General features: G+C 50.8%; 7 protein-coding genes across 40 annotated transcripts in view; 4 read left to right on the forward strand and 3 right to left on the reverse strand.

The window, feature by feature from the left end:
- Positions 1 to 2,382: 2,382 nt before the first annotated feature.
- Positions 2,383 to 22,433, forward strand: Rnf4 (ring finger protein 4). The gene is made up of 8 exons (XM_070021705.1): positions 2,383 to 2,478; positions 10,024 to 10,180; positions 13,388 to 13,502; positions 15,825 to 15,904; positions 18,838 to 18,847; positions 19,248 to 19,407; positions 19,839 to 19,887; positions 20,383 to 22,433. The coding sequence occupies exons 2-8, from the start codon at positions 10,172 to 10,174 to the stop codon at positions 20,530 to 20,532; spliced, it is 573 nt and encodes a 190-aa protein (XP_069877806.1). The 5' UTR covers positions 2,383 to 2,478; positions 10,024 to 10,171; the 3' UTR covers positions 20,533 to 22,433.
- A 4,876-nt stretch (positions 22,434 to 27,309) lies between these two features.
- On the forward strand, positions 27,310 to 149,848 carry Fam193a (family with sequence similarity 193 member A). The gene is made up of 21 exons (XM_070021706.1): positions 27,310 to 27,366; positions 76,845 to 77,087; positions 94,492 to 94,649; positions 95,078 to 95,245; positions 98,784 to 99,018; positions 100,560 to 100,684; positions 106,980 to 107,127; positions 109,226 to 109,303; positions 111,073 to 111,185; positions 111,281 to 111,523; positions 114,809 to 114,962; positions 115,052 to 115,231; positions 116,345 to 116,596; positions 127,959 to 128,157; positions 128,980 to 129,243; positions 131,128 to 131,410; positions 132,448 to 132,631; positions 135,250 to 135,480; positions 140,507 to 141,437; positions 146,873 to 146,954; positions 149,116 to 149,848. The coding sequence occupies exons 2-21, from the start codon at positions 76,863 to 76,865 to the stop codon at positions 149,207 to 149,209; spliced, it is 4,347 nt and encodes a 1,448-aa protein (XP_069877807.1). The 5' UTR covers positions 27,310 to 27,366; positions 76,845 to 76,862; the 3' UTR covers positions 149,210 to 149,848.
- A 4,508-nt stretch (positions 149,849 to 154,356) lies between these two features.
- Positions 154,357 to 161,634, reverse strand: Tnip2 (TNFAIP3 interacting protein 2). Of its 2 annotated transcripts, none has more exons than XM_070021708.1 (6): positions 161,341 to 161,630; positions 159,836 to 160,123; positions 157,685 to 157,774; positions 156,561 to 156,788; positions 156,322 to 156,441; positions 154,357 to 155,027 (listed from the first exon to the last, which is right to left on the reverse strand). In XM_070021708.1, exons 1-6 carry the CDS (start codon positions 161,593 to 161,595, stop codon positions 154,809 to 154,811), a joined length of 1,200 nt encoding a protein of 399 aa, XP_069877809.1. In that variant the 5' UTR covers positions 161,596 to 161,630; the 3' UTR covers positions 154,357 to 154,808. The 2 variants fall into 2 exon arrangements, with proteins under 2 accessions (XP_069877809.1, XP_069877808.1); XM_070021707.1 differs by lacking the exon at positions 154,357 to 155,027 and adding an exon at positions 155,036 to 155,677 and having other exon boundaries at positions 161,341 to 161,634.
- A 4,260-nt stretch (positions 161,635 to 165,894) lies between these two features.
- Positions 165,895 to 198,938, forward strand: Sh3bp2 (SH3 domain binding protein 2). 6 transcript variants are annotated; one of them, XM_070021713.1, is made up of 14 exons: positions 165,895 to 165,989; positions 190,538 to 190,677; positions 191,025 to 191,127; positions 192,481 to 192,598; positions 192,930 to 193,000; positions 193,768 to 193,856; positions 194,179 to 194,247; positions 194,580 to 195,201; positions 195,778 to 195,864; positions 196,403 to 196,511; positions 196,809 to 196,864; positions 197,228 to 197,309; positions 197,974 to 198,033; positions 198,378 to 198,938. In XM_070021713.1, exons 2-14 carry the CDS (start codon positions 190,542 to 190,544, stop codon positions 198,513 to 198,515), a joined length of 1,740 nt encoding a protein of 579 aa, XP_069877814.1. In that variant the 5' UTR covers positions 165,895 to 165,989; positions 190,538 to 190,541; the 3' UTR covers positions 198,516 to 198,938. The 6 variants fall into 6 exon arrangements, with proteins under 6 accessions (XP_069877814.1, XP_069877810.1, XP_069877812.1 ...); XM_070021709.1 differs by lacking the exon at positions 165,895 to 165,989 and adding an exon at positions 184,529 to 184,626; XM_070021714.1 differs by lacking the exon at positions 165,895 to 165,989 and adding an exon at positions 184,580 to 184,612.
- Positions 198,939 to 203,681: 4,743 nt separating this feature from the next.
- Add1 (adducin 1) lies at positions 203,682 to 265,638 on the forward strand. 23 transcript variants are annotated; one of them, XM_070021723.1, is made up of 17 exons: positions 203,682 to 203,846; positions 229,077 to 229,291; positions 231,966 to 232,128; positions 234,943 to 235,094; positions 241,527 to 241,607; positions 242,069 to 242,218; positions 245,979 to 246,122; positions 246,220 to 246,318; positions 247,126 to 247,302; positions 251,748 to 252,092; positions 254,384 to 254,485; positions 256,790 to 256,879; positions 257,518 to 257,610; positions 261,461 to 261,617; positions 263,585 to 263,683; positions 264,065 to 264,101; positions 265,208 to 265,297. In XM_070021723.1, coding segments are annotated over exons 2-17 (2,085 nt in total). In that variant the 5' UTR covers positions 203,682 to 203,846; positions 229,077 to 229,096; the 3' UTR covers positions 265,209 to 265,297. The 23 variants fall into 23 exon arrangements, with proteins under 23 accessions (XP_069877824.1, XP_069877826.1, XP_069877817.1 ...); XM_070021725.1 differs by having other exon boundaries at positions 264,068 to 264,101; XM_070021727.1 differs by having other exon boundaries at positions 203,685 to 203,846; positions 251,748 to 251,999.
- A 2,064-nt stretch (positions 265,639 to 267,702) lies between these two features.
- Positions 267,703 to 270,802, reverse strand: Mfsd10 (major facilitator superfamily domain containing 10). 2 transcript variants are annotated; one of them, XM_070021601.1, is made up of 13 exons: positions 270,722 to 270,802; positions 270,379 to 270,558; positions 270,142 to 270,238; positions 269,858 to 269,961; positions 269,599 to 269,757; positions 269,361 to 269,522; positions 269,014 to 269,122; positions 268,810 to 268,921; positions 268,601 to 268,709; positions 268,425 to 268,515; positions 268,295 to 268,342; positions 268,127 to 268,216; positions 267,703 to 267,988 (listed from the first exon to the last, which is right to left on the reverse strand). In XM_070021601.1, the coding sequence occupies exons 2-13, from the start codon at positions 270,550 to 270,552 to the stop codon at positions 267,873 to 267,875; spliced, it is 1,371 nt and encodes a 456-aa protein (XP_069877702.1). In that variant the 5' UTR covers positions 270,553 to 270,558; positions 270,722 to 270,802; the 3' UTR covers positions 267,703 to 267,872. The 2 variants fall into 2 exon arrangements, with proteins under 2 accessions (XP_069877702.1, XP_069877703.1); XM_070021602.1 differs by lacking the exon at positions 268,601 to 268,709 and having other exon boundaries at positions 267,813 to 267,988.
- An 835-nt stretch (positions 270,803 to 271,637) lies between these two features.
- Positions 271,638 to 278,386, reverse strand: part of Nop14 (NOP14 nucleolar protein) — a 22,086-nt gene continuing 15,337 nt past the window's right edge. For 2 of the 5 annotated variants that reach the window (XM_070021740.1, XM_070021742.1), the window contains exons 12-18: positions 276,131 to 276,232; positions 275,447 to 275,600; positions 273,531 to 273,690; positions 273,042 to 273,189; positions 272,172 to 272,290; positions 271,913 to 272,068; positions 271,638 to 271,738 (exon numbers count right to left, since the gene is read on the reverse strand). In XM_070021740.1, coding sequence (XP_069877841.1) covers positions 271,639 to 271,738; positions 271,913 to 272,068; positions 272,172 to 272,290; positions 273,042 to 273,189; positions 273,531 to 273,690; positions 275,447 to 275,600; positions 276,131 to 276,232 — 939 coding nt within the window. In that variant the 3' untranslated portion in view covers position 271,638. Of the gene's footprint in view, positions 271,739 to 271,912; positions 272,069 to 272,171; positions 272,291 to 273,041; positions 273,190 to 273,530; positions 273,691 to 275,446; positions 275,601 to 276,130; positions 276,233 to 278,386 lie in introns of those variants that run through there. The other 3 variants (XM_070021741.1, XM_070021743.1, XM_070021744.1) reach the window with 3 other exon arrangements.

Consider the following 278,386-nt stretch of genomic DNA (forward strand, 5'->3'; position numbering starts at 1 on the left):
CCGCACACCCCCGTGGGCCCCGGATGCTCCCGGCAGTTAACAAGGTTCCCTTCCCCATCCAGTCCATCAGAGCCAGCTGGGGAGCACTGGGGCCTTCCCTGCTCCTGACTGGCAGCAGGACTGGATTATGTTGATAACATGTATGTATGTATAATAGAGCGACGGCAAAATCTTTCTCTCTATTTTCACCCCTTGCTTTGTAACTTCATACTTCTCATGGACAGCTGGAGTCTTAGCAGGCACCACTGGCTCGCGCCCTTAATCCTCAAGAAGCTGAGATCTGCCAGCTGGGTTAGACAAATCCTCAAGATTCTTATGTCCAGTTAATCTGCAAAAATCTGGAAAATGGTGTTCAGCTTTGAGCAAAAAATGCCCATCATGAGTTTGTCCCTGAGTTCAACCCTCAGTAACTAGAAAACAGAGAACAAAAAGTAGCCAAGAGCTGCTGGAATCTTTACCAGTTCTGGTAGTGCACACCTGCAGTCCAGCACTTTGGAGTTTGAGGCCAGACTGGGCTACCTAGTCTCAACCTCAATTAAAAAAAAAAACGTGTAATCCATGTCCCCAGCCTCCGACCTGGCCTGGCATTGAGCCTTTCTTTGGTCAGTAGGGTACAGAAGTGGCCTTGTGCCCGGTCAGAGTATGGGCCTCACATGGCCCTGGAGTGCCCACTTCTTTTCTTTTTCTTGGTTGGTCATGGGTCTTGAACTCTGGGCCTGGGCGCTGTCCCTCAGCTCTTCAGCTCAAGGCCAGCGCTCTACCGCTGGAGCCCCACGGCCACTTCCGGTTTTCTGGTGATTAATTGGAGATAAAGAGTCTCAGCCTCCCAATTATACCCAATTATACCCAATTATACCCCCCTCCCCCCCCCACACCGGCATTGTAAAGCTGGTTTTGACATGACATTTTGTACTTCTCATTGTTGCAACAGGTCCACCTGAATCCTTAAACGACTTGTTTGTCCCCATCTACTCCACATGTTATACTGACATCAAATATAGGGAAAACGGGTGGGGGGAGGGGGGTAAAATTGGGTGGGGGGAGGGGGGAGGCGGGGAAGGGAAGTGAAGGGTAAACAAAGGAGGAGGCTGCAATGCTTGGTAAGAAATGTATCCATTATCCTGCCCATGTAATTGTAGCCCCTTTGTACAGTATGTTCTCAAATAAAATAAAATACAATTTAAAAAAAAAAAAAAAAAAAAAAAAAAAAAAAGAGTCTCAGCCTCCAGAGTAGCTAGGCTGACAGGCGAGGTTACCACCGGCGCCCGGCTCAAAGCATTTTATTTTTTTGTTTTTTTTTTTGGGTCCGGTCGTGGGGCCTGAACTCTGGGCCTGGGCGCTGTCCCTCAGCTCTTCAGCTCAAGGCTAGCGCTCTACCACTTGAACCACAGCGCCACTTCCGGCTTTTTTTTTTTTTTGCTTATGTGGTGCTGAGGAATCGAACCCAGGGCCTCATGCATGCAAGGCAAGCGCTCTACCACTGAGCCACCTTCCCAGCCCTCAAAGCATTTTAAATGGCATAACCATGCAAGCTGATTTTTTAAAAAAGCATTTAGTTTAATTACCACAGGCGTATTTCATGTCTACAGTTGTCCCTCCTGGGGCTGGAACCCAGGCCTCCACCCTTGAGCGGCAAGACATCAGACACGTAGTATGGCCACATCAAAGTAAGATATTCAGGTGGGCATGGTGGCCCAGGACTGCAGCCCGCGAGGCTGGGACAGGTGAGCTCCAAGTGCAGGTCAGCCGGGACAAAGCAAAGCTGTCCCGCGCGCGCGCGCACCGTCCGGGCCCCGGCGGCCCCACACCCCCGGGGCCAAGGAGGCCGCACTCGCGGAGAGCGCAGGCCACCGTCCCACGCGCGGCCTTCACGACCGGGACGAGGCGTTCTCCGCACGGCCCCACCGCAGGCCCCTGCGCGTGCCCGCACCGGGAACCCCGGGGTTTCCGGAAGGGCCAGGGCCGTCGCGCCCGGAGCCCCCCGGCCGCGGGGCCGTCCTCCCCGGTAGGTGGCGAGGAAGGAAATGGGCTTGGCCAAGAGGAACCCGGTGCGGACCTGGCAGCCGCGCGCCGTCGGCCGGCCCGGGACACCGAGGCAGGCTCGGGGCCCGAGAGCTGCCCGCGGCGGCGGACGACCCCGGACCCAGGAGCCGGAGTCGCGAGGGAGGAGCTGCGCGGCAGCCGCTCTCGCGAGAAGTAAGGGGCTCGGTGAGCGTGTGTGGGCGGGACCGGAAGGAGGCATATTTCAAAATGGTAATAGATGGTTCCCTTATCCAATAGGATTGAGGACAGCACGGCCGGCCTCGGGCGTGGGGACGGCGGAGGCCAATGGGGACGAGCGCGGGGCGGGGCAGAGCCCAGGCCCGCAGAGCGGAAGTGGGTTGCTCCGGGGCGGAGGAGTCGTGCTCGAGCGGTACTCCGCGGCGCTGCCCTCGCTCGAGTTCGCTCGCGGCGTCTGCGGGACCGGGGTAGCCCCAGGTAAGGCCGGGCTCGGAGAAGGGAAGGGAGCGCGAGCGAGGGCCGAGGCCGCCGGGCGCGGCGGGCCCCGATCCTCGAGCCGCGCCTGCGGGGCCGAGGCCAGCTCTGCTCGCGCAGCCGCGCCGTCCGCGCCGGGGCCCGGACTCGGCCCAGGCCGCGCAAGTCTGGCGGCCTCCGCCCGGGGCTCGGCGTGGCTGCTCGCGCGGACGCCTAGGCGGGGAAACTGAGGCCGGGGCGGGGCGAGGGGCTGAGCGCCGCCAAGGTCACCGTGGAGCGGAGCGGCGCTCGCTCGGGGCCCGCCGGGGTTTTTGTTCCCGCCGTCTCCTTTGTGCGCGCGTCCCCGCTCCGCCCCGGTGAGGCCTGCGGCTTCCCGGGGCCGCCCCCTCGGGGCCGGGAGCGTGAGAGGCCGGGGCGGGCGGCCGGCTTCCGGCAGAGCTTCCCTGCGGAGCGCGGGCGGCGGGCGGCGGCGGCGGCGGCGGGGGGCCCGGCCCGGTCCCGCGCCCGCTTCCTCCCTGCGCCGGGGACGCGCTGCACACCGCTCCAGCCCACCCCACCCCGAGGCCGGACAGGGAGAGCCGTGTTGGTGTGGATCTCCGCCGCTGCCCTTTTGTGACCGGTGCTCACGGGTGTCCCCTAAGTCCCAGCCGCGCCCCGTTCCGCTCCCGGGGCCGGGGGCCAGCCCCGAGGGGGACGCGGTCCGCCCAGGCCCAGCCTGCCGCAGAGCTGAAGGAGCTCTTTGTTTCTACTCCTGTTTCTATTTTGAGGTCGTGGAGAGAAAGGAAGGCCTTGCGGTTGAGATGTAGAAGATAGAAGCGCGTGGTAAGGTGAATGGAGAAGAGTCGGGATCAGACTTGAAAGAAGGGGCTTTGGTATGCTCCCACATTAAGTTCAGGTTTAGTCCACGTAGCTTATCTCCTGGCATCCTTGAGAGAGAAGTGTGTGTGTGTGTGTGTGTGTGTGTGTGTGTGTGTGTGTGTGTGTGTGTGTGTGTGTGTGTGTGTGTGTGTGCGTGTGTGTGCGCGTGTGTGTGCGTGTGTGTGCGCGCGCGCGCGCGCGCGCGCGCGCGCCCGTGTTTGTTCGACGGTGTCCACGTGTCCACCTCCCTTAGCTCCCCCCTCCTTTTTTTCTGTTGTTCAGTGCAAGTGTATCACTTTAGTCACAGCTCCACTCCCAGCCTTTTCTGGGTAATTGGAGATAAGAGTCTCATAGACTTTGCCTGCCTGGACTGGCTTTGAACCATTATCCTCACATTTTAGCATTTTGTGTAGCTATAGGCTTGAGCCACTGTGGGGCCTAATTTACATCTTTTATTGTCCTCAATTGGGGTCTTTTATTGTCTCCTATTGGGGTCTGATTATAATGAAGAGCACTAACTTCTGCTAATCTACCTCTGAGCTGTGTCTCCACTTCCTGTTTGAGAGACTGAGATTAGCTGACTACTGGCTTTGCATTTTTTTTTTGTCAGCTTTTTGTTGTTGTTGTTGCTGGAGCTTGAACTCCCCCCTGGGCCTTGTCCCTTAGCTTTTCAGCTCAAGGCTACACAAGCCACTTCCGGCTTTATCTGTTTATGTGGTGCTGAGCCACCTTCCCAGCCCTGGCTTTGCATTTTGATTTCAATATTATTGCAGCCTCTTAAAGCTCTGGGGTTGTTGGGAAGAGCCAGTGGAGCCCACCTCTAAGTACCTTTTTGATAGCTCTTTGTTCTAGTCTCTTAATCCTGAAAGTACTTTGGGTCGGCTGTTCTCCCAAGATAATTTTGTTTGCAGGCCCCCCCCCCCCCACTCAGTTTGTGCTAACTGGTGCTCTATCTTGAGCCACACTTTGAGTCCGTTCTGCAGTTTCTTAGGTTTCTCTTTGTTTCCTGTTGGTAGATATTTTTCTTTACAGTAAAGGCTCCTTCTCTGTCATCTCTGAAATTCTTTTTTTCCCTTCAAAACACCTAGCCATTTCCCCAGTGTATCTCCTCCTCTCCCCTCCCCCCATACCTTTCACCTGAGAGCTTGATTACAATCTTATTTTATTTTATTTTTTGGGTCCAGTCGTGGGGCCTGAACTCTGGGCCTGGGCGCTGTCCCTCAGCTCTTCAGCTCAAGGCTAGCGCTCTACCACTTGAGCCACAGCACCGTTTCCAGCTTTTTTCTTTTTGCTTATGTGGTGCTGAGGAATCGAACCCAGGGCCTCTGGCATGCAAGGCAAGCGCTCTACCACTGAGCCACCTTCCCAGCCCCTTGATTACAATTTTAATGGAAAAAAGTCCTTATTTACTTACATGTGTGGCCAAGTGCTGTTAGGGAAAGGGGGCCATGGTTTACAATTTATGTTTATTAAGAAATATTTTGGTGACATCAGGACTGGTCTGAATAAAAAGTGGACCTTTGAGGTGGGATTGGTGGGACCTTTGCAGGTATCAGTTTGTGGCCCTGCAGTAGGGAAGAATCTAGAGTGGGTGACTGACATCCAGGATATCAGGAGGAAACTAATTGTTTCTGTTTGGAATGCTTGAAGGCATGGATTTGTTCCAGTGGGATTGATATAGACAGAACCATTGGGGAAGTGGAGTTTACTGGGCATTTTGATCAAGTACTAGGTGACAACAGAAAGTTAGATGACCCAGTACACAAACTTGGTTCAGGGGCTGGGTAGGTGGCTCAGTGGTAGAGCGCTTGTCTTGCAAACAGGAGTTCCTGGGTTTGATTCCTCAGCACCACATAAGCAGAAAAAGCCAGAAGTGGCGCTGTGGCTCAAGTGGTAGAGTGCTAGCCTTGAGGTGAAGAGCTGAGGGACAGCGCCCAGACCCAGAGTTCAGGCCCCACGACTGACCCAAAAAACAAAATAACAACACAAAATAAAACCCCACAAAAAAAGCTTGGTTTATTCACCTTGAATATCCACTACCTGCTCGTTGGACTATTGAGTGAGAGCTATATCCACATCAAGCATACAGCTGTCATAATTATTTATTTTCTTACAGGGTGGTTGTAGCTATTTGTGTGTGTGGGAGTCCAGCTTTTGAGTATTTTGCCCCTTTACTCCATTTTCTCTCAGGTTGTGAGGATGTTTGTGTAGTGAGATGGTTTTGTACGGATTGCTTGGCTGTAAAGGGAGATGAAGTCAGACAGTGCAAGCTGGGTAGGAGAGATGGTTTGAAAACAAAGACCATAGTCTGGGCAATAGCCATAATCCTTGCAGATCTTTCAGAGCACTTGACACTGTGGTGGTATTCCTAGATCTCTTGGAGCCTTTGAATTACCCCAGGAAAGTTAACTGCCTAGGGATCACTGCTTTTTGCTCTTCCACTAAGCCTTTTTGCTTTCTTTAGCATTGCTGTTTTAGCCAAGCTTGGTTTTCTTTGTTTTCCTTGGGGCTGTTGACTTAGTTTGCTTCCCAGATTGTGTTGAGAGGTCCTACAAGAGAATCTGCTTTAGGGCTTGTCTTTCTGGTCACAAGCATGAGCTGGATCTCATTGCCTTGATCCTAGATGATTGAGTGTGGCTAGCACTCTGTTAACAGTATAACATGCTGGCAGATGGATCTAACAGTCCCAGAGGAGATCTGAGTTGAGGAGTTTTTGGGCAGTGCTGTATGAGAAGCCTCTTCTCACTCCTCCAAGTAGACTTGAAGGGTTCCTGTGTATCACTGCTGCGGCTGTGGGTTTAAGAACTAGCTCTAGAGGGTTCTGACAACTGCTCCACACATTTCCCACCACCCCAATCTTGGGTTCAGGCTAAACTTCATGCTAGGTTGCCATCAACCTAGGGCCTGCTCTCTGTGAGTGTTGTGGCCTGTAGTCTTAGGATCTGCTGACCTTGGGTCTTGCAGGGAGGATGTCCTTCAGCACTGATTTGCCTCTTGGCCTCAGTGCATTATTGGATCCTAGGTTTCCTCTCTATAATACCCTTGGTCTTGGCTCCAAGGGATTGTTTGTATCAGGCTCTCAAGAGCCCAGCTACTTAGCTTTCATGGTCCTTTCAGCGGGATTTTAGCTGTGGCCTGCTTGCTTATGGAGGTTTCATCAAGCTTTTTAAGAGAAGTGAATGAAAGGCCCAGCTACTCAGCATAAAACATGCTTTATTTCCTCTATACACATAGTGTGCCATTTCCTGCTTTGACAAATTCATCTAGCTCCTGCAAACATTTCAGGGGAGGCCAGGTGCCTAAGGCCCATGTTTGTAATCCAAGCTACTCAGGAGTCTTGAGATCTGAGGATCACAGTTGAAAGCCAGCCAGGGCAGGAAAGTTACTGAAGATATTCTGTGCAATATCTATCTCTAGTTAACCACCAGAAAACTAGAAGTGGAACTGTGGCTCAAGCACTGGAGTGCTAGCTGTGAACATAAATGCTCAGGGATAGTACCCAGGACCGCCCCACAAAGGTGACAGAAGCTTCTAGTGGGGTTGCCAGTGTAGCTCAGTGGCATAGCCCCTCTCTGTTAGGTGCCGTGTCCTGGGTTCAATCCTCAGTACCCCAAAACTTCAGGGTAGGTCATTGTTCAGGGTTCCCACACTGCTTTTAGGAGAAAGTAATGGTACAGGCTGCCTTGGCATTACATCTGTGCCCATTTTCTTCAGCCTCCTCTGAATCCTGTACAGAGCAGTTATGATTAACTGTATGTTACCAAGTCTTTTCTGGAAATAGATGAGAGCCAGAAACAGTTCTGAAATTCTTCCTGGGATTGAAGGTTTGTCTTACTTTCATTAGTATTACTCAAACCTGTAAGAACTATGACCCTTGACTATTTTAATATGATAGGTATTTATTACTTCATTTACATATAAATCTCTTCGGTTAGAACATATCATGAGCAAGTGTTTTTATGTGGTTCAATGCCAGTTCAACCAAGGGCTGAAAATACTGGGCAGCAGGGGAAGCGCGTCCTGTGCTGAACACCTACAGACTTTTTCCTTCTCATTGTTTCTTAAAGGATACAGCAGAGCAACTATATGTAGGATTTACAGTGTACTAGACATTTTAAGTAACCTCGTGATCTAGTAGAAGGTATGTAAACCCCATCATTTTATCTAAGGTGCTTGTACCTAGGTAGGTTTTGCTTTCTCTGCAGGGGGTAGTTTCTGGAGCAGTAGCTGCACTTGACTACCTGCATATAGTTATGGAATTAATCAGCTGTGGGAATTGCCTTTGGGGTGGGCACTTTGATTCAGCCTGTTCCAGAATATAGCTCAAGGTGAAAGAGGTATTTTTCCTACATGAAAGAAGAAAACAAAGCTGGGCCCTGGTGGCTCACGCCTGTAATCCTAGCTGCTCAGGAGGCTGAGATCTGAGGTTCGCAGTTCAAAGCCAGCCCGGGCAGGAAAGTCTGTGAGACTGTTATCTCCAATAAACCACTCAAAACCAGAAGTGGCACTGAGTCTCAAGTGGTAGAGCACTAGCCTTCAGCTGAAGAGCTGAGGGACAGCGCCCTGGCCCGGAGTTGAAGCCCCATGACCAACAACAACAAAAAAATACAACAGAACAAAAAAGAAAACACACAGATACACACGACTCACATGGTCAGCTGTAACTGCTGACCTTCCTACCTTTCTTTTTTGTTGTTGTTGTTGGTTGTGGGGTTTGAACTGCTGCCCTGTCCCTAAGCTCTTCATTTCAAGGCAAGTGCTCTACCACTTTGAACCACAGTGCCACTTCCGGTTTTCTGGTGGTTAATTAGAGATAACAGTCTCACAGACATTCCTGCCAGGGCTGGCTTTGAACTGAGAACCTCAGATCTCAGCCTCCTGAGTAGCTAGCTAGGATTACAGGTGTGAGCCACTGACGCTTTAGGTAAGAAGCTTATATTCTTGAGTACTAATAAGATGTGGTTATTGATGTGACTCTGGTTAAGAAGCTTTGAGGAAGGGGACTGTGGTTTAGGTGGTAGAGCTGAAGAGCTCAGGGACAGCGCCCAGGACCAGAGTTCAAGCCCCACAACTGACAGAAAAAAAAAAAGCTTTGAAATGAAACTTCATGGACAATTTTTGTTCCCCAGTACTGGGATTGAACTTCAGGCCTCACACATGCTAGCCCTACCACTGAACCACACATACATCCCTTTGGTGACAGAGTCTTGTTTTGTAGTACGTACTGGCCTCCAACTTGGGATCCATATAGTTCTTTAAGATAGCCTTCACTTGACCACTCCGAACTCAGAAGTGCTGCTTTATAATTGCTACAAAGAGCGGCCTCTGTGCCTGAGCATCCTTTCATGGGAAAATGTACAAGATCTGAGACCTGTGTTGGTTGGTAATCATAGGTGGAATCAACTGAGGGATTACAGTCTCTGGATTTTCAGCATATAATTTCGTCAGGCCTGCCCTGATGGGTTTGAGGACTCTGTTCTTGTTGTGGGCCTGGGCTAAACCAAAAAAAAGCTGCTCATCTGAACAGCTTTCAGTTTATCTTTTATGTCCTCCACCCTTCCTTCCTTCCTTTTTTCCTTTTATTTTCTTTCTTCCTTTATTTTTTTTTTGGGGGGGGGTAAGTCTTGGGGCTTGAACTCTGGGCCTGGTCACTGTCCCTGAGCTCTTTAGCTCATGGCTAGCACTCTACCACTTGAGCCACAGCGCCACTTCTGGTTTTCTGGTCATTTATTGGAGATGAGTGTCATGGACTTTCCTGCCCAGGCTGGCTTTGAGCCTTGGTCTTCAGATCTCAGCCTCCTGAGTGGCTAGGATTACAGGTGTGAGCTGAGGTGCCCAGCCTCTACCCTTTTTTCTAACGGTTCCCTTTTTTGCTTTTGGTAATGGAAACTAATTCCAGCCTAACAGCCCTCCCTGTCTCCTGCTTGCCTAGCACTTTCTAACCATTTGTGTGAGATGCACTTTCATGTCCATATGGCAGATATGTTAACATTCCTATAGAGAGTTGGAGTAGATAGACACTGTAAGGGTCCACAGTAGCTTTGTTGGAAAAAAATAAATGAGCTCTTAACAGAAATAGAATGGCTCTTACTTGTAATGGCAGCTGCTTACAAGGTGGAGATTGGGGAGAATTGAAGTTTCAGAACAGCCTGGGCAAAAGGTTAATGAGACCCTATCTCAAAAAACAAGCCAGGAATAGTGGTTGACCTTTGTAATCTCAGTAACATAGGAATCATAGGTAGGAGAATGGAGTCATGCTTCTCTTGATAAATGTATTTATCTTTTGAGCTAAGTAATTATGTAGGAGAAAAAAACCCCACATTTTTACAGAAGTATACCCAGACATAAGGTACTGTTTAGGACCCAGAGATTATGGTGGATATGGGGTATGGTCTAAATGGTTTTGTACGTCTTTCAGGGATAATGGGAACCTCACTGTGGTGCTTCAGAATGGAGGGCTGTGACTCCTCAGCCTCTTTTTCTTGTCTGAAGGGTAATGATGAAGTCACAGGAGGGGCTTGGACTCTGCCTGGCCGTAGGAGGTTTGTCTTTACCTAGAAACTATCACAGTGCTTCTTCTAGGGTTGCAGCAGCCAGAAAGGAGGTCAGGATGGGCTGGGGCTTTGCTCAGGAAGGATTTAAGAGTACATACGGCAGTGTCTTTATCAAGTTGATACCTTTATTTTTCAGGAGTTGAAGATACTGGAAATTATCAGGCTCTAAATTTTTTGTAAGCCAGAGGATGAGTAACCAGTGGACACAAGAAGTTGAAAACATTTGACTTCACTGCAAACCCTGGTATAACTTGATTTTCTATACGTTGGAGCCAAAGAACACAATGAGTACGGTATGTTTTACCAACTTGTGAAATTTGTTTTCAGGATTCAGTAACAGTTACCATGTAGCTTAAAAGCACATTAAGGCAGAGGATTAGAAACACAGTATTCTGATCAACCAGTCTGTGCTATATAACAAGATTACATTCAGTGATTAAAATTGATCAGTCAGTACTTGCTCACACGTTCTTCGCAGCTAAGGGGGACAGCTCTAGATGGGTATAATGCAGATGTGGACAAAAGTCTGTTGAACGCAGCCGGGCGCTGGTGGCTCACGCCTGTAATCCTAGCTACTCAGGAGGCTGAGATCTGAGGATCGCGGTTCAAAGCCAGCCCGGGCAGGAGAGACCGTGAGACTCCTATCTCCAATAAACCACCAGAAAACCGGAAGTGGCGCTGTAGCTCAAGTGGTAGAGTGCTCGCCTTGAGCTGAAGAGCTTAGGGACAGCGCCCAGGCCCAGAGTTCAAGCCCCACGACCGACCAAAAAAAAAAAAAAAAAAAAAAAAAAGTCTGTTGAACGCTATAGAGTGCCAGAAGGTTGTAGGCCCTTGTTGACGCCTTACTTGGAAACCTCTCCCTTCCATGTGCCCTAAGTTACACCATAACTTTAACCTTGGCCCCAAGTTTTGTGAGATACATTGAGTTCCTTAACAGGAAGACTAAGTAGAGAAAAGTCTTCTTCTTCTCCCATGCTTCCGAGGTGTGCAAAGGGTGTTAGAAAGGTGGAAGAGGTAGAGTTGGGCCTGAGGCCAGACAGCTCCACGGTGAGCAACATGGGGATTCTGTCAGTTCTGCCTCCTTGGGTCCTGAGCCTCTTCATTTCTTCCTGCATTTCCTGTGCACTTCTGTCTGCCCATCTCTTTAAAGGGCAGGGGCCTTCCTACCTAAGTCCTTTGTCTGCAGATTGTACCCCTAGCTTGCCTGTAGGGAGTTTTATTTCTGAAGCTAAGCTCTACCAAGCCTGGATCAGAACAAGTAGAGCAATATAGCCTCTATGAGATTATATGGGAAGGTTGGTTACAATTCTTAAAAGTTATGGTGTAATTTTCCATGATCACGGTTAGATGGGCTGTTCTCAGGGAAAGCTGTGGACCGCTGTCACAGCACAGTTGGTGAAGAAGAGAGTCCTGGCCGTAACAGGCTTTGCAGATACCGAGGATCTGCCCAGCCCACCCCAAGACGACAGGCTTTTCTCCTTGTCCCTAGGAAGCAGAGCTAGATGAGGAGGTCCAGAGTTGTCAAGATGGAGGCAGCCTTCAAGTAGGTTTTGAAAACAGAAGGAATTGGCCAAGAGAAGAGACAGCATATCAGGCTGCAAATAAATGCATATTAAAAGGAATGGAGAAAGCCAGGCATCAAGAGCTCGAGTCTTGAATCCTTGCTACATAGGAGGCTGAGCTCTGAGGTCCTGCCAGTCTAGGCAGGAAAGTGTCTCTAACTGAAGGGGGGAGGGCATGAAGACCTGATGGAGCGCCAGCCTCACAGGAATGGTCGTGATTTGGAGCCTATGGCTGTCTTTTTGTTGTTGGTGGTGGTTGGTGGTGGTCATGGGGCTTTAACTTGGGGCCTGGACACTGTTCCTGAGCTCTTTTTGCTCAAGGCTAGTGCTCTACCACTTTGAGCCACAGCGCAACTTCTGGTGTTCTGGTGCTTAATTGGAGATAAGAGTCTAATGAACTTTGCAGCCCAGGCTGGCTTTGAACTGCAGTCCTCAGATCTCAGCCTTCTGGGTAGCTAGGATTATAGGCGTGAGCCACTATCACCTGGCTTCTGTGGCTGACTTCTTTAGTAGGGACTGGTTGGGTGGATGGGTTCTGCCACGCAGTTTTGCTAAGAAAGATTTGATCCTCTTTGAGAGTTAGAGAGTGAATCACACTTCTAATACTAACACTCTAGAGATTAGATGTCATATTTCCTAAAGGAAGACTAGTTTTCCATAGTAAATAGAAACTGGAAGGAAGAGAAGGCTGGAGGGTATAGGTGAGGCTGGTCCCCTGCCCCATAATGCTTTAGTTAAGAAGTCAAAGGGGTTGGGAATGTAGCTCTGGTAGTATGTTCACTGTCAGTGTCAGCCTGCACCATAGATAGGAGAGAGGAATGCTGCTCGGTAAGGAAGGCTTGAATGGTTCAGGCCGATAGACAGATTGGTTAAAGGGAGATGTTTGCAGCCTTCATCTGGTCAGAATGTCCACTGACTAAGGCTTCTATAGAGGATGTGTCACATACTCTTGTTTTTTTTTTTTTTTTTTTTTTTTTTTTTTTTTGTCGGTCGTGGGGGTTGAACTCTGGGCCTGGGCGTTGTCCCTCAGCTCTTCAGCTCAAGGTGAGCGCTCTACCACTTGAGCTACAGCGCCACTTCCGGTTTTCTGGTGGTTTTATTGGAGATAAGAGTCTCACGGTCTCTCCTGCCCGGGCTGGCTTTGAACCGTGATCCTCAGATCTCAGCCTCCTGAGTAGCTAGGATTACAGGCGTGAGCCACCAGCGCCCAGCTGTGTCACATACTCTTGACAAAGTGAGAGTGTAATAAAAGATTTTCACTAGACTGTCACTGTGTTGTGAAATTCTTTCTGTAAGCATTTGAAAGTATTCATTCTCAAATCTGAATGCTTCTTAAAAGTTGTCTTTGTAATACTGGAGAAGGAAGCAGGGTCTCACATGCTGGGTGTAAGGTCTGCCCCGTGCCATGCAAGCCCTGACTCTGCCTTCTGCACAAGTCTCCACTCAGAACCTGTGTCACCTAGGCAGACCTTAACACTAGGCAAGTGTTCTACCACAGAGTTAACATATCTGTGCGGGGTGCCCCCCCCCACACTTTGTTGAAATATGTTTTGAGGCAGTGTCTTGTTAGGTTGCCTAGGCTGTCCTTGAATTTAAGTCTCTTGGCCCAGCCTTCCAGGTGCTAGGATAGGGATGTACTACCACAGCTAGCCTGAATCTCAAAGGCTTTGGTTGTTTTAACACATGGTCTTGTTATGAACTTCAGGCTGGCTTGAGTTCAAGGTCCTTGTGCCTCCGCCTCCTGAATGTAGGATTATAGGCATGTACCATTAAGCCTGACTGATCCCACCCCAACTTGAGGTGGGTTCACTGACCTATTATTTTTTTTTATTGCTATTAAGATCTTAGTTGAATCAGTTCTATATTGACTCTTAATTTTACCGATACACTGTAATTCTGGAGCTCTTGTAACTTCCCTTTCCCTTTGATACTCTTCAGAGAAAGCGTCGTGGTGGGTCAGTGAGTTCTAGACAAGCACAGAAGCGAACTCGGGAAGCAGCTGCCACCCCTGAGATTTCCTTGGAAGCTGAACCCATAGAACTTGTGGAAACTGGTAAGACTGCAGGGACTTGGTGCAGCAGGAGAGGGAGAGCACGCAGGGACCCAGTGCTTAACTGCTCTCATTTACCAGCGGCATGGCCTGCCTGAATATATTTTCCCTGCAGTAGGGGATAAATAATAGTGCCCACAGGGTAAAGTTGAGTTTGTACTACAAAACACTTAGCTGTGGGTGTGGCAGGTGATGGCCACATATAAGTTAGATGTTAGAAACTCCTGCCACTGTCTTTATGAGACTCATACAGTCTTAGACTCAACAGCTTAAACCTGCATTGAGCATAACTGTTCCCATAGCACCATAGCACCTTTATGGGTTTTGAAGCAGCTAGTCAGCTAGGCTTGCCCCTCCTTTTTTTTCTTTTCTTTTCTTTTTTTTTTTGGGGTCCGGTCGTGGGGCCTGAACTCTGGGCCTGGGCGCTGTCCCTCAGCTCTTCAGCTCAAGGCTAGCACTCTACCACTTGAGCAACAGTGCCACTTCCGGCTTTTTTCTTTTTGCTTATGTGGTGCTGAGGAATCGAACCCAGGGCCTCATGCATGCAAGGCAAATGCTCTACCACTGAGCCACCTTCCCAGCCCCTAGGCTTGCCTTTTTTTTTTTTTTTGGGTCCGGTCGTGGGTCCTGAACTCTGGGCCTGGGCACTGTCCCTCAGCTCTTCAGCTCAAGGCTAGTGCTTAGTGCTCTACCACTTGAGCCACAGCGCCACTTCCGGCTTTTTTCTTTTTGCTTATGTGGTGCTGGGAATCGAACCCAGGGCCTCAGGCATGCAAGGCAAGCGCTCTACCACTGAGCCAACTTCCCAGCCTCCCTAGGCTTGCCTTTTAACCCTCTGTATTTTTCAAATTGTATTCCTAGTGTCCTTAGCCTGATGAAGTGCTTTGCTTTTTTCTTCTGGTTTTCATTAAGACAAAAAAATCTTCCAAGAAGGCAAACTTGTTGGCAGTTGCCAGCATTAAACTTGTTTTAGGCAGAAGCCAGATTAGGCTTTCTTTCCCCCTTTACCTGTCTAGCAACATGGTCAAACAGCCTGAATTGAATCACTTTCCTCTGCATATGTTAAAATTGTTTTGAACAGCAGACCTGATTTATTTTATTTTTTGTTGGTCATGGGGCTTGAACTCTGGGCCTGGGCGCTGTCCTTGAGCTCTTCAGCTCAAGGCTAGTGCGCTCTACGACTTGAGCCACAGCACCACTTCTGGTTTTCTAATGGTTAATTGGAGATAAGTGTCTCATGGACTTTCCTGTCCTGGCTGGCTTTGAACTGCCAACCTCAAATCTCAGCCTCTTTAGTAGCCAAGATTACAGGCAAGCGCCTCTGGTGCCCAGCTAGCTTTCACTCTTTCTTCACTTAGAAGCTAGGACTCTTGCTCTCCATCTTCAAAGGCGGTACAATTCTCAGTTGATGATTTTTGGAAGTCTTGAAAATAGGTGTACTCAACTGCCCACTAGAGTGCGGCTTTTGTAAGACCCAAGAATTGTATCTATGGGAAAAAGAAAAGCTAAGTAAATTATGGTATTTTGGCAGGCAAGCGTTCTTCATGGAGGAGGCCATTTGGATCAGATATAGTGGTGTATGCTCTTTGTCTGGGCTATTTGGCAGAAGCAGGAAGATTTTGAGGTCAAAGCTATTGAGACTCCCCAATAAGGAATACAAGCAAAAACATTTGTATTAGCCTGTCAAGCACGATTTGGGTCTAGGTTCAAGCTTCAGTTCTTAAAAAAAATTTTTTTTAAAGTAAAATTACTGTGGATATCTATATCTTTATTTCTGCTGAGCTTTTTAGTACAAGGGAGTATACTGAATGCCTTACAAGTTACTTGTCCCCAAATGATAGACTATTAGTGTTTCCAACAATCTAAACATTTTTTTTAATGGCAGAAACAAAAAATGGCAAGAGCACTTTGTCCTTCCCTCTTATCTGTCAAGTATACATGTCCTTCCTACCCATTCTGTGTCCATACTGGCCCAACTGTTTTGGCATGATGGGATTCTGTGGGACCAATAAATTTCATCTTGTTCTCTGCAAGTTGGAAGGCATGTGAGAAATCAGGGGAGGGAGGCTTAAGGTGTTCTCCCCAGTTCTCTCTGAACTCAGGAAATTGCTGCCCTGGCCATTTGTGAAAAATGATACTCAGGAAAATGTTGGAGGGGCACGTGGGGATGTCACTTCTGAAAAGGGGCATTTATTTTTAGGCACTTTGTGCACTGGGAATATTTTAGTTTGATACTGGTATACATTTTGTAATCGTATTAATCGAACTTAGGGAAATGTACTTTTACTCTTCTCCTAAAACTTGTGGAAATGCTTTATTTTGAAGGTGGAGATGAAATTGTGGACCTCACCTGTGAATCTTTGGAACCAGTGGTTGTCGACCTGACTCACAATGACTCTGTGGTGGTAAGCATTTGTGTGTGGGTCTCTGGCTGGCATCATCAGCTGATGACGTGGTTACAGGTCTCTGGTCAGGGTCCTACCCTGTGCCCCAAAGGATCTTATGTTGGATGACTGGAGCCCACAGTGAGAAAAGGTTCAGGAACATTGTGGGCTTCCTGCCTGTAGAGTAGGTATTTGTGACCCTTGTCTTTGCACCACGAGGCACAAATATGATCTGTGGAGGATCTCAAGGCTCCACGTCTCCTTAGTCACCAATTCCTCCACTTACACCAGTGAACTATGATCATGGGCATGTTGCTTGACTTGTCTGTAAAATGGTGATAAGCTGCCAGTGTCGGCGGTATAATCCTGTGGGAAATGAAAGAAATCCGTTTTTCAGTTACAAGGCACCTCGTGTATACCCAGTGTGTTGGTGTACTCCCAGCTGAAGGAAATTGGAAGTATTTTGCTCTTTTTTTGGTGCCAGTCATGGGGCTGAGCTTTTTTTGCTAAAGGCCAGCACTCTACCACTTGAGCCAAAGACTCAGACTTTTCCTGCCTGGACTGGCTTTGAACTGTGATCCTCAGGTATCAGTCTCCTGTGTAGTTGTGATTACAGGTGTGAGACACCTGCATACAGTGCCACTGGGAAATCTTTAAGTTCAGAAGCAGTTGCCAGTTAACATGGCCCCAAGGGAAGCAGGTGCTTGCCTTGCCACCTGCTGCTTTAGCTGTGTCTTGACTCCAGGGATAGCGAGTCTAGGTGGCTCTGTCCCCTCCCTTCAGAACAGCTGTTTCTCTGGTAAGGAATGTGTGTCCTCTATGCAGCCTGTAGGGACTGAGGCCTGGCATGGTCAGAGGAAAGTAGAGGTTAGGTCCCATGGTATGGAGCCGCTCTCCTATCTGTATGTAAGTCTGGAAATCTGGCTATCCCCATTGACTACTGATGTCTAGAGCAGGTTTGACTCTTGAGGGTTCCCCCTAGGCAGTTTCTATTTTTGTTTTTGTCCATTGTGGGACTTGAACTTGAGGCCTGGGTGCTGTCCCGGGGCTCTTTTTGCTCAAGGCTAGCACTCTGCCACTTTAAACCACAGCGCCACTTACAATTTTCTAGTAGTTAACTCTTAAGTGTCTCACAGACTTTATTTTCTTGGCTGGCTTCCAGCCACGTGCCATTACTACAGTTTGTTGAATGAAAGCAAAGGCCCCTTGGACAGAGTATGTGTGTGGCACGTGTTGTCAAGTAGGACTGGTACTGGGGGCAGATTGCTAGTAGCCTAGTCTATATTGGATGTTCAGTGGTTTGGGATTTCCATGAGTGAGTGACACCAGGCTGTCAGAACAAGGGCAAACCACAGATAGAGCTTAGACTTGACTAAGAACTGTAGAGTAGTGTTACACTGTGAGGTTTCAAGACTTCAGAAGGAAGACATGGGTAGAAATAACTGTTGCCGTATACATCTGCAATCCCAGTACTTGGGAGGCTGGGGCAGGAGGATCTGGAGGCCAATCTGGGTGACATAGCAAGATCCTGTCTTAAGGAAAGATAAGAGGACTCAGTTGTGAGGTCCTGAGTTCAATCAAGCTGTTGTACTGGCACCAAAGAGGGGAAGGAGGCAAAGAATGTGGAACAGGTGAGGATGGGGAGGGCCTTTGCAGACACAATCTGGTCTTGGTTAAATAGGATCCACTGTGCTGAGCCAGGTATGGTAGTGTACACTTGTCATCCCAGTATCTGGGAAGTAGAGTCAGGGGGATCATAAGTTCAAGGCTAGCCTGGGCTACATAGTGAGACTGTCTCAAAAAGCGCCCCCTCCCCCCCAAGACAAAGGGGAAAAAAAGGAAGCTGTTAGGCTCTCGTGTTGCCATTGAGCAGACTGAGAGCAGATGGGCTCAGGGGACATTGGCTCCCATGTAGCCAGTAGTTTCCCTGAAGCTGGGCCGTAACTTTCTGAGGTAAGAAATAGGTTTAGATGTTAGTGGTCACTGCTAAGGCCTATTTTATGTGTGTTTTAGTTGAATGCAGTTCCTTGTATATCCTTGGAGTTCTAGGAATTTTCGATTCTCTACTTGCTGATTATCATAATCCAAATGCTGATTTATTAGTTGATGATTCCTTTTGTAGAAATAACCCTAAGTCTGAAATTGTGTTTCTCTGAGCTCAATAAACTAGAAACCTGGTAGGATCAGAGTCTCCAATGAATTATGTGACCTTTAGACCAGCTTCAGGAAAGTGTGAGATGGATATTCATTCTAGGTACTGGGAAGGTGGCTCAGTGGTGGAGTGCTTGCCTTGCATGAGTGAGGCCCTGGGTTCCATTCCTCAGCACCACATAAACAGAAAAAGCTGGAAGGGGTGCTGTGGCTCAAGTGGTAGAGTGCTCACCCTGAGCTGAAGAGCTGAGGGACAGCATCTAGGCCCAGAGTGCAGGCCCCACAACCTACCAAAAAAGATAAATATTCATTCTAAAATTGAGGTGGTTTCAGCCAGTTACTCCAGAACCTACTCATCCCATAGGTAAAATGCACTGGTGTCGTTGGTGAATAGATCTCCATCCAAATCCAGGGCAGTTTTCACAACATTCCTTGAGCCGCCCCCCCCCCCCTTTTTTTTTTCCTGGTCTTGAGGCCTGAAGTTGGCCTTCGTGCTGTCCCTGAGCTCTTCAGCTCAAGGCTAGCGCTCTACCACACGAGCTGCATTGCCACTTCTAAAACACACTAAAACACATTCCAGCTCCTGAATGCTCTTTGAGACTATAAACTATAAGCAAACTTTCCTCTTTCATATATTAATATGGAGAATTAAGTTGGTTTCGTAGCCAATTTAATCCCTCAAGATTGGACAGGCCAGGGATGAATAAGAATGGTGCAGAGGATTAGAAGAATTGGAAGAAATGTGTCCATTACTTACTTAAGTCAAATTGATCTGTTTCTCTTCTTTTTCTCCTTCTTAAAAGATCGTTGATGGTGAGTGGCTCATCTCCACTTTCCAAGAGAACTGGCTTAAGTCATGGCCCTGCTAGTCCATCCTCAAGAGTTCAAGACCTCTAGGCAGGAACATGCCTGGGCCAGACCCATCTCACCAGTCCCCTGGGCCCTGCTGAAGAAACTGAGCTGCAGTCTGATCTTGAGGCAGCTAGCCAGCGCAGGCGCCAGCTTGGAGCATCAGTGGAGGCTTCCTCCTTGGAAGACAAGCTTGCATCTTTTGGAGCTGGACAGGGCCTTCGGGCTAGAGTGTGGGGTGGGGAGGGTGGGCATGTTCACTCCAGGGGTTCCAGGGAGGAAAGGTCCTTAAAGACTGTATGGTGGGTGGTGAGAATGGCGAGTGTGGGAAGCTTTCACCCTGAACATGGCACTTTGACCTTAGAAAGGAGGCGGCCAAGGAGGAATGCAAGAAGGCTGCGCCAAGACCATGCGGACAGCTGCGTGGTGAGCAGCGATGATGAGGAGCTGTCCAGGGACAGAGATGTGTACGTGACCACCCACACTCCCAGAGGCGCGAGGGAGGAGGGGACCACAGGCCCCAGGTATCAATGTGCATTTACTCTGTTGCTGTACTGGGTGGGAAGCCAGGCTATAGAAAAGTGTATGCAGCACCTTTGTGAGCTCTCAGCTCTAGAAGGCTTGTCCAGGCAGGGTTGGGCCTGTTTACTTCTAATATGACCTGGGTGTGCAATCATTGTTGGGATGGGTGTGCAGTGAACTTGTAGCTGGGGGTGGGGGAGGACAAGGTGTCTCGGCTGTCTGCATCTTCTCTTGTTCTTGTCTTTCCTTTCTCATGGCCATCTACCCTGTCCCCTTGAGACAGTCAGCTGACTGTCCCCTGGATAAGGTAGTCTGAGGACGCCAGTGGAGAGGGACCTTATGGAAGTTAAGGGGCTTATATGAAGGCCACTTAGAGGGTGGAATCAGATGTTTCAATGTACTGAGAAACTGAAGTAAAGCCCTGTGATTTTAGGCCCTCCGGTACTGTCAGTTGTCCAATCTGCATGGATGGGTACTCTGAGGTAAGTAACCTTTTGTTTCACTGAGTTTAAAAATAGAGAAAAATGCAGATAAGGCAAGATCTGCACCTAAGGTGGGATTTTACACCTACTTGTAGTTGTGCCTGAATTGGCACATAGCTTATTGTAAATCTGTGTGTGAGAGAAGTGTGTGCCCGTTTCACTTGGGCCCTGTAGACTTCAGTTTCAGTCCGCGTGCCCTGCGCTTCCTATGCATGTATAGCAGCTTTTTATGTCCCCTGTGATGGTCCAGCCAGAAGTGTCTGGTGTGTACTGAGGCCCTGAATGACTTTTCCACTGCCTCTACCCAGAAACTCGTTGAACAGAGACCACAGTGGTTCGTTTGACTGAGACTGGTTGTGTAGACCACTCCTGCTCTTCGGGCTATAGCCCTGTTCCCTTTTTACTCATTCAGTGGTAATCTCTGCAACGGGTGGGGTGTAGAACCCTCTAAGAAGGGAAGAAACTTGAAGACTGTTCCTTTTTAATGTCTTCTAGATTGTGCAGAATGGTCGTCTGATTGTTTCTACAGAATGTGGCCATGTCTTCTGTAGCCAGTGCCTCCGTGATTCCCTTAAGAACGCTAACACTTGCCCAACTTGTAGGAAAAAGATCAGCCACAAACGGTACCATCCCATTTATATATGAAATGGTCAGATCTGCTCAGGAGAGAACAATGGACAGACAGCCATCTGGGCTCTACACATGCTACTGCCTCCAGTTTCCTGAGCTCAAAATGACTGTTTCAAAACCAACAACTGGTTTGAAAACTGCTCTTTGGTTTCCAACCCCCTCAGATCCTCTTGTTACCCTGTTTGATGCTTTTGGAGCTGGATCCAGGGGCACTCCCAGCCCGCTCTGCCTCTCTGCTCCTCTGGAGTGGTCCTGTCCCTGAGTGGGAGAAAAGGAGACAGACATGATTGAGGTGAGCCTCTTTCCGGAGCCACATATTTGCCAAGAAGTTTCTCTCATGGGAACACTTGCCCCAGCTCTCCTGGGAGCAGGACCTTCCTACACATCTGCCAGTCGACCAGTCTGCTACACAGTGACGCAGCCAGACATGTGCCAGCTGGCCCAGTTTAACCACTGGACGTTGTTCTTTCTTCCCTTGAGAGTCAGAGGTGACCCATGATTCCGCCTGCACCTTACCATTGATGTGCAGTTTTCTGCAAATCAAGAGAACCTCTCTGCAGGGCATCCTGTTTCCTAAGAACAAGAGAGTGCAATAAAGCCCGTTCTTTACCTGCTCTTCTGCTGCCCAGGAGATGTAGCACTGCTAATGTCCTCACAACCCAGCCTGGCCTGTGGAGCAGGGCCCATCTCACCCCAGCTCTGCTCACCAATTGTTCTCAGGAACCTTAACCATGTTCCAGAGTTACTCACCTGGCACAGGACATGCAAGGCCAATAGGGCAGTCACATGTTTGGATGTCCTCTCTTCTGATAAAATAAGTCCCGTGTGGGCCACAAGTCCTCTAGTCATTTCCCACTGCCTAATATCTGCCTAAATGTAGGTAGTGAGAGTTTGGTGGCAGTGATTGTGGCCTTATCAGCCGCTCACTTTCCGTGCATTTCCCCAGGTCACTGTCGTCCCATTAATAAATGTTGGCCACCTGACCTGACGCGTCACTTGGCTTTCTTACCTCCCTTCCTTACTTCAGAAGCTGCTCTTCTGGCCAGTTGGGTTTTGATCCTTTGGGCTTTTAGACTGCGCCATATATTTTGGTCAAGGCATGGCGGTTCTCTCTCCCCATCAGGCCGCATAAACCTCTGCTCCACTCTGCAGGTGTGGGAACCCCAGGTTCTCTGGAAGGCGTCAAGGTGTCCTATTGCCTCCGAGAGCGGAGAGGGCTTGAGGGCCAGCTAGCCCCCACCCCCACACCTCTCAAGAGCCAGCCAAACCAACAGCCTTTGGGGTGTAACATTGTTAAGGTGGGAGCGGCCCCCCTTGGGGCTTTGTTAGCAATAACTGACCTTCAGTGTACCTTTCTGAAGGAGCAGGGACTCAGCACAGAATTCACTTTAAATGGGGCTGAAGGAGTGTCCTTCCTCTGGAAAAGTTTCTTTCCATCTCTTTTTAACTGTTTGATCTATTTCCAGTTCATTTGAGTGAGAGTAATAAGGAGCACCAGCTCCTGTTGTGACTCACGGTGCAGGTCTGCCTTCTGTTTGGACATCATGGCTCTTTCACTCTGGGCTTCATGAAATGCTCTTGTTGTGTCCTAGTGGTACCCAGAGCCAAGGAAACCCTGCAGCCAGTTGACCTCTACACCTGGCAACACCTGTTTAAAACTTTTTATGTTTAATCTTTTAAAACAGCTTACATGGTTGATCATAGTTGTATTCATTCTAAATTAAGTTGGGGAGAAGGTGTTAATCAGAAAGTGCAAACTAGGAAAAGGTTGGTATGAAAAAATCTTTTTCCTTTCCTCAATCAGTGTATATAGTTCAACTCTTTGTTACATTTAACTATGCCCATGGACATCAGTCTGTTTTGGACTGCTCTGCTAGTGTTAAAGATCAAAATAAACTATTAATTTGAGCCAAAAATCTTTCTCATGTATTCACTTGATTTTTGAACCAGAATCTGCTTTTTGTCAAGGTGTGTACTTAACATCTCCCTCCTGTTGGTGGGGTCTACCTGTGGTGGAACACTGCTTGTACAGGAGTTAGCACATGGGAAGCCATGTGTAAAGCGGAGCCATAGGTTAGGCCCAGGAATCCCTGTGTGCTGGGATAAGCATGGGTTCCATGTGCGCTGTGCTTCCTACTTGGGGCTTCTTCCAGCCGCACTGTGCAGCTCCAGGGTAGGTGTGGGCTGCTGACACCTGACAAACGAGCACTAACTGGAAAATTTCACACTTGACTTCATGGAATAGGTCATATGAAAATGCAAGCGTGATAGAACTACTATATAAGATCATCTGCAGGCCATTGGTATGGTGTATATATAGAACAATTTAGTTTCATCACGGGCTCAGGAGTGAGCCCTAATTGAAGAGTTTGGGGTGCAGCGAGGTGATACAATGCCTACCTGCCGTATGTAGGGGCCTAGGTTCTATTTCCAGCACAGCAAACATGAAACACATACTCATCCCTTTGCACATTACTAGACAACGAGATTTAAACCAGCCTACAGCAGGGTGCCTCATTATAGCTGTCTGTGTGGCATTGTCAGACAGTAACTAGTGTTGGTGGAGATGTGTAGAAATTGGAAATCTGCATCCATTGTGGAAAGAGAAACTGGTGAACCTGCTCTGGAAAAGTTTAGTGTTTCTGCAAGTGTCAATGATAAATAACTGAAAGGACTGAAAGCGGTAATTGCACACAAATGTTCAGAGTATTCACAGTGTCCAAGCACTCAACATCAGTTGGGTAGGTGAAAAACACCTTGAACATAGGATAGGTAAACTCAGAGAAAAAGAATAATAGAGGTTCATGAGTCTGGAGCAGAGAAAAATGGATGCAACAGAGCTGTTATTTGGGATGATGGAAAGTTCTGAAAATGAGTAGTGGTAATAGTTGTACTATTATCTGTACATTTACAGAAGTAGAGCTGTGGCACAAGTGGCAGAGCATTGACGCTCAGGGACAGTATCCAGGCCCTGAGTTCAAGCTCAGGACACAGACACACAATCTTACTAAGTTTGTTTTACCATAATTTTTTAAAGTGCAAAACTAATAAGTGAAAATTATAGCAAAGTTGTGTGTGATACATAGGAATCTTATGTTTAACAGTGTTAGGGTTTTTGGGTCCCATCAGTTCATGCCTATAATCCTAACTACTCAGGAGACAGATCTGAGAATATGATCTGTTTGGGGTTGGCTGGGGCAGAAATATCTATGAGACTTACCTCCAATTAACCAGCAGAAAACAAAGTGGAGAGACGGCTCTAGCTGTGAGAACATCATGGCAAGTGAGTAAGGTCCCAAGTTCCAGCAGCCTCCCTCCTGTCCCCCCAAGACTAGGGGCCAGCTGTCAGTGGCTCACACCTGTAATCCTAGCTGCTGGACTCTGGACCATTTATCTCAGTGGGACAGGGAAGACCTTGAAACTCCATCTCCAAAATAACCAGGAAGAAGTAAGTTTGGAAGTGTGGCTTAAGTTGTAGAGAACCACCAGCCTAGCAAACTTGAGGCCCTGAGCCCAGAGCACTTCAGCCAAATGTACTAGGTTATTTAGCTAGACCTCAAAACTTAGCTGGGCTACCTGGTGAGATCCTATAGACCAAAAAGTTAATTTTTATACTAAATTAAGCTATTAGCATTTCTGAAGTTTTTTCCTGTGGCAGCATTGTATTCCATTGCTGCTTTTATGAGACGGGTTTGAGCTCAGTGCCTGATGTTGCTCATTGTTTAGCAGTCTACCAACTGAGCCACCCCTCCACCCCTCCATTGCTTTTATAGCTTCATTTCTGTTGAGTGTCCTTTCTCTTGTCATCTTTCAGGTCTGGGTATATGTTCTCAGGCTGCTTTTAGAATTTTTATCCGCTTTCAGCAGTTCAGTTTTGTGCTCAGACATGCTTGCCTGTATTTAAAAAATCTTGCTTGGGCCGGGCGCTGGTGGCTCACGCCTGTAATCCTAGCTACTCAGGAGGCTGAGATCTGAGGATCGTGGTTCAAAGCCAGCCCTGGCAGGAGAGACCGTGAGACTCCTAACTCCAATAAACCACCAGAAAACCGGAAGTGGCGCTGTAGCTCAAGTGGTAGAGCGCTCGCCTTGAGCTGAAGAGCTGAGGGACAGTGCCCAGGCCCAGAGTTCAAGCCCCACTTCCCCCTTTGGCACTTTATCTCCTTTGTTGGGTTTGTAGGGATGTTTTTCGATCCCCAAGTGTTTATACATGGCCATGTCACATCTTGCAGTGTCTGCAGAGAATTTGATGTGCCTTGAATGTTGGTACCTCTGCTGCCATCTCCTTGCTTGGAGCAAGGAATTGGCATGAGCCAGCAGTTTTATTTTTGCAGACCCAATAAAGCTACAAATTAGAAGAGTTCCAGGTAATGTATGTTATGTCTACTTGAGCCACATCTCTACTTCCAGTTTGTTGCTGGCTAATTGGAGATAAAAGTCTCATGGGTTTTCTGCCCAGGCTGACTTTGAATCAATTCTCAGAACTCAGCCTGAGTAGTGAGGATTACGGGCATGTGCTACAAGCATCCGACTTATTTGGCCTCTTTTATAGAGGCAGTAATTTCATGTATGAGAATTCTGTCCACATAACCTAACCACTTTTCAGACCTAGTATCTCCCGATTCCACTATGTTGGCGATTATACACCAATTTATGAGTTTTCTAGGACACAAGCAGGTGGGACATAACAAAGCCAGTGCTTTGTAACTTTGTTCTGTCTGTTCACACTGTAAATCTCAGTTTCTCACTCACAATGGAGAGTGGGGTGGTGTGGATAGTGAGATGACCCTGCCCAGCTGCTGGGCAGACGGTCACTCTTGACACTCAGCAAACACTGGCATGCTGCATAGCCTGCCCCTTGGTGGGCTCAAGCCGGGATTCGGTGTGGGGTTGGCTTCGCTGCGCCCAGCCGTGAACTCTGGGCCTGTGCGCTGTCCCAGCGCTCTTCAGCTCAAGGCGAGCGCTCTACCATTGAGCCACAGCACCACTTCCGGTTTTCTGGTGGCTCCTTGGAGATCAGAGTCTCACGGACTTTCCTGCCAGGGCTGGCTTTGAATCGCGATCTTCAGATCTCAGCCTCCTGAGTGGCTAGGATGACAGGCTCTAAGTACTCTCGAATGGCACTCGTGAATCCCAGGGAGGAAACGCACTTATTTGGGGACAAAGTCTTCTCGTGAGTGAGCGGAGCCGGGCGAGGGGAGAGGAGCCGCCGGGCGAAGGGAAAGGAGCCGGGCGAGGCGAGGCGAGCGGAGCGGCCAGGCGAGGGGAGCCGGGCGAGGCGAGCGAAGCCGGGCGCTCCCCTCGCCGCCGGGCGAGGCGCCAGACCCTCGCGCCCCGGTGCTGGGCGCGGGCGCGCGTGAGGCCGGCACTCCGCATTACGTGGGCCGGGCGGGGGGGCGGGGCGCTGGGCGCCGCCGTGCAGCCTGCGGAGGGGGTGGAGGGTGAACTCGATGACACGAGCTGTGGGCGAACCCCGGGTCGGGGAGAGCGGAGAGTCCAGCGGTGACCGAGGCAGGGCCGGCCACCGGAGGCCGCCACGCACCCCGAGGCCGGGCTAGTCTGCGGGCCTGTGGCCGGCGGGACCCCAGTGGGACCCCACTGGGGGCAGGCCGCAGGCCGGTCCCTCGGAGCCGGGGCTCGCCGCGGTCGGCCGGCGGGGCCCCCGGGGGATCCGCGGCGGCCCGCTTTCCTGGGCCTGGCAGGGGCAGCAGCGCCTGACCGGGCGGCAGCGCCGGCCTGGGATCCGTGGCTGGCGGCCCCCGAGAGAAACCGGACTCGAGTGTGGGGCGGGCGCTCCCTGCGTGCGGACTCCGGCGCGGGGAGGTGCGGGCCCCGGCTAGGCCCAAGGTCACGCAGCGGCGGGCGGAGCCGAGCCGGGCCCCGGACGGCGGTCCGCCCGGCGTAGCACCCGCGCGCGACGGCGAGGCTCCGGGACGGCCCCGCGTGGGCCGCTCCCTGCCGCGGCCCCTCCGAGCCCGGCCCGCGCGAATCCCTCCCCGCCGGGCGCCGAGCGCCGGGCGCCGGGCTCGGCCCGCGCGCCGACTACAGCGCCCACAAGGCCCCGCGGCGCGCTCGGCGGCTCGTGCTGACGTCACGCGGGCCCCGCCCTCCTCGGGCCCCGGGCTGCGCGGCCCTACGGGACTCGTGGTTCCGCCCCGGGCGCCCTGGTGGCGGCGCGGGCGGCGCGGACTTCAGCTCCCGGCACGCCTCGCGCGCCGGCGTCCGCGGCGCCGGGCGGGGGCGCGGCCGGACGAGGGGCGGCGGCACCCGGGAGGGCGGAGTGCGGCGGGGGAGGGCGCCCGCGCCCGCGCCCCTCCCCCCGCCGCCGCTTCCCCCTCCCCCGACGTAAACTGGGATCCCTTTCCCCTTGTGTCCGCCATATTGGACTCTAACTCTGGTCAGCCGCGGCGCCGGGCCCGGTGCACTCGCCGTCGCGCTCGCCAGCGGCCGCCGCGCAGCTCCCGCCAGCCCCACCCTCGCCGCCCGGGAGGCGACCCCGCGCCGCGCCCCCGCCCCCCGCCCGGCCGGCCCCCGCCGCCGCCGCCCTCCCGCCGCCGCCCGCGGCCCCTGGCCCGCCCGCGCCCCTTCCCCGCCGCCCGCGCCCCTTCCCCGCCCGCCATGAGCCCGGCCGACGCCAAGCGCGGGGCCAAGCGTCGGAAGAACAAGCGCGGCGGCGGCGGCGGCGGCTCGGGCGGCGGCGCGAGCGGCGGCAAGGCCGGGCCGGCGGCGGCGCTGCGCGGCCCCCAGGCCCCGGGCTCGGGCGGCGCGGCCGGCCTGCTGGGCGGCGCGGCGGCGGCGGCTCACGGGGCCCTGGGCGCGGGCGCGGGCGGCGCCGCGGGCGGCTACTTCGAGGTAAGCGCGGCGGGCGGGCGGGCGGGCGGGCGGGGGTCCGGCCGGGCGGGACCGGCCGCCGCCCCCTCGCGAGCGGCCAGGCGAGCGGCGGGCGCCGGCGGATAACGGGCCGGCGCGGGCGGCGGGGCGGCGGGGCCCGCTCTGACAGCTCCTCCCCGGGCGCGGAGCGGAGCGGAGCGGAGGGCGGCGCCGGCCGGGACCGGGCGCCGCGGCGGGGGGCGGCCGCGGACCAGGCCCCGCGCTGCCCCCGGCGCGGCCGGAGGGATGGGCCGCGCTCCCCGGGGTCCCGGGCCGCCCGTGTGCAGTGTCGCGGGGGGCGCGGCGCCCGCCCCGCGGGGCTCGGGAACGCGCCGCGCCCCGGGTGCCCCCGCGTCGTGGGCACGTCCGCGCCCGGGTTACCTTCCCGTGGGGAGCCCGCCCCGGGCCTCAGCGCGGCGCAGGAAAACAACCGCGAGTCGGCCGCCCCGGCGCGCGCCGGCCCGGCCCCGCGGGGAGCGCTCCCCGCGCCGGGGACGGCGGGCCTCCCGCCGGCGCCGCGGCCGCCGGGCTTTCCGGGCGGTGTTGGCCGTCCCGGCGTCCAGCGCGCCGGTCTCCGGAGCCCGTGGCGCGCGGTCCGAGCCTGGAAGCCTCGCGCTGCCTCCCGCGCCTCCCCGCGCGGCCCGGCCCGGCCCGGCCCGGCGCTCCTGGCCCTCCGCTCCTCCAGCCGCGCTGCCCGGGCCGGACGTCCGTCTGCTCCGTTAGCCTGTTGGGCACCGGGACCCGCGGACACCGCAGCCGGAGGCGGAACGGGGTCGGGCCCGCGCTCCCTCTGCCCTCTGCGGTGGAGCGTTGACCCGCACCCCAGCGGCGTGAACGTGACTGTGGGGTAGCTCTGCTCTTTTCCAAGTGCTGTTACTGGGCCTTGAACTCGGGGTCCTGAACTCAGGGCCTCGCGCCCTGGCTTGGCTGCTGCTGGAAGGCCCGCATTCTGCCGCTGAGCCACGCCTCCAGCTCCACGCTTCTTTGAGTTTAAATTTTTCTTCACAGGTGGTACTTTAGTTCTGAGTTAAGATGCTGTTCACGCGAGAACGCTGAACGTGTCCTTGACACTTAGGGCAAAAGGTTTTAGCGTCATTCCGAAGGCTCTGGATTGTTTCTCCACAGATGGGAGCCTTCAGCATCTTGTGCTCACCAGACAGACGTCAAACCCATGTCCTGACCCAGGGTTTCCCAGAAGGGCTGAGACCTGAGGCGCATCCTCGTACAAGGAGGAAGGGCCCAGGAGCAGGACTCCTTATCGCCCCGGCCAGCCTGGCAGTGCCTCCTGAATGCTGGGCCCAGCCTTGTGGGGTCTGTGAACCAGAACCGACTTCATCGAGGTGGCACCTTAGCCGAGAGGGCATGTGTGACATGGGTAGTTTGTACAAAGAAATGAGGCGTGTGGAGATGTAGGAAAACCGCTGGAGAACTGAGCTCTGGGGTAGTCCTTGGTCCAGGAATGAGACCTGTGCCACCTCACAGGCACCCAGCGAACCGAGTTGTTGAAGTAAAAAGAAGGGAAAGAAAGTGCTCCCACGGTGCCTGGTGGCACCCAACTCTGTGGTTGTGGTTATTTTTCAGGGTGCAAGACTGGACTTTTGGGGGGATTCTGCTGCAGATAGCACTCATTAAGTTTTTTTTTGGGGGGGGTGTAGGGGTCAGGTCGTGGGGCCTGAACACTGGGCCTGGGCGCTGTCCCTCAGCTCAAGGCTAGCGCTCTACCACTTGAGCCACAGCGCCACTTCTGGCTTCTTTCTTTTTGCTTATGTGGTGCTGAGGAATCGAACCCAGGGCCTCATGCATGCCAGCCAAGCACTCTACCACCGAGCCACCTTCCCAGCCCCACTCATTAAGTTTTTTTCTACTTGGGAAATAGAGAAACTACACATGGAAGTTGAGTCTTGGATAATGCCTTCTCTATTGGCCTTGTGTGGTATCTGCCCTAGCCACACAGTGAGCAGTTGATATGTGAGGCGTATGGTGGATGTTTTAAAACAGAATTTTCATACTGTTCATGATGTATGAAGTATAAAACTTTTACAAAGTAATGTTTGTAGTATAGAAATATTTTTGTAAGATATTCCTATTTTTGTAGAATATATTGTGTATATATTTGTGTACATAAATATTTTGTGGTGGACATTTGAGGCTTTAATTTTTTTTTCTTTTTGTACATGCTTCAGTCTTTTAAGATGATTCTACAGTGAGTGCTGCTTACGGAGCAGAAAGGTGAAGGACACTTTACAGCTGATAGTAAGAATATGTTTTGTTTTCAAATTCAGATTTTTCCTACCTTTTGGCAGTTAAACATATAAGTATGATGCACAGGATAAAAATAATTTACATAATCAGGATTCTGTTTTCTGCACAAGGGTCCAGAATTAAGCCATATACATATTACTTACAAAATCCAAATTACAAGTCAAATTATGTATGGTCTTCGTGAATTGTGGTCTGTGCTCATGGAGTGCTAGAATGGGAGTTAGGGCGAGTTGGTAACATCATTGATTTATAAAAGAATGTCCTTTAGGGCAGGTGTCAAAGTAAGTTTTCAGACATCAAAGTTTGAAGATGTGCTTGTTTCAGTGTATGAGCATTTGTAGCAATGTGAACCTTTAGTTGCTGAAAAGGGATAGAGGAGGAGTCTGGTGAATAATGTGTATCCTGAGGTTCCATGAGGCCTTGCCTGGTGTGTGTGCAAGTCTTTGGAATTTATCAGGCTACCTTTAATTGTCTCCCATGGACTGTAGAAATTGTTACCATGACGAAATGAGTGTCAGTCTTAGTCCTGTAGTTCACGTAGGCTTTAGTGACCTGAGGTTATATAAAGTAGGTTGCATAAAAATCTACAACTTTAGTGGTTTAAGATGACTGGGTTAACTTAGAACAGCTTTAGAAATGATTCAGCTGCAGAGAGCTCTCTGTGATTGCGTTTTGAGGTATGTACATAGTCACATAAGAAAGTACATCAAGATAGAGCGGATTCCCACTGCCTTCTATGTTATCCTAGTTATTCCTACCACTGTTCTGATCTGGAACCTTTCAGTGCATCTCACTTGTTTGAATGTCAGGTAAAAGGATCTTTTTGTGCTAAGGCTCTTTCTCTCATTGTTGTATTTGAGTTGAATCTGGGCTGATAGAGCATTTTTCCCCCCATTGTGTATCTAATCTAACACAGATGGTCTTATTCTTATTTGGGTTATTTAAGGATGCTGCTAGGTATGCTTCTGTATGTGTCTTTGGGTGGGCATAGACACTGAATTGGGTGTGAATCTGGGTATGGGATTGCTGAGTTTGTGTATGATGTCACTTGAGAAGATCTAGTGCTGTTTGTTGTGTGCTTATTTTCAGAAATTAACATATAGGAAAATTGATATAAATTTTTTTTGCTTGCTCCAGTGAGGTTCCCTCCCTCCCTCCCTTCTTCCCTTCCTCCCTTTTTTTCTTCTTTTCTTCTTTCACACTTAACTTATATTAATTATATGAGGGGATTTCATTGTTATAGTTCCACACGTGTTTACACTGTATTGTAATCAACCTCATCCTATCTATCACTCTCCCCTTGAAAAAAAAAAAAGAAAAATCAACCCACCACCCCCGTCAGAGTCTTGCTTTGTTGCTCTGGCAGGTCCCAGACATCTAGGTTTAAGTCCGTCTCTCAGTTCAGCCTCCTCAGTACTTGGGACTATAGATATGGTTCACCATGGCCATCTTTTTTCAGATGTGCTGTTGTTTCATTTTGGGGGGTGGAGGGGTGGGAGGGGCAGCATTGAGGATTAAACCTAGAACCCCAGAACCTGTACATTATAGGCAACTGTTCTATCAATGAGTTACTACACCTCTAGCTGGGTTTGAATTTAACCAAAGTAATAGGCTCATAGAATCACTGTGACAGAATAGTTTTATTATCCACAAAAACTCCTAGACACAACTCATGTGCAGTCATACTCTTCTCTACTTCTAAACTCTTGGCAACCACTGCTCTCTAACTTAAAAAAATTTGTTTTAAGAAGAAATCATGTAAATGAAATCATATAAATGGAATAGTAGAGCATGAAACCGTTTTTTTTTTTTTTTTTTTTTTTTTTTTTGTGGGTCGTGGGGCTTGAACTCTGGACTTGGGCACTGTCCCTGAGCTCTTCAGCTCAAGGCGAATGTTCTACCACTTGAGCCACAGCGCCACTTCTGGTTTTCTAGTGGTTTATTGGAGATAAGAGTCTCACGGACTTTCCTGCCCGGGCGGGCTTTGAACCAAGATCCTCAGATCTCAGCCTCCTGAGTAGCTAGAATTACAGGCGTGAGCCACTGGCGCCCGGCCTCATGAAACCTTTTTTTTTTTTTTTTTTTTTTTTGTTGGCCGTGGGGCTTGAACTCTGGGCCTGGGCGCTGTCCCTCAGCTCTTCAGCTCAAGGCGAGCGCTCTACCACTTGAGCTACAGCGCCACTTCCGGTTTTCTGGTGGTTTATTGGAGATAGGAGTCTCACGGTCTCTCCTGCCCGGGCTGGCTTTGAACCGCGATCCTCAGATCTCAGCCTCCTGAGTAGCTAGGATTACAGGCGTGAGCCACCAGCGCCCGACCTCATGAAACCTTTTGAAGCTGGTTTATTTCACTTAACATAATCACTGAGATCCAGGTTACATGCTTTCTTGTTTTTTGTTTTTGGTCGGTTATAGGGCTTGAACTCTGGGTCTGGGCACTGTCCCTCAGCCCTTCAGCTCAAGGCAAGTGCTCTACCACTTGAGCCACAGCTCCGCTTCCGGTTTTCTGGTGGTTAATTGGAGATAAGAGTCTGACAGACCTTCCTGTCCCGGCTGGCTTTGAACCTCAATCCTTAGATCTCAGCCTCCTGAGTAGCTAGGATGACAGGCGTGAGCCACTGGTTCCCAGTCAGGTTACGTGTTTTAATACTTTGTTCCTTTACATTACTAAATAATATTCCATTGGTGGACATTGACATTGTTTGCAGGGTTTGTTGATTATGAAGTTGTTATAAATGTTTGTGTATAAGTTTTTGTGTGAACAAAAATTTTCATTCCTGTACGGTGCCAAGGAATAGTAACTGGATTATATGGTAATGTGAGAAGCAACTAATCTTTTTCTGGAGTAGATATTACCTACTCATCAGCAGTGTGTGGGAGTTCCAATTGCTCTACATTCTCGCTAGCTAGCATGTGGTGTTATCAATAGTTTCTGTTGTAACCATTTGAATAAATGTATATAGTTGTAGTGTCATTCTCTATTTTCCTTTGGCTAATACTGAATAATTTTCATGTATTTATGTGTAGTTTCTGTATTTCCTTGGAAGAAATATATATTCAAGACAGCCTATTTTTGACTAGATTGTTTCCCTTTTTTTGAGTTGGGACAGTTCTTTAAGGTTTTGGGTGGCTCATGCCTATAATCCTCGATATTCAGAAGGCTGAGATCTGACGATTGTGGTTCAAAGCCAGCCTGGGTGGAAAATCTGTGAGACCTTTAATCTCTAATCAGCTATTCAAGAAAAGCCAGAATGGTGCTGTGGCTCAAGTGGTAGAGCAGTAAGCTTAAGGAAAAGAAGCTCAGAGATAGAGCCCAGGTCTAGTGTTCAAGCCCCAGGACCAGCCAAAAAAAAATACAATAAAATAAAAAAGAAGAAGAAAAAAGATTTTGGGTGTAAGTCCTTTGCCAGATAGGTGATTTGAAAGCATTTGTTTTAGTATAGGTTTTGCTGCTGCTGGTGATGCTTAAATTTGAACTCAGAGCCTTGTAACACTTCAGCCATGCCTCAGCCCAACCTTTGCTGGTTATTTTGGAGATGGAGTCTCATGGACTTTTCTGCCTAGATTGGCTTCAAATTGTGGTCATTTGATGTCCTTCGTAGCTAGGATTACAGCTGAGAGCCATCGGTGAATGGCCTGCCTTTGAACTTTCTTTCCTATGGTAGGGAGAGTTAACTTAGCTGAAGTTCAGCTTATCAACTTTTTTATAGATCATGGGTTTGGACAATATCTAAGAACTTTTCTGGCCTCAGGGTATAAAGATTTTTTTTTCTTACATTCTAAAAACGTTATAGAAAGTATGAGGTGTGCACTTTTTGTTGAGGTGGAGAGGCAATACTAGGACTTGAATTCAGGACCTGTGAGCAGGTGTTCTGCCCCTTGAACCACCTTCATTTCATAAGGTCTTGGGGTGGGGGGAGTCAGGGGGATTGGTTTAGTACTTGAACTCAAGGCCTGGGACCTGTGCTTGAGCTTTTTTACTAAGGCTAGTACTCTACCACTTGCAACATCTCCATTCCTGTTTTTTTTTTTTTTTTGTGCTTAATTGGAGATAAGAGTCTCATGGACTTTCTGCCTGGACTGTCTTTGAACTTCGATCCTCAGATCTCAGCCTCCAGAGTAGCTGGGATTACAGGTGTGAATCACTGGTGCTCGGCTATTTTTCTGAACTCTTTCAAGTATTTGCTTCTTTTACAAGCCCCCCCTCTCCCCTTTTTTTTTTTGTCTTTTCTTTTTTGGTACTGGGGATCGAACCCAGGACGTTGCACTTGCTAGGCAAGCGCTTTGCCACTGAGCCACATCCCAGCCCCCCTCTCCCCTTTTGATGCTGGGGTTGTACCCAGGGTCTCTTGTGTGCCACATACTGTATCACTCACTGAGCTATACTTCCAATCCTTAAGGATTTTATATTTAGACTGTTGGAAATGGTGTTTTTTTGTTTTGTTTTGTTTTTTTTGGCTTGGGTGCTGTCCCTGAGCTCTTTAGCTCAAGGTGATTGCTCTACCGCTTGAGCCACAGCGCCACTTCCAGGTTTCTGGTCATTTATTGGAGATAAGAGTCTCATGGACTTTCCTGCCCCAGCTGGCTTTGAATCGTGATCCTCAGATCTCAGCCTCCTGAGTAGCTAGGATAACAGGCAATTAGTAATGATAATATAATTAGGGCTAGGGCAGAGTACTTGCCCAGGATATACAAGGCCCTAGGTTTGATCTCTAGACATTGGGATTCTGTGTATAAGCAATCACATTGTTAATAAGTACTGGCTAAGCCTGTTAGTACAGTGTCAGTAGGAGCAGTGAGAAAGGATTTTATTGCCTTTTTCCTGGTCTTAGGAGGAAAACATTGTCTTCCACCATTAAGTGAATGTGTGCTGTATGTATATGGGCGGGGGGGGGTGTCAATATTTTGGTCAGTACCCATTATCATATTAAGGATGGCCCTATTTCTGGTTTGCTAAGAGATTTTATTAGTGCATATTGAATTTTGTCAAGTGATTTTTTTTGAATCAATTATGATCATGAGTTTTTTTCTTTAGACTATAATATATAGATATACTGGTTTTAGATATTGAACCCACTTTGTATTTCTGGAATAAGCCTTTTGAGATTATGGTATATTTTTTTTTGGGGGGGAGTCCAGTCTTGGGGCCTGAACTCTGGGCCTGGGTGCTGTCCCTCAGCTCTTCAGCTCAAGGCTAGCGCTCTACCACTTGAGCTACAGCACCACTTTTGGCTTTTTTTTTTTGCTTATGTGGTGCTGAGGAATTGAACCCAGGGCTTCATGCATGCAAGGCAAGCACTCTACCACTGAGCCACCTTCCCAGCCCGAGATTATGGTATATTCTTATTTTAAAATTATTGGTACTAAATAGTTTTGGTGAGAGGGAGTCTCATATTTGCAGGTATTAGATGAGAGCTGTTGAATATGTTTTCATAGGGTGCTTTTTCATAGTTATTTTTCATTTTAATTTGTCTTTTTCTGATTTGAGTATTCATATAACACTAGTCTCATAAAGTAAATGTGACATTGTTCACTGTGTGTGTGTGTGTGTGTGTGTGTGTGTGTGTGTGTGTGTGTGTGTGTGTGTGTGTGTGTGTGTGTGTGTGTGTGTGTGTGTGTGTGTGTGTGTGTGTGTGTGTGTATTTTGGTGCCGGTACTGGGGCTTGAACTCAGGACTTCATACTCTTTAGCCTTTTTACTAAAGGCTTGAGTTCTATACCATATGAGCCACACCTCCATTCTGGCTTTTTGCTGGTTATTTGGAGATAAAAGTCTCACGCTTTTCGATCCAGGCTGGCTTCAAATTGTGGTCCTGGTATCTTGGCCTCCTGAGTTTCTAGGCTTACAAGTGTGAGTCACCACCCTTCTCTTTTGTATGTTTCAGTAGTTCATGGTTTTCAGGAAATTAGCCTGTTTCATCTAAGTAGTTGATTCTATGTGTGCCAGTACTCGGGGCTTAAACTTAGGGCCTGGGCAGGCATGTTCTTTAGCTTTTTTGCTTAAGACTGGTACTCTACCACTTGAACCACAGCTCCACCTCCTGGAGTTTTAGTTGTTAATTGGAGATAAAAGTCTCATGACCTTTTCTGCCTCTACTGGCTTCATGCTAAGATTCTTAAGTCTCAGCCTCTGAGTAGCTAGGAACAGGTGTGAGCTAACAGCACCTGGCTTTTAGTTTTTCTTTAGTATCCTTTAGTCCCTGCTGTTCTGCAGCGATAGATGGCTTCTCTGGTTTTGATAAGGTTGTGTTCCAATACGCTGTGATACAGTGAAAATGTGTGTCAAATGCATTTAATAAGTCAGCCTCCTGATCCTCATAGATTAGCAACAGTGCATGGCCCAGTGTCAGATGGACCTTTGGTTCTTGAGGGCCGGCCTCTGCAGCTTGTTTCTGCTCCTGGTATTTCCAGTTTCTCCCCACGCTCTACTGGTATAGGAAGAGAGCAGTATTCAAAATTCAGAGCGCAATACTTTCACTTTCACACTAGCCTAAGGTTGTTGAAAAGAATTATAAATGTCAAGTTGAGGATTATTTATGAATATAGTATTTAATAATATATTCATATATGTAATAACATTAATATATAATATATAGTATATATTACATATAAATATATTTGCTACCTACCAGTTTTGCTAGATGTTTCCAAAGTTTTTTTTTTTTTTTTTTGTCGGTTGTGAGTCTTGAACTCTGGGCCTGGGCGCTGTCCCTCAGCTCTTCAGCTCAAGGCGAGCGCTCTACCACTTGAGCTACAGCGCCACTTCCGGTTTTCTGGTGATTTATTGGAGATAGGAGTCTCACGGTCTTTCTTGCCCGGGCTGGCTTTGAACCGCGATCCTCAGATCTCAGCCTCCTGAGTAGCTAGGATTACAGGCGTGAGCCACCAGCACCCGGCGTTTCCAAAATTTTTTATACTTTTTAAAGAGGAATAGGGTTTTAGTATATTTAATAATTTTTCTATTGTTTTTCTGTTTTTAACTTTTAAGTTGTATTCAACCCTTTGGTTTATTGTTACTTTGGATTTTTTTTACTTTGTCGTTCCTTAAGAGAAACTTTAGTTTTTTGTTTTTGTTTTTTGTGAGCAGAGCATTGACTTGCACTTGGTAGGCTGGCAGTCTACTGCTTGAAGTGTGCTTCTACCTTTGCTTTTTATTGGTTTTTGCAGAGATGTAGTCCAGTGAATTTTTATGTCCAGATTGGCCTGAAACTGTTATCCTCCATATCTTAGCCTCTTGATCCATCAGTGGCTTTTTTGGGAATAGGTGTTGGAAGATATAGCCTAGCCCTGGTTTTCCTCCATCAGTTTTCTGAGAGCTAAAATTTCAGGAAGTGCATCACTACACCTGACTAGATTATTGATTTGAGACCTTTCTTTTTTACTAATGTATTTAATGTTATTAATTTGTTTTAAAATGACACTTTAGCTGTATGTCACGATTTTGGTATGTTGAACTGTCATTTTCATTCAGTTTAAAATGTATTCTGGTTTTCTTTGACTCATGGATTGTTTATTTTAGGACTAGGCCTTTCTCTGTAGCTGAGTCTGGCCTTGAACTGCGATCTTCCTGCTTCAGTGCTGTCTCCCAGGTGCTAGGATTTCTGATGTACCATGTCTAATTTTGTGAGTTATTTATCTGTATAAGGTACAGTTAAATTTTTCTGGTATCCCTTAGTTCTAGCGTATTTCTTTTGTGGTCAAAAAACATCCTTTTTATTATTTTATTTTCAAAAATTTTAAGGCTTTTATGGTCTAAGTGAATGTTGAATGTACACATATACTTAAAAATTGTTTTCAGCTATTGGATGGAGAGTTTCTTGAATGTCATTTAGTTGGTTTATAGTGTTGCTCAGTTCTTGATACTCTTGTGAGACAAACATACACACACACACACACACAATTAGAATTATTTTGTTTTCTTGGTGATGTACTTTTTTTTTTTTTTTGGTGCTAGATATGGGGCATGAACTCAGGGCCCAGGCACTTTGAATTGTAGTCCTCTGATCTCATCTTCCTGCCTAGCTGGAATTACGGGCGGGAGCCAACAACACTGGCTGAGTTACGTACCTCTTATTTGGTTCTAACATTTACTTTGATACTAATACAGCCACTGTACTTGGTTGTTACTATTTTTCTAACTTTATTGAGAGGTGATTTACAGTGGGGTTACATTTACATACATCAAGTAATAAGTACATTTCCTTTCGTATAGTGTCATTTATTCCCTCATTCTTCCTATTCCTTCCCTTTCATTCCGTATGAGTTGCATATTCACTTCCATCAATGTCCAGTGTGCTCCACTTCTGCACTTTTTCACCTTTTCCCCTGATTCTGTGCCCTCCCCACCCTTCACAGATGTCCACGTGAATACTGTGTATATTAGGTAAAGAATACAGAATCATCAGAAAAAGAAAAGGCAAATTAAGAAAAAAAAGTCCTTTGTTTCCATATCTTTGAAATACACACACACACACACACATATATATATATACATATATGTGTGTACACACACACACACACACACACGAAGAGGCCCTTGGGTATTGTACCTTTGTGATTCTCTCCTTAAACTGTCTTCTTTTGGTCTCACTCTGTGAGTATCTAGAATTCTGTGTAATTTGTCATATTCGTTAAGTTTTAAATCCAACTTCCACATATCAGGGAGAACATGCACCGCTTGTCTCTGATGTTGGCTCACCTCACTTAACATGATTGTTGTAGTTCCCTCCATGTCCCTGCAGATGATACCGTTTTGTTCTTTGTTATGGCGGTGTAAAATTCCATTGTATATAGGTACATTTTTGGGATCCACTGATCTACTGTGGGGCATCTGGAGTGTTTGGCTATTGGGAAGAGAGCAGCAGTGATCATGGAGGTGCAGGTGTCCTGTTCATGATGCTCAGGGTAGAGGCCCAGGAGTGGTATGGCTGGGTCGTAGGGGAGGTCTGTGTTTAGTGTCTGAGGACCCTCCAGACTGCTTTCCAGAGTGGTTGTACCCGTGTCCGTTCCCACCAGCAGTGCAGCAGGGTTCCTTTTTCCCCACATCCCCGTCAGTTCAAAATGTTTACCAATCTAACTCTGAGGTAAGAGGATATCTTAGGGTTGTTGTGATTTGCATTTCCTTTATTGCAGAGATGATAAGCATTTCCTCATCTGTTTCTTTGCCACTTGTACCTCTCCTTCTGAGAAGTCTCTTAGCTCCTTTGCCCACTTTGTGACTGGTGTATTAAGTTTGGGAGGGTTAGTTTCTTGAGCTCCTTGGCCTTTGAGTGATGCATTACTGGTAAAGATCTTCTTCCAGTTGGTTGGCTGTCTTTCTAGTTTAGTAACTATGACCTTAGCTGTACAGAAACATTTTATTTTAATGTAGTCCCAGTTGTCAAGTCTCTCTCCTACCTGTTGTACCTGGGACTCTCTTCAAGAAGTTTCTACCTGTTCCTGTAAGTTCTAATGTCTCTCCTATTCTCTTAGAATAGTTTCAGAGTTGTGGGTCTGACTTTGAGGTCTTTGAACCACTTTGAGTTGATATTGGTGCATGGTGACAAGCAGGGATCCACTTTTAGTTTTCTATATATTGCTGCCCAGTTTTCCCGGCACCAATTGTTGAAGAGGCTATGTTTTCTCCATTGTATGTCTTTGGCTCCTTTGTCAGATACAAGATGACTTAAGTATATGGTTTTATTTCTGGGTCTTCTAATCTGTTCCATTAATCTTTGGGTCTGTTTTTGTGCTAATACCAAGCTGTTTTTTGTTATTATGGCTCTGTAATAGAATTTGAAGTCTGGTATTGTAATATCACTCACATTGCTTTTTTGCCTAGAATTGCTTTGGCTATTCTAGGTCTTTTTGTTGTTCCATATGAATTTTTGGATTGTTTTCTCTCAGTAAAGAATGTCATTGGAGTTTTCATGAGGATTACATTGGATTTATTTATTTTTATTTATTTTTGTCAGTCCTGGGACTTGAACTCAGGGCCTGGGTATTATCCCTAAGTTTCATTTGTTGAAGGCTAGCTTTCTTTTATGTAGTGCTGAGGAGTCGAACCCTGGGCCTCATGCATGCTAGGCAAGCACTCTACTACTAAGCCACGTTACCAGCCCCTTATTGCATTTGATCTGTATATTATTTTTCAGCAGTATGGTCATTTTCACAATATTGATTCTACCTACCCTTGACCCTGGAAGGTCTTTACATTGGTGTCTTCTTTGATTTCTTTCTTCAGCTTTTTATAGTTGTCGCTCTAAAGATCTTTTACATCTTGGGTTAGGCTAATTCCTAGCCTAGTGCCAATGGGGTTGTTCCCATGATTTCCCTTTCTGCTTGTTCATTGTTGGCATGCAGAAAGGCTACTGAGTTTCTGTGCGTTAATCTTGTATCTTGCTTCTTTGCCACAGTGCTTGATCAGCTTTAGGAGTTTGGGGATGGAATTTTTGGTGTACTTTAGGTGTCAAATATGTCATCTACAAATAGGGATAGTTTAATTTCTTCTTTCCTTATGTGAATCCCTTTTATGTCCTTTTCTTGCCTTATTGCTTTGGCTAAGAATTCTAGACTATATTGAAGAGGAGTAGTGAGAGTTGGGATCCTTGCCTCGTTCTTGGTTTTAGGGAAAATGGTCTTAGTTTTTCCCCATTTAATATGATGTTGGCTGTTGGTGTGTCATATTTAGCCTTTATCGTTTTAAGGAATGTTCCTTCTATTCCTAGTTTCTTTAAAGCTCTTAATGTGAATGGGTGTTGTATTTTGTAAAGGCTTTTTCTGCCTTTTCAGATGATCATGTGATTCTTGTCCTTGGCTCTGTTAACTTGGTGAATTACATATACTGATTTACTTATGTTAGACCAGCCTTGCATCTGTGGGATGCAAAGTCTGTTTGGTCATAATGTATGATTTAAAATTTTGTTTCTGGATTCTGTTGGCTAGTATTTTATTGAAGAGCTTTGCATCTATGTTCATCAGAGAAAATGGTCTGTATTTCTCTTTTTTTGTTGGTCCTTACCTGGTTTTGGGATAGGTGTGGTATTGGCTTCATAGAATAAATTTGAAATTGCTCCCTCTGTTTTTATTTCACAGAAAGCTTGCCAAGTATTGGTATTAGATCATCTTTAAAGGTCTTCCACAATTCAGCGGTTAGTCCATCTGGGCCTGGGCTTGTGTAATTGGCTTGTTTAGCTAGTTTATATCTTCTTGGTTCAATTTAGGCAGTTGGTATGTTTCTAAAAATTCATCAATTTCGGCTAGGTTTTCTTTCTTTACTGAGTATAGGTTTTTGTTTTGTTTTTTGCCAGTTCTGGGGCTTGAACTCGGCCTGGGCACTGTCCCTGAGCCTTGTTGTGCTCAAGGCTAGCACTCTACCACTTGAGCCACAGCGCCATTTCAGGCTTTTTCTGTTTATATGGTACTGAGGACTCAAACCCAGAGAGCTTCATGCATGCCAGGCAAGAACTCTACCACTAAGCCACATACCCAGCCACTGAGTATGGGTTTTGAAAATAGTCCTTTATAATCATTTGAATTTCTTGAAAGTTTGTTCTAATATTTCCTGTGGCATCTCTGATCTTGTTGATTTGAATTTCCTTTCTTCCTTTTCACTAATCTGGCAAGTGGTCTGTCAATTTTATTAATTTTTTCAAAAAACCAGCTTATTGTTTCATTGATTTTTTTTTTTTTTTTTTTTTGATCAGTCATGGGGCCTGAATTCTGGGCCTGGGCGCTGTCCCTCAGCTCTTCAGCTCAAGGCCAGCGCTCTACCACTTGAGCCACAGCATCACTTTCAGCTTTTTTCTGCTTATGTGGTGCTGAGAAATGGAACCAGGGCCTCATGCATGCGAGGCAAGCACTCTACTGCGGAGCACCTTCCCAGCCCATTTCATTGATTTTTATGTATAGTTTTTTTTTTTTTTTTTTTTTTGGGTGGTGTGGGGCTTGAACTCTGGGCCTGGGCACTGTCCCTCAGCTCTTCAGCTCAAGGCGAGCGCTCTGCCACTTGAGCTACAGCGCCACTTCCGGTTTTCTGGTGGTTTATTGGAGATAGGAGTCTCGCGGTCTCTCCTGCTCGGGCTGGCTTTGAACCGCGATCCTCGGATCTCAGCCTCCTGAGTAGCTAGGATTACAGGCGTGAGCCACCAGCACCCGGCTGTATAGTTTTTTTTTTTTAGTTTCTATTTCATTGATTTCTGCCCTAATCTTTGCTAACTTTTCATCTAGTAGTTTTAGACTTTTTTCTTGTTTTTCTAGCAGTTTTAATTGCATCATGAGGTTATTTACTTGAGCCATTTCTGTTTTATTTATCTGTGCTTTTACTGTATTCCAGAGGTTCCATTGTGATGTATTTTCATTGAATTGTAAGAACTTTCTAATTCCTTCCTTAATTTCTTCTGTGACCTAGGTGTTATTCAGTAATGTGCTGTTCAGCTTCCATTTATTTGAGTGATTTCTGCAGTGTATTTGTTGTTGAAAACTCGTTTTGATTCCACTGTGGTCAAAGAGGATACAAGGATTATGCCAGTCCTCTTGTATTTGCTTAGTTTCTTTGGTGTACTATGATATGATCTATTTTGAAGAATGTTCCATGGGCTGCTGAGAAGAATATGAATTGGGGCGTTGTTGGGTGGAAAGCTCTGTAGATGTCTCTTAAGTCCATTTGGAAAATGTTATCATTTAGTTAGGAGGCTTCTTTGCTTATCTTTTGTTTGATTGACCTGTCCTTTGGTGAGAGCGGGGTATTATTGTGTTTAGGTCTAATTTGTTCTGTAAGTCCGAAAGTATTGCTTTAACGTTTTCAGGTGTTCCATTGTTTGGTGTATAAGATTGACCACTGTAGGTTATGTTACTATTGTAATGTGACAGGTAGAACCCACAGCCTCCGCCTGCTAGGCAGGTGGTCTACCCCTTAGCTGCATCATCAGCCCATATCCAGACCTTTTGCTGCCAAGGAAGCACAGACAGGGGTCACAGGGGAATTTGGGTTCAGAGACCTTTTTCTTGTGAGATGGATGGACAGTATGTTGATGGAAATTACCCTTAAGTAGGAGGCTGTGTCTTAGATGAATAGCTATCCCCATGCTGCCCTCGTTATTTGTGTAGTAGAGTTTGTTTCATCTTCTTAACTTACTCATTTCATTTGTTGAAGTCAGTTCTTTTAGAGAGTTGCTTAGTTTTCACTAATTATCATGTTCGTTTTTTTAAAATTTTTATTAATTTTTTTGGCCTTTTCTTTTCTGGTACTGGGGATGGAACCCAGGACGGTGCACTTGCTAGGCAAGCGCTTTGCCACTGAGCTGCATCCCAGCCCTATTTTTTTTATTACTTTATTTTTGTTATTATAAAGGTAATATACAAGGAGTTCGTTTCATAAATCAGGTAATGAGTACTTTTTTTTTTTTTTTTCTAATGTGCTACTGAGGAATCGGACCCAGGGCCTCATGCATGCTACGCAAGCACTCTAGCACTAAGCACATTCCCGGGCCATGATTACATTTCTTTTTGAACAATGTCATCCCTTCCTTCACTCTCTCCCAGTTTTCCCTCCATACCCAGGTAGTTCATTTTCAAAAATGTCTAGTGAGTATACTGCTGCATTTATTTACCCTCTGCCCCTTCGTTTCTGTACCCTCTCTTAGCGTCCCAGAGACAGATGAATGGACAAACGACAAAAAGAAAAGAACAAAAACAACAACATAGAAACAGCCTTTTGTTTCCATTTCCTGGAGTTCATTTTGATAAAAATTATTTTTTATGAGCAGAGGCACATAGGTCTTGTGCCTTTGTTTTCTTCTCCTAAATATTCATTCATTTATTTATTTATTTTACTTATAATGTGTGTGAAATATGTTAGTTGAGGCTGTTTGGTGGCATAACTATTAATTGAATATTTGGTGCTGATACGGGTATTTCTGTGTATGTCATATTCTCTTTGTTGGTTTTGGCCCTATATAGGGTTTGTAAACTAATGATGAATATATTGACAGGAAGACATAGCCATCTTCAATAGTTTAACATGTATGTGTTGAAATCAAATAACTTAGTCTCTGCTGGGTGCCAATGGCTCATACCTGTAATCCTAGCAACTCAGGAGGCTGAGACCTGAAGGATTATGATTTGAAGCCAGCTCAGACTGAGAGGTCTTCAAGACTCCCATCTCCAGGTAACCAGTAAAATGCCAAACTGGAGGTGCGGCTCAGTGATGCTACCAGCCATGAACAAGAGAGCCAAGTGAAAGTATAAGGCCCTGAGTTCAAGCCCTTGTACTGGTACAAAAGAAACAAGCACATATATATCTCATGGGCAAAGAAGACATTTACTTTGTTTTTATTATAGAAATCTGTTTTGGTTAAATAACTACCTTGCAGTAATTCAAGTGATATTGACGGAGTGAATTTCACTCACTCACACACACACACACACACACACACACACACACACACACATTCTTAAATCATATTAAATAAAGAACATTCTCCTCTTAACTATTTTGAGCACAATATTAATTACAGCTTGAAAGTGAGTAAGAAGATGGAGAATCTAATTTTCTATGACCCAGGATTTACTTTTTAACATTTTTTTGAGACATAATCTTGCTTTCTGTAGCCCCGGCTGACCTTGAATTCTTTGTGCTTTGCCTCAGCCTCCCACTAGCTAGGCATATGCACCAGATCCTTTAATAGTTGATTGCAATATATTTTTCAAAACATGCCTGGCAATTGTCCTATGATAGGGAAAGTGCCCACAGGGCAAGAAGTCTCCCCTGGTTGCTCCTGAGAGCATAGCCCGTCTTAAGCAGGAGATGACCTGCTAGGGCACGTGACTCAGTGATTAAGTTGTCATTGATCGTGATAGTGTAAAGGAGTATAGAGTAACCTGGCCTTGGCCACTTCTGGATGCCTTGGATAAAGAAATTCTTGTCAGTCATGGGGCTTGAACTCTGGGCTTGGGCGCTGTCCCTGCACTCTACAGCCCAAGCAAGGCGAGCGCTCTACTGCTTGAGCCACAGCACCACTTCCGGTTTTGTAGTGGTTTATTGGAGATAAGAGTCTCACGGACTTTCCTGCCCAGGCTGGCTTTGAACCGTGATCCTCAGATCTCAGCCTCCTGAGTAGCTAGGATTACAGACGTGAGCCACTGGCGCCCGGAAGGATAAAGAAATTCTATACTTGAGGGGCTGGGAAGGTGGCTCAGTGGTAGAGCGCTTGCCTTGCATGCCTGAGGCCCTGGGTTCGATTCCTCAGCACCACATAAGCAAAAAGAAAAAAGCTGGAAACGGTGCTGTGGCTCAAGTGGTAGAGTGCTAGCCTTGAGCTGAAGAGCTGAGGGACAGCGCTCAGGCCCAGAGTTCAAGCCCCACGACCGGACCCAAAAACAAAAAACAAAAAAAGAAATTCTATACTTGATTTATTTTTATTTTTATTTTTGCCAGTTTTGGGGCTCGAACTCAGGGCCTGAGCACTGTCCCTGGGCTTCTTTTGCTCAAGGCTAGTACTCTACCACTTAGGCACAGCAGCACTTTTAGCCTTTTCTGTTTCTGTGGTCCTGAGGAATCGAACCCAGGATTTTATGCTTAGTAGGCATGGGCATATGTACTCTACCACTAAGACATTCCCAGTCCCCATACTTGACTTTCTGACTGCTTATATAGTGTTTGTGCTTTGTCTTTTTGAAAGCATAAAAAGCAACAGTACAGGGCTGGGAAGGTGGCTCAGTGGTAGAGCGCTTGCCTTGCATGCATGAGGCCCTGGGTTCGATTCCTCAGCACCACATAAGCAAAAAGAGTAAGCCGGAAGTGGCACTGTGGCTCAAGTGGTAGAGCGCTAGCTTTGAGCTGAAGAGCTGAGGGACAGCGTCCAGGCCCAGAGTTCAGGCCTCATGACTGGACCAAAAAAAAAAAAAAAAAAAAAAAAGCATCAGTACAGGTTAGCTGTTCTAATTGTAGTCACTATTAATGTTCCCTCTTTGTTTAAAAAATAGAGGAGCTAGGCCTGCTAGTGCAGGAGAATCACACATCTGAGACTAACCTAGGCAAAGTTAATGAGATCCTATCTCAGAAACAAAGCAGAAGGATTAGGGGAATGTTATTGTAAAGGTGATGTGCAAAGGGTAAGTTACATAAGCAGGTAAAGCATACATTTTTTTTTTTTTTTGGTTGGTTGTGGGGCCTGAATTCTGGGCCTGGGTGCTGTCCCTCAGCTCTTCAGCTCAAGGTTAGCGCTCTACCACTTGAGCTACAGCGCCACTTCCGGCTTTTTCTGCTTATGTGGTGCTGAAGAATCAAACCCAGGGCCTCATGGATGCAAGGCAAGCGCTCTACCACTGAACCACCTTGCCAGCCCAAGCATACATTTCTTTGTGGACAGTGTCACCCCTTCCCTCAATCTCTTCCAGTTTTTCCCTCCTAACCACCCCCCCCCCACACACAAGTTGTATAGTTCGTTTTCAACATAGTGTCTCTTGAGTACACTGTTACATTTGTTTATCCTTTGTCCCTCCATTTCTGTGTCTTCTCTTACCCTCCCAAGGATATATAAAGGAACAAACAAGACAAAAAGAAAAGAAAAACCAAAAATAGCAACAAAGAAAAAACTCTTGTTTCCATTTCCTGGAGTTTATTTTGTTCATTATTTTGTATGCTCAGAGGCACAGGCATTGGGCCTTGGTGTTCTTCTCCTAAGAGTGTCTTCCCTTGGTCTCACTGTGTGTGAATGCCTAGAGTCCTGTGCAACTCATCATGTCCAGTTATGTTTTTTATCTGGCTTCCGCATATGAGAGAAAACGTGCACTGTTACTCTAGAGAGCCCAAGCTCAAAGAGTTTGGCTTGCCTCACTTACATGATTTGTTCTAGGTCCACTCTTTTCCCTGCAAGTGGCATGTTATTTATTTATTTATTTATTTTGTCGGTCATGGGGCTTGAACTCTGGGCCTGGGCGCTGTCCCTCAGCTCTTCAGCTCAAGGCTCTACCGCTTGAGCTACAGCGCCAAGTCTAGTTTTCTAGTGGTTTATTGGAGATAGGCGTCTCATGGTCTTTCCTGCCCGGGTGGCTTTAACCATGATCCTCAGATCTCAGCCTCCTGGGTAGCTAGGATTACAGGCGTGAGCCACCGGTGCCCAGCTGGCATGTTATTCTTTTTTTTGGAGGGGGGGTCCAGTCATGGGTCTTGAACTCTGGGCCTGGGCACTGTCCCTCAGCTCTTCAGCTCAAGGCTAGCACTCTACCACTTGAGCCACAGCGCCACTTCCGGCTTTTTTTCTTTTTGCTTATGTGGTGCTGAGGAATCGAACCCAGGGCCTCATGCATGCAAGGCAAGCGCTCACTCTACCACTGAGCCACCTTCCCAGCCCTGGCATGTTATTCTTTTTTTTTTTTTTTGGGTCCGGTCCTGGGGCCTGAACTCTGGGCCTGGGCGCTGTCCCTCAGCTCTTCAGCTCAAGGCTAACGCTGTACCACTTGAGCCACAGCGCCACTTCCAGCTTTTTTTGGCATGTTATTCTTAATGAGTAGGTAGCATGTTTTTTTAATTCGATCATCTGTTTTAGGGCATCTGGGCTCTTTCCATAACTTGTCTACTGTGGATAGTGCATCAGTGGACATGAATGTGCAGGTGTCTTCATGATATCCTTGCTTGTGATGTTCTAGGTAGATTCCCAGGAGTGGTATGGCTAGGTGGTAGGGAAAATGTATATTTAGCAGTCCACTCTGGACTGCTGTCCAGAGTGGTTGTACTACTTTACATTCCCACCCACAGAGCAGTACCCTACCAACATTGGTTGTTTGAACTGTTCTTTTGATGCTTGTTTGTTTTCAGTAGATGCCACACCAGTTCTGTGGTAGATATGCTAGCATTGGCAAATCCCAGACTCATAGGACTGTAGAACTGCAGGGTAGTAAGAGTGCAGGGTGCATCAGAGCAGAGGCAGTGTTTGTTGTTGCCTTTGAAGCATTCTTCTGTCCTCATCAGGGTCTCCTCTCTGTCCTTGCAGTTTCTCGTGGCATTTTTTTCACTGTACTTGCTCAGTCAGATAGAAAACCTGTTAGATGTGCCTCAAGATGTAGGGGTGTTTAGGATGCCAACTTGAAAGGACTCCTAGGCAGAGCCTCCTTCTGCAGCCAACCAGCACACAGCAGGAAGGCTGCTGGGTGTTTATCCCTAAACCAGCAGGCCCCGCCCCTCTGCTCACATTGGCTGAGCTCAGGGTCTGCAGAAGGTTGTGGCTTGGCTAACTCCGGGAGCTTCTAACAGGGTGTCTTGGTTGAGGTGCAGTCAACAAGGGCCAAGCTACCTGGCCAAAGCTGGACCCTTCAGAAAAACCAAATATGAGGGAGACAAACTACTTTGATAGAAAAGATGCTTTTTCTCTCTGAAGCAGAGTTTCTGCACTGGAGTTTTTGTGGAGAGCATGCCTTCTGCATCCTGGGTGATGAACCTTGATGGGCATATAGACTGAACATTTCTTATAGACTGTGCTGTGCTTGCTCAGCACGTGACATCCTTATCACTTAGCATGTACTTAACACACACTTGGCAATTGAGCTCAGAAGCCCAGACCACTCCACAGAATCTGCAGATTCACCCTCTTCCCTTTTTCTTCTGAAACCTGTCTTCTTTGCTTTTGGATATGGAAGAAAGCATTTGTCCTGTTTCTGAAGTTAATCTAGTGCTACAGTGTTTCTCAACTGTTGGGTTTTAGCCAGTCTGTTAACCCTTGGAAACTCAGTGCAAAACTCACATACATAAGTGAGTTATATTGAAGCTTCTTCATACTGTCTAACCCTTTTCTCTAGTATCTTGCATCTTGCATCTTCTCTTTCCCTCCCGGGTCTTTCTCTTGACCCTGCTAGACCTTACAAGGTACTGGGTTTTTGTTTTTTGTTTTGTTCTGTTTTGTTGTGTTGTTGTTGGTCATGGGGCTTGAACTCTGGGCCTGGGCGCTGTCCCTGAACTCTTCAGCTCAAGGCGAGCGTGCTACTACTTGAGCCACAGCACCACTTCCGGTTTTCTGGTGGTTAATTGGAGATAAGAGTCTCACCGACTTTCCTGCCCAGGCTACATTTGAACCTCAATCCTTATATCTTAGCCTCTCCAGTTGCTAGGATTACAGGTATGAGCCATCAACATAAGGTACTATTTTATCTGATGAGATTTCTCTTGTGTCCACTAAATGACTTGAAATACTTCTACTTTCTTCACCCTCATTGTATGGTTTACTCCTTATCAGCTTTGTGCCTGCCTGTGTCACCAGCCTTCCTAGGGGCTGTTAGGTTAGCGTACCAAGTCCTGTAGATAGATAAATAATCCTAAACCCTGTGAATTTTTTTGCATATGATCTCAAATATACACTTTTCTGGAACTTACTTTGTTTTTCTCTGTATATACAGTATCATTTTGGGTTTCCTAACTGTTGCTTTTTTTTACCCACCTGGCTTTGGTGGGTAAATATTCATAAAGTGATAGTACTGTAGTAGTATGTAGCAGTTGATTCTGTCTTCGTTTCTTCTTGATATCTTCAAGTTCAGACATAAACAAAACATTTTTAGTATATACTGGTAGAGGTTTCTGAAGAAGACTAGAAACACAGGTGAGGTAAGTCAAACTGCGGAGTTTTACTTACCTGAGGCCTGTTATTTCAGTTCACAACTGAGCTCAGTTCACAGGTTATCTGGGTTGAGTCATCTTTCCATTTTATGAAGTAGTGCTTAGGCATTACTGGTTTGTTTGCTAGCTGTTATTTTTGTGAAAAATCTCAAGTCAGCTGTAAGTGGGCATAACGTTTTTCAGTCAGGAAGATTTGTGTTGATTATTCTTAAAGGTCTTTGATAACTTTGTGACATTCCTGTGATTGTCACTGCTGAGTTTCAGTGAGGACCTTCTAAACAGAAAATGGAGATCTGAAATGTGGCACACACCAAAGGCGTGTTGGGGATAGGTGTGATTCTTCGCATTGCAGAGGAAGAATTTGTTAGGGCTTATGTTTCTAAAAAAGATACTAAACTTTCAAAGTGGCATGCTGCTTGATCTGTATTTTGGACGGCTATGGGTCCTGTGTGGGTCTTGAGCTGACGTGAGGCGGGAGGGGCTCTGACCTGAAGTGTACTGCTGGGCAGGCAGCGCTGGCACTTGAGCAGTGCTCATGCAGAACACTGGCTGGTTTGAGTCAGGCTAGTCCTCACCAGACCTAGGGCCGCATAGGTTGTCTTCATACAAACCTGGGTTAAGGTGATGTTAACAGCGGAAGCACATGGACCAGAGTGTGCATGGCCGAGCCTGCACTTCTACCTCCTACAAGAACGGCTCATTCACCACACATGGTAGAAAGCCATCTCCACGGATCGAGACTCAGCTCCCAAAGCTCATTTGAGATTTAATATGTTTTATTATTGACCAGCTATATCCAGAGAGATTCTGTTGCCTTTAGAAGTTAGAGAAGGAAAGAATGTAACCTTTAAGTTGGCAGAAACCAACAAAAACAAAACCAAAAAGGCAGAGAAGAAACACCTACTATAAATCTTGCTGCTGAATTTAAAATCGTACATTACTCAGTCTAGTTAAACCTCTTGAGGTTTCTAGCCTTTATTTCCTTTTTCATTAATTTTTTTCTATTTTAAGTGGTGTACAAAGGAATTTCAACGTGACTACAGTGCATCTTGTTCACTGTCACCTCTTCCCAGGTTCTCTCCCATCTTTCCGCTTCCCATCCCTACCTTAAAGGTCCACAGTTTCTCTATACTGGACGTTAGTTATAATGAATATTTTCTAGCCTTTATTTCTGTGTTGGGTAGGGCTCAATTGTAGAAGCAACTCTGGATGGTTTGTATAGGCAGATATTTCATACAGAGAATCAGTCTTGTGTGTATGTGTATGTTTCTGCTGGTCTGAATCTTCAATTTAGGACCTGGATGCTATCCCTGAGCTTCTTCACTCAAGACTAGTGCTCTGTCATTTGAGCCATATCCCTGAGTCTTGCTTATTTGGTAGTTAATTGGAGATAACTGTCTCATGGACTTTCCTGTCTGGGAGTCAAACTGCCATCCTCAGATCTCAAGACTTCTAACTAGCTAGGATTACAGGCATAAGGCACCAGTGCCAGACTCATTCAACCTTTTTGAAAGGTCTGGTGGGACAGGATCTTCGCTTCTAAGAATGACTTCCGGAAGCGTAGAGTTGCCAGTCTGCAACATTGCCACTCTTGTCTAATACTGAAGACAAAATAGCCACCTGCTATGGCGAAGGCTTTTTTTTTCTAGTGAGGGATTTGGAGGAGGGAGTGGGCAGAATATCAGAAATACTACATGCGAAACAATATGGCGACAAAAGAAATATGTCAGCAAAAAAACTACTGGAGTATTTTTTTCTTTTTCTTTCTTTTTTCGGTTGTGGGGCCTGAACTCTGGGCCTGGGCGCTGTCCCTCAACTCTTCAGCTCAAGGCTAGCACTCTACCACTTGAGCCACAGCGCCACTTCAGCTTTTTCTGCTTATGTGGTGCTAAGGAATGGAACCCAGGGCCTCATGTATGCAAGGCAAGCGCTCTACCACTGAGCCACCTTCTCAGCCCCACTATTGGAGTATTTATACAAACAGCTGCAGAAGATTTGAAAAAAAATCAGTGATTAGAATCAGTCATGGGAGGGGTTTGCTGTGGAATGATTAAAGATTAGTTTTGTGAAAGAAATCAGTTTGTGCTTTCTGCTAGTTTTGATTGAATACCTTTTAGTGTGATAGGATATAGATTCTGAAGTGATTTCTTAGGAAAACTAATGGTGTTTGAGCATAACTTAGTAATAGAAAAATAAGATTTTGGAGTAGGTAGGATTATAGAAGGAACAACCTACCTTAACCTTGTTTACCATCTGAAGCTTTTCCTCCTAATAAGCTGATTATCCTTACATTATGTTTGTTTTGCCGAGCTGGTGATCTAACCCAGGACCTCAAGTATGCCAGGCAACCACTCTTTCTGACACAGGAATGGAAAGCTGTCTAAAACATTATACTTCCTTGAACAATTGTGTTACTCTTTTTCGTTTTTAGTGCCAGCTTGAACTCAGGGTCTGCCTGAGCTCTGTTCCTGAGCTGTTTTTTGCTCAGGGTTAGTGCTCTATCACTTGAGTCACAGCACTTCCTGGCTTTTTCTGAACAGTTTATTGGAGGTAAGAGTCTCATGGACTTTCCTGCCTGAGCTGGCTTCACACTGTGATCCTCAGATCTAAGACTTCTGAGTAGCTAGGATTACAGGCATGAGCTACCAGCACCCAGCCAAATTGCGTTACTATTATTTCTTCCTGCAGGATTGAATTCAGTGTGTTCCTGTATCTTCTGTTTGTTTTAAAAAAAACAAAAAACATTCTGGTTAGGTGGCTTATGCCTGTAGTCCTAGATACTTGGGAGGCTGAGATCTGAGGGTCTGTGTTCAAAGCCAGCCAGTATAGAAAAGTTCCTGAGACTCTTATCTTTGATTAACTAGTAAAAAGCTGGAAGTAGTAGAGCATAAGCCCTGAGTGAAAAAGTCAAGTGACTATGAGGTTTAAGTTCAAGACCCAGTACTGGCACAAAAATGAGTAAACATTCTATGAGCCATCCTGGATTTAATCATCTGCATTTCTCATAGCTAGCTAGTGCAGTCTCGCGCTCGCTTGCTCGCTCTCTCTCTCGCTCTACCTCCCCCTTCCCCCTTCCCCTTTCCTTCTCCCTCCCCCAGAAGAGTTGCACCCTGTTCATTCCTCCTTTCTTTCCCTACCTTGCTCTTACATTACTGTCTCCTCTCCCTCCCTGTATGTGCATGGATCTTTCCTCTCAAAGGCTGTGTGTGAGCATCTTCCTTGCTGTGGATGGGGCGGCCCCCAGCGCTGACTTACTTCTGCAGCTTGTCCAGCTCCATCTGTGCAGCTGTGACTTCCCCTGCTTGTTCCTCCTGTGAGTGACAGGCTCTGTAGTAGACACCCTGAGTACACACATCTGACCCCTGTGAGGGAGACCGACAAACTCTTACACAAGGTGGTCAAAGGAGTTGGGCTTCACAGGTAGGATGATAACTTGAACAAGCTCTGAGGAGTATGCTGTACCTTTTTTGAAAATCTGGGGATGGAAGCTTCCAGGCAGAAGGAGAAAAGCAGCACAAAGGCTTGCCCAGAGCATCTTAAGTGATCAGTGTATGTGTAGCTGGAGCAGAATGAGGTCAGGTCTAGAGAGACCAATAAGGAGGCTTGTCAGCCATTCTGACAACTTTGGATTTCATTGTGTGAAGATGGGAATGTGTTGAGCAGGTCTCATGAACTGTGTCGGTTCTAAAGGAATGACCTGGTGCTTTAAGACAGGGCTGGAGCAGCATGGGGTAGGTGTTTGATGGGGGCATGTGCTGAACTCTCCTGAGTTTCTGCCCTGGGATGTGTAGCGGAAGGTACAGGGGTCTTCCCTGGAGCGTGTGTGTGTGTGTGTGTGTGTGTGTGTGTGTGTGTGTGTGCGTGCGTGTGCGCGTGCGTGTGTGTGTGTGTGTGTGTGTGTGTGTGTGTGTGTGTGTGTGTGTGCATGTGCTGAACTCTCCTGAGTTTCTGCCCTGGGATGTGTAGCGGGAGGTACAGGGGTCTTCCCTGGAGCGCGCGCGCGTGTGTGTGTGTGTGTGCGTGTGCGTGTGCTGAACTCTCCTGAGTTTCTGCCCTGGAATGTATAGCGGGAGGTACAGGGGTCTTCCCTGGAGCGTGTGTGTGTGCGTGTGCGTGTGCGTGTGTGTGTGTGCGTGTGCGTGTGCTGAACTCTCCTGAGTTTCTGCCCTGGAATGTGTAGCGGGAGGTACAGGGGTCTTCCCTGGAGCGTGCGTGTGTGTGTGTGTGTGTGTGTGTGTGTGTGTGTGCATGTGTGTGTGTGTGTTTGTTTCTGAATCTGCCCAGTTTTTGGTTTTGTTTTTTGTTTTTCCCCTCAAGGCTAGCGCCTTATCACTTGAGTCCTACCTCTACTTTTTTCTTTTGGTGGTAAATTGGAGATGAGAGTCTCACAGGCTTACCTGCCTGGGCTGGCTTTGAACTGCAATATTCAGATCTCAGCCTCTTGAATAGCTAGGATACAGGTGTGAACCACCTGTACCTGACTCAGTGTCACTCCTTCAAATTTGGTATTAGACGTACTTTGTTTGCAGAGTCTTTGAGATATACAAGAGGAGGCATGGATTAATTAATTATAGCATAGACATTTGGGTTCCAAATCCAGCTTCTGGGAGACAGGTATAGATAGTAATGAGTATGGGAGTAGAATTAAAGGCCAGGAGTTGAGTGCTGACATTTTTCTGCCTCTTAGGATTGCATTCTTGTCAAATTAGTGCTTACATCTAAAAAAATGACCTTAATGGATTTGGAAAGGGGAGGGTTTAAATTAAAATTACATGCAAATTTTATAACATTAATTAACCATATTGCATTAATACCAAACAAACATTAAGAAATTTACCTGGGCTGGAAGGTGGCTCAGTGGTAGAGTGCTCACCTAGCATGCATGAAGCCCTGGGTTTGATTCCTCAGTACCACATACACAGAAAAAGCCAGAAGTGGAGCTATAGCTCAAGTGGCAGAGTGCTAGCCTTGAGCAAAAGAAGCTCAGAGACAGTGCCCAGGCCCTGAGTTCAAGCCCCAGGACTGGAAAAAAGAAATGTTACCTTTTTAGTGTTTGTTTCTGAAGAAACAGTATAGTCATCCATTCTTATTACCAAAGAGTTGCTGAAAAGCTGAATGAAATCAACCATGGGCACTTCCCAACCTTTTGGGTTTTTGATTACCAGGTGGCAGCTGGTGGGTCAGGCCTGTCATCCTAGCTACTCAGGAGGCTGAGGTCTGAGGATCCTGATTCAAAGCCAGTCAAGGCAGGAAAATTGTGAAACTCTTAACTCCAGTTTATTACCAAAAAGCTGAAAGTGGAGCTGAGGCATAAGTGGTGAACATTGGCCTTGAGCAAAAAAGCCAAGCGAGAGTACAAGGCCCTAAGTTCAAGCACCAGCACCTGCATAAAAACACATGTATGTGTGTGTGCATGCACATGCTCTCACACAGACATACACACTGGCTTCTCCAGCTGCTGCTGCTTTCTCCTCCCATTCACACTGACACACACACACACACACACACACACACACACGCACGCACGCACGCGCGCGCGCACCCTTCCAGCTGCTTCTTCCTTTCCCCCTCCTGTTCACTGCCTTCCTTCTCTACCAGGCCTTGGCATAGAGAGTAGGACACCATCCCACAAGGGACCACAGTGACTGGGCAGGCGGAGGCACAGGTGTGTGTGCCACCAGCTTAGGATTCTTTCCTCTGCTTAGGGTCATTGTCACAAAGTGTAGAAGGACATCTGCTTTGGGGCTGGGTGTGGTGTGAAGACATTCCGTCTCACTCTGCTTCTAGCCAAAATGGTAGTGCATAGTCAGGACTAGAGTCTGGAAGGGTGTCAAGAGTTTGGACTTTTTTTCTTTTTTTGCCAGTCCTGGGGCTTGAAGTCAGAGCCTGGGCATTGTCCCTGAGCTTCTTTTGCTTGAGTCACAGTGCCACTTCGAGCTTTTTCCGCGTATGTGGTCCTGAGGAATTGAACCCAGGGCTTAATGCATGCTAGGCAAGCACTCTGCCACTAGGCCACCTTCCCAGCCCCAAGAATGTGGACTTTTAAGTTGAAATCGTTTTTGGCACTGTGGCATACACATGTGATCCCAGCACTGGGCCACTGAGGCAGAAGGATAGCGTTTGAGGCCAGCCTGGCTACCTAAGGAGACTTTGTTTTAAGAAATAAGCACATTTATTCACTGGTCAGATATCTGTGGGTTTTTTTAATTACTGTGCAATAAGTGAGTATGTGTGACTGGATGTGTGTTTTGGTTCACGACTGACATTTGAAAGAATCGTTTCTGTACCCTGCACCTGTAGACACTGTCTTCCAAAGATGGCCATATGTGTTACCTGGAAAGTTCAGGTTAATAGGACATTTTGTGTGGCACAATCTCTTATCTCTAGAGCTATGTTTCAGTGAAGGGACAGGTAGCAGTAGTCAAGGACTGTAAATAAAGAGAGATCAAAATTAACATATGTATTTCTGTTGTTAATTAGTGATAAAAGAGGTAATCACAGAATTTTCCCCCACATCCAGTTATTAACTCCTGTCAGGTGCTTTTCTAAACGTTTATGTGTGTGCATTCCCTCAGTCCTCCCCGTAATCTGAAGTGAGAGATGTGCTTCTTGTCCTGATTTTCTGCTGAGGAGACAGAACAGAAAGGCAAAGGCCTTGCTTGCTCTAGACCAGGGACGGCTGTGGCAGCAAAGCCAGGGTGCGCCCCGGGGCTGGCCATGCCTCTGCTTTGGATTGCGATCCCTTAGCAGGTAGAGAGCCAGACAGTGTGGTAATAGGTGTACTGGCTCTCTGACCAGTGTTTATACTTCAGAGGGTAATAGCTAACATATCCAAGAAGCATTTTTTCAAGGTTGAATGTGTTTGCTTGACTTTATTAGACTTGGTTTACGGGTATTGATCTCAGACTTTTTTTTTTTTTTGCTGGTGCCAGCATTTAAACTTAGGGCTTGGTACTTCTTTTTTTTTTTTTTTTTTTTGGGTCCGGTCATGGGGCCTGAACTCTGGGCCTGGGCGCTGTCCCTCAGCTCTTCAGCTCAAGGCTAGCATTCTACCACTTGAGCCACAGCGCCACTTCCGGCTTTTTTCTTTTTGCTTATGTGGTGCTGAGGAATCGAACCCAGGGCCTCAGGCATGCAAGGCAAGCACTCTGCCACTGAGCCACCTTCCCAGCCCAGGGCTTGGTACTTCTATATGGCTTGTTTGCTGGCTTAGCTGGTGCTCTGCCACTTAAGCCACGCTTCCAACTTAGCTGGTTATTTTGGAGATGGAGTCTTGCGGACATCTCTTCCCAGAATGACTTTGAATCATGATCCTCTGGATCTCGGCTGAGGTTCTGTTATCTGAGGGTTTTTTTGTTTGTTTGTTTGTTTTTGGGTCCGGTTGTGGGGCCTGAACTCTGGGCCTAGGCCCTGTCCCTCAGCTCTTCAGCTCAAGGCCAGTGCTCTACCACCTGAGCCACAGTGCCACTTCCGGCTTTTTTTTCCCTTTTTTGCTTATGTGGTGCTGAGGAATCGAACCCAGGGCCTCAGGCATGCAAGGCAAGCGCTCTACCACTGAGCCACCTTCCCAGCCCCTTATCTGAGGTTTTTAGCTGACATGAAGACTAAAATACCTCAGAAGTTTGAGGACTGTTAGAGGCACAAGCGTAATGCTTATTATTATTGTTGTTGTTTGCGAGTCCTGGGCCTTGAACCTGGGGCCTGGACTCTGTCCCTGAGCCTCTATGAGCTCAAGGCTAGCACTCCATCACTTAAGCCACAGCACATTTCTGACTTTTTCTGAGTTTTATTGGAGATAGGAGTCTCACAGACTTTCCTTCTTAGGCTGGCTTTGAACTGAGATCCTCAGATCTTAGCCTCTTGAGTAGCTAGGATTACAGGTGTGAGTCGCCAGCGCCCAACATGTGTATTGTTTTTGGTAGAATATTTTTGGTATAATATTCTCAATTTGCCAAAGCAAGGATTTAGTGCCTGATGTTGTCTAGAAGTCCTTTATTTAATGAATGTGTCTACTTTTGACTACTCATTTCAGATTTCTGTTGTTTTCTTGCCATGTGAACAGTGACACTATTGAATTGACATCCTTCTTTTGAATATGTCAGGTCCATGATTAATTCAGTACAAGAAGTATTTTATAGTTGGGTGCCGGTGGCTCACGCCTGTAATCCTAGCTACTCAGGAGGCTGAGATCTGAGGATCACAGTTTAAAGCCAGCCCGGGCAGGAAAGTCTGTGAGACTCTTATCTCCAATTAACCATTAAAAAACCGGAAGTGGCGCTGTGGTTCAAGCAGTAGAGCGCTCGCCTTGAGCTGAAGAGCTGAGGGACAGCACCCAAGTCCAGAGTTCAAGCCCCACTTCCAACAACAACAACAACAAAAGTATTTTATACTGCTCATGTCAGAAAGTGCGGGACATAGCGAAAGGCGAGTTTGGTTATATCGTTTTCAAAGGTCTCTTGAAGTCATTTAAATATTTTAGGTATACCTCACAGCAGGTTTTCTCTCTGCCACTCTCTCTACAGCTCTGCTTCCACCTGTTGGTTAATTGGAGAGGTGAGTTTGATGACTCTCCTGCCCATGCTGTCTTTGAATTGGAATCCTCAGATCTCAGCCTCCTGAGTAGCAAGGATTATAGGCGGAGCCACCAGTGCTCAGCAGTTGCTGGTTATTTGTTGAGATTGAGATTGGGTCTCAGTTTCTACCCAGGTGCGTGCCTGAGTGTGGTCCTGTATGTTAGCCTTCCCATCTGGTATGATAACAGGTGTAATCTCTGTGTCTAGCTTTCCTACTTAGAAGTAGTCTTATGAACGCTTATGCCCAGGTTGGCTTCAAGTTACTATCCTTCTAATCTCAGCCACCCAAGTAGCTAGGATTTACAGCTTTACTTTTGTTATTTTTTGTTTTTTGTTTTTTCAGATAGAGGCAGTGTTTTTGCTTGGGGCTGGTCTCAGACTATGATTCTCCTTTCCCTATGCCATTTGAATAGCTAGGATTACAGACCTAAACCACTGACTTTATGCCCATGTTGGCCCTGAACTGCTAACCTCCTGATCTGTACCCTTTCAGTAGCTGAGATTGGTCTAGGCTTAATGATTCTTTCTGAATCCGTTTTGATAATCATTTATTTAATTAAACATTTTTGATGTTTGTTTTGTTTGGCTTTTAAACTTCCTTCTTAGAACTCTCATGCCATTCAGCAGTCCCACAGCTTGAGTGTATATCCAGAATAAAGAAGCCAGGTAAAGAAGTTCGCATGTGTAAGGGACTTTGCATCCCTCTGTCTGTTGTACCATTCATTATTCATATTAGCCCAGATGAGGAGTCAACCTCAGTGTCCATCAGCAGATGAATAGATAAGAAAATGTGAACACACATGCAGTATAATCTTATTATAGAGTATGAGACCTTGTCATTTACTGGAAGTCATTATGCTAACTGACATAAGTCTGGCACAGAGAGACAAATATTAAATGATCTGACTCAGATGTGAACTCTGATAAAGTTGATTTCATACACATCAAAAGAAGAATGGTAGCTAGTGACTCACACCTGTAATCCTAACTACTCGGGAGGCTGAGATCTGAGAATCTTTTTTCAGAGCCATCCTGGGGAGGAAAGTCCCATGAGACTCTTATCTCCAACTAACCATCATAAAACTGAAAGTGGCCAGGCACTGGTGGCTCATGCCTGTAATCTTAGCTACTCACGAGGCTGAGATCTGAGGGTCCATGGTTCAAAACCAACCCAGGAAAAAAAAAATCTGTGAGACTCTTATCTCCAATTAACCACCAGAAAGCCAGAAATGGTGCTGTGGCTCAAAGTGGTAAAGCACTAGCCTTGAGCAAAAAAGGCACAGGGACAGAACCTGGGCCCTGAGTTCAAGCCACACAACTGACAGGAAAAAAAAAAAGAAAAGCCACATAGAGCTGTGGCTCAAGTGGTAAGGTCTAGCCTTGAGCAGAAAAGCTCAGAGACAGAACCCAGGCCTGAGTTCAAGCCCCAGGACCAGCACACACACACACACAGTTGTAGAGTGGGAGTTAGCAGAGGCTGCAGAGAGTATTGCGGGGGGGGGGGGGGGGGGGAGGAGGTAGGTTAGCAGTTGCTAAGTTCCAATTAGAGGGTAACATTATGTTTTTGGAGTCCTGTAAGGTAGGATGACCTTAGGTAATAGTAATGTACTTTATTATTTTGAAAAGGATTTTATAGTAATGTACTTTATTATTTTGAAAAGGATTTTGTGCCTGGAGTTTGAACTCAGAACCTTGCTCTTGCTCAGTTTGCTTGCATGGTTGTCCTCTTAACACTTGAGCCATGCCTCCAGCCTTGTATTTTGCTGGTTATTTTGGAGATTAAATCTCACAGACTTTTCTGCCTTGGCAGAAAACTGGGATCCTCCAGAGCTTGTACAAGAGCTACCAGCTCCTGTCTAGACAAAGGGGATCTTGTTATGTTGCCTAGACTGGCCTTGAACTTTCATCCTTTTGCCTTAGCCTCCTAAGTTCTGGAAATTGAAGTTCTTCCTTGTTTCCTTCGTTCCCTTCCCCCATTTCTGTGACACCTAGACAAAAGCTACATCTTCAGCCCTAGAAGAAAGGAATTTGAATGTTTTCACCTCAAGTAATAGCAAATATGTGAGAAAGATATACTACGTAATATATTTGTGTATTGAAACTGGAGTTACCTATGAAATACTGTCAGTTAAAAATTAGGGGGGAAAAAACTTTATTTACTTCTCTTTCTCTTTAATATGCTGTTGTGATGTTCTGGGTCGCAGCCCTAGACTTGGTACTTAGCTATGTCCATGCTTCCCCTGGTATTGTTTTTATTTCTTGTGTCATCCTGTCACTTGTCCATCATGTTTAGATTTCCCAAGTTTATTTTCAAATCTCTGGCACAGCATGTGAGAGTAGTTGTTTTAACGTTGTAACATTGTAACTATACAGTCCAGTAGGATTTGCCATATTTCACTTTTTTGCCTCTGTTTTTTACTTTTTTTCCCTCCCCCCTTGTGCCTGGGGTAGGTGACCAGGTTGGAAGGCAGGGATAAGGAAATGCTCTGCCACAGAACTAATGCCAATTTGTAACTACTTTTCTTGCTTAACTACTTTTGCTTTAAGTACTTTTCTCTGGATTGGGCTCCTGGCCCATCTTTCTGTCTTTGCTTCCCACTACCTGGAGGTAGGGAACAGGTATCCTCGACTCCACATTCCCAGCATGATGCTCCATGACCCCCACAGGCACGGAGCCACAGAGCTGTCATGGCCTTAAACTTCTGACACTGAGCCAAAGCATGACTGTCATCCTGAGCGACTCAGGAAGTTGAGATCTCAGGTTCAAGGCCAGTCCAAGCAGATAAACTTGAGAGTCTCTTATCTGTATCCAGCAAAAAGCCAGAAGTTGAGTTGTGGCTCAAGTGATAAAGCATCATCTTGGAGCAAAAAAGCTAAGGAAGAGTGTGAGGCCCTAAGTTCAAACCCAACCCCAAACAGCATGCACACATGTGTGCGTGCACGTGTGCATGTGAGACAGGCACAGTTTCTTTTTTTTCTGTCATTAAATTAATTCAATTTTAAAATACTTTTTATACATTTTATTTGTAAAACAGTGTTTTCAGAACACTGTGAAGTAACTCTGTCTGAAGAGAATGTGTTCCGCAGAGTGAAGCGACTTCTTGGCGTTTGGATCTCAGGCATTCTGGCTTAGAGGGTCAGCTCTTCACAGTGCTGCTTTTCTATAGTTCTGACTCTGCACTCAGACTAGTTGTCAGTCTCATGTTGATGACAGCTGGCAGAGATAAGACAGGAGAGTCAGTCTGCTAGTCTGCCCCTGTTAACTTACTCTAATATGCTCTTTAAAAAAAGAATTAACGTTTGTTAATTGTACAAAGAAGTTTCATTGTATTATTTCCATATGTGCATATATGTATGTTCAAGTTTATTACCCCTTTACTACCTTTGTTCCCTCCCCTGTATGTTCTTGATTTTGCATACATTTTATATGTAGATAGGAAGACAAGTGTCTTGCTGATTATATTTTGTCTGGGAGGGATTCATGGTTCTTAGGTACTGTTTTGATTTTTTCATTGTGTTTTATGACAAATTCAGATGATTCAGATGGCTGGAAAATGTGCCAGCATTAATGTCACTATACTTGGAAGAGATATCAACATTTTGGAAGGAAGCTTAGTTTAGATATAGGTAGTTTTTGCAAACCTGCTTCATGTTCCCTTCATGTTCCCTCAGCATGATCGTGTCCGGTCAGGGTTTTTTGCTTTTTTTTTTTTCTAAACTTGATGAGATACTGCTGAAATCTTATTCCCAATTCTTAGTGGTTCTGCCTTGACCCATCCCAGTTGACACACTGGGACTCTCGCCTCAGCCTTCTGGCTGAGAGGCATAAGGAGTCCAGATGGTCAGGCTTACCTTTGACACACTGAGCTCTGTTGTCTCGTACAACCATTTATCTCTTGGATATTAATACTTACAAACTGTCAGACCCTATGGGCCTTGCAGGGAGACTTTTTTTGAGTTGGTGGGTAAGTATAATAGTGAGAGTTGTTGCTCTGTTGTAAATCCTTCTTTCCCAAGTCTGTCTTAACAGACCATAAGAGAAAAGTACCACATATTGGTCATTTCTTTAGAATTGTGTACTGCTTCTTATGGTTTCCCACCTGCTGCTGAGATGAGATCTTTCTAGGGTACCCAGACCTGTTCTCAAACTTCTTTTTTTGTTTGTTTGTTTTTTGGTTTTTTTTTTTTTTTGGGTCCAATCGTGGGGCCTGAACTCTGGGCCAGGGCTCTGTCCCTCAGCTCTTCAGCTCAAGGCTAGCACTTTACCAATTGAGCCACAGCGCCACTTCCGGCTTTTTTCTTTTTGCTTATGTGGTGCTGAGGAATCGAACCCAGGGCCTTAGGCATGCAAGGCAAGCGCTCTACCACTGAGCCACCTTCCCAGCCCCTGTTCTCAAACTTCTGTGTGCAAACCATCCTCCCACCGCCTGAGTCATGACATTACAGATGTGCTTCAGATGATGAGTGTGTGACAGAATGAGTGAATCCTCTGGTAACCCTCACTTTTATCATCTCACTGTTGCACTATAATAGCTCTTTGGCCCCGTAGATAGTGATGTTGAGAAATGTGGTACACAATCTGGTCCAGTCGACAAGAAAGAAACCCCAGTCATTTAAACAGGGCAGTTTAACATATTCAATAATTCATTTTATTGTTGAGAGTATATGTTCCAGATTGGCCTTAAAATATGCTCTCTTCATACCTCAGCTAAGTAGCTGGAATTAGAGATGTGTGCCCCCGTGCTTAGAGATATTAAAGCATTATTAAGGTATATTCAGAGGGTAGCTTAGCACAAAAGAGAAGGCTTTAAAGGCCTTTGGGGCTGATGGATAGTACCCAAGAAAGGAAATAGTTAAGACTGGTAAGGTGGTACTTGGCTATAATCTTACCATTCAAAGCCAGGTTACATAGTGAGACTCTTAGTACAAAACCAGTGACACATGGAAGGGCTCTCCCCCCAGGTCTGGAGTTGGGGGCTGTGGAGAAGATACAGTTACAGCTGACCTGGCCTGAAACCCTCAGGCAGGCAGGGCTAGGCCAGGTGAGCCGAGCCTGGGGGTGGGCATAGAGGAGCAGTCACAGTATGCCTGCAAGTGTGAGGCCTGGGGTCTACTGGGAAGGCTTGATAGCCAGGTACTGTGTAGGACTCGGCACTGTGTGGGATGAAGCTTGGGTAGCTGACTCACTGCACGAGGGACCCTGTCTGAGGGGAGCAGGGTCATCCTCCCGTACACCGCTGCTTCCAGGGTCCGGCAGTCTGAGCCGGGCAGCAGAAGCACAAGTGCTGCTGGCACTACAGACCCTGACAGGGAGCCCTTTCTTCCTGAGCTATCCCTCCAGCTCCCCCTGTTGGCAGTGCTCATACACTCAACACAAACCATACTTAGGGATCTGAATTTTGGGCCTTGTCCTGGGCTAGCAGTAGGTAGTATGATTGTCTCAGCAGACCTGACAAGGGCCATCGTTGTGAGGTGCCCAGTCTGCCCTGCAAGCCCTGGGGGACCAGCCCGCACTCCGCAGTGCCTACACGGCCGAGAGAGGATATTTGGAAGGTTGGAAATATTAAGTGCGTTTTTGGTAACTTCATTTTTTACTGAGTAAGCAAAAGAGTAAATGTGAAACTGAGAGGCAGTATGTCAGTACAACATGCACGTGAGCGGAAGTGTGTACCGGTTAGCAACTCTTGCCCCTTCGTTGCCCTCCATGTCACAGGAGCTGTTACCTACACACATTTCTCTTGCCAGCGGTGAAGATGAGATTTGGCAGCAGGGGCTGCTCTGGAGCACTGCAGGGGAGGGCTTCTCCTCCGGATTCTGGGGAGCCTTCCTCTCTCCGTGATCCTGTTGGTCTCAGTGACAGTGCGGGGTATTCAGAGGTGCTCCCACAGCCTGTGTACAGACACCCGGAGTGCAAAGGCATTACACAGGAGCTGCAGACCTCAGGAGGAACTTACGTTTGTTTGTTTTTGGTCAGTCGTGGGGCCTGAACTCTGGGCCTGGGCGCTGTCCCTCAGCTCTTCAGCTCAAGGCTAGCGCTCTACCACTTGAGCCACAGCGCCACTTCCAGCTTTTTCTGCATATGTGGTACTGAGGAATTGAACCCAGGACATCATGTATGCAAGGCAAGCACTCTACCACTGAGCCACCTTCCCAGCCCAGAGCATTTTTTAAAAACCAATTTTTTAGTTTTTTTGAGGCATTATCTAGTTTTGCAGCCCAGGCTGGCCTTAAACTCTCAATCCTCCTGACTCAGCCGGGTGTACAGAAGTTGACTTCTGATGAATGTTTCATTGGTGCTCCCCAAGGGCAGTTCTCTTCCTGGGGACGCCTTTTGAGGCATTTCAGCAAATTTTCCATCCTAGAACTGAAGTCACTTCTCCCCAGTGACACCTGAAGCTCCATTGTGGAGAGGAGAGGTCTGGGTGGAGGGGACCTTTTCAGATTAACTTCTCTGTGAACATTCTGTTGCAAGCCTAGGGGTAGCAGCTGTTTCCTGTATCTGTTAACCCTCTCCTTTCCCATTGATAGTTACTAATTCATACTTTTAAAAAATGCTAAACTGAACCAGGTGCTGATGGCTCATACCTGTAATCCTAGCTACTCAGGAGGTTAAGATCTCAGGATTGTGGTTCGAAGCCAGCCCAGGCAGGAAAGACCATAAGATTCTTGTCTCCAATAAACTACTCAAATAAAGCTGAAAGTGGCACTGAGGCCCAACTGGTAGAGCATTGGCCTTGAAAAGAATCTCAGGGACAGTACCCAGGCCCGGAGTTGAAGGCCCAGGACCTGCACGTGTGAACACACACACACACACACACACCCAAACTGGACCTGCACGTGTGAACACACACACACACACACACACACTGTCCACACCCAAACTGGACCTGCACGTGTGAACAAACACACACACACACACACACACACACACACACACACACACACACACACACACACACAAACTGGACCTGCACGTGTGAACGAACACACACACACACACACACACACACACACACACACACACACACACACACACACACACACACACACACACACACACACACACACACACACACACACACACACACACACACACACACTGTCCCTGCCCAATATTCCTTTGTAAGCAGCAAGGATGTGGCAGTAACATACCATAGGCCTGCCTCACCAGCAGACAACAACATGCCTTCATCTCCGAAGATAAAAGTATGAAAGGAGGAAGCGCAGGCGCAGGAGCCCACCCATGGGCTGCCATACTCAGATGTGAACAAACGCTTGCTACCAGGAAACTGCTGCCCGTCTCTGATCCAACACTGGGAGTGATCTCTCTGAAAAAACGATTCCTCTCCACACTTCCCTTGTCTTAACATCCTAATCTTTCCAGCTGATGACTCCGCAGCTCCCCATGACTGAACTCACTGTGACTAGTCTTAGCAAACTCTGAACCCAGATGAGTAAGTCTCAACAAAAGATCACAAAAATGCATAAACAAACAAAACACGCTCACAAACAGCACAGGGAGCAAGGAACCTAAGTGAAAATGAAGAATAAGAAGAGCTAAAGAAAATAATGATTAAAGCAATTACCAATGGTCAGTGAAATGCAAGAATAAACAAAGAACAGATCTGTGAACAGCTAAAAGAATTAGAAAAAAAGTGGACAAAAAGCAAAAGGAAATGATGGACATACATTGCTATCGAGAAAGAACTCAGAAGAATGAAGGAGCTCTATCTCCTTATTACAAAGCACAATTGAAGGCATATGTAATGGAACAAAAGTTGAAAACAGGTTATCAGCAGTTGAAGGTAAAGCAGAGGAATTCGAATGAAAAGCTAGACGTGGAAAAATCAATCCCAACATAGCAAAGACATTCAGGAACTAGCACATGCAGCCCCGCCAGAAGATCAGATCTATGCATGTTGGGGATAGATGGGGAGATAATAACAGAAAACTTTCCCAACCTCAAGAAAGAGAATCTCACCTATCTGACAGAGGTGTGCAGAACTCCTAGCATACAGGACCAGCAAAGAAACCTTCGGACTTTAAAAACAAAGAATTGATCTTTTTTTTCCCCCCAAGACTAGAATTTGAGCTCTTGATAATGTTGTTTTTTGTTTTGGGTCTGGTCGTGGGGCCTGAACTCTGGGCCTGGCGCTGTCCCTCAGTTCTTCAGCTCAAGGCTAGCACCCTACCACTTGAGCCACAGCGTCACTTCCAGTTTTTTTTCTTTTTGCTTATGTGGTGCTGGGGAATCGAACCCAGGACCTCATGCATGCAAGGCAAGCACTCTACCACTGAGCCACCTTCCCAGCCCCCTTGATAGGTTGTTTATACTCATTTGCTGATGTGGTACCACCTGAGCCATGCCTTCAACCCAAAGGAATTAAAGAGGGATCTTTATGACAATGGCAGGATGATTAGAATAACTGCAAATTTCTCCACACAAACTGAATGCAAGGAGAGCTTGGAGAGGCATAATTCAAGTTCTGAATGACAACAATTGCCAACCTAAAACTGTTGTACCCAGTGAAGCTATCATTCACAATTAATGGAGAAACTAAAGCCTCCAAGGTAAAAACTGAAGGAATTCCAGAACATTAATCCAGCAGTACTCTTAAGGAAACATACTAAATGAAGAAGTCAAAGAAATAGAGCAACGAATAAAAACACTAGAGGATGAGTTTAGTAAAACAGGAAGAGAAAGGAAGCAAACTACAGGAAAAAAATCAAAATGACAGAAATATGTCATATCTTTCCATTGTAATAAACATCAGCAGCCTTCTTTTCCCCAGTCAAAAGACATAAATTAGAAGCCTGGATCATCAAACAAGATACAAACCATTTGTTGTCTTCAAGAAACATCTCACTGCCAAACACAAATTCCGAGTGAAGGGATAGAAAAAGATTGTCAAGCAAATGTATTCTTCAAGAAGGCAGGAGTAGCCATACTGTTACCTGAAAATAGACTTCATGTTAAAATCAGTAAGAAGAGACAAAAGATCATTACATATTAATAAAGGGAATGACCCATTAAGAGGAGTTTACAGTGGTCAGTATCATGATCAAAAAAGCAGCACCTAAATACATTAAACAAATACTCTTAGACTTTCAAAAATTGATAGACTCCAACACCGTAATATTGGGAGACTTTTAACATCCCAATTTCAACAAAAAACAGGTCAGCCAAACAAAAGATTAGCAAAGAAGTCTCTGAATTAAGTGACATCATAATCCAAATGGACATAATAGACACCTACAGAGTATTTCAACAGCCACACAATACACATCTTTCTTAGCAGCCCCTGGGACTTTCTCCAAAACTGATCATATCCTAGGACATAACAAGCCTGAGCAAATATGAAAGAATGGAGGTAACTCCTGCATCCTATCTGATCACAATGGAATTTACCTAGATCTCAGCAGCAAATAATACAACAGAAAGCTAGCATTGTTGGTTCTCATCTATAATCTTAGCCTCCTGAGTATCATGGTTCAAAGCCAGACTGGGCAGAAAAGATCTTGAGACTCTTATCTCCAGTTAAGCACCAAAAAGTTAGAGATGGTGCTGTGGCTCAAATGGTAGAGCACTAGCCTTGAGCAAAAATGCTCAGGGACAGCACAGCGCCTATGCCCTGAGTTCAAGCCCTGGGACTAGCATGCATGCACGCACGTACACGCACACACACACACACACACACACACACAGAAAACACTCGTACACATGGAGACTGAACAGCACACTGTTGAATAACAGGTGGGTTACTGAAGAAATAATTCCTACAATCCAATGAAAAATGAAAACACATTATACCAGATGTGGGATACAGCCAAAGTAGTGTTGAAAGTTCATAGCTCTGTGTGTCTACATAAAGAAAACAAAGTGCTTGAGTAAATAACCTCAAGATGCAAGTAAAGTGGATAGAAAATCGGGAACACGCCAAACCCAAACTACTAGATGGAGAGAGGTAGTAAAGACTAGGGCAGCATTTGACTTAAAGACTAAAACAAACTGTATATAGAATCAACAGGACAAAAAACTGGTTCCTTTTTTTTGTCTTCAGGCTTGAACTCTGGGCTTGAGCTCTGTCCCTCAGCTCAAGGCGAGCACTCTACCACTTGAGCTACAGCGCCACTTCTAGTTTTTCTGGTGGTTTATTGGAGATAAGAGTTTCATGGACTTGCCTGCCCAGGCTAGCTTTGAACCGCGATCCTCAGATCTCAGCCTCCTGAGTAGCTAGGATTACAGGCATGAGCAACCAGCGCATGGCAAAAAGCTGGTCCATTGAAAAATCCAATATGATAGACATACTCCTAGCTAATTGACACAAGTCTCAAATGAAACGATTAGAGAAGATAAAGGAAAACACAGCAAACATCCAGAAAAATCCAAAAGATATGAGGGGTTACTTTTAAAACCTATGCTAAAATAAACAATAAACCACTGAGAAAACCAGAAGTGGCGCTGTGGCTCAAGTGGTAGAGTGCTAGCCTTGAGCTGAAGAGCTGAGGAACAGCGCCCAGGCCCAGAGTTCAAGCTCTACGACTGACAAAAAAAAAAAAAAAAAGTCTGAAGAAACAAATTGAAGATGACATCAGGAAATTGAACCACCTGCCATGTTGATAGATGGGAGCAATTACTGTGAAAATAGCCATACTGCCAAAGGCGACGCACAAATTCAGTGAAATTCCCATTAAAATCCTGATGATGCCCTTCATCAAGATAGAGAAGACAATCCAAAAATTCATAATGGAATGAAACAATGCTGCAAATAAATAGACAAAGCAATTTTAGGCAAGAAACAAAAAGTGTTGGTGATATAATTCCAGACTCAAAATTCACTAGCTGGGTACTGGTGACTCACACCTATAATCCTAGCTGGAGGTTTCCAGCCCAGCCTGGACAGGAAAGTCTGTAAGACTCTTATCTGCACTTAACCACCAGAAAACTGGAATGGTGCTGTGGCTCAAAGTGTGAGAGCACTGGTCTTGAACAAGAGAGCTTAGGGATAGGACCCAGGCCCTGAAGTCAGGTCCCACAACCAGCACACATAGAAATTTATTAAAGAGTTACAAGAACAAGCCGGGCACTGGTGGCTCACGCCTGTCATCCTAGCTACTCAGGAGGCTGAGATCTGAGGATCGCGGTTCAAAGCCAGCCCGGGCAGGAGAGACCGTGAGACTCCTATCTCCAATAAACCACCAGAAAACCGGAAGTGGCGCTGTAGCTCAAGTGGTAGAGCGCTCGCCTTGAGCTGAAGAGCTGAGGGACAGCGCCCAGGCCCAGAGTTCAAGCCCCACGGCCGACAAAAAAAAAAAAAAAAAAAAAAGAGTTACAAGAACAAACAGCTTGATACTGGAACAAAAATAGCTTGAAGACCAGTGAAACAGACTAACAGGCCCAGAAATAAACCCACATCCTTACAAGTCATCTGGTATTTGACAAGAGAGCCAAAGATACACTGTGGAAAAAAGAGAGCTTCTTCAATAATTGGTGTTGGGAAAACTGGATGTCCATATGTAGAAAACTAAAATTGTATCCCTGTCTATCACCTCATATTAATATCAACTCAAAGACCTGAAACTTTGAAACCTATTGCAAGATGGCTGGCATACCAGAAACATGACGTCAGTCACGGGCTTAAACTCAGTGCCTGGGTGCTGTCCCTGAATTTTTGGTATTTTGGGTGTTTTTGTTTTTGGGTGTTTTTTGTTTTGTTTTGTTTTTGTTTTTGTTTTTGTTTTTGTTTTTTTGCTGAAGGCTAGTGCTCTACCATTTGAGCCACAACATCACTTCTGGCCTTTTCTGAGTAGTTTATTGGAAATAAGAGTCTCAGAGCCTTTCCTGCCCAGGCTGGCTTCAAACTGTTGCCCTCAGATCTTAGCCTCCTGAGTAGCTAGGATTGTAGGCATGAGCCAAGCAGGCAGGAACTTTTTGGAAAGAGTCCCAAGCATACAATAAATAGGAGAGATACTTGACAAATGGGATTAGATGGAAATAAAAACCTTCTGCACACAAAGGACATAAAACTAGAAAGATAAGCCAGCAGATGGACAAGGGACTAATATCCAAAATATACAAGGAGCTCAAGAAATTAATCCCCCCCCAAACTAATAAACCAATTAATAAATGGCCAACGGAATGAAATAGACTCCTCAGAAGAAGGAGAATGGCCAGTAAACAATGCTCAACACCCCTGGCCATAAAGGAGATGCAGATCAACGTTACCCAAGCTAGGCTGGCCAACATCAAGAATTTGAACAACAAATGCTGGTGCAGATGTTGGGAGAAATGATCCCTGTTGCACTGTTAGTGGGAGTGTAAAGTAGTACAACCACTCTGTAGGCAGTTAGGAGATTCCTCAAAAACCTAAACATGGAACCTCCCCTGTGATCCAGCCAGACCACTTCTGGGCATCTGCCCAGAACATCACGAGTCAGGATATGGTAAAGACTCCTACACATCACGGTCATTGTTGCATTATTCACAATAGCCAAGTTATAGAAACAGCCCAGATGCCCTACAATAGATGAGTGAATCAAGAAAGTGTGGTACATATACACATTGGAATTTTACTTACCCACCATAATAATGTTACATTTTTGCAGGGAAATGGATGGACCTAGAATAAATCATGTCAAGTTGCAAGCAGAGACCCGCAGTGCATGTTTTCTCTTATGTGGAAACTTGCTATAAAATACTTCTAAAAATGAAGACTTTATGGACTTACACACAGATTGATGAAAGGAGAGTATATGAAGAAGAATCCAAACGCCTATCTCCTCTGTTTATCAAAACAAATTCCAAGAAAGGGAAACATGGTTTTTTTTTGGTTGTTGTGTTTGGTTTGGTTTTGGTTGGGGCGGGGGTGCTGCAAAGGTTACTGGAGTAGAGGGAAAGAGGGTGAGCAAATGCATGGCCGGCTTCAGTTCCTGGGGAAACAGCAGTGTCCAGGGGGAGGGTCGTTTCCAGCACCATTGGTAATTGTGAGTTCAAGTATGTGGTGGGGGCAGTGGGTCTCACAGGCCTGATGGCTGTAATTCTGCCTGTACCTGTTTTAGAGATTTCAACCATGTTCAGTTGGCCTGTTGCTTTTGGGCTAAATACCATAACAAGTACATTGCCCTTTTGTCTGAAATTTCTCTGAGAAAGCTTTTTTACTGTTTAGTACAATAAAGGCAGAAAACAAATGTACAGCTTTGCTAATTCTTTCGATCTGACCCCGGCGTAAGCGCTATTCAGTTAAAACAACATTGTCCGGATTTGAAGCCCACTAAAGGAACTTCCTAACCACAGCTCTCCTTTCTCTCCACCCCGGAGCACTAGACCTGCGCTCCAACACTATTGTTTTCCTATTTTGACTTGTTTATAAATGGAAGCAATACAAGATTTGGTATATGGCTTCTGTCCTTCAACAGTATTTTTTTGAATTGCATTATTATTGTTTTAGAGGTGATAATACAATGGAATTACCTTTACGAGCCGTATTACCTCATCAGGGAATAAGTATGTTTCTTTCCTCTTGAACGGTATCCTCTGTTCCTTCATTCTCTCCCGTCCTGCCCTCCTATCTCCGCCCATGAGCTGCGGGGCTCACTTTCATCCCTGCCGAGTGCAGCCTGTGAGCTGTGCTGCTGTACACTTCATCCACTTTCCACTGATTCTGTGCCCTCCCCCCACCTTCCCTCAGATGTGCATGAGTGTACACTGTATATGAGGTAAAGAACACAGAGTCATCAGAAAACAAAGACAAGAAAAGGTCCTTTTGTTTCCTTATCTTAGGAGTTTGTTTTAGTGTGTATATTATTTTATGTACATATGAAGAGGCTCTTGGGTAATACAACTTGATGATCTTCTCCTAAGACTGTCTCCTCTTTTGGTCTCACTCTGTGAGTATCTAGAATTCTGTGTAATTTGTCATATTCGTTAAGTTTTAAATCCAACTTCCACATATCAGGGAGAACATGCACCGCTTGTCTCTGATGTTGGCTCACCTCACTTAACATGATTGTTGTAGTTCCCTCCATCCATGTCCCTGCAGATGATACCGTTTTGTTCTTTGTTATGGCGGTGTAAAATTCCATTGTATATAGGTACATTTTTGGGATCTACTGTGGGGCATCTGGAGTGTTTGGCTATTGGGAAGAGAGCAGCAGTGATCATGGAGGTGCAGGTGTCCTGTTCATGATGCTCAGGGTAGAGGCCCAGGAGTGGTATGGCTGGGTCGTAGGGGAGGTCTGTGTTTAGTGTCTGAGGACCCTCCAGACTGCTTTCCAGAGTGGTTGTACCCGTGTCCATTCCCACCAGCAGTGCAGCAGGGTTCCCTTTTCCCCACATCCCTGCCAGCATTTGCTTCAACAGTATTTTTAAGGTTTGTTTTGAATGTAGCAACCGTTTGTCTAATTGCTGAGTAGTGAATATACAGTTCTTAAGTTGATAGAAAATTGGATTATTTCCAATCTAAGGCTGATGTGAATATACTTTCACATATATTTTGGAGCATACAAGATTTAATTATTTCCAGTTTGGGGCTGATGTGAATGTACTTTGACATATATTTTGGAGCATACAAGATTTAATATGAGGTAGGAAAATAAATATAGGATGAATTATTGGACTTTATAGAGTATGTGTTTTTACAGTCTTAATAAAATGCTGTTTCCCAAAGTAGTTATATTATTAACCTACAGTACATAAAAATGCATTGTTTTATAGTTTAGTTTACCTTAGTAGATTTTTGTCTTAACTGTTCATTTTCTCTGAATACATGTGAAATTGCCTTCTCCTATGTCTGCTGATCATTTGGATATCTTTTCTGGAAAGTTGTTCACCCATATGCTCTCAATTGAGTTATATTTCTTTTTGTTTTTTTATTTAGTCTGGTCATTGAGTAATTTTCTTGGTATTGGAGTTTAATTTAACAGTACTTGGGTTTAAACTCAGGATCTCACATTTGATAAGTAGGTACTCTACCACTTGAGTCATCTCTACCTACTTCTGAACCACCACCACCCCCCCCTTTTTTTTTTTTTTTTGGTGCTGATACTCGGGGCTTGAGCTCAGGGCTTAAGAACTTTTTTGTTCAAGGCCAGGTCTGTACCACTTGAGCCACAGCTCCATTTCCAACTTTTTGCTAGTTAGTTGGAGATAAGCCTCTCACAGACTTTCCTGCCAGGGCTGGCTTCAGACCACAGTCATCAGTGCCTGGCTGCCACCACCTCAGCCTCTTCCTCCTTTTCCTCCTCTTCTACCCCTCCCCCTCTTTCCTGTGCCCTTCCCCCTCCTCCTCTTCCACCCCTCCCCCTCTTTCCTGTGCCCTTCTCCTCTCCCAGCTTCCCTCCCTCAGTTGTTAGTATATGGGAATACAGTTGGTGTTTTTTCAACTTTTGCATTCATTAGCCTTTTTATTTATTTTTTTAAATTTTTTATTGTAAAGATACTATACAGAGGGTTACAGTTACATGAGCAAGGTAATGAGTACACATCCTATTGAGCATTGTTACCCCCTCCATTGTTTTCCCCCTACCATCCCTTCCCTCCCCACCTTCCCCGAGGTTCTTTTTTTTTTTTTAATTGTGATGATTACATAATTTCCCAAATTTCACAGTATTGTGGAATAATGATGCTCATTTAAAGTCACAAGTTCATCTAACTTTCCTGGAGCAAATTGTCTATCATGGTCTATCACATATAACGGTGTACACATATACACCATACATGTGATCAACAGCATGGGGATATTTAGTAGTGGTTCGACCAGATGAGTGGAAGTTCTTTGTTTCTTAAGTCCTGTTAGTTTTGTCATATCACCTAACATTTTGGATTTAGCATCCACTTATCAGGGAGACCATGTAACGTTTGTCTTTTTGCTCTTGGCTTACCTCGCTCAACATGATTTATAGCATTCATTTTTTTCTCTGCCCAGGCCTGATAGACAAAGGCTGTGCCATATGAACCACGCCCATAGTCTTGCTTAATTATATCTTTTGGGTTTCCTACATATGTAAGCATATCTGCAAATAAAACATTCGCCTTTTGCTTTTTAAATCATTAGGTCTTGGGGTTGGGAAGGTGGCTCAGTGGTAGAGCACTTGCCTTGCATGCCTGAGGCCCTGGGTTCGATTCCTCAGCACCACATAAAAAAAAAAAGCCAGAAGTGACACTGTGGCTCAAGTGGTAGAGCGCTAGCCTTGAGCTGAAGAGCTGAGGGACAGCGCCCAGGCCCAGAGTTAAGGCCCACGACCGGACCCCCCCAAAAAAAATCATTAGGTCTTTTCTTTGCTGCACTGGTTGGGCTCTTTCCAGTGTCATGTTGAGTAGTAAAGAGAAAACTTCTATCTCTATATGTATTCTGTGTTATTAAGCCTTCATAAGATGGCCTTCATCAGCTTAAGGAAATGACCATAGCATCCTTGTTTATTAGAAGTGCTTTCATTAATAAGTAGATAGTGAATTTTATTAAAAGCCTTTTCTATATACTGTCAAAACAGTGCTTTGTAAACAGTCCTTAGAAGTATATCATGTGGGGGCTGGGAAGGTGGCTCAGTGGTACAGTGCTTGCCTTGCATGCCTGAGGTCCTGGGTTCAATTCCTCAGCACCATATAAGCAACAACAAAAAAAAAAGCCAGAAGTGGCGCTGTGGCTCAAGTGGTAGAGCGCTAGCCTTGAGCTGAAGAGCTGGGGGACAGCGCCCAGGCCCAGAGTTCAGGCCCCACGACTGGAACACCCCCCCCCCAAAAAAAAAAAAAGTATATCATGTGGGGCTGGGAAGGTGGCTCAGTGGTAGAGCGCTAGCCTTGAGCTGAAGAGCTGAGGGACAGCGCCCAGGCCCAGAGTTCAGGTCCCACGACCGGACTCCCCCCCCCCCAAAAAAAAAGAAGTATATTATGTGGCTATAGGTGGGATAAAAAAAATATTTGAAAGTAATAGCTAAAAAAGATTCTAGTTTGATGAAAGCTATAGACTCATAAATCTAGGAAGCTCATAAGCCTCAAGAACAGGAGCCAGGAAGAAAGAAAACTGTATTGTAACACATCGTAATTATATTGCTGAAAATAGTGATTTAGAAAACTTAAATGTAGTCAGAAGAAAGAGGAACATTATATATGAGGGAACAAAGACCAAACAGCAGACTTCTTATGGGAAACAGTACAAGCCAGAATAAATAAATGCATTAATTAATTGTATGCCTATAAATACACATTTTTTCCCTATTGCTTGAGAGTGAATTCAAGACCTTATACACGCTCACTAAGACAAGTCTCATGGACTTTGCTGCCCAGGCTGGCTTCAAACTGTGATCTTCAGATCTCAGCCTCCTGGGCAGCTAGGTTTACAGGTGTCAGCCACTGATTCCTGTCTTCAAAACTTTTTCAGTACTGACGTGACACTGCTAGAGGAAATTTCCATACCTGGTCTCATGATGGTTGTTATAACACTGATGCATTGAAAAGTTCTGTATAACATTGTCTCTGTGTACAGGAAGCAATTTTTTTCATAACCATAAGTATTGGGTCCCATCTGTAAGATATCATATATTTTGTTATTCCAAAATCTGAACAACTCTGAAATATTTCTAGACCTAGCGTTTCTGATTGGGGATCCTTGCACGCTCTAGGTGAATGGTGAGTGTAGGTGTAGGGTCAGTGTGACTGCCACACTAAAATGTCCATCCTGGACTTTGGCAGCTGTGGAGCCCAGGGTCTTCTGTGGTGAGCACCTGGGAAGTCTAGTGTTGTAAGACGGAGTCTGCAGTAGGAAGAGATGGCTTTATCAGGGCTAAATCAATGTGAGTTTGGGATTATAAAGGAGATTGCTGAGATCTGTAGGCACAGAAGACACTGCTGTCCTAGACTCTGTGGTGAGGGTTGTAAGGTCTACAGCCTGGCAGAATGCTGCTGAAGATGATACCCAGTTCTTTGTCCTTGCCCTCTAGATACGCAGGTAGCTGCTGTGCTGTGTGGTTCACCCACAGAACCTTGTGGAGGTGACTGTGGTGTGCAGTTTAGACCGTTGATTTATGAAAACATGTAACCTATATATGCACTCGAGGTGTGAGCAGGCAAACTGAGGGAGAGACCTCTGAATTCAAGCCCTGGCACCTGCACAGAAAGATGATAAGTTACACTGGAAGGAAGTGCCCAGTGTGCATGCCAGTGAGGCCTTGTCATCCCTGGTCTGCTTGAGTGTCCCTAATAGCACAGGGTTCTCCCTACAGAGCCAGCTGCTGTGGAGCTGGCAGGACAGGGCACCACCAGAGAGGCCTCTGGACAGAGATGAGACTTTGAGAAAGGTCACAGTAGTCTTGAAGCAGCAGCCTAGGCCCTGTTCCCCCCTCCACCGTTTTGTCTGCATCAGGGACACTGCAGTGGCAGGAGAGACCTTGGGGTATTTTTCTGTGTGTCCCTCTCCCCCTATGCCAAGGCTCCAAGCAGGGCCAGAGCAGTGTTGGTCCTGCAACCCACTGCCCTGGGTCCCCTGGACCTGCAGGGCCTGGCCTTATCTGATGGGGACTTCAGGTGTTTCAAACCCCTAAGGCGGGATAGAATACAGAGTTGGTAACCTTGCGTCTTCCTCAGGCTTCACCCCACAGTAGGGAACTGCTTGAAAAAGCAGTCATGGAACCAGGTAGCCAATGATAAGTTACACTGGAAGGAAGTGCCCAGTGGAATGCTCAGGAGCAGTCCTCAGTGGTGCTCTTACGCCAGCCCAGCCCACATCCTCCGCATGGTAGTTTCACAGCACAGCAGACCGCGGGAGGTCGCCCCCGAGCCATCTTCTGGTCTGAAAGTCAGGCTAGCAGTATCCTCTGGGAGGATGGACACAGCAGTATAGGTGAAGAATCAAGAGGCAATTTGCTAAGGTTTTCTGTGTGGAGTTACTGTTTTACAACACTGAGCACAGTTTTATTCAACAAGTTTCCTGTTTTATGCTGTACTGTATAAACATACATGTGCATTCTATTTTAGAACTGTATAGATCTTTTAACAATCTTGGTTCTGTGGATCAGGTTTTGAAAATAGAATTTTTTTTTTTTCTATTCCAGACTCCTTTTAGTTTTGGCATGAATCATAGGACACCACCCTACCCCGCTGGGGATTATTGTCTTCTATGCAGAAGTGAACGGAAAGACTCTTCATTATTAGAGAGTGGCGTTAAGACTGCGAGCAAATTGGCCCTGTCCATGGCTCCCAAGGGGGACAGTGTGCTGCACCTGCCGCTGTGGGTGTGCCCAGACTGCCGGAGGACCGTGGAGGAGGAGGAAAGGCACGGCAGCCTTGACCAGCCGGTGAGTGGCTGCCAACGGGGGCAGGCTAATGGAATGGCGCCTCCTTTGTGGGCTGCAGGCTAACTGGCAGCTTGCGTCCTCCGCCAGGGTGCTCCACCCCGCACTGTCTGCTCACCCACGTCCATCCTCTGGGGTGTCCCTCCCTGCCTTGGCCCAATGGTGACCTTCAAGGTGCTTTTTGGCTTTTTAGTCTAGACTCAGGATTTTCCTGGTGATGCAGTTTCCTGAAAAGCTTAAAGGCTTTTGTGTGTTTCGTTCTACACAATTCTGTGGGCTGGTAACTGCCTGAGTCCTTTCCCAGATGCAGGTCTCAGGTCTGTCCTAACCCTTTGAGATTCCCTGCTATGCTTTAATGGAAGCCACTTTGATCTGATGCTTGACGCAGGCTGAGTAATGGTGGACACTGGCTCCCAAAAAGGCCTTTCAGAGCTGTGTGTTGGGAGTTGGCTTTTGCAGCCATTTGAATACCCACATTCTAGGGTCTTCTCTCCCCCTTGATTCTTGGTTGCAAGCAGCTGTTTTCCTTCTTCTGACCCATCACTACATGCAGCCGGTGACAAGAGGTAGTCTCTGCCCTTCCTTCTTGGGGTAATCCCAGCGGCAGTTGATGGCATGTTTGGCTGCTGTGGCGGTAGCTGCCCACATCCCAGCCCTTGCCTTCTTCAGCCAGCGGCTCCTGGAAAGCAGCATTTGGACACTCCAGTGCCAGTTTTGTAGCTAACCCTGGGGCCTTCGTGTTTATCAGTCAGACTAGAAATCAACTTCAATCTTGACCCCCTTCCCACAGATCCCCATTGCTCGTCCTTAAACCTATTTCTAACATATTACATTTGCTTACTTATTTTGTCTTCCTTCTTTGCTGGAATCTAAGCCCTATGAAGGCAGCTATTTTCATTTATTTATGTATTTATTTTAACCAAGAAAAGAACTATATCTGGCCTGACATAAATTGTGCCTAAAATATTTAATGAGTAATAACTGGTCAAAGAAATGAACAATATGTAACTTCCTCATTAGAAATTTTAAAGAGAACATAATCTGACTCTTTATTACCCTTAGATTATATGTATACGTGCATATATGTGTTTTCTTTACTTCAAAAGGTTGTGCAAGGAGGTTACAGCTGTAACATTTCCATTTTGCGTGTCGGATACTTGGTGATGAGAGTCACTTCTGTCCTTCTCCCTAGTCCTACCTGTCCCTTCTCTCCTTGTTTTTTGAGACAGATCTTGTTACATAGTCCAGATTGGCATTGAACTCATGATCCTTGTTTTCCACTTCTATTTTTTTACCATTTTTCACGTAACTTTCTGTGTACACAGAAGTATTTGGTTTTGTCTTTACTATTTAATTGAAAGCTGTTTAGTATTACTTGTGATTTTTTTTCTATTTCACTTAGCATGTGTGCGTGTGCGTGTGTGTGTGTGTGTGTGTACACGTGTACATACTAGGGTTTGAATTTAGGCCAGGGTCCTGTCCCTGAGCCTTTTCACTGAAGGCTGGTGCTCTGCCGCTTGAGCCTCACGTCCACTTCTGGCTTTTTGCTAGTTAACTGGAGATAAGCGTCTCACAGAGATAGCCTATTCTGCCTAGGCTGGCTTAGAACCTTGATCCTCAAATCTCAGCCTCTTGAGTAGCTAGGATTGCAGGTTAGAGCCACCATCATAGCATTCTTAATTCATAAGTCTTTTCACTAATGCACTTGTATGTGTGTGTGTGTGTGTGTGTGTGTGTGTGGTTTTGAATGTTACCGTTTCTGTAAGACAAGATTTCGTTCTGTAGACCAGGTAGACTTCCAAGGATTATAAGGCATGGACCACCATGCCTGGCTTCATATTTGTCTTTTTCCTCTATAGTTCTGCTCTTATTGAGAGCATCACAGGAATCTCTGTCACCTGTCACATGGTGCTGCAGTGTGTCGCTGCTCTGCCGGTTCACTTGTCTCCCCATTAATGAACAGTCCTTGGCGCTGTTGGAGTGTTGGATCTGGTTCCGTCATTGTGTTTTCTTATTTTCGGTGGTACTGGGGATTGAACCTCATGTGTTGCGCGTGCTAGGTAAGGCCTCTGCCACTTAAGCCATACGTCCCAGCACCTGGCTGGGCCTGTTCACAGAAAAGCAGCTGTGAACGGTTTTGCACACATCTTTTTGTATACATCCTTTGACATGTTGCCACATTGGTTTGTCTAAATTTGGTAAGGACTGTACCCTTATGAAAGATAACTTCTGGTAGTCTGTTTATCTTGTAATGTCCTTAAGGACTTCTAAAATGAGTTGAAATGTTTTCCTGTTTCTTTTTGTGTAAAATTGTCCTTTCCATTTCTCCTAAGTATTGCACTTGTTTTCTGCTTCTGTCACTGTCTGGTCATGTGCCAGGGGTGTATGGCAGGGCCCTGGTGTGGTCCCCTGCTGTGACCCTGGAGGCTCAGGGCACCCTTGTGCTGGACCGTCTCTAGCAGAGTGTATCCCTCCTGGGTCTGTGTGGCTGGGGCATATTTTCTACTTGGCTGTCTCTGGTGGTGGCTCTGTCAGACCTGACGTGGGAGCGGCCCTGTGCGAGCTTGTCCCTGCCTGCAGCCAGACTCCACATTGTTAACAAGCAGCAGTTTATCAGGCCTGGACCTGGGCACAGGTACCTGTCCCCGTCCACCAAAGCTTCCGTTCCCTGTCGAAGGAAGGTGGCCCTCCTGGGGTGCACACCGTCCCTGACTGATGCTCACCACACTGGCAAAATGCGCCTGTTCCTACTTCTGTGACTTTCTTCCACCTTCCTTTCTCTGCCAGGGGAGAAAGAGTAAGTGTGTCCCCCTTTCACCTTAGAAGGGCTTGTCATTCATCTGGATATCCCTGTCACTCTGTTCTCCATGGTCCTGAGGTAGTCAGAGCTGAGTCTGCTCTTCTCCCCAGGCCCCCTTCCTCCTCCCACCCCCGGGCAGAACTGAGGGCTGACTGCCACCTCGAAGACAGTCTGTGTAATAGAGAAGCCCCTCCATCAGATAAGTGGGGCTCTCTTTTTGCCTCACAATCGTACTTGTTTGCTCTAGAACCTCTTCCTGGATAGCTGCTCATTCCCAGCCTCATGTCCTGCCCAGAGCCCAGAAGCTTTTCCTTACAAGCCTTCCATTTGATGCTTTTCTCTGAGGCTCGCTTCCTTGGCTGTATCTTAGTGGCTCTCAGGTTCTCTCTTGGAGGAGGTCTCCTCGTACTCTTGGGACACCACCAAAGTTACAGCTACAGAATTGTTTGTGGGAATCCATTTTCAATTCTAGTTTTCCTTGTAGATATGATTTTTTAGTTTCTTGTATTTGTGCTTCTTTTAAACCAAAGTAGCCTTTAGTTTTAAGATACCATTCTTTTTTTTTTTTGTCAGTCATGGGGCTTGAACTCTGGGCCTAGATGCTGTCCCTCAGCTCTTCAGCTCAAGGCAAGTAAGTGCTCTACCACTTGAGCCACAGCACCACTTCTGGTTTTCTGGTGGTTCATTGGAGTTAAGAGCTCATGGACTTTCCTTCCAGGGCTGGCTCTGAACCACAATCCTCAGATCTCAGCCTTCTAAACAGCTGGGATTACAGGCGTGAGCCACCAGCTCACGGCTGAGACACCATTCTTTTCACGTTGTTTCACTCATTACTATTTTATATATACATGTATGCTTGTTTGATTCATGACTGCTGTTTTATATACACATGTATGCTGTCATTTTGCTCAGTCGATTCTGTGTTGCACAGGAAACTGCAAGAAAGAGGACGGTGCAAAGTAAATGTCCTCCAGCATCTGCCTCCACTCTCCTCACATGCCAAAGGCCTCTGCTGCCACCAGGGCTGTGTCCTCCGGAGTGTCTGCCGGCCCTCGTTTCCTGGAAGTGTCGTGGGGAGGCTCTCCCAGCCTCTCGTCCCCGGGGACAGAGCTCTGGTGCCCAGCCAGGTGGGGTGCCCGTCAGAACCGGGGTTCTGCCTGTTCTCTAGTCCCTCCAAGAAGCCCGTGGGCCTTTATCACACGTGCAGGAAGACTTTACTAATTACTGCGGTAGATTTTGACATGTTCGTGACAGTGGTTCTGTTTTAAATATGGGTAATATTTATTATTTTCTTCATAAATTATTTCAAAGTCATTATACATGTTTAAATGTCACAGATTGCCTTCAGTTGTCTTGACTTTTAATGATTAAATATGTTTCTGTGTATATTTTTATGTACTTGTTTATTTTCATTTATTATTTTTTGGTGGCAAGGGGGTTGGAATTCAAGCTTTGCTCTTTTCCTTTTTCTTTTTGCCAATCCTAGGGCTTGAACTCGCGGCTTGTGAACTGCCCCAGAGCTGCTTTTGCTCAAGACTAGCACTCTACCACTTGAACCATAATGGCACTTGAATCTTTTTCTGTGTATGTGGTACTGAGGAATCAAACTTAGGGCTTCATGCATGCTAGGTCAGCACTCTACCACTGAGCCACATTCCCAGCCCACTCTTTTTCTTTTTAAAGATTTATTATTTAAGCTAGGTGCCAGTGGCTCAAGCCTGTAATCCTAGCTACTCAGGAGGCTGAGGTCTGAGAATCGCTGTTCAAATCCAGCCCTGGCAGGAAAGTTCGTGAAACTCTGTATATCCAATAAATCACCAGAAAACCAGAAGTGGGGCTGTGGCTCAAGTGGTGGAGCGCTTGCCTTGAGCTGAAGAGCTGAGGGATAGTGCCCTGGCCCAGAGGTCAAGCCCCATGACTGACATAAATAAATAAATAAAATAAAAAGATTTATTATTTACTTATTTTGTGTTGGTATTGGGGCTTGAACTCAGGGCCTCATGCTTTTGCTCATGAGTGATGCTCTACCACTTGAGCCATGCCCTCAGCCCCTTGACTTTAATTATTTTAACCCTCCTATCTTTGCTTTCCATGAACCACCATACCCAGCTTGTTTTGTTGAGAGAATGGTCTCGATAATGTTTTACCTGGGCTGACATCAAACTCATACCTCTCGGTTCCCACCTCAAGTAACTGGGATTGACGGGTCATGTCGCCATGCCAGGTTTTTTTTTGAGAGAGTTGTCTCACTAACTTTTTGCTCAGGCTAGCCTCAGACTACACTCCTGATCTCAGTCTCCTGAGTTGCTTGAATTATAAGTGAGCTATCACTCCAGCTATTTTATTTTTGAGTCTTACTATGTAGTCAAATTTATAGTCTTAGCCTCCAGAGTGCCGGGATTACATATCTGCCCCACCACACTCAGCTGACCCTGTTTATTTTTTAAATAACACATAAGCCACAATATTGTGTACATTGATGCATGGCACTATTTTCCTATTTTTGTTTTTAGTACTGAGTATTGACCTCAGGGCCTGTATGTACTTGCAAGCAGCACTGCCTTCCAGCCATTTTGTTTATGGTTTTGCTTTTGATATTTATATTTGATATTTGAGTTAGCCTCAAATTTGAGATCTTCCTACCTCTACCTGCCAGGTACTGGAATTATTAGCCTGTACCTGTAATCATTGTATAATGTTTAAGTCCTGTCAAACATGTCTGTTCCCTTGAACATTTATTATTTCTTTGTGATGAAAACCTTCAAATTCCTTTTATAATGGCTTTTGTAATCTGCAGTGTTTCTGTCACCCTACTCTGTGACCTGTAATGCCCTTTGTAACCAACCAAAGTAGAAAGTCCGGGTCAGCAGGATAGTGATTTTTTTGTTGTTGTTGTTTGCTGCTTGTGGGCTTGAACTCTGGGCCTGGGTGTTGTCCCTGAGCTCCTTTCTGCTCTAGGCTAGCCACAGGGCCACTTCAGCCTTTTTCTGTGAGTGATTGGAGAAAGAGTCTCATGGCCTTTCCTGCCGGGCTGGCTTTGAACATTGATCCTCAGATCTCAGCTTCCTGGGTAGCTAGGATGACAGGCGTGAGCCACCGGCATCCAGCTGATAGTGATTCTTCACTAGTTACACTTGTTAACTCTGATACCTGGTTAAAGTTTGGTAAAGTGTACCAAGCCTGACTGAAAATACCATTTTCTCTGTGCTTGGGGGAGTGTTGTATGTGCCCCTGTGGTTAGCTCAAGCTCTCACAAACTGGGTTCTTAAGTCTCTCTGTGGTCATCATTCTGGGTATTACCCTGCCAGTTTTTTTGTTTGTTTGTTTGTTTGTTTGTTTGTTTGGGTCCGGTCGTGGGGCCTGAACTCTGGGCACTATCCCTCAGCTCTTCAGCTCAAGGCTAGCGCTCTACCACCTGAGCCACAGCGCCACTTCTGGCTTTTTTTCTTGTTGCTTATGTGGTGCTGAGGAATCGAACCCAGGCCCTCAGGCATGCAAGGTAAGCGCTCTACCACTGAGCCACCTTCCCAGCCCCTGCCAGTTTTTTAGTGAAATCAGTTCTTATCTCCTGCTCTGCATGTCTCTGTCCTCTTTTCCTCATAAATGTTTCCTTCCTGGCTGAAAATGTTTGAAGGATGTGCTGAGTGACTGCAAGTTTAAATTAGGGTGTCCTGCTACACGCTTCCTTTTGCTGCTCCGGAGCCTGTTAGCTACCTTTCTTCTCGAGGGCTATTTTGTTTGTGGGTCTGAAGGCTCTGGGTCCCCTCCTGCTGTCTCACTCTCCGTGTTCTTGCTCAATTAGGAGAATGGTGGGCTTTGTGCTGAGTGGCCTCAGCCATGCTCCCTAGTCCCGGGTCTGTTTCTGCTACCACACAGACCACAGATTAATCCTGCCTTCCTGCCCTGTTGTCACTGGCTGTCTAAAGCTAGGTATCATTGCTTTTCCTGTTCTTTTGAAGTTTATGTAGCTGTGGCAGTACAGTATGTACTGTTGTTCTTTAGGGTTTCGAATGCTGTGGTTTCTTCATTTTCAATGTTGTGGATGGTCCACCTGTTCAGATGCAATGCATTTTAGCCTGCGGATCTGTATTATGAATCCTGCGCCTGATGCTTAGAGTCCATTGTTGAGTATCAACTCAGGGAAGGAGTTGCTGAGTCTTGGGGAATTAGATCATTGTAACCCCCCCCCCCCCCCATGGCCTGTCAAGATCCATAGTACATTTTCCAATGAAAACTATTTTCAAAAGAAAAAATAACTTAGGTAGTAGTGTTTTAAATGTTTTTCAGGTCTCTTTTAACTTCTGAATAAAAGAAAAAAATTTGGCTTCTCTGCTTATTTCAATCTCTTGTGCTAAGTTGCTTGATTGAAGTATATGAAAAAATACTTGAGGCTTTTCCAAATGACTAAATGTTCTTTGATGCTATAATAAACCACACAAAGTGGTTGTCCCTCCTTCTCTCCTTTCCTTCCTTCCTTTCTTACCTTCTTACCACTCTTTTATTTTGTGTACTTATTTACCTGCTTTGAGTCATTGCATCAGTCACAAAAACAGAGAGCATCTCTAGTTGGTTAAGAGTCTGTCCCCTTGAACCGTATTGACTAAGCACGATAGAGCGTTTCCCCAAGTACAATCACTATGAGTGAAAGCACCTCTTCCCACCCCATCCAGTCCAATATTGTATCGCGCAGTTAGCTCCGAGGCTGCCTCTGGGACCAGGGGAACATTGAGAGAGACTGCCCATACCACATGCAGAGGCACTTGCAGTTGTATAACCTCACTTGTAGGTCACTTGTAACATAGTAGTTTAATGTAGACACTTTTCATTATCAGTATTAAGAAAGTCCATATGATCTGTGTACTGGTAGCTCATGACTGTAATCCTAGGAGGTTTGAGATCTGAGGATTCAAAGTTCATGGGACTCTTAACTCCAATTAGCCACCAAAATGCCAGGAGTGGCATTGTGGCTCAAGTGGTAGAGTGCTTTCCTTGAGCCAAAAAGCTCAGGGACAGCGCCCAGGCCCTGAGTTCAAGCCCCAGGAACAGCGCACATGCACACACACGCGCACGCACGCACGCACGCACGCACACACACACACACACACACACACTTGTGCCATGCATGGTGAAACTCACTTATAACCCTAGTACATGGAATGCTAAAGAAGAAAGATCTCAGGTTTGAAGGCACCTTGGGCTACATAACAATACTCTGTACCAAAAACAAAACAACAAAAATCCCACCAAAGAAACAAAAATTCCCTTTGTTGATATTGCCACTGATCTCCTCAGATCAGTCTCTGGAAACATAATGAAGCCTACAGCTGCAGATTCAGGTTTTTAAAAATTCTAACCTTTGCTCAGAAAAATTATGATTCTGAGAAAAGCTCACCGCTACAAATAGTGTCTGTTTTATTTTTCATAAAGACTCATTTTGTTCATATTTGGAACATAATTTGAAAGAGCAGATCACCATAGTTTGGTCTGACAGTTACTCTTTTTTTCTTTTTCTTTTGTCTAAGACTAGGACTTGAACTCTGTATCTGACACTTTTGCTCATTGATGGGCCCTCTACCCCATGAGCCATGCCTCCAACCTCTGTCAATTATTCTTTCAAAGAGAATTTCTTCATGGACAGAATGGCTCTCCATTCACATGCAATTCCTCTAGGAGCTCACCCACTTGGGGCAGTTCTCCAGTCACAGCTCCTCTGGGGAGGCTGCACAGCAAGCACTGTGCCTGCTGGTGCTCTGCTCTCCCTGCTGCCGCTGTGCTGCTAGCCGGTTTGCTCCCACCACGTGCTGCCTCTCTTAGCACAGGGAGAAGGCCAGGCCTCCGACACTGAGAGGGAAGCAGTTTTGACTAGTTGACCTACAGAAGGATGCTGAGTGGGAATCATCTCACAGCCATGAGCACACTGAGAAGCATTGTTCCTGTCAGCGTACACTTACATAGAGATGCATCATACATAAAGTACATATACTTAGATGCAGTCATAATTACAATACGTTCTTTATTGATGGCCTGCACTGGGAATATTAGCCTTGTTAAGTTTTTTACTATAGTTAAAGTGTCTTTGTGTGAACATAGGTTTACTTTTATTCTATTCTTTTCTATTCTAATCAAACTTTTGCTTGTTATTACTGTTCTATTTAATTCTGTTTGTAATTCTTTCTTGTCATGAGGTCATTAACGTATTTTAGTATGGATTTTATTTTATCAGAATTGACCAAAAGAAACATAACATGAACCACAAATGCAAGTCATTCAAGTAATTTCAAAAATTTTAGTTAACTGCATGTCAAAAACCTAAGAGAGTTTCAAGTTATGGGAGATGGGGCCCCAAAAAATTACAGCTCATACCTCTAATCCCATTACTTAGGAAGCTGTGGCTGAAGGTTCTGTCTCAGAAAAAAGGGGACAGGAGGACACAGAGGACTACTTCCAGCTGTTTTCCCCAAAGACCTTAACACTCTTCAGGCAAAGACATGACCTGTTGAATGTGGTTGGTCCTGGTATTGGTAGGAGCAGAAGACTAGTGGAATACGCCGGCTAAGCTGGTGGTGGGAAGCCTGCAGCTCAGTGTGAGGAGCAGTCCCCTGGGTGCCTGACCCAGGGCAGATCAGAGGGTGGCGACTCGGGGCGGGAGCCCTGAATGTGCTGCAGTATTGGGGTGTGTTCATGTTGTGCAGCATGGTGTGATGAACCCGGCATTAGGGTCAGCTGTACTGTACTCTCACAGCACTGAAACTAAAATGTTTCATTCCACCACCACCATTTTCTTAGCCCTTCAAAAAGTGTTAGCACAGCTATGTGTGTCTCAAGTATTTTGTGTATTTTTAATCTTTCTGAAATTGGTGCGTGGCTTGTGTTGTCTACTGTGTGTTGCTTTTCTTTGTTTTTGGATTTCCTTTGTACTGTTCAAGTAGCTTTTAACCAACCAGTTTAGTTTTCTAGTATTTGACCTTAGGTTGTATGCTTGTCCCATTGAGTCTTAGCCATCATAAACACAAAACACATGGAGAAGCGAGCCTCATTACAGTGGTTGCTGGTGGAATTTGTTAGCACTGTCCAACAGAGAGGACGAAAATAAAGTCGCTTCAGAAAAAATCAGATGAGTGGTTAGCTGGTTGTTTTTATTTATTTATTTATTTTTGTCGGTCGTGGGGCTTGAACTCTGGGCTCTTCAGCTCAAGGCCAGCACTCTACCACTTGAGCCAAGCACCACTTCAGGTTTTCTAGAGGTTTTTATTGGAGATAAAAGTCTCATGGCCTTTCCTGCCAGGCTGGCTTTCAACTGTGCTCCTCAGATCTCAGCCTCCTGAGTAGCTAGGATGACAGGCATGAGCCACCGACGCCCAGCTCGGCTAGCTTTTTTGTCACTTAACTCAGTGCTTTTGCTAATCTTCTATGTGTTTACATATAGTAGTGTTTAATTCCTCTTCTGAGTAGTAGTCCAGTCTTATTTGCCCTTGTAATATTCAAAGTCAGGTCTTTATGTGGATATGGCTCGTTTTCCTTTGAAAGATACTTAGGAGTGAATTACTTACCCTATGGTCTTACTATAAGTGTGTGACTAACATGAGTTTTTAAAAAAACAACTCATTCTGTTTCCCAAAGTGTTTATATTATTTTTCAGCCACACAGAAGTTCCAGTTGCTCTCACATTGCTGCCAAGTGCTTAATTACAGCCTTTCTGGTGGTTTATATGTTACCTTGGTATGATTTTAATTTTTTATTTTGAAGTACCGAGGTTTGAATTCAGGCCCTCACGCTTGCTAGCAGGTGCTTCACCATTTGAGCTCTTTTTGTTTCATCATTTTTCACATAGGGTCTTACTTTTTGATTAGGCCAGTCTGTTCCACACCCTTCTGTATGTTTACATTTCCAACAGACCTGGAATGGCAGGTGTGCCACCACACCCCAACTTTTTTTTTTCTGGTCCTGGTCTTGAACTCAGGGCCTGGGCACTGTCTCTGAGCCTTTGGGCCACAGCTCTGTTTTTGTGTGTGTGTGTGTGTGTGTGTGTGTGTGTGTGTGTGTGTGTGTGTGTGTGTGTGTGTGTGTGTGTGTGTGTCAATGTGTAAGTGTGTAATTAATTGAAGGTAACAGTCTCTTGGACTTTCCTGACCAGGTGTGTGTGTGTGTGTGTGTGTGTGTGTGTGTGTGTGTGTGTGTGTGTGTGTGTGTGTCAATGTGTAAGTGTGTAATTAATTGAAGGTAACAGTCTCTTGGACTTTCCTGACCAGGCTGGTAATCCTCAGATCTCAGCTTCTGGAGTAGCTAGGAATATAGGCATGAGCCACTGATAGATGACTCACACCCAGCTTTTTATCACTTGAAGTGGGAGTGTCAGGAACTTTTGTGCCCAGGTTGGCCAAGAACTGTGACCCCTCTGATCTTAGCCTCCTGAGTATCTGGGACTGCAAGCATGAACCATCATCCTTTTTTTTGGGGGGGGGCAGTACTTAGGGTTTGAACTTAGAATTTCACATATGCTAGGGTGGTGCTGTGCTGCTGGATCATGCCTCTAGCCCTTATTATTTAGTCATTTCTTTATGTTGATGCTGGGCTTGAACCAGGGTTTGTGCTCTTGCTTATTAGCTTTTTCACTCAAACCTCCTTGACCCTTTTCAGCAGTTGAAAAGTCTCATGGTCCTTTTTTTGGTCAGTTGTGAGGCTCAAACTCAGGGCCAGGGCACTGTCCCTGAGCTTTTTTTGCTCAAAGCTAGTCTAGAGCTCTACCACTTCTAGCCACAGCTCCATTTCTGGTTTTATGGTGGTTAATTGGAGATAAGAGTCTCACAGATTTAGAATCCTTAGATCTCAGGCTTCTGAGTAGTGAGAATTGACAGCCGTGAGTCACCAGTGCCCAGCTTCTCAGAGTTCTCTGCCTGGGATAACTTGTAGTCTGTTAGCTGTTGCTCTCCCCCTCCCTTCATTGCCTTCTCTGGATTAATAGGTTAACAGGTTTCTCATGATTCCGCTTTACTTCTCATTGGTCTATTATGCATATATCTGTCATGTTTTTTGATGGGTGTTTCTGGTGTCAACGTTATCTGTTTTCTTTGGTTTTCAAGACTTGTCACACCACTTGAAATGTAGTGTGAGCATCTTATTTGCAGCATACCTTAAGCCCACCGTTATTGATGCCCAGGTAGATACTTTGCTCATGTATGTACTATGTTTCAATAATTGTCTTTTTAAAAAGATTGCATGGATGCATGGTCTTTGACCCACATCTTTGTTATGAATGATACTTTCTGTTCCTTTATGTAGGTCTGTATTTTCACTGCCTCAAGAACCACCCTTAGCCGGGCACTGGTGGCTCACGCCTGTAATCCTAGCTACTCAGGAGGCTGAGATCTGAGGATCGCGGTTCAAAGCCAGCCCGGGCAGGAGAGACCGTGAGACTCCTATCTCCAATAAACCACCAGAAAACCGGAAGTGGCGCTGTAGCTCAAGTGGTAGAGCGCTCGCCTTGAGCTGAAGAGCTGAAGGACAGCGCCCAGGCCCAGAGTTCAAGCCCCACGACCGACAAAAAAAAAAAAAAAGAACCACCCTTAGCCAGACAGGATGATGTACACTTGAAATCTCAACACTTGGGAAGCCAAGGCAGGAGGATCCAGAACTAGAGACCAGCTTCTACTGGAGACCCTGCCTTTCATAGAACAGACAGACAGAACATGGAACAGACAGACAGAACATGGCGTTAGGCTCTGGGGGCTCACACCTGTCATCCTAGCTATCAGAATGCAGAGATCTGAGGATTGCAGTTCAAAGCCAACCCCGGCAGGAAAGTCCATGAGACTCTTTTCTCCCAATTAACCACCAGAAAACCAGAAGTGGTTTGAGTTGTGGCTCAAAGTGGTAGAGTATTAGGCTTGAACAAAAGAGCTCAGGAAGAGCGCCCAGGTCCTGAGTTCAAGTCCCATGGCTGACCAAAAAAACAATGCCCTTAACATTGCCTATGCAAGGGTCTTTGTAGTCTGCATGCCCTCATCGCCCTGGCCTTCATTCTAGAAAGATGTTCCATTTGGAAATTAGGTTTTAGTGTGTTATGAAAAGCTTTGTAGCCATCCGTGGCTTCTGTGTAAGCAGTCTCTTTATTTCCTACCTCTAAGACTTCCCCTTTACCACAGTTACCAGTATTTTGACTGATAGCCCTTGGGTTGGTGGTTTATAGTGCTAGATATGGAAGTTTAGTTTCAGCCAATTTGGGAGTTTCCTACCTACCCAGAAGGCTGAAATCTAAGGGTCAAAATTCAAAGCCAGCCTACCTACACACACACACAGAATTATCTCCTGTTAATAGCAAAATGACAGATGAGGCATGGCTCAAGTGGGAGAGCACCAGGTGTGAGCAGAAAAGCCCAGTGAGAGCACAGGGCCCTGTGTGCAAGCCCTGGTGCTGGAATGAAACAGAAAGGCAAATTGGAAATTTGTCTGCTACTTCATGTTAAGACATTTGTTTGGTCTGTCATTTTTGTCATATTTCTGTGTTTTTATTTCCTGTCTTCAAATTCATTGATACTCTTCCTTTAGCCTGCTTATAAATCTGTCCTAGTGTATGTTTCTTTTTCTTAGGCCTGCACTGGGACTCTGACATAGTGCCTGACTCTTGCTCATTGGCTGGTGCCCAATCAATCAACCGGCCAGGCCTCTAACCCTTAACTGTGACTTTTTTTTTCTTTAAATGATTCACTTTTAATTCAAAAAGTTTTTATTTTTCTGTTTTATTTCTGCACTTCTCATGTTTACAGGTTCTGTTTTCTGGAATATAAGAACGACTTTTAGGGTGTGTTTTTTTGGGGGGTGGGAGCTGTGGCTTTTTGTTGTTTGGCACGGGGCTTGAACTCTGGGCCTGGGCGCTGTCCCTGAGCTCTTCAGCTTAAAGCTAACACACTACCACTTGAGCCACAGCGCCACTTCTGGTTTTCTGGCGGTTTATTGGCCATCAGTCTCATGGACTTCCTGCCTGTAAGGTCTGCCCTGGGAAGGCCAGGCAGACTCCTCCCTCCTCTTGGCTGTTTCCACCCAGTACCAGTGTCACCTAGATAAATGGCACACCTGGGCAGTCACCGCCCCCTCCTCAGAGCTCACACCTCCCTCCCCCCTCCCCCCTCCCCCCTCCCATGGGACTGTGGGAGAGTCCCTGAGCCTGAGGTTACATCTGAATCCATTGTGGCCATACCCTCCCTGGCCTGGCCACACCTTCCCCCCACCCCTTCCCTACTTAAACCCAGGTTGGCCCCTCAGCCTGTCCCTTTCAGCCATGTGGTCTCCACTGTGTGGTGGCAGCAGTCGGTAAAATAAACTTCCCCTCCTGCCTGAATATCAAGTGGCAGTCTCTCTCCTTAGTCACCTGTTATCCTATCTAAGTACCTAACACCTCAATCCTCAGATCTCAGCCTCCTGAGTAGCTAGGATGACAAGCAAGAGCCCCTGGTGGCTAGATGGTGGCTAGGGTTTGTTTTTGTTTTCCAGTACTGGAGCTTGAGCTCAAGGCCTCTTACTATGGCTTGGCTTTTTACGCCCATGTTCTTTTATACTCATGTTCTACCATGTGAACCATACCTTACTTCTGACTTTTTGCTAATTATTTAGAGGATTTTGTCTCCACAGGCTGGCTCCAAACCAAGATCCTCAGATCTCAGTGGCCCCCACTTCTCCCCCCCCCTCGCCCCCCCTCCCCAGAGTAGCTAGGATTGCAAACATAAGCCACTGGCATCTAGCTCAGTTTCAAAGTTTTGGCTGCCAGTTACATGATCTCCATTAGTTTGTCTGTTTCTATTCATTGGCCCTCTTTCTTGTCAATTCATAATTTTCCTGCCTTCGATTTTGTTACTAGATGCCGATATTTTTTATTTTATACTGAGTTCTATGTTTTGTTGTATTCTTTTAAGTTGTCTTTGACTTGGGAAGAACATGACTGAGATTCAGATTGTGCAAGTACTATGAGGTGCCCTGCTAAAGGATTTCAAATGTACCTTCCTGTGCCTTCCTTTCAGAGACTTCATCTCTTTGTCAGTGGGAGGTGTTACTTTCACAGCTCGTGGCTTCTGGTACACAGTGGTGCGCCTGGTTCCCACTCACATGAACTTGCAAGTAAAAGTCGGGAGATCCAGGAAAAGAACGGAGCTGGGATGGTTTAGTTAAGACATCAGTGGAGGTTGCGAGAAGTGGAACTGGCACTTTTTAAACCGTAAGCTGGTCGATGGTGGCTCCCTATAATCCTAGCCTGTCATCCCAGCTACTCAGGAGGCTGAGATCTGAGGATCACAGTTCAAAGCCAGCCTGGGCAGGAAAGTCCGTGAGACTCTTATCTCCAATAAACCATCAGAAAACCACCAGAAGTGGCGTTGTGGCTCAAGAGGTAGCGTGCTTGCCTCAAGCTGAAGAGCTGAGGGATAGTGCCCAGGCCCAGAGTTCAAGCCCCCCACGACCAACAATAACAGCAAAAGCCACAAAAACCACTAAGGAAGATGGGAGATAGAGCTGTGGAGAACACAGTGGTGGCAGAAAGGCTTCAGGAGCGGACTGGGGAGTGTGGTGCCACCTCTAACTGCAGAGAAGTCCCCTTTGATACTCAAAGGGCAGAGCTGCCTGGTGGTGGAGCTTTTTCAGTGTCCCTCTGCCCACAGGTCGAGCAAGTTCCTGCATCACAGGGCATGGCAGAGTTAAGAGTTGGATCAGAGAGACAAAAAGTGGCTCATGTAACCTTACAAGGTAGGAGGTCTTCTTGCTGAGGCTTGACTGGTTTATCAGAAGCCACACAAAGTGGACGCATGCTCTAGGCAAAGGAGTATATGCAGTGACATAGAAGCAGAACTCTGTCCTGCGGAACTTTGAGGCATAGTAAATAAATTCAGAGTTACCCAGAGCGCTTGGGAGTGAACAGGACATGAACTTCTGCCTCCTGAGGCAAACATGGAAAGGGGCTGTAGTCAGCCTGCATATCACCAGGCAAGGGGGATGGAGTGGAGGTTGGGGGAGAAAGCCTGTGCACTGAAGGTACGGGCCTGCCCCTCCAGCCCAGCTTCCCCGGCCACTACCCATGGTTAGCCTGTCTTGTCTGACTGCTTGTCACTGCCCACAGTGAGATCTGCAGACCTCATGGCCTTTGCAGTTACTTTCAGTTTTAGATTTGTCTCATTTTTAGGGTTTAAATCCAATCTGCACAGAACCCCAGCTGTCGTGGCTAATTCAAGCTTTCTCCAAAGGTGTAAGTAGTGAAGTCAGAGTTGCCAGGGTGGATGTGGGTAGGGAAGTCAGTCACTAGGGTGGATGTGGGTAGGGAAGTCAGTCACTAGGGTGGATGTGCGTAGGGAAGTCAGTCACTAGGGCAGAAGCTATGCTCAGGGTCCTCAAGCCTTCTCTGTGCATCCACAGTGGACAAAGCTGTGGAAAGGAGTTGGGTAGGATTTTCATTTTTTTGCCAGGCTGTCTGTGGTTCTTCGGCTCACCAGGCTTGTGGTCCTAACAGGTTGTGGCTGTTGATTGTGAGAAGCTGGCAGTCTCTGATCTTGTGGGACAGTACCACAGGCTCAGTGATGAGGCTGGAAGTCAAGACACCAGTGCTCTGGCCCATGGCTGGCTCCCTCCCCCTTGTAGCCTGCTTTTCCTGAGGTCACAGCTTCCAGCTCCCACTGGGCAGGGGTGACACTGCTCCGTGCTCCTGGCCCACCAGGCAGGCTGATCGGGCTCTTCTGGTTCTTCTTCTGATGTCTACATGCTCAACCCCTGGACAAGATAGGCCCTGGAAGGGTTCGTTGTCCTGTAGCAAACTGGGTAGAGAACCCAGGTAAAGGAGCACTGCTCCCTTGGGAAAAGCAGCGCCGTTCTCTGACTCTCAGAAAGTTCTCTGCAGGGGCCTGTCCCAGGCAGGCCTCCACACTTGTCTTTGAAGGTGGTTGGGGATGTGTGAGATCTGGCTGCCTCCTGTGAGCCCTGCGGGGATGCTGCAGTGCCCAGCCCACTGGGCAGCGTGGCACCCACGGGCCAGGGGCCAGCGGTATGGGGGAGCAGGAAGGGTAGGGACTATGTCTCCAGGGTGAGGTTCTGATCTCCACTGGTGATTGATTGAGATCCTTTCTGTATGTGGGTACAAGTGACACCACCATCTCACCAGCTTCATTTGGCTTTATCTAGAATATTCTTCTAAAACCTCTGTGTTCCTCAATCAAAGCAGGCACCCCGCAGAGAGAGAGGCACTGCCTCCCACTGCTGGGTGCTGTCTCAGAGCACCCTGGCGGTTCTTGTGAGGGTCTCCACCACTCCTGGGTGGCCAAGGGCCCCTCATTCCCGAAGGTTCCCGCTGGCCCGTCATCTCACGTACTGCTTAGGACACCAGGGACAGAACTGTTCTTTCTTAAAGAATAAATATATTGAGTTCTCTCATGTGATGATGATATAAACCATCAGAATAGTAACAAAAAAAATCAATCCAAATAAAAATCTTGAGAGACCACGTCTGAGTTAATATTGGTTAAGATGTTTTTAATGTCTCATTTTAAAATTTTCTTCTATAGGCATTTTTCTAATTAGTCAAGAAAAGGTTGGTGGCTGAACATTGGACGTGACTGGTCTATTCTGTTTCTGAAGCAGGGTCAAGATCTTCTTCTTCATTCACCACTGGGGGGCTCCCAGCCAGAGGCCAGTGGTCCCAACAGGCTGCCGTTGGGTGGGCAGACACTGACCCCCGCAGGGCTGGGCACCGTGCCCCCGGACCCTGCCTGCTCGTGTGAGGCCTGCAGCGAGCGCAGGTATGTGCTATGTGAGCCATGCCACCCATGCTGGGCCAGGGTGTCTCCAGAGCATGTTGGGATGGGATGGGAAACGGCTTTTCTGACAAAATGCAACCAAATTTGAACCAACCTGAGTATGGGGCTGAGAATGAAGGCCTGGCCGCTATGGAGGGGAGCGACACAAGACAAGAAGTCCTTGCCATTGAGGGATGAATACTTAGGAAACTTGTCCTGAGAAAGTGAGAGAAGTCTTATTAGAATGTAACGGAAACGGGTGGTAGTGATGGCGGTTGCAGAGAGGTGAAGAGGGAGAAGCGGACCTGATAGGGCTTTGTACCCAACCTGGGAAAGAAGCCAGTGGGCACAGAGGAGGGAAAGCCACAGGCTCCAGAGCACCTTGCAGGTGGACACTTGCCCTAACTGCTGGTTTCTCTGTTGTGTCACAGAGACATCTCAGCAGAGACGGACCGGGAACCACAGCAGCTGCAGAACTACTGGTCAGAAGTACGCTACATGGTCCGATGCATATATCGCCAGGCAGGGACCCCGCTGGCAGATGACCAGGACCAGACTTTGGTACCTGACAAGGAGGGAGTGAAGGAGCTCGTGGATAGGTACACGTTACCCCTGTGTGTTTTTCCCTGTCCAGGTCCTTGCCTTTTCCGCCGCCTGTGGATTTCCTTTTAGGTCCTGAGTGAAGCTGGGCTGGGCTCACTCGGCCCAGGATGTGGTGCAGGTCTTCAGAAGACAGCTGGGAAAAATGAGCCTTGTGGGTAAAACATAGAAAGGTCTCCTGATGAAACATAAAACGTTTCTGTCATTTCCTTGTGTTAAAACTGACAATGCCTCCTGGTGTCTCTGCTGTACAAAGGTGATGCCAAACACTCTTGAATTTACCAGCCCAGGGAGAAAGGCTGAGCGCCCACATTACTGAGATGTGAGTTCTGGCAGCTTGGGAAGGTGCCTGCAGCCTGGCGGTGTGGGGTGGGGCGGGGCGGGCTGGGCCGAGGAGCTGGGTCTACTGAGTAGCTGCCCACCCAGAAGTAGCTCCCACCCTGCATCTCTTCAGCGTTTACTACAGCTTGTACCATTCTTTCCCCCTGATGTTTGAAATGTTCAAAATAAAACAACAAATTTGAGCTGGACATTTCATGGGTTGATTCTCATTTTGGTTTCTTTCTGCCTCACATTTTGAATGCATTCTTTGGGGATCTTATAAACTCTTGTTTAACTGTACAGTAGATTTTATCAGGCATTCAAGGAGATGAGTTATAGTTAGCATCATTCAGGGTTTGACCTCACACACTCGTGGTGTCTGAGGTGTTTCAGGTGACGTGCCTTTTTTAGTAGATATGTTTCCTCATGAGTGTGGGAAATGTACATACTCATGACTTCTTACATTATTGGTGCTATGTCTTGGATGCCATAGAGTAAAATTTAGCACAGTATTGATGTCCCAGTATATGACTGAACTTCTGCAACATCTTCCACATAATTCTGGCTCATTTCATGTTTGTAATAGATTTTCATAAATTTATAAAATACAAAAATGGACAAAGAGGGGCTGGGAAGGTGGCTCTGTGGTAGAGTGCTTGCCTTGCATGCATGAGGTCCTGGGTTCAATTCCTCGGCACCACATAAGCAGAAAAAGCCAGAAGTGGCGCTGTGGCTCAAGTGGTAAGAGAGCCAGCTTTGAGCTGAAGAGCTGAGGGAGAGCGCCCAGGCCCAGAGTTCAAGCTCCACAACTGACCCAAAAAAAATAAGGACAAAGATACTAAGAATTGTGTCTAACCTCCCCACACTGAACTAAAGATAAAAGTTATCCAGTGGTTTTGATTTTTTTAAACATCAGTTGGTTGTATAAAGAGATTTCATTTTGATATGCCTATATATTCATCCCATTTGCTTTGATCAGACTTAGCGTACCACCAGCACCACTACCACCATCCCTTGGCCACACTCCTCCTCCCCTCTTCCTGCTTCCCAGAATCTTCCGTTGGTCCTGTGAGTCTGGTTGTTGCCATGTCATTTGACTTGTCTGTGGCTCTCCTTATGCAAATAGGAGACATTCTGTGAGTATTATCTATTGCTGGGCACGATGAGCATGTCTGTAATCTTAGCACATGGGAAATGGACACAGAAAGATCATGAATTCAAGGCCAGCTTGGAATATATAGTGAGTTGAAGACCAGATTGAGCTATATAACTACACCTGATCTAAATTACACCAAGGGTGGGGATGTAGCTCTGGCCTCACATGAAAATGACCCTAGGTTTAAGGCTCAACACTGTAAAAAAACAAAACAAGATTACTTTGGTAAAATATACCAACCGTAGTGGGAATCTTACCAACCTAGGTTATTTTTCTAATTGAATTTTATGTAAGATTTCACGTTTTGTTGTAAAAGTTTAGTCTGTCTTCATCTTTTGCAGTCTAATTAGTGTGGTTGTTTAAAAATGAAATGGCAATTTATGTACTTCTCTTTTGACCTCACATGGCACCCACAAGGGCCCAGTAAGCCCAAGAAATAAGCTTAGTACATTTTATGGTTTGTTTCTAACAGGAGCCACGCTCAACTGGGTCCTCCTGGTGGTACGTTAGGGTGGATGCTTTGGTCCTTTTTCAGTGGTCCTAGGCTTCCATCTAGAGGATCTCAGAAGTACACGGTTAAAAGCAGTGATGATAACTTTAGCCAGAATAATGCTGAATACTTCAGAACAAGTTTTTTTTTAAGAGTGGATCATCTCTCTGGTTGTGGTAGTGCATGCCTGTAATCACTTCTTTATAGAAAGCTGAGCAAGATAGGAGGCTCAAGAGTTTGAGGCCCCTGCCTGGGCTCCAGTGGCTCACGCCTGTAATCCTATTTACTCAGGAGCTGAGATCTAAGGATCTTGGTTCAAAGCCAGCCCTGGCAGGAACATCCATGAAATTCTTTTTTTTTTTTGGGGGGGGGGTGGTCTGGTCGTGGGGCCTGAACTCTGGACCTGGGCTCTGTCCCTCAGCTCTCCAGCTCAAGGCTAGCGCTCTACCACTTGAGCCACAGCACCACTTCCGGCTTTTTTCTTATGTGGTGCTCAGGAACTGAACCCAGGGCCTCATGTATGCAAGGCAAGTGCTCTACCACTGAGCCACCTTCCCAGCCCCTCCGTGAAATTCTTATCTGCAGTAAACCACCAGAAAACTGGAAGTGATGCTGTAGCTCAAGTGATAGCGTTCTAGCCTTGAGGTGAAGAGCTAAGAGACAGCACCCAGGCCCAGAGTTCAACCTCCACAACCAAACCGCCCCCGCCCCCCAAAAAAAGAGTTTGAATAAAAAGATCATCTCCCCGTTTGGAAAGAAATTAAGAAATTAATGACAATGTTGGCTGTCATTGTGATTAGTGGTTTGAGAATGTACTTTTCCCCGTTCTTCAGTTTACTATAGTTTATCATTTCTTGTTGGAATTATTTTATTTATTTTTATTGGGGGGTTCCGGTCGTGGGGCCTGAACTCTGGGCCTGGACACTGTCCCTCAGCTCTTCAGCTGAAGGCTAGCACTCTACCACTTGAGCCACAGCACCACTTCCAGCTTTTTTCTTTTTGCTTATGTGGTGCTGAGGAATCAAACCCAGGGCCTCATGCATGCAAGGCAAGCGCTCTACCACTGAGCCACCTTCCCAGCCCCTGTTGGAATAATTTTAAAACAGCATAAATTATGTCTGAAACTTCCTCTGATTATAAAAATAATAGAAACCCATTTGTATTCTGTCCTGAGTTTCTAGAAAGAAGGAAACTGCAGTCTGTCTCAGCCAGGTGTTACCTCTGTAGGGTAGGTCAGTCAGTCACACTTGAGCCTTCCCAGAGAACCCTCATCAGTCCTGCCAGTTGTTAATGGTGTGTGGTTGAGGCCCAGGTTGATTTCCTTTGCATAAACAGCACTCCATGGAAGAATTGCTCAGGGCAAAGTAGATTGTGTGAACTCCTGGCGATGCTCTGTGTCTGCATTCTTCATCGTGAGGGGAATGTTGGGGACCCTTGCAGGTGGTCATGAAGGTGACAGTAGGTGACCACCTCCAGAACGCCTTAGGGAAGGTGCTCACTGACATGAAGACCACCCCATACAGCTGCATTACGTGAAAAGGCCACATCTAAGCGGTGGCTCTCTCTGCAGGCTCTGTGAGCGGGACCCCTACCAGCTGTACCAGCGGTTGGAGCAGCAAGCCCGGGAGTATGTGTTGGAAATGAAGGTCCGCCTGCTCCGGCACCTGTCAGCCGCTGCGAAGGCAAAGGCCACTTCTGGCCTGCAAGGCCCGCCACAAGCACATCACTTCGTCTCCCTCCTCCTGGAGGAGTACGGGGCCCTCTGCCAGGCTGCACGCTCCATCAGCACCTTCCTCGGCACTCTGGTGAGTGTGGTAGAGGAACATGGCAGGTGATTGCATTGTCACATGCTCTGTACACTGTCAGATTCCTTCCTCCACAGGACTGCGTGGGGACCTTGCCAGCCAGGGGAAGCATTGAAGGGATTGATATCTGGATGAGATGACACAGAAATACTGAGGCCTGGGGAACAAAGCATGGGGCCAGGCAGCAGTGAAGAGAGCTCCCATGAATAGAGAGAACAAAGAAAAGTCCTTTGTATTTTTGGGTGTTAATGCTGTTGTGCATGTGAGGCCTGTAGAGAGTGACCTGAGTTCCTGTGCGTGTGCACACCCCTCCTAGGTATATGCCCAGTAGCCCAACACAGGAAAGGGACAGGCCTTTGGAAGCCACCCTGGCCCTTGCAGGGACCACACTGTTCTAGCAAAGGACTCAGATGTGCCTCTGACCTCCTCAGAAAGTCAGTCATACCTTGATGGAGAAGGCATGGCATAGAAATAAGGGTATCTGCCTTTTGGAAGCTTTCTTAACACCCTAGGCAAAAGTTGTAGCAAGATACTGCCTCAAAAACAAAGGAAAATAGAAAAGACTAAGGTAGTAGCTCCAGTGGTAGAGTGCTTGCCTAGCATTCCAAGGCCTTGGGTACAATCTCCAGCACCAAAGAAAAGGGTTGTCTGGTTTGGTCTGGTTTGGTCTGGTTTGGTCTTTTTTAGATAAAAGGGGGTTATAAAAAATATGAGACATAAATTGAAGAGGTCCCTCACTGGGTGAGATTTTAAGAAGGAAATTAGAGAGCTGATGCTAGTGACTCACACCTGTAATCCTAGATATTCAAAAGGCTGAGATCTAAGAATCAGAGTTCAAAGCCAGCCTGGGCAAGAAAGTCCCTGAGACTCTTTATCTCCAATTAAACACCAAGAAAGCTGGAAGTGGAGCTGTGGCTAAAGTGATAGCGTGCTAGCCTTAAGCAAAAAGCTCAGGGACAGCACACAGGCCCTGAGTTCAAGCCCCAGGACTGCCACTAAAAAAAGAAGGAAATTGGATTGATAGAGAAGATGGTTGAAATATCAGAATACTACGATCCAGAAGACATGGAGGACTGGTGCAGTGATGTCATGACCACTGTACTCCCAAGGTATCATCTGAAGACACTGATGAGTTCTCTTGAATTTCTCAGGAAATTCTGCCACTGCCAGAATGCCACGAGTGGAGGGGGCAATTAGTACCTTGGCATCAAGTGATCTGTATGCACTGAAACGATTTAAAATGTAGAGCTTCTATTACATTTTGGAAGCCTAACTGCAAAGAAATGACAGTCAAATACATAGTTTCCTGTGCTTCTCTTTCCCTCCCTCATCCATCGGCGTGCACACCTTCATCCTTCTTCATGCGCGGCTCCTGAAGGAGCAGGAGAGGTGGCCTCCTGTGTGCTTGGCCCTGGGGGGCACAGAGACGGCTCACAGGCCCCGTGTGCTGGGACTGTGCAGAGGCCGCATAGGAAATCCTGCTGGGAAATTTCTCCTCTTTACCAGTTCATCTTTTGTTTGTCTTTTGTCCCCTTAACTAGGAAAACGAACACTTGAGAAAGTTCCAGGTGACCTGGGAACTGCATAATAAACATCTGTTTGAAAATCTGGTCTTTTCAGAGCCACTTCTCCAGAGCAGCTTGCCAGCACTGGTGTCGCAGATCAGGTATTCAGTGTTGACTTGTGTGTCCTGATGTGTGGCATCCCAGTCTTTCCTGTAATGTGTGTGACTGCAGACTGCTGGAGGTTTCTTCGGGAAAAACAATGGGGCCTAATGAAAGAAAGTTGGGCAGAAAGCTCAAACCTAAGGAGTAACAATACAGTTAAGCTCGTAAGTAGTGACTGTAAGCGCTGCTAAAATCTCATAAATGCAGGAAGGCCACAGTGGGTGCAGCGTTGGTCACTCACTGCAGCTTCAGTGTAAATGGTAACCTCTCACCGTGCTGCGTGCCCCGACCCCCGCAACAGGTAAGAATCTGCAGAGCAGGAACAGGTGACAGCACTGCTGCTTCCTGGTTTTCCACCTGTCACGGGGGTCTCTACAGTGTAGCTCCCATGACAAGGAAAGTGTCGTGCTTTACCATGCCCAGAGTCACTCTGGGTCAGGGTTGTCCCTGGGAGTTGATGGGAGGTAGATGAGAACACAGCTCGGAGCATGGCTGGCTCCCTTCGGGCTTCACTGTGCAATGCCTCTGCCACAGAGGTCTCTGCATGCCTTAGCTCTTCCTCTCTATTCACCCTTGGGTTGTTCCTCCTGGAGGAAGACCAAGGCAAGTGTATAACGTTGGGAATTTGCTGGGGGTAAGTGAGGGAATGCAGGCTGGGGTCACCATGTTCAGTTAGTAAGCACCCCCTTTGTGTGATGTTCCTCAGCAAAGCCTAGTTACACATGAGCTATCACAGCTCTGTAAGTTGGGTTTTTTTGTTGTTTTGGGTTTTCGTTTTCATTTTTGTTTTTGTTTTTTTTTTTTTGTTGGTCGTGGGGCTTGAACTCTGGGCCTGGGCACTGTCCCTCAGCTCTTCAGTTCTACTGCTTGAGCCACAGCGCCACTTCCGGTTTTCTAGTGGTTAATTGGAGATAAGAGTCTCACTGACTTTCCTGCCTGGGCTGGCTGTGAACCTCGATCCTCAGCTCCTGAGTCGCCGGGATGACAGGCGCGAGCCACCGGCTCCCGGCTATAAGTTGGGTTTTGTTTCTCATCTGTTTGTCATATATAAACACGCTCCCACCTTTATTTGGCCATATTGAAATACTAGAGCACAACCTCCCATCCACATCTTGGGGGAGCATGACCTGAGAATCTGTTGGATTAGAGAGAGTGGCACTAAAAGGACTGGGCAGAACTGTGCAGTGACAGCATGGCACTTGTGGATTTCAGCTTGGCCCCTGTAGTGTTGTTTTACCCTGCTTCCTGGCCCCTCTGGCTTCTGTGTTCACTGTTCTAAGCACCGAGTATGCTTGGGAGTCTTCCTCATCCGGTTTCTGCCGCTCCCCAACAGTCCTTGGAGCTTTGATTATGGTGTATGGTGGGACCTGAACTCAGTGCTATCCTTGAACTTTACCACTTGAGCCACAGCTTCCACTTCTGGCTTTTCTTGGTGGCAGATTAGAGATAAGAGCTTCATTGACTTTGCTGCTTGGACTGGCTTTGAACCTTGCTCCTCAGATCTCAGCCTCCTGAGTTGCTCCATTTACCTTCTCGATTCCCCACCTCTGAATCCTGCTCTGGGGAGCAGTCTTCAACTTACAAGCTTTGGGGATTACTTCAAATTCAGATCGTTACAGAAGATGGGAATCATCACAGTTCAAGGCAGAGAGCCAATGTGGTGGTTCATGTCTGTGATACAGGATGTGATTATGGGAGACTGTAGGTAGAAGGATCACGGTCTGATGCCAGCCCTGAACAAAGAAATGCAATTTCCTGCCTGAAAAACAACTCAAACCAAGGAGTGCCTGGGAATATGGTTCAGGTGTTAAGAGTGCATGCCTACGCAAGCGTGAGGCCCCGAGTTCAAACCCTAGCACCTCAGAATAACAATAAGTATATTAATAACAGTATAAGAAAACTTTTTTCTTTGGGCTGGGAAGGTGGCTCAGTGGTAGAGCACTTGCCTTGCATGCATGAGGCCCTGGGTTCGATTCCCCAGCACCACATAAGCAAAAAGAAAAAAAGCCGGAAGTGGCGCTGTGGCTCAAGTGGTAGAGTGCTAGCCTTGAGCTGAAGAGCTGAGGAACAACGCCCGGGCCCAGAGTTCAGGCCTTGCGACTGGACCAAAAAAAAAAAAAAATAGAAAACTTTTTTCTTTTTAGCAGCTTTATTGAGATAAAATGTATATACTGACGATCACTTAAATTTACAACACAATAGTTTTTTAATATTACATTCTAATTTGGGGGGGGTAAAATACAACAAGAGTTGTCATTTTAAATCTATAATTCAAGCTCTGAGAATGTGGCTTAGTGGTAGAGTGCTTGTCTAGCATGCATGAAACCCTGGGTTTGATTCCTCAGTACCACTTATACAGAAAAGGCCAGAAGTGGTTCTGTGGCTCAAGAGTGCTAGCCTTGAGCAAAAGAAGTTCCAGGACTGGCAAATAATAATAATAATAACAATAATAATACATAGAGGTATTATGCATTAATGCATTATGCATTAGTTAGCATGCACAGCCGTCGTCATGTATTTCTAAACCTGTTCTTTTTGGTAGTACTAGGGTTTGAATTCAGAGCTTCCATGTTTACTAGCCAGGTGCTCTACCACTTGACCCATGCCCTGGCTCTTTTTACTTTCATTATTCTTTTAAATAGGTTCTTGCTTTGTGTCCAGTCTGGTCTGGACCATGATCCTTGTATTTATACTTTCTGCACGGTTGAGATAGTAGGTGCACATAGCTTTTTATTAGTTGAGAAAGGAGTCTTACTAACCTTTGCGTAGGCTATCTTCAAACCTTCAGTTTCTCAAATCCTTCCAACTTCTGCCTCCCAAGTAGCTAGGATTACATGCAGGAGCCCGGCTCTGGAGTTTTTTTTTTTTTTCTTTCTCCCAACAGAAACTCTGTACTCAATGAATAGTAACTCCTATCACCCCACCCCATCTTCTGGTCCCATCTTGCCATCACTACCCCATTTTTTCTGTCTATAGAAGTGCCGCCATTGGTCCAGGTCCTGCACTGGCATGCTTACTAAATATATTGCCAGAGCAGTCTCCAGGACGCCGTCCCCCCCCCCCCCCCACACACACACACCCATCACTGCCGCTTTCCTGTGGCCTGAAATAATCTGTGTCTGTAACTTGGAATAAAGGTGAACTTGCTTGCTTGCTTGCTTGCTTCTGGTAGGAAGAAGGAGGAGGAGTACATATATTGAGAGATTTGGTGAACTGTATAGAAACAGTTTTGCATCAAAACTAGAAGTAGGACATGTGCAGAGCAGTAGAAGAAAATCTGTTTCACAGCTCATGAAAGGGCCTAGGGCTGTTTGCACACTCAGCGCAGGTCTGAGTAGAGCCGTGTCTTGAGCTGCTGGGCATCCTCTCAGCCACTGTGCCTGGATGCTGTGCTTCCCGTTTTCTGGACTGTTTCCCAACAACTTCTGCCACATGTGTTGGTAGCTTCAGCAGCCCGGAGTTTGAATTCCCCTTTATTCAGTGTTCACAAGCCTGGTCCACCCCAGGGTAGAACCTGGGTAAAAGGGCAAAGAACCATTTCTGTCCATTTGCATCTATGACAAGGGTTCAGTTTAAGTAGATTTGTTATTTTTTTCTATTATAAAATAATTTGGGGGGCTAGGAAGGTGGCTCAGTGGTAGAGCGCTTGCCTTGCTTGCCTGAGGCCCTGGGTTCGATTCCTTAGCACCACATAAGCAAAAAGAAAAAAGCCGGAAGTGGCGCTGTGGCTCAAGTGGTAGAGCGCTAGCCTTGAGCTGAGGAGCTGAGGGACAGTGCTCAGACCCAGAGTTCAGGCCCCACGACCGGACCAAAAAAATAATAATAATAATAATAATAATTTGGTTGTTACTAAAAAATATGAAAATAAAACAGTGAAGAGAGTGGTAAGGGCTCTGTAAGCACATTGATGTTTCTTACATATTTTCCCTTTGGTTACACATATACACACACATACTTTTATATGCTCTGAAGTCATAAATTTCTTAACATGGGCAGTTTTTAACCTGTGTACATGTGTTGTAACATTTGCAAATATGCCAATATGTAGCCCTACACATAGTCTTTGTGCTCTTTATAAATGTTACCTTTGATTCTCAAGAGTCTTTGCCAAGATAACTTTGTTACAGTTTGTAATGTATTTGTGACATGTTGGTGCATGAAAGAAGAGTTTTTTCTGATCTCCTGACCTGCCTTTGAGCAGGCCACCTTCACCCCAGGCTTCCCTTCCCTGCCTCACCGCCTCACCCACCCCCTCCTCAAAACTTTTATTTACATATTTTCCCAAGAGTGTTCATCTTTTTTTTTTTCCTTTTAGTTGTATAGCTATCTTTATATTGTTAGGAATGATACAAGAATAAGTTAAAAGTTTTAATTCTTTTATTTTCATGTCTTATACTAGGATTGAACCTTGGGCCTTACTTCTCCTAGGCAAGTGCTCTGCCATTTGAGCTATGCCCTCAGCCCTTTGGGGGTTTTTGGTTGGTTGGTTGGTTGGTTGGTTGGTTGGCTGGTTGGTTGGTTGGTTGGTTGGTTGGCTGGCTGGCTGGTTGGCTATGGGGCTTGAGTTCTGGGCCTGGGCGCTGTCCCTCAGCTTTTCAGCTCAAGGCTAGCACTCTACCACTTGAGCCACAGTGCTCTTTTCAGTTTTCTGGTAGTTTATTTGAGATAAGAGTTTCTCGGCTTTTCCTGCTCCAGCTGGCTTTGAAGTGTGATCCTCAGATTTCAGCCTCTTGAGTTGCTAGGATTATAGGCATGAGCCACTGGTGCCTGGCCTTTGAGGGTTTTTTGTTGTTGTTGGTTTTCTTTTTTTTCCTTTTTTTTTTTTTGTATCACTTTAGGAAAGTTCTTAAACCAGGCCCAAGCTTTGGTTTCTTTATCTGTACAATGGGAACCATAGTACATAAAGTTATTACAAAAGGACTCAATTACAGAACATATGGGGAAGCATTTCGCAAATTGTAAGTTTTCAATAAATGGGTTATTAATTTTGTGCATATTTTAGCAAGTTTTTAAAGTTATGGAAATACAGGATGTTACTTAATATTCACTCAAAATGAAGTGCTTTAAAAGTATAATGTGATGCCCTGAAACCAACAGAGGTCACCTATTCAAAGAAAACTGATTATTTAAAATACCTTGGTAGAAGCCAGGTGCCGAGGCTGAATTTATAATCCTTGTTATTTGGGAGGCTGAGATCTAAGGATCTTGTTTACCAGTCAGCCCAGGCAGACTAACCCTTGAGACTCTTCAATTAATGAGCAAAAAAAAACATAACTGAAACCCCATTACACACACACACACACACACACACACACACACACACACACACACACACACACACGCGCGCGCACAGGGGTTAGGAATGTGGCACATAGTAGGGTACCTGCCTAGCATTGTGAGCCACTGTTCAGTATGTGCCTGCTTCAGAACTAGGCCAGGTGAAGATGAAGAAAGTGAATGTTATACGTTGCTGCATCACAGTGTGTCACAGCAACCCCATGAGATAGGTCTTTATTCCTTAAGATACAGACGCAGCTCTCGGCTGCCAATGTCAGCGAGCATGGACGTGACGTTCTGGCCAATGTGGCTGTGCGGCTTTCTACACCGAAGGGTCAGACAGAGTTTGGTCACTGCAGTCCTCCGGAATTGCCTCTGCACCTCGGGATTTGATGCCGGAGCCACCACAGGCTCTCCCTAACTTTTTAATGGGCTGGTCTTGCACTCATTCTCCCACGTAGGCGGGATTATAGGTGGACACAACTATACCCAGCTTGCGTGTGTGTCTTTTGTTTCTCATGTTGTCTCATTTTCCATCTTACCCTCTTTTTCTTTATCTTTTTCTTTTGTACTATTTTTTGGCTGTACTAGTGGTTGGACTCAGGCCCTGTGCTTGCTAGACAGATTCTCTACCACTTGAGCCACACTCTAGCCTTTTCTGCTTTCATTATTTCTGCAAGAGGAGCTCACATTTTGTGTGGGCTAGCCTGGACTGCAGTCCTCCTATTGAAGCTTCCTGCATAGCTGGGATGGCCAGCACCTAACTTCTGTCTGTCTGTCTGTCTGTCCTCTCTCCTAACCTCCTTCCATTCTACCCTGCCCCCTCGCACCCAGCATATATTATGTGAAATTGTCTGGGGTGCCTTGTATATGTACTGTTAGTACTTCACAGCAGCCCTGCAGTGGTGTGCCACAACATCCTCGTGTTTGGAGCTGGGAGGTGAGCTGACTGAGCAGCAAGAAGCACACCTATGCTTTCCGTGTGGGAGTCTTGGTGACAGGCTCTCTCCCTCCTAGGCTAGGGACCACCACACATGACACCTGCAATGAGGACACGTATAGCACCTTGCTGCAGAGGTACCAGCGCTCTGAGGAGGAGCTGCACAGAGTTGCTGAGGAATGGCTAGAGTGCCAGAAGAGGATAGATGCCTATGTGGATGAGCAGGTGAGTGATGGGCCTAAGGTGCAGCAGATCCCAACAGAGCCCCCTCCACTCTCCCCCCCCCCGCCCCGCCCCTGGCAGGGGCCCTGCTCACTGGGCAGCAAAGAATGGCAGCACCACAAACAGCCTGCTGAGCAGTCAGTTGACTGGGTGACACTCGCTGCCACTTGCATAGACTGTTACATCCTCAAATGGGAGCCTTAGAGACATTGAAAAGCCATCAGGGAAAAGTTTGCTGAACACTATGCTTCCCAGAGCCCATTTTTCGCCCATCCAGAGCCGTCTAGAAATGGAGCATGGGCACCTACATGGATGCTTGGGAGAGGGGCAGGTTGGGAGGTAGACCATGCCTGTGGAGACGTATCTAATGCATTGGTATATGAGGTAGCTACAGCCTTAGAGTGACGCCATCTTTGATTAGATGTCCTCTGCCACTCACCCCTGGCCTCCCAGCTTTCTAGAGGTCATCAAGAAGAACACTCAACATGGGGGAGAGGGTGTGTGTGTGTCTGTGTGTGTGTCTGTGTGTGTGTGTCTGTGTGTGTGTCTGTGTGTGAAGAACACTCAACATGGGGGGGAGGGGTGTGTGTGTGTGTGTGTGTGTGTGTTTTGCCAGTCATGGAGCCTGAACTCTGGGCCTGGGCGCTGTCCCTCAGCTCTTCAGCTCAAGGCTAGTGCTCTACCACTTGAGCCACAGCACTACTTCCAGCTTTTTCTGCTTATGTAGTGCTGAGGAATCGAACCCAGGGCCTCATGCATGCAAGGCAAGCGCTCTTCCACTGAGCCACCTTCCCAGCCCCATGGCTGTATTGTAAAGGTCATGGTGGTACGAGGAATAAAAAGGAGAAGTGCCAGTGTTCTATACTGTGCTTATGAGACTACAAGATTAGGGCTGTGGTTCTAGATACAGATGTGTGCTAATCCCATATGTGTCGTGCGAGCATCCATTTGAATGTTGCTGTCACCTGTCAGAGTGCTGAGCAGGTGAGAAGGAGGAAGGGCCTGGCATGTGCCTGCCTCTCACAGGTTTTAGCTGCCACAGCTGGTAACTGCCTTCTACAGCAATGGTCTCACTGTGGCCACAGGCACTGTGGTGGTACATGACCCCTTCTCTAGAGCTAGGGACAGCCTGTCTTTCTGTGGTCTTTGTTGTTCTGCCTTTCACATTTGTCACATTATGGAATTGGGTGCTGTTGAGCCTGTCCTAGGGCCAGTGGCCTCAAGAAATGTGGTATGCTCCTGAGCCACACTTTCCCTTCCTTATTCCCACACATGTGGCGCTTCGGGGCTTCAGAACGGGGCTGCATGTCTGAGTGGCTCCCTTCCACATGTGCTTGGTAGAGAGAAGTTGCTTGGTGTTGTCTTTAGACTGAGTGTGTCCCTAAATCGTTTTGTCTGCCTGTGGAACCAGAGCCTTCTTCCCTGGTTGTGGCCTGTCATTGATCATGACTCCTTGCTCAGCTGCTGTGGGAAGAGGGCACTTTCCAAGCTGTTTAACAGATGGCAGGATGGCACACAGTGGAGCAAATCTGATGGTAGGAAGCTCTGCTTGTGGCTTGTCTGGGTAAGGATAGCCAGACAGGCAGAATTTGGGTAGTTCATCTGTCTGTAGCCGCTGCTAGGCTTGTGCAGAAGGTCTCAAGCCTCCAAATAGCCAACAGTGCAGTCACAGAGTCCACATTGTTTTATTTTACAGTAATAGGGATTAAGCCTAGGGCCCTCTGCCTGATAGCAAGCATGCTGTTACGTGAGCCATACTTCTGGCCCCTGCGTTTGTAATCGTTTGTCTATATTGTATTTTACCCTAGCTGACCTCAAACTCAAGATCCCCCTGCCTCTGCTTCCCAGGTAGCTGGGAGTCTACACGTGTCACTTTGCTCAATGTAGAACCTGCCTTTCATGTGAGAAAAGCACTTACGGGACAGGTTTGATAAGGGGGTAAGCTGCTGAAAGGAATACCTGCCAGCACACTTGAGCATTGTGCTTGTGTTTGGTTGAAAGATGATATTTCTTGTGTATATCATTTCTGCCATGTGAAGAAAATCTGAAAATGTTCTGGTTGCTGTTACTAACATGTTTTGTTTTTACATTCCTTTTCTAGATGACAATGAAAACTAAGCAGCGTACACTAACAGAAGATTGGGAGATATTTAAGCAAAGGCGATTTATTGAAGAACAGGTAAGGTTGTCAACAGGATAGGCAATTAAAGGAAATCCACCCTACTCTGCACAGAGCTGATGGCACCTCAGCGTGCAGTTGTGCTCCGTGTGACAGACACCTTTTGAGGAACACATGGACATTTTTTGCCAGGGGTTAGGCACTGAAAGACAGTGATTTTTAACCTCAAAGTACACTAACTCACATTCTGTTCTTCCCATACTCGTCAAGGAAAAGGCACATTTACATGCCTTGGTTCCGAGTGTCCTTGAGTTAGACAGCTGTTGTTCAGAGCTCCCCTGCTCCCCTACAGGGCACGCAGTATCTCCAGCATACACACCACAAGGCTAAGGATGTGCCTGAGATACCAGAGCTGGGATTCAGTCCAGCTTCTCAGGTGGCACGCAGGGCCCTGCCTCCAGCAGGACTGCTGTCCGACCCTCCCCGTCCCAGCAGCTCTGCACCTTCTGCGGGCAGGGCTTTGACAGAGCCTACCAGTCACCTTCCCATGACTGGCCTCCTGACCCTCCACTTTGTTTTGAAACTTACCAGAAGCCAGACGCTTGTAGCTCACGCCTGTCATCCTAGCTGCTCAGGAGGCTGAGATCTGAGGATTGCAGTTCAAAGCCAGCCCAGGCAGGAAAGTCCGTGAGACTCTATCTACAATAAACCACTCAGAAGCCGGGCGCTGGTGGCTCACGCCTGTAATCCTAGCTACTCAGGAGGCTGAGATCTGAGGATCGCGGTTCAAAGCCAGCCCGGGCAAGAAAGACCGTGAGACTCCTATCTCCAATAAACCACCAGAAAACCGGAAGTGGCGCTGTAGCTCAAGTGGTAGAGCGCTCGCCTTGAGCTGAAGAGCTGAGGGACAACGCCCAGGCCCAGAGTTCAAGCCCCACGACCAACAAAAAAAAATAAAAATAAAAAAATAAACCACTCAGAAAACCGCAAGTGGCGCTATGGCTCAAGTGGTAGAGCGCTCGCCTTGAGCTGAAGAGCTGAGGGACAGCGCCCAGGCCCAGAGTTCAGGCCCTATGACCGACAAAAAAAAAAAAGAAAGAAGCTTACCAGATTTCTCATTGGTGTGTCGTGCACACTCCTGCCCCTGCCCTGACCTTTATGGTCTACTTTGTGAGTCTCAGTCCCTGGTGGTTCTTAAATATTGGTGGTTTCCTGCCTTCCTCCATGCTCACTTTGTGCTCTATTTTTTTCTTTCCTTTCTCCCTTCCTCTGTCCCTTTCTTTTGTGTTTGATGTTAAGGATCAAATCCAGGGCCTTGCTTGTTTAAGCAATTGCTCTGCCTCTAAACTATATCCTGAGCTTGTTCTATCCTATTGAGTGGCAGCATTTCTAGTTACCACTTGTCTCAATTCCAAGACTGGCCCAGATTTCCTTCTCTTTGAAATATAGATGCCTCCTAGTCAGTGGGAAGTGAGTGCCTCTTTCTGAGTTCAGCCTTTCCTCCTTGAACACATGTCCATTCCCACAGCTCTCTTCCTTGTGCTTCACAAGTCCTGGGCACACAGCAGGAGTTTAGAGATGGGGTATGTGCCCGCATCCCTGCTGTGAGATGTCTGTGGTGTGGGCACACAGTACACTTGCTGAAGCTTCTGGGCCCAGTGTGACTCAGCCCTGGCTTCTGACTCCAGGGTAGCAAGCTGCCCCTGCTCCTCTCTGCCTGAGAATTGGACCCATTGGTTTCTATGTGAGCATGGCTTGTATTTCTGTTGTTACCCACAGACAGGAAAGTATCACACAAAATTAAGCCGCTGTTCAATACTCTCCTCTAGTTAACTAATAAGAAAGTGGTTCCTGGCGAGAGCAACTTCACAGACACCGTGAGGCACGTGCTGTCATCCCGGCTGAGCCTGCCCGACTGTCCCAACTGCAGCTACAGGAGAAGGTGAGCTGGGCTGCTGCCTGCCGCCCTAAACCAGGCCGAGGACACGGTGGCCCGCGTGCTGGCTTTCTTGGTAACTGTCCTTAATTCCCAATCAGATGTGCTTGTGATGACTGCAGCCTGTCACACATCCTCACTTGTGGTATCATGGACCCCCCGGTCACTGATGACATCCACATTCACCAGCTACCCCTGCAAGTGGACTCTGCTCCCGACTATCTCTCTGAGACACGCCCACCTAGCACGTCCTCCGCCAGCTCAGGGTCAGGCTCCAGCTCTCCCATCACAGTTGAGCACCATCCCAGACTCATCCTCACAGACAATGGCTCTGCACCAACTTTGTAAGTCGTGACTCTAACAGTATCCAATAATAAGAAATACAGACTCAGTAACGTCTATAGAAGTATGAGCATCGTTGTAGTTCTTTTCATTAAAAAAAAAGACCTTTCATGGATTTAAGCATCTTCTAAAACATGAAATAGTAAACCTAAACTTGACAATATTTTATTACCTTAAAAATGATAAATTATTAAATGCCAGTACAGAAAAAAATAAACACACACAACAAACACATGTTGGTGTGCAGGGAAGTGTCTGCTCATTGTGCCGGAGCGGGCCACTGCTCATCGCCTCATTGTCAGCCCTGTGCTCATGCTGCTCCATGCCTTGCTAAGAGCTCAGCCCATCGCGTTAGCAAGCAGGTGAAGGTTTGTTTTCTGTGTTCCACATCTTTAAGGCGAGGGATTTGTGCGCTCTCACTGACCCACGTTGCAGGTGCCTGCTCCTAGATACCTTCGGCATTGTGGCCTTACCCTTTGCAGACTTTGTATGCTGACTCTTGGCTGGGTCACACATAGATTGTGTGTGTGGTTTCCTAAACATGCTGAAGTTTCTGTTGCACATGTGTTCTTGTGTTACTGTGCAGTCAGTAGGCGCCCTGGAGAGGTGCCCAAATAGGAGAGGTTTGATACCCTGTCCTCAGCAGCTCTGTTCCTCTGATTTCTCAGACTTGATGGATATGATGCTCACAAACCCCATTTTTTTCTTACTAATTTTTTTTTTTTTTGTGGGTCGTGGGGCTTGAACTCTGGGCTTGGGCGCTGTCCCTCAGCTCTTCAGCTCAAGGCGAGCGCTCTACCACTTGAGCTACAGCGCCACTTCCGCTTTTCTGGTGGTTTATTGGAGATAGGAGTCTCACAGTCTCTCCTGCCGGGGCTGGCTTTGAACCACGATCCTCAGATCTCAGCCTCCTGAGTAGCTAGCATTACAGGCGTGAGCCACCAGCGCCTGGCTTTCTTACTAATTTAAGGTGCTGTCAGTAGAGCTTACGGCCTTGTACATGAGAGGCAAACAGTACTGCTGAACCATACCCAAGCCCTAAACTCAGAATCCTTCTAAAGGGCCAGTCAGAATTCCATGACTCTTCATTGAAGAATATCAGCCTGCCCTGTAGCCTTAAAAGTACTGTTCCTAGCCGGGCGCCAGTGGCTCACACCTGTAATCCTAGCTACGCAGGAGGCTGAGATCTGAGGATTGCGGTTCAAAGCCAGCCCAGGCAGGAAAGTCCGTGAAACTCTTATCTCCAATAAACCACTAGAAAACTGGAAGTGGTAGAGCACTTGCCTTGAGCTGAAGAGTGCAGGGACAGCGCCCAAGCCCAGAGTTCAAGCCCCACGACCAACCAAAAAAAAAAAAAATAAGTGCTGTTCCTGGGTTGAGTGTTGAGGTTAAGATTTGTGATATGTTATCCCATTTCCTACGGAGACAGGGAAATTCACCATGTAAAGTCAGAATCCACATTGGACAAATTCAGGCTCAGACTGCTTGCTCATTGCTGCTGTGGCTGCCGACAAATGTCAGCTGTGGGCCTCTGGTGAGTGCTGCATGACGGAGCCTCTCACCTGGGCCAGAGCTACTCCCTGCTGGCTGGGCAGCCTGGTCGGGCCTCCAGGCCTTTGGGCCTTGGGCAGCTTGTGATTTGTGTCTTCCACATGCCAGCTGCTGCGATGTGAAGATGTCCAGTGTGGTCCTTGGATTGCGTTGTCTCTCCCACGCTGACTTTACTTGGGGAGGGAGCGCGGGTGGCTTCCCTCAGCGCTCCATGCCTCTGGTGGACCTCCGTCAGGTCAGCCGCAGCTGAGCAGCCACTTTGTTCAGAACAGATCCCTGGCTTCCCCAGCAGCGCAGCCGCGCCAGTGGCAGCACTACAGGAGTGGGGTGACTGTCGCCCTGTGCCCAGGCAGCCTGGTACCTCGCATGAACAGTTGCTGTTTGTCTCCCTTCAGTAAGCTCCAGGGTTTGACATAGCACAACTGGTTGATGCTTGTCTCCTTAAAAAGAGAGAGGACAACTGGATGTGGTAATCCTGAGCACCCTTTGCTAGTGAAGACTCTTTCTGGTCCTTGGAACTTTGGCCTCATAGAGACCATTGTGTGCCTAAGCGGATGCAACTCATGAGTGTGCTGGTGGAGCCGTGGGCAGCCACGTGTAGTTCTCCAGCACCAGGAAGTCACAGTTGTTTGTTTGTTTGTTTTGCCAGTCCTGGGGCTTGTGAACTCAGGGCCTGGGCACTGACCCTGAGCCAGCACTTTACCACTTGAGCCACAGCTCTACTTCTAGTTTTTTGGTGGTTATTTGGAAAGAAGATGGAGTATCTTGACCATGATCCTCAGTTCTCAGCCTCCTGAGTAGCTAGGGTTACAAGCATGAGCCATCAGCGTTTGACTAAGAAGTCACATAGTTGTTTTTTGTTCGTTTGTTTTTTGTTTGTTTGTTTGTTTTGTTATTTTGCCTGTCCTGTGGCTTGAATTAAGGGCCTGGGCACTGTCCCTGAACTTCTTTTTGCTCAAGGCTAGCACTCTACCACTTGAATCACAGCGCCACTTCCACCTTTTTCTGTTTATGAGGTACTGAGGAATTGAACCCAGGGCTTCATGCATGCTAGGCAAGCACTCTACCACTAAGCCACGTTCCCAGTCTAGAAGTCACATTGTTAAGTGACCCTCATAAACAAAAACCATGAGTTTGATTCTTTTAAGATTAACTATTTCACCAGGCCCTAATAGCTGATGCCTGTAATCCTAGGTGCTCAGGCTGAGATCTGAGGATCATAGTTGGAAGTCAGCCTGGGCAGGAAAGTTTGTGAGACTCTTATCTCCAATTACGTATCCTTCCTACCTCCCACCTTCTCCTCTCCCCCAAAAAGTTGGAAGTGGAACTGTGGCTCAAGTGGTAGAACATTAGTCTTGAGCAATAGAGCTCAGAGACAGCGCCCAGGTTCTGAGTTCAAGTTCCAGGACTGGCAAAAAAAAAAAAAATCCAACTGTAGAGACCAGAGGCTGTTCTCTGTGCCCTTTGCATTTTACTTAAAGATTGCATCCTGCTTCCGAGCGGTGCAGAGCTGTGTGCAGGGAGTTACAGGCCAGAGCACAGATCTGACCATGTGTTTGTGGTTTCACTATTTGTTACCCTTCCCGGCCTGTTTTTGGTTCCGGTGACTTAGAGGTGTTAAGCAGCAGGAATGGCACTTTACCCAGTGCTCTCTTAGAGAAGGGGTACTCAGCACGTGGCTCCTCATGGCCCTCCCTAAGCCAAGGGCTTCGTGGTGACGTCTCTGCTTGCCTCAGTTGTAGTGATGATGAAGATGTCGCACCGTTGTCAGCAAAGTTTGCTGACATCTACCCATTGAGCAACTACGATGACACTGAGGTGGTGGCCAACATGAATGGGGTCCACAGCGAGATGGATGGCGGTGGGGAAAACCTGGCCCTGAAAGATGAGGTATGGGTTCATAGTGACAGCGTGGTCTGATGGTTAACTTTGACATTGTTCTGCTTTGAAGCATTAGCTACACAAGGCTGTCTTTAAAGTCTCCTCAGGTAAGCAGCACTAGTAGCAGCTCTTCAGAAGCTGGTGATGAAGAAGCAGATGGTGAGAGTAGTGGGGAGCCCCCAGGAGCTCCAAAAGAAGATGGGACCCTAGGAAGTGGAAGCCCCAGGGCCGAGGAGAGGCGAGGGGACACCCCGCCCCCGTCCTACCCAGCTCAGCAGGTACGTGTCCTGCTTCCAAGAGTCTGTGTGTGTGTTTCCCTTTTCTTTTTTTTTTTTCTGTTAGCCATGGGGCTTGAACTCAGGGCTGGGCGCTGTTACTGAGCTTTATTGCTTAAGGTGAGCGCTCTACCACTTTGAGCCACAGCGTCACTTCCAGTTTTCTGCAGGTTCATTGGAGATGACAATCTCACAGACTTTCCTGCCTGGGCTGCCTTTGAACCACGATCCTCAAATCTCAGCCTCCTTGGCAGTTAGGATTACAGGCGTGAGCCGCCGGTGCCCAGCTATGTCTTGTGGTATCTTCAGACTAGAACTAGAGATAAATAAGCCATATTTATAAGCCATAACTAGAGATAAATAAGCCATATGACCCCCCCCCACTCTAGTTTTGTTTCTCTCGCTTAAATCTGTGATGATCTGTCCTGACTTCAACGCTGCCCTGCTCCATGGTGAGTGTCGGGGTTTGTCTGTGTGTCTCCTGTGTGGAGCCAAGGAGGTTTGGTGCTTCTGTAATTAAGCTTTTTTTTTTTTGTCGGTCATGGGATCTGAACTCTGGGCCTGAGCGCTGTCCCTCAGCTCTTCTGCTCCAGGCTAGCGCCCTACCACTTGAGCCAAAGTACCACTTCCTGGTGCTTTTGTTTTAGCTAGCCTAGGCTAGCTTTGAGTTTGTCGCCCTTCTGCTCCCACCTCTCCAGTGTGGTATCTGTAATTTGCACCACCAGGCCCAGTTCAGGAGATGTTTTGTTGGTTGGTTGCTGAGGTTTGAACACAGCGTCTCCCTCTGTCTCAAACCACAGTCTTCCCTATCTCAGCTTCCCAAGTAAGCTAAGAAAGACTACAGGCGCCCAGCTTCTAGTTCCTGCTCCAGTGTGCACGGGACCTAGATCAGTAGGGGCACCTCAGCAGATACCCAGCTGGTGAATGATCCTCTCTTTGTAGCCTTTCTCGGACTCAATCTAGTTCCTCCACCCCCCCCCCCACTGGGAGGGCCCTAGTGAGCCCAGGCCCCCCCCCCCATGAGTCAACAGCTTTGTATTTGTTTTGTGACTTTAACTTAATTCGTGCCACTCTTTGTTTACATTGAACAAGTGCTTCTCTTTTCTTTGCTTTTAGGCTGAACAAACTCCAAACACTTGTGAATGTCATGTTTGTAAACAAGAAGCTTCTGGGCTGACCGCCGCAGCAATGACGGCTGCAGCCCTGCCTCCTGGCCATCAGTTCCTGAGCCCAGAGAAACCCACACACCCCGCGCTTCACCTGTACCCCCACATCCATGGACATGTACCCTTGCACACCGTCCCCCACCTGCCTCGGCCACTTATCCACCCTACCTTGTATACAGCGCCCCCTTTCACACACAGTAAGGTAAGCTGAGGCAGAAAGGCCTGGAAGTCCTTCCTGCCTGTGTCACTGAGCTCTTACAGGAGCTCCCACAAAACCAGCACCCCTGGGTAATTGAAAGGCCCTCCTAGGACCGTGCGCAACATTTGCCCTCCGTCTTTCAAGTGCTTAAAATTTTGAACCTTTACAATTGGAAAACAAATTGGGGGATCAGTGATGGTTTACTTCACTCAGAATTACCTAGCTCTTAAGAGATTTCAGGTGATGTTGATTCACGCTCCCCTCATGGCTCAAGGACCCAGCTCTTTTCCTTAATTTGATAGGTAATTTACCTGAATACTAGCATGAGTCCTCTCTGGGTTCTACAGGGTCTAAATAATTATGAAACTTCAGCTTGAAGTCCGAGGATTTACAGAAATATAGAAGCTACCCAAGAGCCCAAAGTACGATATCTTAAAAATCCTTGACTAGGCACTGATGACTCATGCCTGTAATCCTAGCTACTCACAAGGCTGAGATCTAAGGGTCAGGGTTCAAAGCCAGCCCAGGCAGGAAAGTCCATGAGACTCTTATCTCCAGTTAACCACCAGAAAACCAGAAGTGGTGCTGTGGAGCTGAGTGAGGGACAGCGCCCAGGGCCTGAGTTCAAGCCCCAGAACAGGCACCAAAAAAAGAAAAATTATATTCTGAGGCTGTGGAGAGGTAGTTGAAGGGCTGATAGGATAGGCCTTGAAGATCTAGAAAACAGTTGGTTTATATTAATTTCTTCTCGAACCTTGTTTGAATATTTAGCATCTTAGACTTATAAGTGAAATTTTTAATTAATGTCAATCTTTGTATCTATCTAGCTTTGTTTGCCTTTCTAGCTTTTTAAAAAATTTTGTTATACCAGTTATTTTGGCTCAAGGTTATCTTTAGTCAGTCAAATTTATAATTTTCTTAAAACTCTGCTACAACAGAGAGTCCCAACTGAAAAAGAGTCTAACGCCCCATGGAAAAGAAGTCTGCAGGCCTCATTCATGCTTTCTTCCTTGGGGAACCTGTTTGCTGGGGAAGGACTCGGGGAAGATCTGTCACACAGGCTTAGGAAAGAGTTTGTCATGTTCCACTTCACTAATTACTCAGCACCTACTCAGAGTCAGGCTTAGACTTTTGTTGAGTGCAACTTGACTTGAACTCTTAGTGATGTCTTCAGTGAAATGCTTTTCAAAGCATTTTTCAGAGATATAGTACAATACAGGTTATTTTTTCCTAGTCCTGAGGAAAGATAATAAAATTTTCTGTCATATAATGGCACTGGTTGAAACGTTCAAGAATTAATTCGTAAAATTGTTCATGATAGTACATGCCAGTAATCCCAGCACTTGAGTAGAAGTAGGAGGGTCGGAAGTTCAAGGGCACTGGGCTACATGGTAAGTTCTACCCTGGGCACTGTAGAAAGACCTTGTATCAAAAAAAAAAAAAAAAAAAAAAAAAAGCAGTAGAGGGGGAAAAGTTGGTGGAAATAGCCCAGAAGAATAATAGAAGTTAGAATGTGTCCTCAGGGTATGCAGAGACTGTAGTTAATAACTGGCTGTTGGCTCACCCCTGTTATCCCAACTACTCAGGAGGCTGAGATCTGAGGACAGTCTGTGAGACTCTTATCTACATTCACAACCAAAAAGCCAGAAGTGGAACTGTGGCACTGTCTTGAGCAAAAAAGCTCAAGCCAAAAGCTCAGGGGCAATGAGTCCAAGCCCCAGTACCAGCACAAAAAAAGGAAAAACATTTTGAACCCTAGTTTATATTTTTAAATGCCTTTATGCCAGTGATACATTATTTTTTTTAATTTTTTATTGTAAAGATACTATACAGAGGGTTACCAGTGATACATTATTTTTTATTGAAATTAAGTTATTTGAAAATTCAAAGTAGTTGCAAAAGAAAAAAGTAATAAGTTCTAGAAAAAAAAATACGTCTGAAGAGAGCTTGCCCAGCTGCCCCGGGCCCTGGCGCGCCCAACAGTGGGGCTGGGTGGGTGGTGAGCGCTGTAATGCAGTGTCAGGTTTAATTTCCAAACATTATGGGCTAATGACATACTGTATGATTTTTTTTTTTTTTTTTTTTGTCGGTCCTGGGGCTTGAACTCTGGGCCTGGGCGCTGTCCTTCAGCTCTTCAGCTCAAGGTGAGCGCTCTACCACTTGAGCCACAGCGCCACTTCCGGTTTTCTGGTGGTTTATTGGAGATAGGAGTCTCAGGGTCTCTCCTGCCCGGGCTGGCTTTGAACCGCGATCCTCAGATCTCAGCCTCCTGAGTAGCTAGGATTACAGGCGTGAGCCACCAGCGCCCGGCTTACTGTATGATTTTTTTTTTTTTCTGGTACTGGGAGTTCAACCTAGGGCCTTGTATTGTACATCCTGGGCCAGCACTTTTGCCACTGAGCTTCACCCCAGCCCTGATTGCTACTCTTGAATTTATGAACGTGTGTTTCATATGGAACGTGATTTACCCTGGTGTCTCCAGAAAAATGTGATCCAAAAATGTCTGCGCAGCCGATTGATGATATAAGGGAGTTAGCATGCATGTCCTTTCCTGGTGCTCTGCCTGCAGAGTCTGTCTGCTATTTGTTGAAAATTCCAACTTAAGATAGTGGATTCATCTGCTTCTCCTTGCAGTACTTTTTTTTGTTTTGTTTTGTTTTTGCATCATTTAGTTTTATACTTTGTTTTAGGGGCTCATATGTGTCCTTTTGGAAAACTGACCTATGACATAATTCCCCTCATCCCCCTCAACTCTTCTTCAGATTAAAGTCCTTCCGGCTTTTTAAAAAAAATTTATTAGTTTTTGCATAATATACTTTTTTTCCATCTCTTTACCTGTTTCTCTTTTCTTATTGTGAAGTAGCTTAACATGAAATGTAGTGTCTTAACTACTTCTAAGGGTACAGTCAGTAGAACTAAAAATGCATTTATAATATTGTGCATCATTGCTGGGCATTAGTGGCTCACGCCTGTCATCCTAACTTCTCAGGAGACTGAGATCTGAGGATCACGGTTCAAAGTTCAAAGTCAGCTGGGCGCGGGGGGTGGGGGAGGGGCAGAAATGACAGGAAAATCCAAGAGACTCTGATCTCCAATAAACCACCAGAAAACCAGAAGTGGTGCTGTGGCTCAAGAGGTCAAGCACTGGCCTTGAGCTGAAGAGCTGAGGGACAGCGCCGAGGCCCAGAGTTCAAGCCCCACGACTGACAAAAAATATAAATACATAAAATAAATATTGTGCATCAGTCACAACCATCCACCTCTGCAGGCTTTACATTTTGTAAAATTGAAACTTTTGACCCATTAAATGGCAGCTTCCTTCTCCTCGGCAGCACAGATAATGACAGCTCTACTTTTGACAGCTCTAAAATCGTCATCTGAGTGGAATTATACTATGGTTGTCTTTTTGTGGGTGGTTTATTTTATATTAACATAATGTCTCAAGCATATTACAGAATTTTCTTCTTAGAACAGCATTCCTTTATAAGGATAGCTGCATTTTCCTGTCCTTTCATTACCCATGAATGCGTAGGTTGTTTTCCCTGTTATGGCCAGTGCTGCCCTGAATATAGATGGACACAGATTTCTTTGACAGTCCCTTCAACTCTTGAGTCTGTCCTCAGAAGTAGAAGTGTTCGATTTGATGGTAACTGCTGTCATCATGTTTTCAGACTGGCTGTGCCAGTTTGCAACAGGTAGCACCTGCTGGTGTCTTTCTTTTTTTTTTTTTTTTGGTGGGGGGGGGGGGTCCGGTCGTGGACCCTGAACTCTGGGCCTGGGCGCTGTCTCTCAGCTCTTCAGCTCAAGGCTAGAGCTCTACCACTTGAGCCACAGCGCCACTTCCGGCTTTTTTTCTTTTTGCTGATGTGATGCTGAGGAATCGAACCCAGGGCCTGATGCATGCAAGGCAAGCGCTCTACCACTGAGCCACCTTTCCAGCTGGTTGGTGTCTTTCTTTTGGTAGTCGCCATCCTAGTGGGAAGAAGGGTTATGACATTGTTACCTTAATTTGCATTTCTCTAATGTTTAGTGATGTTGAACACCTTTTCATATATTCAGTGGCCTTTCTTTTCCTTCCTGTTCCATTTCTTTCATTTGTCTGTCTGTCTTGCTTAGATTACACATTATACATTACACATTTTTTATGACGATAGCTTTATGTTCTGAGTTCAGAAATTGGCAATTGTGAATCCTCTAGTTTTCATCTTTCAAGATTGTTCTTTTTGGGCTGCGAAATTGGCTCAGTGGTAGAGTGCTTGCCTCTCATGCATGAGGCCCTGGGTTCCATTCCTCAGTACCACATAAGCAAAAAAAGCTGGAAGTGGCGCTGTGGCTCAAGTGGTAGGGAGCTAGCCTTGAGCTGAAGAGCTGGGGGACAGCATCCAGGCCCAGAGTTCAGGCCCCACGACTGACTCCCAAAAAAAAGATTTGTTATTGTTTTTTTAGGCCATTTGGGGTTCCATATAAATTTTAGGATGGGTTTTTCTATACTTGAAAAAAAGTCATCATACCATCTATCAAATTTTGGGTTATCTGAACATTCTGTGAACATTATGTATTTCCATTTGTTTGTGTTTCCTTTCAGCAGTATTCTATGGTTTGATTTTTGGACTCTTGTGCTAATAATTCTTAAATATTTTAAGGTTTTTTTTGTGAGTGGAATTGTTTTCCAGATTGTTTACTGTTAGTATATAGAAATGTATCTGATCTTCTTTTGAATGTAGGCCTTGTACTGTGATACTTACCTAAATTAAGTCTAATGCCTTTTTTATTGTCTGTGGAATCTTTAAGGTTCTTCTATATATTATATCATCTTCAAAAATATTTATTTCTCTCTTTCTAATTTGGATTTTTTTTTCTTGCCTGTTTACCATGGCTCTGGTTTCTGGTACTACATTGGATAGAAATGGTAAAAGCAGCCTACACATCTTGTAACTGATGTTTAACATGAGTGTGATATTTACAATGATTGTTTTTGGTTTTTGTCAGGTGTAGCTTGTTTTGTTTCTTGCCATGTAACCCAAGCTGAGCTCAAACTCCTAATTCTATTGCCTCGTCTGGGAATATCGAAGTGTGCCTCCACCCCCATCTCCCATGGATGGCTTTTAAGTTGAGGTGGATTCCTTCTGTTTCTGTTTTGTGGAGTGTTTTTCCTGAATTTTGTCAGATGCTTTTCTGCATCAGTTGAGATAATTAGATAGGTGTTTTTTCCTTTATTTTGTTGATGTTATATAATTAACTGCTTCTGAGGCTAGTGTGAATGAAATTACTTTCCCAATTTCTTTCTTGGCCTATTGATTGTTGCTATAGTGAAAAGCTACTGATTTCTGAGTGTTAATTGTGTATGTATCCTGTTATGTTTCCAAAGGTAATTATCAGCTCTAGAAGTTTGTTGGTGGAGACTGTAGGATGGCTAAGAATTAAAGATAATTTGAGGGCTGGGAAGGTGGCTCAGTGGTAGAGTGCTTGCCTTGCATACATGAGGCCCTGGGTTCGCATTCCTCAGCAACACATACACAGAAAAAGCTGGAAGTGGCGCTGTGGCTCAAGTGGTAGAGTGCTAGTCTTGAGCTGAAGAGCTGAGGGACAGCGCCCGGGCCTAGAGTTCAAGCCCCATGACCGACCCAAAAAAAAAAAGATAATTTTACTTCTTTCCCTGTTTGAATCCCTTTCATTTCTTTCTTCTGCCTTATTGCTTTGGCTGGTCTAGTGCTATATAGAATAAAATGGGGGGGGGGCAGGAGGTGGGGCCACACACTGTCTCACTCCTCCCCTTAGAAGAAATGGTTTCATGTTTCCCTATTTAATATGATGCTCACTGTTTGTCATATATGGGCTTTATTAAATTCAGGTACATTCCTTCTGTTCCTGATTTCCTAATTTTATCAGAAAATAGGGAGTGCTTCATGAATTACCTATCCCCAAACAGTGGCCATGTCCGTCTTCTCTGTACTGTTGTGATTTTAGTAAATGTGCTGCTGAGACGAGCACAGTTCTTGTTTCTCTTTATATCTCAGTTTGACGTGTTTGTTTGCTGGCTGTGCCAGGCTTGCCGATGAGCCTCAAAGACATTATCTGGAGTGACTTCATTGCCGGTGTTCTCCTTTTCTGCTCACATCGCCTGTCTTTCCTGATCTGTCTGCTGCTCCCAGAGCGCCCTTCCCGTGTTCATCACTTTGGACCCTTGGTCCCTTTTGTCTCGCAGCCTCTGATAGGACTGGCCTTGGCCTCGCCAGGTCTTCCTGTCGGAAGCGCTTCCGGCTCCTTCCCTCCTTCCATCCCAGACCCCCGAGCACTCACTGAACCCGAATTATCGCTTAGTTCTTATTTGTAAGCTATAATTTACTCTTCTTTAATCAAATAGAGTAATCATTTTCTGTGTTTTGGGTTTTTTTCCTTTCTTTCTTTGTTTTGAAAGACACTTGCTATACTTCGCTGAAACCTGAGGGACCTAACTCCTCAAGGTTTGTTGTTTGTGCTGGCGTCAACACTCTCATCTGGGTGAGGTCACCGTTTGTGCAGCTGTGAGAACACAAAGGCACTAACTGAGGCCTTTGAAAAGCCTTGCTTAGCAGTAGCCAGTGTCTTACACTTAACCCCAGCTACTTGGAGGCTGACATCTGAGGACCAGCCTGGGAAAGTCTATGAGATTCTTATCTTCAGTTAACTAGCAAAAGCCACAAGTGGAATTATAGATCAAATGGTAGAGTACCAGCCTTGAGTAAAAAAGCTCAGAAACAGCTTCCAGGCCCTGGGTTCAAGTCCTAGGACCAGCACAAAATAAAATAATGAAGCCATCCTTTAAAAAAGCATTTCTGAGTTGGGCAGCAGTGGCTGTCTGTATTCCTAGCAACTCTGGAGGCTGAGGTCTGAGTCTTCAGTTCAGAGCCAACCCAGGCAGAAATGTCTGTGATACTCTTATCTTCAATTAACCACCAAAAAGCTGGAGGTGGAGTTGTGGCTCAAGTAGTAAAGTGCCAACATTGAGCACAACAGCTCAGGGACAGTGCCAGACCCTGAGTTTAGCCCTAGTTACAGCACCGAAGCAGGGGAAAAAAAATGTCTGTCTGTTGGTCCTGGGTGCTGGCATGGTTCTGACTCACCTGAGGTCCACCGTTGCTGGCTGGGCTTCTGCACTGCTCAGTGAGCTGTGTGTGTGCGTGTGCATGTGCATGCATGCATGCGTGTGTGTGTGTGTGTGTGTGTGTGTGTGTGTGTGTGTGTGTGTGTGTCTTTTTCCCTTCACCTTTACCCTGATTCTCCTCTCACCACCTCTCTGTCCTTTGACTGAGTCAAGCAGTGCTTGTAGCAGAATCGAATAGCTCCTCTTACCTGACACTGTGCAGCACCCGGAAGGAGCAGCCCAGAGAGAAGAGTGAGCGTAGTGGGTAAGGGCTGCTCCGCCCCCCTGTCAGGGAAGTGTTCCCTTCCCCTCCCTCGGGGTAGTAGGTCACCACTGCAGGGCCAAAGTTTAGGCCAGAACCCAAGATTCCTAACTTCAAATCCTAACCACGTTGTACCACGCAGGAAATGTTCCGTGAAATGCCCGCTGTACTAGGAAAGGGCCTAGAGTGAAGTGGAGAGATGCGGTGAGCTCTGAATGGAGTCTTGGAGAGTCCTACACATGGCCCTCCGTGAGTTCATTGTGCCAGCTTGAGGTGGCAGGGAGCTGGGCATGGCCCGGGGCTCTGGGCCACAGAGTCAGTCCCTTGTTAGCTCCACTCTGTGCCTTTGGGTGTTTCCCTCTCCAGGTGACTTGAGACAAGTTCAGCCATTGCAGCAGTGTTTAATACACACACAGTTGACATTCAGGTTGGGATTTGAGGAGAATGCTGCCTAGAAGATAGGGACCTAAATAGATTGTCATTTGGAGATTGTGTTGTTCCTTTCATCTGTATTTTATCTAGAGATAGCATTGAGTCTTTCAGACTCTTAGTCCTTCTGCATCCTCACAGCTCTGAAAGATGCACTGAAAACCCCGGCTGCGCAGAGACACCTTCCCTAGAATCTCTGCAGCTTTGAGAATGTCTTTTGCTGTCTTGGATTGTCATCTTCTGTTCCCACACTCGTGGTATCCTCTTGGCATCAGGAAGTCCGTGCTCCTAAGGGACCCCAGGAAGCTATTTCCCAAGGCATTTGCTGTGTTTACCATCCAAGCTTTCACTTGGAACATTGTGCAGTGCTTCTTTTTGTCACAAATGAGAACAATTGGGCTGGGAAGGTGGCCCAGTGGTAGAGCACTTGCCTTGCATGCCTGAGGCCCTGGGTTCGATTCCTCAGCACCACATAAGCAAAAAAAAAAAGCCGGAAGTGGCGCTGTGGCTCACGTGGTAGAGCGCTAGCCTTGGAACTGAAGAGCTGAGGGACAGCGCCCAGGCCCAGAGTTCAGGCCCCACGACCGGACCCAAAAAAAACAAACAAACAAAAAAAAAACAAATGAGAACAATTCAGATTACTTAATTGAAGCATTGTGTATTTGCATCAAGAGTGAAACCAGTGTCCAAAGTATTATCTGCATTTTGAGATGCTGACTTCATTGGTTAGTCACGGTATACTTACTGAGGAATGGCCCATAATGGTGTAGTCAACAGATAGCTATTTTTTTCTCAGAGGAAACCCATAAATCGTTATGATCAGTGTGCATCATGTACAAAAATGTGAAAAAAAAATGCATCTTTCCTGTTACACTTTCCCTCCTCACTTTTGTGTTCAGCCTCTACAGTGGGGTCTCCCTTTTGAGTAGATGGGCTTCTGTAGAAGTGTATAAGTAAATGTGTGCCTCCTGCATTAGTGTATCCCCTATTCCTGTAAACTAATCTATGTTTAACAGACATTTATTGCAGACCCAGTATGTGCCAGGCCCTGTACTACATTCTAGGAAAACCAAAATCACTTTATCCTGGCCCCTGTTTTCAAAGAGTTTGCAGTCTATGGAGAAGAAAAAATGTAATCCAAACCTTAGAAAGCTGTGGTGGGATGCTTGCTCCGCATGCCCAGGCCTGAGGTCCATGCCCAGGCCGCCCTGGGCACACAGGGGGGATCTGCAGCATGTCTGACCTCGCTTATAGGTTCTGGGTAGGAGAGTAACACTGCAGAAGGGAAGGGAATGAGCTTGGGTGTTTTCAGAAGAGAGGACCCGAGATTAAGACTTTGAAGGATGTCTAGAGTCTCTAGACACACACATGGAGAGTTCAGATGGCTGCCGGCCTTTGCAGAGGTGCAGTCGGGCTGCACAGTGTGTCAGGAGTCTCAGGAAGCACCCTGACGGTGCGTCCACTGCTCAGAGCTTATTCCCAGGCCAGCACCTAGTTTACGTGTAGGACGGAAGTCTGGTTTGTGCCGGGCAGTGTGTCTATCTCTTAGCAGAAGGTGCCCCAAGACGGTTTCTCTTCCTTCTCAGCACAGCCGCTCGTAGCTTTTGCCTGTGTGGAGTAGCGGGTGTCTTGTTCTGGCTCTGTGCTCCCCGAGGCACCCGCCGGAGGAGCTGGCTGTGGTCGCTGCTTGTACTCTGGGTAACCCATCTAGACTTGCTTCTTCTGTTTTCAGTCCTGCTTGTCTGCTCGGCTCTCTCCCCCCTCACGTCCCCCTAGGTCAGCGGACACATCGGGTGCGCCGGAGGCTCCTGTTTCCTGGGCTGCGAGCATGTGGATCGCTGAGCCCATCGGTTAGGCGTCGTTTGCGTCAAGGGACCACAGTTTTGAGGTGCTCCCTGTGGGGCGGGCAGCAGCGCCGCTCCTGCCGCTGCGGTGCTTCCTCCGCACTGCAGACAGGAACTGAGGCCTAAGAAAGATGCGGTGATTTGCCTGAGGTCACACAGCTGGTAGAGGGAGCTGGTAATGGGACTCGATTTCAGCTCGGCTTTGCCCCTGCCTGTGCCCACGGTGGGGCCCTCGGGAGCGGTTGTCCTGACCTCCAGGTCCAGAGGCCCTGTCGCTTCACTTCTCGGTCCCTAATTGCTTCAGCGGCAGCTGTGTGTCCACGTTGCTTACGACCTCTGTGGCCCCCTCACCCCTCACACACAGGCGCCTCCGGTGTGGCGGCCGGCCACCGTGACGCTGCCGTCCACGAGCCTGGCTGTGCCCCGTCCCCTCCCCCGCCACACCCTCCAGCCTGCGCCTGCGGCCGGAGCCCCAGAGCCGGCACACTGGAGCTTTCACAGTGTCCTCCTTCCGAAAGGGGGTGGCGGATGTCCTTCCAGAGCTGAGCCTCTCGCTTATCCAGGGTCAGGCCTCTGCGGTGTTCACTCGTTCCCGCAGTGCCCGAACCTATGGAGGGAGCTCATAGGCCAGCTTTGACCGGCCGGGGCGGCGGGGCCAAGGTCTCGCGAGCATGCCCAGGTGCTCTGTGTGCTCCTCGGTGCCGTCCAGTGGGCGCCAGGCAGCTCTGGGCTGAGGCCGGGTGACCACCAGGGAGGCGAGGACATTCCAGAACATGGCGCAACCTGAGCCCCCAAAGGCCTGAGGAAGAGCCTGGGAGTTTGGAGAGCAGAAGGGGGGCAGGGCCTAACAAGCAGGATAGGGCAAGACTCAGTTCTCTGCCACCAGCCATGGCAAAGCCTTCGGTTTAGCCTAAAAGAGTAGGAAGACATTTTGACGTTCTAAGCAGGGAATGACCTGACCTTCAAAGGAGACTCGTCGGGGCTGCTGTGGGGAATAGGCTGGCGGGAGTGCCTGGTGCAGGTGTGGAGGCAGCGGGCCCGTGAGCCTGCGGGAACGCCACGGCCTCGCCGAGGAGCACGCACAGCGAGACCCAGAGAGGAGTCTCGGGAGAGTCCCAAGGTGCCAGGCCTAAGCACCGCCCCACACTTACAGAAGGCTACATCCTGAAAGGCACTCCAGAGATATGGAGACAAAAGAGTCATCAGGTGGCCTGGTACCTGGGTGTGGGATGGGGCAGGGAACGCGGCTTGGCGCCCCGCGGGCACTGGCTGTTGGACTGGCTGGGTCCTGGTCTTCCTCCCTAGGTCCCGTCAGCAAGGGTTCACCTCCAGGCCCAGGGGAGGCGCTCCCTCGGTGCGGTGAGCAGACAGAGCTGATCCTTCCCAGGTGTACGTTCAGAGCGAGGGTTTGTGCCAGTGCTGCCACCTGCCACCGTCACGACAGCACCTGAGAATCAGCCACAGTACATGCGTTTGAAATGTGACTAGGAATGTTGGGAGTTACTGAGCTGTCTACGGGGCCAGTTGCTTCAAATCTACCTCTGGTTGAAATTTGATCGCACAGCCTCTTTGTGAGAGCACTGCCCCGTAGACACCGGCGCGCCGGAGCTTTCCACAAGTTTCTAGTCACGGTTGGTTTGTAGTTCAACTACTTAGGTAAACCGAATATTAAATTTTGATATGTGATTAGAACATTTCTTTTTGTAGGCTTTACCGCCAGCACCTGTTCAGAATCACACAAATAAACATCAGGTATTCAATGCATCTCTTCAAGACCATATTTATCCGAGCTGTTTTGGGAATACTCCAGAGTGGAATAGTTCTAAGTTTATAAGTCTTTGGGGATCAGAAGTGATGAATGATAAGAACTGGAATCCTGGCACTTTCTTGCCAGATACAATTTCTGGTAAGGCATCTGTTCACATTTCTTAAGGTTTTGAATGCTCAGAGCCACGTAGCCTTGTTGCTCTCCCGTGGAGGCCCAGGCGCTGCCGTGCCAGCCTCCATGCCCCTCCCCCACTTGCCCAGGGGCTCCATGCTGTCTTCTTTACCCCCTCCCCTCGCCCCAGACTCCTGCTGCTGAGAGTCTGGTCTCTGGGGCCCCTGTCGGCCCTTTAGTTCTCCAGGAGTGGTGAACACAGACCTTGGCCCGCTGCACGGGGACAAGGTGACAGTGCCACCGTCTGCTAAGCGCTGTGATTCACTTCCTGTTCTCTGGCGTCCTTGTCCACCCTACACGGGCTTTCTCCCCAGATGTCCCAGCCTGAGGCCCAGATGTCACCTCAGCCACAGGGCTAGGACCACCTGGGAGGAGCTGACACCTCTACCTCCTCTCTCTCATCATGTGACCTGAGATCCTGATAACCCACACCCAACCCTGCATGTGCTCAGAGCAGACGCTAGACTGGACATCCTGATCTGTGCTTGGAGAGGATTTCTAGCTGTGTGACCTTCAGCAAGTTGCTTAGCCTCTCTGAGCCTCAGTTTCTTCATCTTTAGGATGGGATTAATGGTGGTAAGACATTAAATGATACTGAACAGCCCTAGCAAGAATTGGCACATAGCAGGTGCTCAATACATTTTTTTCTCTTGGACTGAAAACACTGTCCCAGAGGAGTCCCAGCTTCACTAGCAGCCCCAGTTTCCAGAGCTCCGTTCTCAGCGTGTCCTTAGGCTTTGCTAAGTACTGCTCCCTGAAAAGCCTTACCATTCCCGCCCTTCTCCACAGGAAGTGATATATTAGGGCCAGCACTCTCAGAAGCAAGACCTGAATCCCTTCCACCTCTACCTAGCAATGAAGCTCCAGACAGCAAAGAGAAAAAAAATGCTGCGAAAAAGAAGTGTTTGTACAATTTCCAAGATGCTTTTCTGGAAGCGAATGAAGTGGCCATGGCCACCTCCTCGGCCACGTCCTCCGTGTCGAGTACGGCCACCACGGTGCAGTCCAGCAGCAGCCAGTTCAAGGTGTCGTCCAGGAGGCCGCCTTCCATAGGTAAGGCCCTTGTGCGGGAGAGCGTCCCCTCTCTGCGCTGTCTGCAGAGCCTGGCGTGAGGTGCTCCACCCTCCCCTCCGAGAAGTCATTCCCTTCTGAGCACGGGGCAGGACTTTCCCAGCGGCTGCTGTGTTCAGGAAAGTGCTGAGCAAAAGAAAGCAAATGTAGCCAACAGGACCGCTGCCACTCGGTCAGCCTGCTGACCAACAGAGTGCCGAGGCCCGGGGCAGGGAACAGGCAGCCGCAGGGCAGTTGTCTTGGGACTCAGGCGCCAGCTTTTAGGGGCCTCACCACTGCAGTGGAACAGTCTGAGCATCCAGATGATGATGAGCTGTCTTTAAGGAACAGGAAGTATTTCTCTCCCCCTCCCTTTTTTTATACTTTAGCCCTATTATACTGAAGTCTTTGTCCCCTCCCCCATGAGTAGTGATCAGCCTACATATTGATGGAGGGGGAGTAAGTGATGGATTCTAGTATGCTAAAGAGTCAGGAATCAGGCAGGTGCCGGTCTCACATCTATAATCCTAGCTACTCAGGAGGCTGAGATCTGAGTGTTGAGGTTCAAAACCAGCCCTGGCAGGAAAGTCTGTGAAACTCTCGTAGCCACTAAACTGGAAGTGGAGCTGTGGCTCAAGTGGTAGTGTGCTAACCTTGAGCAAAAGAAGCTCAAAGACACAATGCCCGATCTCTGAGTTCAAGCCTCAGGACCAGCACCAAAAAAGAGAGAGAAGCCAGAAATGTGCAGCAGTACATAAAGCATTTCGTAGGGCAGGGCATTCCAGTAGACAGCTGCAGACACATGAAGGGTGGTCGGGAGAGCCACCACGCTGCACCTCACCGCAGGAAGGGCAGAGGTGGGCTCCCGACACAGGCAGTGCTGACCACATCGGGTACCAGCCTGGGAACAGAGCATTCCCATGTCCAGAAGTGTCTATGGGGACTAAGCCATCATGGAAAGATGTGGGTGCCCCTCACCCTTGGAAGAGGCTGAGCCCTGTATCTTCACACATTAGGAATGTCTATTGCCATGAGATAAGATTTCCAGGATTTATGTCCAAAACCTTTCACCCAAATCTGATAAGATACAGTAAATCCAGATTGACAATTAGCCTCTCAGAAAGTACCTGTCTCAGCCAGGCTTCAGTGGCTTGCCCTGTAATTCCAGCTGCTCAGGAGGCTGACATCAGGAGGACTGTGACCGAGGCCAGAAGTTTGAGCCCCCCCCCCACACACACACCACAGCTGTCATGTACCTGTCATTCCACTTAGCCTGGTGGCTCAGATTTGGAGGATTGTACTTCCAGGCCAGCCCAGCCAGAAAAATGGGCGACTTGCATCTCACTGGAGGGAAGCGGGCAGCTGGGCCATGCTGGTGATCCTGGCAACAACCGAAGCCCAGACTAGGCAGTTGTGGGTTGGGTGTGTGCTTGTGCAGGAAGCCAGACCCTATTTCAGAAGTAACAAGTGAAAACACTGGAGGTAGGACTTGGGGTAGAACGCCATCCCAGCAACGTAGGGCCTGAGTCCAGACTACCGTGCTGCCAAAAACAAAATCCCCTCCTCAGAGGAAAAAGTTTAGAGGCCTGATGACAGGGAGCTATGAAGATCTTGGGGACAGTGAAGTTGGATCGGGGTTCCCATGGGGTGAGAGCACTGTGCTGCGCCTGTGGCTGGAGCCCAGCGGAAGCACCGCCACCGCCAGACGATAGCCCAGGTCTGTGTGTGTGAGAAGGTGAGGGGTGGGGGCAGGGGGTGGTGTTGTGCTGTTCCTGCAGGTCTCTAGATGGAAGCATGCACAAAACAAAACTTGGGTAGCAAAGGTGTACTGAGCGTGCTGCCTGTGTCTCCTGGGCCCTTGTCAGCCTCTCGCCTCTCTGCACGCAGGTGACGTCTTTCATGGCCTCAACAAGGAGGACCACCGGCACCCCGCACCCGTCGCCCCGAGGACCAGCCCCACAGGCCTCGCCCCCCTTCCAGGCCTCACCCCCACCGCCCTTTCCCCTGCCTCTACGCCTCACCTCACCAACCTCGCAGCCCCGTCATTCCCCAAAACTACAAGCACAGCGCCTGCATTTGTGGACTCACGGAAGAACTTGTGCCCCGCCCCTGTGGCCCCCCCGCCCTCCACCGGGGATGGCCCGGTCAGCGCTCCACCCAGTGTCTGCAGGTGAGCCCCAGCCTGTCCCATGTGGGCTCCTTCCCCCTCCCCCCTTCCCCCCCCCCCCACCGCCCTCCACCAGGGATGGCCCGGTCAGCGCTCCACCCAGTGTCTGCAGGTGAGCCCCAGCCTGTCCCATGTGGGTCCCTTCCCCCCCCCCTCCTTCTCTCCCCCCCCCCAGCCCTCCACCAGGGATGGCCCGTATCGCTCCACCCAGTCAGTGTCTGCAGGTGAGCCCTGGGCCCTTCCCGTGTGGAGGACAGGAGCCACTGCGCAAGCTGCCTCCCTTGCCCCACTGATGCTACAGAAACTTGTCAGCCTTTGAAAGGTCCAGTGAGGGACCGGGCCATGGCTGGCAGTAGAGCCCCTGCCTGGCAAATTGGATTCCCCAGGTTCAAATCCCAGGATAGGAAGAAAGACTTCAGTGAAATGCAGAATGAACACAAGGACCTTCGTGGCCTGTAGGCCCACCCATCTGCAGGCCACACAGCACTGGGGGCTGCCTCCTTTGCCACTGTATTTATCACATGTTGATGCCATTAAAAAGTGGTAGTGAAGCACATACCACCCTCTCTCTTCAGGGTTTTTATAAAAAGACTACTGGGCACTGGTGGATCACTCCTGTAATCCTAGAGACTCAAGAGGCTGAGATCTGAGGATCGCAGGCAGGAAAGTCCATGAGATTCTTACCTTCAGTTACCTACCCAAAGCTTTGAAACTGGAGCTGCAGCTCAAGTGGTAGAGCACTAGATTTGAGCAAAAGAGCTCAAGAGACAGTGCCAGGCCCTGGTTCAAGCCTAGAAGCTGCACACAGAAGAAGACTGTTAGCTTTGCCATACGGAGGCGTGGTGGCAGGGTGGGCAGGGCAGCAAGCCGAGGGGGATTTGGGGACGTGCCCGTTGAGTGGCGCTGTGTGGGTGCTGCAGCCACAGGCGCGTGCAGCTGTGCCCGCGGCTCCGCGCCCTCTCAGGAGCTTGTGACCTGCGCAGAGGAGCAGCGGGGCCTGGGGAGCAGAGCTCGGCTAACCAGCTGTGTGTGGCTTCCAGTGACCCCGACTGTGAAGGACACCGCTGCGAGAACGGGCTCTACGACCCACAGCGGGAGGACGGGGAGGAGAGTGGCGAGGAGGACAGCTGCTCCGAGCACAGCTCGAGCACCTCCACCTCCACCAACCAGAAGGAAGGCAAATACTGTGATTGCTGCTACTGTGAGTTCTTCGGACATGGCGGGGTAAGTGCACGGCGTCCGGAAGCACTGACTTCAGAGGGTGCACCGGGAAAGTACATTGTGTGTGTAAAGCACTGGTGACGTTGTTGTTGGGGTCGGTTCAGTCTGGCATAGCACACGCGTGTCTAGATTGTACCTCTCCTAAGAAACAGACTGTGTAGCCAGGCACCGGTGGCTCACCTCTGTAATCCCAACTACTCAAGAGTATGAGATCTGAGGACCGCAGTTCAAAGCCAACCTGGACAGGAAAGTCCGTGAGACTCTTATCGCCAATAATCCACTAGAAAACAGGAAGTGTCTCTGTGGCTCACGCTGTAGAGTACTCGCCTTGAGCTGAAGAGTACAGGGACAGCGCCCAAGCCCAGAGTTCAAGCCCCAAGACGAAAAGAAAAGAAAAGAAATAAGTGTATGTGTGTATGTACACATGCACACTCGTGCACACGTATGTGTGTGTGCACACTCATGCACACGTGCCCATACCATGGCTTGAACTCAGGGCCTCACTCTCCCACTGAGTTTTCTTGTTCATGGCTAGTGCTTTACCATTTGAGCCACACCTCCAGCCTGTGCTTTTGTTGGTTAATTCAAGATCGAGTCTTAAAGACTTTTATGCCTGTGTGGCTTCAAACCACAATCCTCTGATCTCAGCCTTAAGGGGACTGCAGGAGTCAGCTACCTGTCACCTGGCTCATCACTGAAGTTGTAATCCCAGCTCCTTGGAAGGATCGAGCCCCAAAAGAACAGCTCGAGACTTCTTGCAGCCCGTGGCTGGGCACCGTGGCATACACCTGTCAGCCACCCAGCTATGGGCAGCCTCACTGTCAGGCCAGCCATGGCAGAAAACCCTGAGAGCCCAGCAGTGCTGGCAGCCTCAGATAGGTGAGTTTGCAGCTCAGACATTGCCCCTGTCTCAGAAGTGACCAGTGACGGGCTGGCAAGGTGGCTCAGCAGTAGAGCGCTTGCCTTGCATGCATGAGGCTCTGGGTTTAATTCCTCAGCAACATATAAGCAGAAAAAGCCAGGAGTGGTGTTGTGGCTTAAGTGGTAGAGCGCTAGCCTTGAGCTGAAGAGTTGAGGGACAGCGCCCAGGCCCAGAGTTCAGGCCCCATGACCGACAAAAATAACCAGTGAAAAACAGGGCTGGGAGCATAGCTCAAGTGTAAGTAAATGAATGAATGTTGATGAAGTTAGGGATAAGTTTTCTGAATGCTCAGCAGCAGGAAGTTGTTAATTGCGGCACATCTGTGCAGCAGAGCAGCTGTGTACCCATACACCACAGCAGCGGGCAGGCTGTCACTGTTTGCTCATGCCGGTGATCACCTCTTGTTCCTAGGGCTAGGCAAAGGAACTACAGGTGCATGCAGTTGTTCTTTTTCTTCAGTTCTGTCTGCATTTTCTAAAATGTGCATATGATTGTCATTGGTGGCTCATGCCTGTAAGCCTAGCTAATCAGGAGGCTGAGATCTGAGGATCACAATTCCCAGCCAGCCTGTCAAAAATTAACCACCAAAAGTGTGGGGGGGCGGGGCAGAAGGGACTGAGGAAAGAGATTCAGTGGTAGGACTGAGAGATCAATGTTTTTTTCTTGTCAAACACTGAAAATAAGATCTACAGGGGCTGGGGAGGTGGCTCAGTGGTAGAGCGTTTGCCTTGCATGCATGAGGCCCTGGGTTCGATTCCCCAGCACCACATAAGCAAAAAGAAAAAAGCCGGAAGTGGCGCTGTGGCTCAAGTGGTAGAGTGCTAGCCTTGAGCTAAAAGAGCTGAGGGACAGCGCCCAGGCCCAGAGTTCAGGCCCCACGACCGGACCCCCAAAAAAAAAAAAAAAAATCTACAGATTGAAAGATAAAAGGCTATTTGAGCCAACTGATGTAAAAGACGCATCCCACTGAATAAAATAAAAAGTAGATTTGTCAATATATGTAATCGTTTCTGTTTGAAAAAACCTTTTTAAGCCAGGCATAATAGTACACACCTGTAATCTTAGCTAGGAGGTAGAGGTAGGTTTGTGGCCCAAACCTGCCCTAGATCCTATCTGAAAAACAAAGCAAAAAAGACTGGGGTACTACTAATATAGTAGGACACTTGTGAGACTCTGAACTCAAGTCCTAGTGCTACAGAAATAAACTCATTTGTATATACTTCACCAGATTTTCATAAATATATGAAATTTGATGGATAGACTCCAAAATCCAACTCTCGGTGACTTGGTGATGGGTTTGTCTTTTTTCTGCCCTTTGTTTAGTTTTCACAATGATCATAAACTATATTTAAATAATTTTTCAGAAAACTACATATTTAGAAGTAAGTTCTAAAACTTTGTTCAAAATTGTTAAAACTTGCTGGGCACTGGTGGCTCACACCTGTACTTCTAGCTGTTCAGAAGGCTGAGCTCTGAGAATTACGGTTCAAAGCCAGCCTGGGCAGGAAAGTCCATGAGGCTCTTATCTCCAATAAACCAGCAGAAAACGGGAAGTGGCGCTGTGGCTCAAGTGGTCGAGCACTTGCCTTGAGCAATAAGGACTCAGGGACCCCTGACCCCAAGTTTAAGCCCCCATGACCCACACACACAAAAAAAAATCGTTTAAACTTGAAACCTAACTTATGTATTCTTATCTTAGCCTCCAGCTGCACCAACAAGTAGAAATTATGCAGAAATGAGGGAAAAGCTTCGCTTACGGCTGACCAAGAGAAAAGAAGAACAACCTAAGAAAATGGATCAGATCACAGAACGAGAAAGTGTTGTTGATCACCGAAGGGTGGAGGATTTGCTACAGTTCATCAACAGCTCAGAGACCAAGCCAGTGAGCAGTACTCGGGCGGCCAAGCGGGCCAGGCATAAGCAAAGAAAGGCAAGTGACAGCTGCGTGGCCATTCAGGGTGGGCCGGGGCTCGGGAGCCTGGTTACACAGCTGCCCTGCTGCTGCACGTTCACCTCCGTCTCTGGTGGCCTGGCGGGAAGCTGGCTAAAACTGCATGCCATCGCCCTTCCAGGCCTGGGCTCTGGGCCTCACTGAGGCTGCAGATCCCATGTCAGCAGCGGTAGGACAGTAGATGTCTGTAGGAACCTTCCCGAGGCTTAGAGGTGGGTCCTCCATGGTGGACAGTGGAGAGGGGCACCTGTGGTAGGAAACAGGCAAGGGCCTGGCCAGTAAAGACCTCAAAGCCAGGTCTGAAAGGCCCCTCAGCCTCCTCTCATCCTGACCCAGTCCATGCATAGTCCAGAGGAGGGCGCTGTCAGCATGAGAATGGAAGTGTGAGGTGCACGGCCTTACGAGCCGGGTGGGGCCTGGCCCTGTCCACTACCCAGAGGGGACGGCATGGTGCGCCAGAGAAGCAGCTGTCTGTTTGCCCCAGGGTGGGGTAAGGAAATGCAGTGCAGTGAGTGAGCAGGGTGTTCAGAGGCTGTGCTGGTGCTGGTGGTGAGTGAGCAGAGTGTTCAGAGGCTGTGCTGGTGCTGGTGAGTGAGCAGGGTGTTCAGAGGCTGTGCTGGTGCTGGTGGTGAGTGAGCAGAGTGTTCAGAGGCTGTGCTGGTGAGTGAGTGAGCAGAGTGTTCAGAGGCTGTGCTGGTGCTGGTGAGTGAGCAGAGTGTTCAGAGGCTGTGCTGGTGCTGGTGGTGAGTGAGCAGAGTGTTCAGAGGCTGTGCTGGTGAGTGAGTGAGTGAGCAGAGTGTTCAGAGGCTGTGCTGGTGAGTGAGTGAGTGAGCAGAGTGTTCAGAGGCTGTGCTGGTGAGTGAGTGAGCAGGGTGTTCAGAGGCTGTGCTGGTGAGTGAGTGAGCAGGGTGTTCAGAGGCTGTGCTGGTGCTGGTGAGTGAGCAGAGTGTTCAGAGGCTGTGCTGGTGCTGGTGAGTGAGCAGGGTGTTCAGAGGCTGTGCTGGTGCTGGTGGTGAGTGAGCAGAGTGTTCAGAGGCTGTGCTGGTGAGTGAGTGAGCAGAGTGTTCAGAGGCTGTGCTGGTGCTGGTGAGTGAGCAGAGTGTTCAGAGGCTGTGCTGGTGCTGGTGGTGAGTGAGCAGAGTGTTCAGAGGCTGTGCTGGTGAGTGAGTGAGTGAGCAGAGTGTTCAGAGGCTGTGCTGGTGAGTGAGTGAGCAGGGTGTTCAGAGGCTGTGCTGGTGAGTGAGTGAGCAGGGTGTTCAGAGGCTGTGCTGGTGCTGGTGAGTGAGCAGAGTGTTCAGAGGCTGTGCTGGTGCTGGTGAGTGAGCAGGGTGTTCAGAGGCTGTGCTGGTGCTGCTGGTGAGTGAGCAGAGTGTTCAGAGGCTGTGCTGCTGGTGGTGCTGGTGAGTGAGCAGAGTGTTCAGAGGCTGTGCTGGTGCTGGTGGTGAGTGAGCAGAGTGTTCAGAGGCTGTGCTGGTGCTGTGAGTGAGCAGGGTGTTCAGAGGCTGTGCTGGTGGTGAGTGAACGTGAGCTCTCGTGGATTGTGTTCTCAAAGCTTATACGGAGAGCAATGGAATGGCTCTGCTCTCTGAGCAGCCTACCATCCCCTGGGATTGTCACGGTCAGGAAAGGACCGGGGAGGATGGCCCCATGTTGGGTCCACCTGTCCTGAATCACTGCCCTGGCCAGGACTCTGGGGGCAGACTCTGGGGGCTACCGTGCTAATGAGGTCTGCACTGACTCAGTTCCAGCTGGTGATTTGGAGGCCTCTACTGGTCCCTGAAGATCTGAGCTTGCCCAGGGGAAAAAAACAAAGTACGTTTCCAGCTGGGATGGTCGTGGCTCTGGAGACCTTCTGGTGGTGTTCACTGGTGGCATCTGGGAACCTATTCAAGTGCTTTTTAGGGGTTCTCTCAGCCCAAGACCCCATGAGATGGTTGGGACCCAGTTAGCAAGCTCACCATTGAGAGGCCCAAGCCATGCCAGAGACTGCTCGGCTCTCACCCCTGGAGGACCTCCCTGGCTTGGCCTGCCCAGCCATCTGTTTTGCATGTCAGCACACAGACCACCAACTATGCTGCTGGTTGAAATGGGAGCATTATTCCCCCGGAGACTGTCCGGAATGGGCTCGCCCCATCAGTCTGAGCTAGGCCATTGCCCAGAGTCAGTGTCATTGCCTGTAAAACCAGGCCAGACTGGATGCCAGTGGCTCACGCCTATCACCCTAGCTACTCAGGAGGCTGAGATCTGAGGATGGCGCTTCAAAGCCAGTCTGGGCAGGAAAGTCCATGAGACTCTTACCTCCAGTTAACCCCTAGAAAACCAGAAGTGGAGCTGTGGCTCAAGAAGTGGAGCTTTAACCCTGATCAAAAAAGAGCTCATGAATAGCGCTCAAGCCCCAGGACTGGCAAAAAAAAAAAAATTAAAAACCAGATTGGCAAGTGGCACACATCTATAATCCCAGCTGCTTGGGGGCAGACCCAGAAGGATCACATTTCATGGCCAGTCCAGGCAAAAAGCTATCCACATCCTGTCTTGTAAACAAGCTGGGCGTGGTGGTCTTAGCTGCTGGGGAGGTAGAGGCAGCTCAGAGCCAGCCTGAGCAAAAGTATACCAAGATCTTAGGAAAGAAGCAAATGGAGGCTGGGAAGATGGCTCAGTGGTAGCGTGCTTGCCTGGCATGCATGAAGCCCTGGCCTCAATTCCTCAGTACCACATACACAGAAAAACCAGAAGTGGCACTGTGGCTCAAGTGGTAGAGTGCTAGCCTTGAGCACAGAGAAGCTCAGCCACAGAGTCCAGGCACTGAGTTCAAGCCCAGGACTGGCAAAAAAAAGGAAGCAAATGGACTAGGTCCCAGTGGCTCATGTCTATAATCTTAGTTATTTAGGAGGCTAATATCTGGAGGATCAAGGTTTGAGGGCAGTCCAGGCAGTAAAGTTTGTTAGGCTCCCATCTCCTAAAAAGTCATCAAAAAGCAGGACTGGAGATGTGGTTCAAGTGAGTAGAACATGTGCCTAACTAGCATGAGGCCCTAAATTCAATCCTTAATACTGCCTCCTCCCAAAAAGAAAATTTTAAGCATGATTATAGGGTGAGTGAGAGTGATTAGGGTAGAGTGTATGACAGTACTAGGTTTGAACTCAGGCACTGGATGCCATTTCTGAGCTTTTTTGCTCAGGGCTAGTGCTGTAGCCCTTGAGCTCCACTTATAGCTTTTTGGTGGTTTATTGGAGGTGAGAGTCTCACAGGGCTGGGAAGGTGGCTCAGTGGTAGAGTGCTTGCCTTGCATACAGGAAGTGCTGGGTTCAGTTCCACAACAGAAAAGGCTGGCAGTGGGGCTGTGGCTCAAGTGGTAGAGCACTCGCTTTGAGCAAAAGCAGCTCAGGGACAGTGCCCAGGCCCTGAGTTCAAACCCAAGGACTGGCAAAAAAAAAAAAAAAAATTTGAAGAACCAAAGATTGTCTCATGAACTTTGCTGCCCTGGTTGGCTTTGAACTATGGTCCTCAAATCTCAGACTTCTAGGTAGCTAGGATGACAGGTGTGAGACTCTTTTTCGAAGCTTTGTCGTAGGATCTTTTTATTTATTTATTTTTGGCTTGTTTGCTTTTTGAAGCAAAGTTCATGCTGTGTTGCCAGACTAAGCCAGCCTTAAACTTCTGATCTTTTTTTCTTTTTTTTTGTCAGCCATGGAGCCTGAACTCTAGGCCTGGGCACTATCCCTGCACTCTTCAGCTCAAGGCTAGTGCTCTACCATTTGAGCCACAGCGCCATTTTTGTTTCTGTTTATGTGGTGCTGAGGAATTGAACCCAGGGCCTCATGCATGTGAGGCAAGCACTCTACCACTGAGCCACCTTCCCAGTCTAAACTTCTGATCTTTGAAATGCCGAAAGTGTCTTATTCTTAATGACCTTTATTTGTTTTCAAGCAGAAGGAGTAACTTCTTTTTTTTTTTTTTTTTTTTTTTGTTGGTCGTGGGGCTTGAACTCTGGGCCTGGGCACTGTCCCTCAGCTCTTCAGCTCAAGGCAAGCGCTCTACCACTTGAGCTACAGCGCCACTTCCGCTTTTCTGGTGGTTTATTGGAGATAGGAGTCTCACGGTCTTTCCTGCCCGGGCTGGCTTTGAACCGCGATCCTCAGATCTCAGCCTCCTGAGTAGCTAGGATTACAGGCGTGAGCCACCAGCGCCCGGCTAGGAGTAACTTCTTTTCATACCTCTGAAACGTGTATTACTAGTGAAGTGTTCACTTAGGATGAAAATTACTTATTACGAAGTTAGACAACAGAGAGGCTTATTTGCCATTGATTCCGAGTATTTCTGAAAGCCATCTGCTCTGTCACACCAGTGAAAATACATTGGGACTTTGTTTACCTGCCGGGGGATACAGGTACGGGTGCTAGCATCATCCCTCACCACAGGTCAGCTTGCTGGGACCCCAGCCACATGGCTGCCAGGGGTCTCTGTGGTCCCAGCCGTTTCTTTGTTGCACACCCAGGAGGGCGCAGCAGCATCCGACTGAGCCCCTCAACCTCCCTCCTGGCAGAAAGCCCTTGCCTTGTAGATAGGCAAGGTTCAGCAGTGCTGCAGGAGGAACCATTGGGACTAGGTGCATCTTCAAGTTTTCAGCTTACTATGGCCTCTCAAAGTGTATGTGTTACTATGGAGTCTTTTTTTTTTATCTTAGTATGTCTCAAGTTTTGGAATTCTTTTTTCTTTTTTTTTTTTGGTCAGTCGTAGGGCTTGAACTCTGGGCCTGGGCGCTGTCCCTCAGCTCTTCAGCTCAAGTGAGCGCTCTACCGCTTGAGCCACATCGCCACTTCCGGTTTTCTGAGTGGTTTATTGGAGATAAGAGTCTCACGGAGTTTCTTGCCTGGGCTGGCTTTGAAAGGCGATCCTCAGATCTCAGCCTCCTGAGTAGCTAGGATTACAGGCGTGAGCTGCCGGTGCCCGGCTGGTTTTTGGAATTCTTACATGGTCTTAGCCACCTTTCTTTTCACATCGGCAGCTAGAAGAAAAGGCACGCATGGAAGCCGAGGCCCGGGCACGGGCACATGTGCACCTCCAAGAGGAGCAGAGGCGGCGTGGGGAAGAGGAAGGAGAGGAGGAGGAGGAGGAGGAGGAGGAGGAGGAGCAGCATTTCAAAGAGGAATTACAGCGGCTTCAGGAGCTTCAGAAGCTAAGAGCTATAAAGAAGAAGAAGAAGGAGAGGCCAAGTAAAGACTGTCCCAAGTTAGACATGCTTGCTAGAAATTTCCAGGTAGTGACAGAGTCTGTCCCTAACTCTGAAAACATCCACAATGGCTCACTAGAGCAAACTGAAGAACCAGAAACCTCATCTCACTCCCCTTCCAGACAGGTGAACCACTCAGAGCCCGGTCCGGGGCCAGGAGCTGATGGGGACCCTACAGACCCCCTGGACCCTAGAGACTCCAAGCTTCTGCTCGCCAAGGAAGTCAGTGGGAAGCAGCCTGAGCCCCTTGCTTTTCTCTTCGACATGATGCATCATCACAAAGAGGGGAACGGCAGACAGAAGCTCAAGCACACCAGTAAAGCCAGCAGCGAACCTCCTAGGAAGCTCACAGAGCCCCCCAAAGTTATGGAGGGGCATCCCAAGCCTCGGACCCAGACTGAACCGAAGGCTAAGATGTTGGATCTGGCTCCCTTAACTGAGCAGAAGAGAGAGGAGAGGAAAAGCAACAGTAACAACAATAACAAGAAGCAGCTGAGCCACCCGAGGGAGGAGAGGTTGAACCCCGCCCCTCCCCTGAGCCACCCGAAGGAAGAGAGATGGAACCCGGCCCCTCCCGAGTCGCCCGCTCCCAGCCAGCCTCAGCCTCAGCTGAACGGCAGGCCAGCCCCCGCAGATTCTCCTCAGCCTAAGGGCAAGAGCAAGAAAAGCAAGAAGAAGAAAGGAGACCGAGCCAGCAGTTCAATTGGTAAGTACCCGGTGGAGGGGTGGCTTGGCCCGTGCCTGTAATCTTCTGGAGGAAAGCCCTATGCACTGTACTGCACTCTGGCAATACACTGTCACTTTTCTATTCAGCAGTGAGAGACAGTCACGCTTGTTACATTTTGTTCTTTTGAAACAATTTTAGACTTGTGAAAAAGCTATTTTTAAAAGTCCAGGTGCCCACGTTTCATACCTGTAATCCTAGCTACTTGGGAGGCTGAGATTGGAAGGCTCGAGATTCATCCAAGGCGGATCCAGCCACAGACTTTGAGAGATGGCTTTTGAGCGGATAGTTGGTGTGGTAATGCACGCCTGCCATCCCTGCTAGTAACGGGAAGAGAGATGAGCAAGACTGGCCCAGACCAGTGGGCTAGGACTTTATCTCATAACTTGGGTGAAAAGAGCCAGAACAAGTAGTAGAGCACCTGTCTAGAAGCACAAAACCCCGAATTCAGAGCCAGTGCTGCTAAGCTAACAAATAAATGCTGTTAAAGGCGCACAAGTTTTCTTTAGAGTTTGTAGATACCCTAACACAGGGTTACCTTAAAGAGGAATGAATTCATGTTTCTTTCTGGTATTTGTGTGCTATTGTTTTCTTATTTCATCCAGATCCCTGGTACATTTGGGATATATTCTTGGATATGGTATGATGTATTATCCAAAGTGTGTGCGTGCTTGTGTGTGCGCGCGCGTGTACATACATATATATTTTGTACTAGTCTCAGGCCTTGAACTGAGTACCTAGGCACTGTCCCTGAGTTTTTGTGCCAAAGACTGGTGCTCTTCCACAAGAGCCATAGCTCTCTTCTTTGTGCTTTTTGGTGTTGAATTGGAGATGAGAATCTCACGGACTTTTCTGCCTGGGCTGGCTTTAAATCATGATCTTTCGCTTTCAACCTAGATAGCTGGGATTGTAGGCATGAGCCACCAGCTGTCCAGCCTCATTGTACTTTTGTTTGTGTATATCTGGTGCTGGAGATGGAACTCAGGACCTTATACATGCGAGGCAAGGACTTCACCTTCACCACTGAACTATGTCCCAGCCTCAGTGTAATTTTTTTTTTTTTTTTTTTGCCAGTTCTGGGGCTTGAACTCAGAGCTTCTTTGGCTCAAGGATAGCACTCTACCACTTGAACCAGCACCACTTCTGGCGTTTTCTGTGTATGTGATACTGAGGAATTGAGCCCAGGGTTTCATGCATGTTAGGCAAGCACTCTCCCACTAAGCCACATTTCCAGCCTCCCTCAGTGTAATTTTTTTTTTTTTTTGCTGGTTGTGGGGCCTGAACTCTTGGCCTGGGCACTGTCCCTCAGCTCTTCAGCTGTAGACTAGCACTCTACCACTTGAGTCTCAGCCCACTTCTGACTTTTTCTGCTTATGTGGTGCTGAGGAATGGAACCCAGGGCCTCATGCATGCAAGGCAAACATTCTACCACTGAGCCACCTTCCCAGCCCCTTAGTGTAAATTTTTATGAGTATACTGGTCCTGGGACTTGAACTCAGGACATGGTTGGTATCCCTTAGCTTTTTTGCTCAAGGCTGGAATTCTGCCACTTGAGCTACAGTTTCTCTTCTGGCTTTTTGCTGATAAATTGGAGATAAGAGTCTCACAGATTTTCCTGTCTGGGCTGGCTTCAAACCTTGGTCCTTAGATCTTAGCCTCGTGTGTTGATAGGATTAGACGTGTGAGCCACAGCGAAGTGCCCCACTCAATGTAATTTTACATTGATCACTTGTTGGAATGGCATTTTAAGTAACAACTAAAATCACTTTCACCTGTGTATGTATGTTTGTGTATGTTTGTGTGTGTGAATGTGTGTGTATGTGAATGTTTGTGTGTGTATGTGTGTGAATAATGTTTGTGTGTGTGTATGTTTGTGTGCGTGTGTGTGTTTAATATGACTAGTAAAGGTCTTACTTCTGTGGACATGCCACCTCATGTTATTATTTAAGTAGCATTGTTGAATGCTGCAGGTTTCCAGGTCCACCTGTTTCTGCAGGTAACGGAGCCTTTACCCCTATTCTTGAGTTATTATGCCTCTGTTTTCTCTGTGAAACTCACCCTTCCTAATCTAATAGAACCACTTCTGGTGTTTCCACATTCAGTACTACTGGCTTGGGAGCTGGAGTCTGTTTATTTTAGTGAGTAGGAAGGTGCCCAGTGAATCGTTACCTTTCTTGAATGTGTTCCTAAGGAATACTGTTGAAATTTACCAAGTTTCCTAGCCTCTGTAGGGATAGTGGTGGTTTTTCTTCTCCGGCTTGTTTAAATGATATATTAAATTACCCCATTTCCTGGCACTGAACCAGCTGCGGACCTCTCTGTAGTAAAAGCAAAGGCTTACTTTGCTTGCCATAATTTGGGATTTGGGTTATATTTAATGATTTAATGTATTTGACTTAAAAGTCATGATAAATACAGGTCTGTAACTTATTGCTTTTTGGTCTTTGGTGCCTGAGTATTCCTTGTGTGTCTGTATTACACTTCCTTCATGAAAAGAACTATGGAGTTCTTTAGATTCCTGGTACCAGTGTTGTGGCCCACGTGAGCTGTAGAAGTGGATGACCACAGACCAGCCCTCAGGGCCCTGGTGGTTTTGCATAGTGGCTCCTTGCCATTCTCTTTCCAAATGGAAACTGGTACCGTATTTCTATGTAAATATTTTGGAGTACTGCCTTTCCATAGGAAACTTTCCTTTTCAGTTATAATCTATATATAATCAGTTTAAATCTATTTAGATACATGTCTGTAGACTCATAAGTAGAGTCATAACTTACTTTAAATTTCTTTACAGTGGTCATTTTCCTCTCATCGTTTTTTGGTTTTTTTAATTCATGCTATGTTTCTGTTAGTCCTATCCTTTATGGACAGTGCCATGGCATACACTTGTAATCCCCGCAGTTGGCAGATATAGGAAGACAACAAGTTCAGAGCCAACCTGGGCTACATACCAAGACTCTTTCCTAAAAACAAATATACATACATGCAAACATACATAAATGTATATATATACAGACTTTTCTTTGGTTATTTAAGCACATTCACTTTTTTTTTTTTTTTTTTTTTTGCCAGTCCTGGGGTTTGAACTTAGGGGCTGAGCACTGTCTCTGAGCTTTTTGCTCAAAGCCAGAGCCCTACCACTTTGAACCACAGCTCCATGTCTGGTTTTCTGGTAGTGATTTGGAGATGGGTCTTGTGGACTTTACTGCCTGGGCTGGCTTCAAACTGTCTCCCTCAGATCTCAGCCTCCTGTTGCTAGGATGACAGCCGTGAGCCCCCAACGCCCGGCGTGAGCCCCAGCGCGAGCCCCTTCGCTTTCATTGGTATTGATATTTTCTGTATCTTATATGTGCTGATTCTTTTTCTATGCATTTTCTTGCACTTACATTCCTAAAAATATTTAGTGCTTAATAAAAAAATTATGACTTCATACTAGCATATTTGTCTTAGCTTGTTTCCTATTGCTATAACAGAACACCTGAGTTTGAGTCGTCTATTAAGAAAACAGGTTTGTTTTGATTCCTAGTTCTACAGACTGATAAGCAGGGTGCGCTGCTTCAGCGCAAGTGCAGACAGGCAGGTGCAGGGGCTTTAAACACCCAGTGCCCTTGTGAATCACCCCGCCCCTCTTCAGAAGGAAGTCTTGCTCCTTCAGGAAAGGCTGCATCCGTCTGCACACTGGCACTCTGCCTACCTCCCAGCCCATGTGCATTTCTTGGGGACAAACTCAGACTGCTGCTGCCACTGGGGCTTTTTTTTTTTTTTTTTTTGTCGGATATGGAGCCAGAACTCTGGGCCTAGGCGCTGTCCTCAGCAGTTCAGCTTAAGGCAAGCGCTCTACCACTTGAGCCACTTCTGGTTTTCTGGTGGTTTATTGGAGATCAGAGTCTCATGGACTTTCTTGCCCAGGATGGCTTTGAACCTCACAATCCTCAGCTCTCAGCCTCCTGAGTAGCTAGGATTACAGGCGTGCTGCCTGGCTCCAAATCTCTTTTGAAGCTTGTCTGTGCTCCGTCTTGAGTTCAGGTTCCCACACAGCACCTCTGCCACCTTACATTGCTTTTTTTTTTTTTTTGGCCAGTCCTGGCGCTTGAACTCAGGGCCTGGGCACTGTCCCTGAGCTTTTGCTCAAGGCTAGCACTCTACCACTTGGACCACATCTCCATTTCCAGCATTTTCTGTGTATGTGGTGCTGAGGAATCAAACCCAAGGCTTCATGCACGCTAAGCAAGCACTCTACCACTGAAGCCAACTTCCCAGCTCCTATATTGCTCTTCTTGCCATGTGTTTCCTGCAGGAAAGATATCTTAAGTCTTTTTCTGTAGAGATAGTGCCCCGGGGCTGGGAAGGTGGCTCAGTGGTAGAGCGCTCGCCTTGCATGCCTGAGGCCCTGGGTTCGATTCCTCAGCACCACATAAGAAAAAAGAAAAAAGCCAGAAGTGGCGCTGTGGCTCAAGTGGTAGACTGCTAGCCTTGAGCTGAAGAGCTGAGGGACAGCGCCCAGGCCCAGAGTTCAGGCCCCACACCAGACCCAAAAAAAAAAAAATAGTGCCCATGCCAGCTGTGTGTCCTTGGAGACGTGTGTGTGACCTGAGGCTTGTCACAGAGCAGGGGTCTCCGGGTGACATGAAGGTGACACAAGGGAGCTAAGATGGGAGCGTGGATACCGTCTGTGCGATGCGTCTGAGGCCAAGTCCCGGCCTGTAGCCGATCAGTACATCTGAGCAGCTGGGCAGAGGTGTGACTGTCACGGTCCAGGCCCAGACCAGAGCGGGCAGCGGGATGCAGAGTGGAGGTCCCCACTAGTTAGGAAGAACGTTCCGGCATGCTTAAGGTAGGTGAGAGGAGAGCCTCTCGTGGAAAAGGAGCAACAGACGCCTTAATTTTGCTCCTGTGGAAACAGCACGGAGATAACTACAGAGGAGGCCGTGTATCCACTTGTGTGCCCTGCCCGGTGTGGCCTCTGGGACTCAGGAGGCTACGCGTCAGCCAGAGCGTCGAGCGGAGAAGAGAGAAGAGTTTGAGTTCTCAAACTTGGCTGAGGTTCTGGACAACCAGTGCTCTCCGGCCCCGCTCCTAGAGTGCCGCTCCTGCCTCCGTGTGCCGGCGAACTCCAGCCGAGCCTGCTGAGCCGCCGCCATGCCCTGCCTCCCTCTTCATTCCCTCAGACTCAGGAGAGAGGCTTCCGGGGCTTCTTTGAAGGCTCTGACAGTCTGGCTGTCAGTAACATCCGAGGGAGTCTGGTTGCAGACTCATAAACAGACACCCTGAGCCTTCATCTTCCTCTGCCTCCTGCAGGATCTCTTTTTAGAAAATGTTTATCCAGTGCGTGAAGGTGTTTAAGCCAAGGCAAGTGACCTGGTCTTCTCTAGTAAGGTGGCTCCTGTGGTAATGCGGTGCGCCTCTGCTTCATCTTACAGATGATGTCTTTCTGCCTAAAGACATTGACCTGGACAGCGTGGACATGGATGAGACCGAGAGGGAAGTGGAGTGTTTCAAAAGGTGATGCAAGGCCTGCCCGCCACACAGCGCCGCTCCTGGTTGCTAAGCTTACTAGCGCGCTCTTTCCGTGTCCCTCCCTGGCCCCGTCGTCCTCAGTGAATTCCTCAACAACCCAACTAGCTCAGGCTGGGTAGAATGGCACAGCTGCCCGGTGTTCCCCATCCCCCAGCTGCGCACACCAGCCCTCACCCATCCTGCACACTCGTTTACTGCTCCCCTTCCCACGTGGCAAAAGAGAATTGACAGGCTCCGCCCACTGCTGCGCCAGGGCCTGGACCCTTCCCAGCACTCTGCCCTGCAGAGCCTCCCCGGATGTGACATCTCCCCACCCCACCCCGAGAGCCTGCTTTTAAGGAGAGAAGAAACGTTCAGATATCGACTCCGTTTTCCTAGAGGAAAACTTCCTCAACACTTTTTAGTGTTGCTTTATCAACTGTGTGAATTATAATAAAAACTTACTTTAAGCACAGTAAAACAATTACCTATACTTGGAGTGTTAAGTGATCAGGGAAGCTGAAACAGGAGATCTTGAGTTCAAGGTCAGCGGGCTAGACAGCATCTGAAAAAAAAATACAAAGGATAAAATGCATTGGCTAGAGATGTAGGTAGTGGCAATATGCACAAAGCCTTGAATTCAGTCCCTAGTACTACACAAAGAAAAAAGAGGAGCTGGGCTCCAGCGGCTCACGCCTGAAATCCCGGAGGATCGCAGTTCAAAACGTTTTTTATTTTCCTCCTTTGCTGGTACCAGGACTTGAACTCAGAACCTCAGGCTCTTGGCTTTTTCACTCTACCATTTGATCCATGCCTCTACTTCCAGCTTTTTTCCCTGGTTATTTGAGGATGAGAGTCTCTGGGATCTGTCTGCGTAGCCGGGCTCTAAACCCCAACTCTGAGATCTCGGTCTCCCGGATGTCCCCACGTAGCTAGGCCGACAGCCTAGCGGCGACTGGCAGGCTCTGCCCCGTCTGTGCACTCAGTGAATTGCTCTTGGATTGTTACTCACGTGTAGCTTTTTGAAATTCTGTTGTTTGGGGATGTATGTGTGCTCATGTTCACACACACACACCCGAATTCCCCAGCCTTGGGAGGATGAAGCTGAACGATGGTCTAGAGCTCAAGGCCAGGACTGGAAGCATGGCTGGGGATAGAGCCCCTGCCGAGCAGCAAACAGGAGCCCACCCACTCCCCCACCCCACCCCCAAGGAATATCAAAAACCAACCTTTTGGCTGGGAGGAAGCTCGCTCCGTGGCCAAATGTAGGGCTTGAGGTCCTAGGTTTGATTCCCCAGTACCAGTTCTAACCCAGAAGGGTAAAGCTTTTAATAAGGAACAAATGTAGGTGCGCGTGTTTCTGGTCTTAGGAGAGAAGGATTTCTTTCTTGGCTCGTGCTTGCTAAGCAGGCTTCTGCCGCTTAGGCCACACATCTCTTTTCCACTGTAGTTGCTTTTCGGATAGTCTTGTCTTTTGCTTGGGTTGGCCTCAAACTACAGTCCTTCCTTCCGACCTCCTCCCAAGTGCATTGGCTTGCCGGGCACTGGTGAGTGGCGCATGCCCACAGCCTGGCTACTCGGGCTGGCACTCTACCCCTGAGCCACAATGGCACTTCTAGCTTTTTGGTAGTTAATTGGCATTAAGAGTCTGATGGATTTTTTTTCTTTTTTGAGCAAAAACACTCAGGGATAGCTCCCAGGCCCTGAGTTCAAGCCCTAGGACCTGCACAAAACAAAAAGACAAAGGGCCAGGTAGGGTGACACACATCTGTAATCCCGGCTATGTGGGAGGACTCGGTAGGGGGCTTATGGTCCAAGGCTGGCCCCAGGCAAGAATGCAAGAGTCCATCTGAAAATAGTACTAAAGCCAGAAGAGCTGGTGGTGTGACGCAGTGGCAGAGCATCTGTGAGAGACCCTGAGTCCCAGACAGGACTGGGTGGGCTTGTTGGCTGTTCTCAGACGGGCCTCCCCGTGCCGCATGCCCAGGTCGACCCTCCCTCGTAGGGTGCCTCAGTGGTCCTTTGAGGGTGGCAGAGGGTGGCGGGTGGCCTCCAGAATTGGCTTCCTCCCCGGGACAGGGCCCCAGACCTCCTCACAGAGACGGGCTGGTGAGCGCAGTCCTCAGCCGGGTGGGCCGGGCCCGCTGACTCGCTTTTGTCTTTGCAGGTTCTGCTTGGACTCTGCTAGACAGACCCGACAGAGGCTGTCCGTCAACTGGTCCAACTTCAGCCTGAAGAAAGCCACCTTCGCGGCCCACTGAGCGGGGACTGCCTGAGAGGGACGTGGGGAAGCAGCCGGGCTGCGCCACCCCTCGAGCCACGCCCCTCCCGGCCCCCCGCGCTGCAGGGCCCGCCTGGGGCGCGCCGGGCACAGGCCGAGGGCTCCGGTGCCGTGCGTTGTGGGCTGTGCGCAAGTCCGCTGCGAGCCAGCAGCGAGCCGGGCCTGCCTGACGGCTGCTCTGTGTGGGACTGGAAAGCCCTCCACCCCGCGCCTCAGGGCGGGGCCTGCGTCCCCACCGGCCTCCTGACCTCTGCACCCACCCAGTCCTGTCATCTGTCCCCAGGGTGTCAGCCTGTCCCTCCGCTCCTGTGCGCCCTGTGGCCCACCCTTGGCGGGCTGGCGGGCAGGCCGCCGTTGCCCTCCAGTCTACTGTCTCTGAGTGTACACGTTGCGCTGTGTGTGTTTGACCCCTGACTTGTAGCCAGCTTGTGTAAGACCCCTTGCAGAATGAGAACGTTAAAATCAAAAACCCACCCAGTACTCACACCATCCAGTCTGTTCTAGAGCGTACGACCGTATTAACACGGAGGCCTGCCTGGCTACTTTTTTAACATATTGTTAAGTAATATTAAAATCATGTCTTTCTTTTTGAAAGATGGAATACATTAGTACAGCAGGAGACGCAGTCTGGTTGCTTTCTGCTGGGGGCAGTGGGCACGGGGCGGGTAGGGGACAGCGAGGACGGTGTCAGGTCCTCCACCCCCTAGAGAGCCGGGACCCCCCCCCCCCAGCAGTGGGCATGAGGAGGCAGCGAGCTCCCCCCTCCCCCCCCCCCCCCCCCCCGTCATCAGGCTGGGAGTGGTGGAAGGGGGAGGCCTGGACGCACCTGGGTGGGACACTGGGCTGTGGTCCCAGGGACACAGGAGTGGGCCACGTGGGGCTCCTCACAGAGTGCTTGAGGCAGGCCAGCGCGTAGCTAGGATAGAACTCGGATCTGTATAGAAGGGGGTGCCTGTTTAATCGGGTACAAACTAGGGTCAGACCGAATAGTATGTACTTAGAACAAAAGGAAACAGATGCATGTTCCTGGAGCTTGGGAGGAAGCCTCCTGTGTTGGTGCACTCCTGGGGGCCCTGCGAATTCCGGGGCGGGGCGCACAGTCCTGGAGGTGTGCACGCACTGCTGGGGGCCCCAGCGAGCCGCTCCGCACGCCTGGAGCCTGGGCGGGAATGCACTCTGGAGGCCAGCCGGGGCAGCAAGTGCACTGGGCGTCATGGAGTCGTGGAGCGGCAGCACTGCGCGTCCTCGTTTATCTTGGGTTTGTCTCTGGTGGGAGGAAGGTGACCTCTCCCCACGGGGCGGCTCGAGGGGAGAAGCCGCTCCTGGGAGGCCAGGGACCTGGTGTGGTTCCCTGTGGACACCGGGGGACCTGCAGCTATGCCGGGGCCAGGCCACCTCACCATTCACAGGGCTGCGCCCACTGCTGTGGAGAAGCCACAGCGGCGTCGCTGCTGCCAACATCACGGGAACGGTTGGGACCAGGAGTGGAGCCCAGAAACTGACCGTCCCCGCAGTCCTGGCCTCAGAAAAAGAAAAAACACAAGCTGGGCGCACTGGCCCTGCGGGGCGGGAGGGGGGGAGGGAGGGGCTGAGGCCGAGGAGAACGCCAGGCCCAGCGCCTGGCGGCCGTGTCACACCCAGTCTTTCCACTTAAACAGACTTCACTGAAACAAGCCAGTCCGTCAGCAGGCAAGGATGGGGTTAGGACTCAGCGCACAGTGATGGATTGCGATGGGGAACACATCGGAGACCCCCATGGATGCACCTACAGAGCCCTCCCCCTAAGTGTTCCCCACACACAGGCAGCAGCTTTGTGGTTGGACATGTGACAGCAAACGAGCATTCTCTCCTTCCTGACCTTACACATTCCATCCTGGCCTAGAGACGAGCTGCCCTAGGCTGCGGCTTCAAATGCAAGGCTGCTCAGAGAGGGCGCTGGGAGCGGCCGCAGGCACGCTGTCCCCCACAGACCGCGTCCTGGGGCAGAGGAGGGTCCCCCACGGGACTGATGTCCTCAACACAGATCTGTCACCCACCTGTACGTGGCTGACACAGGTCACTGAAAGTGGAAAAAGCAGAGCTAAGGATAGAGGACACATACGAGTTTTCAAAAGCCAAGTTTCCAACCACCAGAAAGTACGAAGCATGCAAAGAAAGCTGCCCATTCCCCAGCGGTGTGTGTGCGTGTGTAAGACAAGTGTCGGTTCTACAGACAGCCATTAGAAATGTGCTCACAGAGCTAAAGGAAGTCATGGTTAAAGAGGCAAACTGGTGAAATAGCTAAGCTCTATCAGCACAGATAGGGTTTATTTTGTTTTCCCCTGAGTCAATAGGAATTATTTTCAAAGAACCAAATGGAAATTGTGGAGCTTGGAACATAGAGGAATTAAATAAACGAACTAGCAGGACTGGTATTGTGTAGTGGCTCCTGCCTGTAATTCTGTCTAGTCTACAGGCAGAGAGATGGAGGACCGTGGTTTGAGGCCAGCTTAGACAAAGTAAAAATAGGAGGATCCTATTCCAAGGCCTGCCTAAGCAGAAGTGACTTTTTCACACCCTCTCCTCCCCCAAATAAGAGCAATTTAGGAATAAATTGCCGGGCGCCAGTAGCTCACTCTGTAATCCTTGCTACTCAGTAGACTGAAGCCAGCCCAGGTCCATAAAACTCTGATCTCCAATTAATCACCAAAAGCTAGAAGTGGAGCTGTGGCCTTGAGAAAAAACTCTCAAGAACGGTGCCTAGACCCTAGACTGGCACTAAAATAACGCTACAAAACAGTGTTGAAGAAAGCCAAATCTAAATATGAAGACATGTTGAGGTGTATGTCAGAAGTTCCCAAACAGAACAGACCCCGTTATAGCCCAACTGACCACCATGTAAAAGATGATCTGATTTTGAAATTAATGCAGCATTTGGAACAGTCAAGTTGGCCTTTCACCTCCTGCTGAAGAGAAAAACAAGTCAAAAATATGGGAACTTAGCTGGGTTGCCAGTGGCTCACGCCTGTAATCCTAGTAGCTACTCAGGAGGCTGAGATCTGAGGATCTCGGTTCAAAGCCAGCCCAGGCAGGAAACTACGTGAGACTCCTTATCTCCAATAAACCACCAGAAAACCAGAAGTGGTCCTGTGGGTCAGAGTGGTAGAGCATTAGCCCTGAATTCAAGCCCCATGGCCAACAACAAAAAAAGTATTTAATTTTCCTATTAACTTTTCAAACAATACTATTTCAGTGCTACCTTAAAGATTATAACTTTTTTAACTTAAGTCCACCTTAAGTCATTGCTAACACTTTGCTACTCATACAACTCCATTAAACACTCTTCAGTGTCACAAGATGTCAAGTGTCTGAATCACTAGCTGGGTGCCAGGTGGCTCACGCCTGTAATCCCAGCTATTCGGGAGCTAGGTCTGGGATAGGTTCACAACCAGCAGCGGCAGGCAAGTCTGTAAGACACTCATCTCCAATTAACCAGCCAAGAGCCAGACGTGGAGCTGTGGCTCAAGTGGTATGGTACCAGCAATGAGTAAAGAGCCCAAGCAAGATCACGAAGCCCTAGTACCAGTGCAGGAAATCTGATAATAAAAATAAACCCCCCAGGGCTGGGAGGGTGGCTCAGTGGTAGAGCGCTTACCTCATGCATGAGGCCCTGGGTTCGATTCCTCAGCACCACATAAGCAGAAAAAGCCAGGAGTGGCGCTGTGGCTCAAGTGGTAGAACGCTAGCCTTGAGCTGAAGAGCTGAGGGACAGTGCCCAGGCCCAGAGTTCAAGCCCCACAACCAACAAAAAGTAAACCCTCCATACTCCCTCATATTTACCCATAGGCCTGCTCTTCATGCCTTCCTACATTCCTGTTCTAGCCAGAATCATTTTCCTTTAGCTTGAAAACTAAACTTACAGTATAAGTTTGTCTCACAGAAGTCTGCTGGCGTTGCTCCTTGGCTCTCATGTCTGTGGATCCATGGATCTTTCTGTGACTTTCAGTGTCCGTGGGGCTCGGATTTCTTGCCTGTTGGACTTGTGGTTCTAGCGTAAGTCCCTGGGTTCGGGGTCGTCTTGTGCCAGCCAGCAAGTAGCCGCTGGCTACCTGCCTGCAGCACGCTGGGTTCTGTGGGGCAGGGCTCTCTGATTCTGCCCTGGGCTCTCGACTACTCACGTATGGCCCCCCGGGGTTCCAGGGGGAGATCTGCGGTAAGTACCAAGCTCCTCGGGGCTTCCCCGGGTGACATCCTCAATCCCCTCAGGACAGGGCCACTGAAATCGCTGTCTGTTCCTGCCTCCGGCAGCTGCTCCCTCCCTGGCTCATGAACATTTCAGGGTGACCCAGTGATTTGGGAGTTCTCCCTGGGTCACCTCTCTGGTTCTCAGGTCCATATGAGCAGGCACGCTGCAAGCCCCCCGACCCAGGCCAGGGATGCCGAAGACTGGGCCCAACGGAAAGTAAGAGGGGTCCACGCAGGCAGGAAGGCCAGTGTGGCTGGCTGGTGGTGGCTCACACCTGTCATCCTAGCTATTCAAGAGGTTGAGATACAAAAAATCGAAGTTCAAAGCCAGCCAAGGCAGAAAAGTCCCCATGAGACTCTTACCTCCAATTAACCACTCAAACTAGAAGTAGGGCTGTGGCTCAAGTGGTAGAGCGCTAGCCTTGAGCCCACGAAACTCAGGGAGAGGGTCCAGGCCCTGAGTTCAAGACCCACAACTGGAGAAAAAAAAAGTCGGGGGGTGGGGATTGGGGATGTGGCTCAGTGGAAGAGCGCTTGTCTAGCACACATGAAGCCCTGGGTTCAGTTCCTCAGTACCACATACACAGAAAAAGCCAGACGTGGTGCTGTGGCTCAAGAAGTAGAGTGCTAGCCTTGAGCAAAAGCAGCTCAGGGACAGCGCCCAGACCCTGAGTTCAAGTCCAGGACTGGAAATAAAGACCAGTGTGTGAAGGGGCTGAGGCCTCCATCCCGGCTGCAAAGCAGCCCTGGTGCTCAGCAGCCTGCCCCACCTCCTTTCCTTGCAGCCCCTCCCCCATGCCCTCCAGGCCCAGTCCCCTCCAAGCCTCAGGCCGGTGTCTCCAGGCAGGGCCTTGTCTCCTCCCCTCGCCGCCAGCTGCACGCCAAACAGTCTCACGCAGGACGCCAGGTGGGGTGAGTGCGTTTATTCTCAAAACAGGTAGAACACAAGCGAACGTTGGCTGGGCAGCAGCGCCGGGGCAGCTGTGAGCCCAGCACAGTCGGCGCTGACCCGCCGGGCATGGCGCAGCCTCCGGGGCGCCGGCTCCTGAGTCCCCGGAGCCAATGGCTCGCAGCCTCAGTGACAGCAGACCAGGTACTGCCCCACCCTGCACACTCCCGCCCTGGCCCGTGGTCCCCGGCCTCCTCGTGGCCACCAGGGGCCCACAGGGACCTGTCAGGCCTGCCCCGTTCTGGGGACCCCACATCCCACAGTCAGGGAGCCGAGCGTGAGCAGCACCGGGGCAGGGCAGGGCCGGGCCCGGCAGGGCAGGGCAGGGCCGGGCCGGGCAGGGCCGGGCAGGGCCGGGCCGGGCAGGGCCGGGCAGGGCCGGGCAGGGCAGGGCCGGGCACGGCGGTCACTGGCAGCACTCGGACGCATGCCTAAGCAGCTCCTCGCCCTGCTCCTCACCAAAGCAGCGCAGGCAGCGCGGGCACTGGAGGGCGCCCTGGCCTGGCAGGGCTGCGCCGGAGCACCTGCCCTCTGTGGCCGGTGCCAGCCGCCCGGGCCTGGGCGCCGTGGGCTCCGATGCATCCGTCTCCAAGGGCGGGGCGGCGGGGCCCGACCGGCGGGGGTCCTGCGGGAGAGGCAGAGGCACTGGGTGCGGCCCTCGCCGTGTCCGCAGAGGCCGGGCCACCCGGCCCAGTGCCCGGTGTCGCGCAGCCTGGGCGGCACAGGGCGTCCCTGGCGGAGCCCATGCGCTCAGACACCTGCCGTGCCGCCTCCGGGGCAGAGGCCCGGCTCCGGAGCCTGCAGCCCTCGGTGGGCCTCCGTGAGCCCAATACCAGCCGGTGTTCTCCACGGGGGGCGGGAGCAGGTCACAGGTCAACACCGAGACCCCACACCCACCAGCAAACCGCCTCTGGCGCAGGACGGGGGGGGGGGGCAGGCCTGGACCTAGTTCTGGTCACTGCAGTGGCTCCTGCCAAGGCTGCGAGCAAACTCCCATCCCAAGTCACATCAGAAAACGTCTGCTCAGAGGGCCTGCCAGGGATTCCGTGCCCACCCGCGGCCCGGGGACCGAGGAGAACCAGGAAAGTCGGGGAGCCGCCGGGCATCACCTGCCGCACACCCGAGATGCCCTGCCAGGCTGGGCAGGCAGCCCTGCAGCAGCCCCGTGAGATGAAAGGAGACAGGTCTCCAGCTCAGTCCCCAGCCGAGTCTGGGTCCCTGCCCGCACTTGGTCCCAGGGAGCTGGCCAGAGGGCGGGGCCGCCATTCTCACCTCCTGCAGGGGAGGGAAGGAGGTGGCCGCAGAGGCTCGCACACCCTGGCAACGGCTGCCCCAAAGCCTCCTCTGACTCAGAGGCACTGTGACTGCCATCTGCATCAGGACAGGAAGATTTCTGTGCCGGTCCTGGGGCTCGAACTCAGGGCTGAGCACTGTCCCTGAGCTTTTTTTACTCAAGTCTGGTGCTCTACCACTTGAGCCACAGCCCCACTTCTGGCTTTTTGGTGGTTCATTGGAGATGAGTCCCAGATTTTCCTGCCCAGGCTGGCTTCAAATTGAGATCTTCAGCCTCCTGAGCAGCTGGGATTACAGACATGAGTGTCAGTACCTGGCTAGGCCCGGGAGTTCTTTAAGAGGGGCCAGGACTTACCAGGGCCCAACTATGGCCCCCATTCCAGCACCCAGGCTCGTGTGAGGGGTGCGCTGGGGGCAGGTGGCCTCGCTGGCTAGTGCAGGGCAGCGTGCAGCCTCTCACTCACCACACGGCAGGGGCTCCGCACCACGCCTGCTCCCAGGGCCCGGGGAGGTGGCACCAGCCACCTTGCTGCCACAAACCAAGGTCTCAGGAGACACAGAGAGGCCCAGAGTTCTTGCAAAGAAAAACCAAAACGCTCACCATGGGGGAGAAGCTGCGAACCTACCTCTGTCTGGGACACCTGGTACAGCAAAGAGGAGACCTTCTCCTCCAGAGCTTGAATCCGACAGTGAGCCCGCTCCCGATCGGCCCTTTCTGACTCGAAGTCCTCCTTGTAGGTGAGGATCTGCAAGGAGAGAACTCAGTTCTGCTCTCCGAAGGAGAGAGTCCTTACCGGGCTCTGCCCACTGCCCCCATCCCCGGGGCCCTTCCTGGCCCTGCCCTGCTGCCCGAGTCCCAGGACACCTGCTGCTCCAGCATCTGCACCCGCTCCCGGGCGGCGGCCAGCTCCTGCTGCGCGGCGTCACAGGCCGTGATCCTCTCCTCCAGCTGTCTGTTGAGGCGGGAGATCTCCTTCCTCGCCTGCTCGGGGGCAGGGGACCCCCGCAGCCCCCTCAGCTGCTCCTGGAGCCCTCTCACATACTGGTCCCGGCTGGCATCGTAGCGCTGCCATTTGGCATTGAGATCTTCCACCTGAGGAGACGGAGGAGGGCTCAGCGTGGCCTGCCACGGGGCTATTCACCACCAGTGCCTGATGTGGGTGGTGTCCGCCGCTACCGGAGACCCCAAGATGCAGGTGGAGACGTCACGATGACACCCTACATCCGTGCTGTCCACCTTACACAGAAGTCGACTTAGTCCACTGTCTTGTTTAGGTGTCCAAGCCAGCTGGGTACCACTGGCTCCACCTGTCATCCTCGCTACTCAGGAGGCTGAGATCTGAGGATCGCAGTTCAAAGCCAGCCCGGGCAGGAAAGTCCGTGAGACTCTTATCTCCAATAAACCACCAGAAAACCGGAAGTGGCGCTGTAGCTCAAGTGGTAGAGTGCTGGCCTTGAGCTGAAGAGCTGAGGGACAGCGCCCAGGCCCAGAGTTCAAGCTCCATGCCAAAAAAAAAAAAAAAAAAAAAAGCTCAGGGACAGCGCTCAGGTCTGAGTGAGTTCAAGTCACTAAAAAAAAAAGTTCCATCTCATCAAGTAAAGGAGACATGATGTGCCCACCTGTAATATCCCAGAAGAGGTAGGAGGAGGACTGACCGAGGCAAAAGCACAAGACTCCATGTGGAAGATGAAGCAAAAAGGGCTGGGAGGGTGGCTCAAGTGGTAGAGTGCCTGCCTGTGAGTGTGAAGCCGAGTTCAAACCCCAGTACCCGCCCCCCCCAAGCCCTGTATTCCCCAAGGTCATTTGTACACTTTGGTTAGGAATGAATATTCGTCTGGGCCTGGAGGACAAGATGTGTCCTGTCCATCCCGTTGGGACAGCGGGACAGCAGACAGTCACCATGGCCCCCAAGGCCCTGGCGCGCTGAGGGCACAGGAGCCACGGGCCAGGGGCAGGTTCCTCTCCAATGGAAAACTAAAGGCACTCACGTGAATCACCTTCTGCCTCAACAGCCGGTTTTCTTCCTGTAGCTTTCCAATGGCGGACTGGCTGGAGGCATCCCCTCCAGCACGCTCCGGCTGCGGGAGGAAGGGCCGGGGGAAGCCTGTCAGGGCCTGGGGCGGGGATGCGGCTGGGCCACCGCCCCGGCCACGCAGGAACACGCCCGACAGGAGCTGCTAGAAGGCCCAGGCCCACGCCCAGGGCAGGCAGGACCCGAGGCCCCTCACGGGCACAGGGGAGTACTTTGGTGCGGTCCGGTGGGAGGGGGAAGCTAATTGCACACGGGGCCTCCCGCGGCCCCGGGCTCGGCTGCACCTCCGTCCGAGTTCCAGACCATCGGGCTGACCCTTGCGTGCCCCTCGCCCGTCCAGGCTGAGGCTCGGGAGCTGCGGGACTGTAGCAGCCGCTGCAGCCACCACAGACGTCCCACCAGACACCAGTGTGCGGCCCAGAAACCACACGCTTTGGCTGCCAGGAGGCTGCGTGTCAGCCACGTGACCCAGAATTCCCCTTGAACAACAGGAAGTGCGGGAAGCCCCTGGTGACTCAGCGGGGCCTGGGCCGAGGAGTGACGCCGACGCCGGACAGTCGCCGTCTGTGCCTTCCTCGGGCTGACCGCTGCATGGCCACAGCCAAACCCCTAGGGATGTTAGAGGGACAGGCCGGGACGCGGCGCACCCGCCTGAGCCCAGAGGCCCCGGCATTTCCCGGCGCGGCCGCCGGTGTCTGGGGACACACCGCAGTGCAGAGCGTGGCCGGAGGGTCGCTGTGCCTGCAAAGCAGCCTCGGGCTGGCTCAGGCTTTCCTGTTTCCACAGGCCCCACCGGGAGAGGTGCCCCACGCTGGGACCCACGGACGCCTACACGGAAAGCCTCGGCCAGGCGTGGCCCTGACCTGCGTGCACACCGCCCCGCCCAGCGAGCCCTGACCTGCGTGCACACCACCCCGCCCAGCGAGCCCTGCCCGCCCCCCGCCCCGCCCAGCGAGCGCTGCCCGCCCCACCACCCACCGCCCCGCCCAGCGAGCCCTGCCTGCCCCACCGCCCCGCCCAGCGAGCGCTGCCCGCCCCACAGGTCCCGCTGTTGCTTGTCTGTTGCACCCTTGCACACCTTTCATGGTGTCCAGCGGGGTTCACACCCGGAGTGTGTGTGTGTGGTTGCTGCTGCTGCGTTTGTGCTGGTCCTGGGGCTTGAACTTGGCTTGCACTCTCACATAGCTTTTTTGCTCAAGGTCAATGCTCTACCCCTCAAACCACATCTCCACTTCCAGCTTTTTGCTGGTTAACTAGATATTCACATGGAGCTTTCTGTCCTAGCTAGCTTCAGATCTCAGCTAGATTTATAGGTATGAGCTATCAGATGTGCGTGTGCGCGCACACACACACACACACCAATCCTGGGCTAGAACTCTGGGTCTGGGCGCTGTCCCTGAACTTTTGTACTCAAGGCTAGAGCTCTAGCACTTGAGCCATAGCTCCACTCTTGGCTTTTTTGGTGGTCAACTGGAGGTATGCATTTCACAGACTCTTCTGCCTCGGCTGGCTTCAAACCTTGATCCTCGGGTCTCAGCTTCCTCCCCAGCAGCTGGGATGAGGGCCTGAGCCACTGTAGGCTGGTTTCCAGCCGCAGAGACACAGAACTGCCCCAGAGGCCAGGGTGAGTGAGCGAGCTGGCGGCCACCACGCTGCTGGTTGGCTGGTCCGGTGGGTGCGGGCCTAGGTCAGGTGTGTGGAGCAAGGAGCCTGCAGGGCACAGCGCGCTTGCGCCTCCCCGTGGCTTTAGGCCACACTGTGTGTGTGTGGAGCTGGGGAGGCCCTCCCTCTCCCTGCAGCATCACCTAGCTCTGCCTCAGTTTCCGAGTCTGTCCAGCATGTGGTGCAATGCCCCGGCATATCCTGGGAGCAGCTGCTCTGACGTCTCAGCCTCAGCGGGGCAAAAGAGACCAAAGAGCCATCGCCCAGCCGGAGTCCAGCTCAGGTGCCAGCAGGGCTGGGACTGCAAGACAGGCTGATGCCACCAATCCCAGGGGGCCGTTCGGCGCCGCGGTGGCCTCTCCTCACTGAGGCCAGGGTGGGCCGCGGCTCCCTGACCTCGAGAAGCTCCCACCCGCGCACCAATAGGCTCTGCAGGCCGGCTTACCTCAGGGTTCCTCCTCGCCACCTCCCCCTGAGTGCGCTGCTGCTCGGCCAGCCGGCCGGTCAGGTGCTGGCACACGTGGGTGGTGGCGGCCAGGGTCCGCTGCAGCTGCTGGGTCTCGGCAGCCAGGGAGCGGCACAGGACGCGGCTGGTGGCCTGGGCCCGTTCCTTTTCCTCCAAGCGCCTCCGCAGCAGGACCACCTCCTCCTCCCTGGCGTGCTGAGGCTGGTTCAGCAGCTGCCGCACCTCCCGCTCCCTCTCTTCCAGTCGCTCAGTCAGCCTCTCAACCTCCTAAAGAGATCGAAAAGCACAGCTTAACCAGACTTGATGCTTCACATCTGCAATCCCAACACTTGGAATAAAGAATAAAAAATGGCTTCTGTCTGTAATCTCAGCCACTCAGGAGGTAGAGATGATAAGGATTTGTGGTTCAAGGCTAGCCCAAGGCAAAAAGCAAGACCCTCATCTCAGCAAATAAAATAGGCACCTTGATACAGATGTGTAATTCTAGCTACACTGGAGGCCTGGGAGGACCAAGATCTGAGGCCAGCCTAGGCAAATAACCTAAAGTCTGAGCACGCTGTGGTTCACATGAGACTCCTCTACCTAGGAGGGGAAGATCAGGATGATTCAAAGTCAGATCAGACAAATCACCATGAGCCCATCTTCATGTTTTAAAAAATAAATAACAGCGTAGTTTGCTTGGTTGAAGAAGCATGCTGGAAGCAAACGCTGCTAAACCAAGGAAGGCCTGACAGATCTGGCAGGGGTAAGTCACCACTAGATCACACACAAGGAAGGCAGGTTTTCCAGCTAATAATTAACCTAGCTGTTCTTCTGGGTTTTATAATGTTCTGCTCTGAAACTTCATCTACAATTCTGGCTTCAAGCTGGGTGCCAGTGGCTCCTGCCTGTAATTATATACTCAGGAAGCTGAGATCTGACGATTGAGGAAAGCCCATGAAACTCCTTTTTAATTTTTTTTTGTCGGTCGTGGGCGCTGTCCCTCAGCTCTTCAGCTCAAGGCTAGCGCTCTACCACTTGAGCCACAGCGCCACTTCCAGCTTTTTCTTGTTATGTGTGCTGAGGAATCGAACCCAGGGCCTCGTGCATGCGAGACAAGCGCTTTACCACTGAGCCACCTTCCCAGCCCCGTGAAACTCTCATCTTCAATTAACCACCAAAAAACGAAAAGTGGCTCTGTGGCTCAAGTGGTAGAGCACCAGTCTTGAGCAAAAGACGCTCAGAGACAGCGCCCAGGCCTTGAGTTCAAGCCCCAGGACTGGCAGAATGAATGCAAGGGCGGCACCAGCACCGCTCAGGCTCAGGCCGCAGAACCTGGGGGGGGGTGGTGGTGTAAGGACCCCAGCGCGCAGCGGTCGGTCCCTCAGCCCACCTCCCGGCCCCGCCCATGCCGTCATCAGGCCCCGCCCCTTGTGACAGGCCCCGCCCCGCCCCGGCGAGCCCCGCCCCGGCAGGCCCCGCCCCCGGCAGGCCCCGCCCCGCACCTGGCGCAGCCCGGCCTCGCCGGCCCCGCCCTCCCGCCGCCGCAGCTGCTCCCGGAAGCGCGCCACCTGCGCCAGCAGCGCGTCCACGAGCGACGGCGCCGCGTCCCCGTCCAGCGCCGCCAGGCGGGCGCGGAGGCGCGCGATGAGGGCGTCGCGGGCGGCCAGCTGCTCCCGCAGCCGCCGCAGCTGCTGGCCGGCCTCGTGGTACAGGCCGCAGAGCGTGGCGGCCGCGCCGGGGGCCGCGTCCCGGGACATGGCGACGGGGCCGCCCGGGGCCGGCGGCCGCAGCTTCCCCGTGCTTTTCCCGGCCCGCCCCGCGGCGGGCCCCGCCCTCCGAGGCCCCGCCCCGCCGCTGGGGCTCGCGGCCGGGCCGCCCTCGCGCGGTCACGGAAGCCGGGCTGGCGCCGGGCGGCTGCGGGGCCGCGGCCCGGGGCGCGGAGGGGACGGCGGGCGGGGGGCACCCGGGCGCTGATCTGAGCAGCCTGCGCCCTCCCGCCGAAGTGCGGGTCACGGGGTGGGGTGGCCACGGGTGCGCGGGGTCATGGGTGCGCGGGGTCACGGGGGTGGGGGTGGCCACGGGTGCGCGGGGTCACGGGATGGGGGTGGCCACAGGTGCGCGGGGTCACGGGGGTGGGGGTGGCCACAGGTGCGCGGGGTCACGGGGGTGGGGGTGGCCATGGGTGCGCGGGGTCACGGGGGTGGGGGTGGCCACAGGTGCGCGGGGTCACGGGGGTGGGGGTGGCCACAGGTGCGCGGGGTCACGGGGGTGGGGGTGGCCACGGGTGCGCGGGGTCACGGGATGGGGGTGGCCACAGGTGCGCGGGGTCACGGGGTGGGGTGGCCACGGATGAGCCGGGTCACGGGATGGGGGTGGCCACGGGTGCGCGGGGTCACGGGGTGGGGTGGCCACAGGTGCGCGGGGTCACGGGGTGGGGTGGCCACAGGTGCGCGGGGTCACGGGGTGGGGGTGGCCACAGGTGCGCGGGGTCACGGGGTGGGGTGGCCACAGGTGCGCGGGGTCACGGGGTGGGGTGGCCACAGGTGCGCGGGGTCACGGGGGTGGGGGTGGCCACAGGTGCGCGGGGTCACGGGGGTGGGGGTGGCCACAGGTGCGCGGGGTCACGGGGGTGGGGGTGGCCATGGGTGCGCGGGGTCACGGGGGTGGGGGTGGCCATGGGTGCGCCGGGTCACGGGGTGGGGGTGGCCACAGGTGCGCGGGGTCACGGGGGTGGGGGTGGCCATGGATGCGCGGGGTCACGGGGTGGGGTGGCCACAGGTGCGCGGGGTCACTGGTGGTACAGGTCTGGATGACCGTGCATTGTCTGAATATGCTAAGTTTGAGGGGATTTGTTGGCGTAGCCAGAGAAAGCTGGTTCCCACCGGGGTGGAGAGAGACAATCAAAGAGGAGTTGCATGGTAGTTACTGTGGCTGCCGTGTGACCCGACTTTACATAGTATTGTGCTACCAAACCATAGTTACTGACCTAAATGGAATGGTGATACCAAGGCACTGGGGTCAGGAAGCAGCTGTGGAGCGCTGTTGAGGACCCCCACCTCTGGAGATGGAAAATGAGGAGAGGCCGGCTTTGTAAGCCGCCTTGCGAAACCGAAGCTTTTTAGGTTATCTGTGTGTGCAACTGATTTAGAGTAGACAGTAAATGGAAAGCTCACACCAGAGGCTTGTGCACAGCCCGGAGTGATGGGCACCTCCTAAACACGGTACAATAAGGAAGAAAGGATTTTGTGGGCCAGGCCCGTGCACATTGCCCAAGGAAGCCTGCCACTGGTGCGTTGTCATACCCCAGGACTCAAGCTCAAAAGTCAAAGGGAATAGGTCAGTACACCTGTCATAGGTAGCCATCTGCCTTTTCTTTTCATCAGCATTCAAGTCCCTCCCCTCTATTTTAAGTTTTTGATTTGGCTGAAGTTTATTTGGCAAGAGGTGGGAGGGTCAGCCCGGCAACCCAGTATTTATAAGAGCGAGTGGTGATACGCTCTCCTGACTTTGCCTTCAAACTTTTACAAAGTGACACAAAGGCAGCCCCTTTCTGGGCCTCTGTGGGAGCTGGGTCCGGCTTGCCAGCCCTACTTCCTGGGTACAGACCCTCAGCTACCTGGCATGAGCCTCCGCGCCCTCAGAGCCAGCTCCTGCGCCTCAAAATGGGGCTCACTCCACTCTCACAATGAATGCCTGCAGTAAGACAGGGCTAGGAGGGTGAACAGCTGTGTGTGTGCGCGCGCGTGTGTGCTTGTCGCAGCCTGTCTCCACCCTGTGGTGGGGCCTGTCAGTGGCACCAAAGGATTCCAGCACATTCTGGAAGGGGACAGTGCACAGAAAGGATAGAGTCTGATTGTCTTCAGGATGGTATATTTAGGCTTTTCTTGTGTGTGTGTGTGTGTGTGTGCGTGCGTGCGTGCAAGTCCTAAGGCTTGAACTCCAGTCCTGGGCACTGTCCCTGAGCTTTTTTGCTCATAGCTAGCACTCTACCATTTGATCCATACTGCTACTTCCAACTTTCTTGGTGATTAACTGGAGATAAGAGTCTCAGGGAGGACTGGGAAGATGGCTTAGTGGTAGAGTGTTTGTTTACCTACCATGCATGAAGCCCTGGGTTCCATTCCTCAGTACCCCATATACAGAAAAAGCCAGAAGTGGTGCTGTGGCTCTAGTGGTAGAGCGCTAGCCTTGAGCAAAAGAAACTCAAGGAGTGCCCAGGCCCTGAGTTCAAGCCCCAGAACTGGCAAAAAAAAAAAAAAATGGAGGGGATGAGGGAATGGTCCTCTAGTGGCCTGGCTGGACAAGTGACCACAGGTCTACTGGGATTCTGGAGAGGTGGCAGGTCCAGGATGCTGGCGGGCGACTCATGCACTCCTGCCCGGGCCTGGAGGGCAGGTGTGTGAGGGAGTGCCCAGAGAACCCACAGGACACTCTCTGCCTGCATCCTCCTCCCCTCCCTGGTCCCGGAGGGCTGGCCTGGCTGCCAGGCCTTCTTCTGTGGCGGTCTCACTCTGGGCTGAGTCCAAGAATGCCTCCTGGGGTGGTGTGGAGCTTCACGCTGCTCAAGGCCAGCTTCCCCTCCCTGCCGCCAGGCTGGTGGGGCAGGGGTCCGAACAAGGGGTTGCCGGGTGCAGGGCAGAGCCGGCAAACACTGCCTCCTGCCCGCGACCAGGGGACCAGGGCCGGAAGTGAGACTCCCAGTAGAACGGGTTGCTTTCAACTTCCAAATCGGGCTCCGGGGGCTGAGAGTGGGCATGTTTGGATCCAAAAATAGAAACCCAGTGTGTGCTGGGCCCGTCCCACTCTGTTTCCTGGAGAGGTCTGAGGACCCGACAGCCTCTCAAGGCCGTGCTGCTGCCCACGGCCCGGTGGCAGGCGGCCCAGGGGCGGGTTCGGGAGTGTCAGCCAGCCTTGGAGTGACCGACCGCTCGGCCCGGCCCCTGGCTCGGGCCAGGACAGCCTGCCCAGGTTACGGGCCAGCTCGGTCGGGCTCTTCTGGGAAAGCCTGCTCCAGCTTCTGTCCTCAGGCTGGCCAGGACACAGTGCCCGTCCTGGACAGGGCAGGCCGGCGTGGCCAAAGCGCAAGCCAAGAGGAGATGGGCCCGGTGTCGGGGTGTCTGGTGTGGGTGACTGGGGGTCCAAGAGACGGTCTGCTCAGCCATGCGCCCGCGGGACCTGAGCCCTGCGGGACCTGAGCCGGGCCCTCTCCACCCCCTCCACCCTGCACCTGCCCTCTCCACTCCCCCCTCCCCACCCCCTCCACTTCCCTACCCCCTCCCCACTCCCCCATCCTCTCTACTCCCCCATCCTCTCTACTCCCCCTCCCTGACCCCTTCCTCTCCACTCTCTCCCCCTCCACTTCCCCCTCCCCACCCCTCCACTTCCCGCCTCTTCTCCACTCCCCCTTTCCAATCTCCCTACCCCCTCTCCGCTCCCCCTCTCCACTCCCCCCCTCCCCACCCCCTCCACTTCCCTACCCCTTCTCCACTCCCCCCTCTTCACTCCCCCTCCCTGACCCTCTCCTCTCCACTCTCTCCCCCTCCACTTCCCCCTCCCCACTCACTCCACTTCCCTGCCCCCTCTCCACTCCCCCTTTCTACTTCCCCCACTCCCTCTCCATTCCCCCCCACCCTCTCTTCTCCACTCCCCCCCCCCGCCTCCCCCCCCCGCAGTTCGGCCCCCCTCCCCCCTCCCCCTCTTCCCCCCCTCCTCGCGCTCCGGTCACTCATCCCGGGGTGGGGCCTGTACAGGGTGGTGGTGGAGGGGGCGTGGCCAGCGGGGGAAGAGGGCGGCCCGGGGAGGGAGGAGGGGCGGGGCCCTTGCCGTGTGGGTGGGGCCGCCGCAGGCAGTTCTGGAATGGGCGGGGCCGCGGCCCTTGCCGTGTGGGCGTGGCAGGCCGCGGGCGGGGCTGGAATGGGCGGGGCCGCGGCCCTTGCCGTGTGGGCGTGGCAGGCCGCAGGCGGGGCTGGAATGGGCGGGGCCGGCCGTGGGCGGGGTCCGCGCCGTGTGGGCGTGGCAGGCAGTGGGCGGGGCGGGCAGTGGGCGGGGCCCTCGCCGTGTGGGCGCGGACGCGGCGTCTGACTGCGCGCCGGGAAGGCGGCTTTCGGACGGGCGTCGGGCGCTACCTGGGGACGCGGGGCGAGCCAGTGCGGTAAGACACCGCACCGGGGCTGGGGCGGGACGTGGACGTGCGGGAGTCCCTCGCGAGCCCTGTCCGGGCCGGGTCCCGGGAGCGTGTCCCGCCTGGAGCGCGGGTTCGGGGCGGGGGGGGGGCGGCCCGGGCGCGGGGCCCGCGGAGGGCACTTCCGGAGGCCCGCCGGGGATTAGCCCTCTCCCCTAACCCGAACTTCCCTTCCCGGCCGGCGGGGCGTCGGCGGTTCCGCCGCGGGCGCGCCTCGCCCCTGGGTGTGTGCGGGACCGGGGTGCGGCCCGTGGGACCCAGCCCGGGGAGGGGGGACGGGCCGTGCGCAGCCTGCCCCTCAGGCGGATGGACCTGCGAGGTCACGTGGGGCGCGGATGACCAGGCCCCGGGCAGCGCACCTGCCTGGTGGTGGTGGTGACGATGATGATGGTGATGATGGTGATGATGGTGATGGAGGAGGTGAGCGAGGACCTCGTTCTGGGCCCGGAGCAGGGCTCTGGGCTCGGGCCAGCCCAGTGGGGACGCGGGGTCACCAGGGCAGGTGTCTGTCCTGGCTGGCTCAGGCTCTGCAGGCACAGAGGCAGGCCTGGGCTGTGTCCCGCGGCTGGACGGGACATGGAAGTCCAGGGGAGGCCAGGGTCAGCACTCCACTCCTAGCAGGACCAGGACTGGGATTGCGTCTAAGGGGATGCACTCCCACCCCTCTTCCATCCTCCTTCCGCGTCTGGCTGCTCCTCCCCTGGCCCTGGCAGAGGAGCGGACCACAGCTGACCAGAGCCGACAGGTGGTTGTGTCCGTGCTGATCAGGGCCTGGCATCTTGCAGGCATTCCCCAGGCTGCCCAAGTCAAGGAAGAGCTCCCAAGGAGGCCAGCGTGAGAAGGGCAGGGACAGGAGGAAGGAGGCTGCACCCCAGGCCTGCCGTGCCCTTTCCTGTCCACATGGACAGAGGAAGTGAGGTGCTGAGTCAGCCCCCAACACCCAACACCCCCACACAGATGCTCACGCACTTGCAGGCCTAGAGGCTGCAGTGACCAGCCTTGGCTACGATGGTGACAGAAGGAAGAACATAAACCTAGCCTGGGGTCCCGCCACCACCGCCTAGTGCCTGGCCCGGTGGGTGGCGCGGCGGGTGGTGGGAATCTTTGTGGAGCGGCAGGAGCCTTGTCTGCAGGAGGAGGGTAGTGAGCCACGTTCTACATTGGGGTGGTCAGTCACAAGCACCCAGAGGTGCTGGTGGCCCGTGAGTGGAGCTCAGCGACTGGGCCCTTAAGGGTGCTTTTCTAGTCTTCAGGACCGCTGAGTTTCTTGGCTAGAGTCAGCTGGGCCGCCTCTGTTTGGGGTTGCAGACGGAGGCAGGCCAGACCTGGGGAGGCCAGGGGCAAAGACCAGGACCGACCTGGACAGGCCACGGGCAAAGGGTAGTCATCCACATTCCTGCCCAAATTGGTCTCCTGGGCAGAGGCCTGCACCCAGCCAGAGCAGCTGCTGTGGGAGCCGAGCCGCTGGGGATTCTCTGCGTCCGTTCTCTAAGGTCCTCTAAGTGAGGACACCAAAGCTCAGTGACTGAGGCAGCCCCTGCCTGCTTCCTGGCTGTCGGCCTTGGGCAGGTGCAGAGATGGCTCTTTAATAGTCTGAGTGGTCTGGCTGGCATCAGGGCCGAGAGACAGTGCATGGACTGCCGAGGGGCCAGGGAAACTGCTGTCAGTGCCTGGGGCCGGTGGCTCACGCCTGTCATCCCAGCTACGCAGGAGGCTGAGATCTGAGCCCCGGGCAGAAAAGTCCATAAGACTCATCACCAATAAGTTTCTCAGAAAAAGCCAGAAGTGGCGGTGTGGCTCAAGTGGTAGAGCACTAGCCTTGAACACAAAGAGGCTCAAGGGCTTAGACTCACACCCTGAGTTCAAGCCCCAGGACGAGCAAAAAATAAAAAATAAATAAATAGAAACAGTGTGCTTGGCAGATGGCCACAAAGGCAAGGGACAGGCTGAACCCCAGGCTGGCAGAGCGCATGACTGTCCAGGAGATGAGGGGCTGTGTGTGCCAAGGCTGGCAGGGCACGTGGCCGTCCAGGAGCTGAGGGGCTGTGCGTGCCAAGGCTGGCAAAGGCACGGAGCAGACGCCTCCTAAAGGACAGGCCCTTCATTCCCTGGGGTCTGTCCCTCTGTCCCTGGGGGCCTCGGGGAGGGTGGGGGAGGCTCCCAGCTCCCAGATCACCTTCACCTTTCTTTCCGCTCCATTGCTTATGCCCAGAGGGCAGATGGGATGAAGCCCAGAGTCAGGCACTGCCTCCTTCCTGGCCTAGGAGCCCGAGCCTGCCCAGTTGGTGACGTGTCCTGATACTCAGCTGGCCAGGGTGAGATCGGCCCCAGGGCTGGGCCCCACTCCAGTGTGGGTCCAGCACCCGTGGAGAACAAGGACCATGTACATGAACCGGGGCAGCCGGGGGCAGCGGGGATCAGGGCCAGGGCCTCAGCTGCCCCAGGCCGTGTGGGCACCCAGTCTCCCCACCCCCCACTTCCTTCTCTGCAGGCGCTGTGACTTCTGCCCACGTGGCCTGCCTCTGGGGTCACACCGTCTCCCTGGCCTTCCGACCCGTGGGATGGGTGTGGTGGGCTCCAGGCGGGTCCAACAGAGCCCTGCCACCTGGCTCTGGGTGGAACATGGGCTTGCAGAGCCGGGTGTTGGCTAGGAGGTCAGTGGGTTCCCAGGGGCCAGCAGGACCCCCCTTACCCCTCCCCTTCCCCCCCCATGGAGGCCATGCCCTGTGGCCAGACTCAGTTTCCACACATGCCCTCTGTTTCCTGGGAATCAGTTTACTGTACTTGCTGGGCCTGGGCGGGGCAGATCCGAGGAGCATGCCTGCCCCAGGTGCTGGTGTGGACGGGCTTCTGCCTGCCGGGGCCTGCGGGAGAGGCTAGGCCCGTGTGGTTGCGTTCATGCCAGGACCCACAGCTGCTCTCGCGATCCCCTTGGTAAGGCTTCCTGGGCTGGGCTTCCCAGAGGGGAGCCGCCTGTACCCAGGACCCGAGCAGCTGGTGTCTGTGGGCTGCAGTGCCTTGGTTGTAAAATGTGTGGACCTGGTCTGGCTGATGGGTGGTCAGCACAGGTCAGCGGAGAGGTCAGGAGCCCTCGCTGCGGGCATCTGGGCCTCGACGGGCGGCCGGCGGCCGAAGGCCCTGTCCTTGCACCCGAGCCAGGCCCCACCCAGGCCCCCCACACAGTCCGTGGCTCTGGTTTTCAGTTTCTCATCAAGTGTTGGAACCCAGGTGTCCCCACCGCCGGTGTCACTGGCCCTGCAGCCTTCCCACCATTCGGACCCAGGTGTGAGCCCCGGAGCCCAGCCCTCACAGCAGCCACTAAGGAGGTGGGAGGAGGCCAGGGCGCCCCCCTCCCCCTCCCCCTCCCCCGCCTCTCCCCCTCCCCCCTCCCCCCTCTCCCCTTCCCCCTCCTCCCTCCCCTCCCCCTCCTCTCCTTGAGGTCCCTGGAGCACCATGTTAGCCTGGCTTTGCCTCCTAGTCCCGTGGGTGTGTGTGTGGGGGGGTGCCCACAGTGCTCTTGGGGCCTTGATTCCCACCTCTGCCCCTGCCTGAGGGACAGCTGTGGGTCTCCCATGCATGCTGGAGCCCCGTGTGCTGGCCCAGAACCAGGCCTGAGCTGTAGGAGAGGCCAGGCCACAGTGCAGTTTTCACTGTGGACAAAAGCGGCCATCCCCCTCTGTGCTCTGGGGACCCCTTGTGGCCACTCCTGGCCCCCTCCTCTCCACTGCCCCAGCTGAGCCCTGGCCTGCCTGCTCCTTGATGTCCATGCTGACCTCTGTCCCCTGTGATGGAGCTCCTGAGGCAGAGGCCCTGTCTTGGCATCTGCCTGGCAGTGCCCGGCCATGTGCTGAGGCGGGGCTGAGAGCTGGGGCCTCTGGGCTGGGTGGTTCCTGCCGGCTGAAAGGGCAGCGTGGCAGCTCCGCAGGGCGCGGAAGTGGGGCCTGCGCTCCCCGCACCTGTGGACTGCCCTGAGCAGCCGAGACCACTGCGCCGAGCTCCTGGGAGCGCCCCTCCCCGCGGGCCGCGGCTCCAGTCCTGTGGTAGCCTTTGGGCTAGTTGTGCTGGAGCCCGGGGCCGACCCACCTGCCCCCCCTCCCCTCCCCCAGGCCCCGGGGGTGCAGTGGCACAGATGAGGGTTCTCTTCTGGTGGAAGAAAAAACTGCTGGGCTGGGAAGGTGGCTCCGAGGTAGAGCGCTTGCCTCGCATTCATGAAGCCCTGGGTTCAATTCCCCAGCACCACATACACAAAAAAGGCTGGACGTGGTGCTGTGGCTGAAGTGGTAGAGCGCTAGCCTTAAGCAAAAGCAGCTCAGGGACAGGGCCCAGGCCCTGAGTTCAAGTCCCAGGACTGGCCAAAAAAAATAAAAGAGGGCTGGGAAGGTGGCTCCGTGGTAGAGCGCTTGCCTTGCATGCCTGAGCCCTGGGTTCAATTCCTCAGCACCACATAAGCAAAAAGAAAAAAGCTGGAAGTGGCGCTGTGGCTCAAGTGGTAGAGCGCTAGCCTTGAGCTGAAGAGCTGAGGGACAGCGCCCAGGCCCTGAGTTCAGGCCCCATGACCGGACCTAAAAGAAAATAAATAAATAAATAAAATGAAAGAACTGTGGAGCACTGAGGTGCCTAAAAGACAGGTGGTGGCGGCTGTGGCGGCCGGGCCTGGAGGATCGCTGTTGGAAGCCAGCGTGAGCAGGACGGTCCCGGGACTCGTGCCCGCCTCTTAACCACCAAGAGCCGGCAGCAGTGCAGCTCAGCTGGCAGAGAGAAACCCAAGGACAGCACCAGACCCAGAGTTCAAGCCCAGGACTGTCACACAGACACACACACACACACCCAGAGTTCAAGCCCAGGGCTGTTACACACACACACACACACCCAGAGTTCAAGCCCAGGACTCTCACACAGACACACACACACAGACACACCCAGAGTTCAAGCCCAGGACTCTCTCTCTCTCTCTCTCTCTCTCTCTCTCTCTCTCTCTCTCTCACACTCACACACACACACACACACTCAGAGTTCAAGCCCAGGACTGTCTCTCTCTCTCTCTCTCTCTCACACTCACACACATAGAGTTCAAGCCCAGGACTGACACACACACACACACACACACTCAGAGTTCAAGCCCAGGACTGTCACACACACACACACACACACACACACACACACACACACACGCTTGAGTCCCAAGGAACTGGTTCCTAAGGTAGACCCAATGGGGGCTGGGGCGCCTCCACGGTAGAACCGTGGGAGGAGGAAGCTCGTGGGGGGCTCTGTGTGGACAGATGAAGGGGCTGCATCCCGCATAGGTGCGCGGCTGGCGCAGGGGAGGCCCGTCCAGGGACTCTGCCCGCCCTGCCTGGCTGCTCCCTCCCCCTCCTTAGACCAGGAAGGGAAGCCTTTTCTGGAGGGGCAAGGGCCTGGCGCCAACCCCAAGCTCCGGCGGCTGGGAGGGTGCGTGGGGCCCGGCCCTGGCAGGAGGCGGAGTGGTGGCTGGCTGGGTGGACTGACTGGCCTGAGCCCTCCGCAGGGGACGCAGCACCGCGGCCTGCTGCCGCCTCTGGCCGCACACCAGACGCTGCCTGCCCAGGGCTCCCGGGCATGTCACGGGTTCCTCCTATGCAGGGGTGTGTGTGTGCTCCTTGTGTGTAGTGGTGTGTGTGTGCTCCTTGTGTGTAGTGGTGTGTGTGTGCTCCTTGTGTGTAGTGGTGTGTGTGTGCTCCTTGTGTGTAGTGGTGTGTGTGTGTGTGCTCCTTGTGTGTAGGGGTGTGTGTGTGCTCCTTGTGTGTAGTGGTGTGTGTGTGTTCCTTATGTGTAGTGGGGTGTGTGTGCTCCTTGTGTGTAGTGGTGTGTGTGTGCTCCTTGTGTGTAGTGGTGTGTGTGTGTGATCCTTGTGTGTAGTGGTGTGTGTGTGCTCCTTGTGTGTAGTGGGGTGTGTGTGTTCCTTGTGTGTAGTGGTGTGTGTCTGTGCTCCTTGTGTGTAGTGGTGTGTGTGTGCTCCTTGTGTGTAGTGGTGTGTGTGTGTTCCTTGTGTGTAGTGGGGTGTGTGTGTGCTCCTTGTGTGTAGTGGTGTGTGTGTGTGTGTTCCTTGTGTGTAGTGGTGTGTGTGTGTGTGCTCCTTGTGTGTAGTGGTGTGTGTGTGCTCCTTGTGTGTAGTGGTGTGTGTGTGCTCCTTGTGTGTAGTGGTGTGTGTGTGTGCTCCTTGTGTGTAGTGGTGTGTGTGTGCTCCTTGTGTGTAGTGGTGTGTGTGTGTGCTCCTTGTGTGTAGTGGTGTGTGTGTGTGTTCCTTGTGTGTAGTGGTGTGTGTGTGTGTGCTCCTTGTGTGTAGTGGTGTGTGTGTGTGTTCCTTGTGTGTAGTGGTGTGTGTGTGTGTGTGCTCCTTGTGTGTAGTGGTGTGTGTGTGCTCCTTGTGTGTAGTGGTGTGTGTGTGCTCCTTGTGTGTAGTGGTGTGTGTGTGCTCCTTGTGTGTAGTGGTGTGTGTGTGCTCCTTGTGTGTAGTGGTGTGTGTGTGTGCTCCTTGTGTGTAGTGGTGTGTGTGTGTGTTCCTTGTGTGTAGTGGTGTGTGTGTGTGTTCCTTGTGTGTAGTGGTGTGTGTGTGTGTGCTCCTTGTGTGTAGTGGTGTGTGTGTGTGTGCTCCTTGTGTGTAGTGGTGTGTGTGTGTAGTGGTGTGTGTGTGTGCTCCTTGTGTGTAGTGGTGTTTGTGTGTGTGTTCCTTGTGTGTAGTGGTGTGTGTGGGTGGGTGCTCCTTGTGTGTAGTGGTGTGTGTGTGTGTGTGCTCCTTGTGTGTAGTGGTGTGTGTGTGTTCCTTGTGTGTAGTGGTGTGTGTGCTCCTTGTGTGTAGTGGTATGTGTGTGTGCTCCTTGTGTGTAGTGGTGTGTGTGTGCTCCTTGTGTGTAGTGGTGTGTGTGTGTGCTCCTTGTGTGTAGTGGTGTGTGTGTGCTCCTTGTGTGTAGTGGTGTGTGTGTGTGTGCTCCTTGTGTGTAGTGGTGTGTGTGCTCCTTGTGTGTAGTGGTGTGTGTGTGCTCCTTGTGTGTAGTGGTGTGTGTGTGTGCTCCTTGTGTGTAGTGGTGTGTGTGTGCTCCTTGTGTGTAGTGGTGTGTGTGTGCTCCTTGTGTGTAGTGGTGTGTGTGTGTTCCTTGTGTGTAGTGGTGTGTGTGTGTGCTCCTTGTGTGTAGTGGTGTGTGTGTGTGTTCCTTGTGTGTAGTGGTGTGTGTGTGTGTGCTCCTTGTGTGTAGTGGTGTGTGTGTGTGTGCTCCTTGTGTGTAGTGGTGTGTGTGTGTAGTGGTGTGTGTGTGTGCTCCTTGTGTGTAGTGGTGTTTGTGTGTGTGTTCCTTGTGTGTAGTGGTGTGTGTGTGTGGGTGCTCCTTGTGTGTAGTGGTGTGTGTGTGTGCTCCTTGTGTGTAGTGGTGTGTGTGTGTTCCTTGTGTGTAGTGGTGTGTGTGTGTGTGCTCCTTGTGTGTAGTGGTGTGTGTGCTCCTTGTGTGTAGTGGTGTGTGTGTGCTCCTTGTGTGTAGTGGTGTGTGTGTGTGCTCCTTGTGTGAAGTGGTGTGTGTGTGTGCTCCTTGTGTGTAGTGGTGTGTGTGTGTGCTCCTTGTGTGTAGTGGTGTGTGTGTGTTCCTTGTGTGTAGTGGTGTGTGTGTGCTCCTTGTGTGTAGTGGGGTGTGTGCTCCTTGTGTGTAGTGGGGTGTGTGTGCTCCTTGTGTGTAGTGGTGTGTGTGTGTTCCTTGTGTGTAGTGGTGTGTGTGTGTGCTCCTTGTGTGTAGTGGTGTGTGTGTGCTCCTTGTGTGTAGAGGTGTGTGTGTGTGCTCCTTGTGTGTAGTGGTGTGTGTGTGTGTTCCTTGTGTGTAGTGGTGTGTGTGTGTTCCTTGTGTGTAGTGGTGTGTGTGTGTGTGTTCCTTGTGTGTAGTGGTGTGTGTGTGTGCTCCTTGTGTGTAGTGGTGTGTGTGTGTGCTCCTTGTGTGTAGTGGTGTGTGTGTGCTCCTTGTGTGTAGTGGTGTGTGTGTGTGTGCTCCTTGTGTGTAGTGGTGTGTGTGTGTGCTCCTTGTGTGTAGTGGTGTGTGTGTGTTCCTTGTGTGTAGTGGTGTGTGTGTGTGCTCCTTGTGTGTAGTGGTGTGTGTGTGTGCTCCTTGTGTGTAGTGGTGTGTGTGCTCCTTGTGTGTAGTGGTGTGTGTGTGTGTGCTCCTTGTGTGTAGTGGTGTGTGTGCTCCTTGTGTGTACTGGTGTGTGTGGGTGCTCCTTGTGTGTAGTGGTGTGTGTGTGTGTGTTCCTTGTGTGTAGTGGTGTGTGTGTGTTCCTTGTGTGTAGTGGTGTGTGTGTGTGTTCCTTGTGTGTAGTGGTGTGTGTGTGTGTTCCTTGTGTGTATTGGTGTGTGTGTGCTCCTTGTGTGTAGTGGTGTGTGTGTGTTCCTTGTGTGTAGTGGTGTGTGTGTGTGTTCCTTGTGTGTAGTGGTGTGTGTGTGCTCCTTGTGTGTAGTGGGGTGTGTGCTCCTTGTGTGTAGTGGTGTGTGTGCTCCTTGTGTGTAGTGGTGTGTGTGTGTTCCTTGTGTGTAGTGGTGTCTGTGTGTGCTCCTTGTGTGTAGTGGTGTTTGTGTGTGTGTGCTCCTTGTGTGTAGTGGTGTGTGTGTGTGCTCCTTGTGTGTAGTGGTGTGTGTGTGTTCCTTGTGTGTAGTGATGTGTGTGTGTTCCTTGTGTGTAGTGGTGTGTGTGTGTTCCTTGTGTGTAGTGGTGTGTGTGTGTGTGTTCCTTGTATGTAGTGGTGTGTGTGTGTGTGTGCTCCTTGTGTGTAGTGGTGTGTGTGTGCTCCTTGTGTGTAGTGGTGTGTGTGTGCTCCTTGTGTGTAGTGGTGTGTGTGTGTGTGTGTTGTGTGTAGTGTGTGTGTGTTCCTTGTGTGTAGTGGTGTGTGTGTGTTCCTTGTGTGTAGTGGTGTGTGTGTGTTCCTTGTGTGTAGTGGTGTGTGTGTGCTCCTTGTGTGTAGTGGTGTGTGTGTGTGCTCCTTGTGTGTAGTGGTGTTTGTGTGTGTGCTCCTTGTGTGTAGTGGTGTGTGTGTGTGTTCCTTGTGTGTAGTGGTGTGTGTGTGTGTTCCTTGTGTGTAGTGGTGTGTGTGTGTGTTCCTTGTGTGTAGTGGTGTGTGTGTGTGTGTTCCTTGTGTGTAGTGGTGTGTGTGTGTGTGCTCCTTGTGTGTAGTGGTGTGTGTGTGCTCCTTGTGTGTAGTGGTGTGTGTGTGTGTGTTGTGTGTAGTGTGTGTGTGTTCCTTGTGTGTAGTGGTGTGTGTGTGTTCCTTGTGTGTAGTGGTGTGTGTGTGTGTTCCTTGTGTGTAGTGGTGTGTGTGTGTGTGTGTTCCTTGTGTGTATTGGTGTGTGTGTGTGCTCCTTGTGTGTAGTGGTGTGTGTGTGCTCCTTGTGTGTAGTGGTGTGTGTGTGTGTTCCTTGTGTGTAGTGGTGTGTGTGTGCTCCTTGTGTGTAGTGGTGTGTGTGTGTGCTCCTTGTGTGTAGTGGTGTGTGTGTGTGTGTTCCTTGTGTGTATTGGTGTGTGTGTGTGCTCCTTGTGTGTAGTGGTGTGTGTGTGCTCCTTGTGTGTATTGGTGTGTGTGTGTGTATTCCTTGTGTGTAGTGGTGTGTGTGTGTGTTCCTTGTGTGTAGTGGTGTGTGTGTGTGTTCCTTGTGTGTAGTGGTGTGTGTGTGTGTGTTCCTTGTGTGTAGTGGTGTGTGTGTGTGTGTTCCTTGTGTGTAGTGGTGTGTGTGTGTGTGTGCTCCTTGTGTGTAGTGGTGTGTGTGTGCTCCTTGTGTGTAGTGGTGTGTGTGTGCTCCTTGTGTGTAGTGGTGTGTGTGTGTGTGTTGTGTGTAGTGTGTGTGTGTTCCTTGTGTGTAGTGGTGTGTGTGTGTTCCTTGTGTGTAGTGGTGTGTGTGTGTGTTCCTTGTGTGTAGTGGTGTGTGTGTGTGTGTGTTCCTTGTGTGTATTGGTGTGTGTGTGTGCTCCTTGTGTGTAGTGGTGTGTGTGTGTGCTCCTTGTGTGTAGTGGTGTGTGTGTGTGTTCCTTGTGTGTAGTGGTGTGTGTGTGTTCCTTGTGTGTAGTGGTGTGTGTGTGTTCCTTGTGTGTAGTGGTGTGTGTGTGTTCCTTGTGTGTAGTGGTGTGTGTGTGTTCCTTGTGTGTAGTGGTGTGTGTGTGTGCTCCTTGTGTGTAGTGGTGTGTGTGTGTTCCTTGTGTGTAGTGGTGCGTGTGTGGGTGTTCCTTGTGTGTAGTGGTGTGTGTGTGTGCTCCTTGTGTGTAGTGGTGTGTGTGTGTGCTCCTTGTGTGTAGTGGTGTGTGTGTGCTCCTTGTGTGTAGTGGGGTGTGTGTGTGCTCCTTGTGTGTAGTGGTGTGTGTGTGTGCTCCTTGTGTGTAGTGGTGTGTGTGGGTGCTCCTTGTGTGTAGTGGTGTGTGTGGGTGTTCCTTGTGTGTAGTGGGGTGTGTGTGTGCTCCTTGTGTGTAGTGGTGTGTGTGTGTGCTCCTTGTGTGTAGTGGGGTGTGTGGGTGCTCCTTGCGTGTAGTAGGGTGTGTGTGGGTGCTCCTTGTGTGTAGTGGGGTGCGTGTGTGGGTTCATATAAGCAGCTGCGGGGGCCTGAGGCTAGAGGATTGCTGAGCCCAGGAGTTTGGGGTGAGCCTGTACAGCAGCATGAGACCCTCATCACAATAACATATTAAAATAAATAGATAAAAAATAAAGAGCCCGTGGGGCATTTGCTTAGCCTGTCAACAGTCTGAGATTCCACCTCTAGTACTGGGGGAAAATTAGCAAGGAATAAAAGAGACAAAGAGCTAGGCACTGGTGGCTCACGCCTGTCATCCCAGCTACTCAGGAGGCTGAGATCTGAGGATCAGGGTTCAAAGCCAGCCCTGGCAAGAAAGTCCATGAGACTCTTCCCCTCCCCCCCCCCCCCCCCAGTCAGTCATGGGGCTTGAACTTTGGGCCAGGGCGCTGTCTCTCAGCTCTTCAGTTCAAGGCAAGTGCTCTACTACTTGATCCACAGTGCCACTTCTGGGTTTCTGGTGGTTTATGGGAGATAAGAGTCTCACAGTCTTTCTTGCCCAGGCTGGCTTTGAACCGAGATCCTCAGCCTCCTAAATAGCTAGGAGCCACCAGCGCTCAGCCTCCATGAAATTCTTGTCTCCAGTAAACCACCCAAAAAGGGAAGCGGTGTTGTGGCTCAAGTGGTAGAGCACTCGCTTTGAGCTGACGAGCTGAGGGACAGCGCCTAGGCTGAGTTCAAGCCCCATGACTGACCAAAAAAGTGTCAAAGAAGCCAGGTACAATAGTTCATGCCTGCAGTCCTAGCTACTCAGAAGGTAGAGATTGGGAAGATTGAGGTTTGACACCAGCCCAAAGCAGGGGGGAGTTCATGGACCTCATCTTAAAAAATATATAATTTTTCAGCCGGGCGCTGGTGGCTCACGCCTGTAATCCTAGCTACTCAGGAGGCTGAGATCTGAGGATCACGGTTCAAAGCCAGCCCGGGCAGGAGAGACCGTGAGACTCCTATCTCCAATAAACCACCAGAAAACCGGAAGTGGCGCTGTAGCTCAAGTGGTAGAGCGCTCGCCTTGAGCTGAAGAGCTGAGGGACAGCGCCCAGGCCCAGAGTTCAAGCCCCACGACCGACAAAAAAAAAAAAAAAAAAAATATATATATATATATATATATATAATTTTTCAACTTTTTTTTTTTGGGGGGGGGGTCCAGTTGTGGGGCCTGAACTCAGGGCCTGGGTGCTGTCCCTCGGCTCTTCAGCTCAAAGCTAGCGCTCTACCACTTGAGCCACAGCGCCACTTCTGGCTTTTTGCTTATGTGGTGCTGAGGAATCGAACCCAGGGCCTCATGCATGCAAGGCAAGCACTCTACCACTGAGCCACCTTCCCAGCCCAAAAAATATATAATTTTTACTGGCACTGGGGCTTGAACTTAGGGCCTGCGCTCTCCCTTGGTGGTTTTACTCAAGGCTAACCCTCTGCCAGTTGAGCCACACCTACGCTCTGGCTTTTTCTTTTCTTTTTCTTTTTGGTCAGTTGTGGGGCTTGAATTCTGGGTTTGGGCACTGTCCCTCAGCTCTTCAGCTCAAGGCAAGTGCTCTACCACTTGAGCCACAGCGCCACTTCTGGTTTTCTGGTTTTCAAAGCCTGCCTGCGCTGGCTTTGAACCATGATCCTCAGATCCCACCTCCTGAGTAGCTAGGATTACAGGTGTGAGCCACCTGGCTACTTCTGGCTTTTTGCTAGCTAATTGGAGATAAGAGTCTTGGATTTGTCTATGTGGGCTGGCTTTGAACCAAGATCCTTAAACTTAGCCTTCTGAGTATTCAGGATTATAGGCATAAACCACTAGTCCTACAAGACCCAACCTTTTTTATTGTTGTCATTGTTAGTTGTGGGGCCTGAACTTGGGGCCTGGACACTGTCCTTGAGCTCTTTTGCTCAAGGCTAACGCACCACCATTCTGAACCACAGCTCCACTTCTGGTATTCTGGTGGTTAGAGATTAGAGTCTCACATACTTTCCTGCCCAGGCTGGATTTGAATCGTGATCCTCAGATCTCAACCCCCTGAGTAGCTAGGATTATATCTCGTGAGACTCTGAGAGCAGTGTTCACACAGGGCCCCGAGGCTGACCCCTGCCCTGAGCCCTTAGCTCCAGCAAGCAGCAGTGGTGCTGTCTGTCTGTACCGTGGCGCTGGGGTGTACACTGGCAGGGTGCCCCGCCCTGGACCCCAGCGCCTTTGGCTGAGTTCTTGTGAGCTCTCTGTTTGTGTCCTGGGTGCTATCACCAGCGAAGCCAGGGGTGAAGTGACCTGCGCTGGTGTCCAGCAGGGGAGGCTGGATGTGAGGCCCTCACTTCCCTCCCAGCCCTCCTTCTGCCCCTGATGTCTGATGGTGTGTGTCATTTTGCACCCCAAGTCTTTGCTCTGTCGAAGACACTATCCATGTGGCTCCCTTGCTGGGCGCACTCCCAGGACACTGACTGACGTGTGCGGCAGAGCGGATGTCACAGGGCTGTGAGTTGGTGCCTGCTTCCTTCCTAGACCGGGTGCCCAGACGGAGGGTGACAGTTACCCCGAGAGCAGGGTATGGCGTGGGCCTGTAGGTGGCAGTGCTGTGGCTGCCTCCCGCTGCCCCGCTGCCAGGGATCAGGGGTGAGCGTGGAGGGGAGAGGCCGCCTGCCCGCAGGGGCTCCGCTTCCATCCTGTCACTCGGGTCTCTGTTGCAGTGTGAGCCCTTCTCTCTGTTGGGCCTGATAGCTCCTGGGAAACTGAGGCTGAGGAGAGCCCTGCTCCCCTCAAAGCCAGGCTTGGCAGGAAGTGTCTCGCAGGACCAGCCTGGGCGTCCTGGTGTGCCGTGGAGGCCCCCGCGACTGAGCGGGTGGTAGGGCCAGGTCCGTGGGGTTCCTCACGGGGACTCCAGGGGCTCTGGCCTGCCTGCGGGGTGGACGGTGGCCTTCGTGGCGCCTGTGTGCGCCCTGCGAGCGTGCCGGGCTGAGGGCTGGATTGGGGAAGTCCGCTCTCCGTGCTTCCTCCTGCGGCTGTGGGTCAGCTGGGCCGGGCGTGGTGGAGCCACCTGCGACTGCCTGAGGTCAGAGGGGCCTAGCTCCACACCCAGCTGCCGCCCCCCGTCCCCGAGCAGCGGGCTGGTGGTGGGAGTCTTGGTGAGGACGTCTTTGCTTTGTCCAAGTGGCCACCCAGCCCAGGAGGGCTCCCCTGGGGAGGCCGGGCTGCGCCGAGGACACCGAGCCCGCACAGCCGCTCCCAAGTTGACGGAGGGCCTCTGGGGGGAGCAGGGGGGGACACTTGGGGTGAGGAAAATAGTGTTATTTTGCTTTTGTTTTTGTGCCGGTCCTGGGGCTTGAACTCAGGGCCTTGCTCTTGGTTTTTGCCTAAAGCTGGCACTCTACCCCTTGAGCCACACCTCCACTTCTGGTTTTTTGCTGGTAATTAGTGATAAGAGTCTTACAGACTTTCCTTCCGGGGCTGGCTTTGAACCTTGATCCTCAGATCTCAGCCTCCTCAGCAGCTAGGATGCTGGGTTGTAAGCCGCCAGCGGCCAGCTCACTGGCAAATGTGCACGGCAAGCCGGGCGCTGTGGGAGCCGGTCCCAGGGTGCGGGGTGCGCAGGGCCCGCGCCGATCAGCCAGGGTCTGCCTCACAGCGGGCCCTGGGGCCGGGGCCGGGGCTGGACTCACAGAGGACCCTGTCCCCAGAGCTGGTCTTGCAGGTGGGACAGGGGTCTGGGCAGAGGACGGCCTGGGCACGGGGTGGTCGGTGGAGCCCCAGCATTGCAGGGATGTGGTTTAGAGCCGCCAGCTACGGTGGGGAGGTGGGGGTGACGGTGGGCCACACCCACAGTGGCTGGTGAGGCGCCCCTCTGCTGCCCCGCCCACGTGTGATGGGCCGCCGTGTGTGCCAGCAGGGCCCACTTCCTGTCTCAGGCAATCCCGGTGCCCTGGGAGGAGGGCTGGGCGGGCGGGCGGGGGTGGGGGGCTGCCTGGGAGGAGGGCTGGGCGGGGCACGCATCTCAGTAGGCTGGGCTGGCCAGGAGGGCAGCGCCCAGGGCCCTGGGCCCACCCTGCCCACACACTGGCTCTCAGGGTGGAAACTTGTCGTGTTTGTGATGAACTGAAGTGTGAATCCTGAGCTGCCTCTGCTGCGGGTGGCTTGAGGCTGGCACCGTGCCTGCCTGCCCTTGCCTGCCATCTCACCCCTCCCTGTCCCCCGCCCGCCCTGCCCTCCCCATGCTGACCACCAGCCTGGCACCACCAATCTGATCGCCACAGGCAGTGAGTGTACTGCCCCTCCCTGGCCAGACCAGAGCTGGGCGGGGGTGGGGAGGGCATCTGGTAGCCCCAGCCTCACACCCAGCCGGCCACCACAGCCCAGCTCAGGCTTACTCACTGGGAACAGAGAAGTCAGGCAGAGAGGAAGTCCATGGTGGTGCTCCCAGAAGTGTGTGGCATTGTGAATTCCCTCGGGACGGAGTGTCCCAGACCTCAAAACCCACCCTGCAGCCCACACTGGTGGCTCACGCCTCTCATCCTGGTCACTCAGGAGGTTCAGAGCCAGCCCGGGCAGGAAAGTCCATGAGACTCTTATCTTGAATAAACCACTAGAAAAACCAGAAGTGGCGCAGTGGCTCCAGTGGTAGAGCACTGGCCTTGAGCTGAAGAGTGGAGGGACAGCGCCCAGGCCCAGCGTTCAAGGCCCATGACCGACAAAACAAAACAAAAGGGGCTGGGAAGGTGGCTCAGTGGTAGAGCGCTTGCCTTGCATGCCTGAGGCCCTGGGTTCGATTCCTCAGCACCACATAAGCAACAAAAAAAAAAACCAGAAGTGGCACTGTGGCTCAAGTGGTAGAGCGCTAGCCTTGAGCTGAAGAGCTGAGGGACAACACCCAGGCCCAGAGTTCAGGGACCACGACTGGACCCCCCCAAAAAAATAAGTCAAAACCAAACCAAATACCTCACCCTGCACCTCGGCGTGGCGCTGCCCTGGACACCGGGCCCGGTGTGGACAGCCGTGCATGTCAGACCTCTTCCTGAAGCTCTTCGTTCCCTCTGTCCCTGACGCCGGTTTGACTGGACAGCCCCTGTCCTCTACCTCGGTGGCCCTGGAAATCCCCCAAAGCCTCTGAGCCCCAACACCACATCTTCTGGGGGTCCTGGCTGATTCCTGTGTGCAGCATTTCTCCATTGTGTGTGTGTATGTGATTATCTCCAGGTCCTGGGCTCTGTCCCTGAGCTCTTTTGTTCAAGGCTAGCACTCTACCACTTGGGCCATACCTGCACATCTGGCTTTTTGGTGGTTAATTGGAGAAAAGAGTCACAGACTTTTCTGCCAGGCTTGGCTTTGAACTGTGATCCCCAGTTGTCAGCCTTTTAAGCAGCTGGGATTACAGGTGTGAGCCACAGTGCCCAGTTTCTATGGCCTCTTCTAATGCTGTTGTCTTATAGGGACGTTTGTCCTGTGCTAACCCGGGATGGAGACGTTACATGTGCCAGGACCTCTTTTCTAATCAAGGTCATATCCAATGGTCCCAGGGATGGGGACACTGGCCTGTCTTTTGGGAGCTAGCATTGCGTGTCTGCACCACAGGCCTCTGCCTCCGAGCCTGCTAGCGTGTCTCCAGGGCTGAGCTCTGGAGCCCTCTCAGCCTCCCTGCGAGATGGGAAAGAGCGCCTGGCCAGGGAAAGCCTGGCATGTGGCCTTCTCGCCAGCCCCAGGGGTGGGGTTGGTGCAAAGCATCTTATTTTGAGAGCTTGAGATTTCCCCGTGGGGTGCCCCGCCCCCCTGTGTCATCAGCACCCGGCGGCCCCCAGGCGTGAGCTGCTCCTGCAGACAGGCACCGGTCCTGGGTGCAGGGAGGCGGGGCGGGTCCCGAACCCCCGACCCCGACCATGGGCCGGGCAGGCGTGTTCCTGTCAACCTCAGGCCCACCTTCGGTTGAGCGCAGAGGACAACAGGGCCAGTCTCATGGGCGGTGGGCACGGAGACGGGCTGGGGTCTGCGAGGTGTGAGGTGAGCCCACTGCGGACGCCCCGCCATCGCGGCGGTCTGCCTCCTTCCCAGGCGGGCCGAGCTCCCCACCCCACGCGCAGAGAGCTCTTCCTCCTGCCTTTCAGGCCCACCCTTGCCTCTCAGTCCCGCCTCTGCCACCCTGGTAAGTGTCCGCTGGCCTGTGTCTGCGCGGGCCCCAAGTGTCCGGGAGTGAGGAGACGGCGGAAGACACACAGCTCCCCCCTTGGCTGTTGGCCGTGCCCTCGCACACGGCTACCGGCAGGGGTTGCAGGTCATGGGGATGAAGTGCTGCACCAAGATGAGAAGGCAAAGGCATTTGGAGCGACTGAGGTCTGGAGCCAAGGGCGCAGGCCGCCGGGGAGGGCACGGGGTGCGGGGCACCGGCCACCAGGGAGGGCACGGGGCGCGGGGCGCAGGCCGCCGGGGAAGGCCAGGGGCGCGGGGCGCAGGCCGCCGGGGAGGGCCAGGGGCGCGGGGCGCAGGCCGCCGGGGAGGGCCAGGGGCGCGGGGCGCAGGCCAACGGGGAGGGCCAGGGGCGCGTGGGCGCAGGCGGCCGGGGAGGGCCAGGGGCGCGGGGCGCAGGCTGTGGGGGAGGGCCAGGGGCGCGGGGCTCAGGCCGCCGGGGAGGGCCAGGGGCGCGGGGCGCAGGCCGCCGGGGAGGGCCAGGGGCGCGGGGCGCAGGCCAACGGGGAGGGCCAGGGGCGCGTGGGCGCAGGCGGCCGGGGAGGGCCAGGGGCGCGGGGCGCAGGCTGTGGGGGAGGGCCAGGGGCGCGGGGCTCAGGCCGCCGGGGAGGGCCAGGGGCGCGGGGCGCAGCCGGCCGGGGAGGGCCAGGGGCGCGGGGCGCAGGCGGCCGGGGAGGGCCAGGGGCGCGGGGCGCAGGCGGCCGGGGAGGGCCAGGGGCGCGGGGCGCAGGCGGCCGGGGAGGGCCAGGGGTGCGGGGCGCAGGCGGCCGGGGAGGGCCAGGGGCGCGGGGCTCAGGCCGCCGGGGAGGGCCAGGGGCGCGGGGCGCAGGCGGCCGGGGAGGGCCAGGGGCGCGGGGCGCAGGCGGCCGGGGAAGGCCAGGGGCGCCGGGCGCAGGCCGCCGGGGAGGGCCAGGGGCGCGCAGCATCACAGGACCCCAGGACGGTGATGGGCACGGAGTCTTTCCCTCCTCACTTCATCTCTTTTATGGGCAGTGACTGGGTCTGGCCTGTGTATACTGGCAGGGACCAGGTCCGGCTGGCGCAGGCCTGTGGCCAGGGCTGGCTGGCGTGGACAGGCGGCTCCCAGAGTCTCTGTGGTGTGTGGCATTTGCCACCCTCAGATCCTGCTTTGAGGGGGAGACCCCAGCGGCCTCCCCCTCAGAGCCCTCCTGCTCCTCGTTAAGGGGGGCCTGGCTGGGGTCCTGGTTTCCCCAGCTGCCTGGAGGTGGCTGGGGGCGGGGGGGGGGGGGGGAGGCAGGGTTGGGAAGGGCGAGGCTTGAGGGTCGGAGAAGCCCAGGAAGAGACAAGGGGCACTGGCACGGGGCGGGCGGGCGAGACCGCTGTCGGACCGGACCCGGCTCTGTTCTCTCAGTGTCAAAGCACAAAGAGGAGGCTGCCTTGAGACCCACAGGCCGCCCAGCAAGAGCACCTCCTGGGGGGCTCCAGGGGCCAGCGCTGCCTTCAGCCGGCCTTTGTGGTTTGCCGACACAAGGCTAAGGATGCAGAGGTGACCAGGGCAGACCAGCGGAGAGCCCCAGCCCCGAGCCGCATGCCCTCTGTCCCCAGATGGGACAGGAGTGGTGAGGGAGGTCAAAGCCCAGCCGCTGAAGAGCACCGGCGGGTGCGTCGGTCCAGCTCTCGCTGGCCAGAAAGCAGGAAGCCCTGCTCCTGCGGGCAACAGGAAGTCCCGGCAGGGAGGAAGCTCTGGAGGCCCCCGGCCCCGCTGCAGCAGGACTGCGCGGTAGAACGGGCAGCCGGGGTCTGGGGCTGGTGGGCCTCAGACATGCAGGCCATAGCCCCTCCGGGCCGCTGAACTGCATGGCTTCCCTGGCTCCCGGGACGCCTGTCCCCAGCGGGTCACCGGGCAGGAGGAGAGCCATGTGTTGGGTCAGTGCCCTCAGGTCAGTGGGGCAGGCTCTGAGCCCGAGGTGGTGCTCGCCTGGCACCGGCAGGGTTGGCCGGGGGGGCTCTGTAGGACCTGGGTTTGCCAGGAGCAACAGGCTCTGAAGAGAGCGCTCCCCCCCCCCCCCCCGCCCCAGTGGGAGCCACCAGGGAGGTGGGGGCAGCCTGCGGGGGGGGGGTGGGGGAGCAGCCCCAGTGTGCCCGCCTGCAGAGCCCTTCCTGCTCTGTGCTCTTCCTGGGGCGGTCCTGTGTTGGGTCCTGGGTGCACACACACTGCATATGAGTGTGCATGTGCATGTGTGTGTGCGTGCACCAAGGAGTTGCTGTGTGGGAGCCTGGCTGTCCCCACAGGAGTGCGTGTGTGCTCTGGGGCCTTGCATAGAACGGATGACTTCCAACCGCCAGAGCTCTGTCAGGTCCTGCAGCCTCCTGAGGTCTCAGTTCCTGCCGTCCGGCCCCTGGCTGGCCACCGGGCCTTTCTAGGGGATCTTGGTTTTGATTCTCTTGTGGAGAAGGATTCTGGGAGGGAGGTGGAGGGAAGAGGAAACTCAAAGGGGGAGTGTGTGGGCTGGCGTGAGGCCGGCAGCGGGGCTCCGCTGCTGTCACCCACCCGCGTCCAGGTGGGGAGGGGCCGCGGGCGGGTGGGGAGGGCGGGTGCTCAGCTCTGGACAGTTATGCTGTGCGGCCGTGAGGGACTATCTCCGCATCCTTGCCCCTTGGTGTTTTCGTCTGTGATGTAGGCGACTGGTCGGAAGCCAGGGCGTGGGGCCAGTGTGGTGGGCTGGCCCTGCGGGCACACAGCCCGAGTGTCTCTCTCTCCCTCCGGCCTCCGTGTCTGGTCCACTGGGCGAAGGGCTGATCTCATGGGGCACTGTCAGGTGGAGCTTGGTGGTGGGCTGTGCAGCACGGGTCAGCCCTGTGGAGCCACTTGTGGATCATGGAGGGTGTGTGTGTGTGTGTGTGTGTGTGCAAATGGGAGTGGACATATGATTATGTGACTGCACAAATATGCACAGAGGGGCACATTAGTCTAGGCACATGAGTATGAACAAGCATTATAAAGTGTGTGTGAATGAGCACACGTCCTAGCACAGGTGCATAGGTGTGTATGAGTGTGCTCTCTATGCGTTCATGTGTGTATACACAGAACAATCATGAGAGGGGGTGTGTGTGTGTTTGTGCATGCCTGCGTGCATGTGTACACAGGACAGAGCCTTCTTGCGCTTTGGTCTGGGCCCTCCCGCTTCCCTTGCCCTGGGGCTTCACACGGCCAGCCTGGCTGGAGTTAAGCAAGTCCCAGACCCTGTGGTCACGCAAGGCACCGCTTCCTCCCCACAGCCCAGGCCCCTCCCCCCTTGCTCACATTTGCAGGCTCGCATGTGTGCACACACCACACACATCTGGGGAGTGTGTCCTGCTGGAGTGCCTGGGCGGTGACATTAGTGGCTCATGTGTGGGCCTTGCCGGGAGGAGGCCGGGCCGGCGGGAGCCCCAGAGCCCGTGGGAGTGGAGGCTGATGGGGCTGCCTGCAGTCTCCGGCCCAGGCTTGTGTGCGTGAGTCAGCTTTGAGAGAAGGTGGAAGGTGTACCCAGCAGTGGGCCTAGAGGCTAGGTGCCGAGTGTCATGTGTGTGCAAGTACACGTCCACATGTGAGGAGCGCCGTGACCACAGGCTTCTGGAAGGGTCTTGGGGCTCTGCAGACATTGCCAGATCCACGTGCCCCACTGTGGGTCCCCGTGAGTCCAGCGCTGCACCGAGGTGCAGACCCTGGCTGCAGGGCACAGCGTGTCCTGCCGCCCTTGTCCGGCCGCAGCCGCAGGAAGAGCTGTGTGTCCCTGGGAAATTGAAAGTGAAACGTGGGTGAGATTCACTTTCAGAGCTCCTGCCACAGGGTCCTGGCAGACATCGCCTCTCCAAGGAGGGGACTTGACGCTACCCAGGGAGCTGGTCCGAAGCCTGTAACCGGGTGGATTTAACCATCAGGCCCTTGGGCTAGAGCAGTGCCCTGGAGACCAGGCCAGCCGGAAGACCCCTAAGGGCGCCCTTTGGTCTTTGTGGGCATAGGCAGAACGGGAGTGTGTGAGCTGGACTGAAATTTCCCAAGAGCTGTGCGGTCACCATGACCTGCAAACCCTCACCCTGCAGACAGGGCACGGCCCTGTCCCCTTGGCCCCCTCTGTCCCCTCTGTCCCCTCCATCTTGTTTTATGCTAGTGCCACGGCAGAGATGGCAGGTGTGCACCACCACACCTCGCTGTTGGTTGAGATGGGGCTCGTCTAAGTGTAAGGAAATACTTCAAGTACCAGGAGTATGAATATGAAAAGAGCAGAGCGGTGCGCTGGACGGGCCAGTGGTTTGCGGCAGGGCTCGGGGGAGTTTGAATGGTACCGCGTGGCAGGGTAGGATGGGGTGGGGCGGGCTTCTTTGATGGAAGTGGGGTGGGAGAGCAGTCTTATCCTGGGTTAGGGGACAGGGTTTGTTGTTTTCTTTTGTTTTGTTTTTTGTCAGTTGTGGGGCCTGAACTCTGGGCCTGGGCTCTGTCCCTCAGCTCTTCAGCTCAAGGCTAGCGCTCTACCACTTGAGCCACAGCGCCACTCCTGGCTTTTGTTGCTTATGTGGTACTAGGGAATCGAACCCAGGGCCTCATGCACGCTACCACTGAGCCGCCTTCCCAGCCCAGACCGGGTTTTAACAGCATGTAGGTCACAGATTATCTCTTTTACAGCGGCAGGGTGTGTTTGGGGTGTGGGGGAGGAGGAGGGGAAATGATTCAGAGATGTTGGCAGCAAGGACAGTTCTAAGAGATGGCTGGCAGGGGGAAAGGCAAGTGCTTTTTGTTTTCATTTTCCATCACTGGGCTTGAGCCATAGATAGTCCTCTTATTTCCCATGTCCTGTAGCTGGGGTCATAGGCATGGAAGGTTCCTGTCCGTCCCTGGCTTGTTGATCCTCATGAAGTATCATGGAGCTTATCAGATGCTCTCCCTCCATCTATTGAGATGATCATGTGGGTTTTGTTCTTATTTTATCATTAATTGAATTTAAACGCACTAATTGAATTTCACTATTAAGCCATCCTTGAATTGCTCAGATAAATCCTAGTCAGTCATAAAATGGTTTTGTACACGTTGCTGGAGTCAGCTTGCTGTGTTGGTTTCTGTCTGTTGTTTAGTTTTTGCTGTTCCGGGTGCCTTGGCTTTTATGTTTTCTGGAGTGTGTAGGGGGCTTGAAGGCTCAGCTCGCTCACTGCTGGCCCAGCATGTCCACAGGTGGGTGCTTTGTAGGTTTGGGTAGTACGGTGATGAGTCCGGCTGGTGCTGGCCCACAGACGGTCAAAGGCAGGAGGAGAGAAAGATGGGGGAAGAAGGGGCGTGCAAGCAGCCAGTCAGGGCTGCTGCCAGGTGTGTTGGCACATGCTTGTAATCCAACACTGTGAAGCAGTCTGAGCTCCCCAGCCAGATGCTGTTTCAACAAAACAGAAGACACGAAGGCCTGGGCTAGGTCTGTACTGGAGACTGGGAGATTTAGAACAGAGTGGTGGATGGATGTCTGGGCTGGAGCGTGATGGCGGGAAGGTGTGGAGAAGGACAGGGTGGCCGGAAGGAGGGGTCGCCTAGAGAGCTGGGTAAGCTACCAGGGCAGGGAAGGGACTGTCCACTGGAGACAAAGAGCTGCGGAGAAACTCCAAGACTAGATGCAAGAGGCCCAGAGATCGGGCCTGGGGTGGAGGCCTTACCACCAAGGGCTGGCAACCAGCAAGACAGTGGGGTGAGAATGGCCAGGCCTTCGGGCTGTCTCTGCAGGGCCAGTGCAGGTCCTCTGCCCACCGCCCTGCCAATCCGTCTGCCTGGAAGGGTCTCCTTGCCTCCAGGCTGGGTAGCGGGTGCTGGTGCACTGTGGCTTCTGTCAAACACACTACCAGTTCTGGGCGTCTGGCTTCTGCACCGCAGGGCGTGGTGTGGACAGTGAGGTGGGGAGGAGAGGTCAGGTGGGGCCCTGAGCAGGGGGGGCAGGGGAGGGGCGGTCTGAGTGGGCCGGCCCTGAGCAGGGGGACAGGCACTCTCCGCCCATGGGGGCGGAGCCGGTGGCCACGGGGGCGGGGCGGGGCCGGGCTGGGCTGGGGCGGCCGGTGGCGGGGCAGGCATGGCGGGCGCGAGGCCCCGGCCCCGGAGCTGGGCCCGGCGGGACGGGGCCTCCAGGGACGAGGTGGCAGCGGGGCTGTGTCGCTGTGCGCAGGGGAGGAGGGCGCCTGCCGCCCCCCGGAGGCCGGTGCCGGCCGCCTGGACGCCGTGAGTACCGGCACCGACCCCTGGTCCCCAGACCCCACACCCCAGACCCCGCGGCTCAGCACCGCAACCTGGACCCTGGCCCCAGCCTCAGGCTGCAGTCCACCCAAACAAAGGCGGGCGTGGCCGTGGGGGTACAGGGCCGTGGGGGTACAGGACCGAGGGGGGGTGCAGGCCAGTCTTTCTCTGGCCCCTCCCGTGGGTGGTCCTGGGCATGGGCACCCTCCTCCTGCCCCCACCGCCCAGCCCGCTCCCTCCATACTCCCTGCCCCCCTCTGGCAAGGGGCGGGGCTCAGCCTTTGTTCCTAACCTGGGCCTGGTTGGGGAGGGGGGGCTTTGTACCCCCTGGCACCTAGGGTCTGCCCTGGCCATGGCCCTGGTCAGTGGGCAGCCTGCAGCCTGGTGTGGGTGACTTAGCCCAGCATGGGTGAAGGAGTGTGGGGTGCTGATGCCCAGAGACAGTGGCTTTTTTCCTTTCTTTCTGCTTTGAGCCCAGTTCTGTGTAGTCCCTCCGGCTTGCACTCAGGACACTTCCCAGCTGGAGTTCTGGACGGATCCCAGGCCTGGCTGGAGTGGTTTCTTTGTGTGTGTGTGTGGCGGGTGGGGGGGGGGGCTGCAGCTGGTGTCAGGGTCCCAGCCCGCCTGGGCCTCTGGGGCTCCAGGGTGGACCTGGCCAGCGTGGGGTGGGAAGAGGCACAGACACACAGTGTAGTGTGGGTCCACAGTGCCGGGTCCCGGGAACCTCATGGAAGGGTCTCAGTCTGGATCCTGAGAGAGGAAAGCATGTGTGTGTGTGTGTGTGGGGGGGTGTCTTCATGCGGGCAGCGTGGTGTCACACACACCAGGTGTGCGGGAGCCTCATAGGTTCGGGGCGGCGGCGGGAGCCGCGTGGACCTGGGGCCCTGCTCCCCGGACAGCGTGCCCCCAGGTCCTGCCCGGCTCTGACGTGATGGCCTAGGCTCATGATGTGGGTGCCAGCAAACCTGCCAAAGGTCCAATGACTACTTGGCCAGGGCAGCTGTGGGCCAGGCTGGGCTACTCTGTCCTCCCGTGCTACGGCTCTAGCAGCGGAGGCCAGGATGGGGGATAGGAGCCGGGGCTGTTTGTGCTCTGTGCGCTCCTGTGCAGGGCATGCTGGACAGAGTCTCTGAGGACAGGTGTTGGGAGCCGTGCCCCGCATTCTGCACCGAGGGTCGGAGCAGACGGAAAGGGCAGCCAGGACCCGCCACCTGCCTTCAGGACACCCTCCTTCAGGCCTCCTACGGGCTTGCCTGCCACTGAGACCTGGGGAAGTTACAGCAAGGCAGACTCCGGCGCTGGGGTCTTGGGTTCGGTTATTACCACAGCGCAGGCCTGCTGGGGTCCTGCGTCCATCGAATCTGTGGGGAGAGGGAGACACAGCATCCCAGGGCCAGCCCTGCGGCCGAGGGTAGCCGAGTGAGTGGCCCGTGAGGTCTTGTCCTCCAAGGGCCCCATCCTGAGGCCTGGAAGAGGGTTTCCTCAGCCTCTTCTGCCCTGATCCTCCATGTAGCCTTCTGGACCCTGGCACAGTCCCCTAGAGTCCCCAGCTAAACTGCTCCCTCGCCCCGCCCCAGGCCAAGCCGTATCTTCCTCTTTGATCGCAGCTTCATGGCGGCTGAGGAGGTGCACTGGCCCATCCCCATGAAGGCCATCGGTGCTCAGAACCTGCTGACCATGCCTGGGGGCGTGGCCAAGGCTGGCTACCTGCACAAGAAGGGCGGCACCCAGCTGCAGCTGCTCAAATGTGAGTCCTTGGGCTACGGGGGTCACAGAGTGGCCACTGAGCGGGGATGGAGGCTGGCCTCGGTCCCCCTTCTCTGCCGCTCTGCTGGGCCTTCTTGGCTGTTGCAGCAGCTCTGAGCCTCTGCTTCCTTTTGTGGTGGGCCCTCTATAGTTCCCCTTCCAGCTCTGGTAGCTGTCACTCCTAGGGACCGGAGGGGAGCCCCCCTGGCCTGTGGGGTCCAGGCTGGTATAGCTGGGCAGAGTTTGGGCAGACACATTGCTGACAGCTGTCTGTGGGAGCGTTAGCCTGCAGGGTGTCCGTGTCTCCATCCCCGAGGCTCACCCCTGCCCACGCCACACTGTCCACAGGGCCCCTGAGATTCGTTATCATCCACAAGCGCTGCATCTACTACTTCAAGAGCAGCACATCTGCCTCCCCCCAGGGCGCTTTCTCCCTCAGCGGGTACAACCGGTGAGTGTCTGCCGCCCGCAGGCTCTGCCGTCTGCTGCCCATGGCTGGCCTTGCCATCCACTTCCCGCCTTCAGAAAGCCCCGGCTCTCCACCGCGGGTGTGTCCAGCCTCTGCTTTCCCTGCTCTCCCGCGGGTGTGTCCAGCCTCTGCTTTCCCTGCTCTCCCGTGGGTGTGTCCAGCCTCTGCTTTCCCCGGCTTGGCCTCTCATACCTGGCCTTACTTCATGCTCTGTCTTCAGGCTTCTGCCATGGACCTCTGGTGAAGTTGGTGTTTTTTTTTTTTTTTTTTTTTTTTTTTTTGCCAGTCCTGGGGCTTGAACTCAGGGCCTGGGCACTGTTCCTGAGCTGCTTTTGCTCAAGGCTAGCACTCTACCACTTAGCCACAACACCATTTCTGGCTTTTTCAGTGTATGTGGTGCTGAGGAATGGAACCCAGGGCTTCTTGCATGCTAGGCAAGCGCTCTACCACTAAGCCACCTTCCCAGGCCTGTGGTGACATTCTTACTGGGCTCTTTCTGGGGCTTCAACTGGGCCTAGAATATGTGCTTCCAGAGTCCCGGTTAGCCACTGCGGAGTGAGCTCTGAGCTCCTCTTCCCTTCTCCGCCCCCTTCACCTACCTTGGGCACTCAGAGCCCAGGCAGCCCAGCTCTGTCTTACTGTGGCCCTGCCCGGATTCTGGTCTCCAGGGTCTCCCAGGCTGGTGAAATCACTGGTTGAGGTCAGGAGCGGTCTTGAGGGCCCTGTGCTAGTCAGGCAGGCAGGCATGGCTGGCCAGAGCTCTGGGATCTCCTGTGGAGGGGTATTCTCTTTCTCTAGACACATGGCCCTCTATATGTGCCAGCCAAGGCCTGCACTTGTCCAGTGAGTGACAGGTGAGCTGTGCCCCAGGAACTGTGCCAACCCAGCAGGCGGGCTGGGCCTCGGTGCTGCCGTGGGCGGCTGATGGCCAGGTGGGCGTACCTGCCCGAGGATCTGGCCAGCAAGGCTCTCCCCAGGGAGACATCCTGTGCAGGCCATGAATTCTGGCCGGGGTGCAACCCGTAGAGCGGGTGAGTCTCTCTGCTGGACGCACGTGTGGTTGGCAGAGAGGCAGGCCCAGGCCCGCAGGGGGTGCGCACATGGGTGGGCAGGGAGGGTGGCATGATCTCCTCTCGTCGCCCTGCGCCCTGCTCAGTCCTTCCCTGCCCGTGCCCACACCGCCTGCTGTCTGAAGTGCCCACGCCCTCTGCTGGCGCCCCAGCAGGTGCTCCTTGAAAAGATGCTGGGTGCCAGGACCCACCAGGAAGGGGAGAGGGGGAGGCCTTGCGGGGCCGTGAGCAGCGCCAGGCGTGACCGCTGGCATTGTGTCCTCAGGGTGATGCGGGCGGCTGAGGAGACCACATCCAACAATGTCTTCCCCTTCAAAATCGTCCACATCAGCAAGAAGCACCGCACGTGGTTCTTCTCTGCCTCCTCTGAGGACGAGCGCAAGGTGATCCCGGCGTCGGGCCGTGACTGCCGTCTGAGCCCCGGCCAGGCTCAGGCCTCTGTCAGTTCCAGGCCCCGGGTTTTCGCTGTCCCAGTCTGGCCCTGAGGAGGCGTGGCTGGAGTAGTGGCAGCGTGTGGCTGCCACCCATCTACTCTGTCGGGAGGAGAGCGGGCTGAGGGCAGCAGTGGGGGGTGAGGCCGTGCCTCGTCCATGCAGGCCGGGCTGGACCCAGCGGGGTGCCTCACCAGCCCTGGCCACTAGGGCGGTGGGGCCGTGGGCCGGGAGGGGCGCCCCACGTGGCACTGTGCCCACTGGGGCTCCTGGTGACCCGCAGAGCTGGATGGCCTTGCTGCGCAGGGAGATTGGCTACCTCCATGAGAAGAAGGAGCTGCCCCCCGACACCAGGTGAGCAAGGCCTGTGACCAGTATGAGGCCGCCCCAGGACTCCTGGGCTTGCTGCACGAGCACCTCTCAGCTTGGGGGGGCCGCGCGCGTGGGTGCAGGAGTGTGCCGCTTACACAAGTGCGCGTCTGTGTGTGCTCCCACCTCCCTCTGTCCGTCTGCGCTGTCGTAGCTCCTGGGCGAGGCTCACACGGGCTTCTCTCCTCCGGGGAGGCCCAGCATTTACAGCAGCTCAGAGTTCTGCCTCTGTGCCCCACGGCCTTAGCTCTTTTGCTCAAGGGCAGTGCTCTACCACTTGAGCCTCAGCTCTACTTCTGGCTTTTTGGTGGTTAACTGGAGATAAGAGTCCTGTGGACCTTCCTACCCCAGCTGGCTTTGAACCGTGATCTACAGACGGCAGCCTCCTGAGTAGCTCGGGGTATGATGGTGTTATAAGAACTGCCGGGAGGCAGGAAGGTGGCCTCCCATCTTCTGGTCTGCCTGTCTGTCTTGTTCCGCATGTGTGGGTGTCCCTGGGCATCTGGGCTTGTGCATGGGTGTCTGTGCACATGGCCCGCTGCGTTCGCCCATGTCCACGCATCTGAGTAACTGCACATGTGTTCTCGTTGGTATGTCAGTCCAAGTGTGTCTTGTGTGTATCCTTGGACTTACCCAGTGTCTGAGTTAGAGTCTGTTAGAGTGTCCTGTGTGTGCACGCGTCTTTACATGAGTGCCGAGGGACTCCGGATCTGGCGTTCATTGCTTGTCCCCGGACACCTTCCCTGTTTCAGTGACTCCAGCTCAGACACGGACAGCTTCTACGGTGCCATAGAGCGGCCTGTGGACATCAGCCTGTCTCCATACCCCACGGACAATGAGGGTGAGGCCTGGGTCTGTGTCTGGGAGCCTTCCCTCTCCGCGCCTGGCTGCTCACGGTGCGGGGACCAGGCTGCTCTTGGTGGCTGTGGAGAGGAGGGAGGTGTGTTAGGCTGTGCTTCAGTTGTCTTCTGACAGTGACAGTGACTTCCCAGTGTTGGCCATCAGCAGTCTGGGCTCTGGATTCAAGTCCTGCCACCTCCTCCCCGTCTCCTGAGCACTCTGCTCCTGTGCTGCTGTGCTAGGGCACAGTGGCCGGGCTGTCCATCCTGTGTGCAGCTGGGCCCGGGCCCCCTTTGGCCTCACCTTCCACCTGTTGACCACAGACTATGAGCACGAAGATGAGGACGACTCATACTTGGAGCCTGACTCCCCGGAGCCCCTGAAGCCCGAGGGTAGGGTTGGCGGGGCCAGCATGCTCTGCGGTGGGAGGTGGGGGGGGTACCAGACGGCAGGAGTGGTCTGGGCCCAGGGAAGGCTAGATGGGGCTGGGAAAGTGGCTCCATGGTAGAGTGCTTGCCTAGCATGCATGAAGCCCTCTCAGGGACAGCGTCCAGGCCCTGAGTTCAAGCCCCAGGAATGGGGGGGGGGAGAAGGGGAAAGGCCAGATGGGGAGCCCAAGGCTGCTGGCATGCTGCATTCTGGGTTGGCGTCCACTGACCACTGCCCGTGCTGGGTGCTGTACCCGGCCTCCCCCGGGTGACGCGGACTTCTCTTTGTTCTGCAGACGCCCTGACCCATCCTCCGGCCTACCCTCCCCCCCCAGTGCCCACGCCCCGGAAGCCAGCCTTCGATTTGCCGCGGGCCCACTCCTTCACCTCCAAAGGCCCAGGCCCCCTGCTGCCACCCCCCCCTCCTAAGCGAGGCCTCCCGGAGGCCAGCCTGGCTCCCCTGTGCCTGAGAGAGCCCGCCCTCAGGGCGCCGGCCGCCTCCAGGAGGATGAGCGACCCCCCACCCAGCAGCGCCCCCTCGGGGCCCAGCCCCCGCAGACCCCCTGGCTTCCGGGAGAGTCTGAGCTCCAGCCCAGAGCCCTGGACCCCCAGCCACGCGGCCAGTGCCGTGACCAGCGCCGCCGCCGCCGCCGCCGCTGCCCGCACCTGTGACAAGCTCAAGTCTTTCCATCTGTCTCCCCGGGGCCCGCCGACAGCCGAGCCCCCACCCGTGCCTGCAAACAAGCCCAAGTTCCTGAAGATGGTGGAAGAGCTCCCCCAGAGGGAGGCGGCCAAGCCGGGGCTCTGGGTGCCCCCCGTGGCCCCTAGGCCCCCTGTGCTGAAGTTGCCCATGCCCGAGGCCACAGCTGGACCTGCGGTGCTGCCCCGACCAGAGAAGCCACCGCTCCCCCACCTCCAGTGAGTCTGGCCGAGGTGCCTGGCGTCCCTCCTCCCTGGCCTGCCCAGTCAACTGGCACCCAGTGCATTCTGAGCCCGTGTCGGGCCATCAGGCGCAGAGCCTGCCTCCGTGGGTCAGCCTCTTCTGCCCTGGACGGACCCAGGGCTGCAGCTGACGGCTGACCCGGCCTCTGACAGAGGCCCAGGTCAACGGGCAGAGGCCCTGCAGCCCGGGGCTGCTTCAGAGGCACTGGCCAGCGTGTGCGGCACCAGACCCCTGCAGCCGCTGCTGGCCGGCCGGGGGCCTCCAGGGCCCTGCCGTCCTGACGCTTGCGTGGGAAAGCGGGCGGTGAGCCACGTGCCGGCCTGACGTAGGCTTGCCTCAGAATGTGGATGGGGGTCTGTGCCCAGGCCCAAGGCCGCTCCAAGAGCTTTCTCCTGTATTGCCGGGTGGCGCCAGGGTTCCACTCCACACAGCCCCTCCCACCGTGGCCCTCCGGCAAACGATCTGGCACCCGGGTGGGTGAGCCACAGGGGCGGCCTTCCTGGTGCTCTGACGAACGTACCCCCATGGTGGCTGTGGCGCCCCCTCTCCAGGGTTCTGTGGCATCTGGAGCCTCGGCTGCCGGCAGCGAAGCGTCTGGAGAAGCACTTGTGTTTGCTTCACGAGGGCCCACAGCGGAGGTGAACGCTTTCAGTCGTTCTGCCAAACCTGGGTCTGGCCTTACCCACACCCACCCTGGCAGGGCCTCCCGGTCCTCAGGCACGTGTGGGCTTCTCAGAAGCTCTGGGGTTTGGGGAGTGGGCCAGTTTACCCCCCTCCCCTGTGGGTACTACAGTGCTGTCACTGGATGTCCCTGGGGGCGGACTGCGTTGCTCAGCCTCTGCTTCGCCAACGCCAGCGGCTGGCCGGGCGGGGCGGGGCCTGGTCAGGCTCCCAAGGCCGATCATTAGGAGACAACACCTTGTGCAGATGCCCTGGTACCTCCCATGTCAGAATGGCGGCCCTGACTTCCTACTTGGTTCCTGGCCTCCTTTGATTTCCACACCCCACGGCAATGAGCGTGGACCTCTGAGCGCCGTCCTGGGCCCGTGTGGCCAGGGGACCCAGCACTGCAGACCCTGGATTCTCATGCTGAACTGGCATAAGAATGAGTGCAGGGGGAGAGGAGGGTGGCAGGGGTGACGAGGTCTTGCCTTCCTCCTCTTTTCCCCACTGCAGGCGATCATCCCCTGACGGGCAAAGTTTCAGGAGTTTCTCCCTTGAAAAACCCTGGCAACCCACACAGGCCAGGACTGGCGGAGAGGACTCGGATGAGGACTACGAGAAGGCAAGGCTGAGTGCAGGGTGGGATCGTACGTGCCAGGGGGCAGACAGGTTGTGGGAGCATCACAGGCCAGGCTGGCCCTCACTGGCCTCTCTGAGCCAGGAGCCCCCAGAAGGCCAGAGCTGAGGGGGATGGGACACTGCGAGGTTCAGGATCCTGGAGTGGAGGGGCGCCAGATGGGCGGTGGTGGCCTGGGGAGGGTCACTCACTCAGGGTCTTGGAGTGGAGGCAGCCGGATGAAGCATGGGTGGTATGTGGAGGTCACTCAGGTCTCCATGATGATTACTGTTGGCTTCTTAGGTGCCGTTGCCCAACTCCGTCTTTGTCAACACTACAGAATCCTGCGAAGTGGAAAGGTTAGTACAAAGTCCTCTTGTACTAGTAGGGACAGGGTGCTGGGTCCCTTGCTTTTCTGTCCCCTTTGCTCACCTTGGTGCTGGACGATTGCTGGCCCAAGCACACAGCCCTAAGTGCAGCAGGAACCCTGCTCCCCCCGGCCCACCTGGCATCAGGACAGCCCGTCTGAGACCCAGAGGAGCATGTGGCCTAAGCGTGGGGTCACGGAATGCACGTGCTCCGAACTCAGAGTCATGGCGTGCACATGGCCCGAATGTGGGGTCATGGCATTATTGATATGTGACCCACAGAGTGGTTACAGTTACATGTCAGGTAAAGAATCTGTTTCCTTTGGACAGTGCAGCATGGCTGTTTAATTTTAGGTTGTTCAAAGCCACAAGTCCCCGGGGGGAGCCCCAGGACGGACTCTACTGCATCCGCAACTCCTCCACCAAGTCCGGGAAGGTAGGGTGCTGGCACAGCTGTGACCCTGGAGCTCTGGCCCTCCACACCCCCCCCCCCGAGTAGCAGTGGGGACCCACGGTTTATAGATCCCTTCCCACGCAGCCTCGGCTTCTGCCTCAACTGACCTCTGTCTGTGAGCCCGGTGTCTGGCAGTGCTCTCCCTGGTGTCAGAGCTAGGGGTCATCCGCAAGGTGGGGCCCGAAGGGGGCGGGGCATCAGAACTGCAGAGGGGGCGGGGCATCAGAACTGCAGAGGGGGCGGGGCATCAGAACTGCAGAGGGGGCGGGGCATCAGAACTGCAGAGGGGGCGGGGCATCAGAACTGCAGTGGAGGTGTGCCAGGGCACAGGTGTAGGAACGGCAGGACACCAGCTGGCACTGCCCACGTCCTCCAAGCGTGTAGTGTGTGATCTCTGACCCTGCTCTCCCACGTGTGTTTGTGACGGTTTCAGGCAGCCCAGGTCCCTGCTTCTGCTGTTTATGTCTCATTGGAGGCTGAAGGCAGAGGCCCCCGGGGCTAAGGACTTCCCTGACAGGTGTCTGTGGCCGGGCAGGGGTTCTGGAGCCTGCGGCCATCTCACCCGAGGGCCAGGTGCTTCTGCCTCTCCGCCACTGAGGTCCTTCATGCAGCCTCTCCTGTCTGTCCCGTGTTTCCCTCCCTGTAGGTCCTGGTTGTGTGGGATGAATCTTCTAACAAAGTGAGGAACTATCGAATCTTTGAGAAGGTGAGGGCCAGGCCAAACTCCTTCGCAGCGTGTGAGCGATGGGTGGGTTGAGATCAGCCTCTCCAGGATGTGCCCCAGCTCTGTCCTTTACCTCTCCCACCCCTGCCTTGCCCTTCTCTCTGTGACCCTAGAGGAGCAAAGTGTAACTGCCCCTGGCTTTGTGTTGGAGCCTTGGGGGTGGCAGGGAGGTGGGAATTTGAGGAGCTCAGGCCCGTGTGGTGCACGGGGGAGGAGCAGGCCTGATCGTATATGCCACGGTCACTGCATGGGGTTGGGGAAACGCGCTCGGTGGGGCCACCTGGCCTGCTGAGACCCATTGCTTCTGTCTTCTTCTGCCTCCACAGGACTCCAAGTTCTACCTGGAGGGTGAGGTCCTGTTCGTGAGTGTGGGCAGCATGGTGGAGCACTATCACACACATGTGCTGCCCAGCCACCAGGGCCTGCTGCTGCAGCACCCCTACGGCTACTCCGGGCCCAGGTGACACCGACCTGGCACGGCTGTGGGACCGAAGCGGCAGTTGGACCAGAGTGCCAGGCCATGCAGATGGAGCTGGGCCTGTGGGGTGGGATCCGAGGAGCAAGTCGCATGCTGGATGCCGGGCCTTCCCAACGGACAGCAGGCCCCACCCAGCGGGGTGGGGCTCCAGGCTGGACTTGGCCACCGACTACGTGGACTGGCCGACTGCCCTGGGCTATTTCCTAGGAACCTGAGGCCCAGGACTGAACCCGCCTGGGTTTTGGGGACACAAGGTCTGGTCCCTACTACACACCTACCCTGCAGCAGACTGGGACCGGGCAGGACTGGGGCTGTTGGATGGGGTACGGCTGGCCCCGGACCTTCCAGCAATGCCAAGGCATGGGCTCCAAGGGGGGCTGTTGCCTCCCAATAAATCAGGTGATCTTCACACCAATGGCCAGGGCTTGGTTGGCAAGGAGGGGCAGCTAGCTCTGCTCTGAGCCCACATGCGTCCAGGTGGGGAGCAGCTAACGGGAACCATAAGAGTTGGTCTTCCCCTCTTCTCAGCCACAGGCCACCGGGTGACGTGCTGGGGGCTCACAGCAGTGTCAGGTCAGGACACAGCGGAGGCCGTCTTGGTTCAGAGCCCACATTCTAAGCCCCAGCAGGTGCCAGAGCTGAGGGTGTCCTGTGAGCCGGTCCCTGGGCTGACTTCGCAGGCTCGCGGCCTAGTATGGAGACACTGGGCTTGACATGCCGGCAGTACAACACCCAAAGCTACTGGGCCCTGGAGCTCGGGACCCAGGAGGCTTCCTGGTGGTGGTGCTGCGAAAGGATGGGCAGAGAGGGTCCTGAGACAGACAGAGGGGTGGAGATGTGGCACCTACATGTCCACGGCCTGGCGACGCCCTGCTCAGCTGTCTCACCTGCCCCCGGTTTCTATGCGGGAGTTCCAGCTAGTCACATTGTGTGGCACAGCCACCAGCCTGGGTGTTTTTCTAGAAACAATTGCAGCCGGGAGTCAGGGCCGGCTGGGGCTTTGGGTTGCCAGGTCCTTCCTGCATGTAGTGAGGGGGATTTTCAGGTAAGACCCTGATGGAGGATTGCCCGGTGTGCGGCAGTGAGTGACTGTCCAAGGAGGGAGCTCCTCGCTCAGGGCCTCTCGCCTCCTGTCACGTTCTGGGGATTTGGAAAGCTGTGACCCCAGGGAATGGTGTGTGTGTGTGTGTGTGTGTGTGTGTGTGTGTGTGTGTGCGCGCGTGTGTGTGTGTGTGTGTGTGTGTGTGTCGGAAACCAGGTGTCCGGGGCTGTCTCTGCAGGTGTTTCCGGTGCACCTGGGGAGCAGGTCAGTATGCCACAGCAGAGCCTGGGCACACGGGCGGGTGCTGCTGGGGCTCCCAACCACCCTGGTGGAATGCGCCGGTCCTCCTCCCTGTGGTTGGAATTCCTCGCGCTGTGTGCCGTGACGGGGGACGCGAGCGGAGTGGCGGCGGAAGCAGGCTCTCCCGTCCCCACTCCTGTGAAGTATAAAGTAGGGGGCTAGAAAACGGCTTTCTAGTATAGTATAGAACCTTGTTTCTGGAACCAGTTTAGTGGCTGGCGTGTGTTGGGGGACACCTGAACCGGAGGGCTTGTGGGGGTTCCGGGTGATGAGTCCCTCCAGCCAAGTGGGCAGCCAGTGCCTATGCCTGTCCAAGGCCCATCCCAGGGCCCGCCCAGCCTCACCTTCCAGACTCAGGACCTTCTGGTACAGCTGCCCACCTCTGTGTCAACTGCCAGGCAGGGGTATGGCTCTTGTTTTTTGTTTGCAGAAATGGGATTGGAGGTGGTAGGGTAATCCCAGGCCCGGAGGAGGGGCCCTTGGCTCTGCTGTCCTTGCTAGTGGTCTGCTCCACACGTAAGCCTAGCAGGCAGGGGAAGTAGTACCATTCACTGAGCATTTCTAGTATTTGAGGTGCCGAGCTGGGCACTGGAGCTAATTTGCTTGGAGAACAGCTTCTTTTTTTACAAGCAAGAGAAAAGGGGCTAGAGAGGTCGCCAGTCAAGCTCCAGCTTTGCCATTCACTAACTGGCTGCAACTCTGGGGCACGTGGTGAGGAGCGCCCCCTCAGGGTGGGCAGCTTAGTGCAGCTCTAATCAGACAAACAGAGATGGCCTTGGCCATCCCCTTGATAGACCAACTGAGAACCAGAAGGCAAAGGCCTTTGCGAGTGCCCCAGGCCCTGGGGGAGAATGCGCTAGACACGCTAGCATGTGTCCTGAGAGGAGAGGGAAGGCCACGGTCTCTGAGCTCTCAAGACACATCCTGCAAATTTCTGCCTGCATGGCCTATTCCCTCTCCCTGATGGAAGGGCTCGGGGGAAACTTTGCTTGCAGTGACCTCTGGAGGTGTTTGACTCAGTCCCATGTCACAAAAGTGTATAAAGGTGGCTCTCCACTGAAGCTCCTTTCCCTGGAGGGAGATTCGTGAGGCATGGAACAGACCTCTGACCCACCTGCCATCCTGTAGATGCTTCCAGAACTCTGCAGGAGCCTTCGCAGGTATTCACAGTGGTCTGACAGCTGCCCTGCCCTTCAGGCTGAAGGACAGGATCTGTGGTCATACCCTGAGCTTCTCTGAGCTGAGGAAATTCCTTTTACCATTTATGTCCTGTGGAATAAAATATAGAGGAAATAAGTAAAGCAAATGTGCAGCCTAACATGGTTAGGAACATCTGAGCAATCCAAGGAACAGCCTTCGCACCCATTGCAGCACCTCCTGTCCTGGCCCGCGTGGGTCTTGTGTTCTTGTTTTTCACCACCCAGTTACGCATTCAGCCCAGCATCTTCTTGCTCTTATGTTGTGTAGTAACGGGATTACACAGATGCAAGCTTTGGCATCTGTCTCCTCTGGCTCATCACTGTCAGATCTATTCATGTTGCCATGCATAGCTTGATTTGTTCAAGTTCATGGTTGAAACTGTTCCACTGTGTGACCATATCATTACTCACGGATCCAATTGTTTTCATTTGGGAGCAGTTACAGATAATGCTGCCAGCAACAATCACACTGGTGTCTCATGCCGGATTTAGCACCAGTTTCTCTAGGGTATGGGTTTTTTTTTTTCCTTTTATTTTACAAGAAAATTCTAGATGTTTTTGTTGTTGTTGGTTGTGGGCTGCTGTCCCTCAGCTCTTCAGCTCAAGGCAAATACTCTACCACTTGAACCACAGTTCCACTTCTGGCTTCTTGGTAGTTAAGTGGAGATAAAGAGTCTCATGGACTTTGCTGCCTGGGCTGGCTTTGAACCAGGATCCTCAGATCTCAGCCTCCTGAGTAACTAGAATTACAGGGTGAACCACCAGTGCCTGGTAAATAGTCTAGTTTTTATGTCAGTAAAAGAGAATTCCCTTGTCTTTGCATAATTTCCAACACTTGGTATTTGCTAGACTTTTCATATTTGTCTGGTGTGTATATCTTTTATAGGCATTTAGCAAGTTACTAATGGTATTGAAAACACTTTCTTGTGTTATTAGCCTTTTTGATTTTATCTTGTGTGAAATGTTTTGTTTTTTTTCCCTTCAGTACTGGGGTTTGAAGTCAGTGTCTTACATTAGTTAGGAAGGTGTCCTACCACCTAAGGATGGCAGGTACATGTCACCACGTCCAGTTATGGAATGGGAAGAGGGCTCACCAGCTTTCCTCTCTAGACTAGCATTGGCACCTGCTTATTCAGGTCTTTTGTCCCCTTTCCTCCCTTCTGTGTGGTGCTGGAGTTTGAACTTGGCCTTGTTTTCCAGGCGTTGAGCCATTTGGGCCATTCCTCCAGCCTTTTTTGCTGTTTCACTTTGATTTTAGGTAAGGTCTTGTGCTTTTGAAGTCTTGGACTGGCATCCTGCTGCTGCCTCCCAGTGTGTGCTGCTGTGGGGGCTTGCTTTTGAGGTAATCTGGGTTGGACTTTTTGCCCTGGCTGGCTTCAAACTGCAGTCTTATTTCTGCCTCCTGAATGTCTTTTTTTTTTTTTTTTTTTTTTTTTTTGGGTCTGGTCATAGGGCCTGAACTCTGGGCCTGGGCGCAGTCCCTTAGCTCTTCAGCTCAAGGCTAGCGCTCTACCACTTGAGCCATAGCACCACTTCCGGTTTTTTTCTTTTTGCTTATGTGGTACTGAGGAATCGAACCCAGGGCCTCATGAATGCAAGGCAAGCGCTCTACCACTGAGCCACCTTCCCAGCCCCTGAATGTCTTTTTTTCTTGTTTTTGTTTGGTGGTAAAGGGGTTGTACTTGTTGGGTACTAGGTAACACCATAGCCTTGGGCTTGCTAGGTAGGCTAGCTACCATTTCAGCTGAGTCTCAGTTGATTTTTATTCATCTATAGACATTGCTTATATAGCTTTGATAGTATGAACATGCTGCAGATATCTGTCTTAACTGATTATGGCGTTTTCTTTTTTCAGGTGGTTCTGGTCAGGGCCTTGTACCTGCTAGACCAGTGCTCTAGCACTTGAGCCACGTCCCCGGTCCCCATTATGATATCTTCTAATGAAGGTGTTTACTGTTTTTTGGTAGCCCTGTCCATTCGTCTTTCCTGGGCGGTGAAGGCCCCAGATGGGGCAAAGGAGGTACATGGGGGGGATGCGGGGGGCTGGCGGGGGACTGGCAGGGGGACTGGTAGACGACTGATGGGGGACTGATGGGGGACTGGCGGGGACTGGCGCTGCGGAGGCCCCGCCGCTCGCTCGCGGAGCGCCTGCGGGCCGGGGCGGACCCAGGCCGCCAGCTCACCCCGCGGGAGCCTTATCGGGGCGCACAGGCCCCGCCGCCTGACCCCACCCAGACCGCCAGGCTCCGGGACGGAGCTGCTCCGGGGCGGCTCCGCGGGGCGCCGCCGAGGCGGCCGCTGCAGCCGGCAGGCCCGCGCCCGCCAGACGCTGGCGGGGCCGCATCGTGAGGCGAGGCCGCCGCCGCCGGCGCGCCGCTGGGCCGACCCGCGTCCGCGAAGACAACCCGTTCCGAGGGCCTCTGAGGCCACAGCCACGCCCTCTTCGGCTCGGACCCGCCCCTTCCGTCTTGGCGCGGCCAATTGCGTGGCGAGATGCTGGGTGGCCTCGGCCCGTGCCGGGCCAATGGGGCCGCGCGTTGTTGGGCTGCCGCGCCGCAGGCCGCACCCAGCTCGGGCGGCGGGGGCGATCCTCGGGCTGAGGGGCGGAGAGGCCGGAGCGGCGGCGCTGCGGGCCGGGGCGCGCGGGGCGGGCCGGGTGCGCGCGGGGGCCGGGGGCGGGGCCGGGGCCGAGCCCAGCCGAGAGGGAGCGAGCCGGGAGGCGGCGGCCGCACTCGGACCGGGGAGGCGCGCGAGCTGCCCTCGATTCCGCGCTGAGGTGAGGCCTGCGGGCCGGGGCGCGGCCTCCGGGCGGGGCGCGGGGCCTGCGGGCGGCGCGGGCGGGCGGGCGCGGGGAGCCGGCGGCGCGGCCCGGGCCGTCCCCTCCAAGAGAAGCCCGGAGCCCAGCCCGCCGCCGCCTCCCCGCAGCCGGCCGCGCCCGCCGGCGGCTGGCCCGGAGCGCGGGCGGCGGCGGCCGCGGCGGGCTGGGCCGGTCCTGCCCGCTCCGGGTCTCGGTGCTTGAAGGTTCTTCCGTTTTCCTGCTTTCGCGCCGCTCTTGGTCCCGCGGTTCGTAGCTCAAGGTGCCCGGTAGGTGATCCGTGTTCCTTCTGCAAATACCCGGAGCTGCTGCGGCCTCGACCCTGTGACTGGAGACCCAGACGCCTAGAACCTAGCGGATAGGGGTGTGCGTGTGTGTGCGGGTGTGGTGTGCGTGTCAGCGCCAGTGTCAGTACTGGAGCTGGAACTTGGGCCTGGGCGCTGCCCCAGAGCTTTTTCTGCTCAAGGCTGGAGCTGTACCTGAACCACTGGAGGCACACACACCTTCACTTGTGTCGTGACCCCCCTCCCCCAATGGTTAATTGGAGATAAGAATGTCACACACTTTCCTCCCCAGCCTGGCCTCAAGCCTGTGATGCTCAGATCTGTCTGTTGAGTAGCAAAGATTACAGGAGTGAGCCACTTGTGTCTGGCTGAAATCTTAATGGGACAGAAAATAGAATCTGAAATAATCCCCTCTCCTTTGCAAAAACCATGCGCCGAAAGAAGCTGGGAGTCCGTGAGTAGGAGCAGAGGGAGGACATGTCAGGCCAGAGGTGAATTGTATGAGGATAGGCTTGTAATAATTGCAGTGTTTACTTAAAGGGCAAAACCGGCAATATATATATATGTATATATATATATAATACATATATATTACTAGGTCTACCAATTTGAGACACCTCAATTCTGGGATATATATGGAAAAAGCTAGACTAATAAAATAAGATTTTTGAGGACAGTCAAAACTGCTTTTTAGGGCTTTGATGTAGTATATCACAGTGGTACAGTCAATTTGTTAATTTGCTATTTGTATGTAGGATTTCCTTCCTTCCTTCCTTCCTTCCTTTCTTTTTCTTTCTTTCTTTCTTTCCTTTCTTTCTTTCTTTCTTTCTTTCTTTCTTTCTTTCTTTCTTTCTTTCTTTCTTTCTTTCTTTCTTTCTTTCTTTCTTTCTTTCTTTCTTTTTGGTGCAGTTCCTGTGGCTTGCAATTGAGGGCCTGGATTGCCATCCTTGAGCTTTTTTGCTAAAGGCTAGCAGCTAGCACTCTACCACTTGAACCACAGCTCTCCTTCTGGCTTTTTTAGTGGCTAATTAGAGATAAGAGTTCCTGAACTTTCTTTCCAGGGCTGGTTTTGAACCAAGGTACTCAGAACTCATCCTCTTGAGTAGCTAGCTTTGCTTTTGAAGTGTAGCCTCCCAGGCGGGCTTCACTTGGGGACGAGCCTTGTCTGATCCATATCAGCTGGCTGATGAGAGTGCACCGTCATGGATAGTGGCTTCTTATAGTGGAAAATAATAGTTTGAGTATATCTAATCCAAAAGCCTGAATCCTAAATGCTCCACTAGCTACTAAATGAACCATCAGCAGCTGAACTCCCATTTAAAAAAAAAAAAAAATAAAGCAGGGCTGGGAAGGTGGCTCAGTGGTAGAGCACTTGCCTTGTATGCCTGAGGCCCTGGATTCGATTCACTGACACCACATAAGCAAAAAGAAAAAAGATGGAAGTGGCACTGTGGCTCAGGTGGTAGAGCGCTTGCCTTGAGCTGAAGAGGTGAGGGATAGTGCCTAGGCCCAGAGTTCAGGCCCCACGACTGGACCCCCCCCCCAAAAAAAAAAAAAAAAAAAGCACACATAACTCCTTTCCTTTGACAAAAACTGGGTACATGATTTTCTTTCTTTCTTTCTTTCTTTCTTTCTTTCTTTCTTTCTTTCTTTCTTTCTTTCTTTCTTTCTGTCTGTCTGTCTGTCTGTCTGTCATGGGGCTTGAACTCTGGGCTTGGGCACTGTCCTTGTGCTCTTCAGCTCAAGGCGAGCGCTCTACCGCTTGAGCCACAGCACCACTTCCGGTTTTCTAGCGGTTTATTAGAGATGAGAGTCTCATGAACTTTCCTGCCTGGGTTGGCTTTGAACTGCGATCCTCAGATCTCAGCCTCCTGAGTAGCTAGGATTATAGGCGTGAGCCACCGGCACTCTGCTTTGACTTCTTTTCTGAGAGATAGGTATCATGTTAAGCCCAACTTTGTGCCTTCTCTTACCGGAGGCATCCTGTGATTGGAACAGTATAGATTTAGAAGAAATTCAATATTTGGAAAATACCACAAGAAAGATCTAATAATAAAGAATGAAAGGCTGATGTGGTTGTGCCAGTCTGTAACTCCACTTACTTTAGAGTCAGAGATTAGAAGCATCTTGGTTTGAGGCCAGCCTGAACATAAAAAGTAACAGCTTTATCTGAACCAGCAAGCTGAGTGTGTGGTGCACACCTGTATTGCCAGCTCCGTGGGAGGCACGGGTAGGAGGGGCCTAGTCTAGGCAGACCAAGACCGCCAAAATAAAATAATAAAAATAATAAGTCTTCCCTTTTGCCTGTAGCAGTTACACTATATGATGAGCAAACTATAGTAGAACGCCAGCTGCCTTTGCTCTAAAACAACAGAGGACTATTGTATGAGACGTCAGATTCTACTGTGGTTTGAACTCAAGGTCTTATACTTATTTGGCTTGCTCGCTCAGCTGATAGTCTATCACTGGAGCCCTGTTGGAGCATAAATACTCAGCAAAAAGCTAGTTATTTTGGAGGTGGAGTTTTATGGCTTTTTGACTGGGCTGATTTAAAACCTTAGTACCCCCAGGTCTCAGCTTCTTGAGTAGCGATTAGGTATAAGCCCCTGGCACCTGCTGAATTGTCAGGATTTTATACAAGTGAAATCTTTATCTGTTTTTGAGTAGAGAAAAATTTAAACTTGTTATGTTAAGAATGAGTAGTGTTGGGCTGGGAAGGTGGCTCAGTGGTAGAGCGCTTGCCTCGCATGCTTGAGGCCCTGGGTTCGATTCCTCAGCACCACATAAGCAAAAAAGAAAAAAGCCAGAAGTGGCGCTGTGACTCAAGTGGTAGAGCGCTAGCCTTGAGCTAAAGAGCTGAGGGACAGCGCCCAGGCCCAGAGTTCAGGCCCTACAACCGGACCCCAAAAAAAAAAAGAATGAGTAATGTTAAAACGGGGTGCTGGTGGCTCACACCTGTAATTCTAGCTACTCAGGAGGCTGAGATCTGAGGATTGTGGTTCAGAGCCAGCCCAGGCAGGAAAGTCCATGAGACTCTTATCTCCAGTTAACCACCAGAAAACCAGAAGTGGTGCTGTGGCTCAAGTGGTAGAGCTTTGAGCTTTGAGCTCAGTGACAGTGTCCAGGCCCAGAGTTCAAGCCCCATGACCAACCAAAAAAAGAGTAATATAAGGTCATCTTTCCTGTGACCATTGGTGCTGTGATGCTGGGAACCCCGGCAGGTGGACCCAAATCTGAGAGTCATAGAAACGGCCCAAACTAGAAAATGCTGAGCATTTTGATGGTTGTTCTGACTGATTAATTATCATGAATTGGGGTTTAAAAAGCCTTTTTTTTTTAAAAGGAAAAAAACAGGTTTATTTGTGTATTGGTCCTTATGGCCACATACTGAAGCATAGACTTAAACCTATTTCATGTTTCAACCTACCGTACATATTGATTGTCTCATCTTTTTCCAATACGAACTTGTTGGAATTAGCCCCTGAATGTCTTAGTACTTGGCCTTCTTCAGATTTGATAAGCTGTACCAGACTTTATCATGTGTGTTTTCTGTCCTAACCCTAGAAGCATCCATTTCTCTAAGAGGCCTTTGTTTCTTTGCTCTGCTTTTGAAGTGTAGCCTCCCAGGCGGGCCTCACACCGGGACCAGCCTAGCCTGATCCTCATCAGCTGGCTGATGAGAGTGCACCGTCATGGATAGTGGCTTCTTGTAGTGGAAAATAATAGTTTGAGTATATCTAATCCAAAAGCTTGAATCCTAAATGCTCCAATATCCAAAACTGGATTTTGGAGTGCTGACATAATATCCCATACCTAACCTCATTTGATGGGCCACAATGAAAATGCAGATATAGGATAGATGATTTATTGACCATCTCCAAGGGAACAAAGAACTTGCCAGCTCTTTTAGGTATGGGACACAAACTTTGTTTCCTGCACAGTTTCATTGGCGCTCGGGGTGGATCTTGGTGGTAGAGTGCTTGTGCGGTGAGCATTGGTCACTAACATTGTGGAGTGGGGAGGACAAAGAATTGTAAAATTGGACTGGGAAGGTGGCTCAGTGGTAGAGTGCTTGCCTCACATATGTGAGGCCCTGGGTTTTATTCCTCAGCACCACTTAAGCAGAAAAAGCCGGAAGTGGCACTGTGGCTCAAGTGGTAGACAGCGCCCAAGCCCAGAGTTCAGACCCCACATCTGACCAAAAAAAAAAAGAATTGTAAAATTACCTTTAGTTCAAATGTATGAGATAGGTATGAAAATAAATGGGTTTTATGTTTATACAGATCATATCTAAGATGTCTCATTACATATATGAAAATAATCTAAAATCTGAAAAAAATCTGTAATCAGGAACTCGATCTCAGACACCTTGGGGAAGGAATACTCAAACTGTTTAGAAACTGCAGGTTAGGCCTTGAGTTCATCCTTACTACCAAGTAACTGATTATTTCTAGATCTTTTTTGTTGTTCTTGTTGGTTGTGGGGCTTAAACTTGGGGCCTGGGCGCTGTCCCTGAGCTCTTTGGTCAAGGCTAGTACTGTACCACTTTGGAGCCACAGCGCCACTTCTGGTTTTCTGGGGATTAATTGGAAATAGAAGTTTCACAGATTTTCCTTCTGAGGCTGACTTTGAACCGTGATCCTTGGATCTCAGCCTCCTGAGTATCTAGAATGATAGCCGTGAGCCACCAGCACTTGTTTCTAGATTTTTTTTCAGAGTGCAGATTAGGGGTTAGGGACACTTCCAGTCTAGAGTTCTGTTAATCTCCTCAGTCTTATACCAGTATCTTCTTTTCTTCTAAGACAAACGTTTTGGTTTTTGCCATACTATACATATCTCAATCTTAATGGGAATGCCACTACTGAAACGTGTTGCTTTTTGAAAGTCTCACTGTAACCCAAGCTGTCCTCCAATTTGAGATTTTTTTTTTTTGGGTCCGGTCGTGGGGCCTGAACTCTGGGCCTGGGCACTGTCCCTCAGCTCTTCAGCTCAAGGCTAGCGTTCTACCACTTGAGCCACAGTGCCACTTCCGGCTTTTTTCTTTTTGCTTATGTGGTGCTGAGGAATTGAACCCAGGGCGTAAGGCATGCAAGGCAAGCGCTCTACCACTGAGCCACCTTCCCAGCCCCCAATTTGAGATCTTGGTTCTGTCTCCCATCTGCTGGGATTGCAGGCATACATCACCATGCCTGGCTGAAATTGCCTAGGTTTTTTTTTTTGTATGCTTAGCCTACATTTTATCATTATATCAAATTAGACATTTGATCCTTAAACTGAATTGGTTTGCTGCCATGTTCTTTCCTTTTTGTAGCATACTTAGGTCTACATTAAGGAACTATAAAATGAGTGAGTTGGCTCACACCTGTAATCCCAGCACTAAAGAGGTTAAGGCAGGAGAATCAAAAGTTTGACCCCACTGGGGCACCTAGTGAGTTTGAAGTCAGCCTAGGTGACGCAGTGAGACCATGTTTCAAAGCAAAACACTACTATACAACACACACACATACACACACAAACTATAGAAGAAATACTACTGTGAGATTCTATTGTCCATTATAATACATGAGCAGAGTGAGGTCTGGTTTTTCGTGGGGCTTGAACTCAGGACCTAAGCGCTGTCTCTGAGCTTTTTGCTCAAGACTAGAGTTCTACCATGTTGAGCCACAGCACCACTTGTTTTCTGGTGGGTCATTGGAGATAAGAGTTTCATGGATGTTCCTGCTAGGGCTGGCCTTGAGCCACAATCCTCAGCTCTCAGCCTGCTGAGTTGCTAGATTACAGGTGTGAGCCACCAGTGCCCACAGGGTCTGTTCTATTTATTTATTTATTTATTTATTTATTTATTTATTTATTTATTTATTTATTTATTATGTGTTTATTTTTGTCAAGAGATCTGCTTTACCTGAGTTGGAACACGGTTATTTGGCATTGTAATCTGTGTTGCTTTCATTTTCCCGTACTGCTTTCCAGAAGTGTTACTTTTAGGAGACTCAGCCTCGTATGAGTGCTGTTGTCTGGCCCTACTGTGCAGTTTGTCTGCAGCTGGAGGAGCAGCCCTCCAACGCACCTGGGCAGAGCTCTTTGCCTTGGTTTTAGTCTTCAGGAGTTTGTAGTTTGTAGTTCTCCCCTTGATACTCTGTCCCTCCTTATTACCGCCAGAAAATTTGATCTTTACCCACATCAGTGATCATGGAATTGGTCATGTCTCTTGTTCCTTCTTGTACTAGAATTCTGTAGGACTCTTTGTTGTAATATAAAATCTCCCTGTTATATTATTTCGCCATCTTCCTCTGATTTTCTTTCAGTTATGCCCTGACAGTGTAGTGCTAGGTGCTGATCAGGGAACAGATTAAATTGCCATGCTCTATACCTTTTAAGCAGTCTTTCAGAAAGTGTTCCATGCTAGATTAAGTTTTTGCAGAATGAAGACTGAGGCTTCCATAATAGTTGATCATGTCACATATTATTGCCAAAAAGTTAACTTTTATAATTGAATTTCGCCTATGTTGGTCTTTAGTTTTGTTGTTTTGGTGGTACTAGGATTTGAATTTGTCATTGAGTACTCTGCCATGTGAGCTATGTCTTTGCTATTTTGTTGCTCAGAGCATCATCTCTGAGATACATGTTTTATACCATATTGAAAAGTATGTGTTTCCTTGAAGTTATGTTTGAAGTTGTATATATTTTTAAGTGATGTAACATATGATTTTATATTAAAATGAAGTGCTACTTTAAAAAGTCTATTTCGGCATCTTCTGAACATCATGAGCCAGGATATGATAAAGACATCTGCACATCCATGTTCATTGCCACCCTATTCACAATAGCTAAGATATGGAAACAGCCCAGATACCCCTGATAGATGAGTGGATTCCAAACATGTGGTATCTATACACAATGGAATTTTACACAGCCATTAGAAAGAATAAGATTATGTCATTTGTAAGGAAATGGATGGAACTAGAACAAATCATGGTAAGTGAGGTCAGACAAACTCAGAGACAAATGGCACATGTTCTCTCTGATATGCAGAAATTAGATCCAAAATACACTGGGATATAATAAATTATACAGGATTCTAGATACCAAAAGCGGATACTCTCAGGAGAGAAACAGAGAGAAGCAATACCTGCATGCCTCTTCATATAAAATAATGTATATCGAAATAAACTCCAAGATACAGAAAAAGAGATCTCTTTAAAAAAATACTTTTGATGAGTCCATCTTCTTTATGTACGGTGTATTTTGTGTGTATATCTTTGTGGGGGAGGGTACAAAACTGGAAAAAAGCGTGAAAAAGTGCAGCAGTGGAGTTCATTGGACACTGATGAAAGTGAACTATGCACTTCAGGGTGGATGGAGACAGGAGGGAGGGCCTGGGGGACATTGAGGGAAGGGAAGAAACTGTACGAAGGGAAACGCACTCATTACCTGACTCGTGTCATTGAAATCCCTCTGTACATCACCTCTGTAGCAACAATAAAGTAAAAATCTAAAACTATTTTATTTGGGTATGATGATGTAAGCTACTTGGGAGACTGAGGCAGGAGAATTACAAGTGAGGCCAACCTGGACAATTTAGCAAGACTTTGTTTCCTCAAAAAAGGACTAAGGGCCAGGTGCTGGTAGCTCACATCTGTAATCCTAGCTACTCTGGAGACAGGTAGGATTGCTGTTCAAAGCCAGCCTGGACGGGAAAGTCCATGAGACTCTTAACCTCCAATAAACCACTCAGCAAAAGCCAGAAATAGTGCTGTGACACAAGTGATAGAGCACTAGCATTGAGTAAAATGAGGCTGGAAGCTCAGGGACAGTGCCCACGCTCTTAAGTTCAAGCCCAGGACTGACACACACACACAAACACACACACCCCAAAAGGACTAGGAATGTAGCTCAGCAGCAGAGTTCTTGCCTAGCATTCACAAGCCTTAGGTTTAATCCTCAGTAACATCACATACATTTCAATCAACCTGCTTTTCTTTTTGTTTCCAGTACCAAGATTTGGACTCAGGGCCTCTTGCTCACACTGAGCTTATTCACTTGACTAGGGTACCACCTCTTGAACCATGCATTCAGTCCTGAATTTTGCTAGTTATTTTGGAAATGGAGTCTTTTAGACTTTTCTTCCCCCTGTGGTTTCAAACCATTATCTTCTTGGATCTCAGTTCCTGAGTAGCTAGGACTGTAGATGTCTGGGCCACCAGTGCCCAGCTTGCTCTACTTGTCTTGTGGTAAAAAGTCTATCCCAGCGTACTTTTTATTTTTTTGCCAGTCCCGGGCTTGAACTCAGGGACTGGGCACTGTCCCTGAACTTCTTTTGTTGAAGGCTAGCACTCTACCACTTGAGCCACAGTGCCACTTCCCTCTTTTTCTGCTTATGCAGTAGTAAGGAATCAAACAGGGCTTCATGCATGCTAGGCAAGCACTCTACCATTAAGCCACATTCCCAGCTCCTGTGTACAATACTTAATCTTATTTCCTGAATTGTAAAATGCATGGACTTAACTTCTACTTCCTTTGCCTTTTATGGGTATTAGGTATAAAGAAAAGTTAGGAAGAAGAGGAACGCAAAATGAAACAAAATTGGTAAAAGGCTATAATTTGTATGATTCCCAAATCAAAGATCCTTAATACTTAAATTTTTAGAAAATTTACTATTAAGGTATTGTGCAGAGGGGCTATCATTTCATAAGTCAGGTAATGAGTTCATTGCCTTTTTTTTTGGTCAGTCGTGGGGCTTGAACTCTGGGCTTGGGCGCTGTCCCTGTGCTCTTCGCTCAAGGTGAGCGCTCTACCGCTTGAGCCACAGCGCCACTTCTGGTTTCCTAGTGGTTTATTGGAGATAAGAGTCTCATGGACTTTCCTACCCAGGCTGGCTTTGAACCACAATCCTCAGATCTCAGCCTCCTGAGTAGCTAGGATGACAGGTATGAGCCACCGGTGCCCGGCTACATTGCTTTTTTTGGACGGTGTCACCCCTTCCTTTACTTTCTCCCAGTTTCCCCCTCCAACCCCTCCCCATATGTTACATAAGTAATATTTTTTAGTATACTTTAAATGCATATAAAATACAATAGATTTTTTGTCCTATTCACTTTGTGAAAATAAATTGTGAGATTATATGTGAATTGTAGTTAATAACTTAGGGAAAACAGTTATTTCTGCCTCATTGTTAGAAAGATGGAGGAGGGAGGGAAAAATTTAATAAAAACTAAGCCTATAAAACCATATAAGCTAAGAATGTGTGGCTTCAATAGCATGTCTCCCCTCCTCCCCCACAGTCCTAGAGCTGGAACTTAGGGCCTGGGTACTGTCCCTGAACTTTTTTTTTTTTGCTCAAGGGTAATGCTTTACCACTTGAACTGTAGCTCCACTTCTGGGTCTTTGGTGGTTAATTAGAGATGCAGGTCTCATAGACTTTCATGCCCAGGCTGGCTTCAAACCAACATCTTTAGATTTCAGCCTCCTTAGAAGCTATGATTAAAAGTGTGAGCTACCCGTGCCCATCAAGAACTAAATTTAACTTGGCTAAACTTCAGTTATTTTATGTTAATGTCTTTTTTTCAGAATATTATAAGAAAAGCATAATAAGATATAACTTTTTAAATTACAATTTATGTATGGGGGTATATGATTCAATATAAACAATTTTAAATCTTATGTGCAAAAGAATAAGAAATTGTTCTGATTCCTTTTCCAGCTTTTCTGACATTTCACAATATTTTTTAGAATGTCATGTTCATACTTAGAAGTTCAGGACCACAAGGTTAAAGAAATACATATAGTATCTGTAGACTGCTTTGGGAGTCAGGACCATTTGCACCTTTTTCATAAGCTTATTTCCTGTATGGTATTGTAGATAAAGAGTCTTGTTAATAAGCAGAGTTGTAACAAATGTCAAGTTTAAAAAAATAAACAGGAGAGCAAGGGAAGGGGTGACGTCCAAAAAGAAACGTACTCTTTACCTAACTTAGGTAACACTAACTCTTCTGTACAGCATCTTTATAATAACAATAAAAATTTAAAAAATAAAGAGAAACAAAAATCAGTATATATATATATATATATATTTACCTCTGTGTATTTTTTAAACCATTTTTAAACTTGCAGTGTCTTTTTTTTTTTCTTTTTGTCGGGGCTTGAACTCTGGGCTTGGGCGCTGTCCCTCAGCTCTTCACCTCAAGGCGAGCACTCTACCGCTTGAACCACAGCACCACTTCTGGTTTTCTAGTGATTTATTGGAGATAAGAGTCTCACGGACTTTCTTGCCTGGGCTGGCTTTGAACCGTGATCCTCACATCTCAGCCTCCTGAGTAGTTAGGATGACAGGTGTGCGCCACCAGCGCCCGGCTCCAGTGTCTGTTTCCTAACAAAAGTTATTGAGACTCAAGTGACACATTCCTGTGACCCCAATTACTACTGAGGCAGAGGGAGGCAGCCAGATTTCCATTTGGAGGTGTTTGAAGTCCTGGCTCAGTTTCTAGTATTATTTCCCCTACCCCAAAGAAAGAACCATTCAGACTGAGTGCTAAAAATTGATCAACAAGTGCCTTTTTACAATGTTTTTGTTTTCCTCCCACCCCCTAAATTCCCACTGGAACCTTCAGGAGCGGTAGCTAGCGCTACTCAACACTGGGGAGGGGCTGGGAAGGTGGCTCAGTGGTAGAACGCTTGCCTTGCATGCCTGAGGCCCTGGGTTCCATTCCTCAGCACCACATAAGCAGAAAAATCTGGAAATTGGCGCTGAGGCTCAAGTGGTAGAGCGCTAGCCTTGAGCTGAAGAGCTGAGGGACAGCGCCCAGGCCCAGAGTTCAGGCCCCATGACTGGACCAAAAAAAAAAAAAAAAAAAAAAAACAACACTGGGGAAGTTGAGGTAGAAAAATCAAAAGTTAAAGATTAGCTTTGGCTACGTAATGAGACTCTATTTCAAAAAACAAAACAAAAGTGAAATTATCTTTGGTTATATTACCGGTGAAATTTGAAAATTTTCCTTTGTAGCAGTGTCTTCTTTTCTTTTAATATAAATATAAAAGACTGAGAATTGAAACTAAGGCAAAAACAAAACAAGACCAAAACCCCCACATATGCATTCTTTTTTCCTTTTTTTTTTTCTTTTTGGTCAGTCTTGGGGCTTGAACTCTGGGCCTCTTCAGCTCAAGGCAAGTGTTCTACCATTTGAGCCATAGCACCACCTCCAGTTTTTTAAACATTTTTTTCCTGGTAGTTAATTGGAGATAAGAGTCTCATGGATTTTCCTGCCCTGGCCGGCTTTGAACCCCAATCCTTAGATCTCCGCCTCCTGAGTAGAGTAGCTAGGATTACAGGCGTGAGCCTCCAGCACCTGGCTCCCACCTGTACATTTTTTTTTCTTTTTTGGCGGTGGTGGGACTTGAACTCTGGGCCTGAGCGCTGTCCCTCAGCTCTTCAGCTCAAGGCTAGCACTCTAGCCCTTGTATTACAGAGCCACTTCCGGTTTTCTGGTGGTTTGTTGGAGATAAGAGTTTCATGGACTTTTCCTGCTCGGGCTGGCTTTGAACCAGGATCCTCAGATCTCAGCCTCTCTAGTAGCTAGGATTATAGGCATGAGCCACCTGCGCCTGGCCCCACCTGTACATTTTATATATTGTTTTTGTTTGTTTTTTGCTCATAGCACAGATCACATTTGAATAACTCATTTATATATATATACACACACATATATGTATATATATATATATATATATATATATATATATATATATATATATATGGTTTTATTTTTTTATTTTTATTTTTTGGGGGGTCCAGTCGTGGGGCCTGAACTCTGGGCCTGGGTGCTGTCCCTCAGCTCTATCACCTGAGACACAGCGCCACTTCCCGGTTTTTTCTTTTAGATGCTTATGTGGTGCTGAGGAATGGAACCCAGGGCCTCAGGCATGCAAGGCAAGCATTCTACCCCTGAGCCACCTTCCCAGCCCCTATATATAAGGTTTTAAAAACAGTATTATATATAAGATTTATATAATCTTATACTCTCAGAAGGTTTACTTAACAGTTTAAATATGCTGATGGCTTATTAGTTGGGTCAGTTCCTACCAGATATCCTGGTCCTTAAAGTACTTAGGAATTTAGCATAATATTAAATTTTAAGAGTCCTTTTAATAGTTACTGCTTGTTCTGACCTACATTTAGGAAAGGGTTGAAAGGAATGAAGGGAAGCAGGCTTAATTTAATTTGAATTGAATTTTTTGTTTTATTGTTTCAGAAGTATCCTTGTAGACAGTTTATAATGCCTAACTCGTGTGGTTTTCTTCTTCCTTTTTTTTTGTACTGGGAGCAGCCACCATTGTTTCTCCTACTTGTTAGCTTAATGTGTTGGGTGTGTTTAGTTGGGGGTTCTGTGGGTTTGTGCTACCTAGGAACACATTTGAGCCTCGTGGGCTGGCCTCTGCAGGATGCCACCCTAATTGGCCTTTTGTTCACTCTTCTTCCCTCTCACTCCCATTTTAGGACTTGAACTCCGGGCCTTGAGCTCTTCTTCAGCGTGTTCATTCATCCTACTCTAATCACATCTCTAGACTGGCATTTTGCTAGTCAATTGGAGGTAGAATCTGAAGGCCTTTCCTGCTTGGCTAAGTTTAGTCCTCCTTAGCCTCCTGAGTAGCTGGAAACACCCATGCCCAGTGATATGTAGATTTTTTTTTTTTTTTTTGAGTCAGTTGTGGGGCTTCAACTCTGGGTCTGGGTGCTGTCCCTCAGCTCTTCAGCTCAAGGCTAGTGCTCTAGTGCCACTTCCTGAACTGCTATCCTCAGATCTCAGCCTCCTGAGTAGCTAGGATGACAGGTGTGAGCCACTGGCGACCGGCCACTGCCTTTATTTATTTATTTTTTGAGATTGAAGATGGAGTCTTGGTATGATGTCTTCAACAAGCTTTTAACTCCTCTGTTCAAGTGATTCTTTTCCCTCAGCCTCCAGAGTAGCTAGGAAGTACAGATATGTAAAGCTTTACCTTATTGTCTGTCTGTCTGTTGAATACACCTGGTATTAGGGATCAAAACCAGGCCTTGTACATGCCAAGTATATACTATGTTTATATCCCTAGTCTTACATTTTTTTGTGGGGTGCAAGGGTCCTGGGGCTTACTCTCAGGGCCTGGACTCTGTCCCTGAGCTGTGTTGCTCAAGGTTAGCTTTCTACCTCTTGAGCCACAGCTCCACTTCTGGCCTTTTTTAAAAAATTAATTTATTAATTTGTCAGTCATGGGGCCTGAACTCTGGGCCTGGGCTCTGTCCCTCAGCTCTTCGGCTCAAGGCTAGCACTCTACCACTTGAGCCTCAGCCCCACTTCCGGCTTTTTCAGCTTATGTGGTGCTGAAGAATCGAACCCAGGGCCTCATGTATACAAGGCAAGCCCTCTACCACTGAGCCACCTTCCTAGCCTCTGGCCTATTTTTTTTTTTGAGGGGGGAGGGTGCGGGGGAAGTGTTTAATTGGAGATAAGAGTCTCGTGGACTTTCCTGCCCAGGCTGGCTTTGAACCAAGATCCTCAGATCTCAGACTCCTGAGTAACTAGGATTATAGGCTTGAGCCACTGGCGCTTGGCTGCCAGCTACTTGGTGTGTCTGGTTGTTCTGTTTCTCCTGTTCTGTTGAGTCTTCTGTAGTCTGGGCTTACTGTAGGTCTCTGCGCACTTAGTGTGATGTGACACCTATGAGGTAGAGATCTCCTTTTCCTTTTATTTTCCCACTTCTAGGAGTTATACATGTCTTTGTCACCAAATCTAGTCAACTAGGTATAGCTGCTTTTTGTTTTACATATCAGCTTTGGAACTGACGTCAATTCTTACAAACAAAACCCATTTAGTTCAGAGACCCAAAACCCAGTTTGATATACAGATTGTCCACTTGCAGTCTGGAATTCTTTGTGGGTGGTAAATTGAGATTCTGAATCTACTACAGTACTGTTTCCAGCGAGCACATGCCAGTGGTGATAGGAGGAAGTAAAGCAATGGCTTTTCTTACATTAGAGTCTTCTGGAAACCATACCAGAATTAGACTAGCATTGTCAGTTCCACAGTGTTGGACCTGGGAGTTATTTCTCTTTTAATAGATACTTATTTAGGGGGCTGGGAAGGTGGCTCAGTGGTAGAGCGTTTGCCTTGCATACCTGAGGCCCTGGCTTCAATTCCTCAGCACCACATAAGCAAAAAGAAAAAAGCCGGAAGTGGCGCTGGGCTCAAGTGGCAGAGCATTGGCCTTGAGCTGAAGAGCTGAGGGACAGCGCCCAGGCCCAGAGTTCAAGCCCCATGACCGGACCAAAAAAAAAAAAAAAAAAAAAGATACTTATTTAGAGTCTGTGTGACTGGCCCTGAATTTGAACTTAAGCAATCTAGTTCCTGAGTGTGCTTTGGTAGTGGCAGTAAGTACTTGGGAGAGAATGATAAAACATACACACACACTCACACAGAATCTATGGTGATTTGAAAGTGTTAACAGTTCCAGCTATTTGAAATGAGTAATTATGGGATGGGGTGATGGCCTCACATCTGTATTCCTAACTACTCAGGTGGCTGAGGATTGTGGTTCAAAGCCATTCTGGGTAAGGAGCTGTGAGAATCTTCAGTTAACCACTAAAAAGCCAAAAGTAGACCTATGGCTCAAATTGTACAGTGCCAGCATTGAGTGAAGAAGCTAAGGAATAGCACCCAGGCCCTGAGTTCAGGCCCAAGTACCAGCATACACACAAAAATAAGTGGGGGAGGGGCTGGGAACATGGCTTAATAGTAGAATGCCTGCCTAGCATGCATGAAGTTCAATTCCTCAGTACCACATAAGCAGAAAAAGCCAGAAGTGGAGCTGTGGTTCAAGTGGTAGAATGCTAGCCTTGAACAAAAGAAGTTCAGGGACAGTGCCCAGGCCCTGAGTTCAAGCTCTTGGACTGGCAAAAATAAATAAGTAAATAAATAAACAAATAAATGGGTGATTAGGGAAATTCAACCTTCAACCTGACTGATAATGAAAACAGTGCTCAAAGCAGCCAGAATGAATTTGTTCTAGGCAGTAAGAAGGGTGTGTCTGAAGGTTTGAAGGAAGTAGGAAGGCATGGTCAGACAGAAGGGGCTAACTCTGTCCGGGTCCCGGACCAAGGAGAAGACTGTCCTTGCTTGGCCCAGGAAGGCACCTGCAGATTGTACTCAAGGTACCATGCACCTGGTATTCAGGTAAGCGGTAGGTTTATTCAGTAGACTGGCTGGCACCAGGCCAGGTTGGCACTCCACGAGGCTGGAAAAGGCCTGGGAAAGAGAGTGTCTGGCCCTGGGCTAGGCCTTATCTAGGGTAGGGGCGGGGCAAGGTATGGCCACATTGAATCCAGATGTGACCTCAGTGGATGCAGATGTGACCTCTTCCAGATGTGCCAGTTGCCTAGGTAGCGCAGGTATTGGGCGGAGACTTTGCTGTGAGGAGGGTATAGAGTCTGCTCGCCATCCAGGAGTAGACCTTATGCTGAGTAGGTAGGATTGTGGGCATGAACCACTGATGCCTGGCTCCATTCTTTTTTTTTTTTTTTTTTTTTGGTTGGTTGTAGGACTTGAACTCAGGGCCTACGAGCTATCCCCGAGCTTCTTGGTGCTTAAGGCTAGCATTATACTATTTGAGCTACAGCACCACTTCTTGCTTTACTGAGTGGTTTAATGGAAATAAGAGTCTCATGGGGCTTTTCTGCCTGGCCTGGCTTGAACTACGATCCTCAGATCTCAGCCTCTTGAATAGCTAGGATTATGGGTGTGAGCCACTGGCACTGGACTTCCAATACTGAAATCAAAATAAGGCTAATTTGGGCTGGGAAGGTAGCTCAATGGTAGAGTGCTTGTCTAGCAAGCCCTGGGTTCGATTCCTCAGCACTACATAAGCCAAAAAAAAAACCGGAAGTGGTGCTGTGGCCAAGTGGTAGAGTGCTAGCCTTGAGCTGAAGAACTGAGGGACAGTGCCCAGGCCCAGAGTTCAGGCTCCCCGACTGACCCTCCTACCCCCCAAAATAAGGCTAACTTACTAAATAAAACACAGACTATATATTTAGTGCCTTATAGACAGAAAATTTCAAAATGTTAAATGTATCCATACTGTTAATACCTTGAGTTATACTCATTTTATGTTCTTTTTTTTTTTTTCTTTTTGCTTATGTGGTGCTGAGGAATTGAACCCAGGGCCTCAGGTATGCAAGGCAAGCACTCTACCACTGAGCCACCTTCCCAGCCCCCCTTTTATGTTCTTAATGCTGTTTAGCTTTGTTTTTTATAGTTTCTTGTGTGTTCTTAGTCATTTGTTTATGTAATTTCAACTAAATGTGAATATTTCTATTTTTCGCCCTCAAAAAAGATAGTATGTATATATCATTTTCTGTATCTTACCTTTTTAAAAAACACTTGTCCTTATTTTATGAAAACCAGACCATTAAATATTTGTGTGCTCATAATTACTTGATAACATACTTTTATATCTCTCTTAGTCAACCTAATGACTTTCTAGCAGCATATTTTTGACAGAATTTTACTTAAGTTTATATTTGAGATTTTGATGATTCCTGTTTAGCTTTAAAGAGGAAAACTGAGGGGAGATAGGAAGGGATGGGAAGGGGAAACAAAGGAGGAGGTAACAATGCTGATAAAAAATGTACTCATTATCTTGCCCATGTAATTGTAACCCCTCTGTACGGTCTTTTCACAATAAAAAAATAAATAGGAAAACTGGCACCATCTTTCTAAGTCTCAGAGTTTAAAAGGACAGCTCCTTTGTTAGCCTTATGTGCATAGAATAGAGATCTTTTTTCCAACACACTCAGCTCTTACATGTTCTCATTGTTCAGCCCTAGTTAATACTTCAAAGCTTCCTTGTATGGGTTTGTCTTCCACAAGAACTAATTACTGAGAACATTTAGTTACTGGCCATTAAATTCTTTGTGTGTGCCAGTCATGGGGTTTAAACTCAGAACCTGAGTGCTGTCCCTGAGCTGCTTTTGCTCAAGGCTAGTGCTCTGCCACTTGAACCACAGCTACACTTTGTTTTTTTGGTAGTTTATTGGTGATAAAAGTCTCATGGACTTTATTGCCAGGGCTGGCTTTGAACCATAATTCTTTTTTTTTTTTCATTTTATTTTATTTTATTTTGTGAACATACTGTACAGAGGGGTTACAATTACATGGGCAGGATAATGCGTACATTTCTTATCAAGCATTGCACCCTCCTCCTTTGTTTACCCTTCACATCCCTTCCCAGCCTCCCCCCCTTCACCCAATCCTCCCCCCCACCCCCGCACCAACGTTGTAAAGCTCGTTTTCGACATGACAACTTGTACTTCTCATTGTTGCAACAGGTCCACCTGTATCCTTAAACGACTTGTTTTTCCCCATCTCCTCCACAAGTTATACTGACATCAAATATAGTGAAAGCAGGGGTTATATTGTGGGGGAGGGACATACAAAGCAACAAAGAAATTGAACCATAATTCTTAGAACTCAGTCTCCGGAGTAGTTAGGATTGTAGGTGTGAGCCACTGATGCTGGGCTGGCCATTTAAATTTTGAAAACTGCTTTATTTTGTGGCCAGTATTTAATCTTCCTTACCTGTCATCCTGCCAGATCTTCCTCCTTACCCTTATGTATTTTTTGAAGAAAAACATAAAAAAAGAAATGTATATTAAACCATCATTTAGCAAACCACCCTCACAGAATGAAAACCAGAGGGAAAAAACATTTCAACATGAAAACATTTAAGATATGTAAGCATAGGAACAGCATAGTAATGGCACTGGTGGCTCACACCTGTAATCCTAGTTACTCAGGAGGCTGAGATCTAAGGATCATGTTCAAAGCCAGCCTGGGGCAGGAAAGTCCAGGAGACTCTTTTAGCTCTTATTAACCACCAGAAAACTGGAAGTAGAGTTGTAGCTTCAAGTGGTAGAGTGCTTGCCTTGAGCAAAAAAGAACTCAGGGATGGTGCTGAGCCCTTGAGTTCAAGCCCCATACCAGGAAAGAAAAAAAAAATGTATGAATTGATCTGGACCTGGTGTTACATACCTGTCATCCTTGTATTCTAGAGATGAGGATAGGAAGATCATGCGTTCCTGGCTGTATAATGAAACCCTGTCTAGAAATGTGTGTGTGTGTGTGTGTGTGTGTGTGTGTGTGTGTATTCTCGTATGAGTGTGCTTATGAATCGTGAAGGAAATGGGTATCATTTTTAATAGAATTTTTTGGGGTATGCATTGGTACTGGAGCTTAAACTTAGAGCTTTATGCTCTTGCTTTGAATAAAAGTAGTGTGTGTGTGTGTGTGTGTGTGTGTGTGTGTGTGTGTGTGTGTGTGTAATTGTTTTGATTATGGCTTGAACTCAGGGCTTGGTGCTGTCCCTGAGCTCTTTTTTGCTCAAGACTAGTGCTCTACCACTTGAGCTACAGCTCCACTTCTGGCTTTTTGGTGGTTAATTGGAGATAAGATTCTCATGGACTTTCTACCTGGGCCGGCTTCAAACGGTGATCCTCAGATCTCAGCCTCCTGAGTAGCTAGGATTACAGGCCAGAGCCACCAGTCCTTGGTTTAAAAGTAAATTTTTGAATAGCGTTAGTACAAGTTGACTTTTGTATTCCTGTGAACAGGTATGTTCTGAGACTTGGTAGTCAGGTGCTAAATGGTGGGGCTGTGATGCTGAACTAGCATGAGAGCCCATTTGTCTACTTGTTCTCCCTGGTGTTCACATTTGACAGAAAAAGTGGTCTTGGGTCAGGTTCCAAGTGGGCCATTTATTTATTGTGAAGTTTCTGCTACTTAAAATGAGAGTCTCTTCTTCATCAGCAAATGGAGACATCTTGCAAGGTTGTTGGAACTGACTAATGCATATGGGCATGCATGCAGCGTACATAGTAGAGTGGAGCATGCGTGCAGTGCATGTGATGTATGTAGTTGTCTTGGTAGTGCCCCTGTAGAACTCAGTATTAGTCACTCTTGGATCCTTTGCATTTTGTACTCGCCTTTGTTTCAGCCTGGTTTGAGAAAAATTAGGTCTGGATTTTGGGAGTCAGGGTGAAGTTTACTTCTCTATCCTATTCCCTCCCTTCTTCCTTTCCTCCCCCCTCCCCTCTCCCTCCCTTCCTCTCTTCTCTCAGCTTCATGGCCTCATTTGTTCATTACATTGGGGAGATATCTTTGCAGACAAGGAAACTTGATACCCGTTTAGCTCTTACAGTGTACAGGTGACTGGCCACTGAGTCTCAGCTCAGCACTGACCTATGGGCTGAGAGCTCTGCCACCATCAACAGAAAGGCAGCATAGTGAGAGGCAGGAACAAGTGCTGAGTCTCAGGAAACCTGAGTCTCAGACCCCTGCTTCTCTCCTTACTGCTTGTTAAACCTTCCATGATATTCCCTAGAATTGGATGATGCTATAGTTAAGGAATGGCCATATAACTGTATACAAAAAGTAAAACATTGGGGGGGGGGAAGGAGAACGATTGGGATTGGGGGGGAGGGGGGAGGCTGGGAAGGGATGTGAAGGGTAAACCAAAGGAGGAGGGTGCAATGCTTGGTAAGAAATGTACGCGTTATCCTGCCCATGTAATTGTAACCCCTCTGTACAGTATGTTCACAAATAAAATAAAATAAAATTAAAAAAAAAAAGTAAAACATGCTTCAGGTGGCTCATACTTGTAACCCTAGGCTGAGATCTGGAGGATCTCTGTTAGAAAAAGTAGGTCTAGAGCTATGGCTCAAGTGGTAGAACATTGATTGAGAGAGCAAACCCAGCAAGCAATAGGCTTTGAGTCTAAACCCCAGTACTTCTCCCCAAGTAAAGAAATAAATAAGTAGATAAATAAATAAAATGTTTGGTGAGGAAGCAGTTAACTCTTCATCATAAGGAGAGAGAAAACAAGAGGACCCACTCAGGTGATCAGTTTCTGATTAAAAGGAGCACAGTGTGCTTTGGTCCATTTTCTCTTTGCTTTTTATTCTTTCCTCCCTCCTGACCCTGAGGCTGGTGAGCAGCCGCATGCACTCACTTGAGGAGAGGGAGTTCTCCAGCCAGCAGAAGAGGTTCAGACCCTAGCAGCCTCTTCCTGCTTTGTGACTCAGTTTCCTTGTCTGCAGGGGAAAAATGATATGAGTTAACATGTCAAAATGAGTTTTAGATTCGTACTTGGTACAAGGTGTAAGCAGTGATAATTTTAGCTGCAATTACTTAAAAGGAATCTTTAGAGCTGTTTTTATCTGCAAGATGCACAGGAATAGAAATGATCGGATCAGAGTAATTAAAGGCTTTGACTGAGCTCAGAGTTCCCCAGAAGGGTAAATTCAGTGAGACTGAAGCTGTTAGGAATCTTCACTGTAATCACTGCACTACCTGATGGTAGGAAACTGTATTACTAGAGAAGAAATGTAAGTGGTAAGTGATTATTTATAATTTACCATGGTTGTATTCTGCTAAGTCTGTTTTTAGAAAGTTTTTTTTTTTAAGCAAAATTCTTTAAATAATTGTGCAAAAGGATGCTCTGCTTTGTTTCTGTGGGGGAGTGCGCTGGCTTGAGCCTCCTCTTGCTAGTGAATTTTCTCCTTCCCTCCCTCCCTCCCTCCCTCCCTCCCTCCCTCCTTCCCTCTCTCCGTCCCTTTTCCTTCCTTCCTCCCTCCCTCCCTCCCTCCTTCCCTCTCTCCGTCCCTTTTCCTTCCTTCCTTCCTTCCTTCCTTCCTTCCTTCCTTCCTTCCTTCCTTCCTTCCTTCCTTCCTTCCCTCCCTCCCTCCCTCCCTCCCTCCCTCCCTCCCTCCCTCCCCAGTCCTGGGACCTGAACTCAAGGCCTAGGCACTCTCCCTGAACTTCTTTTGCTCAAGGCTAGCACTCTACCAAAAAGCTGCTTCTGGCTTTTTCGGGTCTCATGGACTTTGCTGCCTAGGATGGCTTTGAATCTTTGTCAGACCTCAGCTTCCTGAGTAGCTAGGATTATGGGTGTGAACCAGTGGTGCCCAAAGGGTTTATTTTGGTTGTTGTTGTTTGTTTTCCTGCCAGTCCTGGGACTTGAACTCAGGTTGTGGGCACTGTCCCTGACCTTCATTTTGCTCAAATGTAGCGCTCTCTCGCTTGCTCTTGTGCTTGAGCCACAGCACCACTTTCGGTTTTCTGGTGGTTAATTGGAGATAAGAGTCCATGGGCTTTGAACCGTATCCTCAGATCTCAGTCTCCTGAGTATCTAGGATTACAGGCATGAGCCACCAGTGCCCGGCTAAATGTAGCTCTGTCTCTTAAGCCACAGCGCCACTTCTGGCTTTTTCTGTGTATGTGGTACTGAGGAATCAAACCCAGGGCACTAAGCCACATTCCCAGATCCCCAGTTTTTGAGTAAAAAAAAAAAAAGTTATTTTAATGATGGAGTTATAAGAGTTCTTCTGTTTTCCTGCATCCATGTCTTCTCGGGACTTGTCTTTTTACTTTCTTGATGATATCTGAAGCACAAATGTTTTTAATTTGGAGGAAGTCCAATTTATTTTTTTTCCTTATCCTTTTGTCATAAGGATTTATTTATTTATTTCTAAGTTTTTGTAGTTTTTTTGTTTGTTTGTTTTTGTTTTAGTCAGTTGTGGGGTTTGAATTCAGGGCTTGTACTATCCCTGAGCTCTTTTGCTCAAGGCTAGTGCTCCACCACTTTGAGCCACAGTGCCACTTCCGGCTTTCTGGTGGTTTAATTAGAGATAAAAATCTCACAGAATTTCTTGCTTGAGCTAACTTTGAACCACCATCCTCAGATCTCAGCCCCCTGAATAGGTAGGATTACAGACATGAGCCACCAGCTCCTGGCTGTATTTATAGTTTTTGCTGTTGGGTTTAGGTAGGTCTAGATTGTCTTGGCATTGGTTGTGTGTGTGTGTGCGCGCACACACACGCATGCTAGTACTAAAGCTTAAACTCCAGGCCTTGAGTTCTCAGCCTTTTCACTCATAGTGGCACTCTACCATTTGAGCCAAGATTCCACTGAGGATTTTTTTTTGTCAGTTATGGGGCCTGAACTCAGAGCTAGGGCGCTGTTCTTGAGCCTCTTCGTGCTCAAAGCTAGCATTGTACTACAGCATCACTTACAGTTTTTGAGTGGCTAATTGGAGATAGGAGTCTCAGTGGACTTATATCCTGTGTAGGCTTTGAACCATAGTCCTCAGATCTCAGCCTCCTGAGTAACTAGGATTACAGGTGTGAGCCACCAGCACCCAGCCCATTTTAAGATTTTTGTTGATTAATTGGAGATGAAAGTCTCTTGGATTTGTCTCTTGAGTTGACTTCAGAACTGAGATTCTCACATCTCATCCTTCTAAGTAGCTAAGAGTATGGGTGTGAGCCCGTGGCACCTGGCTAGCATCAGTTTTTAGTTGCCAATATAATTAACTTTTAAATTCCTACCTTGTTTATCTGTTGCTTGAGGATCTATTATAGATTAGTATGACTTGTGCTTTTTTTTATTGGTATTGGGGCTTGAACTCAGGGCCTGAGTGTTCTCCCTTAGCTTTTTCTTTTCAAGGCTGCTGCTCTTGCCACTTGAGGCATACCTCAACTTGTAGCTTTTTGCTGGTTAATTGGACCTTGAGAGCTTGTTTGGAGGTTCTAGCAGGGGAGCACAGCTACTCGTATACCCTTGACCCAAGACCGGTCCTCCTCTATGGGGGACGGTCGGGAGGGTCGCACGTGGAGCGGTGAGGGAGGAAGGGGACACCCGCCCCGCCAGCCAGATCAGCCGAATCAACCCTGGCGTCGCAGCCAGATCACCCTCACATCCTTTTTGCTGGTTAATTGGAAATAAGAGTCTCATGGACTTTGCTGCACAGGCTGGCTTTGAACCTCTGTTGTTAGAGCTCAGTATCCTACCAATGGCTTCTGAGACTACTCAGCTTGCCAGTTACTCCTCCTCCTCCGCCTCCTCCTTCTCTTTCTTCCCAGTACTCAGTTTGAACTAAGGGCCTTGAGCTTGCTCTGTAAGCACTCACCACTTGAGCCATGCCTTCACCTTTTAAAATTCAGGTAGGGTCTCTTGTTTTTAGCCCAAGTGAACCTAGACAGATAATTTTTCTTCTGCTTCCTGCACCACCACACCAAGTGTTGATGCGGAATCTCACTAACTTTTTCTTCCTTGAGATTAACTACCCTGGCTAGCTTTACTCAGAAAAATTAAATATTTATAACAACAAAACATAGAGAACCATTCTTTTTTCTTTTTTTGGGGGGGGGGTCCAGTCGTGGGGCCTGAACTCTGGGCCTGGGCGCTGTCCCTTAGCTCTTCAGCTGAAAGCTAGTGCTCTACCACTTGAGCCACAGCGCCACTTCCGGCTTTTTTCTTATGTGGTGCTGAGGAATGGAACCCAGGGCCTCATGCATGCAAGGCAAGCGGTCTACCACTGAGTCACCTTCCCAGCCCCTAGAGAACCATTCTTGATGGCCTCTTCTATTCCCTCTTCTCAGTACATTTTCCTACTTGCCTGTTTCCTCTTCTGCAGCTTTACTGCATCTGTGTGTTGGCAGTTCCTAATGACGGAGGAATTCTGGGATGGTGGTAGTCTTGAGGAGCCTTTTTCATGTGTGTGAATACAGATGTGTGAGCAGCTTCTCATCCACTGATCTGCATGGGAAATTCTTTGCAGGATCACTACCAATACTTTTGGGGGAAGATAACAGAAATTGAAGCTTTCAGGTCTGGAGTGTGACAGAGAGCTTGTCTAGCATAAGACCCCTAGTTTAAAGCCGGAAGCTGGTGGCTTAGGCCTGAAATCCTAGCTACTCAGGAGGCTGAGATCTGAGGATCACAGTTCAAAGGCAGCATGGTCAGGAAAATACCTGAGACTCTTTATCTCCAAATAATCACCAGAAAACTGGAAGTGGCACTGTGCCTCAAAGTGGTAGAGCACTAGTCTTGAGCAAAAGAGCCCAGAGACAGGGCCCAGGCCCTGAGTTTAAGCCTCATGACTGACAAAAAAAAAGACCCCGTTTGGTTTCCAGTAAATAAAAATGAATGAATGAATCTTACAACATAAGGGAAGAAAGATATCAGATTTTTTTTTAAAGAATAAACTGAGTCAGGTGCCGGTGGCTCATGCCTGTAATCCTAGCTACTTAGAAGGCTGAGATCTGAGGATCATGGTTTGAAGCCAGCCTGGGTAGAAAAGTCTCCTAGAGGCTCTTATCTCCAACTAACCACTCAAAACCTGGAAATGGCACTATGGCTCAGAGTGGTAGAGTGCTAGCCTTGAGCAAAAGAGCTCAGGGTCAGTGTCTTGAGTTCAAGTCCCACCACCGAACAATTAAAAAAAAAAAGAAGCTCTGCCACCGCCGCCTCCTCCCCCTTCTCTTCCCCCTCCCTCCCCCCCTCCTCTTCCTCTCCTGGGCGCTGTCCCTGAGCTCTTCAGTTCAAGGCAAGCGCTCTACCACTTCAGCCACAGCGCCACTTCTGGTTTGCTGGTGGTTAATTGGAGATAAGAGTCTCACAGACTCTGGGCTCTCCCCTGGCTGGCTTTGAACTGTGATCCTCAGATCTCAGCCTCCTGAGTAGCTAGGGTTACAGGTGTGAGCCACCGGTGCCCAGCTAAGCTGTGCTGCTTTCAGCTGGTTTCTGTGTGAGGATGAAACGTAGTCTCAATTTCTCTTTGGATTGTCAGAGGACACCGCAGCTTCGTTAGTTAGATTGTTCGCTTGTGGTCTGCTGAATAACAACAGCCAAAGACGAATTGCCCCATTGGTTAGTGGAGAGTGGAGGTTGGCTGAAAGCCACAGCTTCCGAAGCTACAAAGAAGCCTCACAGTTCAGGCCGTGGCGTCCTCTCATTGAAGATTGGGTTTATGAGGCTAGTGTGCTTATCATGAACTGTACTGAGCGTTGATTTGAAAGTAATCTTTCTTTTTACTTTGATTCTGTAGGAGCCTAGAAAGTCTGTGCAATGAATGGTGATACTCGGGCTGCAGTGGTGACCTCACCACCTCCAGCCACCGCCCCTCACAAGGAGAGGCACTTTGACAGAGTGGATGAGAACAATCCAGAGTACTTGCGGGAGAGGAACATGGCACCAGACCTTCGCCAGGACTTCAATATGATGGAGCAAAAGAAGAGGGTGTCCATGATTCTACAGAGTCCTGTAAGAAAAGGGTTTTCTTTTACCAGACATAGTCTTCCCTCTTCTCATACTACAGGTCTTATGCCCTGTTGAATGAGTGGTCTAGTCAGTTTGTCTTAACACAGCAAACCAGTGCCTCATATATATATATATGATTTTTGAAAGAATTTAGTTTACTTCATGTTTTCACACATAATAAAAAATTCTAGTATCATAAAGGCTAGGAGGCATTTATTTCTCCTTTTTACTATCATAACTGATCTCTGACATTATTTGTCATGATAAGTAGACTTGGGGTCCCCAGAGGGCTGATAGGTTTTTTCTACTGCTGAATTAGCAGCAGTACGTGTTGAGTGCTTACTGCAAGTATACTTAGTTTAGGCAATGAAAAACTAAAAATAAGTTTTGGATTCTTAAAAGTCCTAGAGAGCTTGTAACTAACTACATGTGGATTTTTTTTTGGGGGGGGGGAGGTGGAGGAGTTGGTCATGGGGCTTGAACTCAGGGCTGATGTCTTGGAGCTTTTGCACAAGGCTATAGTGCTCTACTTTTTGGTGGTTCATTGGATAAGAGTCTTAAGGAGTTTCCTGCCCAGGCTGTCTTCAAACAGCAATCCTCAGATCTCAGCCTTCGGAGCAGCTAGGATTGTAGGTGTGAACCACCAGTGCCCTGCAGTAGGTTGTCTATATTGTTAACAGTAGTGACTCTATGGGGCTGGTAGTATGGCTCAAGTGGCAGAGCCTTTTGCCTAACAAGTTTAAAACCCCGAGTCTAAATCCCACTACTGCAAAAACCAACAAACCAGTAATGACATATGTTAAATTCACTGGCAATCTATTGGACCTTTTGGCCTAAATTAGGATTATTTGACAAAAGATATATATTAGGGTTCATTTTCCTGCTCTGATTATTTAAGTTTTTGATTTTTGAGGTAGGGTCTTGTTATGTATCCCATCTGACTTGAATTTTGACATCCTCCTTTTTCAGCCTCCTAAGTGCTGGATTATAGGCATTTGCCACCAGCCCAGCTTTCTTTTTTCTTTTTCTACTTTATTTTTTTTATTATTATTTTTTTTACATTTAAAAAAAATTTTTTTATTGTAAAGATACTATACAGAGGATTACAGTTACATGAGCAAGGTAATGAGTACACTTCCTATTGAGCATTGTTACCCCCTACTCTTTTTCTACTTTAAAAGGTAAATTTACAAGCATTTTGGGTTGGGTGTCAGTGGCTCACACTTCTAATACTAGCTACTCAGGAGGCTGAGATCTGAGGATCGCTGTTCAAAGCCAGCCTGGGCAGGAAAGTCTGTGAGACTCTTCTCTCCAATAAACCGGAAGTGGCTCTGTGGCTTAAGTGGTAGAGCACTAGCCTTGAGCTAAAGAGCTGAGAGACAGCACCCAGGCCCAGAGTTCAAGCCCTATGACTGACCGAAAAATCAATCAATCAATCAATATAAGCATTTTGGAGAAAATATTGGAAAGCACAAAATAGAACATGAAACCTATTAATTTTATCACAGAGAATAATTTACTTTTAGTCTTTTCCTGTGTTTATGAGGCACTATTTTGGTGGTACTAGGAATTTAACTTGGGTTCCATACCATGCTTGCTAGTAGGCCAGCCCTCTGTTGCTTGAGCCATGCCTCCAACTCTGTGTGTAGATTTCCATTTACAAATACAAAGCATGATTGTGTTAGTTTATGACCTCTGTATGTATGCTCACTACTGTGACGTGAGCCCAGCCCTCGAGCTCTTACTTGGCTTTTTCATTCAGGGCTGACTCTTAACACTTGAACCATGCCCCAGTTCTAGCTTTGCTGGTTTGATTAGAGGTAAGAGTTGGAAGAATTTGTTTGCCCTGGCTGGTTCTGAACTTCTGTCCTCATATCTCACCCTCCTGAATAGCTAGAATTATAGCTGCGGGCCATTGGTCCCCAGTTCCATGAGCCATTTTATGCCATTTAATTCGTGTGTGTGTGTGTGTGTGTGTGTGTGTGTGTGTGTGTGTGTGTGTGTGTGTGTGTGTGTGTGTGTGTGTGTGTGTGTGTGTGTGTGTGTGTGTGTGTGTGTGTGTGTGTGTGTGTGTGTGTGTGTGTGTGGCTTGAACTCAGGGTGTGTGTGTGTGTGTGTGTGTGTGTGTGAGTGATGGGGCTTGAACTCAGGGTCTGGGTGCTGTCCCTAAGCTCTTTTGCTCAAGGCTAGCGCTCTATCACTTTGAGGCACAGCACCACTTCCAGCTTTCTGGTGGTTAATTGGAGATAAATGTCTCACTGATTTTCCTGCCCAGGCTGGCTTTGAACCATGATCCTCAGATCTCAGCCTTTTGAGTAGCTAGGATTATAGGTTTAAGCCCCCAGTGCCTGGCTTTATTTAGTTTTTTATCTTGATGTGTACATAGAATTTTCAGCATATCTGTTCAGCTCTCTATTCTTTGAAATGTAGACTGTTTACTTTTGTATCAGTAATATTAAAATGAGCATCATTATAAATAAAAATTTGAGCATATCCCTATTCTTTCCTTATAATAGAATTTCTATTCAGATCTTTAAGCTCTTACAAAGTCACTTGGCAGAAAAAATTGTATAAGTTTATATTCCTATTAGTCATGTCTGAGGATGATATCTGCTGTTCTGGCACTGCATGAAAAGACAAAAACTTGGTAAAAAAAGTGTTTTAATGTGCATTTTAGGCTTTCTGTGAAGAACTGGAGTCGATGATACAAGAACAATTTAAGAAGGGGAAGAACCCCACAGGTCTATTGGCGTTACAGCAGATTGCAGACTTCATGACCACCAGTGTACCGAATGTCTACCCAGCAGCCCCACAGGGAGGGATGGCTGCCTTAAACATGAGTAAGGAGCTCTTCATTCTGCCCTTCCAGCTCTACCAACTGAGCCAGTCTGTCAGTCCTTGATGTTTGTATATGCTCTGTCAAATTCTAGGTAGCATTCTGAAGCTTTTCATGGAACTAGATGAGCATCTAACTATGTAATACATAATATTTACTATTTAGTCATAGTAAAAGGCTGTAAATTTGAAAAGTCTTGACTATCGATGGCCCTTAGTGTAAATTAATGGTACAAAAGGGTTTTATTATGACAGTTATATAGTGCATATAATGTACTTTAATCAAATACAACCCACCAGTACTTTCATTTTTGGTGGTACTGGGGTTGTTAAACATAGACTTGAGCCATGACTCTAGCCCCTGCATATTGTTCTTTCCTAACCTTATTTCTTTTCCCTCTCATATTGAAATGCTTGTTAGCAGGTTTTGTTTTGCTGTTTTCTTAGACTTGCATACTGTATTTTTACTGTATTGACTTCACCCCTTCTCCCCCTACCTATTTCCACTGGTTACCCCATCACTTCTTTATAGTCATGTCTTACTATCATGTCTATGTTTAGTCTTCATATGAGTGAAGACTTGTGATTTCATCTTCAGATAATCTTCAGTTTCATCCATTTTCCTGCAAATGATATCTTTTCATTCTTAATTTCTTTTTTCTTCTCCCTTTCTTTCTTTCTTTCTTTCTTTCTTTCTTTCTTTCTTTCTTTCTTTCTTTCTTTCTTTCTTTTCTTTTCTTTTCTTGTCTGTCTGTCTGTCTGTCTGTCTGTCTGTCTGTCTGTCTGTCTGTCTGTCTTTGGTTGGTTGTAGGGCTTGAACTCAGGGCCTGGGAGCTGTCCCTGAGCGCTTTAGTTCAAGGCTAGTGCTCTACCACTTTGATCTCAGCCTCCTGAGTAGCTAGGATTACAGGCATGAGCCACTGGCTCACTGTGTTTTGAAGAATCACATTTAATTGCTAGATGAGATTTCCTTCCTGGAATCTAATGGCCACTAGTTTAGGTATTCATATTCACATAGTTTTTTTTTTTTTTTTTTTTGGTCATGGGGTTTAAACTCTGGGCCTGGGCAGTGTCCCTGAGCTCTTCAGTTCAAGGTGAATGCTTTACCACTGGAGCCACAGCACCACTTCTGGTTTTCTGGTGGTTAATTGGAGATAAGAGTCTGGCAGACCTTCCTGCCCGGGCTGGCTTTGAACTGTGATCCACAGATCTCAGCCTCCTGAGTAGCTAGGATGATAGGCATGAGCCATCAGTGCCCAGCTGATATTACTAGTTTTTTAATATTTGAAATACATATAGACATACAAGATTATTCGCTAACTTTTTTCTTTTTTCTCTTTCTTTTTCCCTATTCTGGGGTTTTAACTCTGAGCTTGAGCCATACCTCCAACCATTTTTGTTCTGGTTATTTTGAAATACAGTCTTATTGCCTGGGCTGGTGTGGACTGTGGCCTCCTATTTGTGCTTTATGCCATAGCTGAGATGCTGAGATGCATGCTAACCATGCACAGATACTTGCTGAAATGGGGTCTGACAAGCCTCTTGCTTGCTGAGTCCTTGAATCATGATGTTTCTGGTTTTCTTTTTTTTTTTTTTCTTTTTTCTTTTTTGCTGGCCTGGGGCTTGAATTTGGCCTGGGCACTGTCCCTGAGCTTTTGTGCTCAAGGCTAGCACTCTACTACTTGAGTCACAGCTCCACTTCTGGTTTTTTTGGTGTGGTTAATGGAAATAAGAGTCTCATGGACTTTTCTGTCCAGGCTAGCTTCAAATTGTGATCTGCATATCTTAGCTTGCTGAGTAGCTAGGATTAGAGGTGTGACCCACCGGCGTGCAGCTCATTAAGTAAGTACTTTTTAATCTATGTTCATGAGAAGCATTGGTCTGTTTTTGGCTTTTTTTGTGTCTTATAATGACTTTGTGTGGTTTTGGTAGCAAGGTAATGCTGACCTCACACAGTAGTGAGTATCTTGAAGAGTTTGTATAGAACTAGTGTTATTTTTTCCTTAAATGTTTGAATTCACAGTACCATTTGGACCTAGAGTTTTCTTTATGGAAACTACAAATTCAGGGTAATAGAAATAGGGCTGTTCAGGGTATCTGTTTCTTCTGTAGTGAGCTTTGGTAGGTTGTATCTTTCAAAGACTGCATTTCATCTCAGTTCAAGACTTTGCTGCCACCGTTTCCCTATCATCCCTCTGCTGATGTCTTAGTGCTTCATGGCATATTGTGGTTCCCTTTCCACATCTTGACAGTGGTTTTTTTCTGTCTACCCTCTTTCCCAGGCAAATACAGCTAGAGATTTAATTTGAAATCTATTTTAAATCTTGTATACCTTCTCAAAGTTTTTTTTAAATGTAATCAAGAATCTTTAATTAGGGGCTGGGAAGTTGGCTCAGTGCTAGAGTGCTTGCCTTGCATGCCTGAGGCCCTGGGTTCGATTCCTCAGCACCACATAAGCAAAAAGAAAAAAAAGAAATGAAGGATATAATTAAAGATTTTTTTTGGGGGGGTCCGGTCTGGGCCGGGGCACTGTCCCTCAGCTCTTCAGCTCAAGGCTAGTGCTCTACCACTTGAGCCACAGTGCCACTTCTGGCTTTTTCCTTTTTGCTTATGTGGTGCTGAGGAATTGAACCCAGGGCCTCAGGCATGCAAGGCAAGCGCTCTACCACTGAGCCATCTTCCCAGACCTTTGCTACTTATTTCTAAGTTATACATGAATACTGAAGAGCAGCATTGAGACTTTATGGTCTACTATAGAATCATTATTTGATCTGCATTGGACGAGGAGTGTTAGTATTTGCATTTTGTTTTGATTTCAGGTCTTGGTATGGTGACTCCTGTTAATGACCTCAGAGGGTCTGACTCCATCGCATACGACAAAGGAGAAAAATTACTGCGGTGCAAGCTGGCAGCATTTTATAGACTGGCCGATCTCTTCGGGTGGTCTCAGCTTATCTATAATCACATCACAGTGAGTAGTAACTGAGGGATGAGCGACTGTAACTTATCTAGGACCAGCTCCTTTGTTCTGAAGAAGGGATGTGGGCCTAGTGTGAGTGAGTCTTAGAAAGCCTTCTTAGATGCCTTGCTACAGAAAATAAGAATGGAGGAGTTGGCAAGTACTAGCTTATCAGAACAGTAACGTGCGTGCGTGAGTGTGAGTGTGAATGTGTGTGTGTGTGTGTGTTTTGGCCGTAATGGAGTTTGAATTAAGAGCTTGGGGCTTATAAGCACCTGAACCCTGCCTTCAGCCCTTTTTTGCTTAGTCAATTTTTTTTTGGTTGGGGCCTTATAATTTTGTCCAGGGCCACCCTTGGATTGAAATCCTCCTACTTAAGAGTTTCACATAACTGGACTCACGTCAGCTTATGTGCTGAGGTAGAGGTCTTGCTACTGTTTTGCTAAGGCTTGCCTCAAATTTGGATCCTTCTGATCTCTGCCTCCCAGGCTGCTGGGATTAGAGGTGAGCACCACTACACTCCACAATTTATAAAAATATTTTTGAGGTATTGAGGATTGGGTCCACACTAGTTAAGTATCACTTGAGCTATCCCCGAAGCTCTTTTGTTTTTGAGACAAGGTCTTACTACTACTTTGCTTGTACTGGCCTCAACTCATAATCCTTGTGCCTTCATATGTAAACTAGTTCTTTAAAACTTCTTTCTTAGCTGGGTGCTAGTGGTTCACACCTGTAATCTGAGCTACTCAGGAAGCTGACATCTGAGGATTGGGGTTCAAAGCCAGGCAGAAAAGTCCTTATGAGACTCTTTTTTTTTTTTTTTTTTTGGGTCCGGTCATGAGGCCTGAACTCTGGGCCTGGGCGCTGTCCCTCAGCTCTTCAGCTCAAGGCTAGTGCTCTACCACTTGAGCCACAGCGCCACTTCCGGCTTTTTTCTCTTTCCTTATGTGGTGCTAGGGAATCGAACCCAGGGCCTCAGGCATGCAAGGCAAGTGCTCTACCACTGAGCCACCTTCCCAGCCCCCCTTATGAGACTCTTATCTCCAATTAACCACTCAGAAACCAGAAGTGATGCTGTGGCTCATAGTGGTAGAGCACTAGCCTTGAGCACAAAGAGGCTCAGGGACAGTACCGAGGCCCCAAGTTCAAGCCCTAACCTGACAAAAGATTAAAAACAAAACAAAACAAAACTTACTTTTTGCATGCTAATCTAACCAGTGGGTGTACGCTGAGTTACAGGCAGTTTTGGTTTATTTGTTTTCTCTCAGTTGTGGGGCTTGAACTCAGGGCCTGGGTGCTGTCCCTGAGCCTCAAGCCTAGCACTCTATCACTTGTGCCACAGCACCATCTCTGGATATTGAGTGGTTAATTGGAGATAAGGGTCTCATGGGGAGTTTTGTGGCCTTGAACCACAACCCTCAGATCTCAGTCTCCGGTGTAGCTAGGATTACAGGTGTTAGCCACCAGCTCCCAACTTGGCAGGTTTTTTTTGTTTTTTGTTTTGCCAGTCCTGGGGCTTGAACTCAGGGCCTGGGCACTGTCCCTGAGCTTTTCTTGCTCAAAGCTAACACTCTACCACTTGAGCCACAGCTCCACTTCAGCTTTTTTTCTTTATGTGGTACTGAGGAATCAAACCCAGGGCTTCATGCATGCTAGGTAAGCACTCTACCACTAAGCCACATTCTCAGCCCCCAGTTTGGCAGTTCTAAGAGTAGAAATCTTTCCTTCTGGACTGACCAAAGTCTTCTGCAGATTAAACCATTTTTTGTGTAATATCAGGACCTCTCTTTTCTTGGATTCATTCCTGTAGCAAACATTATTGGGTATCTGCTTTCTCTGTACCAGGCATCTAATGGGTCTGTTAGTGCGAAGCTCGGGTCCTGGCTTGTAGATGGTCCCTCCCACATCCCAACCCGTAGGGTGTTATTTGCTCTCCTTGGTCTACCTTATTTTCATGGCCCATCCTTCCATTCCAACTTTAGCCAATCCTGTGCTGCCCCTCCCTGTGTTTGAGCAACAGATCCTTCTGCAGAAAGCCTCACAACAAAACCTGTGGACTTTCTGCAAAGATTTACAACCCCAGGGGTTGTAGACTTACAACCTCAGCCCCGCACAGCAGCTACAGGGCAGGCTTCTCTTGCAAGGGTGTTGATAGACTGCACTGCTGTCCTTGAAACATCTGTAGATGCAGTGTGCATGCTTTATAATCCTGGCTACTCAGGAGGCTGAGCCAGGAGGCAGGGGACTGCAACTTCAAGGCCAATCTGAGTAATTGTAGCAAGATACCATCTCAAAGTAACGTGTGTGCCTGTGTGTGCCTGCATGTGCATGTGTGTGTGCTGGTCCTGGGGCTTGAATTTAGGGCCTGGGTGCTCTGTCTGAGCTCTTTTGCTCAAGACTAGCACTCTACTACTTGAGCCACAGCTCCACTGCTGGCTTTTTTGGTGCTTAATTGGAGATAAGATTCTCACAAACTTTCATGCCAAAGCTGGTTTCGAACCTCAGTCCTCAGGTCTTAGCCTCCTAAGTAGTTAGGATTATAGTTGTGAGCCACTGGCACCCAGCCCAAAGTAACTTAAAAAAATTTTTTTAATGGCTTGGGAGTATAACTCAGTGATAAAATAGTCTTTGCTTAGCATGCATGAGACCCTGGGTTTAATCACCAGTATTAGGCACAAAACAAAACAAAAAACCTCTTGGTTTTCTCTGAGAATGACTTCATCGTGGTACAGAAAATATGGGCGCTGTTACTGATATTCATAGTCATGCTGTGTCTCGCTGCCTGTTACAGTGCCCTGCTTGTGACCACAGCTGTCTTCTTTGCTTGCAACTCCATTGCCTTCTGTCTTTTTAGATTTTTTTTTTGTTGGTTGTGGGCCTAAACTCCAGGCCTGGGCGCTGTCCCTCAGGTCTTCAGCTCAAGGCTAGAGCTCTACCACTTGACCCATAGCACCACTTCCAGCTTTTTCTGCTTATGTGGTGCTAAGGAATCGAACTCAGGGCCTCATGTGTGCAAGGCAAGCACTCTACCACTGAGCCACCTTCCCACCCCTCTTTTTAGATTCTTAAGGTATTAGCTTGTCTTCCTCCTTCCTTCCCTTCCTTCATAATAGCTTTTTTTCCTTTGTAAAGTTGCTCCAATTACTTGTGTTGTGTTTTGTTTTGTTTTGTTATTTCATGTCTCTAATTGATATTTTATGTCTAAAGAAAATTTATAATCCTGCCAATACTCCTGTCTCTCCTGAGGCAAGCAGTGCTAGAAACTGCTTGTGTTGCTTGAACCCTCTCTGTGCTCACACATGTTTTTCCAAAAGGTGTTAGTCTAGGTCCCACCTGAGTCTGCTGCTGCGGTGACTTTCCCAAATGCATGCTGAGCATGAGGTGCACTCAAGGTGGTGCGGAGTGTGCACCTCTTGTTATTGTCTGGCTACCCAGTGGCCTTCATCCTTCCGAGGGCAATGCAGGACCAAGAACGTGCTGGAAACAGCCTTCTAGCCAGCCAGTAGGGTGAACACCTTACCTGAGCTGAAATCACTGCACTCAGATTGTCAACAGGAACTCATTCGGCCATTTTGGTACTTGGTTAGTGGGTCCAGGTAACCTGGCTTAGGTGCTGGCTCTGTTCTTGGTGCCAGCTGGGAGGTTGCTGGTCTCTCTGTGTCTCCTACCTGGTAGAACACTCTAGAGATTTGATAGTGAACGGTTACCTAAAAATTAGTTCCATGAGGATGTTATGGCTAAAAAGGAAATGTAACCCATGGTTTTAATTGTAGCTTCCTTCATATTCTTGGTGAATTTGAAAATGCTGTTTACCACCAGCCCTGTATGGATTTTACTTGAATAACTTTGACTCATTTAAACCTCATCCCCGTTCCTGTCCCTCCCCCCCCCCCCCCCCCCCGCAATCATTTAGGAATTGGCAGAATTGGAATGTTCGTTAAGTGTTTACTTTTCTCTGAGTGTTCTAGTTGGATCTTAATACTGACTAAAAAAAAATACCCTGACTTGTGAAATAGTAACCCTTCTATACATCACCTTTATAATAACTAAAAAGAAAAAGAAAAAAAACCCAAGATACTCAAAATGATTCTTAGATCTTATGAACTAGAACTAGAGAATCTTTGAGGAAAAATAACTTTTAGAAGTATTTCAAAGCCGAGTTCCAGTGGCTTATGCCTATAGTCCTAGCTACTCAGAAGGTTGAGATCTGGTTCAAAGCTAGCCCAGGAAGAAAAGTCTCTGTGAGACTCTTATCTCCAGTTAACCACTCAAAAAACCAGAAGTATTGCTGTGGCTCAAGTGGTAGGGTGCTAGACTTGAGCACAGAGAGGCTCAGGGACAGCGCCCAGACCCAGAGTTCAAGCTTACAACCGACAAGGGAGGGGGAGAAGGAAAGAGGGAGAGAGATTTTTTGGCTTTTTTTCCACTTTTGGTTTATTATTTATGACTTTATGGATACTGAAGAGATAGGATGTGTAGTGATAGTGTTGTCAGTGCACAAGGTCATGCTGCCTTTCTTTGAAAGAGGGTCAGAGGGATTTCCTTCTAAGAGGATTTAGAAGTGCTATCAGTATGTTGGCAGATGAGAGAGGGGTCTGAGGTCAGTCTTTGTTTTAGCATTGCATCTGATTTAGAGAAGCCTTTGGGAGAGGAGGTGCAGCCAGGGCAGCCCCGAGCATCCTTCCCTCCAGTGTCTGGCTGGTAGCTTGGCTTTTCTGTCCTGGTAGTGATGGATGGTCTCAGGATTTGGCTCCTTCAGAACCTAGCAGGTGCTTGTACAGACACAGCTCCACCCTACACTCCAAGGGAGGCTAAATGAAGGTCTTGACTGGGCCTCCCAGTGGCCACACTCTACATAGGGAATGTGTTGGTGATCTCTGCAGAATTGGGCTGCAAGTGGCTGGAGGGTCTCCCCTCCACACGGTGGGTGCAGTGGACAGGCGGGCGGAGGGTCTCCATGCAGTGGGTGCAGTGGACAGGCGGGCGGAGAGTCTCCTTGCAGCGGGTGCAGTGGACAGGCGGGTGGAGGGTCTCCACACAGAGGGTGCAGTGGACAGGCGGGTGGAGGGTCTCCACGCGGCGGGTGCAGTGGACAGGCGGGCGGAGGGTCTCCACGTAGAGGGTGCAGTGGACAGGCGGGCGGAGGGTCTCCATGCAGTGGGTGCAGTGGATAGGCGGGCGGAGAGTCTCCTTGCAGTGGGTGCAGTGGACAGGCGGGTGGAGGGTCTCCACACAGAGGGTGCAGTGGACAGGCGGGCGGAGGGTCTCCACGCGGCGGGTGCAGTGGACAGGCGGGTGGAGGGTCTCCACGCGGCGGGTGCAGTGGACAGGCGGGCGGAGGGTCTCCACACAGCGGGTGCAGTGGACAGGCGGGCAGAGGGTCTCCATGCAGTGGGTGCAGTGGACAGGCGGGTGGAGGGTCTCCATGCAGTGGGTGCAGTGGACAGGCGGGTGGAGGGTCTCCACGTGGCAGGTGCAGTGGACAGGCGGGTGGAGGGTCTCCACGTAGAGGGTGCAGTGGACAGGCGGGCAGAGGGTCTCCATGCAGTGGGTGCAGTGGACAGGCGGGCGGAGGGTCTCCACACAGTGGGTGCAGTGGACAGGCGGGCGGAGGGTTTCCACGCGGCGGGTGCAGTGGACAGGCGGGCGGAGGGTCTCCACACAGCGGGTGCAGTGGACAGGCGGGTGGAGGGTCTCCATGCAGCGGGTGCAGTGGACAGGCGGGCAGAGGGTCTCCACGCGGCGGGTGCAGTGGACAGGCGGGCGGAGGGTCTCCATGCAGTGGGTGCAGTGGACAGGCGGGCGGAGGGTCTCCACACAGCGGGTGCAGTGGACAGGCGGGCGGAGGGTCTCCACGCGGCGGGTGCAGTGGACAGGCGGGCGGAGGGTCTCCACGTAGAGGGTGCAGTGGACAGGTGGGTGGAGGGTCTCCACGTAGAGGGTGCAGTGGACAGGCGGGCGGAGGGTCTCCACGCAGCGGGTGTAGTGGACAGGCGGGCGGAGGGTCTCCATGCGGCGGGTGCAGTGGACAGGCGGGCGGAGGGTCTCCATGCGGCGGGTGCAGTGGACACGTAGGCATAGACAGGAGAACAGGACTGGTCCATTGGCATAGGTCCTGCCAAGGTAAACTTTTCTGAAATGTTATTTTCTTCTGTCCATGTTACTTCCCTGAGGAGTGACATCATTTGACCTCAGAGGTCAGTAATGTTGACCTGTTGGTTCTCTGTAAAGTCAGTTTGCACTAATATGACTAATAGCCAATGTACTTAATAGTTAATTTGCTTATACACTATAAGAACGTATCGTCCCAGTGTCTCTTAGCTTAGTGACAGGCTCTGTGTTCAAGTACCTCCTTGTGGGGTTCACCCAGGAATTAGTAGCCTGAATGAGACCCAGGTAACTCCAGTTGGACCTTTGGGCTAACTCAAGTCATTTTCCCCACAGGCCAGAGTGAACACAGAGCAGGAACACTTCCTCATTGTGCCTTTTGGGCTTCTCTACAGCGAAGTGGCGGCTTCCAGCTTGGTGAGAACGCCTTCTCCTTGGCAGCCATCTGCATGGATCGCATGACATCCAAGACACGGGCGCACAGCCAGCTGTGTCGAGATTCAAGAAATGGGAGCACAGGGGCTGGGAAGGTGGCTCAGTGGTAGAGCGCTTGCCTTGCATGCATGAGGCCCTGGGTTCGATTCCTCAGCACCACATAAGCAAAAAGAAAAAAGCCGGAAGTGGCGCTGTGGCTCAAGTGGTAGAGCGTTAGCCTTGAGCTGAAGAGCTGAGGGACAGCGCCCAGGCCCAGAGTTCAGGCCCCACGACCGGACCCAAAAATAAAAAAAGAAAGAAAGAAATGGGAGCATAAAGTCAAACAGAGGACATTGTGATTATTTAGAGAAGAACCTCTGAAAGAAGTTACAAACACTTTGACCTTGGCTTTTAGTTTCCATCTAGGGTAACTGTGAGCCCTTCTAATTTTTGTTTATGTTCAGGTTAAGATCAATCTTCAAGGAGATGTTGTGGATCGTGGAAGCACTAACCTGGGAGTCAACCAGGCTGGCTTCACCTTGCATTCTGCAATCTATGCAGCACGCCCAGACGTGAGGTGCATCGTGCACATTCACACACCGGCCGGGGCTGCGGTGAGTGTGCGGCCTCAGCTTCCTGTGTCAGAACTGCATTTGGAGAGTTTCACTCTTCCTTCACTTTCCCTCCCTCCCTCCCTCCCTCCCTCCCTCCCTCCCTTCCTGCTTGAATTCCAGGCTTTGGGCACTATCCCTGAGCTTATTTTTTTTTTTCCTCGAGTCTAGCACTCTACCACTTTAAGCCACAGTTCCACTTCTGGTTTTCTGGTGGTTAATTGGCGATAAGAGTCTCATGGACTTTCCTGGCCAGGCTGGCTTTGAACCGTGACCCTCAGATCTGTTTCCTGAGTAGGATTACAGGCATGACCCACCAGCACTTGGCACTGACTTTCTTTCTTTCTTTTTTTTTTTTTTTTTCAGGTAAGGGGTAGGTTTATTCATCGTTCTGGCTGGCACCAGGCCATGTTGGCCCTCCACGTGGCTGGGAAAGGCCTGGGAAAGAGAGAGGGCTGAGAAAGAGAAGAGAGCTAGAAAAAGAGAAGAGAAGGAAAGAGCTGAGAAAGAGCTAGAAAAGAGCAGAGAGCGGCACTGACTTTCTTAAAATAACTTTTTTTTTGGCCAGTCCTGGGCTTGAACTCAGGGCCTGGGCGCTGTCCCTGAGCTTCTTGTTGCTCAAGGCTAGCACTCTCCCATTTGAGCCACAGCACCACTTCTAGATTTTTCTATTTATGTGGTTCTGAGGAACTGAACCTAGGGCTTCATGTGCTAGCATCATATGCTAGGCAGACACTTTGTCTTCCCAGCCCTTTTTTTCTTAAGGAAATCACTTGTTACCTAATTTCTGTAAAAGCTACAGTACATCTGACCATGTCCATTATACTTAACAATCAGAGAATCATAAAGGGTTGCGGAATGACAGCAGCAAACAGGGACTGAGACAACAGGATCAGGACAGGTGTTGGGTAGATGATGCTGGACACACAGGGAAGGGTCTAGACGATGCAAGGGACTAGACTGGCATGTTGACCAGCTAGGAGTGAGGGAGACCATCCTACCCAGCTGCCCCCCAGTGTTCTATCCAGAGCCAGTAGGACTTGCCCTGGATCACGATTGGGCAGAGACATAGTTGGTGTGGCTGTCAGGAGACCTGGCTGCCACAGCTAGATGCTCCCAGAGCCTACTTGGGTTATCCTGCAGGTTCTCTCTTCTGGTACAAGGAAGCTGTCCTAAGAAGGGGCATGTGCATGTGCCGTAGGCTGTTCAGAGGGAAGGAGTGTTCTAGAACTATGCTTTTTATCACCATTTTTACCGTAAGAACATTGGGGGCCCTGAGGCTGAGTGGTAGAGTGCTCACCCAACATGCACAAGGACCTGGGACTCGTCCCCAGCACGGAGGGCTGTGTGTGACGCATGCTAGTGTGTGTCCTCACTCACTAGGAATGTATTTTCATCTGTCTGGATGAGTTGGTTTTTGTTTATCTTGGGAGATTTGGTCTGTTGACAGACCTAGAAGCTTTCAGCTTCTAGGCTTGAGTGATCCACTCACCTTAGCCTCCTGAGGAGCTGGGGCTGTGTGCACCATCACCACACACGGAGAGCTGCCTGGAGTGTTTAGGTGAATGTTAGCTCTGGTTTATTTATTTCACTTTTAAACATACCTTTAAGATATTTTTTTTTTCATTTTTGTCGGTTCTGGGGCCTGAACTCTGGGCCTGGGCGCTGTCCCTCAGCTCTTCAGTTCAAGGCTAGCACTCTACCACTTGAGCCACAGCACCACTTCTGGCTTTTTCTGCTTATGTGGTGCTGAGGATTAGAACCCAGGGCCTCAGGTATGCAAAGCAAGCACTCTACCACTGAGCCACCTTCCCAGCCCGAGTTTAATATTATTTTAAAGACAAGTTCTCTCCTACAACTTCAGCTTTCTGAATGTTGGGATTACAGTCATGGACCACCACCCCTGGCTGCACATATGGTTTTGATATTGACAGAAGAATGTTTTCAGATATGTCATTCTTTGGATGATGTCATTTTTTCCCAAAAAATGCTTTCCAATCACTAAAATATCTGTAGATTTCCTTTCCTTTTTTTCTTTCTTTTCTTTCCTTGTTTTTTTTTTTGTTGGTCATGGGACTTGAACTCTGGATCCATAAAGCATTGTCTCTGAGCTTTTCAGCTCAAGGCTAGTGCTCTACTACTTGAGCCACAGCGCCACTTCCAGTTTTCTGCTGGTTAATTTTGGGTAAGAATCTCACAGACTTTCCTGCCTGGGGGGCTTTGAACCGTGATCCTCAGATCTCAGCCTCTTGAATAGCTAGGATTACAGGCGTGAGCCACTGACGTCGGGCTGTAGAGTTTTAAGAACCATTTGAACAGGTTTGAGAATATGGTTTTCAACAGCTACCCTGCAGTGTTTGCTGTCAGGGCCAGGCGTGGTAGTTTACACCGCCAGCACTAAGTGGGAGAGGCATGGGGATTACCAGTCCCAGACAGCCTGGGACACATGGTGACCAGCTCTAAGACAAAAGGAAAAAGGTTGTCAGGCCTGGGTGTGTAGCTTAGTGAGGGAGTGCTCGCTGCACGCACAAGGACCTGCCTGGAAGTTCCTAGTACTTTACAAACAGTGCAAAATAAGTTTTTGCTTGAGCTTGATGAGGAAATTCCTTTTTCTTTCCTTTTCTTTGGTAATTGATTTTTAAGATGGGCTCCCGCTGTGTATTCCAAGCTGGCCTTCAACTCAACACTCCTCAGTCTCATCCTCCTAAATGTTGGGACCACAGCGACTGTCATCTCCAGCTAGGAAGTTTCTCGTATGAGAGCTGATAGGAGGAAAGGAATTAAATGTGGTATTATATTTTTAAATTAACTTTTTTTTAAATCTTTTTTTTGGGTCTGCTCGTGGGGCCTGAACTCTGGGCCTCAGCTCTTCAGCTCAAGGCTAGCGCTTTACCACTTGAGCCACAGCGCCACTTCCGGCTTTTTTTTCCTGCTTATGTGGTGCAGAGGAATCGAACCCAGGGCCTCAGGCATGCAAGGCAAGCGTTCTACCACTGAGCCACCTTCCCAGCCCCTTAAATTAAGTTTTCTCTGGAATTGTTCCCATCGGAAATATTTGAATCATGAGTCTAGAAACCTAAAGCTCCAGTCTGTACAAGATCTTCAAAATTATCATATCTTAAGGCCAACATGGGACATTTTAGGAGACTTTTCAGAAATAACATAAACACTTAGATTTTTTTTTTTACTTGAAGATTCACTTAAACAAATGTAGAAAAATCATCAAGTATAATTATCCTCAAAATTTTAATCTAGTTTTTATGTTCTTAAATACAACCTAAGAGAAAAGTGCACCAGTCTTCCAGCATGTGCAGTTGTCCTTGGAGACAGTGATGGCGTGCAGGACTTGTCATGCGCCTCTGTGCCCGGCCACACTCCCTGTGCCTGCCTTGCACAGAATCCACAATCAGTGCAAAGTCTCTGATGTGGATTTTCTCCTATGCTCTTCCAGGTATTGATGGGGCCCCAAAAGTTTATCAGTTCATTATATCCACGAAGAAAACAAAATAGAATATCACCTCTTTTGTTGTATCTCTGTGAGTAAGGCACTTGCGTGTTAAGAGTTTCAGCGTGGGGCTGGGAAGCTGGCTCAGTGGTAGAGTGCTTGCCTTGCAAGCATGAGGCCCTGGGTTCGATTCCTCAGCACCACATAAGCAGAAAAAAAACAGAAGTGGCGCTGTGATTCCAGTGGTAGCGCGCTTGCCTGGAGCGTTTCAGCTTAGCTCTGGCTTTTCTTCCCACCTGGTCTTGCCATGGTCCCTAGGTGTCCGCGATGAAGTGTGGGCTCTTGCCCATCTCCCCGGAGGCGCTCTCTCTTGGAGAAGTGGCTTATCATGACTACCACGGCATTCTGGTTGATGAGGAGGAAAAAGTCTTGATTCAGAAAAATCTCGGGCCTAAAAGCAAGGTCAGTGGGCATCTCATCAGGAGTTCAATAATGGAGGAGGAGCACGGGGAGTATCTGTCTTCTCGCCTAGATCCACAGAGCTGCACTTTCCCCTCAGGTTCTTATTCTCCGGAATCATGGGCTCCTGTCAGTTGGAGAGAGTGTCGAGGAGGCCTTCTATTACATCCATAACCTGGTGGTCGCGTGTGAGATCCAGGTAGGTGATGGCAGTCCATCCGATCTGGGCCATTTCCAGGATTCATGTAGATTTTCTGATACTTGTCTAGCAGGCTGAACCTTTGCTCTCTCTCTGCTAATGATGAGCTCATAGATTGGAACTTGAGAGGGACAAATGCCATTTCAGTGATTTAAAATTAAATGGTTCCTGGGCTTTGGACTGTCTTGTTTTTCATTTTTCACATATATAAGTGGCTAGCATTTAAGGCATAGTGATGTGTGCCAGGCTCTCAAGTATGTCCTATGTACATGACCCTGTTTGACCCTCCCTTGCACACCTTTTGACTCATCCAGAGCCCAGAGGTGGAGAGTCGCAGGCCTGGCCTGTGACACCCCATCTGGCCCACCTAGACCAGGCCCACACTGGTCACCGACTAATGGCTGTGGCCTAACCACAAAGGCGCTTTGTGTCCCTGTTCCTCTGCTAAGTGTGAGCACTTAGTATGGACCAGTGCTGTTATTGTCCAGCTTACAATCTAGGGATTTGCTTTCTTTAGAAACCCACAGAGTGGGCTGGGAAGGTGGCTCAGTGGTAGAGCGCTTGCCTTGCATGCATGAGGCCCTGGGTTCGATTCCTCAGCACCACATAAGCAGAAAAAAAAAGCTGGAAGTGGTGCTATGGCTCAAGTGGTAGCGTGCTAGCCTTGAGCTGAAGAGCTGAGGGACAGTGCCCATGCTCAGAGTTCAGGCCCCACGACCAGACCCCCCCCAAAAAAAAAAAGAAACCCACAGATACCTCTCCATCTCCATGTGGAACTGAGCCCTACTGTTTGCTTGTTTTGAAAAGGTTCGCACTCTGGCCAGTGCTGGAGGACCGGATAACTTGGTCTTGCTGGATCCTGAGAAGTACAGGGCCAAGCCCCGTCCCCCAGAGTCTCCAGAAGGGGATGGCACCAACTCATCCCCCCGGTGGCTGATTGGGGAGCAGGAATTTGAAGCCCTCATGCGGATGCTTGACAATCTGGTAAGAATGGCACTAGCACCTGACAGAAAGCTTGTTCTGAAAAACGGGGGGGGGGGGGGGGGGTTTATGTAGCTGCTGGGACTTAAACTCAGAGCCTGGGGGTCCCTGAGCTTTTGTGCTGAAGGCTAGTGCTCCACTACTTGAGCTACAACTCCACTTCTGGATTTTTAGTTGTTAACAGGGGACAGACTACCCTGCCTGGGCTGGCTTCAGACCACAATCCTCAGATCTTAGCCCCCTAAGTAGCTAGGCTAAATGTTGGTGCTTTTGTTTGATTTTTGGTTTTTGTTGGTCATGGGGCTTGAACTCTGTGCCTGGGTGCTGTCCCTCAGCACTTTAGCTCAAGGCTAGCGCTTTACCACTTAAGCCACAGTGCCATAAGAGTCTCGCAGACTTTCTTGCCCGCAGACTTTCTTGCCCGGATTGGCTTTGAACCTTGATCCTCAGATCTCAGCCTCCTGAGTAGCTAGGATTACAGGTGTGAGACTCTTATCTCCAATTAACTATGGGAATCCTGCAAGTGGCATTGTGGCTGAAGTGGTAGAGCGCTTAACTTAAGCTGAAGAGCTCAGGGACAGTGCCAAGCCCAGAGTTCAAGCCCCACGACTACCACCAACAACCACAACACCACCAAAAAAGCCATTAAAAATGCATTTTAAATCCATGTCTTCAATATTCTCAGATTATTAATAATTATACATAATTCTTAATATAGAGTGCTGTTGTAGTTCTTTTTTTGGGGGGGGTCTGGTTGTGGGGCCTGAACTCTGGGCCTGGGCGCTGTCCCTCAGCTCTTCAGCTCAAGGCTAGCACTCTACCACTGGAGCCACAGCACCACTTCCGGCTTTTTTATTTTTGCTTATGTGGTGCTGAGGAATTGAACCCAGGGCCTCATGCATGCAAGCACTCTACCACTGAGCCACCTTCCCAGCCAATTGTAGTTCTTAAGAAGAAAGTATGCAGCAATCACTGATCATAGTCTATGATATATATATATATATATATATATATATATATGTGTATATATATATATATGTGTGTGTATATATATATACCTTCTCTCCCCAGTATGAGCAAACAGCGTTCAGAGGTCTGAACATTATTTCCAATTTTGGTTTATCAGCATTTAAAGGGAAGGAGCTGATAAAGAGAGGTTGGTTGGTACCTGTTATGATAAAGGGATATTTGCTAATCCCAGGGCTTTACCATGAAGCCCTGGAAGACTGCTCAGTCCTTGCTCAGTGAGCAAGCTGAAGCCAGAAATACTCAGGATAGAATGTTGCTGAAGACAGTCTTCCTGTGGTAGAATTATCTTTTATTGTCTTGTAACAAGCATGCTCATAAGTGGAAAATTGCCACTGTCTTTCTGAGGAAAGATATAAAAAAAATGACTCGAGGTACCTTCTGTGTGTGTGTGTGTGTGTGTGTGTGTGAGAGAGAGAGAGAGAGAGAGAGAGAGAGAGAGAGAGAGAGAGAGAGAGAGAGAGAAGAGAGAGTGTGAGTGTGTGATAGTGGGAGTTGGATTCAGGCCCTTAAACTTGCCTGGCAGGCACTCTAATAACCACTTGAGCTCCACACCCAGACCTTGTGGCTTTAGTTTTTTAATAGATAGTCTCATTAAACTTGCTATGTAGCTAGGATGACACATGTGCACTGCTGTACTCAGCTTTTTTTCTTTTTTTTTTTTTTAAACATTTTGTCAGTCATGGGCCTTGAACTCGGCCTGGGCTCTGTGCCTCAGCTCTTCAGCTCAAGGTAGCACTCTATCACTTGAGCCATAGTGCCATTTCCGGTTTTCTGGTGGTTTATTGGAGATAAAAATCTTACAGAAGCTTTCCTGCCCGGGCTGGTTTTGAACTGCAATCCTCAGATCTCAGCCTCCTGAGTAGGTAGGATTACAGGTGTGAGCCACTGGCTCCCTACCAGCTTTTTTTCTTAAGTTGAGATGGGGTCTGGTGCAGTTTTTGCAGAGTGACCTTGAACTGTGATCCCATGAACTCAGCCTCCAGAAGAGCCAGGATTGTGCTGCACCTGGCTTGACTCTTGCCTTTTAAAAAAAATGTGTCATAGGAGTGATTCATAATAAAATGGCCCTCAGAGTGGAGCACAATGCAAAGGGAGAAAGGATTCCTGGAGAAATGTTTTCTTGTTGTTTTTTCTTTTATTTATTTTTCCTTGAGACAGTGCCACTGTCTAGCCCAAGCTGGTCTTAAACTTAGGATTCTTCTGTCTCACCCTTCAGCATTCTGGGATTATAGGTACTTGCCACCACATCCCACTGTTTGATTCCTGGGCCTGGGTTTCTAAGTTTTTTAAGAGCAACGTGTCTGAGGGCTGTGTGTGTCCAGGTGTCCTGTCCTTGCATGTCTTTTTCAGGCTAAGTTTTCTTGTCATATATTGTGACCACTCAGACCATGTCGAAGTTTGAGGCTATTAGGTCATTTAGCTGGCACTGCCCAACACGTGCTCCATCTTCATTTCATTGTATAACCAAGCATCCGGAGCTTGGTACAGGGAACAGTGCACGTTTAGTACTGCATGGCTTCCATGGGTCAGCAGTGGAGATGACTGATTGTAACATAGGGATTGGGGAGGCTGCAGGCAGCTTGTTCAGCAGGGTTGGATTAGCATTTGAAGGGTCGGTTGTGGTGGGTCTGTTTCCGGAGGATCTGTTTTACAGCGGCAGTGTTCACAGTGGCTTATGTCATCAGAGCCAGTGAGGGCAGGACATGCACAAGACAGGCGCTTGTGTTGTGTGGCTGTCCCCTCACTGGAAGCAAGTCTGAGGTCTGTGCTCAGGGCAGGGTGTCAATCACCAGGTCTGGGCCGTTGGGGGCCACTGTGTAGTCTGTCTGCCACATCTGCCGAGTGCCAAGGCCTGGGAAGCAGCGTTGAGGATAGCATCCTTTTCCTTGGAGATGCTGTCTGTGGGGAAGTGATCAAGCAACTTGGTGCCGTGGAAGTGTGTATTGTGAGAGAGAGAGAGAGAATCTTTTATAGCACTGGCAAATGACCATGAGGCAGAGTTGAAAACTGAATTTGAAAAACAGCTGTGGAAAACTGTTACATGTTTGCTTATTTGGTCTTACCTAAAGATGATTACAATCTTTAAACTGATTTAAAAGTTTTTTTGTTTTTTTGTTTTTTCCAGTTGTGTGTCTTGAACTCTGGGCCTGGGCGCTGTCCCTGAGCTGTTCAGCTCAAAACAAGCATTCTACCACTTGAGCCACAGCGCTACTTCCAGCTTTCTGGTAGTTAATTGGAGATTAGAATCTTACGGACTTTCTTTGCCTGGGCTGGCTTTGAACCGTGATCCTCAGATCCCAGTCTCCTAAGTAGCTAGGATGACTGGTGTGAGCCACCAGTTTACTTATTAGTGAAACCTGTAGTCAGCAGCAGGCAAGTCATGTGTTTTGTTTTGTGTTGATACTGATGCTTAAACTCAGGGCCTCAAGCTCTTGTTTGGCTTTGTTGCTTATAGCTCATGCTCAACCACTTGGACAACACCCTCTAGTCTGGCATTCTGCTGGTTAATTGGAGATAGTCTCACTGACTTTTCTGCCTGGGTTGGGTTTGAACCCAGATCCGTCTATTTTTAATTTTTTGACAATATTAGAATCTTGATCATGTAGCTTGGCATACTCAACTGGTGCTGGTAATATAGGAGACAGAATCTCATAGTCTTTTCTCTCTAGGCTGGCTTTGAACTGCTATCTTCTGGATCTGAGCTTCACAGATCAAGCTACTGGTACCTAGCTCAGTTTTAATATTTTTTGAACTTATAAACAGGAGTGCACACATACACTTAAGTGTTCAGTTTGTTAAAATTTGAAACAAATACACTGTGCAGCCAGCACCCATATAAAAAATAGGATCAGTACCTCAGAAGCTCCCAGGAGTAGATAGTTGTGCAGAGTATCCACTGTTACTTTTTAAAGCTTTTTGACTCTTTCGTAGTTTTTTTTTTTGGGAGGGGGATCCGGTTGTGGCGCCTGAACTCTGGGCCTGGGTGCTGTCCCCCAGCTCTTCAACTCAAGGCTAGCGATCTATCACTTGAGCCACAGCGCCACTTTCGGCTTTTTTCTTTTTGCTTATGTGGTGCTAAGGAATCGAACCCAGGGCGTCAGGCATGCAAGGCAAGCGCTCTACCACTGAGCCACTTTCCCAGCCCCTTTCTTGGTTTCTATAAATGGGGCCCGCCCAGTGTGTATTTTTCTGTTTGGTTTCTGTTCTAAGTGTCGTACTTGAGCTGCGTGCTGCGGCCTTTGGCAGGTTCCGGGGCTGTCAGCAGGGGCTGTGTTGTCCCACTCAGGCTGTCCTGGCGTGTGGGGTGTGCGATCGATGCCTCGCACTGGAGGGTAGAGCTGCAGGGTAGTGTGTGTGCTGCCTCCAGCCACGGCTGGGGAAGCGGAGGGTGAGGTCCTTCCTGCCTTTTTGTCTCCTAGGGCTATCGCACAGGCTACCCCTACCGGTACCCTGCTCTGAGAGAGAAGTCTAAAAAGCACAGTGATGCCGAGGGCCCTGCCAGCGTCACAGGCTGCTCCTTCGCTAGTGACGGCGACTCGGGCACGTGCTCTCCTCTCAGACAGAGTTTTCAGAAGCAGCAGCGAGAGAAGACCCGATGGCTGAACTCTGGCCGGGGTGATGAAGCGTCTGAGGAAGGGCAGAGTGGAAGCAGCCCCAAGTCGAAGACTAAGGTGTGGACGAACATTACACACGATCACGTGAAACCCTTGCTGCAGTCTCTCTCGTCCGGTGTCTGCGTGCCAAGCTGTATTACCAGCTGCTTGGTCTGTGCCTACTTACTGTTCATAGTTAGATCTCGTAGAGCAAGGTGGGCAGCTGCGGCTTCGGAGGCTTTGGGAACCCCCGTGCCTAATGAGCCCCCCAACCTTCTCACTTTCCCTCTGAGCAAAGTCTACACTGTAGCTAAATTCCAGTGCTACCGTCTGTCTGAAACTGCTTAAGATACTGTGCCGCTTCCGCACCCCCATAACCTGACTGCACTCACAGCAAAGATACTAAGAACTCACATGCGCTGACTTGAATGCAGGTGCGCTCCTGACTTCAGTTTGTGTGTGCAAACTCTCTGTGCAGGACAAAGTAGTTCAGTCGTGAACCTGGTACGTGGGGCGGCAAGCCCAGCCCCTTTGTGTGTAGCGTTTTCTTAAGCAGTTTTCCCTCCCGGCTCACTGGCCTGCTCTCTGCTGACCCTCTTCCTCTCTCAGCTTTGTTCCTGGCTCTGTCCCAAAGCCTCCGAACGCTCGAGCCAGCTGCCTTCTGCATGGACTGTTGCATGTGAGCAGACGCCATGGTGGTGAGCCCTCTGGCTCCCGCTGGGTGCGGCATGGCCCCAGTGCAGTGCAGGCCATCTGCAGGCACCAGCGACAGACGCTGCCAGGGTGCTTGTTCTGGTTTTATTGCTGCTCCCGTTGCTCAGGTGCCTAGCACCTTCCCAGGACGGGTCTTCATGTCCTGTAGGGTAGCCAGCACCGCACTGACACGTAGGAGAGACCCGTCCAGCAGCCTTCCGAGGGGACAGAGGCCGGACGGCAGCGGTGCAGCCCCGGTGCTCTGAGGCAGTGAGTGGCACATGGGCCCAGCTTCCCTTACAGGAAAAAGAAAAAAAGGCGTCGTCTTCCCGGGCGGTTCTGGTGTTTTTCTGATCTGCACGGTTGACTAGCAGCCTCGGTGCTTGTGAGCAGCCACGCCACTTGGGTGGGGGACCTCAGGGCCTGGGGCGCATCTGTCGTCTTCCGGTCTCAGCCCCATCCACTTTCTTCTTTGGTTTCACTTATTCATGGGAGTGGCCAGCCAGGCCTCCCCTGCCCCACGGCTTTCCAGAGTGCGCAGCTGCAGCTCTGGGCAGTGTCAGCCTGAAACAGACCAAGTCATGGAGGCATGCTAGTCAATGTACTGTCAGAGGGGGCCTGCTGAGCATTTATATTTGTTTCTTATTCTGGAGTAAAGCAAATTCCATGCCATGATTCCAGGTTGGTATACTTTAATTTACAATAATTACTGTTGATTTTTTCAAATGTGTTCAAGCTTCTGAGGTGGCCGTTTTAATGTTTTGACTAAAGTTACTTTTGATAAAATGCTGGAGTTGTTTTTAATCTGAGAAGAGAAGCCTCAGTGAGTACCCACGTCCACGCCCGCCCTCCTTCGCAGGGCTCAGCATCCAGTTCTGTCGCTTCCTTTAAAGCCTTATGGTTTATGCTGTCTTACTGCCTCCCGAAAATGTTCGGAAAAGCACAACATTTGCTCTCTAAGATGGCTTGTTTTAATATTCAGTGCCTTTTCATGCCCAGGAATTAAAATTTGACTAAAAAAATCTCATATTTGATTTGGAATCCAAAAGGAAATTGATGAGTTGAAGGGGCAGGGTGCTGAGAAAATGCACTGATACTAAAAAGGCCTTTAGGGTCTCATAAAGCGCTTCAAATTTTGGGGGGTTGTTTTTGGAACACTCAAACGTGTTAAGTTATATAAAATATTTGACATCACCAAACCTTTCCACCTGGTAGCTACTGCATACATGCTAGTACAGTCATTTTCTTGGGTTCAAACAGCATGCATCTAGTACGTTCTGATGCTGCCATTTATTTTCATGCAGAACGTTGGTGGTGCCCACTCTTTCCTCGCAGTGCAGCCCGTCCCGCCCGGGTGGCGGCATCTCACGGCTTCTCATGGCCCCGTCATCCCACGCTTCCCGTTGGCTTTGGTGTTGGGTCACTCTCAGGGCGGTGAACCAATGTCCTCTGTGGGGATCTGCCCTGGAGGGGCGGAGGGCGACGGGCTTCGTGCTGTCCTCAGCCTGCTTTCTACTCCCCGTGGTGACTGGCTTTCTGTGGCCCGTCTCCATCATTATGACTGGTTAAGCCTGACATCCTCTGGTTTTCATGGGTCTGTATCCTGCCCCATGGTGATTACTGAGTGACCCAGGAAACGTGGTCATTGGTTCAGTCCTCTGTGGTGTTCAGTGCATGACCAGATACAAGATCAATTGAACAGATTGGATGTTATGATGTTTTTACTTGTTGTCATAATTCTGACTTTTCAACTGTTCTTGATATTACAGTGGACTAAAGAGGATGGACATAGAACTTCCACCTCTGCCGTCCCTAACCTGTTTGTTCCATTGAACACTAACCCAAAAGAGGTCCAAGAGATGAGGAACAAGGTGCGTGCTGCCGTCTGCCTTCAGTAGGAGCTGGGCTGCAGGGTCGGGAGGTGCTGCTGCGCTGGGGCTGGGGATGTGCTGGCTTCTAACAGGACATCCATAGAGCAGAGCCATCTCTTCTCCATGTTCACTAGAAGCGGGGAGCCCTATTGACTCTTAAGTTCATGATTAACTGGGGTGGGGGGGAGGTGTGTGCGTGCGTGCGTGTGTGACAGGATCAAACCCAGGGCCTTACACATGCTCCACACATGCTCTATCCCTGAGCTATACCACCAGCACCCTCTATTAAATTCTTTTTTTGGGGGGGGGGTCCGGTCATGGGGCCTGAACTCTGGGCCTGGGCACTGTCCCTCAGCTCTTCAGCTCAAGGCTAGCGCTCTACCACTTGAGCCACAGCGCCACTTCCGGCTTTTTTCTTTTTGCTTATGTGGTGCTGAGGAATGGAACTCAGGGCCTCAGGCATGCAAGGCAAGCGCTCTGCCAACGAGTCACCTTGCCAGCCCTATTAATAAATTCTTGAACTGATACTTGCTCAATAGCAAGTCTGCGATGTGAGCCATGGAGCCTGTCCTAGCTGGGACAGGTGGCTGCCCTGCCCTACAGCTGCCCTGCCCTCAGGCTTCCTTCAGAGGCTTGGGAGCAGCATTTGGTATGGCAGGTCATGAGCCCCATGGTGTTGACAAGGTCACTGTCCCCCTTGTTGAGTCCTGTGGAGACTCCACTGCCCCTAGAAGGTGTGGAAGTGATTGTGCGGGCCGTGGGCAGTAGTGCAGGCCGCGGGCAGTGACAGTGCAGGCCACGGGCAGTGACAGTGCAGGCCGCGGGGAGTGACAGTGCAGGCCGCGGGGAGTGGCTGTGCAGGCCACGGGCAGTGACAGTGCAGGCCACGGGCAGTGACAGTGCAGGCCGCGGGCAGTGATGCAGGCCGCGGGGAGTGACAGTGCAGGCCGCGGGGAGTGACAGTGCAGGCCGCGGGCAGTGACAGTGCAGGCCGCGGGGAGTGGCTGTGCAGGCCGCGGGGAGTGATGCAGGCCGCGGGCAGTGATGCAGGCCACGGGGAGTGACAGTGCAGGCCGCAGGCAGTGATGCAGGCCGCGGGCAGTGATGCAGGCCGCGGGGAGTGACAGTGCAGGCCGCGGGGAGTGATGCAGGCTGCGGGCAGTGACAGTGCAGGCTGCGGGCAGTGATGCAGGCTGCGGGGAGTGACAGTTCAGGCCGCGGGCAGTGATGCAGGCCGCGGGCAGTGGTGCAGGCCGCGGGCAGTGACAGTGCAGGCCGCGGGCAGTGATGCAGGCCGCGGGGAGTGATGCAGGCCGCGGGGAGTGGCCGTGCAGGCCGCGGGCAGTGATGCAGGCCGCGGGGAGTGACAGTGCAGGCCGTGGGGAGTGATGCAGGCTGCAGGGAGTGACAGTGCAGGCCGCGGGCAGTGACAGTGCAGGCCACGGGCAGTGACAGTGCAGGCCGCGGGGAGTGACAGTGCAGGCCGCGGGCAGTGACAGTGCAGGCCGCGGGCAGTGACAGTGCAGGCCGCGGGCAGTGATGCAGGCCGCGGGGAGTGATGCAGGCCGCGGGGAGTGGCCGTGCAGGCCGCGGGCAGTGATGCAGGCCGCGGGGAGTGACAGTGCAGGCCGTGGGGAGTGATGCAGGCTGCAGGGAGTGACAGTGCAGGCCGCGGGCAGTGACAGTGCAGGCCGCGGGCAGTGACAGTGCAGGCCGCGGGCAGTGACAGTGCAGGCCGCGGGCAGTGACAGTGCAGGCCGTGGGCAGTGATGCAGGCTGCGGGGAGTGATGCAGGCCGCGGGCAGTGATGCAGGCCGCAGGGAGTGGCCGTGCAGGCCGCGGGCAGTGATGCAGGCCGCGGGGAGTGATGCAGGCCGCGGGCAGTGACAGTGCAGGCCGCGGGCAGTGACAGTGCAGGCCGCGGGCAGTGATGCAGGCCACGGGCAGTGATGCAGGCCGCGGGCAGTGATGCAGGCCGCAGGCAGTGATGCAGGCCGCGGGCAGTGATGCAGGCCGCAGGCAGTGACAGTGCAGGTCACAGGGAGTGATGCAGGCCGCAGGGAGTGATGCAGGCCGCGGGCAGTGATGTAGGCCGCAGGGAGTGATGCAGGCCGCGGGCAGTGATGTAGGCCGCAGGCAGTGACAGTGCAGGCCACAGGGAGTGATGCAGGCCGTGGGGAGTGATGCAGGCCGCGCCAGTTCTGCCCTGTGTGTCTCGAGGCCTGAATGTGTGCGCAGTGGGACTGGTGGGACTCAAGGGGTTTCTGCACTGCTGACGCCCTTGTCCCCTCTTTCCCTTCTTAGATTCGAGAGCAGAACTTACAGGACATTAAGACGGCTGGTCCTCAGTCCCAGGTTTTGTGTGGTGTAGTGATGGACAGGAGCCTCGTCCAGGTGAGCGCTCAGAGTGTCTGTGACATTAGTGGGTGGTGGCTCAGACCGTCTGCTCCAGAGTTGCTCCTCTCTCGGGAGCGAATGGCACCATGAGGTAAGTATTCTAGCCAAGCAGTTATCTTTGTTAAAAATCCTCCTGATAGAAAGAGCCCAGCTGGTATCTCTGAGTTCTCGACTGAGCCTAAGCATGTGGGGCGCGTCCACCCTCCAGCTCTGCTCCTTGTAGTGCATGCCTTGTGAGGGGCGAAGGGGCCGACCGCCTCCAGCTTTGGGACTGGGTCCTGGTGTCAGCAGGGGCCTTGGTAAGTGCTAGCACAGGGTGGGTTGAAGAACCTTGGATGGGCCCAGACTCCTGTCTGCAACCGAGTGCTGCTTGGGGGGAGGGGTGGGCGCTGTGAATGCGGGTCACATTTATATGCATTCTGTTAAGTGACTGTGTAAGACGCTGTCTCTACCTGATGCGTAGGGATGCAGGGGTAGATGGCCGTGAATTTGGCCCTGCTGGGGTCCCAGTTTTGTGTTTGGTGTCTGCACGCCTGTCGTCCTGCTGCATGCGCCCAGCCGGCTTCCTCCCGCGCTCTCGGGTGGTATCTACGGCTGAGCCTGGTGTGCTCTGATGACTCAGTTTACTGTTGCAGGACGCACCCCTCTCTGACTGTACGGAAACTATCGAAGGGCTCGAGCTCACAGAGCAGACCTTTAGTCCCGCTAGATCTCTGTCTGTTAGAAAGGTACTCACTGCCCTGCCCCTCCTCCCTGTGGTTCGCGGCGCGCCCCTCACCTGCCTCCCTCGTCAGCAGTGGGCCCAGTTACTGAAAGAGCTGGAAAGGAACCTTGAAGCCTTCTGAAGGTTGCCAAAGGTTCTGACTATTCTTAGGATGACGTGCTGTCACCTTTTTCAGCCTTATAAACCAGCGAGAAATGGGCGCTCCGAGAGCCGTCATTTCTCAAGTCCGCGTGTGACGTGACATGGTTGCTGCATGCCTTTGGGTTTCCGAGTTGACTTTCCACTAGATGCCAGTGGCAGCAGGCTCACACCACCTCCTCCTGTCACGTGACCTCGCAGTGGGAGGCTGAGTCATTGTAGAGCCTTCCGGTAGAAGCTAGCTCAGCACTGGGAGATGAGAGCCCCCTGGCTTCGTGAGGGTCGGGTCATGAGTTAGAGGTCAGCCAAGCTGTGTACCTAGACACTGTCTCAGAATATGGTTGAAAGTCTCAGAGGAGAGGGACACTTCTGAGGACGTGTGATTCCTCTGTGGAGATGCACACCCAGCGCGTCCAGTTGGTGGGAAGTGTTTCTGGGTGACTTGCTCAGGGAGCAGCGCCCACGAGGGGGGGTGTCTGCCGCGTGGTTCAGAGCGCTGGGTGTTGGCCCTCTGCTCCAAAGGCCCTCAGTGGGGCACGAGGTCTGTAGTGGTGTTCTGATTGCCCAGCGGGAGCAGGGGCGGCCGAGTTTCTCTGTAATAGCATTACTTTGCTATTTATCTATCCATTTGGTGGGTCTCATTTTCCATGTCCTTAGAATTTGCTTCCGGTCACCACTTGTGAAGGGATTCCTGCCAGGGGGACAAGATGTGCTTTTCCCTGCCAGCTTGTCTTTCGTGTTGGTGCTGTGGACCCTCCGCCTCAGTGGTTGTGTGCAGCAGAGGCGGTCTTGGGCAGTCTTGTGGCTGACAGAGTCACGGCCGTTGCTGCCCCTTCTTTCTGGTGTTGTAGTGCGTGTATTGGATCCTGTTTGTGTCTTGTTAGGGTTGATCATAAAGCAGCCGGGCCGCCGTATTAAAGGAGGTGTTTTCAGTTGGTCCATTACTCAGGGACAGCTTTGTCGTGTAGACCTGGTGTGCTCCCAAATAAAAAGATGTAGGGTCCCCTCAGATAGGATACCACGCTCTTGTGGGTGAACTAGCCCCGCACATCATCCTACTGAAGTTCTGGCGACTTGCTGGCCTGAATCCTCGTTGCGTGTGGTGCTGCGTGCCAGGTGTGTGCTCACCGCTGAGCGGCACGCTCAGGACGAGCTCCAGTCACAGATTACTAGATCGGAATCTCACATTTGTGCTTACATCTATCCTGCGCCGACCGTGCGTGTTTCATTTTTTGGCAAGGATATGCTTTAACTTCCTGGACACCCTTCCTTGTCCTCCTTTTCCTCTTCTTCCTCTTCCTTCTCTTTCTTTCTCTCTGTTGCTCCCTTGGAAACATGAGCGATTATTAGCCAGTGGGTTTCCCCTGAGAGAGCAGGAGGGCTGTGGGGAATGCTCCCATCCCAGAGCTGCAAGGACCGGCATTCAGGACTTAGGAAGTGGTGCTTTCTGGAAGGGACTTCTTTTGCCTTGGGTTTCTCCTTAACCTGGGCACTCTACCAAGGCGAGCGCTCTACCACTTGAGCCACAGCGCCACTTCCAGTTTTCTGGTGGTTCATTAGAGATCAGAGTCTCACAGACTTTCCTGCCTGGGGCTGGCTTTGAGCAGTGATCCTCAGATCTCAGTCTCCTGAGTAGCTAGGGTGACAGGCGTGGCCACTGGCGCCCGGCTTCTCCCTTACTGTTGATGGCCCTTCCCCCAGTTGGGGTCACTGACTGCAGAAGGCATGAGGAGTTAACAGTTCAGAAAGGAAAGTTGCTTTTCCCAACATGAATCTTCAAGACACTCCCTCCACCTTCTGGATTTCTTCCAGGTGGATCAAGTGGTGAGAGATGCAGGCGTGAAGTCTGTGCCAGGGAGGATCGAGTGGTCCTTGTGCCAGGCAGACCTCTCCAGGCCCTCGGCTGTTTGTCAGGAGCCAGAGGAGCAGAGCTCCGCCTCTGTCTCGTTCATGAGGAATGTCAGATACCACATGGAGCCGATTTACAGATGTAGATGCTCAGAGAGGTTTGCTTACCAGCCCAGGTGTGCAGCGCTCTGGTGGCGGAGCAGTCGCTTCACCCAAGCTAGCTCAGTGAAGTATAGAAAGCGTTCCTGGGCCTCTGTTTTGCTTTGGGTCTGGTGAGGGGACCAGACAGGAGAGAGGGCAGCACGGAGCAGCACGGGGGCAGGTGGGCCCACATCCTGGCTCCTCAGCCGCACACACATCTGTGCCTTGGTGTCTCAGGTGTGGCTCGGTCCTTCCCCAAGTGCGAAGGTCTCCATGCTGGGTCTGCTTTGAAGCTGGCATGGGCTGAGGCGTGGAGAGGCGCGTGCACGGCCTCTGGCTGCTGGGAGGGGCAGCCGTTCCAGCAGACACCGGTCCACTCCTCCCGGGAGCATCAAACTTGTGATGAGGAGCTAGGCCTGGGCCTGATACGAGTATCGTGAGTTCTAGGTCAGCCTATGCTATGTAGTCAGACCTTGTCTCACTTGGGACAGGGCTTTGCTCCCTCGTGACAGTAAATGATGGGTAGTTGCTGGCTTTAACGGGAGGTTAAATGTGCTGTTGGGCCTCAGAGCGCCTGGTGTGGCCACTGCCTGTGGCCCTCAGCTCGGTCCTGCTCCCCAGGGGTCTTGACGGATGCCATGTTGCCGGTGGTGAGCTGCGGCCCGTGTGCGGCAGGGATGGGCTTGTTCCTTCCTGGCCGGGATCGCGAGCAGCAGATGGACATTCAGTTTGCTGTGTTGCTGCAGCAACTGCTCCGAAATGGAAGGCAGCCAACCTCAGTCCAGGCCGGGAGAGCCCGGACTCTGCTTGGCCCCAAGTCTGCAGACTCCAGAGCCCGGGTTCCAGCAGGCCCTTCCGTCCCTCCCGCGAGCACTCGGCCCGGGGTGCCAGACGTTAGTGCTCGGCAGGCCGGGCCCTGTCACTCAGTCCAGCCCTGTGTGCAGCCTCTGCGTGAACAGGAGCGGCCCGTGCGGCCGATTGTCTGAGGAACCCCCGCTGCTGGACGCGGCCTCCTTTTGAGGTTCACCTCCTAAGCACACACAGAGCTGCGAGCCTGGCGTCTAAACCATCTCCTCAACTGCCATGAAGTGACGTGCGCATGGGTGCGGTTCGGGGCGTCGTGGGCGCGCGCCTGCCCTCCCCCGCTGTCCTGGCTGGCCGAGTGGCTCAGCGGGAGGCGGTGGCGCCAGGCTGCCCCGTGGCCAGGCGCCACGTCCACCGTGGCGGCGGCGTCCTCTGCAGTGTGCTCCTGCTCTAGAGCAGCCTGCCAGCCGCCGCCGCCGCCTTACGCCGCTCGCTTGCTTTTTTCTTTGATCCGAACTCTCCATCTTTCACTCCTTACGCAAGCCTCGTGTTTGAGAACCTTCGCTGTCCCTGGATAAGTTAGTTCGGCAGCTGCCCTCGAACACAGTGCCTCTGCTTGTGTGACTTGGCAGTCTCTAGGGAAGGGGGCTGCCCTAGTAATGGAGGGGGTGGGCGCCCCCGCGCGCCCCTGGGCGGGGTCCGCGCGTGTGAGACCTGGCGGGTAGTGCAGTAAGCATTCTTTTTGAGTCCTGTGTGTATAGAAACCACATTTCCACACGCACAGCCGTGCTTCGTGTGGCCTAGCCGGGGCCCAGTGGCACAGTCCCCGTGTCTGCCTGCTTCCCCCTGCCTGCAGCCCGCTTGGGAGGAGGGAGAGCCCGGCTGGCCGGCTCCGGCACACAGCGCCTCCTCTTGGCCCGCAGGGGGAGCTGGTGACCGCCTCCAAAGCCATCATTGAGAAGGAGTACCAGCCTCATGTCATTGTGAGCACCGCGGGCCCCAACCCCTTCAACACACTCACCGACCGTGAGCTGGAGGAGTACCGCCGCGAGGTGGAGCGCAAGCAGAAGGGCTCGGAGGGTGAGTGCTCCCGGGTCTGGGCGCTGCGCAGCTGGGTCTGTGTGAGGAGAGTCACGCGTGCGGCTGCGGCCTCGTGTTTGGCTGGGAGTGAGTGGGGTTGAGCGGTGTTCCGTGTCAGCCTGAAGGAGCAGCACTGTCAGGAGCTGGCGGGACATGTGCAGTGTGCAGCCTTGGAGGTCTGCAGTAACGCTCTGCGCCGGTGTGCACGCCGTGAGACTGTGGAGCCCGTGCGGGGACTGAGCCTGGGACGCCCTACTGGCCAGGAGCCGGTGGACAGGTCCAGAGAGCTCCAGGGGTGCGGTCTGCCTTCTTAGCTCACAGACGTCACCAAGTTGGGTCATTATGGGATGCTGTCTGTCCGGGTTTATAGAGAGGAGGTCTCCTTGCCTCTTGTGATACGTTAGCATCCCTGTCCTTACCTCAGGCTGCAGTCAGTCCTGAGAAATGGGTCTGTTCCCTCCCTCGCTGTGGAGGAAGCTGGGCAGAAAGTGGGAGCATGGCTGTGTGTGACGAGCAACCGTAGGTTTGCTCCACACTTGACTCTTCTAGTGTCATTTTAGCTCAAGCTGATGACGTAAGTGCTGTTGAGATGTCGTGCACGGAACTGGGGCACTGGCTTGAGCTCTGGGCTGCTCTTCTGCATCAGGTGCGGCATTTACCCACAATGAGCTGTGCTCGCAGGCGGGGCCTGGCCCCCTGCATGGTCCCTGGTCCTTGGCAGTGTGCTTAGCATAGTGCGTTGCCAGTGGAACTTGGTTACTGGCGTTAGAGGCGTGGCTCAGGTGCTAGAGCACCAGCCAGTGGGAGGAAGCGTCCCGTACTGAGTTCAAGTTCCAGTCTCAGAATAAAAAAAAGAACTCAGGCTCCTTTCAAAAGTCAGCTCCTTGTGCTGGTTGAGGCTGCTGTGCCCTCCTGGGGGCCTGTGGCTTTGTCTTAGTAGCTTCTTGGGGTTTGCAGCCAGCTTAGGAATCCATCCTTGCCTGGGAGAGGCCCTGATGAGTTTAGCAAAGTGGTTGTATTGTTCAGAATATGGGGCCCTGGAGATCCTAAGCTGCTAATCCAAAATCTGCACATGCAAGGTGGTTTATGGCTTACATAACTGTAACCCCTCTGTACATCACCTTCCTTTTTCTTTTTCTTTTTTTGTTGGTCATGGAGCTTGAACTCTGGGTCTGAGCCTTCAGCTCAAGACTAGTGCTCTACCACTTTAGCCACAGCACCACTTCCAGTTTTCTGGTGGTTAATTGGAGATAAGAATCTCATGGACTTTCCTACTGAGGCTGGCTTTGAACCGTGATCCTCAGATCTCAGCCTCCTGAGTAGCTAGGATGACAGGCGTGAGCCACCAGCACCCAGCTGGACATCACCTTTATAATAAAAAGTTAAAAACAGATTTTTAAAAAGGTAGTATATATATGTGTGAGTGTGTATATGCACACATATATGCATGTGTGTGAGTGTATATGCACACATATATACGTGTGTGTGTGTGAGAGAGAGAGAGAGAGAGAGAGAGAGAGAGAGAGAGAGAGAGAGAGAGAGAGAGTGTGTAATGTCTTTCAGGGTTTCGGTTCTAGTTCCTGTGTGTTTTCCTCTGGTACTCACCAGTGTGTGTTACATCATTGTAGTTGCCAGTTTAAACTGTTGATAGGAAATGCTCTGTAGGAGAAGCTAAGCCCCAGCACTGACATGGGAGCTTCTGCGGGCAGTGAGCTGCGGCTGCAGCCGCCCATCTGTGCCAGGGCACCAGGCAGTTCTACTCGAGTGGAGTCAGACTTGGTTTGCAGGGTTGGCTTTTCTGGAACGTGGGTGGGGGCTGGGTGCATCTGCGGCTGCAGTTGGTCTGGGAGGCGCGGCAGTGGCGGCCCTGCCTGGGGCCTTCTTGGCCAGGCTCCTGCTCAGGACCCGAGGCGCGCAGGGGTCTCCAGCTCCGCACCCTGACCGTCTTACCTTGTGTGCATTCACAGAGAATCTCAGTGAGACGAGAGAACAGAAAGACAAGAGTCTTCCAGACCAGCCCGCTGTCCCCCACACTCCCCCCAGCACCCCCGTGAAGCTTGAGGAAGGTGAGCTCTGGGGGTGCTGCGCGGCAGCCTCCGGGTGCGGGGGCCGGGGCCGGGCGGTGGTCCTCACGCACTCCGGACTCCTGAGGGCTGGTGCCCTGCGGGGCCCGTGTCATTCGTGGCGTCCGCTGTGCCCTCCGCTTGCACCCGTGGTGACCACTGCACCCCAGTCTACTGGGCGCTGTGTGCCCCGCGCCTCTCTGCACCATCTGTCTGTGGTCTGTCCGTCGGTCTGGTCCGTCCGTGTCTCCCGGGAAGCCCGCGGCTCCCTCCCCATTCTGTGTCCTCCCAGAATGGCTCGGCCTTTTCTTGTGTACCCTGATGGCTGTGACTGAATGCATAGATTCTCTACTTGTGCTTTTCTCTCTTGTGGCCGCCTCACAGCAGGAGCCGGATGTGCTAAAGAATACCTGTTGCCCTAGTAAGTACCGCGCCTGCGCTGCCCGCGCTGCCCGCTGCCCGCTCCACGGCTCCCGCTCCCGCTCCCGCCGCGGCCTGCGCTCCGCCCGCTTCTTTGTTGCTAAAAGTACTAAGTTTTGTGTTCTGTGACTTCACATCAAAATGGGGGTTCCTGGTCGTGCCCGGCCCCGGCGCTTGCCCCGGACACTGCTCCGTCACCTCAGTGCTCCCCCTCCCCACCCCCGCCCCCTCCAGAGCGTCCCAGCGCACTCTGGGCTGTGGGCAGTTCTGCTCAGCCGTGGGGCTCCCCTCTGATTGCCCGAGGCGGGGAGTGACGGCGCAGGCTGGGGTGGCCGTGGAGCCCCGCCTGCTACTGTGTATGGAGCGGGACACTTGGCCAGGTGCCGTCCTACCAAGCCCGCGCAGGCGGCCCGTTCGCGGCAGCAAGCTTGGCAGAGGGGCCGACGTGCTGGGGTGGGCAGGCGCCTGTGTGCCCTCGGCCCTCCTGCCCGCGTTGGGTGTCCCTGGGAGCCTCCAGCCTCCCGAAGCTGACGCACTGAGCACGGCTCCCAAACCCTGCGTGGCACAGCCGCTCCCCGGCCTCGCGTGTGGCTTGGTCTTGAAGAAGTGTCTGGTGTTGCTGATAGCCAGCTGCGCGGGGCGCCGCCCTTCCGGTCAGGACCGGCGGCGCAGCCCTGCGCCTGTCAGCAGGCCGCGCAGCCCTGCTCCTTCACGTTGCAGTCCACCTGTGAACGTGGCTTGCTGTCTGCTCCTTGCCTCTTCAGTCTGTTGCCACCCAGATGAAATGATCTCACCTGGTTGGCTGTCCCCGCTACACACGGGGTCCCAGACTTTTTCTGCTGCTGCAGAGGGAGGCGGCTGTCGGTCTGGGGACTGCTCGCACCGAGCAGCTTCACCCATCCCCGCCGCGCTGCTGGCCCTGCGCCCGCGCCCCGACGCCGTCTGCTTTGTCCCCGTTCATGCGAAGGCTGGCCGGCCAAGCCTGGCCCGAGGCCGTGCAGACACCGTCTCAGCTTGGTCTTGGGAGAACCCATAGACTAGGATAAAATGCCTCTCGGGCGGCCCCCCAGATGGCGCAGACCCCTCACCTGTCCCCCACCCCCCCAGATCTCCCACAGGAGCCCGCCTGCGAGGACGACAGCGACACGGCCACCTTCAAGCCCATCCTCCCCGACCCGTCCCCTGATGAGCCTTCGGAAGCGCTGGGCTTCCCGGCAGCCGAGGAGGAAGCCCAGGGCCCCCCCGCCCCCGCCCCCGCCGAGCCCAGCGCCGAGCCCAGCGCAGAGCCAGCCCCAGCCCCAGCCCCGGAGGCCGAGGAGGGGCCTGCGGCGGACCCGGGCAGCGACGGCTCCCCGGGCAAGTCTCCATCCAAGAAGAAGAAGAAGTTCCGCACGCCTTCCTTCCTGAAGAAGAGCAAGAAGAAGGCCGACTGCTGAGGGGCCGCCCGCCGCCCGGCCCGGTCTCCTGCCTCTCCTGTCCCGTGCCAAGGCCAGGCCCCCTCCCCCACGCACCCACGCCTGACTCCCTGCTGTCGGCACGCGCCCCGGCCCTGGCCTGCTCCTCTGCTCCTCCTGCACACAGCCGGCCGTGCTGAAGCCTGGTCCTGGACCGGCTCTGGTTACGGCGGCGCCCGCTGTGACCCCTCCTCGCTGTCGCTGTCGTGAATGCCGTTCATCTCCGCTTGGCTGTGTGTGGTGGTGGCACCAGCCGTGGCTTCTGCTCAGTGGTCTCCTGGGCCCCTACACCAAGTCCCGATCCTGGGGTCACTCGTGCCCACCCATGGCACGGGGCACCCCGCTGCCGTGAAGGGGTGGGTTCAGGACAGGAAGCCCCACGACACGTGGGCTGGCGTGACCCACACAACGCTATGCATGGTCCTGCGGGCGACCCCACGACTCACACCGGACCCAGGAGCTCAGTCTGCCAGACTGGGGCCTCTGAATCCGGGCAGGGCAGGGCAGGGCAGGGCAGGGCAGACCCTCACGTCACTCGGCGTGCTCGCCCGCCGGTGAGCATGTTACCCCTGTGCCTCAACAGGCCACGGTCGCGTTCTTCCCGCAGCCTGCGGCACACGCAGCCCAGAAGGCTCTCCTATTTGGGGAAGGGTTTGGCACTCAGCTGAAATCTAGTCTCCCCTTACCCGAGCCTAGAGGTACCCTGGTTTCAGTCAAAGGTGACTGGAAGGGGAAGCCAGCCCCACCCCGGGACCCCATGCGGCTGCTGGGGACTGACGCCCCTGGTGCCCCCCGGGACTCTTATCCACTCGCATTCAGGTTTGAAGCTGCTCGCCAGGGAAACCGGTTCAGAAGTGGGGGAACCTGATGGGACCCCCACACCCCACTAGAGAGGCTCCCGTAGAGCTGAGTCTTGGGTACTGGCATCCCACCGGCCACGCCAGCAGGAAGGCCGCGGGCAGCCGCACAGTTGCGCTGCCGGGCGGAATGAAGGTCTTCCTCCTGCAGGACTTCTCACCCCTCCCCCGCCCTCCCTCTGCCCACATATGCAATGACTTTGATTTTCACTTTTGTAGTCTAATTCTTTGTATCACAACAGGGAGTAGAGTTGCGTCCACGACACAGACTCGGGGACAGCTCCGCCCCTCCTCTCCTCTGTAACATGTTTTACTCACAAATAAAGATCTTTAAGCAACTTCCTTGTCTAAATCTCAGAAGTGGTTTAGTTTGGTTCTCTTCAAGGTTTCTTTTCTGTGAGTCATGGGGCTTGAACTTGGGGTCTGGGCGCTGTTGCTGAGCTCTTCAGCTCAAGCTAAGCCACAGTACCACTTCAGGTTTTCTAGTGGTTCATTGGAGATGAGTCACAGACTTTTCTGCCTGGGCTGGCTGTGAACTGTGATCCTTAGCTCTCAGCCTCCTGAGTAGCTAGGATGACAGGCGTGAGCCACCGGCACCCAGCTCTTAAGGTTTTTTCTGAAGGTCTGTCTCACATTTTCTTAGAATTCCCAAGTGCTTCTTTTTGCCAGTCCTGGGGCCTGAACTCAGGGCCTGTCCTTGAGCTTTTTTTGCTCAAGGATAGCACTCTACCACTCGAGCCACAGCACCATTTCTGGCTTTTTCTGTGTATGTGATCCTGAGGAATGGAACCCAGGACTTCATGCATGCTAGCCAAGCACTCTACCCCTAGGCTACCTTCCCAGCCCACTTCTGGCTCTTTTGGTGGATATGGTAATGAGAAATGGAGCCCAGGGCTTCCCGCAGGCTAGGTGAGCACTCTGCCACTGAGCCACACCCCTACCCCCAAAGTGTCACCTGTGGCAGCTCCTTTACCACCACACTCTATCCAAGTCTTCCCAGGAGCCTGCTGCCGGGCAGGGTGCAGAGGGAGGCACCCGTCCCCGAGTCTGAGCAGATTCCCACGTCACTTCCGCCCCGTGCAGATGGGCCGGCGTTGGTGACAAGGACAGTGGAGTGTGGCCGCACCCCTCACCAGGATGGCCCGGCCGTGCCGAGGCCTGCGCCTCACCCCTGCTCGCCACGGCACCCAGCTTGGGAGTGCGGGAGGCTCGGCTGTCTGCTCTAGCTTACTCTCCTTGGGCAGGGGTGAGGCACCCGCTCGCCACCCTGGGACCCTGGAAGAGGCACTGGTACAAAACAGCTGCTTTATTGGTTCTTCAGACACACAGGCTGTGGCCCTGGCAAGGAACAGAACTGCGGAGGCTCCGCAGTGGCCGGGGCCGTCGGCGCGGAAGAAGGTGGCGGCGGCGGCTGGAGTGGTCCTGGCACCCAGTGCCCTGCTGGGCAGACGTGGGGTTTGGCTACTGGGCCTTGGGCATCTGTGCGGGAAGCTTCACCCTCCGCAGGAGGAGGAAGGGGAGGAGGAAGAGCCCGGAGCACAGGGAGAAGCAGACCTGGGCCCCAGCCAGCCAGTACACTGTGGAGAGACAGTGGAGAGCAGCGTCCACGTGGGCCTGGGAGAGGGTGGGCCAGGGGTGGTAGTGGTGGTGGTGGTGTGTCTGTGTGTGTCTGTGTGCAGAGCAGACAGCCCAGAGAGAAGCCCAGAGAGCCTCACCTGAAGCAGCCACCATGGGCCCCGCTGCCCTGGCCAGGGCTCCCAGGCTCCGCAGCGTGCCCATAACCGTGCCCTTCTGCCCTGCTGAGCCTGTGGGGACAGATGCATCAGGGACACGGGCCCTCCCCCCCCCAACCCCCCATGGCCCCAGCTCAGAAGGGCGCTTACCGTAGCTGGCAACCACGGAGGACAAGCAGGGCACCACCACTGCGGCGGCTGGAAAGGAACGGGGGGGGGGGCACTGTCAACATGGGGAGAGGCCTGTAGGGAACCCCACAGCCCTGGCGGGGCCACTCACCAAACGAGTACAGCAGCAGCCCGAGGCCCAGCACGGGCAGCGAGCGTCCCCAGCCGATGAGGAGGAAGGCTGGCACCAGCAGCAACAAGGCCTGCAGCGGGCACATGGCCTCAAGACCAACCCTGCGGCCTGCCATGAGCCCGGGTACCCCATCCCCACTGTGGAGGGACCCCTACCCGCTTCACAGCTCCAACTTCGCCGCCGGGGCTGATGCGCCGGGCATAGCCACCCTGTATGGCGGCCATGGTGAGGCCGATGAAGAAAAACATCTTGCCCTGCTGCAGGCTGGGAGGCGGAGGGTCAGGGTCCGGCCCGTGGGCCACCCAGGTGGGCGAGGGAGGGACAGGGGGGCAGGTCCCAGACAGGGCCTCCTGGATGGACTCACCTGCTGAACTGGAAACGCTGGTGAGCCAGGAAGCTCAGCGTGTACTCCAGACCCGAGAACAGGAAGAGGTACAGGAAGTAGACCAGGCCCAGCTGGCGCAGGCTGCTGAGTTCTGCGGGACGAGGGAACCACAGGGGGCTTGGGTGGTGTGGGTGGCCAGGGGCGTGGTGCTGCGGGCTGTGGGCAGCAGGCAAGGCTCCTTACTGTTTCCAGGGAGCGCGGCCTGGCCGTGGGCGACCGCTGAAAAGCGGAGCAGGGCCAGGGGGCTGAGCAGGTTGGCCGCGGCGCGGAAGCCCAGGGCGACAGAGGGGGCCTGTGGGAGGGAGTGGGAGGCCTGCGGGCGGTGGTCTGGCAGCTTCAGAGAGCCCTGCACAAGGTAGGCCGCCAGCCGGCCTGCCAAGCCCTGGGGCAGAGACCTTGGGGACACAGGGAGGAACTGGGGGCTCCACAGCCACTGGAGAGCAGGAGGGGGTAGGTCATCCGCGCTGGGCACTTGGGACGCCCCTTCACGCCCAGCGACCCAAGTCCCCAGGCCTTGGGTCTGGCCCTACCCGCTTCTCTGGAGGCAGAGTCTCTGGCAGGAAGCAGAAGATGAACAGCAGGTCTGAGAGGGCGAAGAGCAGGCTGAGCCAGGGCGCCATCTCCACCGACAAGGAGGCCCCAAGCATGGGGCCCAGTGTGAAGGCCAGGGAAAAGGCCACCCCGATGACTGCCTGAGAAGAAAGCCGTCTGTGCTGGGCAGAGGCCCAGGCCCAGGCCCAGGCTCCTGGCCTAGTCTTGAGAGCTCACCATGCCTTGGCTGCGGGCAGGAGGCAAGGCCAGGTCAGCAACGATGGCTGTGGAGAGGCTGACGTTCCCTTTGCTGAGGCCTCCGATCACTCTAGAGGCCAGGAAGGCCAGGAAACTTCGGGAAGCAGCCCACACAGCATAGGAGGCGGCTAACCCCATCTGCCAGAGGAGAGGGAGGGGCCGCGAGTGGTGTGAGCGCTGCCCGGACCACAGCCCCGGGGTCACTCCCCCCCCCAGCCCGCAGAGGCCCGAAGCTCACCAGGGACAGCAGCATCACCGGCCGCCGCCCCAGGCAGTCGGAGGCCGCCCCGGTGAGGGGCGCGGACAGGAACTGCAGGAGGGAGAAGCCTGAGCCTAGGACACCTGAGAGAGGTGGAGGTCGGGGGTCGGGGTCGGCCGTGGCATCCAGCGCTCAGGACCAGCCTGGGGCAGCGGGGCTCCGGGGGACACGGGCCTGCCACGCAAGAACCCGGGACAGACAGAGGCCGCTGGGAGCCCGGCCCGGGAAAGAGGGACCGAGGCGGCGAGGGGGCCGGGCCTCACCTCCGAACAGGACGCTGTGGTACCTGCGCTCCGCAGGCATCCCGATGGCGGCGGCCAGCCGGTCCACGCGGCGCTGCCAGGCGCCGTACAGGGGGTCCTGGGGGAGGGGCGGGGCCGGTCTCCCAGGGCCAGGGGGGTGCGGTGGGCGCCTCTCGGGTCAGGGGCGGGGTTCCCCGGGGTCAGGGGCGGGGTCAGGGCCCCGGGTCAGCCCTCCCCCGGGTCGGGGCGCAGGCTCACGCGCGCGCGGCCGTGGCCTTCCAGCAGCCCGGGCAGCAGCGGCAGCAGCAGCGTGAAGGCCAGCAGGTCCAGCAGGAGGCCGAGGAAGACCACGGCCAGCACGCGGCGCGCGGGCGCGGGCTGCGCGCGGATGGGCGGGCGCGGGGTGCAGCCCGCCGCGCCTCCGCGTCCCATGGCGGCCTGGCGGGCGGACGGGGGCGGTGAGGGCCCCGCGGGACCCCGGCCCGCCGCGCGCCCCGCCCCGCTCCCGCCAGAGGCCGAGAGCGCGGGACCCGGCCCCGCCCTGCCGCGCGCGCCCCGGGCGACCGCTCCCGCGAGCCCGCGCCCGGGCTCCGCCCCGCACCTGCTCGGCCACGTGCTCCCCACGGGTGAACGGACCGACCGGAGGACGGCGGACGGGGCGGACGGACGCGGAACGGCGCCAGGCAGGGCCGGCCCCGCCCCGGGCGTGACGAGCGCCCCGCCCCGCCCCTTCCGCGCGCCGGCGGCCCGCGCCCCGCCCCCCGCCCGGGCCGAGCGGGGACCAAGCACCCGCTGGCCCAGCGACGCGCGGCGCTCAGTCCTCCCGGCCTGCCACCCCCATCCCCATGAACCGCACCCGAGGCCCGGAGCAGACCACCCCGCACCCGGCTTGGTCCCACTGCGCCCCTCGGTCTTGTCCATCCTGCTACCGCTGGGTGAATGTCGACCGTGGCGATCGTGAATGCAGACAGCGAAGCCATGTGCGGTGGGACACAGCCCCACGCTCCAGACTTAGTCCTGTCCCCAGAGAATGGGAAGGGGTGCTAGGTGAGGGCTGCAAACCCAGGACGCCCTGGGCTATGCTGACCAGGGAGACACCTCCAAGGAAGGTTCTAGACACATGGCTCCTCCAGTGGTGCAGACCACAGCTGGGCTGCAGCCCTCCCTGCTGACGTCCCTGATGTCCTGAAGGCAGCAGGGCTGCTCACTCTGCACTGCCCCGCGCCCCCACCACATCCAAAACCAAGCCCTCTTCATCCCACCCACCTCTGGAGAAACAAGGCCCCATCTGGACGAGCCGTCCAGCCCCGTCTTCCGTCTCAGCACTCAATGGGTCTGGCCCCGAGAAGCCCATAGGCCGCATGACCCGTGGTGAACCAAAATGTCACCAGCAGTGACCCGCTTTGGAACCCAGGCCTCGGCAGGAGGCATTAGCAGGAGCTCGCAGAGACCCGCGCCCCGCCCCGCCCCAGAACTGTGTTCCTGATAAATGCACCCCAGCTTCTACTGCAATGTAGTTTATTTTTTAAACTTTTTCCTCTTCAGAGCCTTCCACTCGCCCTCCTGGGTGGCCAGGCTGTTAAACAGCTGCTTCACTTTCCGCTTTCTCTCGGCATCCCTGAATGGAAAAAGAAGCAAATCCTGCTCGCGGCTCATTTCCCAGGGACGCCTGGCCTTTCCCAACAGCACTTACTGTGTCCAGCCCACGATGGGGGGGCAGACACGGACCCCCCAGCTCTGGCCTCCCCACCCCTCCCCCCACGGCAGCGCGGCCCGCCAGCGGCGCCCTCACCGCTCCATCATCTCCGAGAGCTGCATCCTGGCCAGGAACTGGTTGTCCTTCCGGATTTCCCGGACGGCGCCTTTGAACTCCCGCTTGTGCCTGTGGATCAGCCGCCTCCTGTCCTGCTCCTCCCTGCTGCTGCCCTGCTTCCGTCCAAACTCGAGGCTGGAGTGGAAGTAAGCACCGTGAGGAGCGCACGTCCCAGGCCCTCCGGCCGGAACCCCGCCTAGGCCACCCGGGGGCCACCCCAGGGGACAGCGGCGCTCACACTTTGACCAGGCGGGGGGTGAAGAGCTTCAGCGGGACCGGCTTGCTCTTCTCGCAGACCAGGGGCCGGTACAGCTGCTTTTGCGTTTCCATTTCTGCCAGGATGCTTCGAGACAGCTCCTGCGAAGTGTGGGAGCGTGACCCCGGATGTCACCGCAACGTCTCCCGCCCGCCACACCAGTGGCTGCGGGCCCCAGGCTGCCAGAGCCCACGCAGCCCTGCCCGCCCGGCAGCCCCACCCCTGGGTGCCGTGGGCGGGGTGCAACATGGCTGCCATCGTCCAGACCCCCTTCTGACCCTGAACCCTGGAAGCCGGAGGGGTGCACAGCCCGCCTGAGCGCCGCGCCCCGCTCCGCAGGGCCAGGGCTCGCCGCGGCTTGGCCGAGTGCAGTGACGGGCACCGCACGGCGAGGTTTCCGCCAAGTTTCGGACTAACCCTCACTCCAACAGCACCCGCACCAAGGCCCTGGCTTCCACCATGCCCTTTTGAGGAACATTCCAGAAACCAGCTCAGAGATCAGTCGACCCCCTTCCTCACAGCTCCGGCCAAGCCCCCGAAGCTGCGAAGCCTGCTCTGCCTCACCGCCACACTGAACGTGGAGAAGCGGAGGGGGCGCTCTGCCACGCACGGGACAAGCCCCAGCGTGCTCACGGTAAGTGGATGCTAGGTGAGAAGGCAGGTACTAGGCAGCCTCCTCCCCTTAAGCTTGGCCGAGCCCATGTGGCTCTACACGGTGAGGCGGGGACACCCACACCCCAGGGGGAAGCCGTGGCGGGGGGACAGGACTGGACACCCCCTGGAGCTCGGGGCTGCAGTGCGGCACCAGAGGGGGCTCGTGCGCAGCCGCCCACCGCGGCCTGGACGCGTCACCTGCAGCTGGGGGGGGTGGCTGCTGCCCGCCAGATGCTCCGTCAGGAGGACTCGCAGGGGCCTGGAGACGGCGCGGAAGGACGGCAGGGGGCTGTAGAGGAGCACGCAGCGCCTCAGCAGCGCCAGGCACACGGCCACGCAGGACAGTCTGCAAGGGCAGGAGGCAGCGTGGGCACCAGGGCACGCTACCTTCCTCACCGGGGAAACCACAGGTCTGGCAAAATGGAAATCCCCACCCACACCCCGGAAGCCCCCGGGTCCCCCCACAGGCCGCCAATCCCAAAGACTCCCTGTGGACGCCGGGGAGTCGACCTGAAAAAATGCTGCGAATTTGGTTTTTTCTCCCAATGGAGAAAACCGTCCACACAGTATCAACACGGCCCAGCCGGGAGTTAACCCGACACAGCCACAGTCCTGAGGTAAAGGAGCTGAAAACAAGGGAATTTCTGGCAGTAAGTGAAAGGCTGCTCTGGGGCGTGCTGCACGTACCTGGCGTGACTGGCCTCCGCCGCTGGCAGGGTGCTGTGCCCCGAGGCCCAGCGCAGGGAGAGGCCTCCCCCCCGCCACGCGGCCGCCGCTGCCGTGTCGGAGACCAAGAGCAGCTCCGAGTTCTTGGCAAGCGCTCGGAAAGGGTGCACCGGAGTGAAACCTGGATCCCAAGGCAACAGGACGGAGGTGACCGGAGGCAGCGGGCTTCTTGGCCCCGGTCATGCCACACACTAGGGGAACTGGGCAGAGCCGAAAACTTTGGCAAGGGCGGTGGGAACATGCTCTTGGAAACCGGTGGCCCTGTCATTCCTGTGGACCTACTGTGTGTTGCAGGAGGCTGTGGTACTGGGCCGTGATCAAGTCCATAGGCTGGCCCTTGCCTCAGTGGCGAGAACAGGAGGGAGCAGAAGAGGGAGGCCAGGAGATAAGCAGAAGAGGCAGCACCGCAAGGTCAAAGGTAAGAACATGCAAGAAGGCCGGCAAAGACCCAGGATGTGTTGACAGCTCACCCTGGTCACCAGGAGGGACACAGGGGAAGCAGCCAGCGAGGCAAGGCTCAGGCCTGCCACAAGCAAGGGAGGGACTCCACCCGGCACGCCCTGGAGCCGAGAGTCCCGCCTGATATATAGCAACAGGCAAATGATCCAGTTGCCACATAACATCCTTGAGACAGGTGCCAGGCACCTGCCTGCGATCCCATGGCTACTCAAAAGGACTGAGGTTCAAAGCTAGGCAGAGATCAGTCTATGAGACTCAGAAGCATGGCTTAAATTACACAGTGCCAGCTGAGGGGGAAAAGCAGAGTGAGAGCACCAAGTCCTGAGTTCAAGTACTAAGTTCAGTACTGGTTCCAAAAAACAAAAAAACCCCAAAAAGCACAAAGAGCCCGACCCAGCCGTGCATGCCCTTTCTCCTCGCTGTTTGGGAGCTGAAACAGGATCTCGAGTCCAAGATGTTTTTTTTTTTTTTGCCAATGAACATGTAATTTCTTTTTCCTAACCTACTACAAACTGGCCTTTGTCCTTACAAGATGTTTTGTTTTGTTTCTGCTGTTGCTAGGATCAGGGATTGAACTCAAGGCCTCATGCTTTCATTTGGCTTTTTTGCTCACAGCCATGCTCTACCACTGGTTGGTTAACTGAAGGCAGAGTCTCGAAGACTTCCCAGTGTGGGTGGGTTTGGTCCTCCAGGTCTCAGCCTCCATGGGAGGTGGGGTGAAAGGTGTGGAGCTCAGGGGTCTGAGGCTGGGCAGCAGGGGCTGTCTCAACACCACCAGGGGCACAGGGCCGGGTCTGACCCTGGGCACCTCTTCCCCGGAGATAATGTGAAATTCATGCGCACAATGTATTTAACTCAAAATGTGATTCTTTCAACATTTAAAGCTCCCTGCCACAGGGTGCAAGTCCCTTAACTAATTTTGTTGTGTTTCACACTCAAGTGTGAAGCTGGCCTCTGGTGTCATATACTATGTCTGCGAGCATGCACACACATACACGTTTCCACCCGGACAGCACGAATGCTGCTCTTCATGGCAGGAATTCAAGAGTTTATCTATTTTCTACTTTTCCATTGGCCAAACCTGCTCTAATAAATATGGATTCTCTCTCTCTTTTTTTTTTTTTTTTGTCAGTCGTGGGGCTTGAACTCTGGGCCTGGGCGCTGTCCCTCAGCTCTTCAGCTCAAGGCGAGCGCTCTACCACTTGAGCTACAGCGCCACTTCCGGTTTTCTGGTGGTTTATTGGAGATAGGAGTCTCACGGTCTCTCCTGCCCGGGCTGGCTTTGAACCACGATCCTCAGATCTCAGCCTCCTGAGTAGCTAGGATTACAGGCGTGAGCCACCAGCGCCTGGCAATATGGATTCTCTTAAGAGAAAATCCCAAGGTTATTTCTAAAACATTCTGGCAAATCAACTCACCTTGGCTTTGCTTGTTTGGAGTTGCTATGTAAAGAATCCCCAGAAGAAAATTAATAAGCTCTGGGATGAACCTCCGAGACAGAGCCACGTAATCCAGGAAGAGGCAGCACACGAACAAGCCCTTGACCACGTCAGGGAGGGTCAGGACCGGGCACTGTGGAGGAGTCAGAGAGGACACTCACTGGCGGGCCATTGCGCCTACCTGTGCCATGCGTTCTGGAACTGGCTTCTCGGAGACCTGCACACTCCACGGTCACCACAGAGGAAACAAGCCCCAATAAACAGCCTGTCTACATGCAGGGAAAGGCAAACCCCAAAATACTCAGGTACGAACATAGGAAAGGATCGGCTAACCTTTAGCCCCCACCCACTCCGCGTGAGGAGCTGGCTGACAGAGGGCAGCTGGCCCTGCTGACCCAGACACGCGGAGCCCTCGGGCCTCCCCGCCCGGTTCGGGCCGGTGCCTCGCGCTGGTCTTCACAGTCAGCAGCCTCTCTTGGCTTTGGGTTTTTTGGGAACGCTATAGCTCTTGCTCCCAGCCACACCCTGTGTGGGATGCAGGCTCGGTCTGGCACGGTTAGGGACGAGTGTGAGGGATGCAGGCTCAGTCTGGCACGGTTAGGGACGAGTGTGCGGGATGCAGGCTCAGTCTGGCACGGTTAGGGACGAGTGTGCGGCACATACCTTAGTAAGCAGTTGGCTCATGCACACCAGGGCAGGAGTCACCACCGGATGCCAGAAGTCAGAGGTCGGGAACAGCAGCCCAGTAATCTTCAAGTAAATTAGCTGGAGGGAAAGGGTGACCATACAGATTACAATTAAGAGAAAATAAAGTTAAAATAAAGTCACTCAAAAGGGCTCAACAACAGAATTGGTTTCCTAAGGTCCTGGTGATAAAAAGCATCATTTTTTAGATTATGGTGAGTATGACAGAAGCCATACTTCACCACCTCCACCCCTCCCGGGAAAACCTGCACTGGGGCCATTTGAACCCGAGCTCTGCGCCTGGCACCATGGCCCTTGGGGTCCGGGTCTCAGTCTGGAAGGTGGCAGCAGGTAGGCCCTGGCAAGTCCTGCCATCCAACACCCGGTTCTGCTCTAAGATTCGTGTCTGGTTCCCCACAAAGCCCACAGGAGGCACAGCACCTGCCTCCCAAAAGGCCCTCGCCCACACCTGGCCTCAGCACCTCGTCCTGCCAACAGGAGAGAGCTGCTCCAGAGCGGCCGCGCTCAAGTGGCAGAGTGCTTGCCTTGAGCTGAAGAGCTGAGGGACAGCGCCCAGGCCCAGAGTTCAGGCCCCGTGAACACCCCCCAAAAATGGGACTCACAGTGTGCTCGGAGGCAGTGACCGCCGTGGTGGCCCTGGTGGCCAGTACTGCATACCCAAGAGTCTACCTGGGACAGGATCCTGGGACAGCTGCCCGCCGGGCAAGCTCCCTGAGCCTCACTTTCCTCCTCCGTGTATGGGTGTCCAAACGTACACAGAGGATTAGAAAAAGATTTTGCAAGAGCTGTCTTTCTGAGTGAATACTCAAAATACACTACTCATTTTCCCGGAGTCCTTGGTTTTTGCCCATCCTGGGGCTTGAATCACTTCAACTTTTAATAAGTATTTTTCCAGGCTGGGTGACAGTAATCCTAACTACTCAGAAGGCAGAGATCTGAGGATCACTATTTGGAAATTCCTCTTTATAATTAACTACCAAAAAACCATTAATGGAGCTATGGCTTAAGTGGTAGGGTGCTAGACTTGATAACAAACAAACAAACAAACAAACAAAACAACAACTCAAGGGCTGGGAAGGTGGCTTAGTGGTAGAGTGCTTGCCTTGCATGCATAAGGCCCTGGGTTGGATTCCTTAGCACCACATAGGCAGAAAAAGCTGGAAGTGGCTCTGTGGTCAAGTGTAGAGTGCTAGCCTTGAGCTGAAGAGCTCAGGGAGAGTGCCCAATCCCAGAGTTCAGGCCCCATAACCGACAAAAACAAAACAAAAAAAGGCTCAAGGACAGGCCCCGGACCTTGAGTTCAAGCCCCAGGACCAGTACACACACAAGAAATCATCCAGAAATGGAGGCTAAGATTTGAAGATATTGGTTAGAAACCAGCCTAGGCAGGAAAATGTGTGAGATTTACCTTCAATTAACCACCAATAAGCTGGAAGTGGAGCTGTAGCTCAAGTGATAGAGCATCAGCTTTGAATGAAAAGTTCAGGGACAGTACCTGAATGCAAGCCCCAGGACTAACACACCCACCCCCCCCACCCCACCCCCACACACACCTACACACAACAAATCTCAACATGGAGCAGTGTGCCAGTGGCTCACGCCTATAATCCTAGCTACTAAGGAGGCTGAGATTTGAGGATTGCCTTTCAAAGCCAGCCCAAGGCCAACCCGGGTAGGAAAATCCATGAAGCTCTAATCTCCAATTAATCACCAGAAAACTGGACATGGTGCTGTGGCTCAAGTGGTACAGTGCTAGCCTTGAGCTGAAGAGCTCAGGGACAGCGCCCAGGCCCAGAGTTCAGGCCCCAGAACTGAAAAAAAAAACAAAACAAAAACCCGACAAAAACCAAAACCCTCAACATGAGAATGAGCAGAGAGAAAAATAGGGACCAAACAAAACTAGCTACTCATGCCAGGTACCAGTGGCTCAAACCTGTAATCTAGTTACTCAGCAGGCTGAGATCTGAGGATCACAGTCAGAAGCCAGCCTGGGCAGGAAAGGGCAAGTGTGACAATTATCTCTAGGTAAACCACAGAAAAATCCAGAAGTGGTACTTTTGCTCAAGTGATATAGTGCTGTGAGCAAAAGGAACTCATGGACAGCGCCTAGGACCAGAGTTCAAGCCTTAGGGCTGGCAAAAAACAAAAAAAATCTCAACTAGCTGCTTACAGGCTGCATGGGCTGGGTCCCAGGAGCCCAATGCTGCTGTTCGT

The sequence above is a fragment of the Dipodomys merriami genome, unplaced genomic scaffold (assembly GCF_024711535.1).
Source record: "Dipodomys merriami isolate MVZ:Mamm:240054 unplaced genomic scaffold, mDipMer1.0.p SCAF_143, whole genome shotgun sequence".
NCBI classification, from domain to species: Eukaryota; Metazoa; Chordata; class Mammalia; order Rodentia; family Heteromyidae; genus Dipodomys; species Dipodomys merriami.

Bases quoted from the DNA above. Each gene is read 5' to 3' on its own strand.
- Rnf4 (XM_070021705.1), top strand. The intron at 19,408-19,838 runs GTATCAATGTGC...CTGTGATTTTAG, and splicing joins GAGGGGACCACAGGCCCCAG to GCCCTCCGGTACTGTCAGTT. The intron at 19,888-20,382 runs GTAAGTAACCTT...AATGTCTTCTAG, and splicing joins GCATGGATGGGTACTCTGAG to ATTGTGCAGAATGGTCGTCT.
- Fam193a (XM_070021706.1), top strand. From the start codon at position 76,863: ATGAATCATAGGACACCACCCTACCCCGCTGGGGATTATTGTCTTCTA. The intron at 95,246-98,783 runs GTACACGTTACC...CTCTCTCTGCAG, and splicing joins GTGAAGGAGCTCGTGGATAG to GCTCTGTGAGCGGGACCCCT. The intron at 100,685-106,979 runs GTATTCAGTGTT...TCTCCCTCCTAG, and splicing joins GCACTGGTGTCGCAGATCAG to GCTAGGGACCACCACACATG.
- Tnip2 (XM_070021707.1), bottom strand. From the start codon at position 161,595: ATGTCCCGGGACGCGGCCCCCGGCGCGGCCGCCACGCTCTGCGGCCTG. The intron at 156,442-156,560 runs GTGTCCTGGGAC...CTCTCCTTGCAG, and splicing joins TGCAGATGCTGGAGCAGCAG to ATCCTCACCTACAAGGAGGA. The intron at 155,678-156,321 runs GTAGGTTCGCAG...CCTCCCCTGCAG, and splicing joins ACCAGGTGTCCCAGACAGAG to GAGGTGAGAATGGCGGCCCC.
- Sh3bp2 (XM_070021709.1), top strand. From the start codon at position 184,544: ATGGCTTCCCTGGCTCCCGGGACGCCTGTCCCCAGCGGGTCACCGGGC. The intron at 191,128-192,480 runs GTGAGTGTCTGC...TTGTGTCCTCAG, and splicing joins TCCCTCAGCGGGTACAACCG to GGTGATGCGGGCGGCTGAGG. The intron at 194,248-194,579 runs GTAGGGTTGGCG...TTTGTTCTGCAG, and splicing joins GGAGCCCCTGAAGCCCGAGG to ACGCCCTGACCCATCCTCCG.
- Add1 (XM_070021716.1), top strand. From the start codon at position 229,097: ATGAATGGTGATACTCGGGCTGCAGTGGTGACCTCACCACCTCCAGCC. The intron at 252,093-254,383 runs GTCTGTGCCTAC...TTGATATTACAG, and splicing joins GCTGTATTACCAGCTGCTTG to TGGACTAAAGAGGATGGACA. The intron at 256,880-257,517 runs GTGAGCGCTCAG...TTACTGTTGCAG, and splicing joins TGGACAGGAGCCTCGTCCAG to GACGCACCCCTCTCTGACTG.
- Mfsd10 (XM_070021601.1), bottom strand. From the start codon at position 270,552: ATGGGACGCGGAGGCGCGGCGGGCTGCACCCCGCGCCCGCCCATCCGC. The intron at 269,523-269,598 runs GTGAGCTCTCAA...CTTTCTTCTCAG, and splicing joins CTGCCCGCAGCCAAGGCATG to GCAGTCATCGGGGTGGCCTT. The intron at 267,989-268,126 runs GTGAGGCTCTCT...GTCTCTCCACAG, and splicing joins GCCCATGGTGGCTGCTTCAG to TGTACTGGCTGGCTGGGGCC.